A 288,358-nucleotide genomic window follows, 5' to 3' on the forward strand; every position below is an offset into this window, starting at 1 on the left:
AAAACCATGACTGCACTTTATAGCATAATTGAGTGGACACAGGATTTACCTCATTGGAGCACCTTGCCTGTCTGACTCCATTTCATCTTATTAAAAACAGAGACTTGGGACTTCTTTTTCTTCTTTTTTTTTTTTTTATAAAAAATTTATTGAGATGATGCAATTATAGGCTTTTCTTTAAAAATTATTTGCAACTCACTGGCCCTGAGAAAAGGCATTTTTTTTCTTTTTTTTTTTTTTTCTTTGTTACATTCATTTGATTCAGTCCCTTATAAACCCCACACCTCATAAACAACAAGAGATCAGAAATTAAACAAAAAAAAAGAACAAGAAAGAAATTCTGGATTCGTTCTGGTTTGCAGGTGGTTGTAGTCGCAAGAGAAATCTTCAAGAATGTTCACTTGGCATATGTGAAAGAGTCAGGGTTTGTAGTTGTTTAGTGTTGATGCAGACGGGCCAAGAGTATTAGGTTAGTCTTCTGTGGTTTTTAGACAGGCAGGGATTATTGCCATCTCATCCACCCCCCCACAACCCCGCATTGGTTTTCTTGTATCACTCCCTTCATTCCAGGTTTCTGCCCAGAAGAGGAGCAGGCTGAGTGGGTGAAAACTAACTAGCACCGAATGCTTGGGCAAAGAAAACTGCCCTTTGTTCTTTGTGTATTTTCCCAAATCTTTTATCTTCAGCTTCCTGGGTGGGAATGGGTCAAACGGGGGTATGGCTGGACTGGATCTTAGTCCTAACTCTGTCCCTGGCAGGCTGTCTGCTCCTAGGGCGAGTCGCATTACCTTTCTGATACTCAGGTTTCTCTTCTGCACAAGAGAGTTAATGTTTCAAAAATGTACTCAGAGTTGGAGCCTAAGCAGGGAAAAGGTGGAAATGGTAGTCACTCAGTCATTTAGCTAAATACTGTCATAGCCATTTATGTTTCAGCTAAATCTATGTTCTGATTTGGGCAAGGGTCAGTGTAAAAAGACAATGGACCAGAGAGTTCCAAAGATACTGTTGAAAGGAGCAAATCCATCAATCTGTTATTCCTTTTCCTGTGGGGACCCCCCAAAAAGATTTGGAACTTTGGAGATGCTGCCTTAGGCCAGACCCAGTTTCCTTGGGACAAAAGATCTTAGAGCTAATGTTACGTCCACACAGTCCAGTCTAGCCAATTGCTGCTGCTGTCTTCTGATGGAGAAGAGGCAGCCTGGCTGACTCAAGGTGCAAGGAGCAGAAGATGCTATAGAATTTCAAGATGCAAGTGAGCGCGTCCACCCTGGACACAGCTGCAGGAAATTCTGCTCTGCAGTATCTTCTGCATTTTCCCTTTCCAATTTCTGGTCTCACAAACCAAGAATTCCCATGATGGGGGAAGACCAACTATTCCGTTCATAGATGTACTTTTTACCTTGGTCCCTGGTGAAATCTTCATCACCCCTAGTACTTAGTGTTGAAGTGAGAAATATCATGCTGGAATAGATTCTACAGGTAGACTGTAAGCTGTCGGAGGGCAGAATTGTGCCCACCTCATTGAATTCCTCCCAGTGCCTAGCAGGTGATTTTCAAGGTTTGCTAAATTGAGTCTGCAATCTTTGGGGTCTGCAGTGTGTAACTACTGTACCTCTGTGTCAGCACTGTCCAGGTATTCTCTCAAAGAACAAATGGGAAGGACTTTTTGCTGTTAAGGGAATCAACAGAAAATCATTATGGGTAATACCTGGGCGGGAAATAAAGACTACACTGGAATTAGCACCTTCTATTTCTTCCTCAAGTGGCTGAAGGTGTCATCCTAACGCTTACAGATTCTTACAGGATATTGCTTCAAATACAGAAATCCTTGGATCAAAAGGGAATTTCCCCCCATAATTCAATCATAAAATTCTTTGAATACAAAGAGTCTGAGTCCTCCTACTTGGGTTAAGTGACCAGGATGAGGTCTCCTAATCTTAGGGACCAGCTGCATCGTGCCCTTGTCTCTGATTTGTCACACAAAGGACGTCAGTAAAAATCCACCCTCTCTCTCCAGCTCTTAAACTCAATGGCTTTCACAACACACCAGGTATTTGGCTTACTCTCTCCATTTGAGATACAGCATCAGTCATCACAGAGGCTGGAAAACGTATCACTGTGTGTGCTGAACAGTCTATCAGGGCCTGTCTCCCCCCAGGCTGATGTTCTCGTCAGCGGTCCAGGAGAGAACTCGTCGTGCCTGTGTGTTGTGCCTGACTCAACTCAGAAACGGCTGGAAGAGAAAGTTGGGTGTGTGTGTGTGTGTGTGTGTGTGTGCGTGCATGTGTGGGGTGGGTGTCTGGCAGCTTCACCTGGGACCTGCTGCTGACAAGTCACATGCCGACCCTGGGCGAGCTGTGTGCTACTCACTCTACCGAGGCGAGGAAACAGAGAAACGAGGAGGGGGTACTTTGTAAGGCAGGTCTAATCTTCTGGATTAAGAAAACCCCGTACGCCTAATATTGGATTCTGAACCTGTATTGTAAGAGTCAATTTAGATGGCTAGAAAAGGAAAGCAAATCCAAGCTGCTCTCTAAAAATATGTTACCATCAAAAGTACTACGGAGTGGCGCTTCCCTCATCTTACAAGATACTATCAACTTTATTTTGAGGTGTAAAAGAGCCACGAATAGGTCCATTCTGAAACACAGCTATGCAAGAAGGAAAGAAGGGAACAGTAATGTATCTGAGGAATTTCCTGTCTGCCAAGGCTGGGCCAATGCTGTTAGCAACTGAGACTGCACACTCCAGGGTCCTCCCCTCTCAAATGCCCTGTGTCCTATGGGGACCAGGAAACTTATGAAAAGAAAAAAAAAAAAAGCCTAGGAATTGAAAAAAAAAGAAAAAAGAAAAAATTAGTTTTAGGGGAGGACGTGAAATGACCACACGATGGCCTTTGGGACAGAGCAGAGAAGACCCCTCCTGCCTTGCTAGTATCTTCTAACCTGCTTGGGGATAACAGATTCCCCTCCCCCCTATTTCTGGACCATCAGGCCTGTGTGGTCTTTCCGTATTTGCCGTTTTGCAGCACTTGCAAGCTGACCCCCAGGTGCTGAGTCCTTCCAAACAACGTGGACAGCCTTCCCGCTTCATCTGATGCTCTGCGGAGCCACGAGCCGCATGTTTCTCACAGCCGTGTGAGAGGCAGCCTGCTTCTGAAGGACAGCAGCGTCTCCCTCCGACAGGTGGCCAAATGCTGGGATGTGGGTTTGATTTAGTGGTGCTGGCCCCAAAGCACCCAGGCCACCGACTGTTTAGGTGCCAACCATTCCCCAGACTCTCCAAGAGGCTGAACTCTGCCGAAAGGTGTCTGAAGCTCAACAGCAGGTGGGGAGAGGAAGGGCAGAGGGCAGGCAGGGAAGGAAAGAGAGCAAGAGAGAGAAAAAGAGAGCTCTCCTTTTCACTTTATCTTTTCTAAAAGCATCGTTTTTTGTTTGTTTTTTTCCTTTCTTTCTTCTTTTTTTCAGACAAGATCCAACAGCAACAGGAACAAACCTGATCCATGTGGTAGGATAAAGAGGAACCTGAACCCTTTTGCAAGTATTCTCTTTCCTGACCAGCTGGATTTGCTGCACTTTGTGAGATTTGCAAAAAAAAAAAATATATATATATATATATAATAGATATATATTTCCATATGAAAACAACCTTGGATGTCTTCCCCTAGATGAATGATGAAAAGTCAAACTGCATGGTCTTAAAACAAAAACAAAAACACCATGAAACTAACAATAGGTGGAAGGGTGAGGGTGAGGAATTACAGATGGAGAGATTCCGAAATAGTAGGGATCGTGTAACCCGAGTCCCAGGCTCGTGCCCTCGGCCAGAATTCCAGCCCCGCCTTTGCTGGGTGGTTTGTCTAAGGTGCTCTTGGGTCCCTCCTGGTATGCAAGAGAAGGGTCACTGCCATTCCTGGGTCTCTTCCTTGTCTACTCTCAGTCCGCCTGCTCCATCACGCCTCTGGCAGTCCTGGTGGGCAGGAGTTCCCTCGGCCACCAGCCCACTGAGAGGGAGGGTTGGTGCCTTCAGCATTCATCTTCTTGGTATATTTGTTCATCCAGCTCCTGGGACTCAAGGTGCTCCAGACGGTCTGTTCGGCCGCTCATGATTTCATCTGGGGTTTTCATAAACCTTTGGAAGAGGAAATGGAGGATTAAAGAGATTACATTTTCCTAAAGTTGTTTTCACCCTGAACTCAAAACTAAAAAGAAAGGCTTCCTCACCTCATACAGCTAGAGAGCTACGGAACCCAGCTATTATTGCTAAGTTAGTGCTAATTAGAAAAAGGTACCCCTTCCCCTGACTGCCTGAAAAATAGTGAAATAATTATGAAACAAGGCTAGGAGGACTGAGGTAAACAGCCTCCCTTGGAGCTCTGCAGTACACTCCTGCATCACCGTACGAGGGAACCCTGGCACAGCTCACTTGTCTGAGGTTCTGATTTTTAGAGAGTTAGATTTTGCAATGACCCATGAGGGCTCTAGATCCATTTCCATTCTGGACCATGAGTCCAAGGAATGGTATTCAAAACCTGAGTTTAACTCAAAGGATACAGGTAAATGCTGAATGGAAGATTTTGATAACGAGGCCAGTTGGTGGTGCTTTTGCAAACAAGAAAGGCAAAAAGAATCTTTTTTAATGTGATCACTGAAGCAGCCAAAATGCTAGCCATTTAATCCCCTCTAGTCTATCTTCCTTTGCAGCTAGGTGCACACTGCAAGCCTTATCTTCTTGTTCATTGGGTTCGTTTGGAAATAACTTCAGTGACATGTTTTGACTATGATTTACATGGTTCCAGAAGGCAGCCTGGGTGCAAACGCTCTGCCCTACTGCAGGAGAGCCCTTTCCACAGCCCCACTCTGTGTCCACACACCTTTCCCTTCCCATATACTCTGCCCTGCACCAGATGAACTGTCTTAAAATATACACTGTTCTCTCATTCCTCCATGTTCAAAAGCCTATGATGACCACTTATCAAGTCAAGGATATGCTCTTTGGCCTGCCCAATGGCGTCCTTTGTTATTTCTACCCAGGAAACTCTTGGTTCCCACTATTTACTAGCATGAATCCTCCATTCCAGGCTGGCCAGTCTTCTTTCTTATGTAATCATGGCTCATGCTATCCTCCAAACCTCGAGCTTTGCCCTTATTCGGAACCCTCTTTACTCCTTTCACTGTTGGAGCCCTACTCATTCTTTGAGTTCTGCCTCATCATCAAAGAGCTGCTTAACGGCACCAGTCTACACGGAAACCTCCCTTCCCTCGACTCCTATAAATCTTGTAAAGAGTACACAATTTAACACTTAACTTGATTACACACTGGGTTTTACACCAAGAAGCCTTCATTTTGTGGCACGTCTGGCTTCCAACACTGATTTTCTCAAAAATGACTATCTCTCCTTACTAATGACACCATTCTTTTATCTTGTTGAAAATTACTACGGGGAAACCTGTGAACCTTCCAACTACTATTACTTTTCTTTTCTGCCCATTATTACTGAACTTCTCAGGCTGTACAATCTGTAGCGCCTGCAGTCTGTCTTTTGCTTTTACCCCCTAGCGAAACTTCTCCCTCAACAACTGCAGTCACTAATAATTCCCTCCAGGCAAAGTCCTCAGATACGCTGTATCTGGCCCTTCAAACCACCCCTTTCTTCTTTTGACTACTTTTCCGTATTTAGTTTGTGATACTCCATACCAGGCTTGTCAAGAAACATTTATGGAAAGGCTCCATAAGGTACAAAACACAATTATATAAAATACAATCCTCTACCTTCTCGGGATTTATGGACTAGTTGTGGGGAGGACTTCACACATACAACTATCAAAAATGTGAATCACGATGTGGGTTAGGGCCACAGGAACCCAAGAGATGATGGAAGAAGATATCTGTATGTGTTTGAGCAGTTGAAGAAGGCCTCATAAAGGGCACTAGACTTGAGATGGATCTAGAGGGTATGTGTATTTAAAAAGCCCAAGTTAAAGGGATATCTGTTTCTGGCACAGGGAATCATGTTAGTGTTGTAGGGCAGCTGGTAATGTACCTTATGAATTTGGGAGGCAGGAAAGTGGACCCGACGTAGAAAGAGAATGTTGGGTGTAAATCATGAAGTCTAGATACCAGTCTCCATTGACAGGGAAGCAAAAACAATACTTTTGCCTTTCTTTCACCTTCCAAATCTCAAGGAAGTGCTTCTCATTGGTAGACTCCAACCTAGACCTGTAGGTAAGACTTCTTGTGAAATGTGGTTCCCAGGCCTCTAGCCCCTGTAACATAGAATAGAGTGGGAATTGTGCTAAAGACCCAATGGATACTGCAGCACAATGACTGACTTGGATATAGGAAGAGTCACAGGTAACTCTAGTGTCAAGGTTGGTTGTTTAAAACAGTGATGAGGCCACTGATGAGAAACAAGAATTCTGAGGGTTGCGGGGGTGAGGGAGGGAGATTTCTAGTATGTGAAGGTCTGTCTTGAATATTTCATGGCTGAGATATTAACGTGATGTTTAAGGGGACATGTCCTATAAGAAGCTCTTGGAAATTCAGATTTGGAATTTCAGGGAGATTTTAGAGACTTGATAATAGAGATTTAAGAGTCTAACCACTGAGGTGATAACTCACGCTGTGCAATGGGATCAATTCATCCAGGAAAAAAGTGTAGAGCTGGAAGAATAGGAGCCAAGCACCAAGTTTAGGGAGAAGGACGCAGGGAAGGCATCAGTAGAGCCAGAGAAAGGAGGTTTTGTTTTCTGTCATTCCCTTGCTTCCATCTCTTGAACAGCCTTTTCTCTTTCTTTTGAATATCTCAATTGCTTTTACCACCCCTAAATTACCATACTTTCTCAATGTAAAACCCAGGGTCTCTGCTCTTTCCAGTAAGTGCTTATCCCAGTGAGATAGCTCATCTGTTCATACACAGTGTCATTTTCTACCTGTACATAAATAATTCCAAATCTGTATCTCTAGCCCCGTCTGTAATTCTTTTCTGTCCCACCTAAGGTCATGTTTGTTGATCCCATTTTCTTCCAACCTTCTCTTGGTCTCACCCCATCAACTACCACCAGTGGACACCAGTGTTCTACCTCTCCTGATTGGTGCTTTAGATCCCGTCTTCTTCCTCTTCTAATTCTTTCTCTTCTTTTACATAGTACTTAAACCACAGTCTATGTGGTAGGCAAGTGGTTGGAACTCATTAGCTGTGAGTTCTGGGAAAAGAAATGTCTAGTACAGCAGCTTTCAGATTTTTCTGATTATCATGCATTGTAATAAATACATTTTACATCACGACTCATCACACCCTCACATACTCACACACACACATACACACACCCCTGAAACAAAATTTTCATGAATCAATGGTCACTCTTAATTTCATGTGATAAAGTCTGATATTTTCAACTCCATCCTAGCTTGATCAATTCTGTTCTATTTCATTAAGGAAAAAAAAAGTTGTGGGGCAGCTGGTTAGCTCAGTTGGTTAGAGCGGGGTGCTCTTCACAACAAGGTTGCCGGTTTGATCCCCGCCTGGGCCACTGTGAGCTGCACCTTCCACAGTGAGATTGAAACAACTACTTGACTTGGAGCTGATGGGTCCTGGAAAATCACACTTGAAATAAATAAAAGTTTAAAAACAAAAGTTGTGATTGACTCATTAACTCTATTTCATGATTCACTCATGGGTCATGATTGCAGTTTGACAAACACTGGTTCAGAAAGTAGCTGACGGAATCAGTAACCTGGAGGTCTAAGTTTAATTCCTTGCTTTGCCATTGAAACGTTACTCTGATTTGCTCCTTATCACTTCACTGGCTGTTAATGCCAGATAATACTATTTGATCACTGCATTATTTTAAAGGCGAGTCAGATTGTGTTTATTTAGTTTTGGTTTACCTATAGGACAGACATAAAAAAGTTTTGTTTTTCTTAAATTCAAACAAACCAGCAGTTGGTATCCGATTTGTAGCAAGGATGGCTTTGATTATCAGATAGGCAGGTAGAGATCGTCACAGTCTCCCTCCTCCCTCTTATTTAAAGAAAACAATATCCTCCCAAAAGAAGGAAAGGAGAAAAAGGAAGTGCTACCTGAACAAAAGCCTTTGTCCTGGCTCCTTCCTGATAATGTTTAGTTTGTAGTAGTGGCGCAGGGCTCTGGACATTTTCTCATAGGTCATGTTTGTTCTGTTCTGTTTGTTCAAAGGAGGAAGAGAAAAAAAAAGCACAAAGACACAATGAAATGAACCTCAGAAAAGGCGCTGGGGGAGCTATTAAAATGAAAGCTCTTCAGCTGCTCATGCAGTCCTGCCAGTCTGGGAAAGCTACCTGCTAATCTTCGGCCTTCTAGGCCCATTAGCTCCCACCCCTTTGCTTTTACACCGGCAGTCGCCAAGATTTTTCAAGTGAATCACCCTTTTCAGAAGTCTCAGAGCTGAGCTAATCAAGTATATCCTAAAGCAACTTCCATTATTTCCTTTCCCAAGACTGCGCTCTGCTGTACCCAAGGAATTTCAGGCAGGTTCCCACTATCAGTGGGTCATCTTTCACCTTCTGACCCAGAGAATTAATTTCTTTCTTTTTCTTTCCTTCCCTCTCTCCCTCTCTCTCGCTTTCTCTTTTTGGTTGCAGTAACCTTTCTCAAATTGTGTTTCTGGTTTGTCATTTTAAGGAAGAGATTTGTTTGTTTGTTTAAATTCCTATTGTGGAAGCAAGAATACAGTGGTTCTGAGCCCTGGGGCTATGGTACAAAGTGGGAGTTGCAGAGGGATTTTTCTCAGTGACTCACACATTGAAGTGTCTGTCAGTGGGCCTTGCCATATTTGGTCATGGCCTGCATTAGGTCCTCAAAGGCTGCAGCCAGGGTGGATCTCCCTGGCTGTGTCTGCCTCTGTCCCCTCTCATTTGGGAGATCTGGCATTGGGCCACTGCAGTGCCTTGCTGGCTTTGCCCCACGTTCCACCCATCTGTGGTCAGGCCTGGATCTTGGTTACTTGCTTTTTTATTTTTTAATAGGAATATAGATTTATTTATTCAAATTTTTTTCGAGGGGGGACTCTTTGCTCTATTTATTTTACTTCATCGTATTGTGGTAAGAACACTTGAGATCTACCATCTTAACGAATTTTTAAGTGCATGACACAATGTTAAGTATGGGTCCAATGTTGTGTGGCAAGTCTCTAGAACTTACCCATCTTGCTTATTAATGAAAACTTGATGCCCGCTGACTAGCAACGCCCCATTTCTCCCTCTCCCAACAACCCCTGGCAATACCAGTCCACTGTTTGATTCCATGAATTTGCCTATTTTAGGTACTTCAGTAAGTAGAATTAGACGCTATTTGTCTTTCTGTGACTGGCTTGTTACACTTAGCATAATGTCCTCCAGGTTCCCCTATGTTGTCACATATTGCAGCATTTTCTTTTTTTTTTTTTTTTTAAGGCTGAATAACATTCCATTGTATATATAGACCACTGTTTCTTTCTCCATTCATCCATTGATGGACATTTTGGTTGTGTTACACATTATTTACCTCTACACACTTGAACTGTTTTCCTAACTCCAAAAGACTTTATCTTTTAAATTCCATTCCCTCTTCCCAGTGTGGAAAGTTATGGGGCAATCCTGCTTCTTGCTGCACTGGTTGCTCTTAAAGGGGGATGATTTCAAGTCAGAATGTAAGTATTTTCCATGTAGAAATGGGCTTTTGGGAACATGGGCATTTCTCACTGAGTAGAACAGACGCGACACTTCCCAAAGCTCCCCTGTGAGTCAGAGAGCCCCACAGCACTTCCCTGCTCCCTGGTTCCTAAGGACGGTGGGTGGCAGGGCCAGGTCAAGGGAATGGGAGTGACACTAACTCAGACCTCGGTCCTCTCAGACTGGGATATGCTGAGTGAACTGGCACCTGGCATAAGTCAAAAACGCAAAGGGGCATTTTTAATTCTCTCCTGCCCTTTTCAACTGTGTAATGGTTTGCCCAGTAAGGAAGATGTGAAATAATTACGAGCAGACATAGGAAGCAGAAGAGAGACAATTATCCTCCTGCCCACGGATATAGGCTTTATCTTGGCACACGTTGACAGAGCAAATATCTGGTGCCCTTTTACCTTATGGTTTCCCCACAGTCGAGCCAGTCCATTGGGATCCACTATCCGGAATATTTTGGATTCTTTGTCTTCCCATCGGATGAAGTTTTCGTACCGGCTGTCGGAAAGCAACTGGTAGACGTAATCCCAAAGCAGTCTGCAGTCTACAGAGGAAAAGGGCAAGAACACACTGTTGAAAATGTTTCTTTTCGAGGCCCTAAGAACAAGAATAAAAAAACAGTTGAATAAGTAAGTGCTTTTGCCTACTTTGGATGGACTAACTTCCTCGTTTGGCAGAGAGGAGACCAAGGCCCAGAGAGGCCTGTGGGATGATGTTGGAGAAGGGTGACCTTTCACCTGTGGAGGCCTTAGAGACCATCCAGGCCAATGGCCTCTTTCCATAGATGGGGACACAGTGACCTGGAGAGAGGAAGTGATTTGTCCATGGTCATGACCAATGACTTGAACTTGAGCAGAGCCTGTGGAAGAGCCAGAGAGCTAGCTCTCACTGAAAACATGTCGGCTCTGGAAGTGGGCAGGCAGGGTGACAGGGCAGAAAGTGAATCCCAGTGTTCCAGGGAGAGCAGTGTGGTATCACTGTGGCATTCAGATTACTTTGGTGTTGGAGTGTGATACTGAACGGATCAAGCTGAGAAGCCTGGGTCTGCTGAAAAATGGCAGAAAAAGAGGTGTGATGCTTAAAGGTGGTGGGAAAACACAAATGATGTGTCTTGGTGACTCACATGGGAGCTGTGACTAGCATGGGTTTCAAAAGAATACAGAGCTCATTATAGCATCCTTTGGAGGTCTTTAAAATGGTGTTATTGTAATGGAATCAGGGTAGAAAGAAACCCAGTGCCCAATGTCCCTTTCTCCACTTGTACAACTGACGTTGGATCCTTTGCTTAGGCAACAAATATTTACTAAGTGAATTAGTATCGGCCAGGCACTGGGCTAGGCCTCACCTTTTAGCTGTGGGTTGGCAAATTCAAAGAAAAGACATGTACCACACGCCTTTCCTTTATTGCAGTGCTTCCTGGGTTTGTGCCATAAAGGTATGTGGTTTACCCTCCAGCAGGGCCTTGACAGTGGGGTGGGTGGGTGAGGGGAATAGACAGGTACTTTCTAGGTCTAGTTGATGTTGGACTGGACCCCAGATGAGAATAAGAGGCCCCAATTTCCAGGTGTTCACTGCTGATTCTGGAAGCTTTGATAGGCACTAACCAGAATGGCTGGTAATAAATGACAAATTACTGAATGCCGCGCATGCGCTCAGCACTTTATATTCATTATTTTAATTCTCTAATGCCTGTGGTCCTGGGATTCAAACTCTGGGGCTCCTGTACCACAGTGTGCTAACTTCCTTACGTTGGGTGAGACCTGGGAGGCGTGGGGTGGGGAGTGTCTGGGTTGGACTTGGAGTATCTTAGAGCCAACACGTTCACCTCCCACAGAAATAAACACACCCTTCTCTGGAGTATATTTACAAAGGGATTGAGTCAGGTCACCTTGGACAAGTTTCTTAAATCTCCCTGAGGTTCTGTTTCCTTACTTATGAGACGGGAATAACAACCCTTACTTTGTAGGATTATTGGATGAGTGATAATACCAGTGAAGAGAAAGTAATGAAAATAACAACAACGATATTTATTGGTGCTATTTGCGGTCACTCTGCTGTGTATTCTGCGAGCACGGTTGCATTTGACCCTTGTGACATTTGATGAGGCCGGTGCTGTTGTTTTTCCTATTTTATGGACAAAGAAGCTGGGGCATAGAGGGTTTGGTAATATACTCAAAGGGCACAGCTTGTGAGAGACACATGCAGGATTCTAGGCTCTGCGTGACTCTAAAGCCTATGCTATGCCACACTTCCCGATGCGATTTCTATTCTCAGAGAAGCTGGTTAACAGGTATAGATCTGTACAATTTTAGGACTTTCCAGAGCAAGATTTAGCTCTGTTTAGTGCATCCTTTGTGAAATCCAGCCTTTTCTCTGAACAGCAGAAGGGAACTGGCATAAAATGTGGCATTTCTCAGGAGGCTTCATCTTTCAAGGAACTACCACCATTAAACTTAAAATGACCATAAATCTTTAGTATCCCTTACTGTATCCTTTTTCCTCCAATTATCTGTGTCTAGAATTTAATGCGATGTGTGATTTACTGTGTTTTGGAAAGGACAAGTGGTGTTCTTAAAATTGGAACGCAAGTTTACCAGAAGCTGGCCAACTACTTCCATCACCAAGCCTACCTGCCACTGTGTCCTTATTGCCAGACGGTGGGCTGAGATGGGGGCAGAAAGCAGGGGGACGAGTCCTGGCATCATAAAGTACCTTGAGAAATCAGTGTCGTGCTACTGCTGACTGAGAATCATCTACCTCTAGTAAGAGGACGACTCTAGTTTCTAGGCAAAGCAGTGATACAGGCAAAGGGTCTTAATCACCCCCCACCCCCCATCCCAACCTCCTTAGTCTTGCAACATTTTTACTGAAAATGGAAAATAGAGAACTGAGCTGTGGTTTAATTGTCCAGTTTCTGTCCTGCCATCAAATAGCAGATACGTTTTAACTTCCCACAATCTTTTCCAACTGGAAAACATCTGACAAAACCAAGTATTATCAAATAAAATGCCGGTAAACAGGAGGAACAAAGCAGGGGGTGGGGGGTGTGCGGGCAGTTGTGTATAACGCCTGTTTCCTACAGTGTTAAATCACTTTTACCACAAAGGGGCTCGATGACACCTTTGGATTCATCTGAATTGGGACTGTGATTCTCTAGAGTATTCATATTAATACAACTTAATTAAAAAACAATCTGGTGGTCTTTTGTATTTTGATATAAAGAAACTTTGCTAATATGAAGGAGAGCAGTATTTTGGCAGTGCTCTTGGCTTAGGCCAACTGGACCTAAAACTGCAAGTGGCTGGTTCTCCTCTCATCCCCATCTTCAGAAGGATTTTCATTTTCATCGTCTCTATCGCTTTTCTTTTACTGTCTTGGTACAGTCTATTTCTCATAAGATGGTAAAATGTGAACCAGGCCATTTCTTAGGGCTTACCCAGCACTGGGTATCATTCTGGGATTTCAGAGAGGCATCAAACTGGGACCTTGATGTAAACCATTTACTAAAAAAGATCTAAAAGGTTATGTGCTCTCTGGTTGGTAAACGAAAGGTGGGCTTACCAGAGAACAGACGTTACCTGTAAGTTTCAAGAACATTTGTATCTTGTAAACTTTTCCCTCTCATAAATGTGAAAATAACCCCAAACCAGCTGCCAATTGATCATTTTAAATGGCATTTAATCCAGCAAAGCAAACTTTAGCTGAGTAATAAAAATATGTTGACATTCAAGACATATTGAATTACTCAGTCACTAATGGAGGTAGCAACAGGAATTTTGTGGCATGAAGCAGTTGTTTCAAGCTCAGAGTATAAGTGGTTTTTATAACACTATTGATTGTTTTGTTTCTTTAGTTAAAATTATGCCAGAATTTTACTGCCTAACCACACAAGTTTTTTTCTTTTTTTTTTCTTTTTCTTTCTTTTTTTACAATTGAAGCACAAGCCTTATGAGTTATTTTTGTTTTTAAGATTTCAATTAAATAAAAGGCAGTTCCTTCTTAGTGTCCTAGATTCTCCGGAAGCTGTTACCACAGACTACCTGCAATTTTTCAGCTTTGTCGAAATTCATGTCTGCACAGATACAATGTTCTTTTTTTTTTTTTAATTGAGGCATAATTTACATGTAACATTATAGTATCAGTTTCAGGTGTACGACATTACATAATGATTTGGTGTTTCTATATATTGCAAAGTGATCATGACAATAAGTCTAGTTACCATCTGTTACCATACAAAGTTATAATTTTTGTATGCATGTGATGAGAAATTTTAAGATTTACTCTCTTGGTAACTTTCAAATATATGTACTACAATGTTATTGACTCTAGTCACCATGCTGTGTATTACATCCCTACGACTTAGTTATTTTATAACTGGAAGTTTGTACCCCCTTCACCCATTTTGCCCACCCCCAACCCCCTCCCCTCTGGGAAGCATCATTCTGTTCTCTGTGATACAATATTCTTTGATCATCAATGAAAACACTTAATACTATATAATAAAATTCATCAAACTCTATAAATAAAAGTTTATCCCATTACAAAACACTTGAATATGCATGTGAAAAAACTTCTCCTATACTAAAGGGCCTTCTATAGCAAGGCATGTGGGCATTTTAAACAAACGCCCATTATTTGGATTTTCTCTTCCATAAGAGGAAGTGTATGAAAGGGTTTAAGCTCGAGAGAAGTGTCATCGTCAAGTGTCATTTTCCAATTGCAGAAAGAGAATTCTCTCTTTTTCCTGCTGGGTGAGGTACCCTGGGTGTCCGCAGCTAAAGGCATTGTAAAAAAAAAAAAAAAAATTCCCTTCCTGTGGTTAGGAAGTATTTTCACTCCCACGTCTGTCTGTCTCTTACCAGAAACTCATTGTATAAGCTCATTGAGCAGAGGTTGTAAAAAGGATTGGCAATCCACACATAGCCAACATGATTTCCAATGAAAAAAACCATGCTAGACAAAACTGATGTTTATAAAATCTGAGTGGGAAGTCAAACTATTGACAAAAAGAATCTTTAATGATGGTGATTAATTTAAATTTCGGGAAAGCTTCTAAGAGAGTAATTTTATGTTCTTTTTACTGCCCAAATGGAATTTTAAATGAAGGTCTGTAAACCGGAGTTCTGTGGGTATGATCTCCAACAAAAACAGGCTGCATGTCCCTGTTTAATTTCTTTAAATTTATTATGAAAAATTAATAAACTTATTTCAGATTCAGCCGCAAAACAGGTAAGTATCATTTTTTTTTTGCTACTCTGCATTATAATAGTGTTTCTAAACTAGGGGCAATCTTGTACCGTATGGGGTATTTGGCTATGTTTGGAGGCAATTTTGGTTGTTACAACTGGGGTAGAGGATGCTACTCGCATCTAGTGGGTAAAGGTCTGGCATGCTGCTAAGTATCTTGGAATGCACAGGACAACCCCTCATATCAAAGAATTATTTGGCCCAAACAGCAAGAGTGCCAAGCTTGAGAAACCCTACTTACAGAAACAAGGGATTTACAACATGCAGGGGGCAATCTGCAGCTCAGTTTTGTTTTTTCCTTTACTAATTCTAGATAAGCCATTACCTAGAAGCAAAAAGTTGATAAATCCAGTGCAGCCAACCCTGTGTTGATACTCAGAGGTGTGTTTATAATGGATAATTGCTTGTGTTTGGCTGTGGCTTAGGAAAACAGAAACCATATGCGCACAGTGGCAAGCGGGGTCGGGGGAGGGAGAAGCTGAGGCAAAGAAAACAGATCTATGCTTCCGGGCTTCTTCAGGGCAGTGGGAACACAGCTGCAAACAAGGCTGGATCTTTTCACCTCTGATTGCAGGTGTGGAACAAGGCTGGGAAATGCTGGTATGGCAACTCAAGCCTTATAGCTGAGATGGAGCCCCTTGCTGGAACCCAGTAACACCAAGCCCCTGCTTTTGCTCAGGTGTGGCACTGCCTGGGAATTCACATCCAGGGACTGTGGGAGGTAGGGACGCTGTATTACAGAAATGTGTACCCTCAAACAAAGTGGAATTTTCCAGTCTCTTCAAGCCCTTTTTATTATTTTCCATGCGGTTACTCTTTATCTTTTAAAAACGTTGTCCTGAAATGTGTTTCTCTTTCAGGGCACATTGATTTCTCAGTAGTTCACAGTGAAAATACAGTGTGGTGATTCAGCCAGAGTGTGAGAGGTCAGAGCCACTCAGGACAGTCCTGTTGGAGTGAGACCCTCCCTTCCCCAGGGCTCTCATACATGTCCTCTAAATATGGACAGCAGGCAACGCCTCAGAGGAGGTGACAGGGAATGCAGAGGTTAATCTCCAAGGAAATAAGGAAACCAGGGCTCCTCGAAGGGGCACCCTTTGCAGGCCAGCATCACTTGAAATGATGCCCCAGACATAGGCCTCTGGGTCAATGTCCCATGCCAGCTCCAGTGGGCAGCGGTGCTGGCTGTACCCGTTACTCTCCCCTCGCTCTCTGAAGCCCTGGAGTAGAGCAAAGAAAAATGGAGCAGAGAAGGGACACTAATACTTAGGAATTAACGTACCTGTGCACATATTCACATATTGTCCCATTAGTACTAAAAAGTACCCAGAAATGGGTATTAGTGTTCTCAATATTATGGATAAGGTAACTAGGCCTCAGGGACATTAAGGACCTTTGCTTGAGAGACAAAGACTGGAGTCCAATCCTGCTGACTCCAGAGTCCATGCTGTCACACAGGCTTGCACTGCTTGCCCAGGAACACTCTAGGCCAGCTGTCAATTAGGACCTTGGGCCAGGCACCCTACAGGGTTCTGGGCTGCAAGGGTCTGCAGCGGGATATCTGCCTGCGCTACTGTGGGAGGATGTGGTAGCTCTTTCAGCTGCTACTAACCTCCTGAGACCCTCTGGCTTATGGAGACATCCCACAACCTTTCCCTTTGTTCCAAACACATTTACGCACATACGGTGCGTGCAAAGGCACACCCTTGCCTGCACCTCCCGCATCTTACCGCAAAGGCCTGTCATGACTTCCATGCTAATCCCTTTAGATTTCTCTTTTATGACAACTTTTTCCCTTCAAGGCTGCTACTGAGGTGCATTTGTAAAAGAACAGTCCATGAGCCTCCTGTGAAACAATTTCACCAGGACTAAGTATTGTGGGGGAGGAAGCCAGGGCGACTTCCCCTCATCCCTGAGGGTTAGCCTCCACCTGCTTCTCCTGGAGTCTCAGGCTTATTTTTCTTCATCTGATTTAAGATGAGAGGCTTCCAGGACTGACTTTCTGTGCATATAAAACTCATCCAGTCAATACAACCAAATCAAGAAAAGTATGTTGGTCTAGTCTGGTGACAAATCAGCAATACAGGAGACTTGATGTCTCCCCGATTAGAATCCCTTTGTTTCTGTTAAAAATGTAACCTTGAGAGATTAGCAACATATATTTTTTAAAGTCCCTTTAAGGGGAAAGGTGGCCATGATGTATGTTGCATGAGGGTGGGCAGCGGAGAGAGCACGATGGGGCTGGGGTGTGAGTCTATGTCTTATGGATATCAACCAACCAATGAAATCCTCACAAACCATGAAGAGGTTCATGTTTATGATGGAAATGGAGAGGCTTACACAACAAGCGGTGAGATGAGCATAAGATAAGAAATAGTCTCCTTTTTAGATGGGTTATGGGCTTTGAGCAACCAGATCTGTACAGACCTCCAAAGTCCCCACTTTTGTGTAGCAAATGAGGGGCTATGAATGGATTATAAACCACTGTGCTAATGAATCTTGCTTCCGTAGCAGATTTTTGGATTAAGGCCAACGAAGGGACACATTGACAGGAAGTCTGATCACTCAGGTTTTAATGGAATTGAAGAACTTTAAGAGAAAGCCAAAACGACTTAAAATTTTTCTTTTAAGACTTAGCTGTCTACAGTTAAAACCAAACTAGGAGCTTAGTTTGTGTGATGGCATAAAGGAAGAGGGATATTGCCTATGCCAGCAAAGACGCAAAATTTCGCATTTAGAGATGCTCTACCCTATCACCTAGAACAATGCTGGGCACATAGAAATACATGGTAATTTTTGAAAGAATGAATGAATGAATGAATGATTCAACTACATAATTCAAGTATGCAAAGAAATAATTTCTTTTACTTAGCTATATTTTATGTACGTTGATGATGTTATTGTAACAATCCCAGACTGGTCTGCAAACAAGCCTGCAGTCTAGAACTTGTCTCCTTTCTAACATCACTTGTTATTGTTCCTCCCACATGGCTTAGGCAGCCTCAGTCTTTAAGGTGCGAGTAATTCCTTGAGATGGGAGAGGTGGTGTTTTCTACTTCCACATCTGCATTATGCCTATGATTCTGACCAGACAAGTAGACAAAGCTGTAGGACAGGGGGCAGCAAAGATTTTCTGTAAAAGGCTAATCAGTAACTATAATAGTTTAGGCTTTGCTGGCCATACCATCTCTGCTGCAACTATTCAACTCTGCCTTTGCATCACAAAAGCAGCCATCAACAATAACTAAGTGGTGTGGTTGTGTGCCAATAAAACTCGATTTACAAAAACAGGCGGTGGCTGCTTTGGCCCATGGGCCAGAATTTCCATTGCCGGCCCTGGAGTCCCAGGCCAGAAGGAAACAAGTGTGCTGGAAAGAACACTGGGTGGAAGCTTGAGGCTGGACTCTTGATGGGTCCGATTATCGGTTCTGTAAAAGACCCTTTTAACTTTGAAATCATCAAGTTCTAAGAATGAATTTCAACATATACTGAAAACATGACTCACGGAATCAGCAGAACTACACCTCATCAACCAATGGCGCTCACTGTCAATATCCTCTTTGAGTATGAAGCAAACACATTGGCAAGACACAGGCCAGTAAAACTTTTGTGGGCTGAGAAAACTGTTAGGAGGTTGACAGATGTTGCCCCATCCCCCAACAATTCCTTCCTGAGGCTCATGAATAGAAAATAAGCACAGAAGGAAGCAACTTGCACATTGTTACATATACCATTGGCTATTCAATAAGAATATAAAATTCAGGGTCTTGTCTCACTCCGGCCTATGTTAAACGCTCCCCGAGAAATGCCAGCCATTCCAACTTGTTAAACTCAATAATAATCCTTCTTATCCTTTGAAAAATAAGTAACATCTTTAAAAATAAGCTACGTGTTATATTTAAAGACATCTAATTTATGGTTTGTATTTAACCGGTCACCATTTACTGAATTTCCTTTATTGATTATTTTAGTTTTGCCACAAGGTAAATGCCTAAGTAAACTATCATAACTGTGTATGTAATCTCTTAATTGTATGATTTCAGAGATATTAAAAAGTGAAAAAACAAAAAAAAATTGATGTAATATGATGGATTTTAATGGACCTGGATTCTTGGATTTACATTGCTAACTGAAATAGAAAAAAATAGACCGGGCCTGACACTGTTTTGGACTTTTCTCCACCAGGAATGACTTATTTTTCCCTAATCATCTGTCTATATTCTAAGCATTCATCTAAGCCCAGCTAAAAGCCAGCCCTTCCATGAAGCCTTCCTGATATGCCTTCTCCAACCTCCTATGGTATTTAAATGGAGTCCTTTCAAGATGCCACACACATATTGCCCTTACAGCTGCGTTCAGCTCTTCCACATGAAGACTATGGACACTGGACACCCCCCCCCACCGCCCGAATGCAATCCAGTGCCTTAAATGCGGAAGGTACCCAGATTCCTAAATCCTTGTGCACCTGATCAGGTTATATCTGAATGGGTCAGACTTTGGCTTTACTTTCTGATCCACATTCCTAAGTAGCGTTTCTATTCGTGACCAATTCAGCGGCACTTTCATTTCACCATCGTTTCTTTCTGCGATGCGCTCAAAAAACTTTAGGAACTAACTTTTCTCATCTGCTTTATAGAGGTTTGAAGGATTATTATGGCTGCTGAGTAAGGGCAGAACTTTACATTGTACATAGAAATAACCCAATGAATTCGACCTTCAGTGAACAGAATCAATTTTACAAGGGTCCGGGTAATCCAAAAAGACACCGGAAGGGTTGGGGTGGAGAGACAGGGATATCCCAAAGGAAACAAAGGGGCCTAGAACAGTGATGAGTTCTCTTCAGAGAGTTACAGAATACAGACTAAGTGTTAAATCATAGACTTTTGGAGCTGCAGTGAGATTGCAGACTTTCCAACGCTCTCGTTTCACCCCAGAGAAAAACAGCGCCTTTCAGTTAAATTAGCTTATTGTGGGTTTGGTTGTATTAGTTAAGACATACACCTGGAGATGTTTAAACTTTTGAATATACCATTAGAGTATTAATTATGAACAATTTTAGGGGTTTCGATCATACTGGAAAGAGTTAATGCATCCCCCAAAGGATCTGGGCCCTAGGGTTATTTTACATGAAAATTCTGACTTCCCAGAGTCATAAAGAAAAGCACAGATCCCCTCTTCTGTGGATTTTTGAGACAGAGAGAGGGCATCCACAGGCACCAAGCTTCACCACTTGGTTGGTACAATATTCCAGGGCGTGTCTTACTGATGAGACTACATCCATCAGCCAACAATTCTGATGTTCAGGAATAAAATTGAAAAAAAAAAATCCCAAAACAAAAAACAATAGCACAACTTTTAAGAGACTAATATTTTAAAATTTACACACCTACTGAACAAGGGGAAAATAATTCAGTAAATCTAAACAATTTAACTTTCTTGATGTACAGGCTTATCTTAGATTCCTAAGAAGTCTGTGGTGAAGATAGCATCATGGAGGAGGTGGACACGACAGAGCTCCATGAAGGAGGCAGGTCCACGTGGGTAGCGCTACAGACAGCAGCCAGTGGGGCAGCAAGGGCTGTCATCCAACCCCTATGTGACCTTGGCTTCTCTGGGGCTCAGTTTCCTCCGTGGTTTCCCCTGTCCACATGACCCTTCCATAGAAAATGAATGCAGCAGTAATAAGCTACCTCAAAGAGCTGTCCTGAGAATTATAAACAAGGAGGAAGTATCTGCAAAATGTCCAGGCCTGCTGTGCAGACTATGCAAAACATAAGACAAGAAGTGGATCCATAGACAAGAAGAGTCTTGCAGGAAAGCACAGGATGGGTAATTTATATTATTTATAGTAATACACTGACCCTCCCTCTTTCTCCAATTATCTGGGGGAAATTCACATGTTTTGTCTAAGCTTTGCTTCTTTATCCCCTTTTCTTTCTTTTTGCAGTTTCTTTTTCTTTTTATTATTAAAAATGCATATATGTGTGTGTGTGTGTGTGCGCGAGCATGCATGCGTACACACACACACACACACACACACACACACACACACACACAAAGGCAGAGAAAACAGTAATTTGAACCCCAGTGCATCCATCACCCAGCCATACAGCCACCAGCTCATGGCTAACCTTATTTTGCCCCACCCATTCCTCATGCTCAACCTTTGAGGATCATTTTGAATCAAATCCCAGCCATAGATCATTTCATTTTCCATGGTTTTTAAAATATGTAAGTCAGATTTCTTTGCCATTTTATTTTCTTGATTCAACATTCCTGGTGTAAATTGTTTATAACAATAAAATGGAGGCAACATTGGAGGTGCCCTTGGGGCCAGAGAAAAATCTGGAAACAGATAATTCAAATAAAAAAGGGGGACAATGAGTCAAAGCAGAGGTAAAGTAGCCTGTAGGACTCCATGCTGTCACACTGTTAGGAACATGGCTCCATCCTGGGGTTTGGCGGGAGCTCTGTGCTGGGGCATCAGCTCATGGAAAAGGGGACATGTCTCATCTTTCCTGGAACAGGACTTCACGTCTCCTGCCTCCATGCATTCCTCCCACTATTGAACACATAATCACCTTCAGCATTGCTCTACCTCCCTGCAAAGCCTTCCTCAATCTCTCCAGTCAAAATGCACCTTTTCTGTTTTGCTTCCGTAGTACTTAATTGTGCTAGCACAGTGAGTAATAAATAAGTGAATAAATGCTTGTGCATAGGCCTTATTTCATTTTGCCTTATATTTCAGTTAGTGGTTTTCACATCTGTCTCTCTCAGTAAATTTTCAATTCCTTAAGGAAATAATTGTGTTAAATCAGCTCTACATCCCCTACTTCCTAATGTGTTTATCTGTGCATAGTTGGTACCCAACAAATGTCTCATGAAAGGAGCGAATCTCTAGGAAAAGAGCTAATCTTGCCAAATGGTTAGAGGATTAAGCTTCTGGAGGATGACTTCATGCAAATTATGGGAAGGCTAGCAAAAATACAATGTGTAGCTTTCCACTGGTGTCTTGTCTTAGGGAAACAAACTTGGGCTTGTCATTATAAAAGCAAAAGAATCTGGGAGTGGTTTTCTTTGTCCAAACAACCGACCCAGCAACACCTGCCTCCAACATCATAGTCCTGTTTTTCAATCCTACCCATTCCCAAGGTGAAGGCTACAGTGAGTTACTGCCCATAGGATGGAATTACAGGCCTGAAGTTGAGACAAAGGTTCTTTATGCTGTGTCTGGTTATTAATTAGCGGCTGGAAATTTCAGGACAGGGCCATTAACATGCTCATAAACCTTTTATTTTAAATGTTTTCGCTCAGCTGGGATTTTGATGTGACTCTCCTTATAAGCTGGACGTAGGACATTTGTTTCTTAACATTTCTCAGGCTCATTAACGACTATGTCCTAGCGGCTCATTAACTAGCCCATTAGGGGTTTCCCTCATCCAGGCGAAGCCTCCACTTGCCATCACAGAGCCTTTGAGGGCATTTAACTGGGAGGGTGTGAGGCAAGCTGTAAGGCTCTAAGGAGAGAGCGGGGCTTTGTCAGGTCTCCCGGGAGGATGACTGGCGGTGAAGGGGAGCACTCACTTACCTGCTATTCTCCCAATGGGCATGGCGTGCTCCTCCGGCGGGGACACAGAGACCATGATGTGGTTCATGTACGCCAGGTCTTCCCGATGGGACAGGTTGATGGGTTTGCCTTCCCTATGCAGCCCATCCTCAGAGAGCCTGGACTGTTTGAAATCCACGGAGTGCCGGGGGTTCAGGATCAAAGGGTGCATGATGGGGCTGGGCATCAGCTGGATCACGCGTGTGCTCTCCTGCCGGGGACTGGATGGCTTCTGGTGGGACTCGGAGGACGGTGGGCAGTGATTATTCTCCATGGGAGACACTGACAGGGGGTAGGACTCTTGGTGGTTGTTCTCCTGGTGGAGCCTCGGTCCCTGGGCCCTCTCGGCCGGGGAGAGGCGACGAATCATGTTGTCCAGGGGGGACCGGAGGGGCCGCTGCTCGGGGTCAGGAGACGGCCGGTGATTTGTCGTGACGGGTGATCTAGAGCGGTGCAACAGTTCAATGGTGGGGGGGTTGTGGTGCACGTTCTCCACTGGTGGCCGTGGGGTCCTCTGGACACAGTTATCTGTGGAGCAAAGGGAAAGACAATCACAGACCCCAGTGACTTGTTGGGACAAGGACCTCACTGCGTTCTAAAGTAGTAGAGTGGAGCATGTGGGCATACAATGTAGCACCTTTCTTCCCAGGATGCAGAGTGTCGATTTTGCTGCTAAAATAAAAATTAAAGTGCACATATTTAAAATTCTTTTCCTATCACTAGACAAGCCAAGAATGTCTGCAAATATTCCATTAATCACCTACGAGTGGCTTATAAACACAAGGAAGCCAAAACTTTTCTTCTTTATCTTTTTATTATTGACTCTTTGATGTGGTTTTCGGGGTTTCTTAAGGGTCTCTCTCTCTAGATGCTTTCACTGACTTACATTTTCATATCCAAATTTTCATATTGTCTACGGCCAGGAGTTATTGGTAATAATAATAATAATGCAATTACTATACCCAAGGTACTGGATTATATAATTTAAAATTTACAATACTCCTAAGTAGGAGATACTAACTACATTGCTCCTATTTTACAAGTGAGAAAATGGAGGCATAAAGAAGTTAAACAGCTTACTCAATGTCACACAGCCAGTTAGGGAATTAGAACCACACTCCAATCAGATTCTATTAGGTTGGAGCAAAAGTAATTGTGGTTTTTATAATTATTTTTAACCTTTCAAACCGCAATTACTTTTGCACCAACCTAAGAACCTATGTACCCATTACAATATTTACCACTTTGCTATGTAGAAACTGGGGGGCAGGGGGGAGGTCATATCAAAAACTGCTCTAAGCATGAAAAGTGGGCCTAATCCACAGAACGATAATCTTGTACTTGAAAGAACGTTTAGGATTACCTCGTGTCTGAGTGCACAGACTCTACCTGAGACCAGTAGAGGTAAGTAAGAAGGAGGGAAAGACTCAGCATCCCTCTACGCCATCCCACTGGAACTTGCAAGTTGGTTACATTTGAGCAAGGACAATATCAGACATGTACATAGCTCAGCAACAGAAGTAGCTCTGTGAGCTGGGTTGAGAAAGACCAGCACACATGTGGCTTCCCTGCTAAGGATAGGAAGGAGTGAAATCTGTTCTCGGAATGGAGTTTCCTACAGGGCTTCAGTCATCTTAGTGAGGTTTTGCTGGCTGCATCTGTTCCCAGAGCTGTCTCACCAAAAGGACGGGCATGCTTGCAAGTCCCTGTTCTCGTCAAAGACTTCTCCATGGTTCGAAGCAAAGCAAGTTAAAGATATCTCCTTTGTTCATTATGATATCTCTATGAAGAACATATAAACAGGACATGGGAATCTCACAGAGTTAGCAAAGACAGAGGTGGTGGTTTCTTAGAAAGTTTTAAACAGGATTATGAGGAAAATGAGGACTCCACTGGCTCTCACCGATCACATGAGACTGTGAACAAAAGAAATATTGTTCGTGATCACTGAAAGATGATCTTCCTGAAGGAAAAGGGTTAATGTTATAACTACGGTATAACCTGATGCCATGAATTTAAAAGTACTTAATCATTGTAATAGCTACCAGTGGGAGACTGGTTAATAAATTATGCTATATCTCTGAACAATGGATGGCTATGCAGCTATAAAATAGAATGAGGAGCATCTCAGTATTGTGCTAAGGACTAGTCTCCAGGTTCCATGGTCAGATAAGCAAAGTAAGATGCAGTATTTATGGTATGATACCGTTTTTCTAATAAAGGAGAAGGGGATTCCAGTTTAAATACTGGCAAAGTGGCTTGTATTAGACTAACCTTTCTACATATGGAAATGATAGAATCTGGATAAAATACCATGTTTCCCTGAAAATAAGACCTAGCCAGACAATCAGTTCTAATGCATCTTTTGGAGAAAAAATTAATATAAGACCCGGTATTATATGATTATATTATAGTAAAATAAGACCGGTACATATATAAAAGCTATTGGAAGGTACTGGAGAAAACCGAAGGGGATTTCACTCTTGAAAAAAGGGAACTGCACAGAGTGAGATCCACATTTGTACAGCTTTTGCTTTGATGATGCTTCCAAGTCCATACAGTGTGGGGCAGCTAAAAAATGAACAGAAAGTTGCTTGAGATATCAGGGAATAGAGTATGGAGCTGTCAGAATGGCAAAAAATTGAGAGAGCAAATTCCATAAAGCAGGGAGCCTTAGCCACAATCTGGCACATAAAGTTCTCTCAAATCCTTAACATGTGCTCCTGAACAGCACATGTGCAGGGGAAACTCTAAGGAGCTCAGTGAAAAGCAACAGCTGTATGATTGAAAGATATGAACAGAAATCTCTGCTACTGGCCAGTTACTGGAGACAGAGTTCAGAGTTTAAATCCTATGAACAAAGACTCTGTACGCATCTTAGGCTATTTATTACCCCAGAAGGCCACATCTTAGGAGTAAGGAATAAGCTCCAGGACAAAGGGATTTACCTGAGGGCTAAAGGCAAAACTGAAATATAGCTGCCCTAACCAAATGTAAGACCAAGTCTCCACGAATTCAAAGTGACTGGCTAGTCTTTAACTGCCTGATAGAACAAAAAGCAATACCGTTCAGAGGAATATAACATAATCCAGAGTCTCAACAGTGTGTTATCTAGCCAACAAAGGTTTTACAGACATGCGAAGAAACAGAAAAATGTGACCCCAAAACAAGAGGAAAGGCAATCAACAGAAACAGACTGAGATAATCTAGATGTTAAAATCAGAAACAAAACAAAACAAAACAAAACAAAACAAAACCTACTTTAAAGCTTAAGCACCTGAAATGATGCTCATAATGAGTAATAACAGATGGAGACCGTCAGAAGAGAAATGGAAACAAACAAAAAAAGATTCTAAGACTGAAAAAAAATACAATATCTGAAATGAAAGACTGCATTGGATGGATTTAATAGCAGGTTGGCAATGACAGAAAAAAAAGTTAGTAAATTTCAGGACAGATCAATAAAAATTAACAACAAACAGATCCTCAGTGACCCGTGGAACAATATTAAGTGGTCTAACAGACAAGTAATTGGAGTCTAAGGCGAGAACAGAAAGAATGGGGCAAAAAAAAATTGAAGAAATAGTGGCCAAATTGTCCCCAAATTTAGCAACAATAACAACAAAACAAAACTTAAAGATCCAACAAGCTCAGCAAATCCCAAGCAAGATACATACAATGAAAGCTACACCCAGGTACATCATAGTCAAATGAAAATCTTGAAAGTAACCAGAGAAAAAATTATGGGAAAAAGTTATGTTACCTATGGCTAACTTCTTTTTCAAACAGAGAGAGAGAGAGAGAGAGAGAGAGAGAGAGAGAAACAAACACGTGCACAAGAAAGCTATGGATGGAGACCTATAGATTGAAAGAGACTTAAGAGACACATCAACCATTTGCAATGTATAGACCCTTGCTTGAATTCTGATTCAAACAAACTGAAAAAACATTTATGAGATAGTTGGGAAAATGTGAATATTAACAGGATATTTGATGATATTGAGGAACTATTAGTTTTCAGGTGATGTGACAGCTCTGTGATTATTTTATAAAGGTCCTCATCTTTTCACATCTGTATTGATATATTTACAAATGAAAATACGTATCTGGGATTTGCTTTACAATATCCTGGGATGGTGAAGCAGAGAGTAGGTGTGGCAGAGAGGAAACAAGATTGGCCATAATTGGTCATTGAAACTGGTGATGGGTACACAGTGGCTCATTATATAATACTCTTTACTTCCGTATCAGTTTAATATTTTACACTATAAAAAGTTTTTTTTAAGTGCTTAATCAACCTTGCAAGAATACAGGTTGGGATGGTAAGTACTAACTTCCTCACTTGAACCCAAATGCAAATAAAAGCTTACAGGGTACTGGTTAGGCCCATGGAGTTAACTTTCATGGCTGAGCTTATTAATACGAAAGAAATGATCTACAATCTTTTGGGGATGAGGCAAGTTTTCTCTTCATAGCTAATATGGATCTCAATTCTGCTGTCCACAAAAATGAGTTTATCTTTTGTCCATGGTTTACTTTTCATTTGTTACAGCATATGATCATTGTAAGCAACTATTTAAGACATTTGCATTTTGAAGTTTCATGTATTTTCTTCTCAATGCCATTGACAGAATGTCTCCTTTTCCTGAAAAGCTTATTAAGGTTTAAAAATACTTAAGGATGATGACCTGTATTGAAAAATCGTATTTCCTGAATCCATTTCCTGTCTTATAATTTTTAAAATGGACACAGGCGTCGGCCAGCACTCTGGTTACCTGCAGGCTTTCTTTGATGTCCTGTGCTGCCAGGCTCAGTGTATGGGTGTGCACTCAGGGCAAGCCTTAGGAAGTCTGGGAGGACTACGAGAGGAAGAACTTTCATGCCAAGGGTAGAAGAGGAACTGATGTAATGTCCTGGAGAGATTTCACTCTCTGTTCCTGCCCAGATCGTTGGGAACAATGAAGGCGGGAGACAGTGCTCTGGATAATCAACTCAGATTTTACTTTTGACTCAGGATCCCGGCAGAAACAGGACTTGGAGGAGCTTGATTTATTTCTTTCTCTGCAGACACAACTCAAAGAGGAAGTACTTGATGAAGTTGATAACATTAATGGTAGAGAACTGGATCCACAGGTATTTAATTCCAGGCTTCTGGTGGTCTGGGCACAACTACTGTCAAGGCTGAAAGGCCTGCAATGAGACCTTCCAAGCTTTTGTTTGAGTTTGCAAAGCATGCGCCCACGGATGGAGACGGCTGTGACGTGCCTACCCTGCTGCCTGCTGCCTCTGTTATTATAAGTTGGCAGCAGGGTATGGAAACTTATGAGACCAGAGCCGGCAGGCAGAGAAGCTCCGGACACAGGAAATGCACTGAACGGACAGTGGGTGCATTAAATCCCCCAGATGTAGGAGTCTTCTGTCTAAAACAAGAAGATTTTTTTGGTCTGGCCTTGATGTCTGGGTTTGTTCTTGGTGAATTGCCCAGCTGGAAAGCTGGGAAATTATCCACATTGTCATTGGTCTGAAGGTCTTGATATAGGAGGGAAATGCTCAAGGAAGAAGGAGGGAAAGTCACACATAATTAGTCAGTGTGGGCGTGGAAAGAAGGGGGGAAGGGGGGGAAAGACTAAGGACTGGTAGGGAACCTATTCTGGTTGAAAGTGTTTTCTGATCCCAAACCTTTCTCTTTGTAGACCTCTTTTAGACACAAAGAATCCCTTCTCACTACCAAACAGCCCAAAATAAATTAGGACTTTAAATGTGACGATTACAAAAAAAGTCTGATTTCTTGTCCTCTTCCTTTTAACTTATTAGGAAAGGTTCTCTACTTTAAAAATCATCAAAATTTGACCCAATTTAATCATGTTATAAATAATGAAAAACTAGTAAACCTAAAAAGAAAAAACAAAACTGCCTTTGGTTAAAGTCATGGATTTTGACTGGGAAATTTCCAGGGTAGAACAAAGGCTAAGATCAAGTTTGTATCTTACACACCAGGATCACATGTTCACCATCATGCTTTCCCCAAGGCCATGTTTGCTGAGGAGAGAAGAAGTCTCAGGGAGATGCAAATCAACAAGCCCAGCAAGGAAATCTCACTCACAGCGTCAGTCCCCAGTGTCCCACGATGTTCAGGAAGGGACCATTTCCCAGCACAATATATTGTAAAAGATTAGTGGGTACCCTGAATGATATAAAGAGCTATATAGAGATTAAAGGCTTTAGGTCTTGAGATAGAATTCAAAACAGATTTCATATACACACTTAGGTTCTATCATCCCCTGTTATGGGTGGAACTGTGCTTCTTCCCACTCAAAAAAAATTTGTATGTTGAAGTCCCAATCCCAGTATCTCAGAATGTGAACTTATGTGGAAATAGGGTCATTGTAGATGTAATTAGTTAAATAAGGTCATATTGGAGTAGGATAGAATCAGCCGAGACTTTTCACTGACCCTTTTCCTGCCCCGTTCAATGTATTCATCTCAACAAGTTGTCAGTGTTGAATTCCCTTGTAGGGCTTTCGTGTGGAGGGTATGATTCACAGATGTTTGAGGTCATACACAATAAATCCTATGTAAGCTCCTAGAATTTTATAAGCATTTGGTGAAAGGGCCTGAGAGAAACAACACAGGTGACTTGCAGGACTCTGAGGCTTAATCTCCATTACTGTGGGTGGGATGGCCTCCAAACAGGCTACCTCCACCAGTGGCTCAGTACGGAGAGCAGAAGCAGGGCTCCTGGCTGCAAGCTGTGTTTGCAGGCAGGCGGGTGCAGAGGAATCTCCCTCGGGCTCAATAAAGCAGCACAAAAGAAGTGAATGAAGAAATCAAGGGATCAGATTTCAAATGAGCCTCTTAGACCTGTGGGGGTAAACCGTGTAAATCATTTACAGGGTGGTCAGGGTGGTACCAAGATAAGGCGGAGGAGTGCGGAAGGGGAAAGCAAGAGAATGCCAACTGAAGGCTTCCTTCTCTGGAAGTGAACCCACACTGCTCTCAGTGCCCTTATCTCAGAGAAATCAGATGACATTTCCCGACAGGTAAGAGGAAGGAAGTTTCTTGAAGACTTCCTGGCTACCTTGGGGGGAGTTATTTGTACGTATTAGGATCTTCTGCCCCTAAACTTCTGGGCTAAGAGCAGCCTCTACAGCATTCATTGAAGGAAGCCAGAGAAAGCAGGGAAGGCAAGTCCATCCATCACCCAGTGCCTCCACATTTCCCCATCACAATCAAATGCTGTATTGGGGTAAGGTCAAAGGGTAAAAGGTCATGCTGCCCCAGACCCTGAAATATAGGACGTAAAGCAGAAAGAAGAGGTCCTGAAGAGGAAAAGAGTTAGAGAAGAGTGGAATGAGGCCTGGTCAGGGGCAAAGCTGTTAACTAGTTCCCTGGGGACAAGAAGCCAAGCTCTGGGCCTACTTTTCCTCTGATGGGCCCTCACCACCTCCTGTCAGATCCAAGAATCACAGCATTGAAAGGGGCACAAAAAGGTTAATCTTATAGTTCTTAAATGTGAGAGGAGACAGCCAGAAGACAAATAGGTTCCAAAGGGGTCATGGAGGACCTACCATGTGCCAGGTATTGTGAGGTAACAAAGTACAAACAGTGCTCATTTTCAAAACAGGCTGTGTCCTGAAAGTAATCAAGGCTGGCACTTTCAATGTATTTTCCCATAAAAATAGTGCCACAGAGCGTACCCAGTTAATCCATGAAGGGGTTCTAGGATAACGGCGTGGGAAGGCAACAGGCCTTTCCTATATCCAGGATGCACAAATGTGATGTTTGCACAAAGTGCATGCAGTTGCAGTAATGGGAATGGTTAACAAGACAGGAGGTAAGAAAACAACCGACTATTGCACAATAATGTGAATACACTTAACACTAAATGTAATACTAAATGTAGAGCTGTACACTTGTAAGTGGTTAAGATGCCAAATGTTATGTGTATTTTATCAAAATTAACTTTTTAAGTTTATTTACTTGTTTTTTGAAATTTGCCTTTTTTTAAGTTTAAAGAAAAAAAGAAGGGGGAAAAACACCTAACCAAATAGTGCTAAGAAATATCAAATAATAATAATAGCATTTATTGCTTGCTATGCGACGGATGCTATTCTAAGGGCATTTCCCATATCAACGTGCTCCTTTCTTACATTAGTCCTAGTCGATAGGTACTGCTGTTTTCCTTCTTTTACAAATGGAAACCGAGACACAGGAAGTTAAGTAACTTGCCTAAAGTCACAGAGCTGGTGAACTGGGGAGCTGGGATTTGAACAGGTGGTCTGGATCCAGAGTGCACACACACACACACCACTAAGCTCGCTGGCTCCATCGTGCATTACACGATTACTATGGATTACAAAGATGACAGACCCCAGCCAATGGCCTCCCTGACACTTCAGTCATCAATGTGATACCGCCAAGACTAAAGAATTGGGGATGTTTTTACAATAATCAGTAATAAGATGTGGCCCAAGCAGCTCAAAACTTCATCTACCCTGTTGCCTACTCAGCAGATGTCCTGTGGGGCTGGTTCTCAACGGGGACGATGGCCAATGTTTCTGCTCTCAGAAGCCAGTGCCTGACTCAGAACCCACATTTCTCACAGGCGGGGGGATGTCTGGCGTGCGAAGTCCATTCATCCCGAGGCAGTCAATGAGCTGTGCGCGTTCATTCAGTCTAAGTTAGTATGCGTTTTTAATATCATGAATTGAAGACATACACTGGTGTCTCAAAAGTTATCTTTGACTTTTTCTTTTTGTGTAGATTTGGCAGTTGAAGTACTATGAAGCAGAAAAGGTATGAGCAGGCACGCTGGGACCTGTCACGGTGTGTCCCAGGTAGAGGACCTGACTTGGCATCCTAATCTCTGCAATTCCACTCATCGTCATTCCTTTGTTCCATTTTCAGGGTGCTTGCACAAAAGACATTAATAAAAATGTGATTTTGGTTGGCTCCTTCATGGTGCTGTGTGACGAACATGGCACTTGAGTCAAGTGACCTAGGGTTAGGTCTGAGCTTTGCTCCTTTGTAGCTGTATGATTTGGGCAGATTTTATTTTACTGCTCTAGCCCCAATTTCTTCATCTATAAAGTGGGAATAATATTGCTTCTTTCAAGGCTGGTTGTGAAGATTAAATGATTTAAACATGTAAGAGCTCAAAACAGGACATGGTATGCAACAAGGACCCAATAAGTGTTAACTCTCATTTTGTTATTATGAAGCAGATCTATACACTTCATCATCTGTAATTGTCTCATTTAACTTTTGTAAGCTGTCCTTCCTCCAAAGCAGTCTTTGGGCACTTGGATTTTATGGGTAGGGGAGGGAATAGGGGTAGTATTTACTTCAATAAAGTAATCATATAAATAAGACTGAGCGCCATCCCAGAACGCAGGCCACCATCCCCACCCCCGACAAACACGTGATGTCTCTCTACTCTCTGGGCCATTACCCTGAGTTGGTTGAAAAGAAAACTGAGAACAATACCATTTCGACACTTGAAATTTCTCATCATCGCTTCCAACTTCCACATCCACCTGGTGACACAGCTGCCCAAGGGCAGAACTTTCACCTTAAAACTGTGTCCACTGCTGCAGAAACAATCACAGCATTGCACGCGTAACTATTTTCAAATTAAAGTGACTAAACATCCCCTCCCAGTCTCTTACATGGGGCATAGGAGAGGGTGGGGTGGAAGAGATGAAACTGTAAGAGGGTCCCGCAAAGGAGTCACGGAATAAGAACATTCAAGAAACAAAGGTCTTGTCCCTTCTCCCTAGAGACTCGTGTGTGTCCACGTAAACCAGATAACTGCCATTCGGAGACGAGCCCAGACTGAAAGCATATTTTATAACGCTTTGTGAGCTTTTAGGAAATCACTATTTAAATAATTATAACACCAAAGGACCAGTGGCAATTGAATATATACTTGGGGACAAACCTTTTCTTTTAAGTATTCCATGGGCGCTGAAAGTAACTGATTTTGGAACCTATGATATCAAAAGAAGCTGATATTACAACCGTTGTGTGACAGAACAAACTTATTTTATAATCATTTGCTGGTCTAAAATGTCTTAAACATGTTTTGCCTCCTGGTTTTGGTGAAAAAGTTGTATCATTGTTTATTTTGTCTCCTTCCTTTATTCATATTATGCAGATAAAATGGGTCACAACAATGAAAAAAAAAGGAATCTATTTAAAGTGAGATTTTCATCGTGAAACAAGTGAATGACACTACTCTTGGTTTTGACTACTAAGAGGGGTAATATTACCAGAAGTTCTTGATAAGGCAGACAAATGAGAACAGAAGAGAGATGTTCAACTGTCTCTGAGCAACTCCAGGCAGACACACTTAGGATTTTCTGGAGTCTAGTTGCCTATGACCCTGAAGGTAGAGAATGTCTCTTTTTCATCTTCGTATTACCCAGGAAGGCTCAGACCTTGGATAGAAGGTTAGGATTTGAGTGCTGTAAGATGTGAGACCATTTATTCTAATCCCGTCTTACAAATGGGGTAACTGAGGGCCAGAGCAATGAGAAACAGCCCTTATGACTGTCCTGGAAGAATGGAGGGTTAGAACCTGCTTTCCTGACGTCCATCTCATTCTTTAAAAATTTTTATCTAAGCTGTTCCAGTTTGTCAGGGATGGTTCTGGTTCATACATATTGTCCCAGTTTACTTGTTAGAGTCCCATTTTATTGTCATAAATGTCTCAGTATGAATGAAAAATTATAAAGTTACCGTAGTTATATAATACTGCACTCTTCCCATAAGTAAATAAGGGAGAATGGAAATGCTGGTTCTCCTAGGCCTTGGTGGTAGTGTGAAGACTGCTTTGCATAAGGCATGATGTGATTTCAGAACAGTGTCCCTTTGGGAGATAAGGAGTGTTTACAAAATAAAGGGTTTGAATTAGTATGATCACCCTCCTCTCCTGTCAGAGCCTGGAGGGGGGGCCTCTGAGCGAAGGCCAACTTCCTAGCTTCTGGCACTGCCAGGTGGCTGCTAGTAAGGAAGGTGAGATTCCAATGTCATGTGCTCGTATGAGGTATTTGCAGGGAACTGCTGCTGATTACGCAAGGTACATCTGTATTGTGATATAAATTCCTATTGTGAAATTATGAATGTCTGAATTGGTTAAGCCGGTGGCAGTGATGAGGTGAAGTCACAGGGGGGTTGAATGAAGCTCTGTGTTTGTACTTCACTCTGCATGCCTCGCTGTGCCAGCCTCTTTCGGGGCTGAGTCAGGCCCTGTCTGAAATGCCTCTGTTCTCCTTCCATTCTGTTGTATTTCTCTCTGTGCCAAGTCAACAGCAACATACTATTACATGGTACTGTATTCCCAATTATGTACACTAAATCATTGGGGATATAATATTTGAGATGTATGATTTCACTTTACAGACTTTTTTTTCCCCCAGGGCCAGATCTTTCTGTATGTTAACATATGCCCACATTAATGTGTTACCATCACAAGTACATATAACAGTATAGATACAGTATTGATTCTAGAGACAATGCATGTTGAGCGTGATATTTTTTCTCATTGGTGGAGACAAAGAGAAAGAGGTGGGAGGTGGTTGGAGGTAGGGAAATTGTACGGTCCATTCACCTCTCGATGGTTCCTTTGTCACCAAAGGCACCCATATATCTGGCGGTCTGGGGGCAAGCAACCTCTTCATGTCACCTCTGTGCCTTCTACGGCTCTTCCTATTTGCTATGATTTGATAAAGACCTACACTTCCCTTCTTGTATGTCCACGTGTTCATCTGAGGGCATGCCCCACATCTGATCGGGTGAAGGAGAGGGCACGTACTCTCAGATTCTGTTTCCTCGCTGACAACTTTAAGGAATGGTCCCTGAAAACACAGTACTTTTCAGAGCTGGGTCTGAAGCAGAGGTAACTGGTTCACAGGGCGATGAAGCCTTGACCTTGGTCTCATTTGCTCCATTCTTTTACCGACTGAGCTCACCACCACCATCATGACACTCGAGAGCATAACTCACAACTCATTACTGTGTAGGTTGCGGCACATCTGTATTTACTTGGTTTGAGAGTAGCTCTGAGAGTAAGCCAGCTTTCTCTATTGATTAGCTCTTGAAAATGAGAACAACAACAAACACACCTACTTATGAGTCAAATCAGGCCAAGGAGGAAGGATCTGTGATGAGGTGAGACCGTCAGCCTCCAATCACATGTGGGAATATAGGGGGGAATAGAAATTCCAAATGGTATTTTTTTTTTTTTTTTATAATGAGAAAAAGAGCGAAAAGGAAAAACCAAAACCAAAACCAAAACCAGAACCCATCACACACCTTTTGTATCTGAAGAGGAAGGCAAAGTAATATGATTCTTGCCTTAAAGGTAAAATGATTCTTGCCTTAAAGTCAAGCTTCAGTAAACCCACCTCCTCTTGTCTGGAGTAGCTGCTGACTATTATGCAAGCTGGAAATATACCCACAGGAAGAGCAAAAAAACCCAGAAGAAACTGAGTTGGGGGTGGGGGGGGGCAGCTGTTAAAGTTAGCAAGAATAAAGCGAGAGGAAGAAAGGATGAGAGAAACAGGCAGGGAGCAGGCAAGAAATGCTCGTTTATTCCCCATCACGGAAGCGGAAGCGAAGGGACCTGCTGTGAAACACTTGGCACAAGAAAGAGATGCCATCGCCTGGAGTCAGGCTCTCTTTTGTGAAGTGTTAATTAAGAAAACAAATAACTTCTCATTCTCTAAACTTGCCAATAACAAAACAAAAATACTAGCCCTGCTCTTGGGGCATGATCTATCAATGTAAGGAAATACTCCAAGGCACCAGGGTTTCAGGCCCCTAGTAATCTGGTCCTAAGAAAAAGCACAGGTTTAAAAGTATTACTTTGTGTCCTCACGTCTGTTATCTAAGCGATCCTGGCAGGAACAACACGTGGGCTTAACACTCAGCAGGGGCACTACCCATCACTGTTCAATGGATGGTGCACAGAGTGAGATTTTTATACCCTATTTCTGTACCCAAACACTTGCTTTGCAACTATGTCCAGGGCCGCAATTCAATTCTGGTCTTTTGTTCTGTTTTCTACCGGTGGTTTTATGACGATCAGCAGACAAGGAGAAGACTGAGAAACTGCTTTTGGTGCATGAAGAGGAACCTCCGGCCCACCACACAGTTCACAGGGTTTGGGTATTCCCACCCCCCCCAACCCCGCTTTTACTACCCTCTGCTCACAACTCTCCAATGCCTCCCCATTACTGTCCTCCACATAGATTGGTGGTTCCAATCTAACCTCCTGGGACTAGCTCTGCAAAGGCAACAAGTTGATCATTGCTGAAGCAGGGTGATGGCTCACAGAAGTGTATTTAGTTCATGCTCTCTCTTTGGGATATGTTTGAAAGTTTTTGATAACAAAAGATTGGAGGGAAAAAAAAAAAAAAGATAGACTCTACAACCCAAGCCATCTGACTGCTCTCTGTCCCAAGGACTTACTCCAGCCTGTCATTCCCTGAGTCTAGAATGTTCTCCATTTAATCCCTGCTTATCAAAATCCTGCTGGACCATCAAGGAATCGCCCAGAGACACCTCTTTCATGAAGCTGACCCTGCTGCCTGTACCTGGATGTCATTCCCCTTCGACTACCTCTTCAGACATAACTGCTTCCTATGACAGTTATGCTTAGACACTTACGGGTGTATCTATCTCATTTCTTCACCTAGATTGTGAGTCACAGAGAAGTAAGAGTATATCTTGTTCATCTTGGCATTTCCCCCAGGATCTTACACTTGTTAATAAGCACTCAATGATTTGTTTGTCGAGTGAAAAATGAATCACATGAAAAAGAACAACGTATCAAATTAGCAATGAAATCTCTTGGATATGTCTCAGTCTCAGGCAAGGAAAGAGAAGTGTCCTCGGGTACCTTCTTCGTGGTTCTGATGCAGTATGACTTCCGGCTGTGTGTGGATAGAGTTTCCAGGGTGGAAGAACGGTGAAAAAAGAATCCGGGGTTTCCTCTGCTTCAGAATATGCTGAAGGAGTTCATAGAGCACGTCACCTGGAAGGAAACAGAAAAGAGAAATAGTGAAACTGGAACATTTTATTCAACTTTTTTTTTTTTTTTAGCATCTTTTCTTTTTTTTTAAATTAGTTTCAGGTGTACAAAGCAACATAATAGTTAGATATTTACTTATTCTACTATGTACTGGGCTTCGACTCGATGCGTGGCACTGGACAAAGGACACAACGTCACATGAGCAAGATGGGCATGCCAGCTACTCTCCTAGAGCTTACAGGGGACAGACAGAGGTGCCACTTGGAACCCAGAAAGTCAGAGCCTCGTGATCTTTCCTTAATCGAACTTTTTGATTATGAAAGTAATATGCAATAAGTTTTCAAAATGCTGAAAACCAGAAAGGAAACAAAACTCAGCTATTATCCTATCACAAGAGAAAGGAGCCCTGTTCATCCTACCTATAGTTATAGACTTAGGATCAGGCTGATCATAGCTTAGTATCCCTCTTAGTAGCTGCGTAATGACAGTGCATCACACGGATGTACCAGACTTTATTCGAATTGTGAGTTGTCCCAATTTATTGCTATTATTGTTGTGAAAAATATTCTTTCACCTATGTCTTTGCCTGCATTTCAGATTATTCAAAGAATTATGAAGTTATTAAGTATGAAAATTTTTAATGTGCTGATGACAACTCAGAGATTTTTCATAGAAATCTTTCCTGCAGAAAAACAAAACAAGAACCAAACAACATGCTTTTCTACCCAACCAGATCGCAGGCAGGAAGAGAATAAATATGAAAAAAATTCACTAGTCTGGTCAGCGGTACTAACTACTGAAGATACCCTACAGAGAACTGGCACGTTGTGGGATGCTTTCCTCCTTTAAAAATACAACACGGGCATTGCTCCAAGGTTCCAGAATCTCCAGAAAACCTTCACGTGTCAGCTCTTTGCAGAGGGTCGTAGGGCTAGTCTGAGCTGGAGCACTCTGTTCTGATACATTTGGTATTTGAAGTGTCCATGGAGGAGATAATTAGCCAAAACCCCCCAAAAAACAAAATACCAAAAACCTGTCGTGATCTTGTCCCACCCCTTTGGCTTAGATCCAACTTTAAAATGCAGGTGGGCGCCTCAAAGCCCCTTAGGGGTGGATGATTAATCTTTAAAATACCACAGGCTTTTGACTGTCTCCCCACCCCCTTCCACATATAGATATGAAGTTAACAATTGTAGCAAACAATGGGCTTTTAACTCTAATTTTAGCCATTTTTAACAGATTCTTTAATTGACAACTTAATTTAACTGCATATTTTGGGCTGTAGATATTGCTAACTTATTTTTTCTTTTACACTCAGCTTGAACCTGAGAAACACTCCACATTAATTTCTTTCTGCGAACCTCTACTCCTTTTCCATTTGTACCAAATAAAGCTCCATCATATTCTATTCTAAGGGATTTCTGAGGTCCCTTGTGTCTTTGCTTTGGCTTTGTTCTTTCCTCTACCTTTGAATTTTGGTTGATATTAATATAACTTACTGCCACTATTTACTATTATGACTAAGTTAAAGCAAAACACTTTAAAGAGCTGAAGATACCATGTCACTTGGGTATTTCCTTTTAATGAAATTGGGCAAGAAGACGCAGAGGTAGTCTAATCAGACTTTTAAAACTGTTCTATATAAGGTAGAACTGTGGCACACACAATTGCGTTTTGGGACGTAGGTTTGGATTCCATGAGCTGGGAAGACTTTGGAGCTCATGGAATCCAAACCTAGCAGTCGTGGTAATGTCTGTGATGAGACGAGGTTACAGAGCCTGAAATACAGTCCTATTTTAATGATTCATATTCTTAATCGCTTACAAAAATAAGTCCCCAATCAACATTTTGTTTTGGTTTAGTGTAATGTCTTCCTGAACTTTTCTTAATTTACATGGCCTCACACTCGCTGGGTTTTATCCCATAGGTTTGAGCAATGCTTTATTTCTATAATATGCAGAAGAGAAAATGAAAACACTGAAATACGTGTTCCTGATGATTACTATTACTAAAAAAAAAAAAAAGGGTCAGTAATTAGTGTATCCATTTTGGAAGGGGAGATCAGGAAATATAAATTTAGTGACTGTGAAGGTGTCTAACTTTGTTCATTTAGAGAGGCATGTAGACGTGGCAGGAAGGCACAGACTGCAGATGTGGGCTCCTCAGGCTGGAGTGACCTTGTCCGCCCAGGTGACCTTGACCAAGTCCCCGAACTTCTCTGCAAAAGATGCTAACAACATCATCCACCTCTTTACTGTTGAGGATTAAATGAGGGGAATGTTGTGAAGCTCCATTCGAGCAGGGTCTGTTACACCCTAACCTCTTCCTGGAGGTCCCTCTTAGGGTTGGAGAAGCTCCGACATGTGGTGGCTAAAGACAGAGCTGGAGAGTGGGCAGGTCACTTTCTTTGCTGTGTTTCCATTTTTCGACGTGTGGACAGAGTAATGCAATACAGTGGAATGGGAAGAGTCTGTGCTCTGGAGTCAGACCAGTGTCATAGGCACGTACTTGAACACCTCTAGGCCTCAGTTCCCTCCTCTAAACAATGGCTTGTTAACAGCATCGACCTCATGGGATTATTGTGAGGAGTCGGTGAGGTACTTCATGTCATGAACTCATCACCGCATCTGGCAAACAGTAATAACTCAGCAAACACTAGATGTTGCTATGACCACATCTGTCACCACCACCACCACCACCACCATCATTATTATTGATATCATTAAAGTGGTTTAGGACAGACTTCTAGGCCGCTATGGAGGTCTCATATATTGAACAAAGGAGGAGTGTCTGGGCATGGTCAGTGCTATGTTCCACCTCCACAAAGGGCAAAGGTTAACCGAAGTCATTCACCTTTCTTGGCCTCTCTGGCCTGGTGGACTAAGTCCACAGTGGGGCTGACATGTGCTCTGCCTTTTACTTTCCCAGTCTTCTGTGCTGGCTCTCTCTGCCTCTCATCCCAAAGTTGCAAAGGGTGCCAGGCAGAGAAGGTTCGTCTCTGAGTGTGTGTGTGTGTGTGTGTGGGGGGGGGGGGGCAGGGGGAGGAGCAAATGAAATGGAACTCTGCCAGTTCCTTCCCTAAACCATAAGCCTATTGTGAGAACTAGTAAGATAACATTCATAAGCACCACCTGTGACAGCTGGCTAATGGATGGGAGCAAAGGCCCAAGGTCCCAGGTTCCAGGCCAGGAAAATCTTAATTCTAAGGTCGTGGAACATAGCCATAGCTAGATCTGTCCATTCACAGACATGTTTCCTCAGCAACCAGAGGCTCAGTTTGGGAATGTGGGTGGCTTGGCACAAACTCGCCACTACTGTGGGGGGCGGGAGGAACCCACTTACTGTGCATATACCCTGTGTGTGTATGATTGGCAGTAATAGTTTGTGCCTGATAACAGCTTGGAATCTTAGACCTAGAGAGGATTCTAGAGGTTTCTTACATCAACTCAAACTTGTGTTTAGTAGAAGTCCCTTGCCTCCCCTTCCTCTGCCAAGAGGTAGCTTTGGTGCAGTACTTCCAATGTGGGCAGCTGGCCAACAACATAAGCAAACCATTTATGGACAGCTCTAGTTGACAGAAAGTTCTTCTGCTGAGTTGGAATCTGGCCTCTCCTGCTATCTCATATGCTTTGGTCCTTCGTTTTGGCTTCTGGGGCATCACAGAACATGTGTCCTGTTTATGACGCTTTTCTAAATAAATAAAGATGGCCTCCTACCCGCTTCCATCTCAACTGTCCCCTCATTCCTCCAACACCCAGCCTGTTCTCTTGGTACAATTTTAAAATCTTCAAATAGGCAGGAGGTCGTATCTAAAAAGTAGTATTAACAAAAAGATCTCTGGAATAAAGAGGATATTTTAAAATGTTATATTTATTTGCTTGCTGAAAATAAGAGCATGAGCCCTAGCACTGTATATCTAACTTAGCTAATGATCATTGGTGTGAATTCAAAACGCACTTTTCAGAAAGTTCTTGGCCTATTAAATTCTTAATAAATCTTCTCTGTCTTCCCCAAAAAGAAATAACTAGTACTAACTATAAATAGTTAGTACTCCATATAGCTGCATGCCTTCATATGCAGTTCATGTACACACATGCACGTGCAGAGGTGGATTTGCCATGAAGCTCATGAGTTTCCGGGGCCTTCATTTGTATAGTCCCCTGGGAGAAGCCCTAGAACTATTCGTGTCCCCCAAATTATAAACTTCAAGCCCCATAAAACAGATGAACACACGTGACACACGCAGAACTTGCATGCATGCATACATGTGTGTGCACAGACATACACACATTCACAGAAACCCATAAATTAAACACACATACAATTTTGCACTGGTGATCTGGACATGAATCGCCAGGTACCTACTCTGAGAATCCTAAATTCTATTATTTTATGTGCAATTTGCTCCAAATGGATAGTAGAGAGAGTGAGCAAAACTGTTGCAAGTTTCTTACCAATTTCTCTAGTGTCTGAAGAGCAAGAACATACAGATACTGTTTAGGTGGTTAAATTTACCTAAGCTTCTTTACTTTTAGAGGAAAAAGCTTGGGCTCTAGAGCAATGAAGTCCCAAGTTTGAATCCTGGTTCCTCTATTTGTGGGCTGCATGCTCTTAGGCAAACTGTTTTTCTTCTTTGAGCTTTAGTTCAAGACTGAGTTAAATAGTCTTTATCTCAAATGAGAATAATTCCACAGACTTGGCAGGGCTGTTATGAGGATTAAATGAGATAATACGAACAAGCACCAGCCCATGGGTGCTATAGTATGTGCTCAATAGATGGTACCCCTCGTGGTTATTAATTATTAACAGATGTGTCTCAAAAATCTGGAAACTATTTGCTTTGCTTCAATACTTTTGAGTTTAAAGCACATGCATAAGTTTAATAAAGTTTCATTCATACATATGACATTGTTTTCCAGTTGACATCATTTTACACAGACATTTCTAGTTCACAGTCTCTCTCTCTCTCTAGTTCACAGTCTATCTTCAACCTCTTTCTATGGGTTTCTTCCCTTTAGCGTTTAAGTAGTTTCAAGTTTTTCCTGTCTACACACACACACACACACACACACACACACACACCCCTTCCCTTTGTCCTCATCTTCCGCTCCAGGCATTCCTGTTTCTCTTCTCCAGTAGCAGCCCAACATCTCTGAGGAGCTGTCCAACTCTGTTATTGCCAATTCTCTTCCCTTCCACTCCTCAGGGCCCTTCATTCTCATCTCCACTTCAATCTTTCTCCAAACTGCTCTTGCTCAGGCCACCTCCCTGCTGTCAAACCCAAAAGACAACGGTTGGTACCTGAGTACCTGTCTGCCCTCTCAGCAGCATTCATCATCACCAGGAATCACTACCTTCCTCCTCTGAGAACATTCTATGGTGTCAGCGAGTCTGACTTTTCCTGGTTTTCTTCCCACCTCTCTGCTCTTCCTCCTTGTCCAATGCGTCCACAGTAAGGCTCTTTAAGCCTCACTAGTCTTTCCTCCTGGGTAATCAATCTCATCTACCCCCATGGCTTCCATCAGCTTGTCTATGCTAAATCTATTCCAGCCAGGCCTTTCTTCTCAACTCCAGAACCTTCAGTTATCTCCTAGATACTTCCTCTCACGTGCCATTTGGGTACCACACATCTAATGTGTCTAAAATGAGTCTTTACAGCCCACATGGTATTTCTAGTTCATTAAATGTCCTGTTGATTGGAGTTTTCCTTAACTCCTCTCTTGCTCTCATCCAACATCTAATCAGTCACCAAGACTTACAGACTCTGCCTTTTAAATATTCCTTGAATCACCCCCTTCTCCCTGCAGGCTCCATCTTAGATCAAGTCACCACTGTTGCTCCTAGATGCCAGCCAAACCGACTGCCAGACACCCGCTTTTCACCTCCGCACTTTGTCTCGCCAACCTCCGCTTAAAACCCTGAATGGTTTCTACCTGTGTTTAAAGTAACATTGACAGTCCTGAACATGATCTGCAAGGCCCTGTATAATCTACTAAAGAAATAAGTGACTCCATGAATGGTCAGAAAGCTGCAGTGTGTTCCTTTATATTTACATTCTTCGAGTTCGTTTAGCAAGTCCGATATTGGGGTGGCTGGGGCACTTCCAGTTTTTACCCTTATAAATAGAATTCCTAAGGACTCTTTCTCTTTTTTTTTTTTTTTTTTACCCCTATTGGATTGCTTCCTTAGGATTTTTTTCTTAAAATGGATTGTATCATCAGTGAAAGGTTATGATTCCTTTTAAAAGTCCTGTTATATACACTGCTTGTTCTCCAGAAGGCTGGGACCAATGCATAGTGGCATCTACAATGCTACCCAGGGCCTTTCCCCTGGGGTTTCACGTTTGACTTCTCAAAGTTTAGGAGGTTTAAAGCAGAATCTTAACATTGTTAAAATTTGCATTTTTCAGGTGATGATTTAATATGTACATATCCTCATATGAAGATTATCTGAAGTAACACATTCTTATATTTGTAAACTGTTCTCTTTTCTCTTTCTCTCTCTTTTGTTTTTATTCAGCGATTTCAGTTTCCTTCTGACCAATTCTTTAAAAAAATAGAAGCATCCATGGTGTGGGAGGGATACTTTTCAGATTTGTCAGAACATTCTCTCTGCTGGGTCCTTTCTGCCTGTGACAGGTTCGGAATAAATTCTCACATCTCAGTCCCTTACGTTTCATTATAAACTCAACAATGGAAACATCAGTGCAGTCCAGGCCTAGGGGATCCCACCGGCAGCCATCATAGGCCCATTGCTGTCACGGACTGCTTGGCTTTCTCACTCTGTTTGCTCTCATTTTCCCAGCATGCCATTCAATCTATTTTGGCAGGCTGAATGGATTACAAACCTTTTATTTTAATACAAAGTGCCTTCAGTGACCATAAAAATAAACTAGTCTCTTACTTAGGAACAATATGTGAAATTTAGCTTCATGTCTATGTTTTAGATACAGAGATCCTGAGAAAAGGGGAGCAGGTTGTGGAAAAATTTGAATATTGTATTTAAGACAAAAAATAAAGCCATGAGAAAGGACAGCTAGTAAGACAATTGCCTATCGTTGGATAAAGAATATAAGGTAAGACAAACACAAGAATAAGCCCATGAGAAAATAAAAGTATTGTGAAAGAGGTCTGTGTTTTATTAAAGAAGTGCTGTTGTTTTACATGTTCTAATATTGCTCTGTAGAGCGGAGGGATCAGTTATCACCACCATTTCATAAATGGGGGCAAGTAAAGTGCTCAGAAATTAAATGACTTTACTGTAATTGACTTATTTAAGCATTTCTCTGATGTGTGATACTTTTTGTTTTTTGTTTTTTTGGCTTTGCTCAAAGATACAGCAAGAGAAGAAAGATCCAAGTCTAGGTATCTCCATGTCTGCTCCAACTCCTACCCTTCAGGGCTACAGCTCCTCTGTGACCAGTACCCTCAGACTCTATGACTTGATTCTAAAACAGCCAGCTGACAGCCATTTAATCCAGCAGGCCACCTCCTATTGCTTACTATAAATTAACAGACAAGTTGGTCCAAGGAACTATATGTAGATAAAGACCAGGATTTTCCGTTTAGCCTTGAAAGGGAATTTTACTGTATTTGAAGGTCACAAGCAAAGTCTATTTCCAAAGACAAAGGTTCTTCTGGTGGGTTTGAAAGGAAATAAATCATTTGTAACGTCACACTCCAGTATACTAAAAGACTAATTTACTTAACTAAATCCCCAATATACTTTTCGCTAAATTGAGTTGAAGGAACCTAGAAAATATTTTTATTTTCCTTTCTTTGTTTTCTTTTTTTTTTTGGAACTGACAGCAAGTCTAACATGAATTAAATTGATAACTTGTGACTTTTTTGGTTCATATAAATATTATACCTAAATCCATTCCACCTGAATGTCTTATAATGGATCCCTCTAAATGAAAGTTAAGTCAATACTGTCTGTTCCTGCTTATAAATGTTTTCTCAGAGTTTCAAAGTGGTCAAGTAATCAAATACTCCTTTGAATTTAAATCATCCCAGACCATTTCATGTGGTAACTATATGGCAGCTCAAGGACTAGGTAAAATTATCCTGTCCATGTGAGGTTTTATAAAATGGAGATTCCTTTACATTTATTCTTCAGTTTTGCAAATGTTACAAATTTATCATCTTGTTATAACCTCTAATTGGGAGAGTATTCCAAAGAAAATATCCCATTTATCTTCAACTTGGAACTATTCTGTTTGGAGATGATATAGTTATTTAAAGCTCATTCTGAATGTTCCCTGCTTTATTCTAGTGGTTGAAAATGGAGGACCGTTGTTCCCGAAGTGGACGAAATAAGTGCAGTTTGTTAAATTGGCTGAAAAAGGTGGCATTCAGAGAGACTACCATATTTTGACCTAAGGGATGTTAACGTTTCAGGTAATTATAATTCATTGAGTCCTGTTCTCTCTACATTTGACAAGAGTTGTGTTAAAGAATGTCATGTCCATATTCAGACAGCATAATGCTGGGTGAGGCCAGGCAGGAAACGAGGCCAGGAGGAAGCTATAAACATCCACTCTCTGTGACAGGGCAACTAGATCCTTTTGTTTCAGTCCAGCAGCCCCACGATTAGTGAGACGCTGCTGCTGAGTCTTCTTAGGCAGCAGAGAAGATTCAAGGAAAGTCAGGACAAAATTGGGTGAAGTGTAAGTTTTATAAGGTATGTAAATTATAGGAGATCAAAGTATTTACTCATTGCCTGCAGGGTGGGAAGTTGTACTGTTTACTGGAAGCTTAACACTGTTTCAGCGGTTGAAGTTGTGTCGAACTGTTAAGAGTTGAAGGGAGTTTAGGAGCCATGGGGTGAACATCTCATATGAATGAGGAAAATAAGGGTAGATGAAGTGATGTGATGTGATGTGATATGGGGAAGAACCTGGCCTCCGGACATCGACTACCCCAATGAGAAAGCAGAAAGCCCATGTCAGAAGCAGCAGTAGCAAATGTTACACCTGAGAGATAAAAAAGACTTTCTATTTCTACCTCGTCTCTATCTATGGAGAACACGAGCAGGTATATTATATATCACGGTTTGCTTACTCTGCTGGGTAGCCGCTTCAAGAGAAGGGCCTTCTCAACCCCTTCTTAGTTCTGTCTTCTAAGCCCTCTGACAACACTGCTCTGTTTTGTGTTTTCTTGTAACCCCTACTGGCAGGTATCACCTTGACATTCTGTCCATGGCTTTCTGGGTGACGCCTTAATTGAATTACGTAACAATTTATCTTTATTCCCCGCTTAACGTAATGAGGATGGTGCTCATAACTATTATTCCCAGCTCTGGCCTGGCTCTTGTCTCAGATTTCCAATTGCAGAACAGGACACATCTTCCTGCATGCCCTGGCATCTCTTGGCCAAGACAAACCCTAACCACAGCTTCCAGATGAGCTCCCTATCTGAGCTAACCATTATGTGCCTAAAGTACTATCTATTATTTTGGTCTCATTGATCTAGTTCTGGACTTCACTGTCTCACGTTAGGATTGTAACAGCAGCATTCTAACTAACTTTCCTGCTTTTAGTGGCCCAATGAACCTACCCCATGCTCCGATGGCAAACATCTGTTCCAAAGGGAGCACTCCAATCTTATCATCCCCCTGATCAAAACTTTTCAGTGGTTTCCCATTACATGCAAAATAAAACCCAAGCTTCCTAACCTGGGCTTTAAGGTCCTCTCACGTTGAGTCATAATCCATACAATATTTAATGCATAACCAATTGGATGTTATGCACTGTGCTAGATGTTGGAGACAAGGTACCTTAACAGGACACCACCCCGTCCAAGCTGAACTTTCTACTCTAGGGGAGGGATACGGAATAGAAAACTATCACATATAACACAGTGTGTTGTGTGCGTGCGCGCGCATGTCTGCAGGGACATGTGTGTACGTGTGTGTCAGGGACCATGGCAGAATTAGGGAAAGCTCTCGGATAAAAGAGGAACAGCACCTATGCCAGTCTGAAGTGGAGGAAAGGAAGGTGGGGCAGAATCAGGGAAGTGGGGATGGGAGTCAGGAAAGTTTTCCTAGAGAAAGTAGCAGAATTTGAAATATGAAGAGGCAATTAGACAAGTGAGGGAGGGATGACGAATGACGATGACGTAGTTCAAACGGAAGACCTAGCTTGTGTGGCCTTATCTCTGAACTCGTTCTCCACACAAACTGGCCTACATCTCCTTAACAGCTTTCCTTTCTAAGCTTTCCAAGTCCAGCTCCATGACCATACACTTGCGCTTCCTTTGATCATCCAGCTAGAAATCACCTCTCTTAACCCTCACCTTCCTTAGCCTGTACTTCGGTACCACTGGCCTGGAGTTGCTCAGGGAATACTCATGGAATGAATTTTTAATGAATTTTTACTGTGCCCACCTAACTGGTCTACAGCATCTCATTTCCAGACTAGTGCATCCGCCTTAGCTGGCTTTCCTGCCTCCTGCCTCTTCCATTCATGCATCAGATGGGCTTTCTCACAGTCACCCCAATGTACTAGGCTAATGCTGCTCCAATTATTCAGAGTGCTCTCCTCTCCTCTGCCTATTCCATTCCACCCATCCTTCATGTTGTAGACCAACTCCATTCCCTCTTTCACGAGACCCATCCACTCGGTTCTTTCCCGTCTCCAGCTTCTTCTGCCTTTAGGTTCAATGCAATCCTGCTTATCGAAGTGGACAGCAGGATCTTGTCCAGTCTTCCACACAGCCCACCCCGGCAAAGACTGGTCAAATTGGCAAGAAACTACTGACAGGCTTCTGCATATCTTTATGCCCAGCTTTGAGCAGAGGGAATATGGTTTCATCAGTAAAGCCGAGAGGTCATTGGAAAGAAAAAGAAAGCAGCAGCAAAAAGGAGCACGTGAGATATGATGAGGGGGGAGGTATCTGCAAAGACTCAGGGAGGAAAGCTAGCCCAAGGTCTAAGTCAAGTCAAGTCAAAACACATTCCTTTGTTTGCCTTACATGAATGGTTTCTCTGGAACACAAAAGACTTAAGAGTTCTTTTCTTCCAGGTAGGTAACTTTGTCTCTTTGAATGTAATTATCTTAGAGCTTCCAATGGAACAGAAAAGGGGAGTATTTTTGCATTAAATTAAAAGGAACTATCTAAAAGGAACTATCTAGGTTCCTTTTACGTTAGTTTTATTTATGTGGTTGTTTTACAGTTTTCTTATTCTGAGACTACAGAAAAAAAATCAATGATTTGAGACAAAATGTTTCAGGTATGTTTATGTCCCTTATAAAACTTTAAAACTGACCTGTTTTTCAGAGATGCAAGCTTTCAAGTTTCAATAACATCTCTATTTCTAGGGGAAACTTCCCTTTTTATCATTTCCTCATAGAAACGGTCTGCTGCAGTTGGGAAAAGCAGGAGAGGTCCTGTTCTCTATCCTTATCTCACCCCCTGTGATGGGGGACATTTCCTCATGACGGTTAGTTTATTAACTGCTGGCAGGCCTCCAGGAGTAAATAAGGGCTGAATGGAGTTGGGGACTATGCCAAGACCTTTTGCAGGATATTTGTCCTTGGTCAAGGGAAAAAGGGTCTCTGCCAGACAACTTACATCACAGTTGGGGGCCATAACGGGACTCGATAGAAGGAAGGCCTACTGGGACTTCCCTTTGTTATATGGAGTTCCCAAATAGCTACCATCTAAATATCCACAAAGTTTAGAAATGAAATTGGAGAGTATATTTGAAGTCTTTGTCTACATCATTAATACAGTTTGCAGGTACAAACACTCCTTACTGACTTAAATCTTTTCTTGTGGGGACCCTCATTTGAAAAAATCCACCTAGTTAGATGAGCCTGAGGAAACTTCCACTTGTATTGTTTATGATTTCTCTAAGCTACAGATGCATTACTTAAAAAAACTCGGTACTTTCCCCCCAAAATCACCTGAGGCCCTTTGAGCTTATTTTTAAACTTGCCTTGGCTTCTAGATCTCCACCTTTCCCAGTCCTTATCTCCTGTTCCCTCTTTCTTCTCTGCTTTCTACTCCAGCTACCTCAGCAGAGCACATTCCCCTGCCTCTCCTGTCTTTGTGGTTAACTGAGCAGCTCACAACCTACACTTACTCTCAGGCATCTCTTTTAAGTCTTCAGACTCAGCAAGATAGAAAGAAAGGGCTGGGATGCATTTTCTTCTTTATGTGGTGGCACAACGATATCCCTTAAGTTCTAGTGTCTGTAGGTCCTAACTGGGTGACTTATAAGTTTCCCCTTGATCTGGACACTCTTTCTCTTCTCCCCTCAAACTAACATATGTCAGCAGGATCTTTCCTGTACTGAGCCAGGCCACTGTCCTTGTGCCATGGTGACCCAGAGCGGGGAACTCTTTGGGCAGGATGAGTGGTGGCAAAGACCAACCACGGACTGACAGATTTCCTAAGCTGAGCACGTGTCACAAGTCCAGACTCTCACCTGAATGAGGAGATCGATAGCGAAAGTCCTCTTTGGTCAGCAGCAGGAGAGCTTTGCCATTCATTTCAAACGTGTTGCTGTCAATTGGCCTTAAAGAAAACTCATTTTCAGCCCACTTGAGCCACTGGGCTACATCATCCCTGCTCCAGTAAATTGGCTGCAAGCCTGTTGGAGAGAGAGCAAGGCAGAAAGAAAGAGAGAAAAAAAGGGTCTTGTCAGTTAGATGGTTGGAATAAAGGGGAAAGATTTCTGAATGGTTAACCCAATTGAGTCTCCATGTCTGAAGAGCCCTTTATGTTCAACTCTGCATCCCAGGTTAAAACTCAAGCTTCGTAAGGGCCAAAGAATGGTATCAAACGAACTTTTTATTTAGAGGCAAAATGAGGGGGAAAAAATCCTCTTTTACGTCTTTAAGGGACCATAGATCTTAGACCCCTGACATTGCTTGTCCCATTCCAGGGGCTGTCTGGACTCTAGATTTGCCCTAAACGTGCTGCTCTACAGTGGCCTGATGCACCCAAGGGGGCGTGAAGTCATGACAAATGTCAACACACTTTGGAGGGGATCTTACATTTAGAGCTGATTGTAGCCTAGCGATCTTTTGAAGTGAGAATGTTCCAGAGCTAGGCTTGACCTTCCAGGGCTGCCAAATAATGAAGTGTTCCCTGAAACTTCTTCCAGGAAGAGCAAGTCATTCAGCCTCTGGGAAACTATCAGGCTAGTCTCTGGGAATAAGAGGGCAAGGTAAGGATAAAAGGTCTTTTGCCTTTTTGTTCTACTTGGTGATGTGAGAACTTCTGGGTGGGGGTGGTCCTTGGACGCTGAGTAGGAGCAGAAGTGGGTCAAAAGGAGGGCTGCAGCTCAGGCTGAGAGGGTGGCTCAGGTTGCATCTCTGTCTGGAAGGCTGACTGGGAGTCCACATTTTTATTTTAGTTTGCTGTTATGAAAACTCTTAGATACCATTCAAGTGGTTTAGAACAGTGAGTCTCAAAGTGTGATCTGGGGCCCTCTCAGGGTTCCTAAGACCTTTTCTGGGTATCTAGGAAGTCAAAACTCTTTTCTCAACAATATGAAGCGGTTATTTGCCTTTTTTCACTCTCATTGTTTTGTGAGTATATAGTGGAATTTTCAAGAGGCTACACAACATGTGATATTGCAGCAGATACGAGAATCTACCATCTTCGATGAAGCTAGGCATTAAAGCGACTTACAAAAATGTAAAATAATGCCACTCTTGTCACTCCTTTTTTTTTTTGGAAAATATATTCATAAATATATATTTATGTCAATATATGCTTGGCTTATTTTTCAGTAACAAACATTTTTTTTAAATTCTCAGTTTTATTTTCTAACATGATAGATATATTTTCTACAGATAGATATAACCTATATGAGCAAAGCTCTTTGGGGTCTTCAATAATTTTTAAGATTCAAAAGGAGTCCTGAGACCAAACTGTTTGAGAACTGATGGGTTAGAAGCAGCTGGATGCTCAACAGAGTTTCATTCTCTAAAATCGTATTGTGTGAATTAATAGTTCAAACACAATGGAATCAGTGTTTGCTAAGAGGAGCTTCAGTCTCTCTATTTAGTTACTTAAACTTGCTAAGGAGACTCCATGAGTGTGCTATGAAAGTGACCTTCAGTTAGATCCTGGAAAGAATCACCTTTCATCTTTAAATCAGGCCTTACAAAGAACTGTCTGATCTACTTGGATAGGCTGCTCGTCCTCCTTGATGGACCTGGAACAATGGCTCAGATCTCCTGGAGAAGGTCCAGGGCCTCCAGGCAAGACTTTGGTTCTGTCTTCCAGGTGGCGCCTTTGCAAAGTCTAGTTTTGAAGAATGGTAGCTGGCTTCCTTGAACTCTGTGGAGGTCCTTTTGAAATTGGTCCATGTGGGTGTAGGGCACCAATAAAGAACTATGGGCATTGGAATAACCACAGATGAGCATTTAAGAGTTTTTCCCTTGGTTTTTAAGTTTTTTTGTTTGTTTGTTTTTTCACATGGAAAGAGTGACATTATAAAATAATAATGTGTAGTATGTTACTGCTCTATGATCTTTAGAATAAAACAGCCATTCAAAAATTTAAGGTTTCGTTTTTGATTCTTGACTGGGCTAAGAAGCAATGCCTATTAAAAATGGTCGTTGGCTACAGGGGGCACCCCAACTCTTTGCAATGACCTTGAAACCGTGTATCTGAAATCACAGTGAGGTGGGAGTGGGCGTGAGGATGGCTCAGCAAAATCTCAACTTTTTAACTGGTAAAGAACCTTCAAGTTTACTTCCTATTAGTGTCATCTTTAAACAGGAACGACATAGTGATTTGTTACTAGGGACTTTTGCCTTCCTCTCCTGCACACCAGGAGTCTGAGTACAGCCAATCATGTGGGGACAAATGTGAAGTTCCAGTCAAGATTGGCCTAGGTGAGTGTCTGGTGGTAAGAGGACCACAGAGCAGAAGACGCTCTGTCAGAAACAGGAAAAAAGTATGGGGGAGCCTTACTGGAGGTTCGAGTGTCAAAGCAAATACAGAACTGAATCCCGCGGGGGAGGGGAAACGAGAGTAAAATGCTGAAGTTTCTACAGAGGACACACCGAAACAGAGGGAGGCGGGTGCGAAGGGGGTGGGGGACGCAAGTAGTAATTTGAGGTTCTTTATATTCTACGGAAGAAAATAGTCATGAGTAATCTTTTCCCTAAATACAAGAGTCACACACTCCAAACAGGCCTGCCGGTTAAGAACAACAGTTTCTCTTTTCACTTCCCATTAATCTCTCCCACAGCCCAACCCCTGCAGCAAGTACAGCCACCACACGGAAACCCCCTCACCAGGTACCCGAGTGAATGCTCTGGGCTTGTGTGCAAAAGGGACCCAGGGACTTACAGTCAGTCCAGGGAATACCATGGCAATCCTAGCAGTTTTACAAAAGTGACCCCGATAGAGCAAGCTACCTGCTTGAGGCCAGTCAATAAATGTATCAGTCACTGCTCTTCCATTAGCCTAAAGAGAAATGGCAGACATAGTCAATGAGTTGGGAAGCAGCTTGAAAAACTTTGGTGTTCAAAGCCAAGTCCCTCTGCCATGGCCTTTTTAGTTCAATGGAATAAAAAGGGTGTGGTATTGGATGCGCTTTGCAATTTTAATAGAGGAAAAAGAAGCCCCCTTTCCTCAAACCAAGGGCCCTAAGGCCTGGGTATTACAGCCTCTAATTAATGGAATACAACCTTGGACCCAGAGGCAACTCTGGTCTAATCAGGACTATTTAATTTACTCAGTAGTCATTTATGAAGCCCTTGTATCACCTAGCACTATTCTAAGCACTTTATACATATTAGTTCATTTAATTGTATGCTCATAGCAACCCTATGAGACAGGGTTTCAGATGAGGGAACCAAGGCCCAAAGTATTCAAGGGACTTACCCACGGTCATATGGCCATAGTGACAAGAGAAGCTGAGATCTGAACCCAGGCAGTCTGGTTTCAGAGTCTGTGCTCGTATTCCCCACAGTTTACTCATGCATTTCCCAGCTAGGTTCAGATTCTGATGGATTTTTGTTCACTATTAGGGATTCAGACAAGAGTGAGTGAACTGAGTCCTCCCCACCCAAGACTTTGATCCTTGGATGCTTTCTCAAGCTATCAATAGACTAAAAATAGAGAGAAAAAAATCTGTAGATCCCTGGAGAAATAGATTTTTACATGGGAAGAGGAAGGAGGTGGCAGTGGAACTCTGCCTTTACCCCATCCAGGAATAAAGTGCTGCCTTCCCCAGCTACTTGCTCACTGCTCAAAGGCACTGGTCCTGAAACCTCACATGGCTCACAGCTACTGAGGTAATAGAAGCCACATGGGCAAGACGAGGGAGACACGTAGCACTTGTTTTACAATCATCTCTTGCAACTTCAACTCAACAACGCTGAAGAACAAAGCTACGTTGCTGTTAATGACCATGGGTAAAAAGTGAAAAAAGAGAGAGACCTTTATTTTGCACCTATGTTATGGTACTTCCTGCATACACAAGCCTGTGAGAGCCATACTAAGACCAGCATGTTTAATGCCAATTAATTTCACAGCACACTTGAAGTGAATTTTGCGCAGAAGAAATGAACTGCTATGATTAAGAAAATAACTAAGAATTCCACTGCACTTTGTTTCCCAAGTGGGTCAAGTCAAGTTCAAGGTGCCATACCTGTCCATTGACGGGTGTGTCATTCATCCCCTGGCCCTTCAACTTCCTTCTAATATTTCTTTGATTCGATGTTCAAAGGTGCAGCTATGTTCATCGGTATATTCTCAGCCTCATTTTAGACTTTCTTAGTTATGTTTAAACTAACGATGAAAAAGCATGTTGTGAGTTGGGAGCCTGGATTTTACTCCCAGATCTGCCATGAATTAACCTTGGATTCTGGGCAGGCCACTCAGTTTTCCCGGCTCAGTGATTTCATCTGTAAAATGAGGGGCTTAGAGCATGTGAGCTCTATTTCCTCCCGGGTTTAATACAGTCAATATGCTCCCATTTAACTTGAAACCTACAACACAAAGAATACAAGCAAGCCAAGACCTTTCTCCTGCAGAACTACACCACGCTCACGACAATGACCCTGAGATTTTGTAACGTCTTCATGATCTCCTGAATCATGGAAAACAGATTAGGTTACTTCAAAATAGAGTGTCGTGCTTAAGCATGTTTTATTATATTCTAATTTTTAGAAAAGTTATAACCTGGCTATGGCAATAATGAACATGACGTCTTGACAAGGAATTCTCACACAAGCCCTGTGAAATCAGCCGTATTGTCACTTCAGTTTATCACAGGAGGAATTAGGGGCCTCAGAGTTATTAGATGATTTTACTGGTTTGAACAATCCTCAGTTCAAGCTCTTTTGCTATGGTATACATTCATCAAAAACACCCTTTATCCTAAACTTTCTGTATAAACAGGAATTTGCTACAGATTCTATGGCTTAGGAGGATAGAACCATAAAAGACAGAAGGCACCTTAGCGACGATCCAGTTCAACCCCCACCCCATCTTACTCATTAGGAAACTGACATGGGAGAAGTTAAGGGATTGAACCACAATCAAGCTGCCCCAGGTTCCCTGACTCTTTTCAACATCTCACGTTGTCTCATAACTTGATTTGATGACACAAAACAATTCTACAACCCTTGACATAAGCAAGGAAAGTTATCACTTCCTTGCTTCACCACCGTGCCTTTGGATTAAATGTTCTTAACTGGTCCAAATATAAGTTCTGTTTTGTAGTTTTTAGATCCTCACCAACTTGCCTGCCTCCTTTAGTGATCCTGTTTGGATCCCATTCCTAAATGGAGTACCAGAAGCAGTACTAAAACCTTTCTTTCTCTGGACAATATACTTCTATCGACAGTAATAGCTAACAATTATTGAACACTTACACTGAATCTTCACTACAACGATTATTATTCTCATTTTATAAAGGAGAAAACTGCAGCCCACAACAGATGGAAATGGTGGTGCTAAGATGGAAATGGTGGTGCTAGGATTGAAAACCCAACTGGTCTGGTTCCAATTCTTAACACCCCACTGTGTTGCTTCTCCAGGAGCCTAATAATAACAGCAAACACAAGCATTTACTGGGAGGCACTGTTCTAAATGCTTTTTGTACAGAATGCACTGAGTACCCACAGCAATCCTGTATGATAAACAATCACCATCCCCATTTACAGAGGAGAAAACTGGAGCACAGGGAAGTTAAGGGACTTGGCCAAAGTCATACAGCCAGGAAATGGAAGAGCCAACATGGGAACGCAGCTGATTTGGCCCAACGCCCATATTATTAACCACTTATTTCTCTGTCTAAGCTTATTTGGTATTTTGGCAGGATATCAATTAAATTCATGATTTAAAAAAGTGAGAGAGAAAAGTTTTAGTGATTGTGTGAATCTCCACAGTGTTGAAAAATGTAGGCGCTGAGCACTAGCATGGAAACTCTATTTCCCAACTGTGTGACCTTGGACAAGTTACCTAACCTCTTTGTGTCTTACTTGTCTCCACTGGAAAATGGAGACAACTTTCAACCTTCACTGGAAGTACTAGTGAATCACAGAAAACAAGCTCATCAAATCTGCAGATGACATAAAGCTAATATAGAATAAGATGATATATAACCACATAGGACAGACAGTATCTGTCACAGAGCAAGCATTTAATAAATATTAGCTATTGTTTTTCTGCTACTGTTATTACCATTATCATTTTTGCAATCACCCCACCTTGTACATATATAGCTGGTGTTTGGAACCCAACTGTAAGCATGTATGTTAATCAACATTAGATGTCACCTTGTTATTTTTCACCATTATTCCAGTCCCTCTAGATTTAGATCTATTTCTAGTATCATGTATACTTTGTAGTTTCATGTCATCTGTAGCTTTGATACGCATCTGTCACCTCAACAGGTTACTGACAACGTGCTGATTAGGTGAGGGCTGAGATGGGAGCACCCTGGTGACACACCAGCCACCTCCTTTCAGATGGGTACTAATCAAGTTATTGGCTCCTTTTGGGTACAGGTGCTCAATGACCAATCCATCTAAATACTTTGGCATTTGCATTACTTTTTCCAAGGTCAGCCAGAAAGGTACCATCCGAAGTTCAATGAACTGTTTTCCTGATGCCCAGAAATTCAGTAACTACAAAATTTACAGCAACCTTATTGAAGAGGAAGAGAAGGGGAAAGGGGGGTTGGTTCCTAAGGGATAACTTTTCCCTAAATGTCTAACACATATGTATTAAAATCTGTCCTGAACGTCACCTGAAAGTTATATCAGGGTAGCTGTTTTTAATCTGTACATATACCCTTTTTTTCCTTCACTATTGTGAATATCAGGTAAAGAGCGGCTCATATTATTTCATTTAGTGCCTCTTCCTTTTCCCATAACCCTTAGGGATCACTGTCAGTGGCCTATCTTTTACCCTTGTAAGTTCTCTATTTTGGGATGTCATTTGTCTGGGCCAAGGGCCTTGAATTTATTTAGAACAACTTAGATTCGCTTTTACAATAAATTCGCCCATCTTGGGCTTCAACTCCCTTATGTCAATGTTTGCACTACCTGTTTCAGTCTGACGATCACCCTCCTTGATGGAAGAGAGTGAAGAGAGAAGTTGAACAGTTTTCTTTTTACCATCGGTGAACGTCACTGCATCCAACCCAATACGCATGCTGATACCATGCTTATTCTTATACTGCCCCCCAATACCCGTGGCTTTTGTTTTCTTAAACGTCTTCTATCGTTCTAAGATCACTTTCACATTCTCGATCTAAAAATCTTTTATTTTTTCTTTTCAGTAAGTTGCTCTGTCATCCACTATATACATCTTTTTAAAATTTGAGCTCATTAAATTGGTATGTAAAACAGTGGGAAGACAAATTGGCATGATCTTCCTGGCAAACAACTTGGTGATAGTTTAAGAGCCCTGTAAATGTTAACTTCTGAGAATCTACCTTAAAGAAATAATTTAGGATACAGAGAAATCGTTCATGCACAAAACTGTCCATTTCAGTGTTATTTTTAATAGTGGGAAATTCGGAACATCAGTAAGGGAATAGTTAAGTAAACATGGACGACATCTCTGATAGAAAATTATGCAACCAATAACAATATCTATAAAGAGTATCTATTCATGTGAAAACCACCAAATAGCATGTGTACATATATATTATAATCCCAATGCACAAAAAATATTAAAATAAAACATGAAACTATTAATAGCAACTGTCACTCAACAGAATTATAGGTGATATTTAGTGTTACCTTTTCATTTTTATCTTCCAATTCTCTATATTAAGCATGTGTTACTTCTATATTTTAAAAAATCTATTTAAAGATTGAGCTCATCAGAGAATGTCCCCAATACAGCCTCATCAGATTCTCTGGGTATCTTTCTTCCTTCTTATTCCAGTAAGTGTCATGTGCAATTGATAAGTCAGAATTTCATTTTCAAAAGCACCCTGACTCTTTTGATTTGTGTTTTAACATTTCAGGTCACGGGGCCATAGGTACTTTTTCTCTAAATTTTTAAAATTTGCTTTCTAAAGAGCACATCTAATCAGGCCTTTCATTTCCCTCTCCTAATTCTAAGATGATGTTTTCATTCTCATCAAAAGTTCCCATCATTTCTACGTTGCCAACCAAATCCTCCTTATTTGTCAGACTCGAGTCCAAATTAGCACCACCCCTCGTTGCTTCTTCTACCTCCTGAGAAATAAAATTGCTGTTAGGTACATGTGTTAAGAGTTACAATGCACATGCATGTAGCAGAAGGGGATTGCTCAGTGAGGCTCACACCATGTTTGGCACACCCAGTAATGCCAGACTGTACAGCCAAAGATCCCCAGGACTACTTACTAATCTACCTCTGGGCCAGCTCTGCAGCCTGCGACTGCCAGCCGTATCCCACCTGACCCCATTCTCATCAAGTAGGACACTTCCGATCTTTGCGGCTCTTCACCATTATCAGATGCTTCTACACCCACGTTATTCCAGCAACTGTTCTGTGAGGAGCACTACTGTGTCTGCTGAAGAAACCTGAAGCTCAAAGAGGTTGAGGGACTTTCCAAAGGTCACACTGGGCCTAGGACCACAACTCCAGCTCGAGCTCTCCTGTATCAGTCTAGCGAACATCCTGGGGATAAACGGCAATAATAGATATAAAAGCCCTTTCCACTCTAACACCCACTGTAAAACTGCAAGGGATTCAGGAACAATAAGCCAGAAACTTCTTATGGCAGCTCAGGTTTAGCTGTAGCGCCAGAACTCTGAGCAGTGCCCAGAGAGCCCCTTCTGACCGCTGCAAAGGGCTTGCAGAGCAGGATTTACGCTAGAATAAAGAAACTCTCCGCAATACAACAAAGTATCATCAGAGCCCTTCAAGCTGCTTTCCAGAGCACTTTCCAGGGGAATTTTCTGACTCCTTTCCCTTCCCACTGGCCAGGTCATGTCCTTCAGACTCCCACACTGGTTTGGACATACTGGTCTTGGATGCACTCCCAAAAGCTCCAGCATTCTCATTCCTCTGGGTCTGCCTCGAACTTTGGATGTGCTATTTGATCAAAACTGCTTTCAACACACAAATTCTGTTACCAGGGAATTGGAAGTTCCAAAACATTTCCTATTTTTGTCCCCAAGGTTACCCTGTATCTCAGCACTCAGTTTCCAAGTGGACGTTGGAAGGTTATACTCATGTCTTTTGGCTAAAACCCCAAGAGGAAGAATACTATATGTTCATGTTAAGATTCAATGTCCTATTTAATTCCCTCAAATAATGTTTTTCTTACAAACTTCATTTTGTGGATTTTTCTGGCTTTCACTCAGTTTTATCCACAAACGGGTTATTATCAGCAAACCTGTTGACAGTAAAACTTGCCTGGGGCCTGCCACTCACCCTCACAAACATGACTTATGATTCCTTCTAATTTCTGCTTTTGAGTAGCAAGCCCAACATGGTGAGAGGCATGTAGTATTTTAGATAAACCTGGGTTTTGAACTCAGACAGTCTTGAGTTCAAATACTGTTCCTGCCATCTACAGCGGCCTTGAGTAAGTTACATCTCTGAACCTCAGTTTCCCCAGCAGTAAGATGGGGCCAAGAAGAATACTTACCTCCAAGAGCAAATTTAAGTATGAAATGAGATAATCCACCTAAAGACTTTGCACCGTGCCTGGTACACAGGAAACACTCCGTGAAATTTGGGGAGTTGGGTAGGACAGAGACTGGATAGCAGATTAGTTGCACTTGTCATGTGTTTCCAGGGGACTGAAATACTTTCTGCAGCTCACTTACAAGAACATGACTCTGTAAGCTGTGTGACGGCTCCTGTAGGAGCTATGAGGCTAATAATACAAGGCTTGGAGGAGGGGCAGGTATCATCAGTGTACAAATGGGGAAAATGGCTCAGAAGGAAGTATAGCGAAAGGACTGGAGCAGGTGAGACGCTGGAGGAAGGAATTTCAGACTAGGAGCTCACTCAGATCTGGGATAAGAGTGAGGCAAGTGTGGCACTCACCTCAGGGGCAAAATTTAAGGTTGTGCCAAAACACTCAGCAATCATAAAAAATAACAAGAGGCATATGCATTCTTTAAAAACCAAAATAAATGTAACTAATGATGAACAAAATATCAATATTTTAACTAAAGTGATAGTGACAAGACAGGTGACAGGAGGGCGACAGATGAGAGCAGTACTTCTTAAGGTTTGGAGGATCCCTGTGAGAACGCAGTGAAAGCTACTGACCCTCTTTCGAAATGCACAGGCACATGCACACCAATATTTGCCTGCAATTTCAAAGTTTATGAACTAGCTCAAGTTTATCTATAGACCCCTGGAGAATCAGCTTAGAATTTTTTAGCCTCATGTATGCAAATGGGTCTCATAATATATACTAGCGATATAATGCAACAACCAAATTAGATTTGAGAAGAGAAACACATACATCTCTCCTGATATTTGGGGGAGGAAGAGAGAGAGTCAGGAAGGGTGTCCTCCTTTCACTCTGAAGTGTGTGTGTGTGTGTGTGGGGGGCAATAAAATGATGAAAGCTGACTCTGGGGGTCATTTCCTTATGAAATGCACACACCTTACCTTCAATGTGGAATGTCCCTTCTTCAGGTAGTTTAAAAATCATTGCTAACATATTGCAAGTTTTTATTCATACTAGTGAAGGTTAATCACTGCAAATTATCTTAATTTATGAGCAGGGAGGAAACTGGGCTGAGCAAGAAGAAATTCTATTGAAAGACAAATTTTTTTAAAGGAAAGAGGCAATTAAGGGCTGAATTTCCCATACTGCAGGGCAGAAAGATACATTTTATTTTCAAGTTTGCTGACATTTATGCACACGAAGAAGCCCATTTTTAAGAAGGAAAAAATGTAGGAAAATAGATATTAAGAGTCGAAATGTTCTTCAGATAGATGGAGTGAGCAAGAAGGTTTTTTTAATCCTGAGTGGAAATAGATGGTATACAGAAAACATCCAGATTTTGTTGGTCTGGCGTGATCCACAAAACTTAGATCATCTCCTATGGGTGTCTGAGTCAAGAAGAATGAATATTGTTTCTCTCCCCTCTTGCTCCTTTACACCACACAGGATCATCTCTCGCGCCCACCACAGCCTACAGAACATTCCTTTGCAAAATGCAACGAGAGTAGAACTCATTCTCATTCTGGACGGGGCCCAGTCCGCCCAGTCACTGGCATTGGAGAGGCTTTCCTTTGTGTGGTTCAGCTGCGCCTGGTCCCTTCCCTCCAGGGTTCTCTTTATTCCAAGGACACTTGGAAAAGCAGGCTGCCTTTTCTCAGGATGGAGACAGTCCCCATTATCACTGACTCCTGTGAGGTGAACAGGAGAGGCTTGGGGTGGAGGGTGTGTGTGCACAGTGGGGAGGGGCCAAGTCAAGGAGACTTGAGATAAGTGTTTACAATGTTAACTCGGCAGACCTCAGAAAAGACATGCGGGGCCTGCAAGGCAGCTTTGGCCACGAGTTCAAGCAACCTAACTCATACAGCAATGCTTTTCTGGAAAATGCCTTTTAAGGAGAACTCCACAAGCCCCTCGCCCTTCCTTCTCCTCTTCCCGGACTCTTTGGAGAGTGATTCCTGGTGTTTTCAAAGGCCCTTCGGGCGCCTTTCTGTGGCCGCCTGGGCGATGCTGATTCAGCATTACGAGGGGGCAGACTGACTCTAGCAACACAGGCAGGATGAAATCATTTTACCAGCGGTGCAGATGCCTCATGAAACAAACAAACAAACAAAAAAATCAAACTTGGAGAAGCGACTTCTATTTAAAGATAATTGTGTTGCATCTGTGCGTGAGCGCGTGCATGTACGTGTGTGTGTCACAGACGGCTCTCCATTCCTCAGCCCCTTGTTCCTTCTTTACTGAGAATATTCACAGGGAAATGGCTTTCGTAGATTTACCCATTAAAAAACGTCATTTTTTTCTCACCAGTTATATTCCCTGATTTCAGAGTTGTGAAGATTATTAATCTCCTGGTTTCGGGGTTTAAGATGGTCACTTGGAATCAGAAAAATTAAAAAACAAAACAGAACCCCATGCCCCCTTCCAGGACAGCAGACATGCAACTGGAGGCTGTTTTGTGCTTTACCACTGGCCCTAGGCTGGTCTGAGATTGTAGACGCTGGGAGATGGAGTGGCTGGACCAGCTCAGTGGCCAAAGGGGCACCTAGTGACTCTCCCTTGTCACACAATATCTTTCTCTTTGTCTTTGTCATCCTGTCTAAAGGTTTATAGTATTCCCTCCTTTGGATGAAGGCATGAAGACATCTGTGGAAGGGGACGCTAGTAAAGGGAACATGCCAAATCAATAGAATCGGTTCACACTCTAGCTTTGTTAGGTAGTCAGATGGTGATTCAGAGGAATGAGTGAGAGGACCCTGAAATTTTAAGGATGGTGGGGGGTCCCGAGCAGCCCAGAGGCAGAATAGTTAAAAAAAACAAAAAACAAAAAACTTTGCTCATTTTTGCCTGTAGCTGTTTATGGTTTATGACTCTTCAAAGGAGCTTTTAGTTCTGCATTAAAGTATGAGTTCTACTATCATATAGATGTGATTGTTTTGAGTTCTGCAGAGAGACTATGTCTGTTTTTTAACTTTGACTTGAGAGTCTGAGGAAAAGATGAACAGAATAAGTGGCACATTGTTGGTGGCACAAGTAATGTTCATTCACAAAGTGTATAAATGCTTCCCGGAGGCTGGGCAGAGAGTGAACCAGGTGAGGGTCTCCAGGTGCTCTGCAGCCTGGCCTCCTACTCTCCTGCTATTTATAAAAGCATGCTATCTACTTTTTTTTTTTTTCTTGGCAAGAATAGCTAATTTGCTGGAAATGTTAAGATTTTCCTTTAGCTACTTCATTATAAAACAAAATTCAAATCCCGTTTCTGTCCTCTATTAGCTCAGTGACTATAGAAGGTTGTATGGTATCCCCGCTCCCTTCCCCCCGACCCCTCAAAAAGTATGTCCATATCATTTACCCCCGGAACCTGTGAGAAAAGGTCTTTGCAGATGAAATTAAGTTAAGGATCTTGAGATGAGATCGTCCTGGATTATTTGGATGGGCCCTAAATCTAATGACAAGTGTCCTTATGAGAGAACACAGAGGAGAGACACAGATGAGGAGAAGGTCCCGTGAAGGCAGAGGCAGAGACTAGAGTCATGAAGACACAAGCTTGCTTTGGTTTCCTTCTTCAAAGACTCCTGTTATCCACATATTGAAATTCCTTGGCCTCTCTTCAATATTTGTCACTTCCTCTTGAATTCTTTAATCTCATTTTTTAAAAATTAAATGTATTGGGGTAACATTGGTTAAAAACATTATATAAATTTCAGGTATGCAACTATGTAACACGATATCTGTATGCTCTATTGTGTCCTTACCGGCCAAAGTCTAGTCTTCTTCTGTCACCATATATTTGATCTCCTTTACCCTCTTTGTCCTCCCCACAACGTATTTTTTTTTTTTTTCAGTTTTAAAATGTTCTAGCTTTCACCTTCTGTTTCTCTTAAAAATTACCTTTTGTATATATGCATCTTGGATTCTTACTGGTGTACGCTTCATTGCTTTCATTTTTCATCCTTTCCTGAGTTCTCTCATCTCCTTCCTAAGTTTTCCTAATTCTGATTTATGTTTTTTCCCCATGTTTTATATGATTTTCTTCATGTCTTTTAGCTCATTAGGAAATAGGTTATAGTCCTGAACGGTTCCAAAACCATGTTGTTTTGGCATGCTTTCTTTAGGAATGCTATTCTGCTCCTTATTTTTATTTGTCTTATAAAAGCCTTGTACGGGATTGGACCTCACTGCTTTTCTATTGCTTGTTTTCCGTGAAAATCATTTTCCTGAACTTCTAGAACATGGCGTGGTTCTCACTTTGCAAAGTTCTTCTACTGTATTCATGGGGTATTCAAATATATGGTTGCTTGGTTGCTGAAATTTCCTGATTCTGCTCCCTTTTGGGGACCTTTTTCCTAAGTCTCTATTGGTCTTATCCTGTTCAATATGATTCCACTCCTGGCAGGTTCTCAGCGTAGGGTTGCCCTTGAAGGAGAAGGAGGACCTGGCTGCTTAGTTCCAGAGTTCAGAGACTAAAGATCTCCAGACCCTTTCAACCTTGCTGGAGATCACTTGTACTCACTGCTCATGGAATTTGCAAAAAGATTTCCACTTTCAGCTGCTCCTCTCAAACAGACACTCCATGTTTTCCACTGAATACCTTTTGGCTGTTTGGGGCTTTTCCTGTTCTGATGTCCATCAAAACCCCCATTGTATCTTGGGGGCTATATTGTCACCTAGTCTTATAATATCATTTCCCTGGGATTTCAGTTTTGCTATTGAGGTGCTCTGCTCTTACCTGGGGGTTCTAAGAGATTAAAAATGATGCTGCTGCCCGTGCCATCTTCCCAGACTGTCCCAGAATATTACATATTTGCAAGGACAGCATCTCTATGGTGTCTCATAAAAAGAGTACCAATCTTCTTGCGTCTCTTGGCGAACTATTGCTCAGTTTTGCGGCAGTAAGAGAAAACAGGCGTGATAATGAATCCAAGGGGTCTCTGACCACACCAAAGAGTAACGAGGCATAGAGACAGCACCCAGAGGGAAGACAGGTGATAAAATAACTGCGATCTTCAATGGGCATCGGACCTCAAGGGAGGGAATACCTGGCTTCTCTTATTTAAAGAACCAAGGAACTATTCTAGTGAAGATAAAACTTCCAAATGGAAGGAGTTTCTGGTGGAGACTAAAACAACAGCAATGATGGCAACAATAAAGACACTCAACCTCTTTCTACACCTCCTATCCCCAAAAGTCAAGCATGTCGGAAGTCAGAACTGCAAAGTTTTTTTAAATTCACAAAAATTTGAGTGACTCAGTAGGCTAGAAAATTTGAGTAGGCTAGACAGCTCAGTAATCCCAGATCACGGAGATCTCCCCAAGTGAGTCTATCTCATGCTCAGTGACAAAGTGAAGCTCAAAGAAATATGGAGTTTTGTATTAGTCACCGATTTCCCACGTCAGCCGAGGAGGAGCCAGGCCGCTGCTCGCCTCAGAAAGAGCCCCAGAGAGCAACAGGCCATGCAACACCAGAGGCTCTGCAAGTGCGACAGGTCTTGCTAGCACTAGCTCTCACTCGGCTTTCCTGCTTTTAAGAGCCTCCTTTCTCATTAGAGTTTTGTGTGTTTGGAAGGCCCAACTCATCCTCACATGCCAGTCTCCTCAGAGGATGCTCCCACATGATAATTTTAAAAAATGGCTTTTTTAATGCAGCCCTTGGAAACTTTGCAAGAAATGTATCGATTTGAAATACTCAAGCTGAATTATTGAGCCTTGGCAAAGGGGAATAAATCTTTCCCATTCCCCATGCCTGTTGCCAAGTGCAGCTTCCAGGAAGCAATGACTGTCCTTTCTGGAAATGAGGCAAAACTCAAACATTCTCTCACCTTCCCTTTACTTCACCCCTCTCTCTTCTCTTCACTTACAATTCACTGACAAAAGCATTTTGCATTCATTGCTCATTTGCCTGAATAGGCATCCGAATTAGTAAATGCCCAAATTAGTAATGCCTGGCTGAGGCAGCTTCCTAAATAATGAGGCCTGATCGTTTTGGCAGACCCGGAGGCCCGAGGAAAGCAAGCTTGCAGCACTACATTAGGTTAAACACTCTTCCGGTTTTATAACAAAATTTCCCCTACAGACCTGGACGTGTAAAGTAGAGGGTGTATGCTCACTGATGCTAGAGATTAACAAGACCAGGAGCCAGAACTGGGGCAGGAAGGTGGGGAGAGTGTGCGGGAAAGGGGGACCTGTGCTGGAGTGTTCTAACACTCATGTCAGGATTAACACAGAAATTTCCTGACATCTGCTGTTTCTTTCATTTTCAGTCTGGGGTGATCATGTCACCTGGCAATGTTCCAGGGGAATTCCCATCATTCCCATCAGAACACGGTTTGGTCTAAACAGTGCTGAGAGCTCAACTGTCCAGCTTTCCATCCACCCACTCACCCACCCATCTAACTGATTAGGTGCCCATTATGTATTGCACCTTGTATGAGGTGCAGGGTGCGTCAAGGTGAATGACGTACAGATTTTAAAGTCAGGGAGGGAAGAAAGGAACATAAAGAGAGATTGACAAGTCCATGTATTAGTGCAGGACCAGGGAAGACTTTCTGAAGGATGGGGTGACAGCTTTCTTGACAGAGGGAAAAGCAGATACAAAGGCAAAACCAGTTTGGGAAACCTGAAGTAGTTCAGAAGGACAAAAATGAAATGCATATGAGCATGGGTTTAAATAAGGAGAAGTGATAGAGCAGCTCCATTCTGATGCTTAATAGGCATGTTAGACATAATTTATGCCCCAAACTGTCCTTCTATCACCTGCCCAAATCTGCCGTTCCCGATCTCTCCCTTCTCAGAGAATGCCAGCTCCAGTTGCCAAGGACCCACACCTTACAGTCATCTAATCCATCAGCAAATGCCTTGGTTCTGCCTTCAAAATGTATCCAGAATCTGACCACTTTCTTCACCTCTGTTGCTCTAGTCCCAGCCACCATCATCTCTCACCTGGATTATTGTTATTGGTCCCTAACGGGTCTCCCAGTTTCCACTTTCGTTCCCTTACAGTCTATTCTCAACATACCTGCCAGAGGGATCCATTTAAAACTTGTCACTCCTCTGCTCAAAATCTTCCAGTGGCCTCCCATCTCACTCAGAGCTAATGTCAAAGCCCTTAAAATGACCTTTTGGGCTCTGTTTGATCTGACCCCATCTGCACTCATCCCTTTCCATTCTTCCCCGTCCTCATTCTGCTCCAGCCATACTGATCTCTTTGCTGTTCCTCAAACATACCAGGCACATTCCTACCTCAGGGCCTTTGTACTTGCTGCTTCTTTAGCTGGAGTATTGTTCTCCCAGATACCCTCACTTCCTTTAAGTCTTCCCTAGACTTTCCATATAAAACTACAAATCTGTTCTTTGGCTCCTCCTTAACTTCTTTCCTGCTTTATTTTTTTCCCTTTATATATATTTTACTATTTATCTTGTTTATTATTCATTTTCTTCACTAGAATGTACACAGATTTTTGTTTTCCTAACCTCCTGTTATTCATTCATTCATTCATTCATTCATTCGGTGTTCAGAGGAACAAAAGATATGCCCATTAAAAAAATTTTCAAATGAAATATTATAATCTGGAAATCTCAGTGAAACAACTATTACTATCATTAAAGTTATTTTATCTTGACATCAAGTCTCTGAATAAGAGGCTTTCAAACAGTCTTTGCTATGGCTGCACAGGTAGATTCCTGACTAAATATATTTGGTCTTTACTGTAATTAGTTACAAGAATCTAAGTTAGCAGTGAAGGAACTGTTTTGATTATTACTATATCCCAATGCTTCACGAAGTCTCTGGCACATTTCAGGTATTCAAAAAATAGTTTTGAATGAATGAGAAGCTAAGCCCTGTGAAGGAGAGACAGTGTAACATAGTGGCTAAGAGTGTGGCCGTAGAGCCAGCCTTCCTGAGTTTGAAGCTTGGCTCCCTAACTTACTAGCTGTGGGATCTTAGGCAAGGTACTTACCTTCTGTGCTTTGGTTTCCTCAACTGTAAAACTGGGATAGTAACAGGGGCTCCATCAGGGACTTGTGAGCGTTCGGTGTGTGGAGGCGTGTGTTATCACTTAGAACAGTGCCTGGCACAGATTAAGCACTTGGTAAATGTCAGCCATTGTTATGAAGGGCCTTGTCTGCTGTACTAAAGGAGTTCAGACTTTATATTAAGGCTACTTGGAGTCACTGAAGGATTTTAAACAAGGGAGTAACACAATCAGATGTTGTTTTTGAAGGATCACTCCAGCTGCAGAGTGGAGGAATAATTAGCACAGGGCAAGACTGGCACGAGACCAGTTAGAAGGCTGACGTAGAAATGGAGATGACAGATACTGTTAGCCTGGACGAAAGCAGAAGGAACAGGGAAAGGATGGGCTCAAGATATTAGAGGTAGAGTGGATGAAACTTGGGGATTAACTTAATGTGGAGGAAGCAGTCAGTAACAAAATCCAGGCTTCCGATCCCTGCAACTAATGGTGGTGTCCATCTATCCCAGCCCACAGCGGGCTGCACAGGAGAAAATCCATTCAGTTCTGTTTAATGAAGTGAGGGTGGGACCAGCTAGGTGAAGAGGCCCAGTAGGCATCTGTACACATGCCTCTGATACTGAAGAGAAAGATCTAGGCTAGATACAAAAGATATTTGGGAGTCACCATCATACTGGTAAGTGTTGAAGCCACTGGAATAGATGGGATTTAAAGAAAACATTTAAGAACCAAGCCATTCCCAAAAGGTATATCCTTGAAGGATGATGAGGCAGCCGTCGACATGCTAGGGAAGGGTGCTATGGTGCAAGCCAGGGCAGAGTGAGTCTCAGGAAGTAGCTGGACACATCCTGTGCTGCAGTCAAGATAAGGAGGAGGGAAGCATGTCCACTGGATTGAGCATCTGGTGATTCTAGTCGGAACAGAGGTGTGACAGGGGTAGAAACCAGGTCACAATGGGCTGAGTCACTAATGGAAGGTGAGGAAATGAGGAGTTTGAGTGGATAACTCTGAACTACTTGGCTGTGGAGGAAAAAAGAGATGGGGTGGCAGTGAAGAGTGACGGAGAATCTAGGCAGGTTTAAGACGGAAGGAACTGAATGCAAATGAGAAAGAAGCTGAGTGTAGAGAAGAGAGAAGATAACCAGCTGGGGAGACGGGGTAGAGGAGCCCGAGCTCAGGGAAAGGGTCCCGTATGCAGTGCAGTGAAGGCCTCTTGCATTGTGACTGGAGGGAGCAGTGAGCCTGGGCAACAATGCAGATAAGCTGAGGGGGCGAGGAATGCTGAGGGACGCCTGTGAAGGAGCAAGGGGTGGGATGATAGGTTGGAAAACATGGCTCCTGACTGCAGTTAACAGCTGCAGGGACTAGAAGAGCACTGACTAGAGACTCTAAGGCTTGAAGAGCCGTGTCCAGCTGAGGGATGTATAGTGAACAAAGCAAAAATCGACCAACTCTCTTCTGGAAATGCAGACTGTAGGCTCAGAGATACCAAGCTCCACATTGTAATTGGTATAAAAACCACAAAAAACTATTCACTGAGAATATATAGCGTTCCCAGAGAAATCCTCCTTAAGAGCCATTCCCACTGCTCCTTTGATTAGTAACTTTCAAGGTTCCACACCAAAAGCACACATAGTAAAATCACTCTTTTAAGGAGGCATTCAACACCCTGACCTGTCTCCCCTTGGATCCCCAAGACTTTCTACATGACACTCCCTATACCTGCCCCGATCTGGGCACTCCCCAGAGTGCCTTTGCTCACCGGCTTGCCACTTCCGATTGTCCTACACTTTCCCTCCATCTTTGCCTTCTGAAACTCATCCCTCCTTTAAGGCCTGGAACTAAAGTCATACTTTCCATGAAGCCTTCTTTTCGCCTATCTTTTTGCTTCCAGAGGACTCTGAAACCGTATATAGAATTTCCAGCAGCTGTGTGATTTACCCATGCTTAAGCCTTTTCCCTTATTACTAGGTAATAAGCCCCACATGCAAGTCCATTTGTGTTTGATTTGGTGCCCCACCATGGAACCCACCCTGGTAGTGTTCACGAACTTGACTTGGCATGGTGGCAGGCCAACGTGTACTGTTTGCAGCCATGAAGTGAGCAAGAAGACTTTTTGACAAGTAATAGTGATTTGTGTATTAAAATTGAATATACATTATAAGTGGTACCTTTCTGGCTCAAAAAGCATACGTATTATTGGTTGAGTAGGTATTGGGGTCATCAGTTGAAATTAGTCCTTGGAGTTGTATTAGGCTGGCGTACAGAACATTTTGACCCCTAATCACTTGATTTATTTATTGGCTCTTCCTTCCTAAGTTTCCCTTGCTTGGCATCTTAGAGACAGTTTCCTTTCTGATATACTTCATCATTAATTCCTATTTCTTCAAATCCATAATACAGTAGAGCAGAGGTAGGAGCATCACACACACTGGGTCTCTCTTGTTTGCTTCTAAGAGAATAATTACTGAAAGAATATTAACTTCTGGTATTTGAAGGAAAAACATAAATTGAGATTTTACTATATACCTGGAACTTTGACAATACTACCTGTTTGGTCCTCACAAAAGCAATGGCAAGTGGAGATTACTGTTCCCATTTTCCAGATGAGAAAATGCAGACATGGGCAGAGGGGTTAAATAACCGATGAACCAACACGCACAGCCCAATCTTTCTGACTCCAAAGTTCAGGTCCCTCAGGCCCCCTGTGTCACAGCACATCACCAGATGGGTGTAAAGGCTGAAGAGTGTAGCCCCTCCACCCACCCTAAGGACGGGAATAGCACATGCTCGCGCTGGCTTAGGACTTCGAACGTCTGAATTCTAAGTGGGCTGTGAGTCCAATGGAAAGATGGAAAGTAGTTGGCGTCTGGTCAAACTTTCCATTTGCTACATTGAAATATCAAAGGAAAAGCAGGAGACAGTTTAATTTGAGTGACTTAGTGCTATCAAATTGTCAACAGTAGTGTAGACCCTACAGCCAACTACTTCCCACCCTTTCTTAGTCAGCTCCCAGCTCTGTGTGTCCCACCATCCTTCAGCTTAGACAGAGAAAGATGGCTGACAGCAGGCACATGGAGGGAGGTGCAGGGGGCAGGACAACTTCTGATTCTCTGCTCATTAGTCTTTGTAGATCTTCAGATCTTTCTTGTATCCAATAAAAACAAAAAGGTCAGGTAGCTGAGCACCAGGTTTGAGGCGGTAATCTTTTTAAAACATAAAGCTGACTGTGTTAGTGCTTTGCTTAAACATTTTCAGAAGCTTCCTAGGCCACCTAAGTTCCTGCCTAACTTGTCATGTCGCCGTCTGGCTGACCCCGCTCCAGGCACACGGACATGCTTGCAATTCCTAGAGGCACTGTGTTCTCTGGTCTGTGCACAGGCTACCCCCTCTGCCTGGGATGGGCTATTTGTTTTCTGCCAGGTAAAATATGCACACTTCAAAATATACTAAGATTCCTCAAGGGTCACCTTCTTTGTGAAGTCCTTTTATAACCTACCACCCAGAAAGGACTGGACACATCATCCTCAGAGGTGACAAATAGTGCATGCGCACACACACACACACACACACACACACACACACAGTAGAAACCGTAATGGAACTTTTGCATCATTTTTGAGTTTCAAACTCTATGATCGCAGATTCCAGGCACTTCTACTATAATCAGCATACTGTTCTCTGCCCCCCACCAAATGAACTTATTTGCTGTGTCACCTGGATGTCCTTCCCCTCTGAGCCAAATCATGAGAAATAGGGATGTGACCTTATATCTGGCAACACAGGGCTTTCAAACACTTTATTTGGCCTTCAGAATAGCCAGGTGGGTCAGCGGTGTAGACCGTCCTATTCTTATTTCCAGCTAAGCAACCAGAAGGGAAGGAGGCTAATTGGCTTGCTCAAAGTTGCTTAACTACTTAGAGGCAGGGCCAGGATTAGAATTGAGGTCTTCTGGCTCTCATTCCAGGGTTCATCTAACTGAACTCTAAAAGTAAAGGTGGTCTTGTGGGTCAGCATCCTGTCAGGTCCGCTTCATCCCCATCTACCTGCTTACAATAGGGCCATGGGGGACCAGTCACCTAAAGGGTGACCTATTCCATCAGGGAATCATGGATAAGGAATTAGAAACCCTGTGCTTTAGTCACCTGCCCTGTTTGGAGAGAACTTACCTAAGGCACTCATGGTCTTTGAGCCTGTTTTTTCATCTGTGATGTGGGAGTAACAATTTCTATCAAGCCCATACCACAGGGCTGTCATGAGATCAAATGAAGCCATGGATAGAGAGGATCTTCAACACCACTATACGGCACCAATGATTGATAAGTAGATACCCTATTCATGGAAAGCTCTGACTTCTTCAGCTAAGTGTGTGGTAGAGCACACAGGAGCAGAGCACACCCTTTTCTGTCTTGTTTCCTTCTCTTGTTGGGCTCCAGCTCTCAGCTTTCTGAGCTTAACCTGCAGAAGCAGCACTGAGGTCCTTGCCCCTGGACCCTGCTACCCTGAAGGCAGCGTGCGTCAGGCTTCCCAGGGAAAAGTGTGATGCAAAGCAGAGGCAGTGGGGGAGGGGCATTCTGCTGGCATCTCTTCCCCTGGGTGGGTTTTGTCCTAACCCCTTGCCTAGATGCTTGTAGAATTCTAATGTCTTGGTCAAAGTCTCCTCATTGTGTATTGCATTTAGTTTTCTATATAAGGTTTCCTTCAAGGAAAATGATACCAAGCACATCTCACAAAGCCTGAGAGAGAGCTGCAGAGCTCAAGGAGGAGAGCCATCGATCTCAGCCACACGATGTGAATGCTAAACTGTTGTCTGCCTCTGAATGATGGTGTCAAACCCAGAAACATACGTAGAGATGGGCTAAGACCTGAAAGAGGAACAGTGGGGAGTGTTTTGGGGTGATCTGTCCCACACTTTGGTGATCGTATTTAGGATATTTCCTATCTGCTACACCAGCCCTCCCCAAAAAAAAATTTTGTTTCCATCAGGTTTGAGATTTAATCATCTGTAGTTTAGACCCAAATATTGAAATTATTTTTTTACAAGGTTTGGTTTATAATTCTAAGAAAAAATATTTTAAATTGGTGCTACCCTGGAAAATTGTAGTGGATATATACTTGGACTTCTCTAAAAAGGATTTGAATATAATAAAATAGACACAACATTAAAAAACTCTATTGAATCCAATTTAATCTTTGTTTGATTCCTGAGTGGGTAATTCAGGATCTTTCAGAAATCCAAGGTCATCATTATAAACATCAGCTGTCATTGTACTGGTGAAATATATAATGTGCCAGTTAATAATAGCTTTACAGATTCACAGAAAATCAGATAATAGGGGTTTTACTGTAACTGGAATCACGATGGTTAAAAGAATCAATGCATTTTCCAAGAGCCTAAATCATTTCTAGGAAGTAATTCATGCTCGGTGAGAATAGGGCAGAATTTACAAGGAAGTGCGTCGTATTCCTCAGAAGAAAAATGCTCTATAATTGTAAGTTGTTATTCATTACCAAGTTTTTATTTTGCAGGTGGAGTTCTTCGCATTATTGTGTGAATGCGGTTACCTGAGGTCCTATCCACTAACTATACAGGCTCTCTCTAAATGAAGTGGAAGATTTCTCCAGTGTTTCCTAAATCCCAGGAACAAAATGCAACTGTGGATGAGCCTATCACAAGAAATCTTTTCAAGGTCATATTTAGAAGGACCCTTTGCTTAAAGGAATTTGGGCTGGAATTACAGTTCTCAGCTCTGATGGGGGGGGGGGGGAGAGAGAGAGAGAGAGAGAGAGAGAGAGAGGAAGGGAAGGAGGGGGAGGGAAGGAGGGAAGGAGGGAAGGAGGGAAGGAGGGAAGGAGGGAAGGAAGGAAGGAAGGAAGGAAGGAAGGAAGGAAGGAAGGAAGGAAGGAAAGAAGGAAGGAGAAGGGAAGAAAAGGAAAGAAAAGAAAAGAAAAGAAAAAAGAAAAGAAAAGAAAAGAAAAGAAAGGAGGTAATGAAGGAGAGAGGGAAGAAGAGGAATAGAGAGGGAGAGAATCAGAATCACACCACATACCACTTAGCCACCAAGGACTGAGTTTCTACGCTGTTTCATTAGAACATGAAACCTATTCTGTTGACTACGAGTCCGCTGTGAGCCCAAAAGAAGTTAGTTCACTTTCTTAGCATCTGGGGTCCCATAATTCTGAGTCATGGCCACATTAACTCTGCTACTGAAAAAGCAAGAGCTTGGCAGCACAGCCAAAGGCAGCACAGCCAAACCCATGGTTCCCAGTGCCTGGTACTATTCGGCAGGAAAGCAGGTTTCTGTCAAATGCAAGATGGCAGGACGGTGTGCCCTCAGGGTGTGCTGCAGAGGGGAGGGGACATTCTTTTCAGTGCTAGTTACTTTCTCTTTAGAATTCAATTCTCCCCAGTTGGGAAGGATGAAAAATTCTGACTTCCTGTATCTCTTCTAAAACAATGAAACCTACACGCCAGAAGGCAGGTTAGCTGCAGTTGTGAGCTCTGGCTGGAGGCTGGGGGCCTGGCTGAGGTGCTGCTCAGCAAAGGGATGCTGGTCACACTGGTGAACTCAGAGCCCCATCCCCACAGTCTACCTGCCGGGCTTCCTGGAGCCTCCTGCATGTAGGGGAACCCCGCAGCTTGCTTGGGTGGCAGGAAATCACTAAGCTATGAGGATAAAGACCCGCCAGGGTCCCTGTGCAGCTTTAGGGCAGATTTCTATTTCCCCTTGTGGTGGGGAAGCAGATTCCAAACTGCATTCAAACACAATACAGTCCTCAGCAAGGAAGAAATGAAACCCTTTAAATCTTCCGTCCCTCACGTTGAACGGCCTCCCTTGGCTGCTTCCAGGCTCACAGAAGCCTTTTGTTAGAGTCCTAGAATGTGTACTTAATAGAGAACGCATAGTTTTGTGGTTGCTGCAAAAGAATACTGAGTGGGGGGCGGAAACAGACCTGCCTCCCACTAGATCCTCTCCCAAAGTCTACTTGATGGTGGCCTGTTTCAGGAAAACTGGGAAATTCACCCAAAGGCTGTGTACCCCCAATGCTCTCCCAAAAGTGTCAAAGTGAGAGGTAGGAAATAATCCTTGACAAGCATTAAATATATATGAGAGAATGAGTATTGGTGATAGGAAGGGAGTTAAAGGGACTTTGCTGCATTGGTTGCCATGACTAATGTGGGGGGATACCTGAGAATTATTCCCATATCATTCCCTAAGGGGACCTGTGCAGAAAATCAGCAGTCTGCTTCCTGAGATCTAGTGTAACAGCATACAGCCAAAATACTCCAAGGAATTCGAGGTGCAATGGCCCTCAGAGTTGACCTTCACCAGCCTTCTGGTAATAACGCAAGATTTGTGCAAGATTCACGCGAAGAGTGTGAACACAGTCCATTTCCCCCCAAAGGGGAAATATCCATAATAAGAAATAAGAAAATAAAAAGTATTCTGCTCAAGTGGAGAAAGCTTCCTTATAAACAAATGCCTCATTACAAGTACAATATTTTATAGTGTTATATAAATGTGAGATAAAGGCAAGACTTAAACTTAGTTAGCGTTAGGACATTTTTACTGCCACATGCATATGATTTCCAAGTGTTGCTTTTAGACAGGGCTGGTCTTAAGCAAAATTCTGCAGTAGGCAAATTCCATTTCAGCTTTCCAGTTCTTTGTCTTTTCCCCTTCGAGGACGGCATCACAGAATAATAAGAGCTCAGGCTTTGGTTTAGGCAGCTCTGGGTTAAATCCCAGTGCTCTCCCAGACTAGCATATGACCCGGGCAGGACACTTCGTCTCCTATTCACTCATCTGTAAAAAGTAGATCTCAACTCAACAGGGATTGTTGTGAAAACTGTACGTGTGAAAGTGCTGGCTCCTCAGCAGGCGCTCAGAAATGTTACTTTTCTTTTTCTTTTTCCCTCCTTACCCATACTTTCCCCTGAAACCTGTGCCCTAGTGATCTACACATCCTTGTTCCCCCCACCCCCTTCACCCCATTAAAACACGCTTCCAGGAAGGGATCTAAAAATGATTAATGCTTAAGTGAAATGTCCACCCAGAGCTTAATGAACCATCTCCCTGGTCTATGGGTTTGTTTTGTTTTGTTTTATGAAAAAAACAAAACAAAACAAAAACCCATGCTTGAGGAGTAAAGTGCTAAGGGTAGAAATCTAGGCACCAAAGGAAGGGCCAGGAAGTATTCTGAAGGCAGCAAGTCTTTTCTGGAAACTCTGAAACCAGACAGATAAGCAGATAACTCCAGTGGCAGGGTCACCATCGGATGTTCCAAAAGACACCACTTCTTGGAAGTATCACCAGCCTTTGCTAAACTGCCTTTCCTTTTCCTATCGATTGACAAGCTTTGTATTGATGGAAACAGAGCATTTCTCACTTTCAGTTAGATTCTAAATGAGTCCCATATTCTAGATACCCCTGGAACACAAGGTAAAGGCAGACAGCGTGGTTGAGATTAAGGTCCTGTAATAAGCAATATCCGGGCAATGATCAGAGTTGGAGAAGAAGACACACAGAGGACCAATTATTTGCTGTACCACCACTACGCAAGTGGTATGAGGCTTTGTTTTACTAAATGTCATGCATCTAAGAATTTACAGAACTGTCTGACAATTGGTCTTGTTTAAAAATGGCAAGACTGCCTAGGAGACAGTAAGGTCCCCTCCACCGAAGTGTCCAAGCAGAAAGTGGAGGGTCACCACTCAGTGGTGCCACAGGTGGAACGCCAGTACCGGCCAGGGGAGACTAGAAGACCTGGAACGTCCTTCTAACCCCAAGAGTCCTGAAATAAATCTTTAAAAGCAGCAGCAAAGGAAAAAGAATAATTTCAAATCTCCCAGAAGGTGTCTGTTGTTTTTAAAGATGAACCCAACCCAGCTTTCCAGATTATTCGTAATCAGAAGCAGAGAGGAAAACCTGATGTGCAGATCTTGCCAACGGTGATTATCGTACAAGTTTTATGTTCGATCTTGCCGACTAGAACCTCAAGACACAATAGGTAGTTTTGTTTTAGTGTGGCTTCTCTCACACTAATTCATATTTACACTTTTCCCCATACTCTGTGACATTGAGCACCCGGGATCGCGGCACACAGATGCAGTTGTGAGTTTCACAACCCTCATAAAGGCACAGACACTCACCAGAGCACCCTCCAGACTGAAGTCATGCCCAGCTCTTTCTAGGTCTTGGAAAAGGCACTTAAATTGCTAGGCTTCTGTGTTCTTTCTGAAGAAGTGTTTTTCTTCAATCGGTTTACATTCATGAATTTTCTACAGGAGACATGGGGCTATTTTATCGCTTTTAACCCCTCTGTGGATTCTGGCTCTGGAACATCATAGTCCAGAAAGAATCAGGAGAAAAGGGGGTTGGGGTTCACTACCCACGCTCAGGGTCAGCTCACAGAAGGTTTTCAGTGAAATGCTCTATTTCCTCCCAGTTTCCAAGCAATCGCTGAGATTAGGACTTATGGAGAGCGAGGAGGGGATCTGGCCTAACTATACAAGTAGCCTAAGGGACATCTGCAGACATGGATCCCTCCCAGCCCAAAGGAGTATTAAGAAAGGAACTAAACTAGGCATAAAGAGCTGGTTCTACTTAATCAACCCTGTTTCTGTGGCTTCTCTGTGTTATTAAAAAAAATTAAAACAACAAAAATACCTTTATATAGTTTAACTTAATTATAAAAAACATACCCTAAGTCAAAACATACGAATGATTTGGAAATGACCCATTATTTTGGATTATCCATCTCATTCTCCTTTTCACGAGAACAGAAAATTGTTGATTATATGCTTCTTCTATAGCTATGGTTGAACACAGCGGAAACTCAATTCCTCTTTTACTTGTTTATTTTTATTCCTCCCCACTTACAACTTTCTTTCTCCCTTTTCCTTCACATCACTTCAGTTTCTTTCCTATATTCATTTCGTATTTTTCCTTCTCATCCTGCGGTACTTTTCGCCCTCCTTTCCTTCCTCCTGTTGACTATTGCACATTCCAGCATCCCTTTACCTATAGCTTCTCTTTCACTCACTCGCTGTCATTTTTAAATAGGTCATCCAGCTATCAATGAATTCCCTGAAGTCACATTTCTCTACTATCCTTCCTCTTCCAAGTGCTCCTTTATTTTTCCTAGGTACCCTACGCTCCTCTATTGTTTTCTCTTAGTACTTTACGCCTGCTATAATCCTCTTCAGTGTAGCTTTCTAGTATGCCTTGTCAGGTATTTTTTTATTCTTATTGTATCCTATGGGGGCAATGAGCAGTGGATGGGTGGAGGTGGTGTGGCTGGAATTGTAGAGAAAAATATAAAATTCATGGTAAAGCTGGTGCTAACCTATGACACAATAGTTTGTGGGGACCAATTCCATTTGCCTTGCATCTGTCATATAACTGAGATTTTGCATGGAACTAGGTATGCCATCCTTGTTATCAAATGTTTGAGAACAATTAACTTTGCTGACAAGAAAGTGACTTATATTGAAAATTCTAGAAATGCTTTATAGGTATTCTTTTTCAAGTGAAGTTTATGTTTCTCTTTCCTGATCCTTTCCCTGATTTATGAGTGGGCATATCGCTGATGACCACTGGGGAAGGGAGCTGCAGAGTATCAAAGAGAAAAATGTATATTGCTATCACTTTAGAAGAATGTGCCAAGGTACAAAAAAATGTAGGTCAAATAACTGGTTCCTCAAGTTCTAAAAGGAATTCCTATTTTTGCAAAAGTTCTTGGGGCAAGTGAACAGGTGACTTGATACCACCTACAATTACTATTTTTTTTTTCCAAAAAAGAAATTAAATCTGTCAGTCCAATCGAACATCCCTTGCTCTAGGAACAAAGACACCTCTAGACAGGTGCATCTATTGCATTGGGAAGGTAGTTTACATAGACAGATTTAGGTAAAGCCTCCCCTCTTTAAACATGACGAGTTTCTGCCTGCCGGGCAGTAAAACCTAAAGTAGGGTATTTGGTTAGTCTTTACATATTATTTTATTATGAGACTATCCTTTCCCTCTATCCACCTTTCAACAGGCTCAGCAATGAAAAAAGCTTTCAATTCTGAGGTTTCACGGTACAGCTGTCAACCTAACAGCCTTGAGCCTCACCTGCTCATGCCTAATGAACCTGGCAAACATAGAGATCCCTTCCCAGAGCCCTGTTTCCTAACTGGCAGCCTGACCATGCACGCGTTCATTGAAAGCCCATGTGAATCTGCCCGTACTTTTCTTTACTCTACCAATTTTCTCTACACATTTCTGCAAGTGCTTAATAAAAAGTGATGTTTGAAATATGCTATCAAAACCCACCTACTCTCTAGTGTGCATTTATTTTCTTTGAAATTCTCTAAGATCAAAATGAAATGGATGCCTGTTTCTACTACAATTTACAGCTGCAAGTAATTTCTACTGAGCTGTAAAAAGCAATACAATTACATCAGTTACATCAATTGCCTGTGAACCACAGTGCCTCTTTATAGATAACTTTATAGCCTACATTTACCTGGCAACCTGAAACCGGTGTGCCTCAGAATCTGCCCACATCTTTAAAAGACAGAATAAATTCTAGAAACCCAAGAACATTCGCCAATGTGACAATTCCATTTATTGACTTGATTGGTGGTAGAAACCTATCAAGTGATTCTTAAAAGTCACTGCTTTCCTTTAAGAAATGTTCAGCATGTTCAGAAATGTCAGGTCATGAGTTAAGGCTGATTTCTACGCTCAAAGGGTGAGCTCACAGAGTTGAGCTCATCAGCTTCTTCGGTGCTGGCTGGCAACAGGCAGAATAAAGACCAAGTATGTGTGTCACAAATCTCAGAGGCCTGAAACCAGTCAATTTATCCCTGCACTGAAGGTGCAACTCTCTGGCCAATTCTTTAAAATAATAAAATATATTACAACTCAAAAAATATATATATTAAAGCTTAAAAGTTCTGTGAAGACAAAAGCCTCCTCTTTAATATTTTATTGTCTATTATCTATAGTGTTTCGCACATTGCCAGGCACATCAGCAGAATATCTTTTTACAAAATGACCTAAGATGACGGCTTCATTATCAACTTACATCGCCCAGGACACAGATGTATAGAGCTATCCATCTTTTTTTGTGTGCCTGATCCTCTTTAATTCCCAACCACCAATTCATAAACTTTTTTTTTTTTAATGTCTGAGCTTATTTATTTGTTACTCTTAGAAAATCTCATTTTTAATGCAACTCAGACTTAGAGGTAGAAGTTCTCAGAGAGGACGGCCTACGTCTTTTTGCAATCTCTTCCTGGCGTTTTTCTTTGGCGTCCTTCATTCTCTTGGCCAAAAGTTGAGCATATTCTGTGGCCTCTTCCTTATTTTTCTTAGTACGCTGTTTCTTCAGAGCAATACACCAACGTTTGTGTTGCAGGATGCATGGAGTAACAAGACGCTGAATCTTGGGTGCTTTGGTCCTAGGTTTCTTACCTTCTTTGTTTAGGGTGTTTTCTCACAACAGATTAGCAGATGTCATCTTTAGAGAGAATCAATAGTTTGTGGATTCTTCTAGTGCTCTTGGGCCCCAAGCCATGAGTGGGGGAATATCTTTCTCCTCCCTTTTTTTTTTTTACAATGACCAAGTTGAGAACACTAAGATTGGCACCAACAATGCAACTCCGAACAGACTTGTGCTTGCTCTCTGCTCTCTCCAGTCCTCTTTGGTGTATAACAGGAACACCCTTTACTCAGGAGCAGGTGGACACGGCCATGGGTCAAGATACCTGCTTCATGGGGAAACCCTGTCTGTCATTCCCACCACTGATTCAAACCACATAACCCTTCCATTCTTTACCCAGGGTGTCAGCAGCAACTTCTGTGGCCATACGCTTCTCATAAAAGGTTTGCATTCATCGTCCACTTCAGTGAGTTTCTGGCAGCCAGTGGCTGGGAAAGAGATATTCAGCTTCATCCTGAAGTAGCTGCCCACCTCTGAGGTATAAGGAAACACAGCTCATAAATTTCTTACTCTTCATGCAGTGTTTGTTCTGAAGTGCCGCTAGAATACCATCGAATTCTTACCCTTTAACCTTTACACCATCGTGAAAGTCAACCTCAGTCTGAGGTGTGCAACTTCCCTTTTATTAGACTTGTGGGTCCCGTAACAATGCCCCTCCATTGTTTCCTTCTATCTTTCACTAACCTGACTTCAAGGATTATTCCTCAACTTGACATTTTGTTCATACTGTTCTGAGGGGCTACAGTGACTTGTCATTCTCTCAAAAGATCAAATTCAGCAAAGAAGTGTGACGATTTTAAGTTGATATAGTGTATCCATGATGCCATTTAATGCTCACAACTCTGTAGAGATCCCCTTGCCTGGCTTACAAAAGAAGAACCAAGGTTACACAGGTCACACAGTCACGGCTGCTTGTTGTCTTTAGGATAAAGAATAAAATCATTAACACGACTTCGCCTCTTTCTACCTCACCATCTTCACCCCTTGAAGTTCTGCAACAGATTCACCAAATACCATTTGGCTGGCATTTCCTTTTCTTGAAGACCAAATCCTCTTCTAGTCTCGGCGTGTTTACACATCTTATTACCCTTCCCAGAAATAATCCTACCACCTCTTTTCCCGATTAACTCCTACTAAGCTTTTAAGTCTCTTCTTAAACGTATGCCATAGACTAGGCCAAGTTCCCGCACTTCATGCTTTCAAAGCATCCTGTAGCGCCGTGTCCATGCACTTAGCCTCAAGTGTAACTAAGTAGATGAGTCATATCTTTGTCTATCCCTGTTTCTGTCTAAGAGCCTGCTAAACCACAGCAGAGGAATAAAAAAGGTATAAATGCAGAAAGAGACAGAATGGGAGAAGAAACAATGGCAGTTGAGAGAGGTACACAAAATTTTAGAGGATGGAAAGCAGATGGACAATTGGTATCCACTTAACAGAGCGGAACAGCTGACCCCCGCCTGTCTGCAGGGGGAGACACCAACAAGAAACAAACTGGTTTTCCTAACAGAACCTCAAAAAACCTCAGAACTGGAGCTCCCAAGTATCTCTGAAGGCAGGAGGGGAGCAGAAGAGGCTACCAATAAAAAGATCTGTGGCATATCTGTATTCCATCTTCCCCCAGCCCGGTGGTACTCCTTCTGCTAGATGCTAGGACATCTGCTTACTTGAATCAGGTTGAGTGAGACAGCACCAGGTCCAGGAGACAGCAAGGACAAGGAGAACACAGGGGAATTCAGTGAACTCTGTGTAATGAATGATAAAAGCTCAAACGCCTTCCCAGCTTGTCTCCTTCCAAGCAGGAGACCACAGGATTTCTTTTGGGCACACGCTCTTGCTCAAAAGACTTTTAGAGTCTACCCACCAGGCATCAAGCCCCACTTCTGCACACAGACAATTACCAATTAATTGTCTTTTTAAATAGACAGTTCAGGGTCACCACCCAATTTTTGAAAATTATAAATTAAGTGGTAAAAAGTGCTGTGAAGGGAAACAGTGCAGGGGTAAAGGGAATGGGAATGACAGAGGGGGCCATTTTGGATAGAGCTGTCAGGGAAGCTTCTCTGAGGAGGTGACAGTTGGGCAGAGACTGGGATAAGGTGAGAGACTGGGCCCTGGGAAAATCTAGAGGAACAACTTGATAGGCTGAAGGGCAGCAAATGCAAAGGCCCTCAGGTGGGAGCATAGTTGCAGTGTTCTAAGAATAGCAAGACCTAAAGAGCAATGAGCAGAACAAAAGGCAATAGAGAATGAGGTTGCAGAGGGTTACCATGTTTACGATGCATGGCAGCTCATACTGACAGCTCAGAATGTTTCTGAATGTAACTGGAAACCAAGGCAGGTTTTGCAGCAGTGAAATGACACAACTTCACTTATATTTTACAACAGATTACTCTGATTGCTGTGTGGGAAATGGACTATATGGCTGGTGCTGATTAATTTCTTGGTAAGTGTCATTCTAATACACTAAGTGGATTTATTAAAAAGAAGCATACCTAGCAGAGTCCTATAGTACTTGAATACAATTTTAATGAAGCCCATATAATAATAATAATAATGATAATAATAATACCTTGTTTTTCAGTCTGTATATCATAACATCACTGTGATCTGTGTAAGAATGCATTGAAAATGGCAATTATGCTTATGTACATAAATGTTGCTTAGTTGCTTAATGTTAGTCCACAATGACAATATCTATTTATAACATAAACTAGTTTAATCCCGTTCTATAATATAAAATCAAACATCAAACCGAAAAGAAAGTAATATGGTAAAAATTTAAACAGGTCCTGTTCTTCTTCTGAATGCCCCAAACTAAATCACCATTTTGCATTTCCATATTTAAAGCTTATCCCGACACATTTTTACAAAGATGTTTTTCCTAGCCTTTTTAAGTACATCACATGCAGCATTACTCATCATTGATCATTCACCATCTTGAACATCAATACTCACTTCATGAAGCCAGTTTATCCTTACAGTTAAGTTAAAAAAGCTCACAACTTTCACACACTTTTGAAACAAACTAAGTCCCAAAATGTGTTCCCTTTCGACTTTGAGGATTCATTCATTCAATAAACATGTATTGAGCCTATGTGCCAAAAGATTATAAAATAACGTGTATGCAAAAATGAACAAGGGTCTCTGTCTTCTAGGAGTCTAACAGGCAGACTTCTTATCAGCCAACAAATTTCTTCCTGGATAATTGTAATTTCTTTCAGGCTTCCCTCATTTGCAATGTGAACCAAGAATATAACAACAAAACCCCACCTACAAATATGTCCATTTTAATGATTTATTCTGATGCTGGAATGATCATTTCCTATAAAGAAAGCAAGAAAGAACACCAGAAGTTTAGGGAGGTGGGAAGTAGAAGCTTCCATTAAATCTAGTGCATTTTGGGAAAACAAAGCTACATTAACCCTTCAATTCAGGAAAACGATACCTATTAAGAAAGTTATAGAGAAATAGACTTGGGTTGGGGCAAGTCAAATAATTCAGATATATCATTTAAGTAACTGTCTAGTCAAATGGGAATAGAAAAAGAGGTTAATTATTTTTATTATGCAACAAGGTTAGGGCAAGTAGTAATGGATCTACAGGTCACCAGGGAAATTAGGAGACCAAAGTTTTAAACTATGAATTGGGCTATGAGAGCTTCTAAGGGAACCTACAGAATTCCCAACATTGGAGATATTCAAAGCTAAGCTCAACTCCAAGGGATGACTTAGGAATAATTAACTTTGCCCAAATGCTAGCAAACAATAAAATAATCCACCAGAGGTCCAGAGTATCGTAGGTCGGATGAATGTAAAGCCTACTGGAGAATTTTATGCTATGGCTCAAGATCGGTCATCCTCTGGTATATGACCCAGACGATTTATACTTGGTGTTAAGTGAACCATTCACATACATAGTTAACTGTGCCTACAATGACAAGTATTAATTAAAATTCCCAGTCCATAAGGAACAGCTGAAAATAAATGTTTATAGTACCCCAAAACCCATAATATTGAAGGATAACAGGAATGTGTTTTAAAATGATAATGGAAAGAATCAGATCCAGAACCTTGAGACAGTTTCCAGAGCCCTCAATGCTTCCAGAATGTTCCTGCAGGGACTAGTCTCGTCAAAAATCTAAGCAGTCCATTTAACCATGAAGGTGTTGACCTTCTAGGAGAACTTGCTGATCACAGCTGTAGCTTTTAGCTTCTGGAAAATGCTACCCAAGTGAGACTCTTGAGGCTTCTGTACAGTTGCCCTTTCTTGCCCTGTCCCAGACTTTGAGAAAGCGGGGAAGGACCATCCCATCCTCCTTGGAAGGTGAGGTTTGGAGGTTTAAGTGGTTCATGTTATCAGGCCCAGCAGTGTCCTAACCAACAGGAAGTTTCCCCAGAGTTTCCATCATAGGAAATTTCCTGTGAGGAAGCCCTTACTGCATCAACAAAGGGCTCCTCAGCTCCCCACAGAAACTGCAGAGGGGGCTGAGGCAGTGTGGGCAGAAAAGGTGGGTGAGAATACGGTGGAAGGGGGAAGGGGGTTGATGAGGGATGAACGGCATGGGAAGAAATGGAGGGAAACAAAGAAGTTATTTCACTTCCCTTGTCCTTGGATTTGTCAGGAAATTGCTTACTAACTGGCACTGGTTGGCTTTCACCTCCTGGCCAGCAGCTTCACCGCAGGCCAAACTGAACTTGGAGAGAGAAGACCTAATGTGAATGCAGGTTCTGCTGGTTGACCTTCACCCTCAACCTGCATGAGTCTATTACCCTACAGGTATAGAGGCGCCGATGATTAAATGAGATAGATTAATAAATACATTGATACTAGTAAACTGTAAAGTATCATATAAATATGATAGCACTTGTTTAACCATGACAATATTTTCACGACAGCAAATGCCTCCTAAATGATGGTACGTTATCTACAGAATAGTGAGGTCTGTCCCTGGCAGGACCATTCTATTTCCCAGTCTTTTTCAGGCAATCTGAATTAAACAGAGCACCAGCTACAGAAATGAAGCATTCTGATTACCTGAACTCTTTGGTTACATCAAGATTCATTAAACAAACCTTTATTTTTCCAATGTAAGAAGCATTTTTAAAATGTAGGAAACTGGTAATTCCTCTAAGCTATAACCAGAGAGCTGTCTTTTGAACTAAATCAGATAACTTAAAAAAAAAAAGTTTTTTTTTGCCTTTTTCTTCTAAAGGCCAAGGTCAGAGTTTTAAAAAGAAAGGTCAGTGAAGAGGTCTCTTTTGCTCTCTTCCAGTTAATTTATGTTTCTGTTTGCATATTTGCCATTCTGATGTGGGTGGGGAGTCTCCTCAGAATAATATAAAACAAGATCACCTGGGATGAGTGAGAATTTTTCAATGAATACAGTTCCCTTTTTCTGTTTTCACCGTATTTTTGCCTTCATTTTAAAACCGTGATGTAAATGCACTACTTCAGAGGGTGGATTAAACACTCGGACAATGTTTGCTGCAAAATACTCTCACTTTTTAATTCTTTCTGGTGAACACGTGGTTGCATGCCCTTGAAAAACATTTTTCAAGTTGAACCCCATTTTTCAAGATAATTCTGGGGTCTTATTCTAGCAGGGGTCAATACCACTGTGTTTTCTTTACAGACCAGTTGCAAAAATAGGCCTGTATTTCAAACTTCTAAAGTAGGAAAGAGGGAAACCAAAAAAAGAAAGAAGAAAAAGATAACACAATTTCTGAAGAAATGGGGGCCATACAAATGGAAACTCAAAAATGTGACAGTGGAGCATGTAAGCCAAATGACAAGGGAGGATAATACATACTTACAGTCAGCAGAGCAGATAGACACATATTTTTAATCATAATAAAGAACATTCAGCCTGGCTGATATTGTACAACAAAGTATCACAAGGGTCTTATGTTTAACTCCCATGGTGATGGCCTCCTTGAAACTGTCCCCCTAAAATCAAGCTGATTCAACTGCACAATCCTTTATGAAGCACATACCAAGTGGCAGACATGGCCCCTGTCCTCAAAGAGTCACATTCTAGAAGGCGATGTACACACACAAATAAGTACAATGCAATACAACGTCATGTTTAGCGATCAGCCCTGTATATGACTACGAGCTGTGCACGTGACGGCAGAGTGAGCGGGATGGACGGGGAAGTGGATGATATGTAGTGGGCAGGATGTGACCCAGAAACGGAGTGTGGGCTGCCTTTTGGTCCTTAGAAGGTCACTGCCCTCCTCCACCCCTGCTGGAGTGAGACATAACCTGCCACCACAGTGCAACTTTGATTCTGAAACTCAAACATAAGCCCTGTTCTTCAGAGATGGACTCCATAAAGTGGTGAGTGGAGGCTGTAAAGACATAACAGGCACTTGAATAAAAAGTAGAAGCTCTAGAAAAAAAATTACTTAAATACAAATCACAGAAGCTGAGGGTGATAGGCTACTCAGAGTGTCTCCTCTGACGCTCACTAGAACCACAGAGAAGTAATTTCCAATTTGTGACGACAATAGACTCTAGGGAAAATACACTTGAAACTCTCGGCGTCTACTTTGGGTGAGGCTTTTTTCTATACATTATCTGATCTAATCCTCACACCAATCCTGAAAAGGGGAAATTTGTTTGTTCCCCAGGTTAGACAAAGAAGCTGAAATGCAGAGAGATAAAGTGGCTTGCCCTTCACCCAGCTGGGGGTTACGCAGTCACATCCCTGCCATCAGCCTCAGCTTTGAAGCTCCAACTCCTGCCATCGTATCTCCCTGCCACAGGGCCCCGGAAACTTCCCTGTGGTGTAGGATCCAGCTCAGCCATGCAGTCCACCCAGAGGAGCTGAGAAGAGTGGCTGTGAGGCATTAATCAGGACTTCACACCCGAATGGCAGTGCAGAACAAGAATGCAGGGTTCTCCCATTCCTTTTGACTGTGTTTATACACTGGGTTTATTAATCCGGTCTTTCATTATAATTCAGTAATGTGTCTTGAATGTTTTGAGTCAAATAGAGGTTAAGCCAAAAAGCTAATATTGCTCTTCTTCTCTCTTCTACACCTAACTCAAGATAGAAAAAAAAAAAAGATCCCCAACTCCACGGCCTGGGCAACCAGTAGCCACGAGTGGTTCTGAGCCTAATTAGGAGATTCCAACCCGTTGGTGGGGCTCAAGAGGAGGTGAACACTTCGCGCAGGGTTACCAGCGACTGGACACACATGGATAACGTGACAGTGCTTGTTTCTAGGAACCCTACAGAAGCATCTGGGATGCTATGAAAGATGGGTGGCAATAAAGGAGACTGGGTACCAGTGACCTTGTTATACACTAGACATCTAGGTCACTTGGAAAATCTTGAACCTGTATTAGCCCATTCTCTCCACAGGCTACAGGGATAAAAATGGCTGTGGGTAGCTGTCTCCTCTTCTTCCTCTCCCTTCCCCCCTTGCTTTTAGTTAATTGCAGCTGTGGTCAAGGGCCTGCAGCCAAAAGCCCCACAATGCACTCCTCCACAGGAAGTTCCCAAGATCTCTTCCTGAACAGGAAATTTCCTGTGGTCCAACAGACATTCCTCTCAGCGTTTATCACTCACATACATTTGTTTTGGCAGATACTGGGTCTTGGGTAAGAACAACAAGAAACGGTTGGAGAGAAAGCTACTTGGGGGTGGGGGGGAATGCAGTTATTGTCGGGAGAAGAAAGTGTGACTAAATTAACTCCTACCTCAAAGGAAAACAAATACTAGCAAAAGGGACTCAAGAGATCTGAAATGTGTGAGAATGTAAATACCACTTACACAGCTATGCAACATTTGAATTTTTTTTTTTTTGTAACTCAAAATGAAGGTAGGCAGGCTTTTGGGGGGCCAACTTCAAAGCATTTGGTTTGGTTCTTATAAATATCATGGCTTCAAAGTGATTTAGATTTGAAACTTTTCTGCCATTTCCTTACAGATGTGCCCCAACATAACTTATTTCCTTATTACAGAATCATTTCAATCTCCCCCACTTTTAGGTGCCAGTGTACCCTTTCTGTGTGGCTCACAAGCCAGTATTTCACATTTGTGTGGCTTCTCTGTAGTTGAGGCTACACTTTTGGAGCTGTGACAGTGGTATGGGACAAATGCATGCATTTGGGCATTACCAGCACCATTTTCTCTCCCAACTAGCCTTATTGATTCCTGTCTTATAATCCGCCCTTCGCATAGTTCCCAAAGTATTCTTCCTAAACACAAAAAAGGGGTGCATCACGTCTTTGTCTAAAATCCTACAATGGCCACCCACTGGTTTGGGGGTAAATTTTAATTCTTCCGTTTAGCACAGCCTATCTTCAGGCCTAGCTTTCTACTTTTATTTTCCACCACTCCCCTTCACTCCAGCCACCAGCTTCTGGTAGTTTCTAGAACCAATCATGCACCTACATTTCTGTCTGCCTTCCTCGGACTCTTCATTACTTTTACTTTCCTTCATGACCCACTTAAACACTTTCTCCTACCCTAAGGCAATCACGTCTTCTCTGTGGGCCAACGACATGAAATGCACACCCCCCATCAGCCTACGTTCCAATTTGTGGTTTAGTTCTTGGTCTTCCCCAAGAGATAACAAGTTCGCTGACGGCAGGAACTACCTTATTTGTCCTTGGAATCACATACAAAGGACTGCCTGACACAGAGTAGACAGTTCATAGGTATTTGTTGGAAAGATAATCTCTTGAAATCTTATCCTTGTGTGGAAATAAAAACTACAGGAATGTTCTTTTGTTTCTGCTATAAATAAATAAATAAACAGACCACACAAAACTTACATCATAAGCATTCTAGCAATCTTCTCACTTAGTTTACAAGACTCACAAAACTGAAATTCTTTCCTGCAAATCATTCTGTCCTATAGGAGAGGTTTGTGCACAACGTAAGTCCTGTGGTTTTTTTTAACTGGGGTCTTAACTATAGTGAGATGGTTGCCTGTCTGCCCCTATAGCCCTATAACCTTTCCAGCTGGGCTTACTTAACCCCTCTCCGTAAGTTCAGCGCCACCCAGACTCCGAGCACCCAACCCTGCCCTTTGTCAAGAAGAACCTTGGGACCAGTCATTCAGGGAATCAGTATTGAATCATCCCAACCGCTGGCTTTACTGGGCCTTGCTCTGTCACCCAGAAAAATGGGGTCCCTTATCTTGGTTTCCCACCCAGCATTCTCATCACGTCCTTCTCCGTAACTTAAGTGCCATGACGGAATCCCAGTTTCTATGGCTGGGCTTCTGCAATCTGCTCCTTGAGTTCATGTTTCCAAGGTCAATGTTAGGCCCCAGCTCCCAACTGTCAGCAGCCTGCCTCCTTACCACACTCACCAACGACTGGCAGTCCTGGGCTTCCTCCCACTGTCTGATACTGACACTTCCCTAATTGCCCTGCCACTGTGGGCACCGCTGAGGTTCTGGAACAGCGAATTTCTTGAAGACAATATCCTTTCATGTCTATGTTCCCAGCCCTGGCCTAGGCACATTGTACGAATAAAAATAATAGTGTTTGAAAGAATGCACAGCCTCTCAAAAACTGAGTTTTATGTATGGCATGGTTTGGATTTGTCAGGAACAGCATAGCAGAGGACCAACAAACAACTTCTAGGTTCTTACAGGAGAGAAATGCTCCTCCACTGAACAAAGGACATCTACGTGCCTCTCAAGAAGAAGAAGGAGATCGAGTCCTACTGCAAGAAAGGATCCCTCAGTGCGACTCAATTTCTTAAAACCAAAAACAGAGAAAAAGAAAGCTTGTAGCGAGAAAGCCTGTCAGTGCACAGCCTCGGTGTCCTTGATGGGTTCTAGGCCCGGACAAATATACAGAGAAATCTCTGGTTTCAATGCTAAGTGACCTATAAGGGCCACCTTTAAGACGGGCAGTACCTTTAAACCCCGGAAACACTCTGGGAGGGTTGGATGGCTGTTTCCACTGTTTCACTCTGTCATTTACTAGCTCTGTGACCCTAGACAAGTCATTTCGCTCACCAAGTCTCAGTCTCCTCATCTGTAGGCTGGATAACACCACCCAGCTTGTGGGTTGTTGTGAGGGTTAAAGGAAATGATAAATGTCACAGGGCCACACGTAATGGGGTGAAGATGAATATGGCCAGGACAGGAAGATGGGATTCTTGGCCAAGGAGCAGATGATTTAGGGCAATGCGCTTTTCTCCTTTCCTCTGTGGGATGTGTATAACGCCTAAAACTCCATCTGTCTGTCCTCTTGTCTCCACCATGTCATAACCAGTCTTTTCCATATGACTTTCACTTGCAATGTACTTTTCTTCTTTACAGGGCAATAGCTGAACTGGAGGCTGAGGTGCTTGTGTTTTCCCTGTGTAAAAGTGGGTTCTTCACTCTGAGGCAAAAAGGAAAATCTGAAAAATGTGGCTGAGGTCATTGGAGCATTACCAGTTGAGGGAATGAACTTGCTATGGCCACTCAGCTCAAATTCACCGTTATTTTTCTAGGCTTTTTGAAGTTGAGCTAACAGATAAGGGTGGAAGCCTCTTTGCACCTTAGCTCACATTCACTGAGTCCTTACTATGTGCCAGGCACTGTACTACGTGAATGGACTTTAGAAAATCAACCCTTAAAGTTCTGTAGCATCTGCAAGGGCTCCCGATTATATCTCCAGTTGTTCACCTTGGCTCTGTGAAGTCTCTGTGTGGTGGGGCTGTGTTCCTCGGACAGGGCCCCTCCTCTACGAGTCACTATCAAGGCCAGAGCAGCTGGTGCTCTTGTGCTAACAGGGCTCTAGTTCAAAGGACAGGGAATTGGGGGCAGGATGTTCTGTGAGGAAGGCCCTATGCCTAGCGCTCTGGCCACCAGTGGGCTGACACAGCCCCTACTCTTCAACTTCAAGGCCCTCCCCAGTGTATCCATGTTTAAATTTACATTTTAAATCTATTCTAATGGCTTCTGCTTTATTTTTGCAAATATTGTACTCGGAGGTTCAATTTGAAGGAAGCAATCGTAGAAATGTTTTTTAGAGAAAGCACAGAGGCAGTTTATAGCCAATGAAACTATTAAATACACATGCACGTAGTGATTACTCTCAGGCTATTGGTGAACACAGAACCTTCAACAATGGAATGTTAGGCAAATAACATAGGATTTATGCCCTTTTCTAGAGGTGTGCCATGGATATTAAAGAAAGGTTGTTTTGGTCAGTTCAATAGTCACAAAACACATTAAGATGTGTAAGAGGATTTATTAAGTTTTGTGGGGAGTTACAATGAAAGTGGAGGACACCACACAGGTTCTTTTCTTTGAAGTATTTGCTGCCAAAGGGGAAAGCGGTAACAAATAAATGTATGTATCAAATACCACGGAGGTCTGCATGGAAAGATAACTAGACAATTTGTTTCTGGGAAGCACCAAGTAAAATAATGGTGTTCTCCTGCCAAAATCGAGACTCCTAATGATACTGATGCCACAAATCTAAGCGAACTGCTTTATCTTGCATAGCCATAAAAAAATGGGCCCTGGGATAGCCTAAAACTAAAACAACCTCCAGAGATTAAACACGTAGGTACAATGGAACCCACAGGCACGAGAGTCAAGTGCCTTGAGTAAAGCTGACCTCTGCTCACTGAGTATCTCGCCTTCAATTCCACAGTAGCACCTGGAGGCTATTTTTAATCCCCAGGCTTTAGACAGTGAAGTCTGGTTAGAATAAGCTACCTGAGTCCTGAGCAGCAGTGAGGCACCCCTGCTTGGTGCTCACAGTAGAAAACTTGCTTGTGCCCAAGTGGCTGGGCTTACAAAAGTCGTGCTCCCAGATCCTCAGACCAGAATGGTCAAAGTAACCCTGGACTTAAGGGTCAGACAGGGCTGGTTGTAAAGAGAGCATCTTCCCTGTCTTTGAGCTCAGGCAGCGTCCAGTTCCAAGAGCTATTTTAAGTGCACTCTTAGAGCTGATTCTATGCTCACACCCACAGTGAGGTCCAGGATGGAGAGAGAAAAACAGGGAGAGAGGGAGGGAGGGAGGGAGGCTGACTGACTGACTGGGCTTTACTGCTCCTTCTCTGGCTTCCGTGGGTTCCCATTGTGCTTCTAAGAAAGCAGGATTCAGCGGGCGTCAGGGCTGTGGGCTATATTTATATCCATCCAGCTGCCCAGTTGCTGAGTTCTTTACAATTACAAACAGCAGGAGGACAAGATGCCTTCCAGAGGGACTATTTATTCTAGATTTCTCTGGGGTGATCTCAGCATTCATATTTTTTTGATGAAGAAAAAAAGAAAAAGGGAGAAGAAAAAAAAGTAAACAGAGTTGGTGGGCTCAGTTCTCTCGCGCCAAGGCAAAAGAATGCATTTCTTCTAGTCACAAAAGGAAGGCACTACCTTCCTCCCTGGGCTTTATTTGCTGTGCAGCCAGGTTTATGCCTGGGAAACAGACATGAGTCATACAGCACTACACAAGGTAACCTAGTCATCCCTGGCTTTCTTTCCCGCCTCCTGGGAGGCAAAACACAGTAAAAGAAAAGAAGGGAGGCATTCCACTGGCTTCAGAGTCTGACTTGGATTGAATCCTGGCTGCCACGGTCCATCTCTGAGACCTTGAGTAATGCAGTTGAGTTCTCTGAGCCTCACTGGTCCTAACAGGCCCCCTAGGAGAGTTACTGTTGGTTTTGAATGAGGCAGCATGTGGAACGAAGAATAGGCACATATTGGCTTCCTTTGGCTTATGTCTAAAACACCTTCCACAGCCTTACCAGCCTCGTCCAGAACATTCCATCCTCTGGGCCGAGCACCTGTGGCGAGCATCCCAAAGCACTACAGCAAAGTGGTTAAGCGACAGGGGAGCTCCACCACTTATTGGCAAGTTAGCCTCCTGTGCCTCAGTTTCCTCATCTTCACGGAACCTTCTTAAAAGGCCACGGTGAGGGTTATATGTTAGTTGATGTAAAGTGCTTAGGACGACGACTGCCCATAGTTAGTACACAATAAGTGTTAGTTATTCTTATTTTACTAACCAAAAGCTCTGGTGTTATTCTCCATTGTTCAAAGACTATAGAGATAATTATTAGTTGTTGCTGCTTTTTTTTTTTATAAAGGAGTATTCCTTAGAATCAAGCTTTACAATTTTTATAATGTAAAAAACATTAGTGGATGTGAATTTGGTCATTCTGCAATTTTACATTTTGTATCTGCCACCCCTCCTCCCAGTCCCCAACTATGATTTCTATTAATTATTCTATAATTATGTAACTCTATTATTCTATAAATTATTCTTCCAACACTGACTGTTTTAGTCAAATAAAGGGTTACTGTTAATTCTCAAATAAAATAACCATTTAGAGCTTTCTGAGTCACTTACATGGACATACAAAGTAATGCTTTTTTATTTCCTCCCTTTTCCCTATCTCAGCTGCAAATAAGGGTTATTTGATTTTACAGTAGAGGAATGAATGCAAATTGAACCCCATTAACAGATGAGACCTAAATCTGAACAAGGATTAATTTAAATGTAATCCATTTATATCCCCCATGTGGATCCCATTCAGGAGTGTGGATTTTGTTTAAAGTAAATGCTTAGCTGCCTCTGGCCAAGGCGCCACAAATGCCTGCCACTGGGGGTGCAGGAATACACACACATCCATCCACATGAACCTCTTCTGCGAATTCTCTCCAGGAAAATATGACTGAAAAGGGGGCAAAAGAGCATAAAGAAAGGGCAATATACTGCCTACATGTCCTGTATAGAAGGAGGACTAAGCATAATGCCTTGGGTTCCAGGCTGTGTGTGGCTGTGTGTATTTACTGTATAAACATGTATTTTATTTGTTGTATAAAGTTATTTATTTGTTGTGTACATATACTTTGCATTTAGCCTCAGCTCTCAGAGCTGGCTCCTTTGCTTCATCTTGCTGTCTTCTTAAACCAAGATCCACGTGATACATTCTATCAGTGATGTGATGACACCCAGCAGAGTGATTCTCAAAATATCTCACTTATCTCTTCCCCAGAAAAATGGGGCTCTATTTTGTTATGTGCTTGGAACCCACCCCTGTAGATTGTGATTAAGTAGCTCTGAGGTAGGAATTGGAATCTTGTTTAAAGGATGGTCAGGTAAATCTGTTGTGCAGCTGGGTTTGAGAACCATTGGATATTATAACTCTTGGAAAATTTAGAAGTAGTATAAAAGCAACAAAATGTAACAATAATGGTAGCAATTAACACTTACATTGTGGTATGTGCCAGACATGGTTCTAAAAGCTTTACATTATTAACTACTTTTTATTAATACATACATTGATTTCTTTATTGAATTAAAGTTGTTGGTATAAAAACGAAAGGAAAATCTAACTGGGTTTTAGCCAGATTCTTCTATCGATTTCTTGTAACAAAGAAGATGTAACAATTTGTTTCCCTCAACAGGACACAGGAATACAAAGATACAACTACCTGTCCCTTAAGCAGCACCTTACGGGAATTCTACACAGGCAACACTTGTGATACAAGTTGTACTTGTCTAAGGGTAAAAAAATTATCAACAGTAATAATAATTTCAATTGACAAGGAATTTTCTTCCTGGGAAGCTCAAGCATGATGTATATATAAGAACACATGTATTTTAGACAATCTCCCTATGGCAGCGATTGTCAAAATTCCTTCGAGATTGAGGAAGTAAATTTTAGCTCTGATCTTTTTCCCCAAACTCCTCTACAATAACAGCAAAGAGGTTTTGAAGAAGGTACAAGAACAAAGATACCAGAAGAGGAGATACAAAACAAGAAGAAGGAAGAGCAAAAGGGTAAAGGGATGAGAAAGAGGGGGAGAAAAAGAGAAATAAGGCCTGGGAATTGGAGGCACTAGTTACATCAGAAAATCTGGACAAGCGAGTCACTGTTCCTCCTCTACCATGGCAGAAGATTAGAAATCATGCTCTAGAGACAGTCGAGTACAGTGACACCAGAAAGAGTTGACACCAAAATGACTAGGTGGAATAGTTGAAAATTTATACAGGGAGGACTAGAAGAATGTGTATATGTTGACCATTGAGATTTCCCCTGACCCCTTTTCCCACTGCACTCCCAGGAGGTTGGCAGCTAGACTTATACCCTCCAGAACGGAAGAAGAGTCATCCATCTCTGGGGAATGTGAGTAGTCAAAGACAAAAGACCTGGAGATGTTCATGCCAAAGGCATCCTAAGGAAAGGCCCAGGCCAGTAACCCTCAGGTTCAAGCCCACCCATACATGTATAACTTCCAATCAGTGCTTTGTGCTCTCTCATCTCTTAAATATGAGCAGACAAGTGTAGATCACCAGGCATTTGAGTAAAAAAGGCAGAGAGCAATAGGGAAAAAAAAAAAAAGAAAAAGGCAGCATGGAGAAAATAAAGACAATGCAAGAAAAGTAAAAAAATAAGAACTATAATTCTTATTATCCTTTGATAATTAGGGGAAGATATTGCATCTCTGAGACAAGAACAAGATACTATAACAAGGAACATGTCCAGAGTAACAACAAAAAACACCACTTGAATATTAAAAGTATGATGTCAAGAATAAAGAGTCAATAGAAGTATTGGAAAATAAAGTTGAGGAATCTCCCAAAGAGGAGCTCAAAATATATACAGGTGGGGGCAACCGGTTGGCTCAGTTGGTTAGAGCGCAGTGCTCATAACACCCAGGTCACCGGTTCGATTCCCACATGGGCCAGTGAGCTGCGCCCTCCACAACTAGATTGAAGGCAACGATTTGACAACTAGATTGAAAACCAACGACTTGACTTGGAGCTGAGTTGTGCCCTCCACAACTAGATTGGAAAAAAACAACAACAACTTAACTTGGAGATTATGGGTCCTGGAAAAACACACTGTTCCCCAATATTCCCCAGTTAAAAAAAATTAAAAAGATATACACAGGTAGAAAATAAAAAAGACAAGAAAACCATAAAACTAACATCCTATAATAATGGGAGTTCCAGAGAAAGAGTTGAGAAAAAGGAAGGAAATTTCCCAGAACTCAAGGAAATGAATGTGTAGACTGAAATGGCATGAATGGATTAAAACAAACCCACACCAAGGCACATGACAATGAGATTTTGAACTTGACAGATAAAAATGTTTCCAGAGGACAAACAAGCAAACAAAAAGAGTTACATACAAAGGATTAAGAATCAGAATGGCATGGTCTCCTCAAGAGTAGCACTGAAAGACAATACAATGAAATATGCCTTCAAAATTCTGGAGGAAAATTATTTCCTGCCTGGAATTATCAGCTCAAGTCAAATTATCAAGTATGAAAAGAGAATAAAGATATTTTCCGACATGCAAGATCTCAAAAAAATTTACTCCCCGTCGAGCATCCCATCCCACCTCAGGAAGCTATTGGCAACTGTCTTCCAGTAAACCAGGGTATATACTAAAACAGGAAAAGCATGGAATTCAGGAAATGGAATCAAATTCAAAGAGGAGATAAAGTAAAGATAGGTCCAGATGGTAAATGGGCACCAAGCTAAAGCCAAGCCTGGAGCAACTGGAAGGCTCTGAGAGACTTTGCATCAGGACTTGTAACCCGTAACTGCTTCTGAACTGAAGAAAGAAAGATGAGGCAGAGTTTGAATAAGCATAAGTATACAAAAACTTTAAAAGAGTAAGCAGAAGGTGAAAACACCATAGTTATTAACTCCAGGGAAAACTAAAGGTTATAAGAAAGGAAAAGTAATCTTAATAAAGTACAGAAGTCAGAGGCAAATAGTATGTATATAGTAACCACAATATCTAAACACTAAATATTGATCTGCCCAACATCACTATTTCTGGGGTGCTTCTATGGTAGGAATGGGGTAGGGAGCAAAAGGGATAAATGATTTATTCTCAGTCATCTTCCACAGTGTCTAGAACCGAAAATAAAGACAGAGCAACGAGAGCATGTGATTTAAGAACTAGAGGTAAAAGACAAAAAAATTAGATAAAGATTTGAAAGTGGTTGGCCTCTGGAGAACAAGAAGTCAAGAGTGGGGTCAGCAGAGTGGGGGGCACAGAATATTTTTGTAACAAAACCTTGTAGAATTGTTAGCTGCTTTAAACTCTGTACATAACAATATTGATAACCACAAAAACCAAACAAAGTTACCAGAGGAGAAATGATGGCTCAGAGGAGAAGGGACCAAGGAGCAAGTACATTTAGATGCTAAATCTCCTTTCTGTTCAATAACACAGTTCCTCAAGTGCTCAGACAAAAAACGATACTTCATAGACTGCTTTTTACATTTTTTTTTTTTTTAAAGGCAGAATAGTTGGGTTTGGTTACACACTGCGGAAAGGAAAAAAAGACTCCACTTGCGGGCAAAATATTATTATGATTATTCACCACATTAAAGTCTTATTAGCTCAGTATTTAAAAAAAATATTTTCAAACTTTTTAGAACAATACTATATAGTATTAACATAGCCCCATGCTAAACACATATCCATGGGGTTTCTAATCCTGAGGAAATTATATCAAGTGAACTGCCTGTCTGGGGACCAAGAAACAATTGATTCTTGGTCAGCCTTAATCTCTTAATGGGTATGTGTCAAAGGGATTCTTGTTGTATTGAAGGGAAAAGCATGATGAATGAGGGCTGGGCTCCTTGTAAATGTTTTCTTACTGTGGTTTTTTTCAGCAATTAATGTTCCACGCCAGGGTGATGGGGTGAAAGAAATCTGCTCAGAATGAACGCTGGGGGTTTCTCACTGGGTCCTACAAAAGAAGGCTTTTTCCCCCCCTTTTCCTTTTCTTCCTTCTTTTCTCTTTAATTTGGTTAGATTTATTACTGAAGGGATATAACTGGGGGCTCATGCTTGGAAAAGTGCTAATAATCTATACAAGAGCCTCATCTTTTACTCAAAGCAGCAATTTTACAGACTCCAGGTAAAACAAATAGATGTGATCCCTTAGGCCATTTGTGATAATGGAAAACCTACTGGCCTAAGCCAGGCTCAGCTACCAACTCGCTGTGTGATCATGAACAAGCGGCCTAACCTCTCTGATCTAACTTTGTGAGTCTACAAAATGAAGAATGCCTCCCAGCCTTTTCACCACCCAGAAATCTCTCACTGTAAACCAGCGCTTTCAGAGAAATCTAATGTGAGCCACATAATGTAATTTAAAATGTTTTGGTCCTCATGGTAAAAAGTTAAAAAAAAAAAGTTGATATTACTTTCAATAAAATATTTTATTTAACCCAGTATATCTAAAATATTATCATTTCAACATGTAATCAATATAAAAATTTATGAGATAGCTCACATTTTTTACAGCAGGTTTTCAATATCTGGCATGCATCTTACACTTGTAGCACAGTTTGATAAGGATTAGCGGTGTTTCAAGTACTGTACTTGATAACAATGGGTGGCCAGAGGCACCCATTGTATGGGACAATACAGCTATAGACACTGATTTTGAAAGATTTTTCTTACCCCAGGGCAGTTACTAGGAATAACTGATGTAGTCTCCCATTTATCACTCCAGCCAACAGCAGAGCAACCTCACGCTTCTATAGTGTGATTAACCTTACAGTATTGTCCTCCAATACTGAATTACCATGGGGCATTGGGAAGACTAAAATTGGCTTGTGGACGCACCTCCATTACTCTTTTCAGACTCTTAGAGGCTTGGGGGCCATCGCTGGACTGGATAATACCATAGGGGCTCTTTCAGCTCTATCATTTGGTAATTTCCAGCATTCGATCACTGGCAACAGTATCAATTTTGCAGGTACCATCAGTTATGTAAATATTCTGGGTTTTGAATAGGGAATTGGTCGTCTGCCCAGGGAGAGGACTAGAGGGCACTGGCATCTGGTCTCCTGACATGAGCCATTTCCCTCCAAGGTCACAGTGCCCCCAACAGCTCCGATTAACCCTGAATGCTGCAGAAAGAGACAACAGGCACGGCGTACGCAGAACATTACTGAACTTGCATGGTGTAAGAGTCTTGAGAAATCATCTGGTTCAGTACTCTCCATGCATCTCTCCTCTCCAAGATGACATAACTGTTTAGGAACAGAACTACTGTCCTACCTCAGGATGCAGTGCTTTTTTCACCTACAACTCAGATTCCACACATTAAAAACAAAACGAACAACTCTGAAGTCTCTCTTCTAGAAATGAACTGAGGCTTTCTCAGAAGGCATCATATTTGTACATTCAAGAATATCAGACATCTATTACTGACCCACAGTGAGGGTGTAAGGACTAAGTCTACAAACACTTTGCTTTTATTTTGGAATTCTATCAATTAAATGCACTATTTTCAGTGCATTTATCAGAAGTTCTGAACAATAGTCTACACATATAAAGTGTTATCAAACCATCTGGTGAATGTTTAAATAAAAAACATTTATTGCAGTAAAAGATACATTGCCATTAATCCCCCTCAAAATACCCTTCCCCCTCGCTTCAAACACACTCATTCCATTGTTCTTGCCATTTTCTGAAGCAGTTCTGGAAGTCCTCTTTCGTGAGTGTCTTTAGTTGAGATTTCATGGCTGCCTCGATGCCCTGAATCATTTTGACTTTGGGGAAGAGCCAGAAGTCACACGGTGCCAGATCCAGTGAATAAGACGGGTGAGGATACAGTGTAATGTTTTTATTTGACAGAAACTGCTGTGTACCATAAATGATGTCTGACATGGAGCGTTGTCATGATGGAGGATGATTTACGGCACACTTTAAAACACACCTTCTCTCAACCGTAGCTCACACTCAACAGACTGCACCGAGCAAGTTGAAACTTGACACACTGTCACTAATGTTCGATGCGCCGCTTTCCTTATTGAAGACCCCTGCATTTCCGTTGGGTCGCACTTGGCAGCAGCATTCACCATATTTTTTTATCACAACGGAAAGGCTCTGTGTCACACATCACTTATGGTATATGGCAGTTTCTGTCAAATAAAAACATTACAGTGTGTCCTCATCCACTTTATTCACCAGATATGGCACCGTAAGACTTCTGGCTCTTTCCCAAACTCAAAATGACCATGCAAGGTAAACGTTTTGAATCGATTCAGGACATCGAGGCAGCCACGACAGTGCAACTAAAGACAGTCACAAAAGAGGACTTCCACAACTGCTTCAGAAAGTGGCAAGAACAATGGGATAAATGTGTTTGCAGCGAGGGGGAGTATTTTCAGGGGGATTACTGGCAATTTGTTTTTTACTGTAATAAATTTTTTTTAATTTAAACATTCACCATATATTTTGATCATACCTCATATGTCTTTAATTAGGGAAAAGTGGGAAAACAAATTAGTTGTACTTAATTGATACAGATTTTGTAGGAGAGAAAATAGTGTGAAACATGGGATTCAGGCACGGAAACTATAATAACAAAGGAGACTTAGTATGAAAGGACCCCACACAAGAGCATTAAACCATACTCTCCAAAGGAAGTGATAGTCAGTGATGGTTGATGTATAAGGCCTGGAATAATCCCAAGAATACTGGAAATGCAGGTATATTTAAAACCAAGAACCCTAACCCATCCTCTGAATCCTGGAAGAGCTTTTGTCTTGTGCCTCCACATCTCTCCTTTCCCCCTGGATATGTGGTCACTTTTTGGTAGTCAATGGCTGAATTATGCAATCAAACTTGCTAAATCCAGTGCCAAAATTAGATGCCAAGCACAGAAGGCATGTTGTTGGCAGTATCCTTCATCTGGTTCTCAAGTTCCCAGCTAACTCCAATGTCCAGAGTTACTCAAGAGTTTAAGCTACAGGATTCTAAAGAGCGTGAGCAACGTGACTAAAAAAAGATGCAAAGACTGACACAAACCAAATGCAAGGCTGCTTGCTATATAAGGAGCCAAGAAATCAAATCCATGGCTTAGTGACATACTTCTACTCTACAGAGGAAGAGATGTGAAGCGTGATGTGTCACATCTTTCCATAAATGGAGATATGGTAAGGAAAAAATAATATTAGCACTGCCATTGTTCTTACTAATTATAATGGTGGAGGTGGTATTGGTGATAATGCAGATGGGAGAACTTCCTTGTTCTAGGTAGCAGGCAGACAGCAATGAACAAAACAGACAAATCCCTGCTCATAAGGAGCTAATGCTCTAGTCAGGAAAAACAAATAACAAATAAATAAACAGGTGAAACGTACAGTCTGTCACATAGTGGTAAGTGTCATGGAGAGAAAAAAGGTCACAGAAAGGGTATGCTGGTGAGTGGGTGAGGGCCACCATCACGCACACATCTGAAGGAGGGGAGCGTGTGGGCCATGGGAAAAAGCTGGGAGAAGAATATCTCAGCAAGAGAGAAGAGAAAATGCAAAGGCCCTGAGGTAGGAACATGCTTGGTCTATCCTTTCATCACGGTTTGCCAGACTTATTGTTAACAGGCTCCTAACAGGCCTCCCTGCTTTCGCACTCCCTCTTCCCACTCTCTTTCCTCTTATCCGACAGCAGCTAGAATGATCCATGAAAAATCAGCCAGACTATGCCAGACCTCTGCTTAAAATTCTCATGGGCAAATTAAAACTAAACTCTTTACAGTGGCCTACAGGGTCTCCCAGATCCTCCTACTCCCTCCCTTCCCTTCCAAACCTAACTGTCCCTCACCTGCCATACATCACTTCAGACACACTTGCTCCTTACTGGTCCTTTAAATGCACCCAACATATACCCTTCTCAGGGCCTTTATTGCTCTCTGTGCTTGGAATACATTTAATCCGGTGAGCCATGTGGCTCACTTCCTCACTTCTGTTTTGTTGACTGCTGTCTCTCAACGGAATGGAACATAGCAGGTAGTCAGTGCTTACTGAAAGAATGAGTCTCACCATCTTCTCTCTCCTCTACCACACCACGGTGTTGAACAGCACATGGGAGAACCACACAGATAAACAGACATGTAAAAACACTGACTCACAGTCTCCCACTGGGAGGCCAGGCCAGGCCCCCAACTTGCCAAGCCGTCTTTCTCTGGCTCAGTCAGCTGCTCTCCCATTTCCTTCATTGCCACCTCCTCTATCTATGGCTTCTCAAAAGAAAAAAAAAGAAAAAAAAAAAGTTTTTTTTTTTTTTTGTGGGGAATTTCCATTAAGCCTCCTCCCATACAATTATCCTATATGTATACATGCCTTTCATCTAGTTTCAGTAGAATGAATCCACCCTCCTATGATAACTAAAGAATCCCTCCATTTGCATTTTGCATCTCGTTTTTCCTACTTCTACAAGACCCAGTTTCATAAATCACCCTTATTTCTCCTATATTTTCAACTCTCAACTACTACCAGCAATTCTTCATGGACAAATATCTTCCATTGAACAAACAAACAAAACAAAGACCTCCCTTTATGCACTGTTGCCGTCCACCTCCCCTCATCTCTCTATTCCAATCCACAGTCAATTAAAGAGACACTGATAATCACTTTCTTCCACATTTCAACCCACAGCCATCAGGTTTCCACTTGCCTCTCTCCACCTCAAAAACTGTTTTGCTTCAGTCACTGATGACTTGTGAAAGCCAAGGAGATCCTCAGTCCTCATCTTACCTTTGGTTATGCAGGATCACCCTTTCCTTTCTGAAATCCTCGTTCCTTGGCCTCTGCATGACTTCCCTCCCAACCTCTCTGGGTTCTTTATCGGCTCTTGCTTTTCATCTTGCCACCCTAGATAATGGGCTCCACAGAGACTCACCTTTTCTGCTTCTGTCCCTTCCTCATCTCATCCGTCAAACATTACTCACTGAATCTACTTAATATCACTTGAGTATTTCCCATTCACTCGATCCGCAATGACGTTGCCTTAGTTTGCACTTGTATTTCTTCTCACCTGGATCATGGCAATACCTTTTTACCTCATCCCATTCTGTGTGTTGATACCTACGGAAGCTTTTAAACATAAATCTGGTCATTTTTGTCCCCTATTTAAATTTCCTGAATGGTACCCTTACCACTTTCAGGGTAAAATCTAAATTCTTTAGCATGGTATACCTTAGGCCACTCAAAAACCAGCTCCTATTTCCTTCTTTAGCCAGTAAATAGATTTGTAGTTATTATTTTACACATATGTACACCTCAAATTTTTTTTTTATCTTTTGAGAATTTTCCAAAAAGATATTTAGGGAGAAATAGCATATAAGCAAGAAAAGTTGTCCCCGTCTGAACTCGTTACTCTGAATATCGAAATAATGGATTGATTCCAAGCATTTCTCAGTGATCCCCAAATCCTTCTATCTTTCCATTACATTAGTAAGCATTCCACAGTCCATTTAACAATGAAAAATTAAATATACAAGCCCATTATCATAAGTGTTCAATGGAAGAAACACAAATATACACATCCACATACTGTCATGAATAAAAAGAAAAAAACATTCTCTCACTAGTAGATTTGAGATATGTTTTAGCTGTCTGGCCAGGTTAAAAACTCTCAGACAAAACTACAATTCTTTTTCTCTCTTGAAAGCACTGAGAGTATATAGATTGATAAACTGTCTGTTATTACCAATGACCCAAGAAGACCTCTCCCATAAGCCTAACTATAAGGAGTTCGGTCCACCATGAACAGATTAGGAAAGTGAAAAGACGGTGCTTGATAAAGATTTTTCAGGAGAGCCAAGACGTACATCTTCCTTTCAGCCAGTGATTTGACAGTCTATCTTAACATTTTCACCTGGGTTAAGTAGAAATGTAGTACTGCTGTACATATTTGCAAAGATGAGGATGCATCATTTATGAGGATGTATATATGGCATATAAAAAGAGACTTATATGCCATAAAACACTTGTACTTGTTAATTATAAAGATGAGCCTGTGGTTACCTGGAAGGCTGTCTGTAGTGGTATGACACAGGGCTCTTTCACTGATCCTGTCCCATTCAATCCTTTTTACCTTCCAAATAATTAACATAACGGCAGATACGGAATACTCATCTAAACTGGATGACATAAAGTAGAAAAAAAGAGATTCTAGGGAAGGATGAGGTCAAAATTACCTCAGACAATCTAAATGAAATTTAATACACAGGCATATATTTAAGTTAAAATAATAATAATAATAATAATAATAGACCCACTAAGGGCAGCTGGTTAGCTCAGTTGGTGGAGCATGATGCTTGTAGCACCAGGGTTACCGGTTCGATCCCCGCATAGGCCAGTGTGAGCTGTGCCCTCCACAACTATATTGGGACAACTGCTTGACTTGGAGCTGATGGGTCCTGAAAAAACACACTTAAAATAAAAGTTAAAAAAAAAAAAGAATGCATGCCAGTTATTTAGGGGGGAAAAAAAGACCCACTAAAGCATACGGGAGGAGAACTATGACTTTGGCTATAGTCCAAGTAAAAATGATCAACCTAACACAGATACTAAAATGCCAACATAATCTTATGTCACACTGATATGATAATTGTCTATGTATCATTCAACAATTAGTTTGCACCTACTGGAAGAAAAATACTGATACAGGAAGTAATAGTCCCATTCCCCTAAGCCCAGTTAGTGCGCAGACCACATTTTCACACAAACATTAATAAATTTGGGAGAACAGTGACAGAAGGAGCTCAAGAGGAAGACCAGAATGGTAAATTACTCAGCAGGATTCATCTCCAGTGAGAAGAGGTTTAACACAGAAAAGAGAAGACTGAAGGGACAAGACAACCATCTTCAAATATATGATTAATAATAATGAGTGCAGTTAGCATTTATTAAGGAGCCTATGGGCCAAGCACAGCGTAAGGAACTCTCTATTATATTTTAATCCCTGCAAAGTAGGTATGTCTTTTTTTTTTAACCAATAAGGAAACAGCATTTCAAAAAAAGATTATATAACAGAAACAGACTCATAACTACAGAGAACGAACTGATGGTTGCCAGATGGGAGAGGGCGTGGGGGGCTGGGTGAAAAAGGTGAAGGGATTAAGAAATACAAATTGTTCATGGGGATGTAAAATAAAGCATAGGGAATATAGTCAATAATATTGTAATAACTATGTAAGGTGAAGGGTAGGTACTAGACCAATCAGGGGGATCACTTCGTAAATTATATAAATGTCTAACCACTATGCTGTACACCCGAAACTAATATAAAATAATACTGAATGTCAACTGTAATTGAAAGAAAATAAAAGTGAAAAAAAAAAAAGATTCTATAATTTGCTTAAAATTTACACAGCTGGTAAATGGCAAAGGTGGGAATCTGTTTCCAAGGCTTTGCCTTTCTCTGGAATTAATGTAGAAGGAACATGTCCCATTTGGTCCCACATGACAAAACAAAAACCAAGGAGCAAAGTGACTATGAGGTGAATTTCAGTAATGGCTTATCCCACCTGGAAGGGGATATAAAAGGGGCAGTGACGTACTCCTCACTGAACATATACAAGCGGAAGTTGAATGTCTTGCTGTATCTGGGATGCTGTAGAGACATTCATGACTTGGGTGACAAGTTGAAAAATATCATCTCTGAGGTCCCTTACAGCTCTTAGACTCATTGATATGTATCAGAAATTACTAAAAGCATTTTTTGAAAAGTGAATAAACACTTCCAAATAGTTGCACTGTACATGTTAAAAAGCCAGGCCCATCTTTTTCTTGGAAGTAGGGCTTTGCCATTGTTTCATGGTACAGACAAGCTTCTTAGCATGCTAGCAGAATTTGGAAACAAAAACTCATTGAGATTTGCACCCTCTTCTAAAGCCTCATACATGAAAGTGGAGCAGAAATGACAAAGATGACAATCCACTGACATTGTGTGTGCTGACATGGGGAATGCAAATGTGAAGCAACTTAGCTTTGTTGTGAATAAAGCTTCTATAGGACATATAAACAAGATGAGATACACTACCATACAATAATTTACAATCTTATGCTAGACATCTATATTTTTTGTCTACTCAGCATCCACACACCCTTTCTGTGTGGGGGAATCCCAAGATTGGTAGTGCTTGCTTACCTGTTCCCAGGAACATAACCTGGGCCAACAGATATACCTGCCCCAGTTTTTTTTTTTTTATCTTAAGGGAGTGGCCAATTCCCCAGGTATGGTGAGATATTATTCACGGAAGTGGTGTCAGCCTCGTAAATTCATGTGTCTACTAGCAGCCATACTACAGTGACATCCTAAGCAGACTGTCCCTTGGCTGAGCTCTTGGCTGCCAGGCCTGCCTTGGTTTCTGCTACTTTTTTTTGTTTTTAATTGAGCCAATGAGCTACCCCATATATTTTCAAACCTTTTTCTGATTAAGTCAAACATAACTTTTTTGTTGATGTTATTTCCAAGTAAGAACCAGCACACTTCTACCCGTGTTATATCACAGAATGACTTTGGCTGAATATTTCCTCTTGTCCCAATGTAGTGAAAAAATACACACACACATACATACACACACACACACACACACACATACAATGCGTATATATGCTACTAAACCTAAAAACCACTTCTAATATAAACCCAAGATGTTTGTTCTTCTAGAAATCTGGCATCTCAGTGACAGAGAAAATCCCAACCTAAAAAAAATTCAGCTATATCTGTTAAACTAGAGGAGATAATCATACCTCCATTAATCAACTATGTGATAAATTAAATTACGACTCATAGACTGGTTCAATCATTCAGCACTTATTGAAAGCCTTCTCTGCGCCAGATGAACTGTTAACAGTGGGAACTGCTAGACCAACCAATATTTGAGTAAAAATCTGGCTATCTGGAAAAACCTTAGAAATGAACAATTCTAACGATCCAAATTTTCAGGGTATCATACTAAAGTTATTACCATGATTACTTTAATAACTCTGGAGAAAATTTTCTACCTGATATTATATATTTTCTTTCTGGCAGAAAAGAAGAAAATAGCATGCAGCCAAATGTTTGCATCACTTGAACAATGTCATTTCCATCCTGGAAATGCTTCTGTCTCGATTCCCCAGGTAGGAGAGTAAGTGGGCCTTAACAGTATAGGAAGCTATTTTTAGTACCTGACTTCTTTTTTGAGAAATTCTTTCCTGTCTTGATGTGAATTTTAACTACAGTTTTAGATCAGAAATGAGTACATCACAGGAAAAGTCAAAAAGAATCTCAAGTTTTGAAGATGGGAACCCAGCAAATTTGGTACTGAGTTCTGGGGAAGGGCTGTGTGCTTTCTGCCAAACACATTTGCTGCACTGATCTTCCAAGAACCATGAAAAGTACAAGCTGTAAAACGTCAAATCATTTCTTAAATGATGAAAGGTTGAGTCTTAAAGAGGGACTTATTCGGGAAAGCATGCACATATAAACACAGAGATGCATGTGTGCCTACACACAGAGGGAGGTCAGTAGGCCCAATTTTCATGTTTGCTAGAAGCCCAAATCTATGAAAATGTAGAGCAAAGTAATGAATCCAGTTCTGAACTACTCGGGGTCCAGATATAGAGGGACAAAGCCCAGACTAATATCTACTTCCAACATAAATCTGGTTTTCGTTGTTGGGAAGATAAATAACCACCAGCTCATGTTTGACAGGTTGACAATGTTTAAGAAGCTATAATAAGGTGGACAGGCCTGGGGTTGTAGTGATTGAACAATCAGTTTTATAAAAGAACAATTGTGTCTGAACCTCTAAGGCCTTTTACCTGAAATCACCCACGTATAAGGCTCCAACATCAAAGAAAGAACTTGGCTTTTACACCGTGCCATTCAAGCCGAGTGTACACAATTGGGCTAGTTTAATGGTGTTTGAAAAAACAGTGATTTTTAGAAAGGGAAAATAAGAGCTTGTTTGGCTCATCCGAGGAGGTATCTTTCTCTTCTTCCAACCAGGTGTCAAACAGTTTCAGGCAGAGTTCAGAATGATTTGTATCCATGAGGAAAAGGAAGCAGGTGGACACCTAGGGGTCCCATAGGGCCTCAGTCTGGTTCTGGTCCAGTTCAGCACATGTACGCCGAGTCTCAGGCACTGTGCTGGGCCCTAAGAATCCAAGATGGTGAAGACAAAATGCTGCCTCCCCGGAGCTCATGATGAGAACTAACCAGACCTCATTTTCTGGAAAAAAGATATTTCTTCTGGGGGACCCTTCCCTCAAGTGACTTACAACAGACAAGGTCATATTAAAAACAGGTGTGTGCCAGGCCTGGCTTTGTGGCCGAGCACTGCAGGCTACCCATGATGACAGTGTATATCATCTACTGTGCATCCACCAAGCGCTAAACACTAGGCACTTGGTAAACAATTAACTCACAACAACGGTGCACAATAGGTCTTTGTGATCCCCTCTCCCCCTTTTAGGGATGAGGAAAATGAGACTCTGTGACATGCTGGTCTGCAGGGCACCCAAGCCCATGCATTTTCTACTGCCAGGCATGGCTTGCCCTGAGAACAGGAGATTCCGTCCACTTTGATGAGAGTCACCCACGCATCCATACTTCAGAACCATCTACAGTGAGCTGAACCCTATGCTATGTTCTGAGAAACACAGTGGTGATCGATACAGCCCAGCCCTTAGGGAGCTTGTGGTCCAGTGGTGAAGACAGACAGCGAATGCGTGTTGTAAGAAGGGAAGTTGAGAGCCTGCTGGAAGCACCCTGGGGGTGCTGGCGAGACCTCAGTGAGGTCCGGGGTGACTTACACTGAGGCCTCAGTGAGGTCCGGGGTGATGAAAAGGATGAACTAGATTTCTATTGAATTTATCTTGCTAAGTTAGTGGTATGTGGTAGATCAGAAGGAAGGGCTCAGTATAGAGATGACTGTTGCAGCCAGAAGGAAGATGACAGAGCATGTGACCCACAGAGGAGTTTAGGAAAGGCCCGGATTCCCTGAGCCAAGAGGTGTGTGTACAAAATGAAACTGCAGAGGTGACCCTGCAAGACCTGGCAGGCTGCTGCATTTATCCTACATTCAGTGGGAGGGCCTTGAAGCGTTTTCAGGGGATAGAGAGGGACAATGGAAAACACATGCCCAACTTTGCATTTTAACACAATAAATCTAGGTGTAAAATGGCCAGCTGGGAATAGACGGATCACGATTTCATAGGCCCCTATGGACAAAAATAATCCTAGGTAATGCCAGAAAAAATTACAGTAACAAAAGGAAAGAACTCTACTCACAATCCTTTCATCTAGGGATTAACCACAATAACTGTTTTCTTGCATTTCCTTCTGGTCTGTTTTTATGGATTTAAAAAAAAGGGATTATTTTGAGGAGAGAGATTTGTATCCTGCCTCTTAGATTAAATGCTCACATCAGGTGAGCATTTAAAAAACGTGATTTTTAATTGCTGAATAATATTCCAGCATAATGACCTGCCCTAATGTATTTAACGGATTCCTGTTGGCGCCCACTGTTCTGCACAACCACGGATAAGAGTCTTTGTCAGCATCTGACAGCATATCCCAGTGATGGATTTTTAGAAAAGGAATTACTGAACCAATGAGTAAAACTGTTTTAAGGTTCTTTACCCGTATTGTCAAATGTTTCTAGAAAGGTTACGCTCACTGAATTATATTTTTGTTCTCAGGTCGCTACCGGTGGTTTTTTACTTCACTTACACATGAATGCCTCTTGTGTGAGCTGCTAGAAGTTTGGAAGTGACAAGCTGTGTCAGGTACAAATAAATGTGCCCATCTCCCCACAACTCCATGTGAGTTCAGAATTAACTTTTTTTTAAAAAAAGGTGCCAGTTAAAAAAACCAAAAATTTTATTATTACTAGTATATACTATTTATTCTCTGGCAAATTATTTAATTTTAATGCTCGATCCAAGGTAGACAGTGTCGCCTGCATGCATCTGATAGGTGGGGTCTCCCCTCTAGATTGTAAATTCCGTGAATCAAAAAGGAAAATGTTCACCACGGTTTCCATAGTGTCTAGCACCTACCTGGCACATGAAAGATGCTCCATTAATATGTGCTGAAGAAGTTAAGTGAACACAAACTTACATAAGGACATTTTAATAAGTAATAAGGAGAGTAGTGTCCATATTTTATCCATAGGATAACCCCAGCCCCCACAACATTAGTTTGGTAAATGTGTGTCGCGAATGGCTACCTCGTCTTCTTCAGTTAACTTCCCAGATTAGAATCTGAGTGAAGGAGACTGCAGCACACCATCAGCCTCCCTGCCTCTCCCATCCACTCTGCAGCCACCATCCATGCTTCATACTCCTTATAGTTCTGGGGACATCAGCTTTACCCTTCCAGATTCCAACATGTTCCTTCACTTTCTACATTAACAGCCAAACTCTCCAACCATGGTTTTGATTAGAGAAAACCGATTGTCCTCTGGCGCAAAGTGTCCTGCAAGGTGGAGACCACAGATAGGAAGAGAATTAGAGATACAGCAGACAAGGATGGCATCTAGCCATGCCCTGATCTGCAGAGATCATGTTTTTATACACGGAGTTCCTGATCAGAGACACTCAGTAGAGACCCACATGAAGGAAGAAGGGGGTCTAATTCCCTGGCCTGCCCCCAGCGACTGCCCCTGCTGTACAATTCAGGATTCCTGGGGGCTGTCTAAAGCAGCACCGTCCCTCATCCAGAGGCTACTTAACAAGTCCCTAGTTGTTCATTTTCTCCCAAGTTCTTTCAAGGGGCAGGGCAGTGGTTATAAAATGCTCCTCAGTGTACTCTGGTTGGAATCTGAGCATGTATTTTGCCAGATAAATTATGCTAAAAAAGGTAGTTAGTTGAAACAGGTCTACCTGAAGTATAATTCAGAGAGACTATGAGTTATGTGGGCTTTTGCGAGCTAAATGAACATCTGAACACCATTTAACTACATTTCTTTATGCATCTTGGGGTGGTGGCACACTCCAAGTATCAACAAAGTTTTGGGTCACACATTCTAGATGAAGATCAGCCCTGTGATTTCTTATTTTCCCAGGGCCCAGGACAGGCAGGTGTGCAGGACATGGATGACACTGAAGGTGGAGTCCACAGTCTTTGTCCAAATCCAGCCCTTCACTTTCTGAGTTCTGTTTGCACAAGCCCCCATGTTCTAATTTAAACTCTCTTGGGTAGTTAAAACTCAGGATTTTTGTGTAGTTCCCTAGGTGGGTAGGCCACACTTCAATGAAATCCTGGCAGTTCGCTGACTGGGAAGAATCTCTCTCAATCCCGGACATAAAACAGCCCAGAACCTTCCTAACTCATCCTCCTTTCTCATTTAACTCTCCCTCTTTCATCAAAAGCAAAAACAAAGTAAACAAGCAAAACACCTCTCTTTCCCTCCCCTTTCTGAGATCGGCCTTGACTTGGGACCTGCTCCCCACAGGGGTCCTCATCCCTCTGGGCTTGGGGTCCACTCTCATCCATGTCACTGTATATCTGTCTATCCCTGCTCTCTTCACTCTCTCTCTCATTTCTCTGGCAGCACCAAGAGAAGGAGGAGGGCACACACTAGCACGGCAGCTGACCATATTCCCCTTCCCCAACTTTCAGTTAAAAATATATGCTGCAGCCCCAGAAACACTGCTCCTCCTCCAGAAGCCATAGGGGAGGAGGCTGCAGAGAAACCTTAAAATGATGTGATTTCCTTCCAGACCTGGGATTGAGAGTCTGAGGTTTTTTGTTTGTTGGTTGGTTGGTTTTTTTTTGTGTGTGTTTTGAAGGGAACGACAGAATGTTCTCCTTATAAATACATGCTCTGTTTTCCTCGACTGCCCTCCTTTTTCTCCTAGAACCTTAGCTTACCTGGACTGATGCATGTAAAAAGTCTCTTTTAAGAAGGCTCATAACTATCAAGTTACCTCTTTATTATAAGCAAAATCAAAAATGTAAACTAGCAGATAACAATAAAATAATGAATGGATATTTATCTACATTTGAACATAAACACTGCTCACGTTCTGGAACTGGAATTGCACAGTAATAAAACCATGCTCTGAAATTCTAAATCTCCACTTTGTCCATTCTGATGTCACTTCAAGAACTTTCCCATTTTTAATTGAAACAGTCTCAAGCACAGCTAATTCTCACGCAAAAGTATCTTTATTAATACACACACACACACATATACCAGGGGTGCCAAAAAAGTACACATTTTAAGAGATGTTATCTATGTATTACTTTTCGAAGCTGAATTAAAATATGGTAGCAATGTGTAGTATGATGTTTGCTCAAAAGATGGCATTAATCAAATGACTGCTAGCATCATTCATTGTATTACAATTTTAATAGTTTTTTTCCTTTTTAAAAATGGGTATACTTTTGGCACCCTCTGTATATGGCTCTTTTAGCTCTTGCCGAACTAAACAAAAATTCTTTTTATTTCAACACAGTAAACTTAAGACAAAGAAGTGACAACGGGAGTAAGATAAGATCAAGATTTTTCATACTTAAATCCTGAGCATAGACCTTCCTAAAATGAATCTTAGAAGCAGTGTTATGATGTAGGCAATCTAAAGTTCCTCCAGCATTACGATTCTAAAATAAACATTGTAGATATTTGTTGGTTAAAGACAGATCAGGAAGAATCACAAGATAAGTTCAAACTGAACACTACCATTATTAGTTGTTCTTTCAATTCTTGCAAAGTGCGGTAAAGAAATATTCTGACTCTGTGGTAGAAAGGAGCTGCTGTTTTGCTGTAGTCAATATCAAATTCATAGTTGCCTTTTACAGGAAATATCAATCAGTTACCTCCTTTCCTTTACTCAGTGGGTTTAATTCCCCATAGCCGTAGAAATAAATTCCTTAGAAATTTCCCTTTGGTGAAAAACTGTTCCCCTTTAAATGTATACAACAGAAACCACCACCCAAATCATCCATTCCCAAACACCCTGAGGTCTTGGCCACAAAGCATCTCACTTCAGAGTGTACCCAAGCCCAGCCCGGGGCACAGACCTGACCAAGGAAAACTGTCTTCACTACTCTGATACCTTTGATCACTGAGTTATAAAATTCCCCAGGGAAGAGGCCCAAGAAACTACCCAATTACATAATTGTTCTTCTGAATTCACAACTGTTCTCTTGTGGTTTAAGATAAACAAGTGATTGTTGATTCTTTCTTTAAACTTAATAACCTTTTGTAAGAAAGGCTAAAGAAAAATGAACTCTTCTGTTGGCTGACCAGCCTCCAGATTTTGGTTGTCACGTTCAGATTAATCTTTAATCGAGATGAATCACACCTTCTCCTTTTCAGGTGTTTAAAACTTTGCATACATATGATCACAACATCATTATACCTTTGATGGCAGTGAGCATGGTACACTGTATTATATTTAGTCAGCTATCTTTTTTACTGCCAATGTATCATATATGTACTAGGGGCTTTCAGTATAATTGGATGATTGACTGTTAGAACCGGTGGGAGCTTGACAATCTGGAAAGTAAGGACCTGCAAGGCAATGTCGTCAGAGCTGGGTCTGGCTTCCTGACTCCAAGTCACAGTCTCATTCCACTGCAATGTAGTTCTTCACTGGGAAAGCCTGTTTAAACCTTGTATGAGTTTAGCTGACATTCAAGAGAACACCATTCATTCTCTGAAGAGTCTTGGTTTACTCAGAGGAACCCAAGTGGTTAAAGAGGCCATGCCGTTGGTTATATGGACTAAAACATCGTGACCAGAACTCTACAAGGAAGGGGAGCATGCATCCACAGTCCTCAGTTTCTTCCCCTCTGTTGGCTATGAGAATCCACTTTCTCATGGGAACCTACAGCGCTGAGTGCAGAGCTCTCACTGGTGCCATGTCGATCACTCTGGTAATATACAAACCTGCCACCATCCAGACATACAGTATCTCATTCTGACTCTCTACCTCTGACTCCCGCCAGTTTAAAGCTCGTCTCTGCTAGGATTTAGCTCTAAAGTGTTTGGAGATTGACTTTTGAATGCCATTAAAAATATAAATCCTCGGAGACAAAGAGGGAGGTAAGGAAAGCATGTCTCAAGATATTAAAGCAACAAAGTTCACATATAGCAATTCCTCCCTAGGTTAGAATTATGAACTCGGTTATTACATTACTTGACAAAGAACCACAAGTAAAACTGGAATGCACACACCATTGGAATTACTACCTAACACGTACGGACCATCTGCAATGCACTGTTTCTACAGCATCTAGCTCACTACTGTGAGTTGTGCAATGTTAAAGCATTACTCGGTGTCAATCCCTAATAGTCCACGACATTCCCAGAAACCGGAGTTCCTGTATGTGGCAGGTCAATGGCAGTGCTGTCACAATCAGTCTTTAATGGGAGAATTAAAAAGACTTGATGTTGGCCATCCGTTAAAGCGTGTCCGAATCACTCTGGGTCTTAGGCAAGACCCCTGGATCATCCAGGAGGGTGGACTTAGCCATTGCTTATTCCTGTTACCAGACGTCAAAAGGCTTTTTTTCTCTAGAGTCAAAAAAAAGCTACATTTGTGCATGAGAATGTGATACCTTCCTAGGAGGTCTATTTTAATTTCCCCTAAATCCAAAGGTTGTTATAGGGCAGGAGGAGGGAAGAGGGGCTATGACCTATCCTTGGGTTGACAGTGGCTGCATAGGACCCTCTCGGTTAGGGATTCCCAGCAATTATGGGAAGGAGGCTGGATCTGACATGTTTATGTTTAGAAGCCTCAGGCTTCAGGAAGGGCCTGGACCACATCAAGGTCTCTGGTTTCCTTTAAGATTGCCAGAGGCAACCAGCATCCAACAAGTGTGGGGTGAACAAAGGAGGTGGAGCTTCGTTTCTCTGCACACCCAGAGTTAAACCTGGGCCGCTGGCTCTATCACCTGGGGCCTTGGTGGTCCAGTGACACTGTTAGGCCTGAGGAAGAAGACACTGTCAACTCCCAACGTCCACGGTCTGCCGCTCTGCTTAGCAACCTCAAGCGCAGTGGATTTTTTTCACCTGTGTGTGAAGAGCAGGGGATACTGAAAAGGACATAACTCACACTTAATAATTAGCAACTTTCCTTTTTTAAAGGAAAGAAAAGTTAAAAAGAACAGAAAGGATATTGAATTTCATCCACCTGTCAGTTGTCTTGCTCCTTTTAACACCTCTTCAGCTCCTGCGACTTCTCCATTAATATCCTCCTCCTAATGTATTCTCTCCTAGCAATGCTGCCTGAGAGTGCCAGGTAAGAAAAGCACCCAAGGAATCACAGGACTGAGATGTAGGGGAATGCACACCAGCTCTTATTCCAAACCCTCCCCTCTACCTCCCTTCTCACTTCCAACCAAAATAAATAATAAATCAATCAATCTCTTCCACATCCCCTCACTTCCTCACCAGAGGAGCAAAAGAGCACATTAAAGTTTACTTTGGTCATAGCATTCCAACAGTACTTTTTTTTTTTTTTTTGGTACCATAAGGCCAAAGGGAGAATACAAAGTAATGAAGAAAAGGAATTTTTTAAAAAGAACCCCCTGGCTGCTAGAGGCCAATGAAAGATTAAAAAGAGAGATTCCATTTCTCTACAGGAGAAACGACACCCATTTCTCCCTTTACTATGAACTCAAAATGACATCTACACAGTGTTTTGCTACATATGCCAAAGAATAACTTAGCACTGTGAGTCTTTTATAATTAGGTACCACCAAAATGGTATTTTTTTCTCAGATTTTTCTCCTGGAAGTTATCTGTGTTTTAAATATAAGTGAATTTAAAAAATATCTTGGCCTTTATTGAAAAATAGTTTTGAAAGACTATATTCTTTGGGGAAGAAAAATCAGATTAATGATGGGAATGAGGAGAAGAAATTAATTCTGGAGTGATTTACACTATAGTCACATAAGCGGGAAAAAACAACTTTGGACTTAACAGGAAACACACGATAAGCTTACTTTGTACAGAGGAAACGTTAATAAAATCAAACCTAGAATCAAGAAAAAAATATACTATCTGTGGAGATATAACACATATCCTTGTCAGTTTTAGATATTTATCTCCCTTAATGATCATTCTATTGGGCACAGTGGGTGCTCAGTAAATACTAGTTTTATGACATAAGATTATCTGAGTTTTTGTTTTCTTAGATTGAGTTCCTACCTAACTCATCTTTGTATTCCGAGCACTGAACAAAGTGGTTCTTCAATAAATGCTTGTTGAATAGAATGAGATTTGAATTTAGTGGTACTTCTATAAATCCTTGTTGAATAGAATAAGATTTGAATTTTCTTCAGAACAAGCCCAGGCATCTACAAATGGTATTTCCAAAGAATTTCACATGGGAAAGAATGGCACCTGCTGCTGGTCACTTTCCTTACCTATCTGAAACATGGCTGGCAGCTTTCTGTCCGAATCTGCAAGGTGTAACCAGAACTGGCCACTGGGGTTCTAGGCCAAGTTGGCCCCAGGATGAAACAGAACAGGCCTTCTTCCAGAGGCGAGGGGCAGGGTTATGTTTGCTCAGTTTATTGCCCTGGTAGGTTATTTTCCACAATGAGAAGCTGCAGGCTTTTCGGCCATTATAAGAGTATGTTGACTATGACGTTAGTTTTGGTTCTCTTCAGGGACCTGGGATAGATTGGACTTCACGTCTAAGCACTGAGGTCAATTTAATAACAATCAATAACACAGATGGGATGCACTGAAAGAACACAGATTCCAGAGCAGAAAGACCTGGGTACAAATTCTGGCTCTAACACCAACCAGTTCTGTGGCCTTAAGCAAATTACGGAACATTTCAAAGCCCTCCTTTCTGTACCTGTAAAGCAAAGATAGTATCACCTACCTCCCAGACCTGTAACATATAGCACACACCCAGTAAATGGCAGCTGTTTTTACTTAGTGCTTTGGATGTCACCATTTTGCAATTGTGATTTTATAGACATGGTATCTAATTTTTCTAGTACCTCGGTTTTCTCAAATCCAAAATGGGTGCTGAGAAGACTGTTTTTGAGGCAAAATTAGTAATAGTCCTATACTTATACAAACTGAAAAATAGAGGAAGAATGTGGCTGTCCTAAAATAACATATCAGCACATAATAATACGTAACTGGCAACACTGTGGCCTCTATCCTGAATACCTATTTGAACAAGAATGAACAAGAATCTCCATGACCGGAATGGCTTAAATGAACAACCATTTGGAAACATCCTGAGGGTTCCCTGGAACAGCTGGGAGAAGGTAAACCAAAGCCCCGAGACAAATTGTCTTGGGGAAACTGCCATGTTTAACCCATGACCCTAGTTATTTTCAAGTCAGCATTCACTCAGAAACACCCAAAACCAAATTGCTATAGCTGACATATCTGGCAAGCACCAATTTTTCCTGTTTACATCTGATATAAAAAAAATAATCGAGCTTTTTGATGCAAGTTTCTTCATCAGACAGGCTGTTATACAGTGAATACGTCTCCTTTACTCTATAGAATAAATCTTATAAACAACTGCAAAAGGCAGGGACCACTAAAAACTGATTATACAATGTCAGAGTTGGACAGAACTTATTAAAGTCATAGAGTTTCATGTCTCCCAATTTTACAGATGAGCAGATGAGACTCATAAAGGTTAAACAGTTCGCCCCAAGTCACAGAGCTACTGAGTGCCAGTTGGAATTGAATCCTGGCCTCCTGACTCTAAGTCCAAGATTTTTTTCTGCTATATTATGTGGGTGCTTTAAATATCATAGTTTACTTTCCTTCACAGAGCCCAAGCATACTGCTCACATAGAAAATCCCTAATAAATATTTGCTAAATTGATCTACCAATCTACTATTCTGCTGTTGTAACCTAGCATTGTATTTCAATCCCAAAAGATCCCAACAGTGGTTAAATAACAAGTGCTATTTGGTGAAGACTTTAGTGGAGTTTACAAAGTGTTTTTAAAATCATAATCTAATAATTTCCTCACAATGTGAAAAGGGTATTGCTGTACCCATTTTAGAGATAAGGAAGCTGAAGTCAAGAAGTTGAAGGACTTGTCCAAGGTTATACTGCTAGTTGTATACTGCTAGAACTAGCACTTGAACTTAAATATCTGATTCTAAAACCTGTGTTGTTTCTACTTCACTGCCTAAGCTTAATTAATGCTGACCCCAAAGGATACCAACATCATTCTTCTCCTAGTCTGTTCCATTAAAAAAAAAAAGAAACTTAATTCTTAAGGCATCTTCGTGTCAACTTTTTAAAAAGGCAGGCTGACTGACGGTAGATAATGATATCTTCAGGTATAAGAACATCCTCTGTCCAACACAGACCCTCATTTCCTTCAACAAAGCGAACGAAGCCTTCAGACCCAGATCCCAACATCAGACTAGCCCTTACGTTTATTGCCTACAAGATTTTAAAGGCCAGCCCAAGGAAACAGCTGCATTTTTTTTAATACCCTATTGCTGAAGATATCTTCAATCATTGCTTTGTGTCAAAGGGGGAAGGAAAGAGGTCACTTCTGTGAGTCTTGGCAGCATGGGGCTGTAACATAACCCGTAAGGCCCCTGTGTAGGTCAGGGATGGGTAAAGTCACAAAGAAAGGCAGCAAGAGGGATGCCCCAAATCTCCTTGCCGGTTGCTCCAGGGAGCTATTAAAGACAGAGATGGTGGCAGCTAATGGCGGGGGTGGGAGGAAGGGAGACGGAGCCTGTGAAGGAAGGTGCGGGGGGACGGATATAATCCAGCATACAGAAACCTGTCAGGATGGGATTTATTTTTGTTCTGTGAGGGAGTATAATAGGGCTTTGCCTGCACTCTCAATAGCTGTTTTGAAGTGAACCCGGCTGGTATGTCTTTAATTTGTCATTTCATTATGAAACTGTTTCCCTTCCAAGAAGCCTTCAAGTCAGGAAGCTCTGTCTGCCCACACAGGAAATTCCTTTGCTTCAACTTCCCCAAAAAGGAAATTTCCCTCAGAATTGAGCCCAGCATATGCCTTTGAGTAGAGCTGCTTCAAGAAACTTTGGCAGCTGAGTCTTGAAAACACCCCTGGTTTTCTGCGGCTGCTGGAATGTCAGCATAAAAGTTGAGCTCTCACCCAGGGTGTGGGGACCCCTCTGAAATGGACCCTGGCCCACCTCTTCCTCCCTCTTCATCATTCTCCTGTTCCCTCGCCCCCCTCACATTCTGTGTAACACCGAGAGCTTTAACTCTCCAAGAGGGCATCAGTACCTGCAACTTTCATCAGTCAACAGGTATGTGTGTAGACTTACATACATCGCACACTCTAACAAACAGGCACCCCACAGCCATAGGATGGCACTTCAACACGAACCACCAATTCTTGTTCCCCCTCAGTCCTCCTCTACACACTTGAGACTTCTGGTAGAAAGATGGCAGTATTTCAAATGAAGAGGGTGCACGCAGATAAAATAACCAATTAGAGTTCCTAAAGCATGTATATTACCAAATTACCTTTTATCAAGGATGGTGGATTTTTTTTTTTTTTTAAATACACTTCCCCACTGAGGATTTTAAGTAAAACATGGAGGGGGGAAATATCTCCATCCACAGCCTTATGAAAATTATCTCTCAGACATACTGTGAATGACTAAGCGGGTGAGAGCCCAAAGCAGCTGTGCTGAAGTGAATAATAATGTATAGGATTTTATGATGCTTCTTAGCAGAGAGGCATTAGCAGGAAACTGCCAGGCTCACAGTTAAGTCCTTAATTTTCCATTTCAAATCACTTCATTAAAAGAAGAAAGAAAAAAAAACAGTTGTGAAAAGAAAACAACATAGAGACCAAAAGCACAAAAAGAGGGAGTAGCACTGAGCGTCACACTGTAGAGCAAGAGAGGGACCAAGGGGGACACTGACAGATGAGGAACTAAGACCTGCCCTGGATTTTCACCCTGCAATTAGATTGCACTAGAATCGCAGGATGATAGGATCTGATCTCATTACACTATTCAAGTGCCAGGACTCTGTAAAGGATATTACTGACCAGGAAACAGCGATATTTAAGGGACTAGAGAGAATCATATAGCTCACTGAAATCTGAATATGTTAACTCTGAGGGTTTGGGTTGTGGTAGATTTTTTTTTTTCTTGTGGAGTAGATTTATAATTTCATTTTAATGAGTTATTCTATTTTTCTAAAACGCATGAGGTTTTAACCACAGCTGGATTTCAGAGGGGGACCCAACATTATTTTTCATATTCTTAAAGAGACTGGTCTGGGGAATGGGTCTTTGGCTTATATTGGGAGGAAAGGTGGAGAATCTGATGGACCCGTGCTGACACCTACCAGCTCTGTGGCTTTAGCCAAGTCCCTTAACCTCTTTAAACCTCATTGAACATCAGTAAAGTGAGGATAAGAAAACTTAGTACCTAGGACTGTTGTGAGGATTAAATGATACAAAACATGTGAAAAGTACCTACCGTAAGTACTCAATAAATGAAGTCATTACTCTGCATGGAGAGCTACCAGGGATCTTTCTTCCCAATTCCACACACCCACTCATCATTTGAGCCACTCACTTTCGGCTAGCTCCTTTAAGTTACCCACAAGTCAAGATTTTCCTGACCACTTCAACTTGAGACTTGGATGAACAGGTCCTTTGTACATCTGCATGGTCTAGGCATTACGATCGAACATTTGTCACCCCAGAGAACGGTTTGAAAGGCTTCAGAGTTCTGATTTACATTCCAAAATTCATTACTCCTCTCAAGGCAATACAGATGACTTGCACATTCTCAAGTTGACACTGTGCTAGAGGGGGCCCAACTTTGGCCAATACTCATGCTAGCGATGTCTGGAGACCAAAAGCTGGGCACAGGAAGTGTGAGATTACTCATCTTGGTCTCAGAGGTCCAGATTCACAATGTTTTGTCTAAATCAAAGGGCCTGGATTTTCCATCTAATTTTATGTCTGTCTCCTCCGTGGAGAAGGCCAGTCGCAAGCAAAATATAAAGTTTATTGACAACTCTGTTACCTCCTTTGACTTTCCATGCTGGCCATGATTCTTCTATTTCAAAAGAGTCAAGAGATTCGATAAACTAATTTTCATTAAGGTATCAGGGACTTACGGTATCATCTTTATCCAAGGTGTACTAGCTGCGATGATAATTCTTTACTCTTAAAAGTAGAGCTAGGTAGAAACAATGCTGGGTCCAAAAGGAATCTATCTTAACAGTGGAATTTCAGGTACCACAGTAGTTCATCATGGGAGATATTTAAGTTCAGGGATGTCTGAAATCACTGCAACTGAGTGACGACGTATCCTGCTGTAGCATAACACTGGCCCTGTTCACAGACAACTATATAAGTCCTCTGTCTTGGATCCAGAGCAGTGCCCTTCCAGACAATAAAAGTTTAGAAGCCAGCCACTTTCTGAATATCAATTCTCCTTCAGCAAACAAAGAAGTACCAGATATGAGACTGTTACACAGCTGGATGCGCAATGCCAGTGCTACAATACCCAGTTGTGTGTCTTCAAGTTCTTTCCCTGGATCACTTTGGGTGGTGAAAATCATCACAGAGGCTCCATGAAGCAAACTGGAATAACAGCTATGAGACCATCCAAACCACACACACACACACACACACTTAGAGACATCTGAAGTAAAATTTTTCTTTGCCTAAGAATCAAAAGGAAAAAAATCTTCCTTTTATAAGGGCCAAACAAATTTTCTATCAGTTTAGATTTCTGTAGGTCTCTGAAGTCCCTCTCAGTATGATCAGAGAATTAAAGTGTAGTTTAAAACGACTTTTCTAACCCATGACTCTCAAATGAGGAGTATCTCTCTTAGGGAATTTCTACTTTTGTGTTCCTAAAAGACCTTTAAATAAAACCCGAAATATCTGGGTGACTATTGGAATTGTGGCCGAATTTTAAGGTCAGCAAGAGCCCCACACAAAAGGATGACGTTGGAAATAGAGAACGAAAACTACCTGTGCAGGGCGGGAATTTTGGGAGGTGGCTTCTCCATCACCTTGCATGAGAAGTGAAAAGGGTAAGTGTGGGAGTTCAGTTCTGTGAGAACAACGGTGTGGAAGGAATCAGAATAAAAAAGAAAGGAAAGAGTTTCTCCCCCCCTTTGTTCACTTCTAGTATGAAAATATGCCCAAAACAGACAAACCTCCAACCCATGAGAATAACACGTTTGTGAATTTGCTCTGCCTTTGGGCTGCCTCCTGAAGTAAGGCATACAGGGAGGACGAGCAATGAGTACTTTTATTTACTCAAGAGGGTTGGCACTAAATCATTTGCTCATATTTACTTCTCTACAAAGGGGTCCTGATGTTGGTGATGCAAGAGATAGTTGAAGGAGGCAACATTGATTCGGCTTTATTCACGAATCACTGTTGCTTTGGGCAATTCTTTTCTCCCTAATCCCACACTCCCTTTTCATAGCCTGTGGCAAAGAGTAGATGATTGGAGCAACTAGTTCAGGGCCTCCATTTAGAAACAGTTTCTTGGGTGTGAGTTTTCATGCCCAGGGGATGGTATAAGTGTCACAGATTCTCTCTGCTGGCGGGGCGGGTGGAAATGTACTTTAAAGCTCAGCCATCAAAGCCTTCACTTTAGAAGCTGAAAGCCTTCATTCCCTTGCCAACTGTGCTATTTTTCCCCATAATTAATTAATGCAGTATTAATTGTGCATGTGCTATGGGGCTGGCTGAAGGAGGATAGTGTGGCCTATCCATGCAGATCAGCTGGCTCTGTAAAGCCCTCAATCCGACGGATAGCATCTAGAGAGGGAGCAAAATGCACAGTCATTTTTACAGGTTACAGGAAAGGCCAACATGTCTCAAGTTGCAGAGGGCATTTCCACAAATCATACAGTTGGGGTCAAGTAGGTAGTTACCAGAAGCCACACCTGTACATAATGCTCTGGGCAAAGGGCCAACTCACAGACAATTCTCAGGCCGAAAGGGGTGCTATGAGAACAGGGAAGCAGGCCTGAGATTTGACTGTAAGGTCCTGGGAACCAGCATAAGGTTCAAGAGGCCATGACAGCCCTCAGAAGACCTGAGTCTTAGGAGCTGGCTCCGTCCTGGATCTCAATCATGGGCAGCGTAGGAAAGCGTCCAACAGTGTCAGGTGTGGCATTTCCATATTTCCTTGCGTCCTCACAGAACAATCAGTGAAAGTAGAGGCCAATTTCCTGTGTCACTTAAATACCACCATCTATCTGCACGAAAATGTGATGTTGTGTTGAGTGCCCGAAATCAAGTGAATGACCATGATTCTTAGCATTTATAGATAATGCTCCACGGCTGATACCCCTTGGATTTCTCTTCTGGAATTAGAAACGGTTGAGGTGAGAAGAACCTGATGAATCATACATCCAGGCTACCTTTACAGATGAGCAAACTACAGCAGCCTGCAAAGAAGGAATGAATAGTTTGGGGTGACTCCATTAGTCACCACACTGGGCCAGTGCTCAGAGGATGGTCACCAAGACAAGTGCACCTCCTGCTCTGTTGCCCGGGGGTAGAATTTCCCAGCACATCTGCCAGGTAGGTTAAACTGAGGCACAAAATATCAGACAACCTTTCTGAAGCAGGTCAGATTAAACAAAAGTATTAGGCAGTAAAATTCTTTCATTTGTGAACCCAGTAATACAATCTCCATTTGAGCACAACACCTTCCTTACTGTATAATAATAATCTGGGAGGTAGATCATCTCTTTTAAAAAGATGAAACATCATGGACTCCAGGAACCTCTTTTTGCTTCATTTGATTTTGTTTCTAACACTTTAGAATTTATATGGGTACCTGAAAACACGCTGTAGGTAACAGTCTGCATAGAGAACTGAATTTGAAATTTTATCTTCCTTTATAAGTTCAAAAGACAATTTAGTTTATGTCTCTGATTTTACCCCTTTGGCCTTTCTTGTCTGTGGTTTATATAAACTTTGTTTAAATTGAAGAAAGAAAAAAAAAACCTCTTAGCTTGGCTTTTCTCCTTCTAACCAACAGCTAGAAGGAAATAACTTTCATCAGTTCCTAATATTTTTAAGAAGCCACATGGTGAAGTGAAAAAAGGCCTGGGTTTTGGAATTAGAGCTGGATTCAAATTGTGGCTCTGCCACTTTCTCTCTGTGCGTATCTGGCAAGGGATTTACCACTCTGAGCAAAATGTAAAACAGATATAATATCCACCTTGTAGTGTTAGCAATTATTCAGAATAATATGTCTAAAGTTCCTGGCACTAGAAGGTACTCAGTAAATAGGAGTGACAATGATTACTTATTTCACACAGTATTGTAACAGTGATTCTCTAGAGTGGCCTCTTATACACAGGTGGCCTCAGAATGGCTCCTACAGAGGAGCACAGCTCCTAAACTGGCAGGTGGGGTATGAAGACAAACAAACTCATTTGCAAAGGTAAGCCACTTCTGGAAAACACATGGGTAATTGGACCCTAACATTGTTACCGCTAAAGTGGAGCCACATAATGTTGGATACCCCCTTAAGGTAGTGCTCTTCCACACCCTACAACACTCACCTAGGCACCTTTTGCTTTTTTTTTTTTTTTTTAATGATAGTGGCATCTCTCCTGACAAACCTCCACCCTCCTCAGTGAACTACTTTAGTTAATGTTCCACCCGTGGAGTGGAGAATTCAGCCCCAGCTAAATGGGTGAAGCACTGCACGGGTTACTCTTCCTTCCAGGGATCCAATCTGTACCCACCACACATCCACAGCTCTCCATCCAGCATCCATATCCGCAATCTGCATTTCTATCACTGAAGTCTTATAGCTCCACTGGAGGCTATTTCTATCTATGATCTAGAGGAAACAGAAATAGAGACTAATTTCAAAAAGAATGGGGTTAAGTCCACCTACCCAAGATGGAAGCAGTAAATATCACGGGAGGGTGACTAATTAATTCTTGGGAATTTACAGTCAGCATGTGGCCAGAAACAGGAACAGTTTAAATCTTTCAAATCCTGCTCTATCTTGCTTCAGAAGAGACCAGAGAAAAGAACCCCCAACACACACTGGATGGTTCAGGCAACTGACCCAGAACCCTCCTACGGCAACAGTGAAATCAGTAACACCCGAAGGGCCTTGGTAACATTTACCTCCGGAAAAGCACCAAGATGAAGCAGTCAAAGCCATTCCTGTCAGAACCTCCAAGAATCTGAGCTACTGATGAGGTTTAATTCAAACATGAAGACAATATCTGTTATTTGGGAAGGGAAACGTTAACATATTGGTGTAGACTCAGCCCAATCAATGCTCTGAGATCATGTAGAGGAGATGGCAAATAACCTAGAAAGCATAGTTCGAGCTGGCGTCACACTGAATCTTTACCACACCTGCCAGCAGAATTCTGGAGGTATACATGAGACCAATCCTGGAACATATGGACAGGCACCTCCTGTTCTGCAGAACTCTGATATGCCAAGAGAAAGACCACAGAGGCACTGATGGTTGGGAAAATCCAAGGGGAGATAGTTGAGAGGAGACAGAAAAAAAATCAAAATGTCATTTCTTATCTTTTGTTGTTCAAGTCTCTACTCATAGAACATTTATTTTTAAGTGGCTCTCTCGCTTACTCTGTCATAAACTTTCAATATTGGGTCTAGAATAGAGCTGGGCATCTCTGGGCTCACATAAATAACCCACAGCACCAGGTAGGGACAACCAAGTGCCAATAGCATCCAAATGTCTACTTCAGAATGCTGAGGACATTGAGAGCCCTGCTCTCCCCATCCCCACAGGATCACAGCCACCCTGTCAGAGCTTATGCTGGAGGAACTGCCTTAAATGTGCACGGAGTGCATGGCATGAAATGTGAAGTGAAAGAAAAGGTCAATAGACCTCTGGTTATATATATATATTTTAAAAAGGCATCTAAAAATAGCTGCATTTATTGAAGCTGCTTCCTTATCAGGAAGCATGGAGCTAGGAATTAACGTCTGCCTGCATCGGAAATTCTTTCAGACAGCAAACCCAAAAAGGAAATTTCCCTTCCAAAGCATCCTGGCTGGTCTGTTGTAGACTGTTTTTTCTCTTCAAGCTGTTTGAAGCAGCTAGCCTGGGCCGCCGTGGTACAGCTGCAGGGGCTGCTGGAAAAGTAGAAAGCCTTCAAGCATTTGAATGTCAAATATACGGGCACTCAAAGGAAGGCTTCAGGGGAACACAGTATAAAATACTGGTGGCTGACCATCATCGTGAGAAGTCATTATTGCTTTGTCAAGATCCTGAGAATTAAATCTTCTTCCCCATGTCCTTGCCTCAACTCTGCTGGTGATGTCACAATACGTCACAGGCAGCTGTGTGAGGAGAGGCCATTTTTGGAACACTGATAATGGCAAACGACAGGGGAGGGCTTGCTAGGTCTTAGAAGAAGGGTGGGGAAAGCTGAGGAAGGAGGCTTACAGCTCAGGCAAGGCTAGCAAAGCAAACAGTTACAGAGAGAGGTACCGATATGGTGTGGGTACGGATTAGGCTCTGGGATAGAGTGCCCCAGAGCAGAACTGGGTTCCTAGAAATCACAGGGAATGGTTAGAAAACGAAGCTGATTTTCATAGTCACTTAGGGAAATCAGTCTCAATACTGGGTAGACAGAACTCTAGGCCTTTTCTTTCATGAAACAGACAATGATATATACGCTTCTCTTGGCCCTTGAAAATGGGAAAGCCACATCCTAAAAGAGGCTCTTTACCAGCTTGGGAAACTGAAATTGAGCTCTAGTGAGTTACCTGGCCACTGTCTGCCAGGCATTATAGGTGTTATATATAAATTAGCTCTGATACGTGTAAGGAAACCCTCATCAGTAGGTATATGAGAAATTTGAGTCTTAGCAAGCTTAAATCAACAGAGAGAGGAGCCCCAGGAATCAAGCCCACTCGGGTCTGTCTGATCCCAAGGCCCTCCTATTACCATGCCTTTTCACTTGGAAAAAATGAAAGGAAAATGGGAACTGTTCCCAGGAGGTGAAATGCCAGAGAATGGGGGTACTTGGTTGAGCTCCACTTCCAGTGCTGGCCATCTGAGGCCTTCACAGCCAGCTCTGTCCTTTTGGTTGCAGAGATAAACTGAACTTCAACTTTTGTTCACAAGAGAGTAAAGAGCAGTAGAAATGGGTGAGCAAAACCAGAATGAATTGCCCATAGTAACAGGATCGCATTCCTGATGAAAGCCAGCCTGTTGGTGGTTCAGCGCAAATTAATAGTCAAGTGCATCACTAGAGCCATAACTACGCCCATCCCCGTGCCCATGGTCTCCCACACTCCAGTAGTGAGCAATGCCTCCACTTTCAAGTCCGTGAGACTCTGCCGTGAGACTTCTGAAATAGAAATTACATTAGCTTTTTCATGTGCTGTGTGAATCTGGACAATTCAGTGGGCTTATCTGAGCCACTGTCATCTCATCAATAAAACAAAATTAGTAATACCTACTTCAAGGACTGTTGCACGATTAAATGAGATGGTATATATGAATGCATTTTGTTACTTATGACAATATAGAGTACTAACTGCGATTATACTGAATTCCCATTTTTGCCTCTTCTTGGGGAACAAAAATAACTTGAAAGTTATAAAATTGTTGGTTGCTCCAGCTAATTAGAAACAAGAGCCACTGCATCTCTTTTCACTCACTGTCCTCGTTCTAATATAGCTTTGCTTGTCACATGACTGTCTTAAACTCAGTCTGCTGAGAATGCAAAATCGCCAAGTATGTGAGCGGCGAGGTAACGTTTCCAGAGGAAGGCATTAAATTAATTATTAAACACACACAGTAGAAGTAGTAATGTAAGAATTTTGAAAGATTCACAAGGAGAGGAAGTAGAGCCAAGGGACTATTTCTGGTGTTCTGACTCTAGAAAACTCCAAGCAGCTATTATGGCTATTTATTAACCCGCAATATCATAAACTGTAACCCTATTAAATACGATGAATGAGTCCTAGGTTCCGAATTTTAAATACCAGTTCACAGGGATTTTAGAAAACCAAACTGGCTCTGCAGAATGCAAAGTCTTTGGGCAAATGGCGATTATGTAATTAGATGCAATTATATTAACTAAATGTGAAATGATGATGGAAGGGATGTAGAATAAAGACATTTCCTTATTTAAATGCCCTATCAATCTGAAACATGCTTATTGTTATTATATGGGTAGCACTGAATCACTGTTTGAGGCCAAGTGTTTCACAGGGCTGGCACAACTTCATGAGGCACCTTTTGCTGTGTCCTCAGCACTCACACCTCCATGAATTTAGAAAAAGGAGGCCCCTGGGCAGACAAATGAGAAAAAGTCTCTTCCTCACACCATGAGCTCTCTAGTGAGAATCAGAAAAAGGCATGCCTTGCTCCAAGCAACAGCCCTTCACTGCTTAGAGAATCAAGCAGGTCTTGTCAAGGAACTCTTGGGGGTCTTTGGTCCTTTTAAGTGTTTTCAAGCTACGATGAAAGACTCATGGCTCCCTTTAAAGAATGGAATTTTTTGTTTTTATCTAACTGCTATAATTGGCATACTTTAGCTCTTCTACCCTCAAGCTTAAAAAAAATATTCAGCACTCTTTATGGAAGGGAAAAAAAAAAGCCTTTTCTATCTTCTCAATAAACATACTGTGTTTGCTCTCCTGATGAAACAGGAAGTTCCAGGAACCTGCTGTCGGATTGTTAAAGGGCACTGGCCTGCACATGGGGCAGTGAGGAAGCCAGACCAAGATGGCACAGGTCTGGCCCTGCCCCTCTTGACTCTCCTCCTTTCTTAGGCTCAGACTGCCCCTGCCTGTCCCTTTCAAGGCCTCTACAATCACCACTTAACACTCTGCTCCATTTATCACTTTGTTTTTATCACAGGCAAATAAAAGGAAAAGGCATTACTTTCCACTTCTCAATGGCTTGCTAATTTGTCACACTGTGTCTTCGGTTTGGGTACAGCCCTACATTTGCAGAACAAGACGATGAGAAACCCTTGGTAAGAGAACCTTAAACACTATGATCCCTGCCCTCCCTCCAACTTGGAAAGGATATATTTTAATTTAAGAATGAAAGGAGAAAAAGAAAGATCTAAGAGAGAGGGTTTATCTGGAGATCAATGAGGATAAATAGTGAAGAGAAGCCACTTTGAGGCACACCAGTCTGGTGAGTATCTCTTTAAAATAAGCAGCTAAAAATGCTTTCAACCTAGCAATACCATAAATGTCCTGCTGCTGTCTTGGCTTCCAGATTCTTCCCCGTACTTTCCATGAGCATTCCACCGGGAATTGTCTGGAATCCCAGATTAAAACAGCAATAACCCAACTCCCTTGTTAGAATATTTATTTTCTTTTAGGTTTGGAAACCCAGCTGGGATGCATCTTCAAGTATACTCCACCATCCTAGGGGCTACACGAAATGTTTCTCAAGCAGCCTGATGGGCAGCCGAGTCCTGGAACAGGACAGGAAGGAGGGCCTTTCAGCCTCCTGTGGAAAGCCCCAGCTGCGGACAAGCAGCAAGAGCCTGGGAACCTCCACTTTCGGAGGACTCATTCCAAATGTTACAACTACTGCTGTCACACCAGGGCTCATGCAGATTACCAAGGAGGTCTCTAACGTCAGGTGCCAGAGAATAGGCACCCTGGCAAAATTATCACCCTGACCTGAATCCATAATCTAACAACTGATTATATTCTAAGGTCAGCAATAATGTGACATAGTCCTGCATCTGATAATTATGTGGGAATCCGTCGATCCATCCATCCATCTTCCATCATCCAGTCACCTAGTGGAGCAAACCCTTCAACAACTGATTGACCATAGTCAATCAGTTTGAACACTGAATCACTTAGAACAGATTGTTAGATTCTATGTTGTAACAGAGCATAGAATCAGTTAAACAGATTCCAGCCATAAACCAATGCTATGGCCATATCAGTGAATAATGGCTAAGTGCCAACCCTGAATTCATCCATCCATCCAAAAAATATTTACTGAACACACATAGTGGCACAATAGGTAAGAGCCTAAGCTTTAGAATCAGACAGAATTGAGTTTGAATCCTGACTTTATCTCTTACTGTGTGACTTTGGCAAGACACTTAAATTCTCTAAGCCCTACACTCCTTATGTGACATGGATGTAAAAAGAATATCGATCGTACAAGTACTGCTGTGAGAATTAAATAAGATAATTTACATAAAGGACTTTACACAGTACCTGGTACAGGGTAATCCACAATAAACATTAGTTGTTATGATTGTGTGCTAGGCACATAGTAGGGCCTGGCAAAACAGTGGTGAAGCAGCACAGCTGTGGTTCAACAAGGAAACCGTCTACTCCCCCCAAAATTAAAGTGCTGGTATGGAAGAAACAGTTCCAAATAGAGAGATTAATCCCTTAGGTGACAATCATAACATTTTTAAGTTAAGAGGGCTATTAAATATTCTCTTATCCAATCACAATATTGTACGGTAGGAAAACTGAGTATTACAGTGACTGACTCACAGTCAAACAGTTGGTTTAACAGCAGAACTAGTTAAGAATTAAGATTTCCTGATTGCAAGTTAGGTGTGTATGTTAGCTTTACTCTGACAACTTCCTATGGAGAGCGGTTCTATGCTAAAAGAGCCGACACACGCGAAGGCATACAGAGTCGAACCAGGAATTAGGGCCTCCTTGGAAGGATGTGTCAAAGTGTAGGAATACAAAGCTATGAAAGAAACAGCAGCCCCTTTGGGACAAGTGTTCCCAGTTTCTTTCTCTCTGTACGAGGCGAGGGTGTTTGGCCTGCTTGTTCACTTCTGTATCCCCTGCATCCAGAAGCGTGCTTGGCACAGCACAGCTAATCAATAACTATTCGTTCAATGAATAAATGAATGAAATTAGGTAGTAGGAGTATTCATAGCATGTGTGTGTTCCATCCTGAGGTGAGTATACCAGTCATAGGACAGTTTCTGGGGGAAAGATGCTATTGCCTGGCTGTGGTTTCTTTTGCAATCCTGTCTGTTCCAATGGTACCACACAACACGCCAGTTTACTAAGGACAACAGTGCCTGCAGCCATGACCTTGGCACCTTTACAGTCCCAATCTCATCTTTAATAAGAGTTCACTGTGGAGAAGATGGTATAGTGGAGCTCTGCCCTTTATCTCCTGGCCCAAGTGAAGCGGGAATGCACTGATCGTAACATGTAGCAACTTTGGAAATCTTGACCAACACAGCAAGCTGCAGGAGAATTCTCATGGACCCCAACTCCTTGCCAAAACCCCAGCCACCATCCTTACTGTGGGGGGAGGAAGGATAAGCCAGCAATATGCCCCTAATACATCCAAGCATCAGTCATCTGATTCCCTGAATTATCACAGAAAGAGGAAAGAGAGACCTGCGTCCTCTGTCTCTTATTGTTCTCTACTTTCAGCAAGCAACCTTCTGGCTTTTGAGGAGGGATGGAACAAGAGGAGGAGAATAACCTGGGGGCCATACCATGCCAGAAAGAGACGGCAAGCACAACCGTGCCACAATTTAAGTTATTAGGAATTAACTAGGGAAGGGCCAAGGTGACCCCCAGTGTCCTCCATCACCTGGACTTGTGCCCTCAGGATAATGCTCAAGCCAGAGAATTTGGCATTTTCTTGGACACTGTGATCAGGGTGGGAATCAGGTGATTCATTCTCCCCAGCTGCCCCCATCACATTGTATCATCTGGGCTGGGTGGCAGCACGGGAAAGAAAGACAAAAAAGGAAATGACAGGTGTCGGCTGCTTTGGAGCTTGGCCCCAGCAGCACAAGTGTCTTGGCCCTGATGCCCTGCCAAGTTGCAGCTGAAGATTCAGACAGAAGAGGTGGTAGAGGCAAGGGGTAGAGATGATCTGGGAGAGAAAGGTGAAAAGACTACAAACTGACTGAAGCTGTGAAGGCATGCCGGCATAAGCGAAGCAAGAGAGAGGGGAGTAGAAAAAAGGCAGGAGGAAAAGGCCATTTCTAGGCACAGAAAATGAAGGAGAGAAAAGCATCCAGCATGGAAAAGGCGGGTGGAGGCAGGCTCTGTAAAGACAGGAAGAGCACAGAGCATAAAAAGCAAAGCAGGGAGTGAGTCTGACTCAGAAGCTGAGCAAAATGTAAGGCCTAAGAAAACATTAAAGGGGAGTTAGTGTGAATTTAGGAGGATCAGCTGTCCCAACAAAGTCACCTCGCCTCTTAGGAGATTCAGTTGGCTCTGCCATAGAGTGCCCATTTCCAGATTTGGGGGCAACATGTCATAGATCGGAAGTGAATCCACTGAGAAACAAGGGGCAGAAATCTCAAGGTTTTCAAAACCATGCTGGGGAGGGGGCGAAAGACTGCAAAGCAGCTTCGCGAAGTCACGGGAAAACCATCTCAGAGCTTGCCCTTCTCCAGCTTGGGGCCCTGCCCCCTGGCCCTGCTCAGTTAATTCTCTGACCCTGCAGTCCCTCTGGCTGTCTGTCCGTCTGTCAGTCTGTCCTTCCCCGTCCCTGGCGCGCGCAGACACTCACGCAGGTGCGCGGGCAGGCGGATCGAGTCTTCCTCCATCCTGAGCGCTCGGGGCACTGGAACATGAAGTGGAGTCGAGGAAGCGTAACTGGGCACTGGGCTCTCGGGAGGTGTATATGAAATTCGTTCCTGCTGTTAAAAACAAGGACAGGAAGAGGGGAGGGGGGAAAAGACAGTGAACACTTGGAATTGAGGTGTGAAATCAGGGAAAGGGGGGCATAAGGGGGGGGTTGCATCTGAACACGGGCAGAGCCAGGCTTCACAGCAATCCCACCTACCCCCTCTCTAGACACTATAGGGTTGTCTTTCAGTTCTCCAGCATTTGGGATTTATAACAGAACTCTGGAAATGTTTAAAACAGGGTTTTTCCTTTGGACTAGGGGTCAATAGATGTCCATTTTTTTCTCTCTTTATACTAGTGATTAGTTCAAGTACAAAGGGGACGCAAGAGGAGGAAATGAAGCGGTAGGTCCAAGAGAATGGCTTTAAAGACTACTCTCAAAAAGGACTTTTCCAAGTCACATAATTAATGTCACCAATACATTAAAACCACGTTTCCTCTTCTCTGCCAAATCCTCAGCTTCTAATCCAAGTATGATCCTGTACGCACATCCAATGAGAGGTGAGCTCACAGTGACAGATTATACATTCTAGATTTAGTTAATAAATCTACAAGCAATATTTTTCTGTTATCTACCTTTCTCATTATACAATAATCACCAAAAATATCTAATGTTTTAAGTTTTTTCTTCGAAGTAAGGAATTGTCTGTAACATTAAGAGTATCTCCTTGTTCCTTTTTTCTCCATCTCAGAATCAATATTTCCTTTCCTTCTGAAGTAGTTCAGAGCTCAAAGAATCATCTGCTTTTAAGAAAAGTACTGTTCGGGCCCGCCCGGTGGCTCAGGCGGTTAGAGCTCCATGCTCCTAACTCCAAAGGCTACCAGTTCAATTCCCACATGGGCCAGTGGGCTCTCAACCACAAGGTTGCCAGTTCAATTCCTCGAGTCCCGCAATGGATGGTGGGCAGCGCCCCCAGCAACTAAGATTGAACACGGCACCTTGAGCTGAGCTGCCTCCCGGATGGCTCAGTTGGTTGGAGCGTGGGCTCTCAACCACAAGGTTGCCGGTTCGACTCCCTCAAGGGATGGTGGGCTGTGCCCCCTGCAACTAAGATTGAACACGGCACCTTGAGCTGTGCTGCCGCTGAGCTCCCAGATGGCTCAGTTGGTTGGAGCACATCCTCTCAACCACAAGGTTGCCGGTTCGACTCCTGCAAGGGATGGTGGGCAGCGCCCCCTGCAACGAGCAATGGCAACTGGACCTGGAGCTGAGCTGCGCCCTCCACAACTAAGATTGAAAGGACAATTTGACTTGGAAAAAAAGTCCTGGAAATACACACTGTTCCCCCAATAAAGTCCTGTTCCCCTTCGCCAATAAAATCTTAAAAAAAAAAAAAAAAAAAGAACTTCTACAAATAAATAAAATACTATTTAAAAAAAGAAAGAAAAGTACTGTTTAACTGAAGTACTTATTCAAATGACAAGAAAAGGGGGAGGGGAGCTTCAGCAGATCCACTGTTTAAATTCAAACAGGCGGTATTTGTTAGATCAATCAAAACAACTGGATGGGATGGGAAGGATTATTATTTGTTTGAAGTTAAAACATGGCAAATAATGGCAAGAAACCAACTATCGTGTTCAGCCAGAAGAGCAGTGTAATGCACATGATACAGCCTATATACCCACTAGTTTGATTTGCAGTCTATACATACTAAACATAACTTCTGTTAGTTTCTGTGGTTTAATTGGGCAAAGTAAAGTGGGACACACAAGGTCCAAAAATAGGTTGGGGGGAAAAAGATCAGTAAGATGCCATTATGAAAATAGAAATCAGGAACAAAAGAGAAATCACAGATTAAAATAAAGCAAAGGGGTGTTTATGTTTTGGAAAGACAGTTCTCTAACATTTTACATTTCATCAAAGTGCAAAGGGAAACAGGGGCATCCCCCAGCCCTATAACCAAATTAAAACTTTTTTTCTGCTCATAGTCTGGAAAGTTTGGGGGTTGTGGTAGGAAGTTTCGATTTTAAATGAATATATGCACATTTTTGCTAATTTCCGAATGGAATCGCTATACCTTCCCTGAGGCATGCTCTACCAGAAACTAGGGCATTTGGAGTATTTCTGTTTAAACAGACACCCTAAAGTTTCCTGGTGAATTTTTAAATTAAAGGCATCCTAAATTTCATTTCTGTATTAATCAAGACATCCTGAAAAAGGTCACCCAGAGGCGAAACCTTCCCCTTCACTTTTCTTGAACTTTACCAAACATCACACATATTTTGAACAACTCTAACATAAGGATGTTATATTTTTGGTGTTTGGTTTGGGGTTTTGGGGGTGAAAGAGGCAAAGGCATAAACACACATATGGGAAACATACAAAATCTGCTTAGGGGTTTTTTGAGGTGATATAGGCTTTTTAAAATAGTCTATTTTCTTAGGGTAACAAATTCTCCATACACTTCAACCCTTGAATAACCCCCCAGTCCCAATATATATCTAGATAGTTTATCTACCGTTAACTTTATTCCCAGAAATAGTTTTTTCTGTTTTGTTAGGGTTGTTTTTTTGTTTTTTTTTTGCAGAAGTGAAACTGTTGATGAAGAAAACATTGTACAAAGAGTTTTCAAATGGCATAAGTATGAGACAAAAAGATGGCATTTCATAATGCGATGGTGACTTTCTCTTTAAAACAAGGAGAAACTCTCAAGATCCAGTAACTAGTCCATAGGAGTGACAGGATACCTCGTGCCAGCTCCCTCACTCCTCACCACTCCATTGAAGACAAGCTGGGAGAAACCCAGCCTTCGAAGCTGATTTTACTTTACTTGGGAGGACATTTACCTCTGGCCTAGTTATAAAAGAGTCAAGCTAGCTATCATCTTTAAAATGTGTATATTCTGACTTGCTAAATACCGCTGCGTTGTACCTTCATTTCACTGTACTTTCTCTGGAGGCAGCCCCCAGTGTGTGAGCATTTCTGCATGGTCCGTCCATCCTTACTGATACATTGAAATGCCACACTTCAGTGCTTGCCCTGGGATTTTATGCCCCCTCCCCACCCATGTATGTCCAAACAATTCTAGAAGGAGACCACTGTGCTGTTTGATGACGAAACCAATAAAAAGAAGGCCAGAGACTGAATGACTGTGGACCCTGAATGCCTCTCATTATTAATGACGGTTTCTACTCCGCAAGATTGTGACACCATAAGCTTGGCACCAGAAGCTCTTTTGAAATGGTTCAGTATCAGTAACAGAAGAGTGGGCACCTTTATCGTGACCAAGATGGGGAAAAGCAGAATGCACTTCTAGGGTCTCGAACGATTTGCTAGAAGCCATTACACACCTACCATGATTCTGGGCTCAGGGGCCAGCAGAGCATTCCAGGGATCCCGGAAAGGATGCAGCCCAGGGCGTGGGCTCCCTTCTGAGGAGAACAACACACTCACCTAGGAATCCCACACCACAGACTTATCTCCTTTGGTTTTCCTTTTTGTTAACCTCTAGGGTGACTCACGTGGTCCACATTTTTTAATCTATTACTATAACCATGCACTTAACATCTACAGTGGCACATTTAGCAGACTACCAGCAATTAGAAAAATGAAACAAATCCCGCTATCTCAGATGGAGACATCGAGACAGAGAAGCTAACGGAGACTAACATCCAATTTCCCAAATAAGGGGAACCCTCTTTATTCTCACGACTGCTTCTCTGATCTGACCCCAACCGACTGCTTCTCTGATCTGACCCCAACCGTGAGAAGGGGAGCACCTCCTTAGAGCTCATTCATCGCTAAATAGTTAGTTGGAGGAAAACCAAACGTGTTTCATTTTAACATTACAGAGAGGATAACAATTTTCCCAAGAGGATTATAACCACTGCGCTAATTAAATTACAATGCTACAGACAGTGATATTAATGCATTCAAGTGTTGTAGGGGGATAAACTGCCAGAGGAGGTCAATGATGTGACAAAAAAATGCCGTGACGTGCTTACATTATTGTTTAGATGCTGAAAATATCAAACAGGCTGCTCCCAAATTTGTAGACAGACCCCGTCAAACCAACTGGCAGCTCAAAAGGGAGGCCCTGCCATTTCTAAGGCCAATTGTAATACCTATGAGAAGGGTGGGGGCACCGGGCGAGGAAGAGCAGCACCAAGCTCTGAAAAGAGAAAATAAGGCTAAAAATAACTGTAGGCAAGAGATGCAAATGCAAATTTTACTAACCATTATAGGAAGCTTGAAAAAAATTTTTTAATGGAAAATAGAATAGGGCGGTTGCAAGCACAACTCCTGAAACCAGACTGTGTTCTACTCTCTCTCCTCAATTCTTCCCCCAACTATGAAGGGCCAATGAAGGGTACCCATCTACTTCTGCTCATTTTTAAACAGATTGCTTAGGAACCTGTGACTATCATGTAAAACAAGCTTAACATTTTGTGCTGAGTAGAAAAGTGGCATTTCTCCCCATCCCCACCTCATGGCTGCACATTACAAAAGAGTCAAAAAGTGAATATTCTCACTACCAAAAAAGTCTTTCTTATTCAAAGCTATTCAATACAGAGCTTCTGTAAATCATGGGGATCCATCTAGTGTATTTATGCATTTCTTTTTACACCATTAATTCTTTGAAAAGGCTGAAAAGTTGAGAAACTATTGCTAATGAAATATTAACTTTCGGAAAATATAGATAAAGCATTTCTGGAATAGAGAAAGACAGAAATAAAGTTTGGTTGTACTTGCAAAAGGAGGGTTCATAATAGGTAATTTCAAAGATTCCTCACTGGAGAGCGGAGATATCCTTGGTTTAGCATCTTTGTCCAGAAATAGTCCTCATCTCCATTATAAATGCCAGGATTACCCCAATGATGGTTTCTGAAGCCTGTGTTTACTCCCGAGGAGGAAGAGTATCGTGGAAAGAGTGGTGACCATGGCCATTTTCTGGGGCACTGTAGTAAAAATGCCACAGGTACCCTTTGCATCCTGCAGCACTTTGGGGTCCCATCACTGCACTGAAAATCAGCAACCCAGACAAGATGGAAAACAGCAGGCACCAGAGATACAGCAGTCATGCGGGTAATAGTCACTATTTTGAGGGAAAGACTCTTTTCTACCCTGCAGGTTTTTAGGAAAGCTGATGCTTGTACTATAGTTGTTTTCTGTAGATTGAACAGAAGAAATTTCTCCTATGGGAAGCAATTTATTGAGATTTGCTAAACTGAGGTCTGAATACACAATTATTTAAGTACACTCTTCTGGCTGCAAAATGATTCAAGGTGCTGACTTTGGCTGTCCTTAAACAAGCTTTCATTAACAAGCAGAAGCGGCGCATTACCAAAAAAATGAACGAGACTGAAATTTCAGCTGCACAATTTTCTAGGTGCTTGGTACCATGGATACAAACAGACTCTTTAATGTCAATTTCTTTACTTGAACAACTATGTTGAATATTTTGTTTACCCCCAAAATTTTGTGAGACCAACTTAAAGATCTTGAGAAAAGATGCAAATGCTGGACTTTTTTTTTTTAAATAATATACACTGTTCACACAGCCACAGACCATGGCACTGTTGGCATCTCCCTAGAAAGAAACAGTATACCTTAGGATCAGGGATATATCTTAGGATCTGAGGTGTTCAAATATGAATTTTGAAGACCCACCGAATCACGGCCCTGAAGTTGCGATGCTATGTCTTCATCCCTTAGAGGTTCCAGAAGACGTCTAAACCAGCAGCACGAGGCAACTCTCCTCTTAGTGTCTAGCTCCTCTCCTGACAGAAACGTCTCTCTGGGTGTTGAGTCATTAGGTTTTTACAACCCAATTGGTCTTTGGCTTTTGGCTTTTACCATGCTTGAAATAATTTCAGGGAAAGAAAATGGGAGAACCCTGTGAAAATCAGGGTGAGTGGGAACTACACTCCTGGTCTCTGGAGCTTCTTCCCTTGGTCACCCAGACACCCATTTAGCCCTGGGGTGGGGGACGGGGCAACAAACCACACTCACACTGATATGGGGATCTTCCTAGGAGCTCAGCTTTACCAGTCTAAGAAGTGCTCTTGCTTTAGACATTGAAGGAGATGGGTTTGGAACCTAAAATATGCAGACTCCTCCATAGTTAGAACTGAAATAGTCCCTTTCCTCACCTTCCTGGCCTATTACCTTCTAAAATCAGAAGGCAGTGTATTGTGTCTGTCAAACAAATACAATTAAGTCAAAGCATCTTATGTCTCCCTTTACCCAGAACTATGTTATCTATACACAATGAGGTGAATAAAAAGAAGCGTTAGAAATAGACCCAGCAATCAAGCATCGCTGTAAAAGGTCATTCAGGTTTTTTCTTCCCTATGATTGTCATGAAACATTTTAGGATTCATCATGTATCCACTAGGAGCCATGGCCTGTACTCAGCATTACGCATGTTGCCGCCATAAGTCCTAGAATTTCCAAGATGGCCCTAACACTAAAAATTCTGTGTCATTTACCCATAAATACATATAGGTACTTATGCATAGTACTTATAACCCTCAGAACATATGTCCCAATCTTAGTTGGAAAATACAGTCACTGTAGGAAGGGCAGCTAGCATTAAGAGAGCCCTTGGAATGGGCTTCCCATGAAGCCTTTATTTCAGACTCACAATAACCCTGTAAGGAAAGCATCATTATCTCCATTCCACATGAGGAAACTGATCTGAAGACTGCAGGGGTTGAGCAATCTGTTCAAGTCATCAGCTTGGGAAACGGGAAGGTTGGTATAAAGGAGAAATAAGAAATTACATTTAAGTAGCACTGGCCACTCCACAGTGGCTTCACAACGTATGGGGAATCCCAAAAGACAAGCTCAAGCTGGTGAGAATTGTTACAGCTTTAGAATATTTCAATGCTTTGTACCCTCATTTCTCACAGAATTGTAGTGGAGTTCCTGAGGGTCAGTCCACAGAGCCACCTAAGCCAGCCTGCCAACTTTCTTAAGCCTGTTTCTTATCCTACGGGGAGCATGGATGGATGGAGTCAATGCATTTAGCTTAAGGAAGGGGTCCAAATACGATGTACGAGAGAAGTTCTCCTGGCATGCTCTCTGCAGCCATCAATATTCATCCAGGGATGTGTATTACCTGTGGACAAGATCAGCAGGGCCAACAGCGCATTTACAGATGGCTTCTGCATACAATGACATCACCTTGTGCAGAAATCTTAGGTAACTATTGAGTAAAAATACATTACTTTTGTCTCTAACATTTTCTTCAACAACAACAAAATACATTTCCCTTACTCGACTTCTTTGCATTTATCCAAGAGTAGCAAATCTAAACGTACAGGTGAGATAGGAGCAGTGAGGAGGAAAGGCCCCTGTCAACATTTATTTGGAACCTGCAGTGTGCAGATTTCTATACCAAGAAGGAGCTGAGTCTGCTTCCAGAAAGCACAGTGGCCACAATCCAACAAGGCTTCTCTAACGGCCTGCAGATGCAGATTCCCCTTCTCTCAAATAAGGAATGGATGAAGGCACTAAGGACATATGTAGCCTGTGGCGGGGGAAAGATTTAAAGGACCCTCCTAAATGTCTTCAGACACAGGAAGGATGAATGTAGGAAAGGGTTAAGGCTGACCTGTAGCATCTCAAATGGCAGGGCCAGTAACATATATCTGTGCACCAGAAATATGTGTGTCACTTATTGTTCCCCCAAAAGCTGATTTAAGCTGAGACTAGAAGGTAACTTTGAAAGGGGTTCCTGCACTGGGAAGGAGCTCAGGTGGAATTTGAAGTGACTCATAACTCTAAGATGCTGCTTCTAAATGATCTTACATCTACTGACACGTCAAAGGTTATTAATTACAGTGTGGGCAGAACAGATCCAAACAAAACATGAATACATACCACAATCTCCTTCTCTATTGATTAGTCCCCCGAGTCCCCTCACAGGATCCTAGGGTTCTACCTAATATAATTAGAAATAGCACTAGTGCCTAGAACTAAAAGCAACCCCTTTATAGACAAGCCCCCAAAGCAAAAAAACTCAAATAGATTTCTTTATTGTTGTAATTTTAAAACATTTTAATTAAGATCCTTTCCAACCTTGAGATGCTATGGATTTTTTTTCTGAATTTCTTAAATATGTCTGACATGAATAGTAAGCAGAATCTCAAGCTGTGATTCTTTTTCTTGCCAGGTTGTGGTTTCCAGGGATGTGTTTTGCTCAAAGGGTGCTCAGCTCATTTGGCTGGAACCCAGTGCTGATGCAGAGGTCACAGGCTTTGGACCTGGGTCAGACAATTAAATGCGGGCCACTCCATGCCTCAGATTACACCCCTTATGCCTGCCATGATGCAGATGACTGCTTTAGCTCAAAGTGGAGATTAGGTGAGCTCAGCACCACACATCACCATTCCTGGAAACCCCAGGAAAGTGCATGGACTATTGAGAGTGGGTCATTTCAGTATAAGAAAGGTGGTGTGACTTTATTTATACAGAACAGGCAGGCATTACTTCTGGGAAAAAATAAAGTATTGCTGTTGGATTTATCCAGAAATGCCCCTAAGCTTTTGATCAACCTTTAGAAAGAGGGTCAACTAAATCCTTTCTTCCAAACTAATTCTAATAGCAGAAAAAACAGGTACTTAAATTAACAGCAGTTTAGATCCTGGGCTCAACAAAGTGGCCAAGTTCGGCTCTTTATTAGCTGCTTTCTCCTCTATTAATGCTATTCCCTGTAATGGTTTGGCTATTACAATTAACCAATCTGCAGTGTCCCTGCCTGGGGCTAATGAGTAATGAACTGCGAGAGCTGCTATTTAGTTGTATCAAGGGCACCATTACAGAGGCTTCTCAATTTCTCCCCCCAATGGAGAGATACCTTCCAGGCATATTCTACCTGCCATGTGACTGCCCTCCTACAGCACGTACAGTGCCCCTGGGGTGGAACCTCCCCTGGAATCCTGAGACCTTAAAACCTGGGCAGAGGAAACATGAGGATCAGGCTTCTGCAGAGCCCAGAGGCAGAAGGAGCCCAAAGGGTTACTTCAAACCTGTGCATTAACCATTATTCCTCCCTCCTGTCTCACCTGCCTTTCGTGCCTCATAAACCCTTCACCCCGTCCCCAACCAGCTTTCTTCTTTCTGTTCCAACGTCACTCTGGGCTTTGCTCATCGTCATCTCTCGAATGGCTGTATCTGAACGTCTTATAAAAAGGAAGAGAGATAAAGAGAAACTATGGCTCAAACCCACAACCCCAGCTGGTTGCTGGGGGTGGTTGGAGGGGAGGCAATTCAGACAGACCTCCTTTAAAACTAAAAAGATATTTTGGGGGGGTGGGGCCCTGTGATCCATCTTTACAAAATATCTATAGCTTAAATGGACCACGTGCCGAATAAAAAGGTTTGAAAGACTTGATACCAGAGCAAGATTTACATTCCAATTCTACATGAGAGTGATGTGTAGAAACGCAGAATGAAGTCTCTAAAATGGGAGACCCAAGGAAGCTGTTTGCACGAAGTCCTACAAGGACCTGACTGGATCCAGCCCATTTCCAATGAACCAGGAGACACCCCCAACCCCACATGCTTCAATCGGTAAGGAAGAAGGCTGGGTTTCAACCACTGCTATGGTCAAACTGAACAAATTCCCTTGCTCTACATATCAGATAATTCCTGGGTTGCCTCAGGCAGAGAAATAGAAAAAGCCTTGTAAACTATACCTGGAGTTACAACTGCAAATTAGATCTGGAAAAGATTTATATCTCTATAAAATGTTTACTTCCAAAATAATTTTCAATAAAACCATGTAAGAACACTATGCTTAAAGAGCAACATAAAAGAAATAAGTCAGTATCGCCTCAGTGTTGCTGTCTGAGAAATTGGCATAACCACACCCAACCTTTACTGTCACATAATATTATTTTAAAGATAAAGGAGATGAAGATTATAAAATATTATGAGTTTCTTGAAACACAGGCTCTCTGTAAATGCAAAGCATTGTTATTATGAGGAATTTGAGAAGTCCCAAATAAAGTATTACTTTTTATGTATGCTTTAATAATTAAACTTGTCTTTATGTTGTAAAATGGGAAATTTACTTAATTGAAACGACTGAAGACTGACAATGACTTCACTATATGACTGAGTAATTAGGGCCGAATTTATCTTTTTTCCTCCAACCTCTATAACTCTAAGAAGTAACATATAAGTAACACTGAATGCTGATTAAGAGAGTCATACAACTGCATTTCCTCTTCTGGATAAATTTTTCCAGAAGTAATAACCATCTTGGCAAGTAATTTCTACCTCTACTTGTCAAAACTCATAGAAATTCCCTAATTCTTAGACAAAAGACTCCTTATAGGAGCTCAGAAAAGGCATCTTCCCCTGCCGTGTGGTCACAGTTAGAAAGATCTGGGAGTTTGGTTTTTGGCACCTGTTTACTACTGACAAGGTGAGTGTTACTATTAAAAAAAAAAATGCCATCGGTGTGAATGTCATTCTAAAAATATAAAGACAGGGATGAGAATAAAACATAAATGTGTGTGTACCATGCTAACAGTGATTAACAGAATATTAAGCAGCTTGAAATAATAAAGAAATTCATGTGTTGTACACGTGTAGCCCTGTGGTTGAGACTAATCGATAGTTTATTTTGCGTAAGATCCTGTGCTTTCAGTGCTCAACAGCAAATGAAAATTATGCTTGAATGTCCACATACTTCGGGAACTGAGGCTCAGCTCACCATTTAGGAAACACACATTTTAAAGCAGGTATTCTGACTCTTGGCTGCCCACCAGAATCATCTGGAGAAGCTTTAAGAAAAAAAGTTCCCAGTATCCACATAACTCAGCCAGGCATCAGTATTTTTAAAGCTCCCCATGTGATTCCAATATGCACAGGGATGAGGCTGAGAATCACTGTCTTAAATCAAGACATAAATAAACAGAGTAAGGCAAGATGCATCTTAAACGATTTTCACAATCGGTTTTTAGAAACCTTATGAACCAATGTGTTAATTGTCCTTCCCTCCTGAGTAAATGGCTATCGTTCTGCCTTTAACCGTAAAATGGAGATTATCAGTGCAATACAGGAAGTTCCTGCATGATGACTACCTGACCTATATATTAATAACTGCCCAGACAGGTGTGTCTACAGTGGCTCCTCCTCTCCCCCAACTGCCCTTGGAGTTCCCTCATCCTCTAACCCCAGGAAGGCTGAGCAGCTTCACTTTCTGGAGCTTCTCGTGGAGCCCATGTTTTCAGCTCCGGCTGCACTTGAAGTGTGTATCAGGAGGAAGAGAAGGTTAATCAAAGAAAAATGAGAAGGAATAAAAACCATTCCATTTCTGGCCTGCCCTCACTTCCTGCTCTCCTACCCAGAAGACTCTGTCTTCACGTGCACAAGCCCCAGACCCCCTTCTGCTCACAAATGAATCCATATCAAGTAGCCTGGAAACTGAAGAGCCTTTTTTCCCTAAGTGTGTGATGCTCACGATGGCTATCAGGGCTGCATTGGTGCCATTCTAACGTGGTGAGGTGGACATGGTTTTTTTCCCCCCAAAGTAACCTTGCTACTAGTGTTTAGGTCTTTGGTTTTGCACAATGAACTATCAACTGATTATAACTTGAAGAAATGCCTTGTACTCCAAGTAGCTGACTACTACAATAAAATCTTAGAAGCCTAGAAGGAAAGCGCCTACTAAGGCTTTTAACCAAGACAGTTTATAGTCCTTCTGTTCCATGCTGCTGTGTCCTTCTAATACCCCTAGAGTCACGGCACCAGAAGTAGCACAAAACCCACTTGGTAGATGTAAGAATTGAGGTTGAAGGGTTAACAACATTCTCGGATGAATCACCTACTTTCTCTGGATGGAGCTAGCAGCCCTGAACCCAAAGTTGTCATCTTTCTCCAGTTACCTTCTGCCTATCATGCTCTTTAAAATCTTGGTTATCAGGATAAAGTCTGTGTATGAAGTGACTCTGCATGGGAGGAGCAGCTTACTTACTTAAGAACCAGCTGACTGATTTATTCATTCCTTGCTAAAAACTTTCTCAAAAACATAAATAAAAATAAAAAACCCACTGGCACTTAAAGAACTCAAGTTCTTCCTATAAAACAAAATTTTCAACAGTTTCCAACCATTTTGATGGTACTAGTATTTCCTCTCTTCTTCCTTTAAGCAAAATACAGTTCTAAAACTAATAGAATTGTGACACGAACCTGACGTTATCATCTGAAATTCACTCAGATGTTGAAACTACTAGAGTAGACAGTAATTCTCTTTGCATCTTTAGAAAGCAACTGGCAAACCAAGCTGTGAAAGCACGCGGCAGTATCACCAGGCAAGCCTTACCAATGGTGTCAACAACAGTTCCAACATGGAGACTACAAAAATAAATCAGTCTAATTTTCAGAAGTTGGCCTTGAATGTGTTACCTTTAGATTACGGGACAAACACCGAGAAGATGAAAACCTCTGCATGACCTTCAGTATCCTAAGACCTAAATAATAATCCCACTCATTTCAAACCACTGTCAATAAACACTCTAGTTCAATAAAGGTGTTTAGAAAACTTCTTACAGTTGATTGTAGGTTTTTAACTCTATCATCCTGATTCACCACTTTAAGTAGTTCCCTCCCCGTCCATGGACTCAGATGCAGGCCCTCATGCAGGGCTTCCCCTCCTGCCTCTCCTCAAGCCCCAGACCAAGTCTCCCAAGTCCATGCTCACCTGACCTCCTCAGCAGACCCTACCCTTGAGTTTGGATCTAAGGCAACAACAGTTCCTTGTTTCCGGGCAATGGTTTGCTGGAGCTTGAACTTTGATTTTCCTATGTCCACATCCGTGTTTGGGGGCCTACCTTACCTTTACCCATCTTCAGATCCTAACACCAAACTGGAGCCCCAGGCCCTCCCACTCACCCAGGAGAGGAGGTTGTCATTAGCAGAAAATCCTCCATGAGCAGGAACCTTGCCTGTCTCGTTCACTACCACATCCTCTGCATGTTGAACGGTGCCTGTTGGCTCATAGTAGGCACTTGTTAAGTATTTCCTGAATGAATGAATGAATGAATGAGCCACATGAGACAATCTCAGAGCATTTCTTAATTTCTCAAAGCATTTCTAAACTCATCTTTTGTCCTGTGTTTTCCTTAGGGCCATCTAGCGACTTAGTGACAAAGTTTTAAGTCAAACTGTCTACATAAACATCTTGCTACAAGCTATCAATACTACCCCACCTCATACTTCTCCTCTCCAGGGACACATTCACTGTCCGATTATCCAGTTATGTGACTTGTTTTTAGGCCTTATTCCAGGTGGTCACAAGTTCCTGGAATACCTTACTTCCTAGGACCTTATCCCAGAAACTCTGCTGCCTTTTAAGATAGATACTCTATAATGTGCTTGTCCTTATTCCAATTTTGAGGAATGATGATTCCTCAAAAGTACTTTAGAAACATTTCTTTTAGGACTTAGTGCCAGTTATAGATAATGGTTTATTGCTCTTTCGTGTACCTTACTCATCAGACTTGACGCCAAATGATTCCAGCTGTTTCTAAAATTTAAATCCCATGGGAAGACCAAAGTTGTTCATTACTCTAATATCTGTGTACTGTTTCCCTCCCAGGTATACACACAAAAGTGGTGACACAGATGATGTTTGTGTTGTGCACTGCACTTCCCCAGCTCAGTCCCTAATACACTGCAGATACACAACTAATAAGTGGTGAGTGAATGAAAGAATAATGTGAAGACCTTTCCAAAAGATTTTTCTTTGATTCAACAAATACCTGCCTGGCACTGCTAGGTGATGAGACTATGGACGTGCGTAAGAAAAAAAAAAAATCTTCTTTAAGGAGCTTAAAGTCTAGAGGGGAATACAAAATAAGGGGAAAGGAAAACAAAGTATTATTTATTGTCAACTCTTATGTAACAGGCACATATATTACTTCCTTTAAATTTCCTACCAATCAAATGAGAGGGATATTTTAATCCCTATTTTAAAGATTAAGCAACTAGGATTCGGCAATGTTACACAACTTGCCTAATGTTAATAAGTGACAAGCCAGTCTTTGAACCCAGAGCCTAGAGACAGCAAAACCTACGTCCTTCCCTCCATGACACCAGGCAAGGCGTGTACAATTCAAGTAAGTGTTTTGTCTTATAAGTGACGGCTTTTAAACTCTGAAGGAAAAAAGACTTACATGGATATTTGAGCGCAGGCAAATATCCTTTTTTAGCCTTACCCCACAGTACTCTAGAAATCACGTCAGGTGACACATCAACTCTCATCTCACTAAAAGTACTCCAAAGACCAGCTGCTTTGCCCTTATTCCTACACGCATCAAGAAGTAAGGCTTACTTAATCGGATATCCATGACCCCGTTCTGTGCTGAGGTTGGGGTGAAGGTCCTTTTAGTAGAAGTTGTCATGTGAAGTTGGTAAACCTACAAATGCCTAAAGAGGGGGTGAGTAGATTAAGCAGTAGATAAACACTGGTACACATGGAGCTGGAAGGAAGAAGGAGGCTTGTTAGCAGGAACTAGTGTCACTAAAAGTGGCCACCTTTGGGCCGTAAATTGCCAAGACATTTTGCCCATTCTTACTAAGGAGAAGATGAAGAATGGAGCCTTTCAAGTTTCATTTCAGTGACATCTTAAAGGGACAAAAGTTTCACATTATGACAAAAAGACAACAAACAAACAACATTAGAATCTAGGCACCGCGTTTCCCTATCCTGTAGATAGTCATGTAGACTTCTTCAGTCAGTTCTCAATATATTTTTGAGCAGTTCAGGGTGGTGGTTAAGAGCTATTGCTCAGAGGCATCAGCCTCGTTTTGAATCTTGGCTCATGCCCTTAAACTGCATGGCTTTGTACAAGTTACTTAAACTCCCCCAAGACTCAGCTTCTTCATCTACAGGATGGGGTCATAACAGCACTGGCTCGACCTGAAAAGGTTGTGAGGATTGAAAAGAGATAATGTAACTAGAACTTAGCATAGGGCTTGGCACATAAAAAGTTTAATAACTACCAATGACATGTTGCCAGTATTGTGACAAATCTTAAGAACATACAGATATACGCACATATAGACATGGTCATTTCTGAGACGGCTTGGTGGCTCCATCTGTGGTAGGCTCAAGATATCACATAATTACATAGAGAACTACATAACAAAAAACACAATGCTCATGTAAAACTATTATCTATTTTAAGCCACTTTCAAGAGGCTTTGCAAATCATCTGTTTTTAAGCAGGGGAAAAACAGTGGGCAAAGTGGAAAAATTGAAATTAAAAGACTCGATTCCTATAAAGATGCTGCAACAGAGGTAGCCACTGCCACGTTTGCATGTTCTGGCATGAATGGATAATCCATCTACCCGGATTGGGTAGATACTTAAACAGAGATATTTCAAGGTAATTTCTGTAACATAATATCCATGTTCTGCCCAAAGGGAAAACATGCATTTGTTTCCTTTGATTAACATGTTAGTGACTGCATGAAACGCCAAGTGGTCTGCTGGGCAGAGGTTTCCCCGCTGTCTGCTACAACAATCAGTACAGTCAGCCATCTGTCAGCGTCAGCTTCACCTGGACTTACAGATCAACTGTGCAATACCACTGAGCACGCAGAAGGGGTTGGTGTGGAAAGTGCCTGCCTTGCTCCAATAATGAACACATTTCATTTCTTGCATTGCGGTAACCGGTTCTTTGCTAATGACACCTCTTTTCCAGTTGGTTCCATAAACATTCAGGGGCAGCGTGGCCGAGTATGAGTTGTCAGGAGGAGAGCCTGGTATAATTATTCAATCAGTACCCACTCATTGTGCATTTACTCTCTTTTACTTGTAACCTTTCCTGTAACCTCTGAAATTAAACAGAGGGGAAAGAAGGAAAACAAGGTGATGTGTCAGGGAGCATGGTGCAGGCAGAAGGGCTAACGGAAAATTAAGAGGTAAATAAAATACATTCAGCACCTTCTATGTGCCAGACACTGAAGATGTGGTACCTTTCTGTTTTATAAATGAAATAAACGAACTCTCAGCAAGCCTAAAGAACTTATTTTACAATGTCATACAATAAGTGGTGCTAGAATTTGAATCAAGGTATGTCACAGTCCAAAGCCATGATCCTTCTACATTTTCTCCCCAAAATGAGGAGTAAGGATCTTTGGCAGAATGAAAGTGGTACCACGGAATCATGGAAGATAGTAAAAAAATATATTAGAAAGTTTTTGGACGTTCCAGTGTTCTACACGATGACTGCAAACCTGGAGTTGGGCAATTTAAATATAAGAGAGCATATTCTGACAACCAGGATAATGTATTTAGGCCCAGTGTCAGCGTACCCCTAAGCACAAGAGTTGTTCTAGGTCCTCTAGAGGGAGGAAAAGGAAGGGATGTCTGTTTGTATGTCAAGTGCACCAGGAGAACCATGGCAGCCGCCCACTCCCTCCCTGACACTGACAAAGCAGCACATTCAAACATCATCGTGTAAGATGGTAGAAAAAGATAACGTGGCTATCATGGGTGGAAATACCCTAAATATGTTGAAAGATTGCTATTTAAAGGAAAATGTCCTCCTGTGAAAACAGCTTATTAAAAGCGATGGAGTCCATTTTCTTTTTGAACTCTCCTGCTTCCTACTTCCTGCTTCTTTCCTTATAGTAAGTTTGAACAGAAAGGGGCCCTAGAAATCGAGAACAGCATCCTAATTTCTCAGATAAAAAATCTGAGAGCAACAGAAGTATTTCAAATCACACTTCTTGTTTCAGAAATCAGGTAGGTATCAGTTCTTGTTTTCGTTTTTCACCATATACCGTAGTAAAGAGAGCCAGGATAGATTTAAAAGGAAAAAAAAGAAAAAAAGAAAAAAAACAAGAAACCAGAAATTTTACTTTGTAGACACAAAGATATCCCTATGTGTCTTGAATTCGGCTACCTCCAGGACTGTGTGCTTTGAATCTTCTACCAAGTGACATTAAAGATTTGTACTGTATCATTCACAAATTACTGCCTAGGTCATTTCTAAGGCACCCAGTCAGGTTGGAGGTAAGGATTGTGGGGTGGAGGGATTTCTCTTTATACAGGGCTCCCTGCACTATTCGCCTTCTTGGCGATAACCAACCACCCTGGTTTGCCTGGGACTGAGGGGGTTCCTGGGATGTGGGATTTCAGTGCTAAAACCAGCAAAGTCCCAGGGAAACCAGGACAAGTTGGTCTCCCTATTGCCTTCAGTAGGGCCACATATACAATTGAGCTAAAAGATCCAAACAGATAAATGGCATTTAGCTGGAAGTTTCAGTCGATCTGACACCAGCTAAATGGTAGTTAACATTTCCAGTTTTTTAGAAAAGAAGCAGGATGAAGATTAATGAGTATAAAGGGCTTTGAGCCCTTGGGGAGGAAGGTATTCTCAAAGTAGGAAGTGTTAGGTCCATAAAAGAAACAATATGAGAACGCAGTGGGGCTTTTTCATACCTAACAAGTATGACTAAACCTCTAAACACTTCCTGTTCTGTCCCATGTTTTTCTGAAATTCGCTTTTCCCTATCGGCCAAGAAGGTAGAAAAAAAAAAAAGTGTTCTCTCTTCTTTTCTTAAGAATAACAGTGGGGAATTTCAAAACCTCCAAAGACTTTCAAAGTTTAGCAAGCTCTTGTTCTCATATAGAAATATTATGGGGAAACAAACAGCTCTCATTTTTCTCCATAAGCATCCTAAATTCTGCTACATGTAATTTGGGGTAAGTATAAAACCATTGGATTAGGAAAGATAAGTATGTGCACTTAGGTAACACCCATTCATTCAGCCATCTAGTTATATTTTGAATCAAAAATTTTTATTGTTAAGCACTGTGCTAAGTGCTGACAAGACAACATTAAATAAGGAGAATACGTTTTTCTTTCACATATCACAGTATCCTAAAGATCAAAAACTGCCTTTTTAGATTTACTCACGAATCTTCTTATTGCACGGGAGAAAGAGAGCCGTCCCGCACAAAAAACTTCACAATTAAATAATTTCTCCCAGGCAGAACTTCCCATTCAAAAAGAGCAGTGCCACAAAAAGCTGTCTCACTTTCACCACTTCTGAGTCACCAAATACACGGGAGGCACTCGGCTTAAAATGGGGTAGAAAGGATGTGAGCCAACAAAGGGGTTATTACACTGGGGCACACGTCAATCGGTTGCCTTACTCACAAGAACAGCTTAAAGCTGCCCTGTAAACATATTTGGGAAAAGCATTCTCCTACCTTCTCTGATCTCCTGGAAGCATGACTTGAATAATATAAGATTCTAGGGAAACCCAGAATGGCAGCCCACTGAAGGGCCAGAGGGCCCTGGGAAAGGCTTTCTTTCCTGCCACCTCCACTCCAATGGGCTGACTGTTGTAGCCTCCAAAACAAAAGAGGAAAGTTAAAATTAAGCTCACAAATCCACCTACACTCTGCAGTGGAGAGAGCTGCTGACACCATTCTAGGTACCCATAGGATGAAGTCGAGAGAACAGAGATGACAGGGTGACAGGAGAACAGAGCAGGAACAACTGTCAAATGTCCACCCAGCAACATGGCCAGTTCATCACAAACAATGCCACCTCACCAAAGACTCTACAGTCATTGACCTCAGCTCGCCCCCTGGGCTGCGATGGACTTCCCGTCCTTGATTAGACTTCTGCCCGTGTGCGGGCCTTCGGGGAGCTCGCTGGGCCTCAGTGACTTGCACCTTTGTGCACATTACAATTGGCTTCTTTGAGCCTGGCAATCCCAGACCAGGAGCCTTATTGGACTTCCTCTGTTTATACAAGACTTGTCAAGCAGGTTATGCAGTTTTTCTGCCACTTTTCTTCCAGACACTTCTAAAATACCAAGATATCAGGAAGCAAACGAAGAATAGGGTTTTCTCACCACAATCCCAAAGACATACAAAGGCTTTCATAGGCCATAGGCTTCGCTGAAGGCCTGCCGCTGTTCTCTTAAGTGGTGGAGTGTGTTTTTAAAGATTGTAAGGGAAGAGTTGTCAGAAGTAAGGTCAAAGTCAAATGCACTGTGTTTCTATCATTATGGCTGGCCTCACTCCAGAGAGAGTAAAATACACCCCTTGAAGCTGGCGGCAAGTCCTGCGGTTGTATCAATAATAATTTTCACTTGCCTAGAAATATCTCCCAGGAGCACAAAGATCTTCATAAACTTCCCTCTCTATTTTGTAGATCTAGAAAAAGTAGTAGAAAGAAATTAAATGTCTTCGTGAATCAGCAAAAAACCTAGGGATAGAACCCAGGACAGCCAGTCTTCCTGCTTTAACCCAGATATCCGGCACACCACAAAGAAAATGGTTTTGTTTTGTTTTGTGTTTTTTCACTACAGAGGAGATGACCTTCAACTTTAGACATAAAAGATTTAAAAAAAAAAAAAATCTTAAAATACACCAGTTATTTTTTGGAGAGAAGAATCAATAAAACAGTAGCCCAGGGCACAGTTCTTTTTAGAGGTCAAGATGGTATCTAACCAAGGTCAAGAGTGTTTAGAACCAAGAGTTCAAATGCCAGTATCTTCTGCGTGGTATGAGTCAGTCATACTGAGATTGCCTCAGGGTTAAGGAGGGACTCATCAAACTGCCAACAGTGACACCAAATAGGACTGGGAAACTGGCTACTCCTGGCGTATCCCCTTTTCCTTTCCTAGTACAGTAAGTGACACCCAGGGAGCAACCCTCTCATATTCTGGAAGAGTCCACTGATTAGGCATGAATACACACCCACCACTCTGTTCCAAGATGGCTGCCTAACAGGTCTGAGGACCTTCAGAAATATTCTTCAGTTAAAAGTACAAGGCCTTTGACAAGGTCTCGATCCTAATTCTCCCACCCACAAGAGTGTACTAAGATCAAATAAAATCTTGAAGACATGGGCAAAGTTCAACCCACAGCTGCCCCTCCTAGGCCACAAACTGGCACACCTGGCCATTTGGCAACTGTTCCTTCCTTTAGCAGATCTTACCTGCCCGCGCAGGAAGCGGTGATAAGGCTAAAAATAAAGCTAGTTCACGTTGACTGCTATGGTTTCTCACACTTGAGCAGAAATCAGTTTAGAAATAGAACCTTAAACTGGTCAATGGAATGTCACAAAACCATCAAAAATAACAAAGAGCATGTATGTCACAGTGTTTTGTAAACTATAAAGCCCTACATACAATATGACATGTGATTATTTTGATATAAAATGCTAAACGTAGAATATTAAATTGTAAGTACACACCAATAACAATTGTGGACCGACTGTGTGAGCATGTGGCTAAAGCCCTGAAGAAGTCAGGTACTTGGTAACTATGTACAGGTACTTGGTACCTATGTAAAAAGGCTCGATTCAAAAAAATCATTTGAAGAGCTTTAAACATTTAAGAAATGTTAAATAAGTTTAAATGGTATCTCTTATTTATAAATGTCTACGATCCAACTTGAGAGTAAAACTAGCATCATAAATCTTAGCTTTGAAGGGGGTCTCCAGGTAGCCTCCAAGCCAGCCCAGCCCCATCTCCTCTATCACCCACTGCAAAGTAAATGAATCTAGTATTTTTTAAGGTGTAGACTATTCTCTTGTGCTTGCTAGTGTATAATCCTTCCCTAATTTACTCCTTTGTGCTGAACAAATTCCAGCTGGAAAGAGGAATGAACAGGCCACAGAGGGCTTTCTATAGCTCCGTTCACGGAATTACAGATCTCTCTATCTTCTAACTGGAAACGAAGCCACCTTCTCCTGCCAGGGTAAGGAGGGGCACTTGGCCGTAGCACTCTATACACACCTGAAGACCACCAAGCCCTTAAGAGTCTTCCCTACACACTTTCTTCACTTTTCATAACGATGGAAGTCAGATTCATTCCTCCACACTTTTATTCAAGCCTCTGAACTGGAAAATCAGCTCCAAGTACTGGAGGCTGTATTTCCTTAGCTCTTCTGATTTCTTCTTTTCTGAGTCTTTCTTTAGGATTACTGTTCTTCTCAAGTGACCTCACGAGTGACACGGCTGAGGGAGACGAGGAACAAAGCAATACAAAATGATCAAAGGAAATATGGTCACCAGGAATGGAAAAGGAAGCTGCCCGGTACACTGCCACTACAAGGGAGAGGGCCCTAGAAGGTAGTTTTTCCATGGGGCCCATGGCACAAAAGCCAGTTCTGTGAGGTGTGCCATTGGCTCGTGTGTGAGTACAAACAGCCTCCGTAGCCCATGAGATGCAGCATGTCTGTGACAGAGGAAGTCCCTTCCATACGGCTCTCTCTGTTGGGACAGTCATACACACTCCACATTCAACAGCCTGTCATCTGGGGTGGTGTTTAGATATGTATGCAAGGGCAGGCTATCTCCTCAGAACTGCAAGGCAGGGCCTCTGTATATTGGTGTCCTCTGCCCTCTGACCATCCACAGTTTACCTACCCTCCACAACATTATGTCTCTTCCGTGACCACAAGTTCAAATTTTGACACTGACATTTACTAGTTGTGTAATTTTGCACAAGTGACCTGGGCCCTGAGTCTCAGTTTCTTCCTCTCGAAACAGGAGACAAAGACACCTATCTTGAAAGGCTATGCAGAATAAACAAAGTCGTGTGTGTGTGTGTGTGTGTGTGTGTGTGTGTGTGTGTGCCCCCCTAAGGCTCCTACCGTTGTATTAAACACACAGGAGGTGTGTTTCTTTCTCTCTCTAGTCTAAGTACTCATATGCTTAATCCTGAACTGATTCGCACTTTTTAATTATTTCATGTTTATATATTACCTAGATTGTAAGGAATCTTGTCATTTTAATTTTTTCTTTCCACTGTATGAGCTGTGCACACAGTGGTTACCCAATATGACAACTGTGGTCTAGGACATTGAACAAGAGCATCATTTCCCCCACATCCAATAATATCTGGCAATGTTTCCTGAGGAAACTACTGTGAGTTCTGGATGAAGCTGATCGCCCCTCTGTCCCTTCTTCTCCCCATGGCCCTTCTTCCAAACATATACCTCTGCCATGTGCAATGCCCTGAAGGACACCCATAAGCCAAGTTATTCATTCATCTGATCACTTCTTGAGTGCACAAACATTTCCTGAGTACATACTACGTGCCAATAAGAGGCACTGGGACTCTACACTTGGACATAGAAATGGTAAGACACAACTCTCGTTTACCCTTGCGGCAACTGGAGGGAGTCAAAAGGTAAGGCAAAAAAAAAAAGAAAAGAAAACATTCAAAATAATATAATGTACCAGATACTAAGAGAAGAGTGTATATGTCAGTCCTATGGGACAAAGAGGAAGAAATCTTAATTCAGCCTGAGAACACTATTATGAAATTTTAAATATACATTACCTTGGAGATAAGACCTTTAATGCCCTTACTTTGTTGAAATAGTAGGTAAAAGGGAAACCCCATCCTGGTCGATTACAAAACAGGTCAACACTTATTAATTCAAATGTCATTCCACAGACACTCTCAGGATTGCCAAGTACTTGTCAGAACCTTTTCTTGTGTATGAAGCCATGTACATTGCAATGCAAAAGAAATTTTTTGCAACTCAAACTTGGAATTCTGACCAGCCCATCCACACCCATACAGCATAACATGTAAGTATTCAGTACCAGATTAGGTGCTGAGTGGGGCGGGGGGTGGCGGAAGGGAAGATGGGGGGAATATAAGTCTTAAAAGCTTCCTGCTGATTCCTGGCAGAGAGTGAATGGATCCTGGAGAAAAGATGTGCCCTGAAGCAAGGTGAACCTGATAGGGAAAATGGGCCGAGAAGTGGGATGGTAGGCAGGTCATGACAGAAGAAACACATGGCCATAAAACTCCAATCTTCCCAAATGGGAAGTGGGAGAACCCAAGAGCAGGAGGATAGGACCTATCTGGGTGGACACTGGAGTAGTTCTACCCAAAACCTTGGTGTCATGTAACAAGGAGGGCTCCCCCTACGTAGCTTCATGCTAATGCAGAGCAGGCCAGTCAGAAATGGTGGGAAGCCTGCCAAGAGTCTATGTGTGCACCACACATAGCCAGACGAGCCCCATAGCTAGATACATATTTACTACAAATACCTTCATGAACAGTCTAAACAATTTTCAAAGCTAACGCTTTATTCCTAAGATTTACCATTATCGTTTAGTTCCCCCTTTCCCCTAACCTTTTTCTTGTCACCAACTCAACCCTCTACTGATACACAGAGCAGAAATAAAGGCTTCCTGAAGGCCAGGTCTTACCTATCTTTGTGTTCTACTCCCCACCCCCACTAGTATCTAGCAGAGTACCTGGCATATAGTAGGCCCTCAATCAATGTTCACTGTACTACCCAGTCCGGGGCAAGCAGAGAAACAATGAGGAAACGGGCCCTTGAAACATCGCAGAGTTTATGGATTCTCCCAAGGATAAATTCTCCTGTTCTGACTGGCACAGGTCCACTCCAGATGATTGGTCCCAAGTACTAAAGATGCATGAATATGACTTGCATGGAAGGAAACTTCCTTCCAAACCCTCAGAACATACTCCCTCTCTAGGAGCTGCCTCCTAAGAAGGCTGTCCATGGAAACCTTAAACCTTGACGTAAGCCCTGGCCACATCAACTCTGCAAAACTAGCCCCTATCAGGACCTGTTGGAGGGAAACCGGAGCTGCAAGAGTAACCGGAGACTTGGGCAGCTGACCTGCTTGCGATCCGGAGGCAGTCAGTTTGGTTGTGAGTTTAAACCAACTGTAACTGGGCAATACTTGACAACCAACCTCCCTGTAAGACCAAGAGTCGAACGAGCTAACCTGCAGCAGCCATTATGTTGGGGGTGGGGAGGGCAGAAGCTACTGCAGACCAATGCCATCCAATTCTTCTGGGTCAAGGGGCACAGGGTGGCTGCAGATGGTCTGCTCTCACTCCGGAAACCCTCAGGAGTGTGGGTTCCACCCTCCCCAACCAGGGGTCCCACATACTTCCTGGAAGCTCAAAAGGAGCCCTAGCCTTGTCCCAGGGGGTACCTGTTTAAAATTTTTTTGACAGGTAGTCCAAGTAACAACCAATGAAACAAAAGGTTAGTAGATGGTTGGCAATACCACCTTTGCCTTGGCATGTGTATGCCTGCAGCAGAGGTGAAACTCAGTCAAGGAGAATCCTGGACTGGACGAGCAAGCAGAAGGGAACGCTAATGGATGAATCCAGTTTGATTTGTAAGGATGACAAGATTTGTGTAATCTGCATTTACTAAATTCCTATTGCCTCCCTGGTACCACCCTGGGATGCCAGGATGAAGAAGACGGGGACAGTCCTCAAAGAGCTCATACTCTTGAAGGTCACACTTTATGATAACAAGTGTGTGTTTTCTTTTTCATTGAGAATTTTGTCAATTTTGTCACAATACTGTTTATGAAGAGCAAGACAAAATGGAAGGTAGGTAGGAGGGGAAGGGATAATAGAAGAGGGAAGAGGAAGGCAGGAAGCAAGAAAGGAGGGATAGAGGGTTGTGGGTATTAAATGTGATGACCCTTATAAAGCGTGTTGTCCGGTTCTCTGACATACAGTAAGTGCTCAGCAAATATTAGCCATTATACTCATTGTTATAAAGAGCCTAAAACTGTGTCAAGCTAGTCTACACGGAACACTGACAATATAGCAGGCATACCGTGTCTGGGCTTATCGTGTATTAATTCATTTAATGCTCACAATCCTACGAGATATTAGTATTCTATTTTACAAATGAGAAAACTTGGGCACTAAGCGATTACATAAGCTATACCTACCCAGTCACACAACTATCGTGTGAGAGATCTGGGATTCAAACCCAGGTCGTCTGATTTCAGAGCTCATCTTATCTATTACACCTGTGATTCTCAAGGTGTGATTCCCTGGGGATTTTTTCAGATTTGCAAATTCGTGGTCCCAAACCAGGCCTACTCAACCAGAAACTCTAGGGGAAGGGCCAAACTGTTTTCAGAAGCTTTCTAGGCGAGTCTGGTGAACATGAGAGTTTGAGCACCAAAGCATTAATTATAATACACTGCAGTGCTTCTGCATATAGCAGTGGCTCCATCTAAGACAGATAATACCTCACCCTCACTGCGACTGGCCTCACGTGGTAATGGGCAAAGGTGGAAATACTTGGGTCATCTATTCCTCTGTTTAGTGAGTGGCCTAGGATTGGGGCATGGGAGAACAACCGCAATTCTCTTGATTTTCAGAGAAGTCGATTTGGCTTTTCCAACTTGACACCCTGACGTAAGGAGGCTAGAAGGGGGTGAGGATCCTTGGATATTCTTAGAATGGTTTAACTCCTTCACAGCATCTCAACTTAATAGGGTGCAGTGTCCCAAAATATCTACCATTACTATTAAAAATGAAACTTGAAAAGGAAAGCTTTGCTTCTGATGTATTAATTTAACTTCTAACAATGCACTGAAGGCGGATTTGTCTGTTCTTTCTACTGGAGTTAATTCGATGATTCAAACCGATTGTCCAGTTTGTGGATTATCTAAGCCTTCTGCTTCTCCCTGGGGCAGCTCCCCCTCACTGTTCATTAGCACCTCTACTGAGGATAAGCAGGGGAGAAGAAAAGGTGAGGAAGCTCAAACCAGTCAATTTTTTTCCTTGTTAGCAGTTCTGGTAGACTTGGTGGGAGAAGAATTGTTATTGGCTAAAATGAGACACTGGGATTATCTATGGTTTTCAATTTTCCATGCTCTCCCTTCCCCTAATTATCACATACAGTCAAATCAACCTAACTTTATAGTGTTAGCCCAGTTTACAAATGAACAGAAGCATACGCTCAAATTCTAGAATTTCTACAGAGGTAACCTATGATATCTTCTTATATCAAAACTCTTAAAAATGTCAAAGGTCATTCTGATCACAGGTGTAAAGTCTCGGAAAAGTGACCACATGTTTATGGATCCCATTTTAATTTCAACAGTTGACTTTCCCCACCATTCCAACTTTCTATGACCTGAATATGTATATCTTTATTCTCATAAGGAATATAAGATACCTAACATTAATTAGACACCTACTACATTCTAGGATGCCAGACTGCGGGATATCTTATAAAAATTATCTTGCTTATTTTTAAAACATCTTGGCAAGAAACTTTTATCCTGATTTTATAGGGAAACTGAGATGTAGAGAATTTAAGTCCTAGAATTAGTACCAGAGCTAAGATTTGAACACAGAGCTGTCTTTCCACCACCCCCACCCCAAAACCTATGCTCTTTCCACTCCACAACTCCGCCTCATGGGTAAGATTTCTTCCTTCCACCCAGAACTCTGCCTATGGCAGTGCTGCCAGGCTCCTTTGGGGGATGACTGTGCGAATTGCGTTCCATGACTTCTAACGATTCGAGCTGTACTAATAGCATCCTCAGAAGCCTCTCATACTATCTTCAGATATCTACTGTTTCCCCTGCTATCAGCAGTGGCACAAACAACCTCCAGCTTCCAGCTAGCCTTATGCCAAATCTGTACAAACTGCCACTAGTCTTGTTCATAGTTTCTGGTTAGTAGGAGACCAGAGCTTTCCAGTCTGGCAGAAGCCTGAGGCCACGGTGGTAGAGGAGGTCGTAAGAGATGCCTTCACTTCCTTATGACTCAGGGCCAACAAGTATACCAGGAAGCCTGTGCAGCAGAAGCCCATACCCTCAATGTCACCACATGACCACTTCCTACTTCAGTGAGGGAAGTAGCCAAATGCTCTAGTATAAAGGCAGAAGGAAGAAAGGGGGAAGTGACTCTGTGACATTCTTAATCCCCATATTCCCTTCCCCTGTTTCTGCTCTTGTTCCTTTCCCTAGCCTCATCCTTGCTGGATTTTAGGGCCTGAACTTGCCTGTCTCCTTCCCAAGCCCCACTGGCCAGGCTGCTTGCTCCCTGCGACTCTGCCCTAGCACCCCAAGAAGCCACAGAACCTCAAGTCTCACTGTGAGAAACACCAAGGCCTCATGGTGTTAGCCAGAGATAGGGTTTCCAGGTGGGAATTCCAGCCCATTCTCAGGAATTTTTTTCATTTTTCCATTCCCGAATCCCGAGAAAAGTTGGCCGGGAAATCGGGAAAATCGGCTCCTTGAACCCAGGTGGTTGGTAGTATCAGCTGTCACTTTGTGGAAACGATTCATTGTGGAGAACAGGAAACAGTTTATATCTCAGGATTCGGGAATGGGAAAGCGAAAAAAAATTCCTGAGAACGGGCGGCCATTCCCACCTGGAAACCCTAACCAGAGATAAATTCATCTTTATTCCGTGTCCCGTAAGATTACAAATGGGCTTGCTTCATTATTTATCAGCCAGTCCTTCCTTGCCATCCATGGTGAGTGAAAGATGGGCCAGCATGGCTTAATCTCAGTGCAGGACACACTACAAAAGCTTGTCCTTCAGGAAAGAAAATCTCTTCACTCTCCTATGCATAGCACTTATTGTTTCCACCATTTCATGGACCTAGAAGATCGGTACCTTTCACGGGTCTAACGTTTGTTGGTATTTTTAATATGCATCACATTGCCCAGAGAGACTATAAAATAATTTGGGCCAAGGACCATATTTCTTCACTAAAGAACATCGATACGATGCTAGACAACCAGGCAGTGCCTCCTAACTTGAGATGCAGGCCTCCTGCCTGGAGCAAATGGATCCCAGACTCCAGAAACGTGTCTCCCCATGGCCCAGGCTTCAGCTTCCTCTCCCCACAGTCTCACTCACAGCACGGCAGCTTGGCCAGTCCTTGGGTAGCTTCAACATCCTTAATTTAATCTGGTCTACTTCCAGTTCTGGAGATGCCAGAGAAACCACACTGACTGCCGAACCAGACGGGATGAAAACACTCACCAAATACATTCTGCACGGCCTCAACAACTTCAGAAAAGAGAGAGAAGCCCAGACCCTGGGTAGTTCCTGTCAAGTGACTCTTTCTGAATCACAGGTCAGGGATCTGCCAAACGCCCTCTCAGGGACTGGGCTGGAGAGTCAGTTAGCTCTCAAAACTGACTTCTGCTAATTCCCAAATACAATCCTGAGCATCAGGCTGGCTTCGTGTGTGACCTGTGCAGTCACACAGGGGCCTGGGCTTGTTTGAGCTTGACCTCAAGCACTTGTTTCAATGCTCTGCTGTGGCTATGCTGAAATGCTTCACAATTTCTGAACAAGGGGCCTGGCGTTTTCATTTTGCACTAGGCCTCACAAATGACATAGGAGGTCCTGCCGAGCACGTTCATTCCAGTCAGAGTCACTTCAAAGCATCTAGTAAGTGTGGGAAGCTGTGCCCATAGAAGCAGGGTGCCGTCAAGCAGCGTGTGAGGCTTTGGGCTGGCAGGGATGAGGGGTGGAAGCTGAGGCATGAAGAGTGACCGCTCTACAGAGGGAGCTGATCCAGCGACAGGGAGTGCCCGGTATGGGCGACACCACCAGTGCGATGGTGGCACCAGAAAGAATTTCTCAAATACACATGCCAAGTATTGCTCGCTTTGGAACACTATGTTTTCGAAAATCCCCAAATCTATCTTCAATCTTTGATTATGGACCTCATTGTCTCTCTGATTTATACACAGTCTGACTTTTCCCCAATGATTTACATAAATTTCTTTTAAAAGTTGGCATTCTATTTGTTTGTTCTTTTCTTTTCAGCTTGAGAGAAATTTGCATGAGATGAGGGTTGTTGAGATTGAAAGAACTCCACTTCCAGGCTATTTATTCTCTGCTGAAAGCCCAGACTCCATCAACTACAGCTGGGTTGCTGCATAAGTCACACGGGGTCAGACCCCACCGATCAGGACGATAGGTGGGAATATCGGGGCCACTCACAGTCTAGGGCATGGAAATGGAATGGGAATGGGAATGGAAATTTCCCAAATGCTCAGCACCAATAGCAAAGTACAGAACTGTCCCCAAAGTATATTTGCTAAGAAGAGGCTCTGGGAAAGCTTTCCCAAAAGGAGCCAGAAGACAAAGACTTTTGGTTTTTTGGATGTTTCAAGAGCTGTCTTGTGATCACCTGCAGGCATAAGAGGTTGAGGCCTTTATTAACATTCTCAGATGTGACAGCTAGAGATGGACGGACACTCCTTACTTTTCAGCGTGCAAGCATGCACACACACCACACAGGGGTTACACTACAGGGGAAAGCAGCTGTGTTCCCTTCGAGAGGACAGCTATTCTCCTTAGTGTGAGTCCACAGTCCACAGCACCCCTGCTTGGTACTCCCGTCTATCTTAAGTCCCGTGCACGGTCTCTCCTCCAGAACCATGAAGTTAGCAGGAAGCAGGTATGTTTTATGGGCTATGTGTCACTTAGCACTGTCTGCACATCCAAAGCGGTGACGACATAGGGAATTGAAGCCACTGCCATCAAAGATGAAAATGTGGCACTCTTGGCTCCAGGTCTGTCCTCTCTTGGGAAGGCAGAGAAGACAAGCTGGTTGCCTACTTCTTGGCAAGAGGAAGCAAACAGCCGAGGAGACACTGCTGTCCTTGGAGTAGAACATTAACGTACACACTACAGGAAGAGCAATGACAGGCCAAAGAAAGGTTTCCCCTGAGGTTCAGGGGAAGCCATCCACCTGTGTGCACTGAGACCACAAGTACCCGACACCACCTTCTGAAATATCTGCCTGAAGGAGAGCTTGCTGCTTCCCACACTGGCCCTTTCACTCTTAAAATCAAATATCCACCTAATTATTTTACATCTAAGAGATAGGGAATCGGCATCTACTCATGAGCTTGGGATAAGTGGCTGAGCGGGTTACGGACTGTGTACAACTGCGTTAGGCCAGTCTGGTGTTCTGAGAACTGGATGCCATGAACATGCAGTTGAATCATACCGATCTGTGAAGAAATAAACCTAACACACCAGCTCAGCTCACTCACTGTGTAAAAAAATAAAAAATAAAAATAAAATAATTTTTTTTTTTTAAATTAAAGACTTTTAGAGCTACAAGGGGAAAGAGTGATCCCCTTGATTGGTTCCCTTATTTCACAGGTGAGAAATGGAGACGGCGAAAGTAGCTGACCTGCTGGTCTGAATAGTGAGTCTTCTTGAACCTCCTTAAATCATTTCTAGAATAGAGGACAACAGAGAGAAACCAGTTCTACTCTGCCCACGTCTACAATTTCAACCCAAAGTAGACCAACTTCCACCAAATACTAATATAAATGCCAGTCTAGAAACTGAAGCAGTCTGGATGGGTCCCATTCACTCAGGTCAACTCACCTGGATGACATAAGTCAGTCCCCATTCACCCATTCACAGCCCTGGTCTCCACCTAAGTAGGCACAAAGGGTCTTAAAGACAAGGGTAATTAGCAAGATGTTGCTTTCTTCAGCTTTCTAGTACCGGACCACAGGACTCAGTGCATTCCCTTTCACCAAGGTGTCGGCTCAACACAGGTCAAAAGTTACTGTTCTTCCCTGGGTTTCCATTTACGTGAAGAAACAATTGCTGAACATTTATTGATTATTGTAACAAACCTAACAAAGAAATCTGATAGAAATTCTCTGATTTGAATTAGTTTTCCTCTATTCCCTCTTACAATTTAGATTTTTTTAAAAGGAACTCAAAGGCTTTACTTCCAAAAAAGGTCACTGTGACCACAGTTACAGAGAGAAATAAGATTTCATAAATCCCCAATGTACAATTATCATGGAAAACAAAACTTGGTTCAGAATTAAGGAAAACAAATACGATTTTTCTTTATAAGGTCGACTCATCATCAGTAGTGGGAGAGAGTGCTGATTCAGGAGGCAGCTGGACACAACAGTCAAGAACACAGCTTAGATGGGACAGAGCTGGGTTCAAGTCCCAGACACACCACTTACTAGCTGTGCGACCTTGGATGAGTTACTTAACCTCTAAGTCTTAGAAGGGGTGAAGGGGGTCAAAAAGTACAAGCTTCCAGGTAGAAGATAAATAAATCTCGGGGATCTAATGTATGACATGGTGACTATAACTAACAATACTGTTGCCTGAAAGTTGCTAAGACAGTAAATCTTAAAAGCTCTCATCACAAGAAAAAGAAAACAGTTTATAACTATGTGTGGTGATAGAAGTCAACTAAACTTACCGTGGTAGCCATTTTGCAATATGTACACATATCCAATCATTATGTCGCACACCTAAAACTAGTATAAAATTATATGTCGATTATATCTCAATGAAAAATAAATAAAACGAAAATAACATCACCCACTTCATAGTATTGCTGTGAGGACTGAAGGAGGCAGTGTGTACACTGCCTGACACTCAATGTACATCCAATAACGGCGAGCAGGAGCTCCAGGCCTGGCTCTGATGATCATTTTATATCTTGGTCTCATTCTCTTCAGCGTCAAAATAAATAATCACTAGGCTCTGTCTGGACAGGAACCTCTGAGGAGAGTGCTCAACTCTCCACTAATCCAGTGTATCTGATGGCCAACGAAAGAGAAACAGCTTCTATAACAGTGCAGCATTTCAAAGTATATGCTCAAAATATCACCATGTTTCCCTGAAAATAAGACCGGATCTTATATTAATTTTTGCACCAAAATACGCATTAGGGCTTATGTTCAGGGGATATTATCCTGAAAAATCATGCTAGGGCTTATTTTCCGGTTAGGTCTTATTTTCGGGGAAACACGGTATCAAATTTTGTCACCTCAAGAATTCCTACTTGTTTATGTTAAATAACAAAGACAATCTTCCATGTGTGAAAAACTTCTCAAAACTCTCCCCACTTTTTACAGCCTACTGGCACTGCCCAAAATCAGGGCCTTGTCATCTAACGGGGATATTATCTGTAATCATCTCCAAATTGATTCTCATATGTCCATCAACCCTTTTCTTCCATCACCTTCCATAGCCATCATTCATCTTCGCAAAACAGAACTGACTATGCTCCTCCAACACCTTCACTGCCTTCTAACTGCCTTTGCTGCAGGCCAAACGCATGAGCTGGCCTCACCTGCCCCATGTTCCAGACACTCGCATCCCCAACTCAAATGTCTCTGGCCCTCTCCACCAGGAGGTCTACTCTGATCCCCCAGTCTGAAATAATCACTTACTCTTGACTTTCCGTAACACTCAGTCCACATGTCTCTTACAGCATTTGCCTCATGTTCTAAACGACTGTCTCTACTGCTGAACTGTAAGTTGTGTCTTTTCCATCTTTGGTTCGTAGCCTCTTGAGCCATGTTAAGGCAGGCATGTAGTAGGCAGCCCATAAAGTCTTAATAAATTATTACTTAATTGGTTAATTGGTTTCAGCAGGCCTCTAGTTAAACATATGCATGAAGAGAAGAAGCAGGGCTGGGTAGTTAGGCAATTTATTATCACAGTGTCTTTGATTAGTTAGCTACCACCTTAGAAAGCACAGCAAGCTGGAGGCCAGCCCACGACACGATGGACACCAGCCTGGTTAAGTTTTTATTGGTAGCAGAGAGCCGGGAGAGCAGCCATGCTTATTCCTGAGCCCAGGAATCTTGGGCAGGGCAAAGCTGTTTTCTTTTGTCTTCCTTTCCCTCTCTCCATTCTCTCTCCCTTACCGCCTCTTTCTCTCTCTTATCTCCACATTTAATTCATCATTCATCTAATAAATATTTAATGAGTGCTTCCTCTGTGCTAGGCACTGTCCTAGCACTAGAACACAGCAAAATGAAGCCACTAGTTGACATTCTAGCACAGTGCATCTCAAACTTCAATGTCATCTGAATTATCTTGGATCTTGCCAAAGCAGTGGAATTGGACTCAGGGGGTCGAGGGGGGAGCCAAGCACCTGTATTTCTAATAAGTTCCCAGGTGATGCTGACACTATCAGTCCATATTCTCTGTAGAAAGGCTCTAGACTAGAGCACTGGTTCCCAAACTTGGCTGCACATAGGAACCTTGTCATACAGGGCGGCCCGCGGGGTCTCAGCTCCCGTTCCCCCCATAAGAATGCAGGACACGGTGAGGCCAAAAAGGAACACCCACGGAGCCATAGAGAGGGGAGTCATACCACTATATTCTCGCTGGCAGCTGGGTTGGAGACATAGGAAGCAGGAGCCACACTATCCGCAACCTGCCATACACTTCTCTGCAATCCGCAATCCACACTCCGCCGTGCTAACTGCAATCCGCGCTTGCCAGCCCAGCCACCATCTTCTTGCTAGCCCCCATTTTCTGCTAGCGTAGCCTCGGCAGTTATATTAGTGGCCAATGACTCACTGGTTACAGCTGATGGCCAACTAGCCACAGCTGATGACCATCCAATCGCAGTTGATGGCCATTTACTACCTGAGTGAGCACCTTTCCACGTGAGGCTGAGAGCCTGGAAACTGCACGCCTGGGTCTGTCCCCACAAACCTCCTGGAAAGTTTTAGAAAATACTGATGCCTGGGTCTCTTCCCCTGAGTTTCTGATTTAATGTTCTGGAGTGCAGCATGATATTAAGATTTTAAAACGCTCCCATGGTGATTACAATGAACATCCAAGGTTGAGAGCCACTGTTCTAGTGGGAGATGTAGATTGAAAACAAATATTTATTTCAGACAAGTACCATGAAAAAAAGTAAAGCAAGCTAAGTGCAACAGAAAGAGAGACAGTATGTTATTTTATATTAGGTTGTTAGGGAAGGCCCTTCTGAGGAGGTGACATTGAGCAGATACCAGAAAGGTGTGCAGGACTAAGCCATGCTGTTATCCGAGGGAAGAGTTCCATGTAGAGGAAATAGCATGTGCCAAGGCCCTGAGGTAGGAGTGTGCTTGACATGTTTGATAAATAGCAAAGGAGACTAACATATGAGAACATTCACTAGGAGACTCTACTGAAACAATGGTTCACAATCATAGGAAATTATTTAGTCTGATCTTAATGGGAAGTCTAGACACACAAGGTCTGAAGGAGTTCAAAATGAGTGATGTTTTAAATCTAAAAAGCACTGTGAGATGGGCAAACATTTAGAAGCAAGAGAAATGCATGTGGCTGTATTAGGTCATTTAATCATCATAAGAATTGTATCGGATAAATATCATTATCCACATTTTTAGAAATAAGTGACCAGAGGCTCAGAGAGGTATATTCACTTGCCCATGATCATAAAAGGGCGAGATTAACTCATCGGAATGACTTCAAGATCTTTTCTCTTTACACTATGAATTAAGCACACACTGGGATGTTCTCTCTTACGTGTGTCCCCCATCTCAGGCACAATGGGTGGGAGAGGGAAGGAGTGCACATGTCAGACGTAGGAAGGAAAAGGGCACAAGGGAGGGAAGAGAAGAAAATCTCAGGAGGTAAAGGAGGCAGAGAGAGAAAAGACGAGAAGCACTGAAGGACAGCTGCCTCCTTCAGACATGCCTTCCGCTCCTAACTATTCGCAGCGGACGAACCTAACGCCCTGAGAGAGGGTGTAAGGGTTAATTTTATGTGTCAATGTGGATGGGCCACGAAACCCAGATATTTGGTCAAATAATTAGTCTAGATGCTGCTGTGAAGGTAAGTTTTCAGATGAGGTTAACATTTACATCTGTGGACTTTGAGTAAAGCAGATTCTCTATAATGTGTGTGGGTCTCATCCAATTAATCACTGGAAGGCCTTCAAAGATGAGACTGAAGTCCCCCAAGGAAGCAGGATGTCTGCCTCCAGACTGACTTTGGACTTGAGCTGCAACATCAACTCTTCCCTGGTCTCTGGACACCTGCAGATTTTGGACTTTCGTGTCTCTACAACTGCATGAGCCAATTCTTTAAAATAACATTCTCTCCATACTTACACACACACACACATACACACAAACACCCGCCCTATTAGTTTTGTTTCTCTGAAGAACCCTGGCTGCTTCAGATGGGCACAATCAGTAATATCATCCCCATCTAGGATGAGATAATGCATCTGAGAGGTCACACTTCTAGGAAGGGATGGGACTGAGGCTGGCCTCCAGGTCCTGTATTCCACCCAAGGCCTTTATTAAAACTGGCATTTCATCTTAGTACGTCTCAGACCAGGTCAAAATGCTGAAAAAGCTGACCATACATGGAATGTTTTTAATCCCTTAAAATGGACTGAGTGGATGATACAAGGAATGAGGGCAAGGGCAAATAAAAGGAATGTACTTCACTTTGTCTATGGTTGATGAGATCACCAGCCTTCCAAATTCTAGGATTGCTAAAAAGTGAGACAGAAGGATCTATGTTGACCAGGGTTCAAACCCCCACCTGAGGATTCAACAAAATGCTTTGTTTTTATGAGGCTGTCTTGATGGGCTGGAAAATAATGATGGGAAATTAACACAATCACAGATGCCATGCTAAAACTTCGGTACTAAAAAACACTGAAAAAAGTCTGGAGTGTGCTGGAGCCTTGACAAAACAGGAGACAGAAAGCGGAAAAAATAGAGAAAAGTGATTCAGTGATGCAATTCCACCCACGGGGGAAGGTTGGGAAATACCATATATTTCTTCCTCAAAAAATGTTGGTCAAAATACTTACTGGTTCAAAAATAATGATGCTGAAGAAAGCAAGGAAATGACATATAAATCAAGACTTCAGATGTGTATTCCTCTATATTATATTAATTTTTGTGTAATTAAGAAAATGCCCCTAAAAGGACCCAGAGACTATTGTTACCTTGTAGGACTGACATTTTGAAAATGCTTTAGGGAGAAATGTTTGAAAAGCAGAGGGAGCAGCACGGATCTCCCACAGAAAACAATGGCATACACAAACATTCTCTTTCCTTCAAAACAGGAATTTGGGGTCAGAAACAATCTCTTTACATATCAGTGTCTACATGAGAGTATAAAAGAGAGAGAACCAGGATATATGAAGAAAAAGGAAAGAAGGTATTATAAAAAGTAAGTTACTACACTTAAATGGAATAACTTCTGCTCCCTCCGCAAGTAGGGTAGAGAAAACTGACCTCACAGATATACTCCTAGGACTCGGTGTGTGACCCCCTTCTCAATGTACTGCCATTACTAAAGAAAAAAGGTGGGGGGGGGGGGAATGAGTCTCTATGAAAACATGGAACTGATTCCTTGAGAATCAGTTTTGGAAACTGAGTTACGGTATGGTACAATTTTACTTTTTAACAGACAGGAAAAAGCGTTAAAAACACTGAAGAAATAAGACTCATGGGCAGAGTTAGTGTCAAAAACCTGGAGAAATATGGTTGAGAAAAGAGAAAGGAGAGGCAAGACTAATCCAGGCTCAGTTCTCTGGGACACCCAGATATCCAAACGGCCAAAGAACCTTCATGCTATTTGCCCAAATCTAGTGGTTAATGGTGGTTATTCTGAAGAGTGCTCTGATTATTTAACAACATTTGCCATGGTCTTGGGAGGGAGAGAAAATGCCAAATACTTGCCATGCTTTGCTGAGGGCTCTGACACTCCAATCTAAGGCGACCTCAGCTGAGTCAAGGATGGTGTCACCTCATTTCCGTGGGCTACACTGTAGCTTGTAGGACCCATCTAAACACAAAGTAGGGGTGGCTTTCTTGGTGTGATCTGAGAGGCTAACAAGATCCGAGCTGCTACTAACCGTCAGGTCCTAAAGGCCCCTTGGGGCTCAAGAACTGTGGCCACCAGAAGGCTTCTTTCAAAGACCAGAGCTTTCCAGGAAGGGCTATACATTCCTACCAATGACCTCATCAGCCTGAATCAACTCCTCAAACGCCTTAAGACATCAACTAGCAGAACGCAGGGCCCCAAGGCAGTGGGTGTATTTTAACAATAACCATATTTTACATCTGCAGAGCACATTCCAGTTTATAATGCATTTTAAAAGTATAAGGAGTGGGGGAATCTAAGGTCAGATCAGACTGCCTGGATCCAAATCCCGTTTTTATGACTTTCTTGCCTTTTTCTCACTGCAGAGTGAGCATGATGACAGCAGCTACCACCTGCTGTGAGGATAACATGGGATAAACCAGCAAAGCACCTTGATCAGTGCCTGGCACATTGCGACACCAAACAGTCGACAGTTTGATGACTCCCTCCAACCCTGGGCTGATGAGGAGACATGGGCTCAAAGAAGCTTAATGTCTTTCCTGGGAATGAGCAGAAACCAGAGTTCTACATAGAAGGTACGGAATCACACAAATACAATTGTGCACATGTGTTGGGAAGGGACGGGTGTCTAGGGAGCGGATGGTAGGTAGATATCTGAGTGAACAGAGAAAGCCATAGGACTTTGGAAGGGAACAGAGTACGGAAAAGGAGAAGAGTGCTCTAAATGGAGAGCGTGGGCTTTGCTTCTACAGAAAAATCAAGCTTTCTCTTCCAGGGTCTAGGCCAGAATCAGGCAAATGCTTCCCCAGCATGTGATAAGTATGAGTATACTGTTGCTCTGCTGACATAAGAACACTCTGTAAATCAATTCTGTAAAGCTATCCACGTGGCATGCAGAGAAGTGTGATATGCTGTATTAGTCAGGGCTGTCCAGAGAAACAGAACCAATAGGATGGGCCTGTGTGTGTGAGTGTGTGTGTGTCTGTGTGTGTGTGAGTGAGAAAGAGAGAGAAAGAGAGAGAGAGAGAGAGAGAGAGAGTGATTGATTGATTGATTGATTTTATGGAATTGGCTCATACATTTATGGAGGCTGGCAAGTCCAAAATCTGCAGGGTGGGTCAGCAGGCTGGCGACCCAGGCACGAGTTGATGCTACAGTTCACGTCCAAAGGCCATTTGCTGCAACATTCCCTCTTGCTCTGGTAAAGTCAGATTTTGTTCTGTTCAGGCCTCCAACTGATCGGATGACGCCCACTCACATTATGGAGGGCAACCTGCTTTTCTCAGTCTATAGATTGAAATGTCAATCTCATCCATAAACACCTTCACAGAAACTTCCAGAATAATACATTAGTACTTATCTGAACACAGTGGCCCAGCAAAGTTGACACATAAAATTAGCCATCACATATGCCCTTGGTGTTTTGCCTTCAGAGATCCCATATCACAGAGAATTACGAGATCTCCGAAGAAAACATGAGTTCTACAAACACCTTCAAAAAAGAAAAAGAAAAGGCAAAGGAATAAAATCAACAAAATGCAAGATCACGGCTAACTCAGGTGGGAAAACGGGAAGGGGAGAGAAGCACACTGGCAGGGCAGTAGTACTGGTAACGTTCCAGTTCTTAAGTTGGGTGGTGAATTCATAGGTGTTCGTTTTATCATGATGCTTTTTAACTCACACATCTCCTTGCATTATATCAAATAGCACATATAACAAAAAGGGGGGTAAATCAAGCTGTCAGGCCACGGAGCAAGACCACCACTTCAGTACATCCTCCCCTGACAACTCCTGAACAGAAATCTCCTTCTCATACTGTTTACTCTACCCGTGGGCTGATATTGTTGGACAACTTTTCATGTGCTAAGGCCTTCCCTTCTCAAATGGATTTTAAGTCCCTTATGTTCCGGGACAGTTTCTTACAACATCTTTCTATTCCCCCACAGAGTCTGGCTGAAGGTCTGAGTAACTCAATAAAAACTCATTGATGGCTGAAAAACAAGGTGGGTGGGGGCAAGGATAACAAAAATAAACCAGCGGAAAAGCAGAGGTGCTTGAGCGGCACTGGGTTTCAGTTTTATGGAAGGCATTAACAGCTCCAAAAGTTGGCTTGAGAGATCAGAAGCCAGGCAGGGTCACACGTATGATTTTTACAGGCCTGGCATGAAACAATGCCCATCCCACACGGCGGTGACTATAAATGGCACCCGTGTTAATAAGGATAACACAGCCAGGCTTGTAGAAGGGGATGTACGCAAGACAGGTGAGGGCCTAGATCATCTGTGATGTCCAGACAGCAAACAGCCAGAGGGCAGCACCTCCCAGGGAGGGCGCACCTCAGCCCCAGGTGTCCATAAGGAAACGCAACATGGCACTATGGCACTTGTAACCAATTCACGAGCTTCTTACCCAGTCCAGTCAATAGCTAGGAAGATAACAGGACTCCCCCCAAAAGCCAACAGTGAGGAGTGCTCATGTATCTTCAAATCCCTAGGCCATATACACTGTTAATTTTTCTCATCAAGACTCCTCCACCCTAAACATGAGATGCTCCCATTTGTCCCAGGATCCCCAGCTCTGACTTATTCCAGTTTTGGTTAAAGAAGACCAAGACTGCATGTGGTGGTGAGAGCTCTCTCCTGTTCGGGAGAAAGTATAGCTTTTGATATATATTCACCACATACAGAAGGCTAACAGAATGCTGGATGGGGATAATTTCTACTCCACGAACTCTGGGGCATCAGGCTGGGAGAATGACAAATACAACTGCTGAGAGAAGAATGGATAGACTTCCAACAGGTTATAAATGGATCCTGCTAAAAGGTCACTTCATATGTTATAATATAGAAAGTGAGAAGGCTGAGAGACAGAGGGTGAGAAGGTAAATTATATGCCCCACCAGGTAATTCCAATTACTGTAGCCAAGTCTCTAGTCCAGCCTCATCAATTAACAGGTGAACATGGCCCTCTGAAGTGACACGAGCAGCTCAGTGACATGTCAAGTCACTGTCAGAATTAGAAGCAGATCTCCCCACTCCAAGGCCAATGCTCTTTTTACCATGCTGACTATAGGGTAGATAATTTTGGCCACCTGCCATATATATGAGTTGGAGTTTGTGGAAACTGGCACCGAATCAAAGAGAGGTCCAGATTAGAATACATAAATCTATATAAAAGAGGTTGGCGGGCAGTCCTGAGGGGGAAATAATTCTCTCCTTACACTAAGAGAAGGAAACCATCAGGGGCTAAACCAAACTGAGAACATTTCACGGACCCACCGCTAGGATTTACACATTGGTTCCAATAATTCCAAAATTTCTCACATTTAGAAGAAAATGTTCCTTCATGGTGACAGAATTCTCAACACAAGCCTGCTGTTTGGAACGAGAGGGAACAAGTGAGAGCATGCAGTGCATCATGGGAAATGCAGCACAACTAGAATAAAAAAGGCTGTTGTCCAGCGCACATGGAGGAATCCTTTATATTAGATAGGCCGTGATTCTCACAGCTGTGCTGCAGCCCTGAGCTAAGCAGACGGCCTCTAAGAGCGTAAGGCTGCCAGCCACATCAATCCTGGTCCTGGAAAAGGAGCCCACACCTCAGGATTGCTTTATTACTTTTAAGACTACCCATTTGAGAAGCAGGGAATGAGAAATTTCTTTTTTCTCACTAACATTTTTTTCATCGCGAGCTTCTTTTACACACTACTGCTCTTCTTCTAGAATCTGAAATTGAGCACTTTTGTTTACTTTCTTATGAGTTCCCGAGGTTTGATTGTTGATGTCTGTGTAAGTCAGTGATTAGCATTCTGACTTCAATTCCTTCTTCAGAGCCAGCCAAGGAGCCCAAGAAGTTGGCCACAGCCACTCCCTGAGAACAATAGGCCCTTTCTACAAAATACAGGTTTGTCTTCCTTTTCAAACACACAGGAGTCGGTCCTCTGGCGGAGAGGTCTACCTTTCTGTACAAAATGTTCACTGTGAAGCAGAGGGCTCCCCAAACAAGAAAAACCAACTTGCAGGTCAGATGTCCAACGGAGTCAAGATTTTACCCCCAATTCCAATTACAGAACTCAAAAGGTAAATCATATGCCCCATCAGAAAGCAAATAGATACAGCTATGGAAGCAATCGTCCTGGAACTACCCGGCTCTTCACAGTCCAGGCCTGGAAGAGCAGATGTGCTGCAAGAAGCAAGCCTCCCCAGGACGCTCCTGCCGTCTCCACGTGCCAATTTCAGAATTCCATTAATGCTCAGTTCACTTAAGACTTACTCTCTTATCTGTCCTACTCACAAAAGACAGTCCAGGTAACCCTACTGTTTCTCAAGCACTTAAACTTAAGGTCATTAGAAAATTCAGTGCCCATCTAGATGAGGCCTGGGTGGCTGAGGAGGAAGGAGGCCTCTTCACACGGAGGCTTGGAGAACATGGATTCACTACTATACTGAGGAAAAGGAGTGTTAGCCTCCAAAAAGCTGAAGTTCACAACAGGCCCTCTCCTTTTTCTTCCCCATCAGGACTGTTTCACGAGAGACAATCTTGCCCTTGAGCTTGCTCTCACAGCACAACGACATGGAGTCTAGTCCCTGTTCTGCCCTTTACTAAACTGGATGACTTAACGTCTGTGCATCAGTTTCTCCACATGCCTACAAGGACCATAAGAACACTACCCTGCTTTTCTCACAGTTATTATCAGGATGGACAAAGATAACCAAAGCAAATATTTTGAAAGCTGCTTTACAGAAAGACACTGTTATTTTCAGTCCTGTCACCTACATGGACGTGGGGACTGAGGACATCGAGAGCTCAGACACAAGGCACATCAGGAGGAGGAACATTTGCTTCTTATCATCCCTGTCTCAACAAGGTCTTGGCAGGGAACCTCCGAGCCTCGGAAGTCCAAGGCCCTCTAGAAGATTTGTAACACCATGGAAGCTCAGAGGGTGGTGCCAAAAGGTGGGACTCCCACCACTACAGTTAAGTCCCTCAAAACAATTCTGGAAAAGTCCATAGGATCAAGGCTCTCACTCTCATTTCTCTATGCTTCTGGGATTTTAAAAGCACTTAAACACAGGCAGCTGGAAGGGAGCGCAGAGGAGGTGAGAGTTTGGGTGGGCTGACAGGGGTTAGAGTTGTCTTCACTGTCTTCTAATCTTACCCCTGGAATATTCTTCTAGTTATGACAGAACCCTGTGGTTCAAAAACATTTCCCTGAAAAGCTCCATCAGCATGGGGCAGTTTGGAAGGTGGAATTACTTAGGTTTAGTAAGGACTATTTGTTTTGGAAGAAGTGATTTTTTTTTCCTCTTTTGTTTTTATTTTTTTATTTTTTTGCCCTTTTGTTAATATATTAATGTTTTAAGTCAAGCATCCTAAGGTCTGGGACTTTGTGTCCTTAAGTCAGACTACAACAGACCAGACTAGACTAAATCAAGATATTTTTTGACTCCTCAGGCCGAAAAGAGTTGAACAGTCCACAGCACTGAGGCGGTTTGCCACAAAATTGCCCCATTATCCCAATGCAGATAATCTAATCTAAAGCTGTTCAAAAAACATCTGAAGGCCAGGGCAGAGAATATAAATAAAGGAGTTGGATGCCACACACACTCTACCAGTAAAAAAACCCCAAATGATTTACACACCAGAAAAACTTGGTTTTAGAGCGCTTTTGGCTGTTTTAGAAAAAAAATTAACAAACTTTACCCAGTGGCAAGTCATCGTGAATTGTTTCCCAGAGCTAGAGTGTCTGGGCACTAGCCTATGTTGTCTCCTGTTTTTTTATATGACACTATATGACTTCCATTTTTAGCACATTCTTACCTAAGGTACTGGTAAAAACAACAGGGAAAATAGGTCTTGTGAATGCACTCTGCTTTGCCCTTCCCACTCTCTTTTTTCTCTAACCCCCAGGCTAACATCCCTTCCAGTTGATCCCCATCCACTCTCTGGTCTTCGAGCACTCTTTTCCCCTTGATCTACTCTCATTCATTCATTCATTCATCCATCCATTCATTCATTCAACAATATTTCTTGAGTACCTACTATGTGTCAACACTGTGGTTGATGCTAGAAACACAGTAAAAACTAAACAGAGACATCCCCGTTCTCATGATGCCTACCTTGTAATGGCAAGACAGACAAAATAATGAGTACGCTAACAAAATTTCTGCAACTTATAGTACTTCTAAGAAAGAAGCAAACAAGAGTCTGAGATAAAAACTACAGAAGGAGGGCCTGAAAACAGTTTGGAATGACCAAGATAGCGTTTCTTTATCTCCAAAACCTTAGAAATATACTTTTTTTTTTTTAGGTGTTGACTCTAATACTCACAGGGTAGTAACTAACCTATCTCTTCCTAAAATTTTCCTCCATTCTTTAAATGGAAAGGAATTACACAATTGAGATCATTCAGCCCAGATTCCCTCAGTTCCGCCCTGTCTACCTCCAAGGAAGGAAACTCCTCCTCTCCCAATGGGTAGTTACAGGCACTCTGTGAGGTTCTGAGGATCATTCAAAATACCTCCCACAACCTAACATGCATTTCCTTTCACTTAGGGCTCCTGGGAAATTTTTAAAAAATTGATCAGTCACTGTATAATGCAAACCTGGCCACTCCATTAAACCCCGTAAGGGCAGAGTGTGTGTTTTAAACTTCTTGGTACATTCTCATTGGCTGGCCCATAAATATTCTTTTAATTTTTTTTTTTTATTGAAGATAACTGAGTCAGCCTGTTTTAATCCCCAAATTTCTCTGACCTTTTCTTTTAAAACTCATGTTCTACATCTTAAATTATTTTTATCACACTTCTCTTGATCTTCTATATTTATACACACTCTTTTAAAGTGTGACTAAAACAGGAAAAAATACGCTAATAAGGAACTGACTAATGCAAAGGTTAGTAAAAGGGTTATTTTCCTTGAAACTCATTATGTTTAGTGTATTTCAGCACTTTTTCCTCAATCATCTCTTAGTGAACTAACGACAACTGGGTATTTTTTTCAATACTCGTACCAAGTAGTATTTTCCCTTTCTGTATGTAAATGTTTGGGGCCCTCCTTACACATCACTTTTTAAGAGTACTGACTAAAGTCAATTTTTCTAATTTTCCAGAGTAATTTCTGACATTTTACAACTTAGAATGTAAACTGCATATGGGCAGGGAGAATGTGTTTCCTGTTAAACTTACTATCAAAGCACTTTGTGAAGAGCCAAGTTCTTTATGGACCATTAGATACAATCTGATGGCCACGCCAATGATTTCTGAGGCCAACCCATCTTTGTTCTTCAAAGTTTAAGTTTATTCAACTAGCATGAAAGTTTTGTTTGCGTTCTTGTGTTACCAAGAGATCACGGGGGGGTGGGGGGGGCAATTCTAGTATAGCTCAATTGAGCTCTTCTAACTACAGTTATATTCCATCTGTTCTATATTACATACTATCTTAGCAGCCGTATCTTTTCCTACATGTTAGATACCACATCACTTAGCACATGAAATACTATGAAAAACTACCCCGAAGTGTGCGTTATTGAGTGGAAAGCAGGAATCCGTCCCATTGTCTTTCATAAATCAATTCCTTCTTGTCACTATGGTTACAATAAGGAAAGGTATGATAGAAATTTTACAAAAACAGAACTCTAAACTGGGGTTGAAATTACGAGAATTTCAGAACATAAAAAGACAGGCTAGGTGGGCATGGTCCAGTGAACTCTGGGGTCAACATACCTGATGATATTGACTATGAGTGCACTCTTGTCTGGGGCTGCCTTGGTTCAGGCCCTCATCATCTGTTGCTTAAAATGTCGCAACCACATTGCCTCCCCACGCCCTTCTATACACATTGGTCTCCAGTCTCCATCACTTCTACTCTGATCCATCCACCACCCTGTCAACTCACATATCTAATCAGGTCACTCTAACTACATGAGGCCTACAAGTGACCTCTTCCTTCAAAGTCCTCAGCATGGTGTTCAAGCACCGTCACCTTCCCACCATCCTCACCACCCCACCCCCAACTCGCTATGCTTTCCACAACCACAGCACTGCTCCTGGCTATTCTTCCAACAAACCATGTGTTTTCTTTCACTTGCCAGAGTTCAGGCTATTCATGGAATGGCATCCCTTCTTTTTCTAGCTTGAACACCTATTCACTCTTCAAGGCCCATTGGAAATATGACCTCCTCTTTGAACCCTTCCTAAATGTCCCTGATCCATTTCGGCCCCTCCTTTAGCACTTAGCACATGGTACTATGTAATTAGCTGAGTACTGGTATACATACAACTGTCTCCTCCAAAAGACTGTGTAATCTCTGGTCCTAGGCAGAGCCCCTGATACACAGTAGGTGCTCACTTGTTGCACTGACATTAAATTCCTCAGTTTTGCTATGCAGGTCCCCCAAAGAATACCACTCAGGAAGACAGGGCATACTCTTGGATGTTTCATCCCAGGAAAAGGCCAAGGATATGTCTGGAAGAAAAAAAATCTACCTTTGGCTACAAAAACTAAAAACACTGCAACTCTTGAGCCCTAAAAGACAATGGTTGATTTAAAAAGGAATGAAATTTTCATACAGACTACGACGTGATGTACCTTGAAACATTAGGCTAAGTGAAATAAGCCATCATAAAAGGACAAATATTGTATAACTCCACTTATGTGAGGTACTTAGAATAGTCACATTCATAGAGACCAAAAAGAATAGTGATTACTAAGGACTGGAGGGAAGGGGGAAGGGGGCCTTAGTGTGTAATGGGTACAGAGTTTCAGTTAGGGAAGAGGAAAAGTTCTGGAGATGAATAGTGGAGACGGTTGTACAACAATGTGATTGTGCCTAGTGACACTGAATTGTACACATAAAAATGGTTAAAATGGTAAATTTTATGTTATGTGTATTTTATATTTTAACTATATTTTTAAGTAGAAAAGACAATAGCTGAGAGCCCCTCCAAAATTTACATATGTGTGTGTGTGTGTATATGTGTATATATATATATATATACATATATCGTAGTGACACAGTAGATTTGAATTTGTTCACCAACTCTCAGATTCCTGGAATGAGGGATCCCCTCAAAGCCTTACAATGGAAGTTTCAGAACTAATGGTTGGAATCCCTGCCTTCCACAGTAGGAATGAGTATATTAAATGTGTTCAAATACATTTCATACAATTCAACCAATATAGCAGTCGTTCCCCCCCCACACACACACCTTAATGCAGGGGATATGTTCCAAGACCCCTAGTGCATGCCTGAAACCACAGATAGTGCTGAACCCTGTGTATGCTATATTTTTTCCTATATGTACATACCTATGATAAAGTTTAATTTATAAATTAGGCACAGTCAGATATTAACAATAATTAATAATGTAGAACAATTATAACAATATACTGTAATAAAAATTATGTGAATGTGGTCTCTCTCTCTCTCAAAATGTCTGAAATTTTCCATTTAATATTTTTGGACCACAAGTGACCACAGGCAATTGAAATCATGAAAAGTGAAACCACAGATGAGCAAAGGGGGCTACTGTATCTATTGAGCACCTCCAATGTTTCAGCCTCCTGCTAGACACTGAAAGGAGATCAAAGTTGATTAAAAATAGACTACGGCATCCTAGGGAGAATGAGACACACACCCAAATAACTATAGCACTGCACTGATTTGGACTGAAGTTTATAAAAAGAAATACAAATGACATATGGGAGAAAGAACAATAGTAAACCTATTGGAAAGTTGGAAAGTTCAAGAAAGATTTCCAACATGAGTTGAAGAAAGGCAAATTTATAAGCATTTAATGTAGGATATTGGATGGTGACCTTAGCCCACTTTCACCTTTGCATCCCCACTAGCAATGAAGAGAGGAGACTTGGTACGCCCAAAGGTCCTTCCAGCTAGAGGACACTGCCATTCTCCAAGTTGTGTGACATGAAGGGTGCCCACGCCACTTTCAGGTGTTTGGCTGGATCTGACCCAGTGTGGCATTTTTCTACCCTTTTGACCTCTATCTGCAGCTGCTCCGTTCTGCTACTCATGAAAAAGCTCAATAATCAACTAACCTTCTCTGTATTTTATAGATTTTAATGTATCTTACAGGATAATTTTCTAGGTTTCCAGAAATATAGAAGAAATACACACATGCACGCACTAGATTATTTTCTTCTAAAATTTCAGTTTCTAATACTCAAATCAAATCTTGCACATCTCTCAACAAGATCTAACTACACAAATGGTTTTATAGGGTAGAAAAGTAGGCCCTATTCTGCCTTTTTCAGATTATTGGCATTTTATGGAATAATGAAATGCATAGTGCATAATTAAAACATTTTAAATGAATTAAAATGAACAAAGTATATTTTATTAACTTTGAGGAGTTTGTAATTTTGATTTTTTTAGATGCATATGCAGCAAAAATGTTATTAATACATGTAAATCCCACTAAATTCTGGTTTCCTTCAATTTGTCCCGTATGTCTTCAGAAAAATGACAAAGCCTGGCTAGAGTAGAAAACAAAAAACATTGTCCCTCCATTTTGTTAATGTACTTGTAGAGGAGCAACTTATTAACAACTATCCCTTTGCAATACTGCAATGATTAAAGTACCTGACAAAAAGAGAGGAAGAATTTTGAGCATTATGTTCTAATGGCAAAATCTTCAGAGTAGGATGGTAGTGGCTTCTAGAATCTGCCTGCCTACATTAAAACCTGGGCACTTCCTGTCTGCAAACCTTGGGCAGGTTATATAACCTTTCTAATCCTCAATTACCGGGCCTGTTAAATAGTTTAGTAATAGTACCGTAACACCTAACCCAGAGCATGGTACCGAGAATTGAAGGATCATTCAGTGACATAAAGCTCTTCACACAGTATCGGATATTTAGCAAATATTTAGCAAATGTAAGTTTTTAAAGCAACGACTAGCTGCTTTGCAACTTTAGACATTTCATTTAGCTTTTTTGAAGCTTCGTGGTTCTCCCTACTATTATCTTACCTTACGAGGAAACACTGAGGTCACATTTATAAAGAAATGTGAGCTACAGGAAAATAATAAACTTCCTAGTTTTGAAGGAGCAAGTTTTGAAAGAGCAAGCTGCCATGTGTAGGGTGCCTAGATTGGGAGGCTCACCTGCTAAGGAGCCTCCGGCCAACAGCTAACAAGAAACTGAAACCCTCTGTCCTATAACTACAAGGTACTAATCTGCCAACAAAAGTGGATTCTTCCCCAGTCAAGCCTCAGATGAGACCACAGCCCTGGCTGACATATTAATTGCAGCTTTGTAAAACCCTAAATTGATGACACAGATTACCTGTATCCAGATTCCTGACCCACTATGTTTGTGGTAATTATTATGCAGCAATATAAAACTAATATTAATATGGAGAATGCAGGCAGATACACATACAGAATATATACACATGTACACACACATACATGCATGAACACACAGGCTCCTATGACTTAATAGCATTGTGGTAGTGATTTAGTTTTATTGGAACACTACAGCAGGAAGGACAGTAAACCAAGGAGAAATATTTAGCAGCAAATGGTAACAATCTTCTCCATAGTAATGGGGTATGGGAAAAAAATTATAGCTTTCTGTAGCATTTCATCAAACAAGTAACAACCAAAAAGTTTGCTTTCAATTTATTTTCAAATTAGGTACGTCAGCCTTTCGGGAAACCAAATTGGGCAAGAGATTTTGTCAAGGCCCAAATCCACTTGCCAAACTGCATTACCTTATAGGCATGATGGGAAATCTCTCGGGACTTAGTTATGGGAAAGAGTCACAAATCAGACTGCCCAGACTGGACAGCCAACATGCAACTTAATTCACATTAAATCAACTGACCCAAACCAAGAGATCAGAAAAGCCTTTCGTTAAGATGTGGGTTCTGAGTTCATTTTCTATTTAAATACTATAATTTTCCAGTTCCTCTCACAGACAGACACTACATGTCATTAATTTAGCCTCTTGCCCAATGCTCCCACAGTAACATTCCCTTCCATTTTATCAGTTATCTCGACTTAAACCTTTGCATTTAAATTCTTATTCAGTCAGGGGCCTTCTTAAACATTTTCCACAGAATCAGGATATTTAAAAAGTAAGATGGTTCCTAGGAGTTCATCCAGTCCCATTCTGTAATTTTACTAAAAGAAAACTGTGAGGCCTGCAGAATTCAAATGACTGGCTGAAGTTTAAAAGCTGGATCTTTTTACAACCTTTAAACTCTTGCCTGAGGACAGAGAGGAGGAGTCTGTTTCTCTCTTAACCTTCCCTTTCATCTTTTCTTGCATCTGTCTGTTCAGACGCCTGCAGCCTCTGCCACACACCCCCTCCACCAGAGAAGCATTTCTGTGAAGTCCCAACTATGAATGGAAGCGATCTCAAGTAACTGCTGTTTCTCATACAGGCTCGGGTGACACCCATCACCCACCAAGTTCCTGCCATGGCTCTCGATCACCAGGAGGTTTTAGCCAAGTCATGGCAACGACAGAAAGAAATTACTGGCCCCACTGCTTACACGAAGAGCTAAGGTACAACGTAACCATACTATTCACCAACTGTGGCTTGGGGGGAAAGGTAGGAAGGAAACCTATTCATTTAAATTTAACAAACATTTACAGAGGTATTGCCGACAATTTCTCTGTGATTTATTTATTTGTCTACTTAACAAACACCGAAATATCAATCATGTGTGAGCCGCACATTGCTACCAGGAATAAAAAGGTGACGTAAGAAACAATCTGTGCCCTCAGGGAGTTTACAGTCTAGCGAGGAAGTCAAATATTAAATAATTATTATCATACCAGGGAACCTTTACTGAGCATTTACTAGGTGCCTGGGTGGTTCTACCTGCTTTATACGCATGGATGAATTCTCAAGTTCTCACTGCAACTCAATGAGCTAGGCTTTATTTTTAACCCTTATTTCACTCACAGGAAAACTAAGGCACAGAAAGGCTGAGTTGTTTGCCCAAAGTTCATGTATTCATTGTTTCAACAAATATTTGCCTACGGTATTCTAGGCACTGCTCTAGATGCTGGAGATACAACAATGAACAAAAAAAAAAGACCCAAAAAAAAAACCCCAAAAAAATCCCTGTTCGTGTGGAGTTTACATAATAGTGAAAGGAAAAAAATATTAAGCAAAAACAACTAGAATCAGATACTCTCTTGTCAGAGAGTGACAAGTGCTATACAGGAAAACAAAGCAGTGAAGGGACCATAAAAGGGTTGTTTGGAGAGGGTTGGGTGGCTGCTTTTTAGAAAAGCATGGTCCATGGAGGCCTCACAGATAAGGTGTCACTCCAGGGGAGACCTGAGGGCTCATGAGTACCAGAGTGGTGGCTGCAGAGGCCGTGTTCAAGCCATTACACTAACGGCCTCTGCACCATAACGCAGTGTGAAAAGAGCTAGATGAGTGGAGGTCTGACTGTCCTACTAGCAACTTTTGAAAAGAGCTTTATTTTCTTGTCCGATTATAAGAGTAATGGGCTCTTTTTTTTTTTTTTAACAAAATTGGGTTTTATAGAAACTTCTTACGAAGATTTGAGGTTCATCAGCTAAAAATGTCAGAGCAGTTCTCTAAGTCTGACACTGCAAAGTAGAAGAGAGAAAGGGCATCGTGCAAAGAAAACAGCCCTGGACCAAAATTCCAGAAACTTGGGTTCTGGTCCTAGCTCTGCCTCTATCCAAAAAGAGTTTCTGTAGGCCTGTCACCTCACCTCCTCAGGCCACAGAGGTCCTCACCCCTAAAATGAGGGAGTCAGACTACAGGAACTGCAAAGCCTTTTTCAGTGTTCCATGAGTCGATGACTAAGAAGAAGGAAGATGTCACTAGTAACGTGTAAAAGGTCAACTGAACACATGCGAAGGGCACTGACCCCATGAGACCCCAGTGCTCAGGTCAGAGGGCAAAGGGAGGGGCTGAGCTTCCTTCCAATCCTGCAAGACTTCCCCCAGGTCTTCAGCATTGGAGGAAGAGGGAAGAGGAGGTGCCATTAGGAGCAACACCCTCTGCCTGGCTACTAGGTAAAGAAAGCATGAAGGTGAGAGCTGGAAACCCCTCAAAATCTGACTCCATTTATCTTCTGGGATCTGCCAGGTGAAATGTAGTTAAGTTGAGAAACGACAGCCTTGGTGGGTATTAAGTCACCCCGACTAAACTAGTATTTCTCCCTCTAGCTTGCACCATTAGTATGCTCTCCATTTCAGCCCCAGGAGGTGCAGAACTGGGCAGGATTATAGTACAACTTACTTGAACTGGGGAACAGGATGCAGTGAGAGCAGAGAGGACCTTGGGCAAACTAGTGTCTGATCAAAGAATTCCAATTGCTTCAAAGCAATGGTCTTTGAGGCTGTTGTTCCCTTTACCTCCTCATTATTCCTCTCTCCAACTTTCTGCACACTGTTCTACGGCTGTCTGCCCATAACCTCCACTTCATTATTTAACTCTCAAATGCTGATTACATAAGGTGGAGAAATCTCTATTTCAATTCATTAGAATCTGTTCATTGTACAGTAATTTTCTTAAGAGTCCTTTGGATTTGGGCTAGATTTGATAACATCACGAAAAGGAAGGACCAAGTACCTTCAGTTCATGATAGATCAGTCTGACATATACGAAAATGCCAGAAAATTAAATGTTTCAAGTGGTCCTGTCTCGTATTCTTTGACAGGTTTCAGGGAAATTCAGTATACAGAAGTTACAGATGAAGTACACTAAGGGACACACCATCTTTACATGACCGTTGCCCCAATTTATTTATTTATTTATTTTTAATCACATGGCAAACTAAGGGAAGAAAATCATAGTAATAAACTGACACATAATGAGAATCAAGCCAAATTCCTTCCTAGCTCCTTGAGGAGGGGAAAACAACATTTCCATGGAGAAGGAAGGACACATCTCATTCCACGCACCAGCAGAGAGAGAAGGGACAAGCACACACAAAAGTACATGTATAAATGATTTAGACTTTGCAGAGCTAAATATATGAAAGCAGAGAGAAGGCTGTCACAAACACTGAGACAATAACCAGGTGGAAAAAGAGTTTTTATTGGGAAAGTTGCATAGCGGAGGAGATTTTTAAAGCACTGTTTTGAAAGCGAGAGAGCCATGTTTAGGCAGAGAGGTGCCCACTCTGTATATGATCATCCTTCTATTTAACCTCTGCACTGGACGATATTAAAAGTGTATAAAATACTACGGAAGACAGCCATTTGGTTTCAAGATGGCCAAGCTGACACAGCTTAAAGGACGAACAGAATTGTTTTATAAAAGCAACGTCATATGGGTCCAAAATTCAATCAACTCCATAAAAAGTTTACTGTAAAAATGTTTACATGCATTACACCTCACATAACCTCACAATAACCTAGTGTAGGAGCTAAGTATCAGTGGCCCATTTTTCATCTAAGAAAACTGAGTCTCAGAGGTTAAATGATATGCTAAAAGTCACAGAGCTACAATGTGGCAGAAATATAGTTCAAACACAGGCAGGTCTATCAAACTTTAAAGGCTGTGTTCTTAACCACTGTGCAAGGTCAATACAAGAATACCAAGAAATTAGAGCTCTAATAAGGCAAACCTAAAATAAAGACTTCCAAAACGTCAACCAAAATATACTACCATATTATGCTGTGGCATAATAAAATGTGTTTCTCTACCACCATCCATTCCAATAAAAATTGTATTTGGTATAACGCCATCCAATCTTCCCAAGTATGTGTGTCTGTGCAGTGGCTGTATAATCTCTGTAGTTAGAGTGAGAATTGGCCACAGAGGATTGGTTGTTTTCTCTGAGAAGAGAGAGGTCTGCCGTCCACCAACCCCCTCTGGAATTCCTCTCCCAAATCATCACTCCCTGTGCCAGGCATAGAGTCTCTGAGAACAGACGGGCAGGGATGGGTGCAGGTGAGGCCATCATCCCTGAAGCTCCCCCAGGCCTTCATCGCTAGGAAGCAAATCTGTGAAAGCTGCCGAGGGCAGACATGTGGTCAAGAAAGAGCACTGAGGCCAAAAGACACCAGAAGTCGGAGGCGTTTCCCAGTATGAACTTTTGCTGTCCCTAAATGGAGTTCTCTTGGTCTCGTCCCTGGACAGAAAAACACAACTCCTTGACCACAGACTATTCCTGAATCCTAACTTGGGTGAACTCTACTGTCTAAGCAAACAGGCTGACAAGGACCAGAGGTAATTGGGATCTTCCCTCTACTCTGGGTACATGGTCAGGTCTGCCTTCTTCACCAAAAGGATATGCCATGAAGAGGAAGGGTCAGGGATGTCACTAAGTACCCCAGCCAGATGACTGGTAGTGGGATAGAGGCTGGGAGTACGTGAAAATGACTTTGGTCCAGCTACAATCCTCAATACTGAAGAGACTCACGAAAACATAAGCACATTTGATTTCTCTTCTGTGCCCACTTAACTGCACACAATGCATGTTTGAGTAAAAAATCAACCACTTGCCCGGACCTGAGTGTGTCATGCTCTCCCAGCCCTCTAACTTCCCTGAAATAACCCACCCCATCCACCTCCCTAATTTCTCTCGTGAACTCTTACTCATTCTCTAAATTTCAGATCCCACACATTCTCTCCCTTTCACCCCAGAAGTCTTCTGTCCCAGGGAAAGATAAGCATCCTTGCTCTATAACCGAAGTGTTATAGCACATATCATAATGCTTTACAATTCTGAGTTTTCACACATCCTCCCCGCATTAGCTAGGAAGTTCTTTAAGGGCAAGAACTATGCTTTCTTAAGATGGTGCCTGCCGGGTTCATGGCAGGCGCTAGATAATACAAGGCAAAGAATTGACCCGATTAGAAACATGGAAGCACAAAAAAGACTGGTCTCATAAGGAACATGGTCTTACCTTTAAAGAGCTTCAAGTAAAATGAAGTCAACAAGCACTGACTACACGGAAGGCATGAATAAAGAAAGTGCTTTCAGAACTGTTTCAGCACTGGATAGGACCGGGAAGATGGTTGGAACGAAAAGTGAAAATAAATGGTGTCCCATCTCATGCAAAGTGTACATGCTACTTCTTCACACCGAGATAAAAAGCACTGAGGATTTATCTTCAACGTGCTTCCCACAAATGTCCCTCCAGCTCAGAGTACTGCTGCTGGCTTCCAAAGAATGAAGTCATGTACACAAAGTAATCTCTCACACATTGACAACTGACTATATGTACAAGAATCTTTACAGCAAACATGTTTGCAGTAGCCAAAAAACCTAGCACCAACCTGAATGCCCATCAAAGGGAGAGGGAATGAATCAACTGAGTATAATCACACAATGGAACATTACAGCAAACGAAGCAAATGAACTACAATGACACGCAGCAATACACATGACCGATAGCAACAAAAATGTTAAGTAAAAAAGTAATCCCAAAAGATTGTAACACAGTCTGATACCTTTTTTATAAACTTAGAAGAAAGTAAAATTAAATATACATCGGTATAGTTGCATACTTTTTATGTGCATATGTTTTATGTTTCCAGTTTAGTACTACATATAGGTGAAAGAAAGTATGCAGAAAGGAAAGCAAGGGAATGATGTACCCAGGAGTCAGGTGATGGCTACCTTGGGCAGGGGAAGGAGCGGGATAAGATGTGGGAGGACCATCAGATGCAGGTTAGGATCAAGGTCCTAGCTTGTTTTGGGGAATGGGTTTATGGTCGCCTTTAAATAAGTGAAAATACGAAGACAATGTGTCATGAAGTAAGGATTATGATTCATCCAATGCTTGGCATATAAAGTCCAATATCAAAACAAAAAAAATGAAGTCACAAGAATTATAATATGGTGCCTGAATCCATGCAAAATGAACAGGTGTCCGACATGGGGTTGAGGAGGGCATCGAGAAGACAGCTCATGCCACATTCTGCCACTATTTGATTTCCACCAGCCAGTCTATGTCTAGATTTCGACCTGAAAGGAGGCAAGATACGTGCATCCACATGTCCCAGTGTCAATCCATGGCACGCTCCTTTTCCTCTCTGCGTTTGCTGGAGAACTCGAGCTCTGGAGAACACCAGATACACTTCGGTAACCCCAGCACCAAAAAGCACTCATGGACCAGCACTAATCTCATCTTCAGATATTGTGTCCCTTTTCAAATTGCATCGTAAATTCATGCTTGTGACACTGAGTACGCAGAGCTTCTGGCAAGAACATCCCTGTTTCTGTGCATGAAAATCAATCAGTTCTATCTTCTTCTAGAAATTACACAAAGCAGACAAAGCTCTCTCTGGATGGTCTGGACTGTATGCCCAGAAAAGTGTGCAGCAGATGTCTGAGAAATAGACAAAGAGGAGGGAGGGAAGAATCTCCCCGTGGGAGACAAATGATTCTGGAGAGAACGCGCCCAGGGGGAAATGTGGTAAAGCCAGGACACTGAACGGCATCCAATGTCCACAAAAGACATGTCAAAGAGCTCCCACTTCTCCAAACACCCTCAAACCAAGCCCCTAGCCTGAAATTTCAGGTGATGGCAGTTCATTTTTTCTTTTATAGAAAGCTAGATAGTGAAAGGCAGATTTTCTCTGTTCACCTAGGCCTTCCCATTCATATAACTGAGGACATTTTTATGCCAGGATGACTACAACAATCAAGATTTTTCCCTGAAGAAGACCTAGTCATGGTTTAAAATAAAAGAAATCAGCAACAACGAAAAAGTCAACGTACTGTGCTGTCTTTAATAATTCAAAGCACGATTAATGAGCAGAGTGACGGTTGGAGCCCTACCCCTCCCAACCACGTGCAGTCTGGTCTCTAAATTTCAAGCAGGGCCTTTCTTCTACTTATGTTGGATTTTGGAGGGGTCTTTTAAAGCACAAAACTGTGTTATGGTACTGTCTCCCCCTCCCCCTCCAGAGGCAGTCACTCTACTTCCATACTTTATTCTTCTTCCAGAACCCCAGCAAACACCCCACATTTTCCTGCCTGCCTGAGTCCTGGGCCTCCTTCCCAGTCAATAATCTTGGTGAGATCTTGCCAAAACATTTCTTAATCACATATTTTCTTTGTCTAAAAAGAGTTATAGAAGTAGTGAGTAACCTTTGTTCCTAGTCCTCCCCACATTTTTAGGACTCCCGTGTCATTTAATGTTAAGCTTGGTTTGCCTCTTTGAGCTACCAGCACGTACACTTTATTCTGGAGCCTGTATTTAAACCTTAGATTAATCAGCATGGAGCAGAAATCTGTGGTCACTCCCCTAACCATGCTCTCTAAATATATGCAGTCTTGACCAGGTGATCAAAGGATTCTTCTAATTAGCCCCTGGGGACCCAGAGCCAAGCCTCCAGGGGCAGCTGGGCTGCAGTTCTTCTGGAAGGATCTCTACACACCACCACTCTCCTGAGTTTCCAAGGTTTCTCTGAAATGTGGTTTTGCATTCTTTAGCCCCAAATCCAGAGGAGATTAACGGGATCCCTGAGGGGGAATGACACCCCCTGGCTTTACCTTCTGCTGTCTGACAAAGCAGCCTCCACAAGCATGTAGGCCTGTATGATTGCTGGGGAGACTAGTGGGACAGTGAGCTCATACTGCCTGATGACTGAGATTTTGTAGTTATTGATCCCTCAAGGCTAACGGAGAAAGGGCTAATGGAAAATCAAACAAACCACTAGACAGCAACAAGACTGAAGCAGAAATGATGAGAAAGCCCAAACTCGAAACAGTGATCGCTTTGCAACACCTTCCATGCTCTTCTGTGAGGTCCGTCCCCCCAGGTTGTTGGGAGCATATTATTTTCTTGATAAGTTCGTTCACTGTTTCTCCAACTGCCTTCCTGATCAAGTCGAAATGCCTTTCAATATGTCCCTGAGACGTCACTCTGGCCCTGTCTATACTGGCTGCCTCGGTGAGGTGGTATGCTTCCTTTGCCCAAAAGGTACCCCCTTCACTTGGGGTTTTCCTGGACCACCCTGGTGTGGATGAGACTGTGGCTCTGGAGTCAGGCCGCCCAGAATCTAATGGCGGCTCCACCATTTCCTTGGCATGTAACCCTGGGCCAGTTAGCAAATCCTGCCTCAGTTTCCTGATCTACAAAAGAGGAATAATAATAGAAATGCCTATCTCACATGGCTGACATGAAGATTAAGTGAGTAAATACCTGTTGAATACTAGAACAGGACCAAGGACATGGGAAGTACTCAATAAGCGGTTTTGTCATTGTTTGGCTGCTGTCATTGTTATCATTAGTCTAGTTTGCGATGAACTCTCTCCCTCTTGTAAACCTCTTTACTACACATCTGCGTTTGGCATTGACTACATACTGCTTTTAGATTCTATTTATCTTCTTACACTTATGTCTTGTCTCAATTAGGCTACAAGTTCCCTAAAGGTAAACACTACATAGCTCACGTGCTTTTCTTTTCCTACAAGATTTGAAAGTGTCTTAAATGCAGGGACAGACTAAATACTTGCGATTAACAACAATACAATAATACTCATTAAGCTCTACATTGGCCAGAACTGTGTTAAGTTCTTCACATGCATTAACTCACTGCATTTATTGATTTCTCACACTCAGTGACGTTGACTAAATGAGTGGTGAGCTCCCAGGGGTGTGTCTACCTATTTTCTTATTTAAAAAAAAAAAAGTCATTGCCAAAAAAACTTAAGTTTTACGAAAACAGATACTACAGAGCATTGAGAGCCACAGTAGACTAAGTTGTTGAGAGGCAAGCTCTGTACCACTCCAAAAATATCGCAGACCCTTTCTGACAGTCAAGGTGTACAGAATGGTCTCCGAAGGGCATAAAAGCTCATTTAAAAGAGAGAACAGTGAATTCCTGACAGGTGTCAACAATAATTTCCTGGTTCGCAGCTGACAGCTCCAGGGTCTGCAGAGCGGTTGAGTAAATAAAGACAAACTGAATCTCCCATAAACTCCCTATCCCAACTATTGGCATCCCACCTACCAAGAAGAAAAACAGAAAAGTCAGTCCCTGATGAACACAGGGGCACTGATGTTTAGCAGACGAAGAAGACAAATAAGGAAGAGTAATAATTTCATAAACTGCAGAACTATCCATAGACTTTAATGTAGCTGATGGTTAAGCCTAAAATACCAGAACCTTTTTCAGAAGTGACGGTGACAGAACTTTCTAGATTAAATCAAAGATAACATTTTAAGCTGTTGTTTTACTCATTGGGAACACAATGGAATTTTACTTTGGGTTAAAGTGAATAGGAACCTTGAAGATTTCCTTTAAAAAAGAAATACGTGAATCAACAAATATCTCCACTGTGAACTAAATGAAATGTCTACCAATGTTTAGTCTGACTGTGGCTGGCTGTGTTTAAAGAAAAGCTGACAAACTCTTTGTATGCATATGCAAAGACTATCTCTCCCAAATTCTTCTGTTAATGGCTAAGAAGAAAAAGGCTGGAATCATCCACATTTGTTCAATGTCATGAACATAATACCCCATTTTATCTTTATTACAAAAAAGATTAGGACAAGAATATATTCTAATTTGTTATTACATTTAAATCAAATTTGTTAGAGGCTATCTTCTCTATGCATCCTTTCCCTCCTTCCTATCACCCACATATATATTCATATATACATGAAAATACACGTGTGTGTATATGTGTGTATATTGTTGGTTTCTATATATTCGTTTCCCACTTCCTGGTTTTTACCCAGCGAAGAAGGAGAAGTATTAAAAAGTCATACGAAAAATAAAAGAAGTTGTCACTTTTATTTTACCCAGAAAAAAACCAGGAAGTACCCAAAATCTCAAGAGGGAACCTGCCCTGCAGAAAGTAGAGCTCTATTATTACAAAGATATGGTTCTGTGCCCTTAGGAGTTTGCATATTTCAAAGGGTCTTTAAGTAGCCTGAATTTTCAGTGTCATTTTCTGGACTGTCCTGGGACAATTAAGCATATCTGATAAACAAATCAGCCAAAAATTATCACAAAGTTCAGTATCAGTGTATTTTTAATGGTTGTCTCTATTCACCCTGCCAAAAAGTTAGACACTAAAAACACTATAACTAAAAGCAGCATTAACAGTGAAAAAAGTCTGCTTGGTTAGATGATACACTCCCCAGGCCCACCAAACTCTTAGCGAGCTGACAAATCCCTCCAACTGCCCGGGGAAAGCTGTTTCTCGCTCCTTCTCTTCATCCTGTCTCAGCTCCCATGACATCCACTCAGGACTTCCCTGACCATCCTCCCTGGAACAGCCCCACCCTCACCTGGGTCATTCTCTTTCCTATTATATTACCCATTGTGTTTGCTTCAGAGCACTCATGGCTAGCAGGAAAGATCTTGTTTTTATTTTACTTATTTTTCTGTAGGCCTTCTCACACTAGAATACTGGCTCACTGGTATCCAAACCTTACAGGCCTTACTTTTAAAGGCTGTATCCTCAGTGCCAAAAACATCAGGTATATTTGAACTCCAGATATTAATTAGCTAATACGAAGAAACTACTGTCAGCTTCGTTAGCTGTGAGAATGACATTTTGTCTATTTTTTTAAAAAGTCTATTAAAGACATATACTTGAATACATATAGATGATGAAATTACATAAGGGATGTATGCTTCTAATCATAGGGTGGGAAAGGAGTGAGAAATGTGGATATAGATAGAATAAGATTGGGCATGTATTGATAATTGTAGAAGCTGAGTGATGAGTATATATAGTTTATTATAGTGTTCTCTTTACTTTTGAATATGTATGGAAATTTCCCTAATAAAATCTTAAAACCTAAATAGAGAGATGAAATAGGTAATACTCCATAAAATTAACTGAATATTTATTTGATCTTAGGGGAGAGAAAGCCTTTCTAAGTAAAATATCAAAGGAAAAAACAAAGAATTTTTTTAAAGCTAAATAAAACTAGATGTTCATTCAGTTTATGAAATTAGAGATGATTCAAAACACTCCATAGATAAGAAGCCATCATGATATACTGATTCATCTACCACTAAGGAAAAAAACCTGCTTTATCACTTATATTATTTTGTACTTTCTGAAAGAACTTTTAGATGTATATATGATACTTACTTTCATCTTGTGAAATACTGAAAGAAAAATAAGTAGAATTAATTGTCATGGTTTCCCTAAAACTTCCTAAATGTAGGGCTAACTCCCTTAAATCACTTTTGACTCATTTGTCAATGTCTGTGACAAATGACTATTCTTACCTCTATCCATGTGGCCATACGCATTTGTGGGATTAATTATCAATTAATTTTATAATACAGTGTTTAAGAGGGTCAGGCTTTCGTCTTTCTGCACATGCTCATACAGTAATTAAAGAAATACATCTTCTAAAAAAGGAGCTAAGCAGGGAAGTTTGGGCAGTAACTTTATGAAGTACATATTATTATATGAAATCCCACAAGAAAACCAGTAACATAAAAATAAAAGTAACAACAAATCTTTAGGGAATTTTTCATTGGGCAATTTGTTTCTGAGTTTACATTCTGATGACATTTCTAGGAAAACAAACTTTAAATTCAGGCTCACAGTTTGCTCTCACTTGAGACACACGAGTTACAGAAAGTACTAGCCAGACTTAGAAAGGAGTATTAAGGAAAAGCTGATGCTCCTCTTTCCATTCCTAGTATTCGTACCCTATGCATAAATTAGAAAGTCATGCAGTCTAGTGGTGTATAAATCATGGCTAAAAATGGATCAATGAATGAATGAATAAATGAATTTCTCAAGAAAGAATAATTGAATTCATTTATTAGGGTTCTTTTTACATTTTTAACTTACCTGAGTTGCATTATAATCTGAATATCTTACGTGTAATGGAGATATCAGTATGAAAAGTATGGCTAAGTCTATGTGTTATCTGTGAAGTATGAAATTAAAATGGTCTTGTAGCAATTCAAACAAATTTTACGAGTTTATGTCTAGTAGAAATTACTGAATCTAATTAGGCAGAATCTTTAAATTAAAACAATTAGCCTTGACAATCAAACTATGCCATGTAAATGTACTCACTGAACTGTGTGGCCTGAACCCTTTAGCCAGTGGTGAAAATGAGCATCATACTTATAGTCTGGAACTTTTCATTCCTAATTTCACTCTTACATCCTGATTTTCTGCATCATCCCATGCAAGTCATTGGACTTTGTGGTTTATGACATGTGAACACAACCAGGAACCCACCAGAAAGAGGCATAAAATTTGGCTTACAAGTATTACTAGCTAATTTTAACTACCGTGTTTCCCCAAAAATAAGACCTAGCTGGACAATCAGCTCCAATGCGTCTTTTGGAGCAAAAATTAATATAAAACCCGGTCTTACTTTACTATAATATAAGACCAGGTATAATATAATATAATAATATAATATAATATAATATAATATAATATAATAAACATAAGACTGGGTCTAATATAATATAATATAATACCTGGTCTTATATTAATTTTTGCTCCAAAAGATGCATTAGAGCTGATTGTCTGGCTAGGTCTTATTTTTGGGGAAACACGATATGTCTCAGGCCACAGGACCCAAACCTTTAGCACTCTTTAACAGAAAGAAAAGGTGGGCTGTGTCTGCCACTCATTATATGAGCCAACCAAATTTATCCTGAAAAACAAAGAAACCCAACGGCCTTGATGCTTCAGCCACTATGGAACCCAGATACAAGTGGCTTACAGCTACCTTGGCGTGAAAAAGGTCATCCTTCTCCTCTATGTGGCAAGTACGCCAGCCACATTAGAAAGAAATTTAGTCTAGACTCAATACGATGCAGAGCAGAGAGGCTGGCCCAGCAGGCTTCCAGAGAAAAGATCAGCTTCGTTCCTGAGCTGCCAGAAAAGTGTGGACCAGACTTTGAAGTTTGAAGGCCTTAAAGTCTCCTAACTCCCTATGTATGATATGAAAGATGATGAACATTTTCCTGTCCACACGAGATCCAAGAGGAAAAAAGACTTTGAAAAGCAGAAAGCAGGGAACATCACAGAGGAGTAAAACACCTTTTAAAACAAGCTTGAAATAAAAGGTCTGAGATTCACTGGAAGGAAGAAGCCATTCTCAGCATTCTTCTTCTACTCGAGGGAGGCAGGCTAGAAAGATGGGGAGACGGGCGGCTGCTTCGCAGCCAGGTCCTGACACGTGGTACTACTGTCTAAGAGACCACAGGAGTGTTCAAATTATAGCCAGGAGGAGAAGTAGATCATCAACACCATCGGGGAAATGCTCTAATTAGTTTCCAAGCAGATCACTTTGCTGCCGGAAGGCGAAATAAGGACAGTCCATCATTTTAACAAACACTTTGCTATCTGTTCTTCCCCTCACATGAGTCTTCAATAGAGGGTGTTAAGCCCTGGCTGCAAGAAAATCATTGTGCTCAGGTTGAGTCAAATTCTACAAGAGACGCCTGCCCTGATGCAGCTCCTGTCCTAGCTGGACATGTAATATGGGCCTTTTGGCATGAGGTCAGCTATAAAAAGCACCATCACTAAGGGGCAAAGATGTTCTCAACCAAAAAACAAAACAAAGGAAGCAAAATACTCTGCCATCAGAAGTAGCTTAGAATTTTTCTTTTTTTTTTTTTTAAATATATGAACAGTGATGATGATATTAAATAATATACATGGGTCAGTTTTGCAATTTGGTTTCTAGCTTATTATCAATAGACCTGAAATAAATTGCCACCAACAACTGTAAGGTTTCTATTTCTAACAGCTACCATCTGAAGGGACCAGCATAGTTCCCTTTGCTTCTCATGGGAACACAGGATTTTTTCGACTCATCACGCATAGATTACTGACTAAAATACTCCCAGAAAGTATGAAATCTGAAAGATTGAAATCTCACCTGCATCCTTTCAGCCTCCAGAAGTCAAAATGCCTTACTTAACTGCCAGACAACTATCAAGCTGGATGTCTCAACTTTTACACAGGCAAAAACTACAAATCAGGAATGATAAGTATCTTATCCAAGGGAACAGTTAGTCCTAATCCCCAGCCAAGTGCTCGTCCCACTACATCATGATGCCAAACTAAAATGAAATCAATGAAGAGATTTGTGAACTTGAGAAGAGATGCATGATAAGAAGATGTGTGAAACCCAGAAGATGTCATGCCGATGGAGGCCAACAGGAGTGTGGTCACTCTACTAGACCACTCACGAAACCTGAACAAGCATGTTTGAAAGTAAGAAACTGTCCATTTCTCTAGCTCTGATACCAGGAGAGAGACACGATCTATGAAAGACACAAATCGTCAAATGTTACCAATGAGGGAAATTCTTCCTAAATGGGCCACTTCCCTCTGAGAAGAGAGAACAAGAGAGTGACACGAATAAATACAGTCAGATCCCATGGTGGCCCCATTTTAAAGTATTTATTTATTGATTGGAGAAACATCAAGACGATTTAACATGCCCTAAGTGAACTTTGTGGCAGTCCCGCAAGGAAGGAGGCAATCAGTCTGTCACCCCAATCTACAGAAGCTAGAGAAGAGATGAAAGCAGACATTGTGAGAAGAATTACCAAGCTTTACTCAAGAAGGAAAGTTCTTTAAAAAATGCAACCATTCATTCATTCATTCATTCATTCATTCATCAAGCACTAAGAACTTAGTCTATCTACAAACACTATACAGAACTGCTGAGTGGCTCTTTCTTTTTAAACAACCATCTGACCTTTCTTTGAATTCAATGCTGAGAGCCAAAGAGGTGGATAAAGAGAAAAAATAATCCTTCAAGGCATGATCTCCTCCCAAAGGCACTTACCCCTTATTTCTCACACGTTCAGACTATGTTGAAGATTTTACACGCACACACACACACACACACACACACACACACACAGACACGCGAGCGATGGACATAACATTTTTCAACTCAAATGTTTTAATAACTCAAGCTAATTTTTCTAATTTACATGGACAACAACAACAAAAATGTACGGTCAGGGCAGGAAAAAAAGGCGATTCCAAGAAGAGAAGAAACACATTTGTTTCTGTGACGGGAGAAGAAACCAGGGGGAAGAAGGTGCCACCATATGAGTTGTGGAGAACGTGCCATAAAATGATCAGAATGAGCCCCTCCCTGCCAACCACCTAGATCTGATAATTTTTGTTAGCTAATGAAACCAGGTACTAACCTCCAGATTAAACACACAGGTAGACTTCCTCCCCAACCTCAAGAAGCTTCTTTACCTTGATGTCTGATCAAATAGACTTAGGTAGTTGATCAGCATAGTAAAAAGTGGCACACATTTACAACCTTAAAATAGGAGTTGCGTATACCAAAATCTCTTTCAACGTCCAGAGCCTTAACGCACTCTCTATTGGTCTATTTGCTTGCCCAAAGGTCTTATAGTAATAATATGATTATGTGTTGATATGTACAGTACTTGGTCACTCATAAACCTCATTCTTTAATTTATTCAGCAACAACTATGTATCAAGTGTCACGTGTTAAACATCGTGCTGGGCCCTGGGATTACAGAAGACAGGTACACTGTGGCTCTTCATCCAGAAGAGACTGGCACAGGTGCAGGCACCAGAGCAAGCGACGCTTCGGGTGAGGAGTGAAGGGCCCCAGCAGACTGCGTGAAGGACTGTGGAGCTCTGGTGGGGCGTGCTTCTCTCAAACAGAGGGGGTCAACAAGGGCTGGGTGACTGCGCCGAGAGGTATCAAGGATCAACAGGTGCTTATGAGGTGAAATTCAACAAACATTAGTACAGCAGATGCTCTTGGCAGCCCTATAAAGTAGGTGTGACTATCTTCACAGCAACCCTATGTAGGTGCTACTACCCTGATTTTACAGTGAAGAAACGGAGTTTAAAGAGGTAAATGATTTGTTACCTAAAGTGACAGAGTAAGTGGCACTGTCTTGACCCCATTCCCTAGCAAGCCTCTTGAATCAGATGTTGTCTTCTTTACTACAGTAATTGTGATAGTCTCTACCACATCACAGATGCTCACTCGGTATTTGTTCAATTAATCCAAGTCATCAGACTCCACATCCCATGTTATGTTAGCTACATCCCAGTAAACTAACCAAGAAAGATTCAGATAAACATAAATCTAGCTGTCTATCTGCTTAAGAAAAAAGAAACATCTCCATGTAGGGCTATCATTTTAGGGCAGAGGCAGAGTGTGTGAGAGTGAGTGAGTGAGTGAGTGAGCAAGCGAGCAAGCGAGCAAGTGACTGAGTATTTCCAAAGAGTCTAGATGCTATGTTCTCTTATTCAGAGCCAAGAAAGAACTTGGATTCTTGGTAGCACTTCAGTTCAGCTTTGCAATTACTGGCAGAGAGAGAGTAGGAGGAAAGAGACAGGGAAGGTTCCTCACAAAGCCAGACCCATCTATCTTCCTCTCTTTTTTTCAGAGGCTGCAACTAGAATTGATCTTTGATCGCTTTTCCTGTCTTACAGGAACATTCAAGCAAGCCACAGAGTCTTTGTAGGATGGAGCAAACGATAAGGGGGACCTTCCTTTCGCTGATTTGGTTTGGATTTAACAATAAGCAGAAACTCAATTTAAAAACCAAACCACTGCAGCTCATGTATAACAGAAGATTCTGAAGTCACAATTAAAACAATCCATGTTGTTCTCTGCATAAGCAAACCGCTAGCAACCTGACTGCATCTGACAGAACTGCAGATACACATTACCCTCAGCTAATCGTCCTGCAGAGTCTGATAAAAAGGATCGGAGGGGCATCAGACACCAAGCCAAACACAAAATTAATCAAAGACCACATTCTGTTTTCTACACGTTCCTTCATTCAACAAATATTTATGGAGCACCAACTGTACACCCAACACTGTGGTCATAGGCGCAAAACCAGAAGGGCCCTGACTTAATGGGCTTATTGTCAAGTGATGGATATAAACAGGCAACTACAAGATCGTGTGACAGAAGTTTCAAAGTGGGTGTTTGAGAGTACAGAAGAGGGATATCTCAACCAGACTCAGGGAGTCCAGGAAAAGGCTCCTGAGGAGTGAGACTTGAGGATGACTAGTCAGTTGGAAGAAGAAAGATGGAAGGAGTGTTTCAGGAAGAGGGAATGGCATGTGCAAAGACCGGGAGAGGCTAGGATGGTACCTCCTAGAATCCTGAGGCATTGATGTGAGTAGCCTGAGGGTAAGGGGCGAGGGACAGGGCCAGAGAGGTAAGCAAGGCCCGATCACACAGGGCTTCACAGCCTTCTCATGGTTAGCTGGGCTTTCACCTGAGGGCAACAGGGGATTCTTGGAGCAGTTTGGGAAAAGCCTGCCAACTGCAGGGAGGGAGAGGCAGACGGAGTAGTGCCATGACAGCTCCTGCATGTCCATGCTGAAAGACTAAGAAAAAAGTACAGAGCTCGTATGTTCCATCACGCTGCCTCCCTGGGCAGCTCCCAGGCCCTACTGACTGTTTGCAGTCATCCAAAGCCATCACCCAGCCTGGTCCCATTGCAAACTAACAAGGAAAGTGACATGAACATGGCCATAGACTATGGCAAGAAACATAGGGCCAGGAACAAGATAGGAACCTTCAACTTGCCTTCAATGACTCTTTTTTTTTTTTTTTTCACAGTAGTGTTTCATGTAACCATTTCTAGGTACACATAGCTCCTCCTCAACTACTGTTTTCTAGGGGGAAAAAAGCCCCATGTCTTCAGCTTCAAGTTAACATCTCCTTTGAATGCACACAACATGTGCTAACTAACTTTAGAGGACTGTATCGTCAAGTCTGAGAGAGTGCATTTCTCAAAGGTCTGAAACGTACAGATACCCCTGCTCAGTGAGTTAAAATACTTTTCAAATATACATTACTATGACTAAAGGACTACCACAGGCTTTTTGTTTGTTTGTTTGCTTGCTTGATTTCTGTGCTTTATAGCAGAAGTACAAATGGTGATCTCTACAAGGTCCTCCCTGAAGATTTTCTGGGTAATTCTGAGATCCATGTGAAAACACCTGGGAGCTGCAGGTGCTTTGGGGCAAAAAACATCCCAGTGGTAATAAACTTTTATGGGTTAGAAAACTAGGCTCACCACTGTGACTGCTGTTAGGTCTATAACTATTAATAAATATGTACGTGGAAAGAGGCAAGGCCTGTCGTGGGGAGCTGAAAGAGGGTCCAGCTGTACCTACACAGCCCATAAGCATTCAATGCCTTCAATAAATATTGACTGGGGGCTACAGCTTCCCTCCAACATCAGAAGCACTGTGGCCCTCATCAGATTACCACCAGGTTCCTACCACTCTTAGCGAGGCAGGGCCTGGTTTCTGGCTCCTAGAGGACATGGGAGCAGTGAGAGAGCCGAGCTATCTCCCTCCCTGCCCGCTTGCCGCCATCATCATTCCAGGAGATGGACATTCATGATCTTCTGGAAAAGAGGAGCAGGAAGCAGCTGGCTTCCAAATGCAGGGTTGCAAAACCAGGTCATCATGGGGAAAACACCAAAAACAAACCGAAAAAAAAAATCCCCTAGGCCCTGAGCCACAGAACACACACTTTAGCAGGGCCACAGAAGGTGCCAAACTAACGGGTGTTTCCATTTTCTCTGGCTGTTTTCTGCACAGCATCATTATGACATTTAAAAAACACCGTCTCCTCTTTGGATTGTAAACCCCTGAGGACAGGCACCCTATGACCACCTTTGGAACTCTCCAACTTGGAGCTATGATATCACTAAATGAAAACCACACATAAAAGAAAATATTACTATTTTTTCACTTTAAAAGCCCGAACTTCCTTTCCTGGGTCACCGGGCGGCCATCGGCTCTCTGGCCCAGAATTCCTGCTTTCCCTCTTCCTCCACACACTCATTTGAAATTCCTCTGGCATTTTACATGGTTGTGTCCCCTGGCCTATGGAAGTAAGAAGCAAGGACTTCCCAAAATATCAGGGAAAAAAGGAAGGAAGCTAATGATCTGGCCACGTGAGCACACGCTCTTTACAGTTGGCTGGATTCTGTGTACTGTCCTTGCTGGGGTGGTCTGCGGGCCCCGTGGTAAACGCTGACTGCATATGCATAGCCGTGAACTTGTACCTTTCAGAGGAAGGCGGTATGGAGGCCATGCTTTCTGGGTAAAGAAAAATTATCTGGGATAGATTTGCATTGGCAGAGGAATAAACACTACACCTGCTTCGACCAAATTCCACAGCACAGCCATTCCATTCCTGCGTTTTATTACTGAACTTCACTCACAATAGTCGTGAATCACTGTTGTGAGACCATGGGACATTGGCAGGTTGGTCTGGGAAAAAAGGAAAAAGATCATTCTAACAATAGTCACTGGCAATATCTGGCCAGGATCAAATACGGGACCGTTAAGCAAGAAAGCAATTGAAAATGGAATATGGCAATAAAATGAGACAAGCTCTCTTGTGTAAGAGATAAACTGATGTATTTGGGATAACTACAACGATAAAATTTGAAGGCCCTGGGTGGAAAAAAATATCGACTTATGAAGGAACGTATTCATTCATCCAACATACTTTTCCTCTAATCACTGCTCCTCAGACACCTCGTATTTAAACTTCGTATGACTGAAAAAGTTCAGGGTTAGACCTGATTTTACTGCCATTTCACATGTTGAACTCTTCCACGTCTTCCCTTAGGCACGTAGGCAGCAAAAAGTTTAATATCCTAACAGTGGTTTCCCCTTTGATCCTAAGATAGCCTTTCCTTTATTCTAGTTGGCACTAGGAGCTTCTCTCCTACATCAACCCACTCTCAATAGCCATGTAGATTTCTTTTCCTCACAGACATCCCCAGATTGTTTCTCAGCATTGTAAACTCATCTCACATCCTGCCCAGCACGTCCCCTCCTCATTCACCACGCCCACCTGCTCAGAGAGCTGCCCCCTTCCGCAGTCTGGATCAACACCCTCTGAGGCACACACCCTCAGAACACCACAGCTTGGCACCGTCAGAGCCACAAATGGCCTGCTGAGGAAGCAGCCACACAAATACCCAGCTCCAGCAGCTGAAACACTCCCTTTCCCTTCTGTCACTGAATGTTCAAGTTCAAGGTTAGTGAGAAGTGCCAGATTTTAGAGTCTGGAAAGTCCTCTTCCGTCAGTAAAAAGGTTGAGGGAATAGAGAGGGCTTTTTCATCACACAGCTTTCCCACAGCAGTAAGAAGGCAATAACTTTCGTTCCTAGTTAACTCGGGGTTTCCCATAAAGCACCTGCATGGATTCTTCCAGTGTTCTGAGTGATTCTGCTCACCACCTTCCTTCCCTTACCATGAGGACATTTTACTTCCAATCTGAAGCTCTATATTGCTGAGTGGTCCCTTTCCTTAAGACACAACTCCATAATAGCAAACATTTCATACCGGTGACCCCACTGTTAACATGTGGTGAGGGTCAGTGAGATTTCAATAAGGTGGCCGTCTGCTATGGGTAGCACGGTTTATGGGCTATACTGCTGATTTCCCTCTTCACTGTCCTTTAGCTCTGCATTTTGGTGAATGTAGCACTGTATATTATAGGCAAGCTCTGTTTCACCCCATTAACTGAGGACAATTGTATTAGCCATATGAGTCTGAGTTCCCATGTTACTTAATTGCTACACTGCTGTGTTAACGAAGTTAGAAGGGGGTTTGGCAAGAGCGTGGATCACCTTCACGTATAGATATTTGTGGTTTTATTTTTCCTTTTGCCAGCTTGCTTCTCGGTTTCAATTGCCTACCATCTGCCTTTGAACAATCTAAGTGCGAACAGATAGATTTTATTTGGAGGATGAAATGCTTTGAGCTCCTCCTAGAAAAGCATTTTCATAGAGTGGTGTTCAAGGCATTCACTGTTTAATAGGATCGCAGAGGCGATTCTGTTTGGATTGGGAGTTGGTTCCTTTCCATAGTCAAAGTGTACTGTAAAATAAAAACATCATTGGGGCGGCTGGATGGCTCAGTTGGTTAGAGCGTGAGCGCTGAACAGGGCTGCCGGTTGAATTCCCACATGGGCCAGTGAGCTGCGCCCGCCACAACAAGATTGAAGACAACGAGCTAGCACTGAGCTTCTGGACGGGCATCCAGATGGCTCAGTTGGTTAGAGCGTGAGTTCTTAACAAGGTTGCAGGTTCAATTCCCGCGTGGGATGGTGGGCTGTGCCCCCTGCAGCTAACGATTGAAAACAGCGACTGGACTTGGAGCTAAGCTGCGCCCTCAACAGCTAGATTGAACGACAACGACTTGGAGCTGATGGGCCCTGGAGAAACACACTGTTCCCCAATATTCCCCAATAAAAATTTTAAAAACAAAAAATACCTCACGACCCCAGAAGGAAACAGGACGGTCAGTGGGCCAGAACTAACCTTTCGCCTTAAAATGAGCGCTGAAACACCCAATGGAGGGGCAGGTGGTAAGACAGGGGAGCCGATGGTGTATTATGTATATGGTCTATTTCCTTTTGAGTTTAAAAAAGAAAAGAATCCAAACATGAAGCATTCAAAACCTTCTGAGTTTATGATTTTCTTTACATGATCAAGACACCCAATTGAAAAGTAGATATATTCACTCAGTTCACCTGGTTGATTAAAAAAAATTTCCCACTAATTAGAATGATTTGACTTGAATGGATCTATTATTTTGAAAATACAGCCTAAAGTAAATAAAAACAACTACCAAATCAAAAATCAGTAAGCTAGCTGGGAGCCAGAAGACCTGGGTCCTAGTTTGGGCCTTAATCTAAAATTCCTCAACGCTGTAGCTGTAAATGTCTAAATTCTGTTATTCTAATGACTATCTTCTGAATTACAAGTGCTCAGCAGTCACAACTGACTGGATAGACGGTATGATGCTGCTCATTCTGATCCTTTATCATCGTGACCGGAGAACCAGAGCCCTGTACAGCAAATCTAGGTTTGATATAAGAGTCAAAGAACTAAAGCTCCCAACTCGGGCCCCTCCTAAACAACTCTCAGACTATAGCAGCAGTCTCGAGAAAATCCCAGTTTTTCTACCCCAACCACTAAACCCCACTGGACGCCTGAGTCTGAGTTAGTGTCATTGTTTTGGAATTGCTGTGGAGGTTAACACTGAGTTCTAAAAAAAAATCAACAGCTCTCTCCTCCCCTCTTCTGCAGAACCACTGGGAGGCAAGTACCGGGAGAGGGTCTCCGTCCCGAGAAGGGGAAATGTACACCAACCTTTAAGGTTTTGGTTGTTCCCATCACTTCTTAGGGGCAAAATAGATAAGGAAAAGCAAGAACAACCCACACAGTCCCTGCAAATGCCAGTGGTTCTTTGCTTTATTATAAATGATTAAAATCCTGAAAAGGACGTGTTTAGAATCCTACAAGGCAGGCTTCAACTATAATACTTACAGGAGTGTCATGCTTTAGGTGGAATAAAATTTTAAAGCTATTCAAGGCTACTTTCTCATTTACAACAAGGGAAGTAGTATGTATGTCTGGCCTGGTCTTACAACTGATCTCGTAAGCCAAGCCACCTCTCTAAATCTTCTCTCCATTATTTTTAGAAGAGTGAGAACCTCTCTGCTTTTATTCCTAAATGATGTTGCTCTTTGGTGGGGTATGACTCAAACTGAATTCCCTCAACTCCTTCCATCCCTTCCCAGAACAGGGTATGTTGCAAACAGGATGAAACTACCCTTATACAGAAAAATCCTACAAACAGGTCATAATAAAGGGTCAAAGAGTATTGCTATCTCAGTAAATGTTTGAATAAGAAAGACTTTTTTAAAAAATGCAGTTTATGGGCAGAGGACATGAAGAGACATTTTTCTAAAAAGGACATACAGGTGGCAAACAGATATATGAAGAAATGCTCAACCTCACTAACCATCAGAGAAACACAAATAAAAACCACAATGAGATACCACCTCACCCCAGTCAAAATGGCTATCATCAATAAATCAACAAACAAAAAGTGCTGGTGCGGATGTGGAGAAAAGGGAACGCTGGTGCACTGTTGGTGGGATTGCAGATTGGTGCAGCCACTATGGAAAACAGTATGGAGTTATCTCAAAAATCTGAAAATGGAACTACCTTATGATCCAGCAATTCCACTCCTAGGTATCTATCCGGAGAAATCCAAAACTGTAATTCAAAAATCTTTATGCACTCCTATGTGTACTGCAGCACTATACACAATAGCCAAGACATGGAAACAACCGAAATGCCCATGGGTAGATGACTGGATTAAGAAACTGTGGTACATTTATACAATGGAGTATTACGCAGCCATAAAGAAGAAAGAAATCTGACCATTTGCAGCAACATGGATGGACCTAGAGAACATTATGTTAAGTGAAATAAGTCAGACAGAGAAAGACAAATACCATATGATCTCACTTATATGTGGAATCTAAAGAAAAGAATAAGTGAATGAACTAATCAGAAACAGTTTTGGAGACAGAGGAAAAACTGAGGGTTGCTAGATGGGGGGGGGGATAAGGGGGAAGGTGAGGGGATTAGAAAGTAACCACAAGATGGCCACGGGGTTAAAAAGTTAATTTAAGGAATGTAATCAATAATGTTGTGAAGATTTTGTAGGGTATCCGATGGACACTTGTCCCATTTGGGAGACCACCTCAGGGATGACGTAGATGCCTGATCACTGCATTGTACACCTGAAGCTGAAGCTGAACAATAATGAATGTCAACTACAAGTTTATATATATACTTGCAAGAAGTGGAGTACAGCATTAGGAATAGAGACAGTGGCAATGTAATGGCTCTGTGCAATGTCAGAGGGATAGTGGATGGGGGTGGGGGGTTCACACAATGTGAGGGATATAAATGATAAATGTCTAAGTATTACTTTGTCTTGTGCACCTGAAACTAATAAAAAAAAAATGCAGTTTAACTACTTAAATACAGCACAGCACACATGATCAACTCTACTATAAAATCAGAAAATGATAATTCCCAGTATTCTAATATGGCACAGTAATGTATCATAAACATTAAAACTCTTAATAAATTATTAGTTGTTGAAATTAAAGCAATAATTACAATAACTTCTAAGGCCACTATTTGAAAAAGTCACACATTTAAACTGGGTTTCTTACCCAAACTGAATGAGACCTGCATAAATTACAAAGAGTAACTATGAAGCTTTTATTCTATCAGAATCACATGAACAATTTCTCAATTATTCTAAATTGGAATTAATCGCTATATCAAAAGCTGCCCAAAATGTCTTGCCCTATTTCCAACAGGCATACTTGATATAAGTACCAAATACTATTTCGTCCGCTTGGCAAATTTACGTAATAAAAACTGGTATAATCTCTAATTAATAGGAAGATTATCATACTCCCAAGAACAAGAAAAATGTAAAGGTTGAAAATAAACTACAAAATTAACAAAACAAGGTGAACCATTAAGTACTAAAACAGAAATTTGGGGAAGGAACATGATTGGGGTTCTTTCCAATCAAAAAGCAGAGGGCAGGACAAGAGACACCGTGAAGATGAGTACATGGCACCCAGGGTATGAGAGCCCACAGTCCAGGGGTCGGAGCAAGAGTGTTTTTGGAGAACTCACTTCAGCACATCCCGTTTAAAGGTTCACAAGCCAGGCATTGTGCGCTGGAGGGCAATGGTTTCTCTTTGGGCACTATGAATGAATGCCTGATGAAATGGAGGAGAAACAAACGTATTTTATTTTAATAAAGAGAAGTTTCCCCAAATAAGTTTACAGAGGTGAACGGAAAAGAAAGACTGGGGGAAGATGAGGAGGCAGCCAGGGAGAGGTGGGGAAGTGAATGCGAAGGCTAAGTAGGCTAATAATAGACAGAAGGAAGTTCTGCACCACAGGAGATAGAGATGCAAAGGAAGAGAAGCCGGCGGGTGAGCCTGGGAGGCGCTGGTAATAATCCTATTGCACAAGAGGTGGCACAGATAGGACCTTGAAGGGAAAAAAAAAAAAAAAAGAAAGAAAGAAAAGAAAAGATCCATCTGGCCCCCACCCCAACTTCTTTTAGGTCAGACCTCAAAGTCACAACACAAGCTTGAGATTGGCAACTGCGGGCCTTCTGTCAAAGAATTCTACTATTAGCTGTAAACAGCATTTTGATGTTCTGGAAAAGCATATGGGTTTCATGTAGCGTGGGAACTAAAGTAAAGCCCAGGAAAGGGGAAGTTGAGTTTACAGAAAACTCTTTAAAAGATGTGTGTGCATGCGTGTGTGGGTGTATATCTAGTTAGACCCAATTTCACGTCTCCCACAAAGTGAGGGTTGCAGAGTTGAAGGGGTCTGAAGACATGGCCCTGAGTTCAGCACAGCACAGCTGGAGGAGAGCCCAATGCAGGAGCATATGGGGCGGCTGCCTCCCATCTTGGAGTGCAGGACTTGCCAAAGGGATTAGGCGGTTGGCCCAGGAGGTCCAACATCCTGCTCTGAAGATTGCCCGAGGAGGCAGGAGGCGTGTGCTTGTGTGTTTGTTTAACAGAGGTAGCACACCTGGCTGGGCAGTTGTGCAATCTGATACCACTGGGGGAAAATTTCTTCCCGATCTCAGCCTGTGATCAGATTCTGCCCTGAAGCATAAGGCTTAAGTGTCCTTGTAACTTTTATCTGGAAGAAAGACACACTGAAGAGTCCTTCTCAACGTCAGTCAGGGGTCGTAAAAATGGAGAAAATTCAGAAAAGACCCATGGTGTGGTGTCTTTGATCGCTGAGTGTCTCCTTCCACTCAAAGACTGGTTGGAAGTAAGGCCATTCCTCGATAGCCCTGATCTCGTGCAATTTTATTTTCAATAAGAATTGTTAAAATATAACCGCATGTCCTTTTGTAAGGCTTGCCCCATAAGTAAAGAACAATGAGAAGTCCTTTGTCAGATCACACATCACAATTTAGGGTTCGGAAAATATGGTAACTTCTGCTGGGGGGGCGGGGTTCCTCCCAAACAATTGCATGGACACTTGTTATTCTATTCCTATTTACATTTCAACAGCTTATTAAGAAATTTTCTCCTAGACAGGTCAATTTTTAAGCAACTTCAAAGAAAAACAATAACTGATAGCCCTAATAGAGTCACAGAGGTTCAAATTTTTGTTCTTAAGCACATGGCTAGATCTAGGATCATAATTCCTCATAGAACTAAATGAGGTACAGTCCCAAGATTAGATTGTGACATACTAATTGTCAGGAACCCTAGGTCCCATCAGTGCTAAGCTGCAGGTTCCCGTGTTCCCTGAACGGTCAGCTTACCATTGGCTCTGGTAAGGCAAAAAGGAAAGAGAGGAAGTGGACTGGGAAGGAAATGGCCTCTATATCAACAGTCTTGGCAGTGGAGATATTGGGCAAGGAAACCTGACAGCAGCACGTTGTCCAAGAATGAGGTATAAGAGCCGAGTGTTCACAACAGGGTACACCATTAGCAGCCACTCCCACCTTAGCAGTTTCATAAATCTGGATTTTCACAGATTTATGTTAAAAGCATAGGGAACACACGGACCTATGCTTTGCTGTTCTCCAAAGCAGCTTAGATTAGCATTCCTCTAACAACTCTCCACTTGCCACACAACCCTTCTTGGAGCCTATCTGAGCGGGGAAAGGGCAAGCTTGGACCCCTGAGAGGACAAAAAGGCCTGAAGTAAAACAGCACGAAGATGACCCACCTGCAGCCAAGATGAGATCAAGGCCAGGAGGGCTGGCAGGCAGCATGGGTCTGGAAAAGACAGCCCGTGGCAGGTAGCCAAGAAAACTTGGCAGATGACAGTTTGGGGGGACTGTAAAAGAACCCTTCACGGGGTGGCGTTAGGTTCAGAAGTTAAAACTTTCACATATCCTATTGCCTCGAATCCCTGTTCTGTGTCAAAAGCAACAAAATAAGGAGAAAACAAGCCATTTGGGCTTATGTGGAAGGTTCAGGTATATCTACTTCTACTGAAAAGACCTGATTTCTCCCGACTGGTCCATTTCACACTTATCAGATTGTCCATAACCCCAATATACTCTCCCCACAGTCTTCTCTTTAGGCGAATAACATTGAGTTGTCCACTGTAAACAAAAATGTTGCAGCTGTCGTGTCATCCATAAGACATGACTCTGAGTTGTGTTTCTAGTCCTGTGGAATACTCAGTCATTCTCACTGATTTAGTCCTCCAGGGCAAGACACTGGGAGTGAAATAAGAGGTCCAAAGAGATCATCATCTCAGATAAGGGTAGACCAGAACACGGGATTTGAAGGAGAGGGTTGAAAAGAGTTGACCCACGTGAAAGGCAATCACAGGCTTGGAAAGGCCATCGCTGACGTCACAGAGGCCTCAGAAAGCTGCGCTGCTCTTGCAGGTTATCGCTAACGATCAGCTAGCAGAGGAATGAGGTAGGGAAACAACTGGTAGCCCCACACAGTGGTGACAGGACACTGGTTCCCAGAGTATCACAGCCAGCAACGTTATGACTGTACATGGCTGCAACAAACAGCTATCAGCTCTCTCTCCCTCACCCAGGAGGCATCATGAGCCAAGCCAAGAAAACAGGGTAGATAAGTGATGAAGTTCATTCATTTGGGGCTGTCCATGCTGCTTCCTGTACATCGGGTTTAAAGGTTCTCAAGCCTTTTCTCCAGCTGTCTAGGTTCCTCCCTGGAAGGTGGGCAATCAAGAGGGAAGAATGAATGGATGCTCTATGTGCACATGTCTATTCAGTGCTTAAGTCTCACGGGAGAGCCTCACGTGTCGGGAGAGGCAGTGCGGTTAGCCCCACCATGCGGTCCTGACACCGCAACAAAAATAGTTTCTACCTTTCTTCCTTCCTCTGCCTTTAAGGAGTATTTGCTCAGGATTTCAACTGTGCAAGGTCTTTACCTTACACTTCTCCTCTGTATCACAGAGCCTAGCACCCACTGAGCCCAGAATAGAAGCTTAAAAAATACTTGCTGATTTAACAGATTCTATTCAACCAACACACATCGAAACTTCTCTGTGCCAGGCACCGTACTGGACACTGGAAATATAAAAACGAATCCATCAGACTCCTGCTACTCCTGCTCTCAGTGGGCTTTCACTCTAGTGAGAGGATGATTAACAATTAAACTATAACAGGATCATTGCCAACAGCAGAAGCATGTTCAATGAGTGGTAGGAGGCTGTGTCTATCAATAGCAATGCTTAAGAAATGGGCTTCAGGTGACAAGTTGTCTACCAGGCAGAAAGAGGATCAGGGGAAGGTTCCCGGCATAAAAGTTCATTACATGGTTTGTGAGAAGAGCAGGTTATTGTTTGGAACATAACATGGAATGGGAGGTTGGAGATGATTCTAGAAAGGCAGACTGTCCGGGGCCTTGTATGCCATGATAAAGAGCTGAGTTTCATCCTGAACTGCAGTGTCACAAAGAAACTGGTGTGACTAATTTTTATTTGCAAAACACATCCCCGGGTGGACTGAAAGGTGCATGCGCGCATGTTGGAAGATCAGATGGGCGACAACTGAAGAGTCTGGGGCCCAAAGGAAGATAGTGCTGGTCAGAAAGGAGAAGAAAGAACAGCGTGAGAGATATGGGGTGCGGAATACTGCCCCGGGTGCCTTGCAGGCCCAAGAAGACAGCACATCTGCCCTCAAGAAGCTTACGATCCAGTCGCCTAAAGAAGCAACTGGATAAGTCTGTTAGTACACCATGGGCCAGAGAAAGATCATTCCTCATTCTCCTTAGTCCTGGATGGCTTTGGTGGCAGCACTGGCTTTAAGTTGGCCTTTGAAAAATGAGAGAGAGGTGACTTGGCAGAACTATTCATTTACTCTCCTTCTTTTGGCTATTCTCCACTGTGATTTGTATCCCACACAATTTTATTTAGCTCTATCTTTATGGTATGACACTCTTAGATGGATTCTTTTAACAGAAACTTCCACCAGAAGAAAAAACAAAAAAAGTTGCCATCTTCTCTCACATGAATCCTGCTCATCAACACCTCTTGGCAGTATCTGACCTATGTGAGGCAAAACAAATAAATAAAGGCAATAATAATAAGGCTTTGCCAGGCTGGCCAACTGATCCAGTCAGAGGATTATAAGAGACACCTGTTTTTTAACACAGCAGCTGCGAACACAGAAGCACGGCATCCTAGTTACAAGAAAGAGTTCCATGAAAATCCAATAGCAGCAGAAACTGGTACAGACCGATTTTCAGCTATGTCACCCGAATGTGAAAAGAATTCAACTAAGATTAGACACACAATAGGAACTCTGCTTTGCTGAACATGGAAACCTGAATGCAGGTTTGCTTATTGGGAGGCGGTTACCTATTCATCAAGTATTCTAAATCCTTAAAGCATCTATTACATACTCAGGGTACTATCATAAACATTCTGAAGCTTTTTGAAGTTTGGTTGCTTCATGCCCTGTGGCTGACCAAACACCTCTTCATTCAAGCCAGCTTAAAAAACAAACCAGAATATACCCCAATGTAGAATGTGGATGCTACCACAGGAGCAAATAAACATTTAAAAGTATTTTGTCAGTTCATTCGCCACTGAAGATACATACACACGATCTACCAATGTATAAACGTCACACAGGCGAACTATTTTGTAGCTGCAATATGGCCACATTACCTTCCCAGACCAGACCAGGGAGATGCTCTTAGAAACAGCTTGTTAACAGCCTTCACATTGCTATTTAACAATCCGTTTATAGCCCATCAGAAAGCCAACACCCCAAGGAGGTATATTTTACATCTCTATGTAAGGTTTCTTTGACACAAAACTGGGTTTTGCACCTTTCACTCTGTAAGCTAGAAATCAGTTTATACTACAATTTCTGGGACGTAGGCTCCTGTGAGCATACCATATATGGGCACATATGCAAACAGAGTCACAAAAACAAACCTTTGGAATAAAAGCAGAATGATGCCCAAGAAAGCACAAGCCTTATCATACAGTCCTTCCTAGACCTAAAAATAGCAGATAAAGGCATGGTATCAGCTACTCTCTCACTGTTCTCCCTAGAACATGCTAATTCTAACCTCCAGGGTTGATTCTTAAGCCTGAGCCTTCAATAACTTTACCCAGGAACCTTTCCCAGACCCAAAGAAGCTATTTTCTAGGCTTTGGAGTGTGGAGTAATCTTTCAATGCCCTCCACTTATGAGGCTATTAATGCACACAAATGTAAACAAAGAGGGAACCTGAAATTGTGAATTTTCCCCCATTTGTGCCTTGGAGACACTAGGACCGGCAGAGAGACTGCCTTTCTGGCAAATGGTATACTAGAAACCCCTGAAGCACTAAGCATGGTCATCTGCCCAAAATGCAGCTAGCTGGACTAAGACTTGCCTCACCCTGCCTGGGGAGGTGTGCAGCCAGAACTTCCCCACATTAATATAATCTTGTCTACACAGTCCCCACTGGGAGTCCCAAAAGGATTAAAAGAAGAGAACCCTAAGAATTCTAGACCCCAAGAAGAACCAGTCACCAGTTTGGGGGCCAGAGCTGTGAAGTGAATTCTTTCCAACAACCCCTTGGGCACTTAGCCTGCCTGGCAGTCCACCAACACGAGCATCAAGGCAGAGTAACTGGATTTGTCCTAGGTTCTGCAGGTCATCCAAAAACGTACCCAAATAAGTTGAAACAGGATGTGCTGTGAACTCACTTTCACCTATAACCTAGATATAAATGAACCAAGAGGCAAGAGGACTATACTCTCATCCACCCACATCTCCTCCATGGTAAACCTTTAAATACCACAGCTGAAATGGAAATGCACACAGAACCATCTTTCCCTTACATCGGACTGTTCAACGCAATGGCTAACCACAAAAGCACACAGAGGCCTTTTCCCTACCTTCAAGAAGCTCCATTTGGCCATTTTACCAAAATTTTCAAGATAGACAAATTCTCAGTTCGGCTCATGTGAACGGTGCCTGTGCCCCTGGGTCCACCTCTTGCCTCTCTGCTGGAATAACAAACCCTTCCATTGGGGTCTGCATGGCTCTCTGCCTTTGTTCCTTCTTGCACTTTGAAGGTTCTTTACTCTCTGAGGCCTTATCCCACATATCTCCAAGCACAGTACACCGCCCTCGCACCCAGAAAATAACATATAAATAGCCTGCTATTGATATCAGTGCCTCTTTGTTCATTTTTGAGGGTACGTAGCTTAGAAAATCCAAGGTGCCAGGAAAGGTGGGCACATAGAAGATGGACACACTAATAGGTGCCCTACTTGAGATGCAACCAAACACCCAGGTCCCTTTGCCCATCTTCCTGCCTGTCTGGGTACAAGTTAGATACCTTTACAGCATGCTGAAAACGATTAGAGGATCATCACTCCGGCATTCCTGTGCTCGCCAAGATTCCCCCTGGATTCCATCGTGTTCAAAAGCTGTGTCTGACCTACAGCTGACTTCCGCCTGCAGAGCAATGCGTCCCACCACCTAACTCATGGCCCCGCAAAATGCACAGAGCCTCACAGACACAAAAGAACACAATGCAAAATTCAGAAAGGGAGCCTCTGTTGCTCTGGTTCTCCGAGGGTAAAGACTCTTACCTTTCTAACTGGTATGGTCTCTCTTTTCACCCTGAAGTGTTCGAGTCAGCAGACTAAGGGAAGCACTAAATGGCACAAAGTCAAGAAGGGAGCTGGCAGCTTTCCAGGGGATTTGAGATGTAGTCAGCCAGATTGGGTCATTCGGGTCTCCAAGTCGAGGAGAAGAGGAGACTTACCCAACCTGGGGAAACTACATGACTCAGACTTCATGGCCAAAATGACAGCTCTCCCACCTGGCTCACATCACTTGGAATATAGATCAGATCAAAAGGTGCAAAGTGAGAGTGATTCCTGACCTGCTGCCCCCACCCATCACTGGATATTATTGTCAAGACTCGTGAGTCAGGAGAGCCCTGGGTGTCAACAGTGGAAAGCAGCAGAGTCAAGTGAACTCATGACGTGGATTTTTAAAATCTTTCAGATCTTACTTAAGTGAAAAGGAGGACACAGCAGCTACAAAATACACCCGGGGTCCAATCCTTAAAATTTTCCATTCCCCAAAACCAGGTGTGCCAACTCTGTGGCAGGAAGTTGGGCCGGAACACACAAAGAGGCCCAAAGAAAATAGAATTCAGTTCTGTTCTTTTGGTTGCCCGGCCTGCAATCACAAATCTATACACAAAAATATGGAGCTGGGCCATATGGCTGAGGTAGGACACCGTGGTTTGCTCTGGCAGGAGTCTGATTGGATGGTCAAGGATAGTCTGGGAAAGACAAATGGTCTAGAAGCAATAATGAATAATGAAGGAACTACAGTGTTTCCCCGAAAATAAGACCTAGCCGCACAATCAGCTCTAATGTGTCTTTTGGAGCAAAAATTAACATAAGACCCAGTCTTATATTATAGTAAAATAAGACCCGGTTTTATAGTAAAATAAGATTGGGTCTTATATTAATTTTTGCTCCAAAAGACGCATTAGAGCTGATTGTCCGGCTAGGTCTTATTTTCGGGGAAACAGTAGTGTGGAGAGAAGTTTCCTTCCCTTCTCTGAGCTCCTGAAGGCAGTCCAGAAAAGCGCTTAGCAAACTCCCACTCCCCTTTTTATAAAGTATCACATTTCCTCTTGCCCACTCCAGTGCAGATCTCTTTATCTGAATAGTCATCATTAGGCAGGAACAATACTAATTCTACAATGTCTCTTGACCTGGGTTCTTTGTTAGAGACCCCAGCACTACTCCTGACCACACCCGCAGCAAGGCAGCCATCGGCGCCGTCCGCTCTTTCTCGTCACTCAGCAGTGCCACAAGTGCCACACCTAGACTCACACTTCCACTAGGGAACAAGTGTTAGGGAAACAGGCAACTTCAGGGACAAACAGGCTGTTCTTTGGGGTTGAATTTTTTTTTTTTTTTTTGTAGTTTCAGGTGTACAAAACAATGTAATAATTAGACATTTCACCCCTCACAAAGTGATAACCCTACTCCCCCAAGGAGTTGGATTTTTTTAATTACGAGGCTGATTTCTATCTGTAGCTCACTTCTTCCAGGAAATACTTTCGAGTCAGCATCTCATCTTTGGTTTCTGCTTCCTCACGTATAGGGGATGTGAGTGAAGCTGGATTACTGACCTCATTCTACAGATAAGTCTTCAGAACGATCAAGTTACATGGCCCGTCATAACACTCTAGAGAGGGTACAAGGCAGCTGAGGAGAAAATCACAAACTGGCACTTGTGTTTTCCAGGAGGACTGCAGAGAAATGATGTCTCTCCAAACCTAATAAGCTCTTTCTTCATGTCCACACCTGCTTCACGGGGTCAGGAGAAGATGCAGCTAACATTCTCTCCAGTATTCCTCAAAAAGGGTCGTTTTCCAGTCTGTAGTTCACCTTTTCATTTAACGTGTACATACAAAGGGAAACGCAGGCATGCAGTTTAAGTCCACAGCAAAGAGAACACAGCTGCTGAAAACAGATACTTCAGTTCCTTAACATCTACTAAACATGAAGGTTCCCTCATGCCCCAAAGTAACACATTTGGCTTTTTCCAACTCTTCTGTATAAACTCCCACCAATAGCCATCTATTCCCCGTTCTTGAAACTGGAAATTCACCATCCCACAGCAAACAGTGTCTGTTCTGTGGTCAGACAGACATGGAACTGCCTGTTCAACAAAACGCAGACGAAAGAATTGATGCTGTCTTTCAAGACTCACCCCAGTTGCAGATAATAAGCAACTGTACGAACAAGCGGATCCCTGAATAGGTTCAAATACTTGAGCGCTGAGTAATAATGCTGGTTAGAGTCACTGTACAGTACTTCCAGGCTTAGGTTTTTTTTTCCTTTTCTTTCATCTTTGGAAGCTTATTCAGAACCATACTAGCTATCCCCTCAAAACTTTAAGATGCAAAAGGCATTTGTTATTATCCTGTAATTGCAGTTGGCTCATCTCTCCTGTTATTGAGGCTAATATTCAATTAAAGTTAGAATAAGAGCTTTTCTGAGCACTGACTGAATGACCCCAGCCCTATGAGAAACTGAATGGGATAGTGACAAGCACACTTGCTGGGAGTCAGCCAACTTGGGAGGCCTAGATTTTAGTTCAGGCAGGGCCATGAATGAGCCATGAACTTGAGCAAGACAGTTCACACATCTCTGGCCTCCGTATTCTCAACTGTGTAATGTAAGCAAAGGACTTAGAAAATCTCTAGCCCCCTCTAGATTCATACGATGTCGACGATTCATAAAGAGGGAGAAACACTATTTTTAAAAAAAAACAGTGTAAGGCACTGCAGTAGGCAATTTACATATCCCAAACCCTTAGAGATAGGTATTTTTATTACCACTTCAGAAGAGTTAACAGGTTCAAGGAGAAGATGAACAAGTTCAAGTTCACACTCAGTTCTGCCTCCTCTGTGTCTGTGTTCTTTCCCTAGAAACACTCCACAGTATGGCGATGAGTGGACCTCTCTTCTCAGCAATTTACAATCCTCTTAAGAGAAATCATTTTTACAGATAAGAACCAAAGAACAACATCAGACACAATAAAATACAAATCAAAATCTGAAGGAGACATGACTGGAACTGCATTGTGGCCACACGTACATCACTGAGCACATTCACCCACAGCGCTCATACCACCAGGGCCATGCGTCCTTTTCAGGTCACTCAGGAAATGAGATCGTCTTCCGTATGTCTGACTCCCACACACAAAGGGAAAATACCCCCGAGAAGAACACAAGGTCTGGTGAGCGTGCAGATTTATTGGATAGCTCTTTCCTGCCTTCACTGGGGAGTCAAGTATTTTTCGTAAGTCATTCGTCCAGATAAATGAAATGCAGCCTTTTGAAATTTAACATTATTTTTATGCCATTCTTGTTGGATAGCATTCCAAAATGCATTACATTATTTCCTCACTTCCTAAATCTCATAATTTACAGTTTGTCTTTAACTTGGAAGTCATAATTATAATCATTAATATCATCAGTCATTGTACAGCGCCGTACAAAGGGGTTTACCTCTCTGCATTATGTGTCCTCACAATAAAGCTATGCTTTCTGAGTTGTCTGTGTCTTATCTGTTTTCCTAGGCCACACTGTTAGAGAGACCTGGCCATAGGATAGAACAACCTGGTTCTGACTGGCTCAGCCACAATGAGCAATGTGATCTCAGGCATGCTATTTAAATGCCATGGGGCTCAGTTTCCTCATCTGTTTCATGAAAAATTTGGGTTATGCTTTCTTAATCCACTCTTATTACCTCCACAACACATCTCTCTCTGCTTCCTTCTCTATACCTGCTCTAAAGATATGCTTCATTAAAACTGTTTAAATCCAGAAATTTATCAAATAAAAGCCAAAATCCTCTCTTCATTCAAGTAACTTAGAACAAGGCCAACATGGTCAGGCTCTCAGAAGAGAGGGAAAAAAAAAATTTTTCCTTTGGTAATGAACAACCATCAGGGAACACCTGAAAAGACTTCAAGTAGATTCCTAGAAATCAGTTTTAAAGATGTACATGAGAATAGCTTGGAAAAAAAAAAAAATTGTGTGCATGGATTGTTTTAAAAGTTTTTAAGGAAAAAAAAATAAGTTGCAGAAAAAGAAGAGACTGACCAGGAAGTGATACAGAGAAGGTGTCTAGTCCCAAGTTAGGGCAGGACGAGAGGACACAGCCTCAGCCTGTCACCCACTTAATGAAAGAGTAATTAATGGGGCACTGGAGGAAAGAGAGAGGCAGAGAGGGAAATGAAAGGTTTCTGAGAAGAAATGAAGGGCCCTAAATGAAACCCATTGAACAAAATATGACTAGAGAATATCAGGGATTGGTATAAAAATCAAAGATCTGGACATTCATTCCAACATGGGTGGTGTGGTGTTACCACCTAGCTATTCCCACAATGAGAGAATGGCTAGAAAAACCCACCTTGAAAGGAGACCAGAGAGAGAAGGAAAGTCAGGACCTCGGGAAACATCCCCACCTGCTCTATTCCTGTCTTTCATCTTGGCTTACTCGAAGCTCCACCATACCCGCATCACTCTTAGTTTCCTAATTTTCTTCATAAAGAGGGCTGTACTTGAGAATAGTGTCATGGGAAATGCTTTGGAACTACAGTCCCATGATGTAGGTTCTAGCCCTACCTTTGCCATGGACACAGCCTGTGGGATCTGAGGCCAATACATCACTTAACCACTCTGGGTTTCAGGTTCTCATTTGTAAAATGGGGGCAAATACTGCATCCCTGAGAGAGTTGTGAAGAGCACAGGAGCTAATGTAATAAAACACTTAGGACAAGGACCAGCAGGCAGTCGTAGTCAATAATGACGGTGGTGATGATGATGATGAAGGAGGAGGAGGAGGAAGAGGAAGAAATGTAGGAGCACTGACCACCATAACAGCACACAAACACTTCCATTACACAGAATTTATAAAGCCCCCAAATGCATGTGTTCCACAGTTTTCCATGAGTGTGGTCCATAGGATGGAGTAAGCAGTTACGCTCATCGGATGCCTTCCTTAGTCAGTACCTCATTCCCAGTCCATACTCTGAAAACTCCAGATCATTTAGACAAAGACCAGGCTGAACTGTAGGTTTTCACCATCAAGAAAGGGTTATCAAGCAAATGAACAGAGCAAATAATGTACCTGTGGTAATATATCGACACGGAAGGAACAGTTTCAAGCGCATAGTAGCACTTGTTTCTAACCAACAGAAGATGTGGAACATGAGACATTTTTGCCTCTTCATTGAGGCTCACCCTGAGATGCCCCAGTAAGCAACACTTTATTACCCTGGTTCCTATATGTTCAAAAATCAATAGAACTGTGCTTATGTCGTAGTAGGCAATAATTCTAACTCCCCACGAATTTAGTCTGGTCTTTCTCTCCCCAGTGAACAGTCTTTAAGCTGGGCCCCTTTTGGCGTGGGAACCCTGAATACTCTCACACTCATTCTATTCAACCAATATACATAGAGATTGGTTTCTTACACACATCTAACAACAAATACAGCAGTGAAGGACTCTGCCAGAAAACAAACTCCACTGCTTTTTCTAAAGTAGCATTCACAGAGAAAAATATGTCATTTGTATACGCCATATCCTAGGGGACTTCATTTGACACCCATTCACTCAGCTGGGAGATCCACACCAAAGGGCAACTTTTGAAAATCAGTAATAAAATGCAACTGCTCTTCAAGTTAGTCTCAACAATCCTCTGCTCCCTTGCCCCTGACTTTCCTCAGTGTGACTAAATGCAGCTCAACTCAGACTTAACAAAATTTGGTTTAGTTCTACCTTCCTCTGGCGCCCACATTTGGGATGTATTTTGCCCTTGACTTGCCTATGCTAAGGAAATAAGTTATTTCTCTAGGGCCAGCTGCCATGTTTTTAGCTGATTCTGTTTGAAACAGGGATCTTACTACACATTAATAAGGTGTAAGCTTGTCTGCTCTGGATAAAAGAGCCTATGGCCTGCTAAAGGATTCCTCAGAAGAAGACCCTTTTAAACAGGCCCAGTGCCCTCAGCTCAAAGCACAAGTACCAGGCCTTCACACGCTGTAAGAAAAGTATTGTTGCATCCCACCCATCTTTGAGGGTAGGTACAAAGAACTTAAAGCAGGATCTTGAAGAGATATTTGCATACCCATGTTCATTGCAGTTCTATTCACAACAGCTATGAGATGGAAGTAACCTAAATGTCCATCAACAGATGAACGGATAAAGAAAATGTGGCATGTACATAAAATGGAATATTGTGCAGACTTAAAAAAAAAAAAAAGAAGGAAACCATGTTGCATGCTATATAACATGGATGAACCTCAAGGGCATTACGTCAGGTGAAATAAAAATAATGTATGACTCCACACATGTGAAATACCTAAAGTCATCAAAGTCATGGTAACAGAAAAGAAAAAGGTGGTTACTAAGGGCTGGGAGGAGGGGAGAGGAGAAATTAGTGATGAGTGAGCATAGAGTTTCAGTGTTGCAAGATGAAAAAGTTCTCGAGATCTGTTGCACAACAATGTGAATATACGTAACACTACTGAGCTGTACACTTAAAAATGGTTAAGATGGTAAATTTAATGTTCTGTGTTTAGTATCATAATAAAAAAATTAGTGCTGCAAATAGTGGTGCAAATACAAGTCCATCAAGCCTTTCTTCCTTCATCCCCTACTCCTACTACTTCCTCTTCTCACATCTAACAATATACCCTCTTGGCCCAATGTCCCCCCCACACACACACACCATCTTCCTTGGCACATACCTCCATGCCCTCATACCAGCTGGCTTGTGATTAAAATGGACCAAGCTAGGAAGTGCCAGAGAGAGCGTGGCCTATTGTATCAAATTTCCTTGGCCTTTTATAGGACTGCACCGTAAACCTAGCAAATGCAGGGCAGTGGCCTGAGAATCAGGAGGTCTTTGTTGCTTTAAACCTGACTTACTCACCCATCAGCTGAAGCAAACCATTTAGCTCTCTGGACCTCCTCTCTACAAAAACAGGTTGGCTCAGCTGATCTCTAAGGTCTTTCAGCTCGGAAAGTCTAAAAGTTCCCTGATTTGATTGACAAAGAAACGGGGAAATTTAGAAGCCTGCTAATCTGAATCTCCTAAAGTGATTCCTCAAGCCTCTTTTCTGTGTCTTTGACTCAACTCCTTTTTTTTTTTTCAGTCTGGTTAGACATAAAAGCAGTTTTTGAACATTTTATCAAAATAATAAAACATCATTATTATACCAAAATTCCACTGATGGTAATTTTTGGACAGACATCCAGGGAGTGCTACAGGCCTCCCTGGGCCAGCAGTGTGGCCCTAGCAAGTACTTTGTACGAACGAGTGGATGAAGGTGTTAAGTCACCCTGAGGTACGCAGGGCCAGATAGAGGAAGGAGCCCTGACCTCGTCCCATGCCTCACTTCAAATCAGCAAACATTACTGAGAAACATTTCTGTGTTGGGTGCCAAGCTAGGTACTAAGACACAAAGTTAATCACTGTTAAACCCAAGGAGCTCAGAGTCCATTAGGGGAAACACAGAGAGTCTCCCAGTTAGTACCAAAATAAAAAGAGATTTTCTTCTGCTAAGAAAGCCAACCAGTACAGAGGACAGGGAAAGGGGGACCAGGAAGTTACACGGCTAGATTTTGTTTTCTGGATAGCCCTCCCTGACTAAAGCGCCGTGCCAAGCCTTACGGAGGACTGTACCTGCTGGGCCATAACCACTTTCCGCTGCAACTTGGCTGAACTTAAAACCGAACAGGTGACTTGAAGGTGAAGGCTGCTGATGGAAAAGACAGCCTCTTCCTTCCTCCTGTGACCAGCACACTCAGCCACTCAATCCTCTGGGGGAAAAAAATCACTGGTCTTTTTATGTAGTTAGTTGTTCCTGTCCTTACATTTAAGCCCCAAACGGTCAGGAATGGAAGCATTTAAACTCTCATGAGGATAGTGCCACTATGCATGGGGGGCAACCCAGTGCAGAGAAACAGTGGGGCTCAGTGACAGTTTGAGTGATCCTGCTCTAGTCAACCAGTCTTCTACTATAAAATGCATATCTGATAATAACTTAATATAGGTGATGGGAAGGGACATGCTTATAAAGCGCAAAAGAAATGTAAAAGCCATTATCAGGCCTTCATTGGCAACCACCACCACGTAAGCAATACATACAAAGGTGTCACTGACTGCCTGACTCAGAAACTTTCACCTTGGAAATTCCGCCTAAATCATACACTACTCTCTTCTATTAGGAAAGACACTGTTCAGAAGTAAACAAAGTCCTTCCCTCCGTGGCTGCCTCTGGTCAGCCTTCTCTGCTCCATCACCCCAGCTGCTGAGGAACTTCCTGCCTGCTGACCAGCTGCTTGTAAGGAATGACAGCAAGTGAGGAAGGTTTCAGGAGTAGAGAGGAAGAGTGAGGGAAATCTCTCCACATACAGAGAGCTTCCTGTGTCACATGTCTTCAGTACATCAAATTTATCCTTGAAAGCTTCTGGCATCCATTCTCCGCTCGACAGAAAAGTTTATTGTTTGCTGGACTCTAGAAGCAATCCCAGTACTTGCTTGTGGGTTACCAGCAAACATTTTTTATTATGCAGTCACTGTACCACATCCCAAGGACTAAATGAAACACTGCACCCATCACCAGAACATTTTCAGATGACCTGGAATAATCCCAGTCCTTGATCTCCAGCGCTTATTATTGGAACATTGTGAATTAAACAAACTCCACGGAAAAATACACTTCACATATGTGTACCTAAACAGATACACAGTCTAAACAATCTGTATACTGGTTCTATAAAGAAAAATTGGGTAATTTTATTACTAGTGAAGAACACTGAATTTATTTTCATTACACAGAAATACGTGGTCATGAAAAGAGGCACCTAAAAAGAACTGAGAGGGTAAGAAATAAGGAGGAAAAATGATACGTAAACTACAGCTGTAATTTTTATATCACATTTACAAGAGTTTTGTCTGGGTTTGGGATTGGTTCTGCGTGTGTGTGTACGGAAAGGGGCTGCTGCACTCTTTTCCCACTAGGTAGAATACAATGAAATGAGCCACTTGGTAACACTTCTGCCGGCAGCACACAAACATAAGCCTATCAGAATAGTGGGGATATGAAGTCTCTTTAGAAGAAGAATCAAAAGAAGTCACAGAAAGGGTTGCTTTTTTGTTGTTTTCACCCTAAAATTACTGCCCCATAGTTGATCCAGGTTTTCCTGATGTCAGATTTATTGCCAAGCAAAAACAATTTACTGATTTAATACCCTACTATTTAGTTACCTCTGTTTGTGTTATTAAATGTCAAATAAATTAGATTATCCATACCGTAGGATTTTCCTGAACTTGTTGAGGAGTCTAATTTATACACAAACTGGTTTTGAAGCCTCAAAGTGCCCTAAATTCTTTACTCTGACATCCTCTTCACCAAAGAAGTATTGCTACCTCCAGATATGTACAAACACAGAAGCCCGACAGATCCACTGGGCATTTTTGTGAGGCAAAAACAAAGAAACCCAACCCACCTTTTCAGTTCACATTAGCCCTACTTCAAACCCATGAAAATCTTTCCCGATATGAACACTAAAATCTGAGTATAAGTATGAAAACCTAATAAGCAAATATAATAAAATACTATGTTTCCCCTAAACAGATCCTAATGGAAAAGCAGTGTTAAAACAGGAAAGGTTTCTCTGATTCCCCACAGATGAAGAAACAGGTTATTTGTTCATTGTTTCTGCAGTATCCACTCAATGAACACATACTAAATGGGCCAAACCAAAAACAAACAAACTTCAGCAGCTTCAGACTCTCACAGAAGCAGAACGGTTTTCTACCTAATAGAACAGTGAAACGAATAAAGTGCCCAAGAAATGCAGCGATGGGAAAAATAATTGGGGAAGATGGACAAATCATTCCGTCTCCTCACGGTGGCAAACTTTACAACAACTTTTAAGAAGCAACAAACCACAGCACTGCCAGCCTATCTGTCTGTCGGTCGGTCTGTCTATATGCACACACAAAACTAGTCGGAAGCCAAGTACAGTGTTTGCAAATATCCACCATCCTGCATTTACAATACTGCAAAACATGGCCAGAAAGCCGGCACATTTCTACTCTTAGATATCCTCTCTGCACTGTCAAACAGGGAAGGTCATTTTGCTTGGTCACTTAGATAATTCCTTCTCTCCCTGCATCACAGGAGTTTTCTACTTTGGTATTGCTCAACTTTCATATGCATAGGAGTAAAATAACCATTCAGCAACTTTATTCACCTTGGTTTAAAAAAAAAAAAAAAGCATTCATTGTGCAATGCCCAGGAAAAGCTGACACCAGGACTGTCTCTCCGACAAGCGCTTGCAATTATCATTGGGGGGGCGGAATCCTGTCTGATCAGACCCAGAGAGTGCTTTAAAAAAGAAATGATTCCATCCCCAATGGGGGCTGGAGAACTTTTTTTCTAAGGAGACCACCCCTGGGGAACAAAAGTTACATTGCAGTCACATGTTGGTAGTAGGAGTAGGGCGCAGGTTTTTTTTTTTAAAGCGCACTAATTACCGGGGTGTTTTACAATTCTAGAGACCACTCCGGCTCCTCCTGACCAATTGTGACCGGCATTTCATTGTCAAAAAGAAAGGGGGTGGGGTGGGAGCGAAAGAGCCGATAGGGGGTTCGACGAGGGGAGTAGCAAGGTTACACTAAAGGGTACAGCAGCCGCCGCGAGCTGCATCTCCTTTCCTGGCACCCCAAATAATTTACTGCGAACAGAGCAACTGCAACAGCCCCCTCTGAAGAGCCCAGCACGACTGCCCTGGCTGGTGCAGCTCAAGGATTTCGACCACGGAGAGGGAGGGGGAGGAGATCTTTACCTTAATGCTACACTGAGCAGGAGTCTCAGACATGTCTCACAGCGAGAGAGATCAGGAAGTTCTCAGTTTTTTTCCACTTTCCTTTCCTCTCCCCAACCCAGAAATGCTCCACGGCCAGCCGGACGCGGTCATTTAAGAAGTTTCTTCCAGCATCTCTCCCGGCAGCCGCCCCGGGGGTCTGCGAGCGCGCGGGGCGGGCGGGGCGGCCGGCGGAGTTGCGTGCGCAGGGCGGCGGGGGCGTGGGAGCCGGGCCGGAGCGCGGCGGCGGGGTCTGCAGGTCGCGGCGCGGCGCGGCGACCCGGGGTGCAGCCCGGCCGGCCTCCCGCTCTCTCCTCCCACCCGCGGCCGGCGCCCCCGCCCCCCGCCCTCCCGCCGCTCTCCCTCGCTCGCTCTCTCGAATGTTTTCCTTCCTGGAAGAGAGAAACTGAAAGGCAGAACTGAGAAAGCTCTCTGCTCATTGATCTTGAGAGTTTCAGTGCAGAAACTGACGTGAATTCCCAGCACTGAGCTCTGCCTCTTAAAGGAGCCACCAGGAAATAAAAGCTCGGGTTACAGCCCGGCATCGGGGAAATAAAAGCCGGTCGGGGGGAGGGGCGGCGGCGGGGGTGCGGGCGGAGGACACCCGGGGGAGCGGGGCCGCGCGAGGCCGGGCTGCTCGGGAGGCCGGCGGCGCAACCCACCCACCGCAGCGCGGCCCCCGCGCGGGCGCCCGCCCTCGCCGCCCCTCCGCCAGCCCGGGAGTCGGGCTTCCTTGGCTGAGCCAAACAAATGCCTCACTCAAGGAAGACACGGTTAAAAAAACGTTACACTGGGGCCCAGGAAACCACAAAACAGGTTTATTACACGCCTCCCACCTTCCCCAGCTCCGTCTCTTAGATACATTGATAAGCACAAGGGTGTTTTTTCCCCCCCTAAGCGCAGACGCGACGAAAATAATTATATATGAAGGGACATTCCGGTAAGGACGCGGAATCCAAAGGAGGAAATAAAACAATAGCCTTTGTTCTGCTTCTCGACCGCTGCCTCTTTAAGAGAATCCACCAGGAAATGGGAGATCGGATTACAGCCTGCACACCGGGAAATGTGGGGAGAGCGAGCGCCCGAGCGCGACGCCGGAGACAAAGCCCCGGCGGCCCCGCTGCGGACGCGGGAGGACGGCCGGGTGGGGGGAGTCCCCGCGACGGTGGGCGCCCCGAAAAGAGGAGGCGCCGCGCGCGCTGGGTTGGGGCTGCGGCCGCCGCGGGCGCTTCCCTAACCGAGCACGCGTTCTGGGGAAGGGAAGGCTGCCGGGCAGTTATCAAAGGCAGTTGAGTTCCTTTTCCTGGCCCCCCTTCTCGTTTCGAAATCCGCTGTCCATTTAAAGAAATAGCGGTCGCAACCAACCGAAATAGGTGACTCGCCTGCAAAGTTGACAGGACGTGTTCCTGACGATAATAGCCCTCCCCGGGACTACTGCTCTGAAACTGTCATCGGTGGACTGGAGGTCCCTGGGATCCTGCCAGGGTAGCAATAAATGGTTGGAAAAACAGTGAGGGGAAGTCAAGGCGGTGGGGCTGAGGGTTCTAGCCTAGTGTACACGTAGTGTGATTATTATTTTTTATTATTTATAGTCTCTTTAAATGTTCTGAAGTGTCCACTTCAGAAGACTGAAAACATTATAATTATGTTTAAATTTTAAACCCTGCTGTTACATACAAAGGGCTTTAATGTGTGGATATGTGTTATGTTACAACTATATAAATATATATGTATAAATATAGTGTGTGTGTGTCTGTGTGTACCAGGACAGATTTCCCAGATCTTCCCATCCTACAGATTTTTCCTACCCGCTGTCCTTCAGTTCTCCAAAAGTTCAGACTTTTTCACACGCTCATCAGAACACTCTGAACTAGAATTTACTATTAAAGGGGTTGGGGTGCAGAAGAGTCCTGTTGCTGGGAAGGTGGGACTAATGGCTGTTTGTAAGCCTCCAAGGACCTCAGCAGTTTTTATCACCTGGAAGTCCCATCCTCCCCAAGAGAGCTCATGTCCACACCCAGTCCTCTTGGACCACTTGCTGCCCCTGCCTCCTACAACAATTATCTATCTGCTTTTGATCCCTCCACTGATGTTGCAGACATTGATTCCGATGTCCCAATGTTGGGTTAAATGTTGTAAACCTCAGTATTACATGCTTATCTATACGATAGTTGGCAACTCGTTCTCAGCTTCTGTAAAATGGGGGTGAGGAATAATACCCATCTCATAAGATTCTTGTGAGCATTAAATGAGCAAATATATAATATACACAAAATGCTCAATTACTTGAGTGCTTGCTATATATTAAATGTGTTCAATTAATGTTTTATTGACAAAAATGTAAGGTGTAATACTAATAACTAATACAGATCTAACAATGAGAGGAATGTAACTTCTTTTGGGGGGGGTAACATTTCACTTAGTTAAACCCCAATGCAAATTAAGTGTTCTCTATTATGAAAACTGATTGCAAATGTTTACCTGTTAACACTGATCTTAATTGAGATTTTACATATTTCATTTTTGAAAAAACTTTTTCAACCAGATAGGTATTTCCAAATATATCAATCCATGAGCATATGATTTTTCTTGAGCATATTCATTGCTTAGAAGGCATTTATACAATTCTATTAGAATTCTCTAAGTTCTCTTGATATTTCCCCTTTAGCATGCCATTACATTGCACATAATCGCTTACCTCTTGAAGGTTAGATGGAAGCACCTCAATTGCACAGTTAAGTGGATTTTAAATAAGGAATTTTCCTTTTCACTTACATCAAAATCCAAAAACCACTGTTGGAACAGTAGTTTGAGTTCAGAAAAAATAAATGCTGCAAATTTGTGTTGGGATGGATATCTTGTTTCTTGTTTTAACTTTTGACAACATGGAAAGTGTATAAAGCAGCTTGATATTATTTGCGATTTAAACAATGTTAGTTGTGTCAAAATGATTTAACTGCAGTATAAACTTCACATATAGTTCTATTTTGCCTTGTAGTTTTAGGTTGAATTCATGAAAAATGTTATCAATTCTGTAGCAAAAGCTAATCTCCGAAGCCATTCAGTGTTTAATAATAGTGGTTGAGAGCTTTTCATTCATTCATTCCCATTTGTCAGAAGTGTCTCTTCCTTGTTTCCTGACTTCTTTTGGGTAAATTGGGTATTTTTTTCATGTTTTGTTTAAATTCCTATATTGTCTTTATAGCTTTTCTTCTTTATGTTAAATATTGTGGTGGCTCTCGAAATTACAATTTCCAACTTTAATGATCACAGTCTATCTTCAACTAATTTTATTTCTTTTATGACAATATAAGAAATTTACAACATAAATTCATTTGTCCCTCTCTCATGCTTTATGATACTATCTTATATTTTATTTCTACATATTTTCTAAAACCCAACATACATTTTAGGGTTTTTTATTTTTAAAAAATTGTGAATACATGTATATAATGAAGATACTAAAATATATGTTAATTTGCCCAGATATTTGTCCTCTCTGGTACATTTTTATTCCTTCTTGCAGATCATATATCATTTCTCTTAGGCCTCAAGAACTTTTTTACAACATTTCTTGTAGTGCAGTTTGTTGGAGATGAAGTCTCTTAGCTTTTGTCTGTATGAGGATGTCTTTATTTCACATTCATTTTTGAAGGATAATTTTCACTGTATATAAAACTTTAGGTTGACAGATTTTTGTTTTCCTTCTGGCACTTTAAATATGTCATTCTATCTCTATCTACATTATTTTTTATTAAAAGTCACTTACAGTTCATATTTTATCTCCCTATGTGTAGTGTATATTTTCCTCTGGATGTTTTTAAGATCTGTTCTCTAAAACTGGTTTTCAGAAATTTGACTATGATGTGCCTAAATGTGCTTTTCTATGTGTTTATTCTGCTTGATGTTGGCTGTGGTGCTTGGACCTGTAAGTTGATATCTTTCATCAGTTTTGGAAAATTCTCATCAATTATTCTGAATATTGTTTCTGCCCATTCTCTCTCTCCTCTCCTTTTATGAATCCAATAATACAATTGTTAGACCACATGACATTGTTCTATAGGTCTCAAATACTGCTTTTTTTGAACAATTTTTTCTCTTTGTTTTTCAATTTAGGTGGTTTTTATTTATCTCTTTTCAAGTTTCTTTATTGTTCAACTTGCTGTTAAGCCTATCAAACTAATATTTTACTTCTAATACTATATATTTTTTTATAATTTCCATTTTTGATACTCTCCATCAGTTTTCTGAAGTTGCCCATATCTTCATACATGGTTTCCGCCTTTTCCTTTAAGTCCTTTAGCATTTTTGTCTTATGGTGATAATTCTAATATCTGGGTTATTTCTTGATTAACTTCTATTGATGGCTATCTTACTTGACCATGGGTTACATTTGCTTACTTTTATGTGTGTGTCTTGATTTTCTTTTTTAAATGTATGCTGGACATTTTATGTAAAAATACAGTAAGCAATGAATTAAATGATATTTTCCTCCAAAAAGGGCCATACACTTTCTCCGATAAGGCCACTAGAATTGAGGCTGAGTAAATATAATTTGTAGTTGAGCTGAATTTGGTCTACTTGTATTTTGTAATTTTTTTAGTTTGATTCAATTTACCACTGGCTTCAAATATTTTGAATGCAGGATCATGACTTTTCCTACAAACAAGTATCATCTTAGAGCTGTTAGTCTCAGCTTTTCTGCCCTTCTTGATGTCTTCTTTAGTTTTTAGCCTTGGGGTAAGATCTCACTTCTCTCCCAACCCAACCTCAATCTTTTTTATCTGAAAGTATGGAGTTTTCTCCCAGCTTTTCTACCCATCTACAAGTCCTTCAGGAAAGCCCAGTGTACCTCTGAGAGTTCCTCTTAGCAATTATTCATTGCCCTTATTTTCATGGTCTTACCCCAGTACTTAGTGAACATAAGTAAGAAAGAATTGTGAGATAGTCCAGATTTGCTCTGTGCCTGTAATGCTTCTGGATCCTTACCTGGCTTATCATCCTACACACTGCCATTAAATTTTGTTAAAAGCTAGGCTGATTTCTCCTTACCATCATCTATGGTGGATTCCTCCTCTCTAGGCTTTAGTCAGGATGAGAACCATTGTGGATCTTTCATAAGAAGGATTATCATTTTCTGAAATTTAGTTCACTTAGGTTTCCTCCGTGCTCTCATGTCCCTGCTGATTTTTTCTAAAATTATAATTATGTAGATTATCTGGTTTGTTTGAGGTGTTAGGGAGTGGATTATGGTCTCTTATGACTTTCCACATGCAAACTGAAAGAGGAATGTGAATATCTAATCTTTATTCTCCAGAAGAGTGATGGGCAGGGGCAAAGAGTGGGGAAGAATGATCAGTTAAGAATATGTGGTAGTGGGATGTGTTTAATTTAAAAACCTGTAGCCATTATCATAGTATAGTGTTATATTTTTAAAAATGAAAACAAGAACATTTTAAGCAATACAAACTATAATAAGAAACACCATCCATATATTTCTGCCAAACCAGAATTCCTTAACCTAATGGGCATGCTTCTTTAAGAGGGGTGTGTCGTAACTAGTGAGGTGGGAAAGAAGAGGAGAAATATTTATGCTTATCCAGATAAGACATGGATTTTGAAATCTTGAGAATCACTGCCCTAAACTATGTATTTCCTTTATTATATGAGTCAGAGTGCAATCAGAGAAGCAGAATCGTGTGTGTGTGTGTGTGTGTGTGTGTGTGTGTGTGGTGTGTATTATATGTATACATAAATGTATATAGTAATTCTGCTTCTCTGATTTCATTCTGATACAGTAAAGGAAATGTATATATAGGGCAGGCAGTTGGGAAGAGCAGACAGATGTAAAGTGGGTAAAATCAAGAATAAACTACGACTCAAAAGCATGAGCTAGAGTCCATTAGGATGCACTAAAACCCATGTCAGTTCTAATTGCCTATGACTGTGATGGCCTGGGTGTCCTACACAATATGGGCCCTTTGTCATGAAATTAGACATACACACCCCCAACCCAGGAGTTGCAGAAGCTGAACTAGGTTCTTAGTGAAGGAGGATCGGTACAGGCTCAGCCACTGCCCCACCCTACTGTGGTGAGGCAACAGATTAATGGCAAAGTGTATGAGGTACGAAATGTCTGCTGCTTCATTTCTATCTTCCAAATCACACAAGACTCTCTTTGGTGACTCTCCCTAACTGGAAGCACAAAGAAGAGAAGTCTGGGTATGTAGTTCAACGTAGCCAAGTTGTCAAATTACAAAATTTTTACATAAAATAATCAGCTTTTGATAAGTCCCCCCGACAGTTACATTTTCAGAATGTTTCAGTACTCTGTCACATCTTTTCCCATTTAACCTTCAAACTATTGTATTCCATATACCTTCTCCCTATGGCTTCCCCATCTTTCTTACTAACGCCACCATATTATGAACGTCCAACTTAATGAAACTCAAAATAATTTTTGACATTCTCCTCTCTTTTATGCCATATACATTGCCTATTTCCGAATTTCTCTGTTTCATTCACAGATTCTCCTCTATCTTTCCAGGAGTAGCAACTCTCCATTTTGGATTATTGCCACTTCCCTTTTCCACCACCGAACTTCTATACTTCATCTATTCTCACTCCTGGATCTTTCATCTCTGCTCAGATCTCTTACTTCATTACTTCATTACTCCCGTTTCTGGCCTTAGGACTTGTCCCATATTACTCAAAACTACACCCACACACACTATGAAAGTATTTGTTTTCTGTCAAGTAGTACCTGAAAACCACCTCTTTCATAAATCCATCTCACACTATATAAATGGAGGCTGTCCAAAAGATAAGGACTTGGAATGCTGGCATGGATTTGTTATGTAAGAACTGCTCAGCTGTCCCCTAATTATGACCTGGGAGTGTTCAGAAGACACTCCCTTCATCAAGCCTTTAAGAAATGCATTGTTGAAGCAAGCATCAGCATCTTTGTCAAGTTCTGTAGCAACCATTCTCTGTAAACCATTAATGCTATCATTAAACTGGGCTCCCTGAATTCATTGGGGATGGTGGGATACTGGAGTGACAGGGGCAAGTGACATAACTTAACTATCTTAACTACCAGAGACAAGGGAAATATGGTTGTCACAATGGACAGAGCTGAAGTGATCATCAGGAGTGTTTGATCTTTGGTGTTGGCTGATTTATTGTGATCTTCCTAGGATTGAAATATATATATATATGCCCTACTAATGTCTTACTTGATTTTTATACACATAAAAAAGCTCTAGGTCTGGAGTAAAGAATTCTCACTTGAATCCCAGAACAGATGGTTCTGGATCCTCAACTGATTTCCAGTCTTGATTCAGTCCAGATCAAATAGATCCAGAGCCCCTTAAATTAAGGAGAGACAGGTCCTTTGGGGAGGAATCTTGCTACACTGCCAAAACGTATAGTGTAAATCTACCCTTCCCCAAAGGCACCTGTGGGCACTTACCAGTGTGAATGTGCATTGAGGGAGGGCAAATAACCAGAATTTGGTGGGATTATTGCACACTAGCTCTGAATTAACACTGATTCCTAGTAACCCAAAATGTCACTTTGGTGTGCTAGAGTTGGGCCTCAGAAATCAGGGAATAAACAAAGTTTTGGCTTGAGCCCAACTCACAGTGGCCTGGTGGATACCCAAACCCACCCCATGATTATTTTTCTGGTTCTTAACTGCAGAGTTGGAATTTATATATTCAGCAGATAGCAGAATCCCCACATCGTTCTCCAAATTTTGTAGTGAGGGCTTTATAGTAGAAAAGTCCAGGAAGACATTCCTAGAACTGTGTTTACTTGCCAAAACAATAAACCAAAGGCAATTTAGCATTCTTGGAGGAATTGCAAGAAATAGTGCCATCATAAAGGCTTTAAAGAATGGAAAAATGGATTTCTAGTACATTCTCATTTATTTCACCTATTTGGTCTGTGAAGAAGAGACAGATCTTGGAGAATGTTGATGAATTTTATGGTGAACTTAATCAGGCCATGATTCCAACTGCATCTGTTATTCCAAATGAGGTTTCTTAATTGGAGCAAACCAGTATAATCCTTCGTACCTAGTATGTAGCTCTTGATCTGGTTAATATTTTTTTTCTTATCTCTCATAGTACAAGACTACAAAAAGCAGTTTGCTTTCAACTGGTAGGACTAGCAATACACTTCACTGTCCTATCTCAAACCTTTACAGCCCTCTAGCATAATTCTAGTCTGAAAAGACCTTGATTGCCTCTCCATTCCACAAAATATCATTTTGGTCTGTTACAGTAACAATAGCATGTTGACTAGATCTGAGGAGCAGAAAGTAGCAAATATCCAGAGGTTGAGAAAGAAATTTCATAAAAGTTTAGGGGTCTTCTACTTTAGTGACTGCCTCCTCTGATCTGGGATATAGTCAAGATATCTCTTCTAAGGTGAAGAACAAGTTGCTGCATCTAGCCCTTCCTACTCCAAATAAAGATATACAACATCAAGTTGGAGTCCAGTTTCAAGTGGGACCCAGTGTAAGAGAAGGGTCTGCAATAGGTCCAAGCTGTGTGTCAGCAACTTTGCCCCTTGAGCTCTTTGATCCAAAGGATCCACTGATATTTGACATGTCTATGACAGATAGGGAAGTTGTATGGGACCCTTGGCATAATCCTATAGGTGAATTACTGTGCAGATCTTTAGGATTTTGGAGCAAAGCTATGTCATTTCTAAACGTAAACATTGTCCTTTTAAGAAATAGCTTCTGGACTTATTATGGTGATCACGTCTTTAAATATATCAAAGTTGAGTAACTATGGTGTACACTGGAAACTAATATAATATTGTATGTTAGCTATATTTTTAATAAAAATTTTAAAATAAAAGCTACCAGAGGAGGGGTGGAAGAAATAGCTTCTGGTTTGCTAGAGGACCCTAGAAGAAGCTGAATGCTTCACTTTGGACTGTCATGGACCCTGAACTGCCCTTTTGGAACTAGTTCTTGTTTGACCCACTCAGCTGTCATGTTAGGTATGCACAGCAGCACTCCAACATGAGCGGAAGTAATAAGTATATACGAGACTGGGCTTAAGCAGGTTCTGAAGGCACAAGTAAATTGCCTGAGCCATTGGCTCAGATTCCTATGGATCTTAGTCCTATTAAACTGTGTCCTCTCTCTCAAACTACACTTATGGTCTCATGGGAGGTTCTCTATATTATATTAAGGAAGAATAAGTTCAGGTCTTATTACAGATGGGGAGTTTTTGTCGGGGGGCGGTTATGCTGGTACCACCTGAAAGTGGACAACTCTGGTTATTGCCCTACTTAGGAGTGGCCTTTAAAAAATTAGTAGTTATGGAACATCTTTCCAGTGGTCAGAACTGGGTATGGATCTGCCTTTTTTGTCTGCAAAACTTCTGGAAAAACCACCCTTTGTGGACTTACAAAATGCGTCATTCTTCCTCACAGTATTCCACACAGCATTGCTTCCCAACACAAAACTGATTTTTTATCAAATAAGTCACAGCAATGGGCTCAAGCTCATGGAATTCACTGGTTTTATCATGTTCCCCATCGTTTTGAAGCAGTTGGCCTGATAGGATAGTGGGATGGCCCTTTGAAGATTCAGTAGTGGTGCCAGCTGAATGGCAACACTTTGCGGACCTAGCGTAAATTCTTTCAGGATACAATATATGCACTGAGAAGCAACTACCATCTTGTGCTTTTTCTCTCAAGTTCAAGAATTAAGGGGTAGAAATGGGATTGGCGCCATTTTTTACTAACTCTAATGGTCCACTAGCAAAAATTGGTGCTTCCCATCCTCTCAAACATGTGCTCTGTTGGTTTAGAGGTTTCCATTCCCAAAGAAGAGTGTTTTCACTGGGAATAACAACAATGGTTTCATCAAACTGGAAGCTGAGACTGTTACCTGGCCATTTTGACCTTATGACACTGAACCAAGTCGCAAAAAAAGTGGCCTATTATGTTAGCTAGTGCGATTGATCCTGGTTCTCAAGGGGAAACTAGCCTGTTGCTACACAGTGTGGGCAGGGAGGAGCATCTCTGGAATTCAGCAGAACCTCTGAAGACCCCTCTTCATATTCGTATGTACCATGACGAAAGTTGATGGCAAACTAGAACAATCTAAAACAGCAGGACTGAAAATGGTACAGATCCTCAGGAATGAAGGTTTGGGTCACCTTCAAGGAAAGTTGAGAGCAGAGAATACTGACTGGATAGTGGGGAAAGGAGGTTATCAATACCAACTATGACCATGTGACCAATTGCAGAAATGAGGATTGTAGTAGTTATGAGTATATTTTCTCTGAAATAAATATAGTTATACGAGTGTGTGTATCACTTTTTTTCTTATTTCTCTTTCCATTCTTTTGCCTAACATAAGATATTAACATTATACATTGGTATTTAAGTTACAGGATATCAAAGGAGAAGTGAGATACAGCTATAGGACAAATGGACATCATCTAGAGATGAATCTCATTTGTGTATTCTGTGAAGGAGACCAGTGGCTTTTCAGTTGTATGAGGGGTAGTTATATCTAGTTAAGTGAAAGTGTGATTTTTCCTATTATTTCTATTTGGAAGTAGTTAAAAGGTATACAGCTGCAAAATTGAAAAACAGTAGTCTGCTATTTCCCAGAATTCCCTTTCCTTTATAGTTCTGAGTTGGCTGAAAGAAGAGTCTACATGAAGTCTGAAAAGCAGAAGTGAAGTAGTGGCCATTGCTTTCAGTATTTGCTGCAGTCAAGTATGGTGATGGAGAGATGCAGAGGTCCCTGTTGGAGCTAAACTTGTCTTTTCTCTCCTTAAATTCCATGATCTACCCACAGAGGCAACAGCTTCCCTCATTTGAGCAACTGGACATAATTGACCTCTTGGGTTTCCCTGCAAGTTTCAACTTGTCCACCTGTGCCAGTGTTTCCACTTGATAGATTATTGACTACTCACCGGCACAGTCTATGTAGAAAAGGCATGACAAATACTTGATTTTTTCTCTTGTTACCAGTTCTCAACATAGTGAATGATTCTCTATAATCTTCCCAAGGTGACCTACTACTAGCTTTTTCTCAAGTATCTAAACTCATGGATTTAAACATAGTTGATCTGTTTTAAGGGATTGCAAGTAGTGCCCTTAGTAATGTTCAAATTGTCCACCCTTGGCCATCTATCAAGTTCTAATATAATGGTGTCATTATCATTTACTACATAGTATTCTAAAATTCTCATTATTATTTCTTCTTTCACGCATGCAATTATTTAAAAATATGATTTCCTTTTAAATTTTCTGGAGCATGGAATTTTTTTTTTTTGCTTATTTTTTTTATTGACATCTTACTCAATAGCATTGTGATTCAAAAAGTATTGTCTTTTGATACAGATATTTTGAAATTTGCTGAGATGTCTTATCTTCATGTACAGAAGTCTACAGATTTTTTTCTGTAAAAGGCCAGATAGTAAACACTTTATGCTTTTGAGACATAGTCTCTCTTCACCTTATCAATTTTCACTTTATATAATTTGATGCTATTTTATTAGGTGCACATAAGTTTAGGATTTTTATATCTTCTTGGTCAATTGGGTATTTCAAAAACTATTATGAGTGTCCCCCTTAATACTTAATAGTTTTTTGGGGGGGAGATATTGGGGAACAGAGTGATTTTTCAGGGCCCATCAGCTCCAAGTCGTTATCCTTCAATCTAGTTTCCTGAAGGGCGCAGTTCAGCTCCAAGTCCAGTTGCCGTTTTCAATCTTAGTTGCCCATGTGGGAATTGAACCGGCGACCTTGTTAAGAGCTCATGCTTTAACCAACTGAGCAGCCCCTCTGGAAGCTCAGTGGCAGCTTGTTGTCTTCAATCTAGTTGTGAAGGGTGCAGCTCACTGGCCCATGTGGGAATCGAACCAGCAACCCTGTGTTGTTCAGAGCTCCCGCTGTAACCAACCGAGCCATTCGGCCACCCCTACTTAATAGTTTTTTAATTTTAACATCTATTATTTCTAGTAAAAATATAGCTATATCGGCTTTATTTTGGTTAGTATTTGCCTGTTTTATCCCTTTTTATCTTTTTATTTTAAAGCTTTATTTGTTTTAACATTTTTGGTGGACTTCTTCTGAACATCATATAACTAGATTTTAAAAATCCTTCTGACATTACCTGCTGTTTTACTTATGAATATACTCTAGTTGTGTATTGTGGTTATAGATTTATCTGGACTTGTTTGTACCATGTCATTTTAAATTTCTATTTGTCCCACTTTTTCAATGTTTCCTTATTCTCCTTTTATTCTCCTTTTATGGCAGAGCGTCAACCGGCAAGTATTCCATGTGCTGCCCTACATTTAGAGGAAGCAACATGAATAACTCTGAACAATAGGAATGAAAGTGAATGTTACCTCTGGTTCAGAGCTGGAAAGGGAGGGTTGGAGTTCTCCATGTGTTCTTTTATCCGGTTGCAACAACTTACAACATGCCAGATGGCAAAACCTTCATCAATCAAGTCCTTCAATGACTGTGTAGAGCAGAGTCTCCAGCCAACCTACAGTGGTGTGCAGCAAGAGCAAGACGTACATTTTGTTTGTGTTATTATCAGTGCGATTATGAAGTTAATTTATCATTGTAGCGTAAAGTAGCCTATTATGACTAATATGTTATCTTAAAATACTTGGAATGATAAAATTTAATTTTTTCCTCTTTTTCCTTTTCCCCCTTTGGTTTGGAATGTATTTGATCTATGTGTGTGTGTGTGTGTGTGTGTGTGTGTGTGTGTGTGTGTGTGTGTGTGTGTGTGGAGAGAGAGAGAGAAAGAGATTTTCTTTACTGCTTAGGAGCCCAGTAAGGCATTAAAAGCATGTTTTATTCAGAATCTAATTGTTTTTATTTGCATTGCTGGATCCTTCAGCATGTCTGGAGCACCACACTACTGCAAGTGGAATCACTGCTCTTTTTCTTGCAAATACACAGAAGCCCACAACCAGTCTCCTGTCACATATGACAAGTTTGTAATCCCTAAGCCAAAATTCTTTGTCCAGGTGTGTTTCTGAATTCAGACATTTTGGATTTAAAAAGTTTATATAGTGCACCTCCAAATCAAAGATTAAAATAATTCAACAGCTAAATGTGTGACTATTCAGAATAAATAGGATACAGACAATTAATTGCCTCCAGTGGTTGACATCACAGCCTGCCACTAAATTAGTTATGAAACAATTTGTTTTTCATATTTTTCTGGAATTATGATTAAAGGATTCTTGACCTGTATTTATTATGCTGCAAAGTAATTGATTAATTTATTGATCTGTTAGTGACATTCTAGTTATAAGGGTAAGTTCTGGCCATGTTAGTTGAAATTAAGGTTTTCCAAGGCTCTTTAGCAACAATGCCATTCATATTGATTTTTACTAGCAATAGCAACTTCACCAAAAGGAGGCCGTTTCCTGATGACTCCATTTCAGCATCATGTACACTGATTATAAATTTTAATTTTGGATACAAAGTTTTAAGGATATTTGTCACATCAACATGCTTTCATAGCAGATCAAGTAAAATAGTAAAAGTTCTGGAAGCTATACATATGAAGGATATTTGAAGAAACAAAATAAGTTATAGAGTAGAAAGTCAGGGAAAATGTCAAGTATATTAAAGACAGAATTTTAGAAGGATCTTTAGAGACCTCTTATTCTAACCTTCTATCCAATTTAAGATCCCCATCCTAAAGACTTCCAAGTAGGTCATCACTGAGGCAGTTTTTCCTTAAACTGAGAAGCTTATTACTCTTAGCCACAATCCATCTAGGACACACACATACACACACACACACACACACACACACACACACACACATTTTGTTTTCTTCAGGATAAATACACCCAGTTCCCTCAAAATATACAAGGATTAAAATGTTCAAATTGCAGATTTCAGAATGAATATTCAAAAGTGGATGTGATATCAATAGACATTTTCCAAAGAGAACATACAGATAACCAATAGACATGTGAAAAGATGCTCAACATCACTAATGATCAGAAAAATGCAAATTAAAACCACAATGAGCTACCACCTCACACCTGTCAGAATGACCACCACCAATAAATCAAAAAACAAGTGCCGGTGAGGATGCAGAGATAAAGGAACCCTCATGCACTGTTGGTGGGATTGCAAATTGGTGCAGCCACTATAGAAAACAAGTTGAGAACACTTCCTCAAAAAATTAAAAATGGAACTACTTTATGACTCAGCAATTCTACTTCTGGATATTTATCCAGAGAAGTCCAAAACACTAGTTTGAAAAGACATATTAACCCCTATGTTCACAGCAGTGCAATTTACAATAGCCAAGTTATGGAAGCAACTGAAATGCCCATCGATAGACGACTGAATAAAGAAGATGTGGTACATATAAACAATGGAATATTATTCAGCCATAAAAAATGAAAACTTACCATTTGTGACAACATGGATGGACCTGTAGAGTATTATGCTAAGTGAAATAAGTCAGACAGAGATAAATACCATATGATCTCACTTATATGTGGAATCTAAAATACAAAATTAACAAACTGAAAAAACAGAAATAGACTCATAGATACAGAGAACAAATTGATGGTTACCAGATGGGAGGCAGGAGAAGAGGACTGGGTGAAAAACGTGAAGGGATTAAGAAGTACAAATTGGTAGTTATAAAATAGTCACAGGGATGTAAAGTACAACACAGGGAATATAGTCAATAGTATTGTAATAACTATGTATAGTGCCAGGTGGGTACTAGACTTATTGGGAGGGTCACTTCATAAATTATATGAATGTCTAACCACTATGCTGTACACCTGAAACTGATATAAAATAATACTGAAAGTCAATTATAATTTTTTTAAAAAGTGGAGGTAATAAAATGACAGAGCGAAACTCACATTAAGAAAGAATTTTCTCAATTGAGCTTTTCAATAATGAAGCATACTCTGTTCTAGTGTGGAGACATCTCATTTTTGATGGTAATAGAATAGTGGGGCATCATTTAATCTAAAGGAGAAATTTCTGCCATGAGAGAAAGGCATAACCGTTGGATTTTAAGTTTCTCCCCAGTTTTAATCCACATGATTCTTTGATTCCAAATGGAAATGATGGGGAAAAAAACTTCTTTTCCAGCCTTCTTCCTTCCTCCCTTCATGAATAATTAACCTCACATTGAGTCATCCTTCCTAATACAAGTTCTGAATTTGTTACAGCCACCTGTCTTCTAGACAGTTTCAACTTAAAAGGCAATTTTTACAAAACTCCCAGCAGAGGTGACAAATATTGATTTGTGGTTGCCAGATAGATTGTGTCCTGTTCTAACCTGTGATAAAGTATATTTCATAAAGTTAAATTGGATTCAAAAGAACATTTTTTACATTTTCAATTCGTAGGTATGATTGTATGGCTGTCATCGAGAATGGCTCTTCTCATGTGGTACATTATTGCTTTGTTTTCAAAAATATTGTCAGTGTTTTAAAAATAAAAAAGTTCAAAAACAAAAACTATCGTTAACAAAAGCAGATATACTAAAAGATACTTAAAGTTTCATGGAAAGGCAACAAAGGTAGAGCTTCTTTAGACAAATCTCATTAGGCATAAATTCTATAGAAACTTCCCTGTATGACAACATCTATACTGGGTATTGACAGCTGATTAATTGGAAAATCGATTAAAATATTTCTTAAGTGAGTGTTTTGCCTTGAAACATGTAAATATATGATTTTTTCATATACAGCCAAAGCTTTTTTTAAAAAAGATGTTTTATTACTTTTTGTTTGTAACATGGTCTGCAGATTACAGTAACACATCTTTCTTTCATAAACCACACACATAATTCATAGTCTATGATTTCTAGCTTGAATTTCTTTAAAGTGAATTGAGAACTTTAAATCACATATAAAATAATTGAGTATAGCTATTTCTAGTATTTATCCCTTTCCAATCTTTGCAAAGTGTTAAGCTCAGTTGTCACAGAAACCACAACCCTCTCTCTTTTTACACTGTCATCAGTTTATTCAGTATTTAATTAATTTGGATAATTAAAACAAGTAGAACTGGTAGAAACCAGTCTGGGAACAAATTGGAATGCTTGACATACATAGAACATAACTGGAGGGAGTCGACGTGCCCACAGCATACTAGAGAGTGTCTACCAATTGCTGGCATGGGTGTGCGATGGCATTTGTCAGTATGTGTTACACAGGGCATGAGAAGTATGGGTTAATCCAGAGAGTATGTTAAGAGAAGTTTCTTTTTAAAAACTACTGTAGAGTCAGATATGCCCAAAAATACAATGCAGGGGTTACTGGCATGGCTATGGCTAGCTCATCAGGTACCTTTGTCTGAATTAGAAAAAGGCATTCCCCCACCATAGAGTCTGGTCAGGAAAGCACGGCTAGATTTCAGCCTCCATTCACCTCCTCTGCACGGTGCCACTTTGGTGGGCCCGTATGTAAGTGTACAACCTACACAACCAACACAGCAGCCTGTCTCCTGGGACAGAAGGTGGATAATGATTAGGGAGAAGGGGCAGGAGCTGATCAGTACCCTTGCATGCAAAGATGGGGCAGAGAAGCAGGAAGGATAGGAAAGATCTGATCTGTGGGGCAGGAAGACTTCAGTCCTGGGCAAGACTCCACACAGACTTTGTGACAACTGATATAGGCTCTTTTGCCTAGACAACCTGTCGATCACAACATGAAGTTTATTCTTACTAAACAGTGTGAAGAGTCAATGAAATAAACATAAATGATTGACAAGGGAAAGAAATTAAAGAGCCAGTCCTTGAAAGTGAAGGGGGAAGACCAAAAGAAGACCCTACGGAAAGCAAACTCAGATCTCAGTTTTGCAGTCTTAGTTGTCTTCAACTATGCCTGGAAAGAGAGAAGTCGATTATGAAGTTGGTTTTTCTTCTTTATTTTGCTTCTTTGCTTGTGTGTTTTCTTTTATTTGCTTTGCTTTTCGGCTTTGTAGATCAACCTTTGAGCCTTATGACACCACTAAAACTTCCACCAAGACTTGAAGATTTTATTTTTGTAGACATAAGCACTATTAATGTAAAGTAGCTAATTATAAGGTAGTTCGTTAACTGAGCTATAAGTGTATTTTTTAAAAAATTATACAATCTTGAACACTGGAAGGAATCCTTCTCTTTGCTGTCTGTATACTGAACCCATCCTAATACGAGGTCTGACATTTAAGGTCACAAACTCATCCTAGAAAAAATGCTACATAACTCATTGCTGCATATCACTATGGTCACCTTCAAAGTACTCCCCTTGGGAAGCTATGCACCGATGCCAGTGCCTAGTCCACTCTTTCAAGCGATTTTGGAACTCTTTTTCTGGAATGATCATCAGAGCTGTTGTCATATTACCCTTGATGTCCTGAATCTCATCAAAATGTCTTCCTTTCAATATTGGCTTTATCTTTGGGTAAAGAAAGAAGACATTGGGGGCCAGATCAGGTGAGTAGGGAGGGTGTTCCAATACAGTTATTTGTTTACTGGCTAAAAACTCTTTCACAGACAGTGCTGTGTGAGCTGGTGCATTGTCGTGATGCAAGAGCCATGAATTGTTGGTGAAAAGTTCAGGTCATCTAATGTTTTCATGCAACCTTTTCAGCACTTCCAAATAGTAAACTTGGTTAACTGTTTGTCCAATTGGTACAAACCCATAATGAATAATCCCTCTGATACCAAGTTCATGAACTTAATTGTCAGACCTTGTTTGCATGTACTCTGATAGGGACATTACTGACAATGCATATGTGACTGTCGTTGCTTGCCACCTGTGGTCTTTAACTTTGCTTCAACTCACTTCACTTCCTTGTTGGAATGTTCCTTGCCCGGGCACAGTGTTCTTACATCTCAGAAAATCAAATGGTTACCCAAACACTTGCATCATTCAAAACAAGTAATCATGTCTTGTCCTACTGAATATCTTCTTAAAAATCTTTAATGTCAGCTGCTAGGATTACCCAGCACTGTGTCTTCTTTAGCTTAGAAATAGAGTGTTTACAGCTATAAGGAATCACCTGGTTGGTGGCTTTGTCAGTGCATTTCTTACCGGAGGTCTTGGTAATTACAATGCAGATTGTAGGGTCTCATCCCATTTCTGACTCAGTAGGTCTGGGATGGGGCCTAAGCAATGGCATTTCTAACAAGTTCTCCAGTGATGCATGCTGCTGCTCTGAGAATCAGCCCAAGCCCTTCGCTTCACAACTGAAGAAACTGAGCCTTGAGAACTGAAGTGTTGGACCCAAGATGAGCCAGCCCATTAGTGGCAGAGCCAAGACCAGCACCTCAGGCCTTCTGACTTTCACACACATCCTATTGTTTCTTTTAAGGTTTATCAACTGTCTGCATTACTCCCTCCTTTTTGTTTTGGCAGCAGTCAGGATCTCAAATATCATTCCGCTGCTTCTCTCCATTAATCTTCACAGTGAATTCACACAGTAGTGTTCAGTATGAATTCTCTAGTCTTACAGCAGTAGTGCTAGTCTGGAGATCCTTCCTCTCCCTAAGAAAAAGTGTCCTGTGACGCAGTTTTGGTTCATTTTTCTTTCTAGAAAAACTATTGCTGAGCCCTTAAGCAGCAAATTCTTGGTAAAATTCCCTGGTTTGCATTTTGTTTTTAGGAAGATTTTGTTTTTTCCTTGCGGAGAGTTACTCTTTTAGATCATTTGTTTGCTCTCCTTTTGTTAATAACTTCTCAGGCAACCCTGAGAAGCCTTCTCTGCTTTTCTTTACACATCTTTTTTTTTTTTCCACAATAAATAAATCTGAAGAAGAAATCTCTTATAAGTTTCAATTACTTTTCTGATCAGTTTTTACTTTAGAGTCTCTTTTTGTCAGCCTCCTTCTTTCTGTCGACTGCTGCTTTGCAGCAAGGCTAACATCTTTAGGAACAGATCAATTCAGTGTCTCCTTTCCTCTTTCTCCTCACTTCACCTTAGTTCTTCACATATGCTTCCCTCATTTGTTCTTATTCCACATGTAATCTCTCTCGTCTTTCCACTTCCTCCCATTAATAACTTCCTATCAAAGTCTCTTGGGTTCCAGTCAGTGAGCCTCTAAGTTATTCTCATGTTGACATCATTTCTGCCTCTTCCTGCTTTAAACGTAATTTCCTCAGACTATATGCTTACTCTCCAAATCTCTTTGGGAAAAAGTATGGGATGGAGAAAGGAATAAATGGAAAGAGCACCAACATATGAGTTATGTTACAAAAAGTTGTGTGGATGGGTGAGTCACTGACTTTTCCAGGCCACACTTCCTTAACTGTAAAGCACGAACAGGTTGGTCTAGCAAGGGCTGCAAAATCAAAACCTGCCAACAGAGTCCAGGCAGGTTAAATATACAAACTGAAGCAACGACTGTGGGAAACTGCGGAATATATGCCACGTCCAAAGGGCATGATTGCTGCTTAGCTCTAGTTACCGCTTTCGGGAAATGCTGGCCACTCAGGATCTCCAGATCTGATTTTCGAAGAATGACCAGGAATCTAGCCTTTTTAAAAATGTGAATGCTCCTTCTCTTAAATGTGGACAATTAATTCAAATAACGAACCAAACAAAGTACATCACATCTATAGGTCAGATTTGGCCTAAGCTGCCAGGTTGTGGCTTTTAAATGAGATAAGACCTTTAAGTTCCTTCTTAAAATTGCATGACTCTTCAGTAATATGTTTTAAAACTAACTAGTTCTCCCTGGGTGCATTCCTTAAATTGTTTCCTTGTTGTTAGTGTCTGTTTATTTGGCTATCAGTCTCCTAAGTAAACACTCTGGAGTTTGTTGTCAGAGGAAGGTACGACTTCTTCCTCCTGCCTCTAGCATTAAGTAACCAAATGTTTTGCTCCCTGATCAGCTGAGCATGCATGCGTTTCTCCTGTGATGTCTGACTTTCTGGTGTACATATCGGTCCATCCTGGAGTAGGTAGCCTCTGTGCAGTGCAAAGCTTTCTCCTGTTCCTTTGCCTGGAGGAAATTTTAGTCCTTCCATAAGTTCTATGTAATATTAATATATAGACTAGTCAAACCAGGAGGAAGCTCAACAATCAATGAAAGACTTGAGATTCAGAAGCCTAGGGAAAGGAATGGATGCTAAATGGTAGAAAAGGGAGGAAGTGCCTTAAGAGGACAGCAGAGCCGAACAATACTCACAAGATCTTGCCTCATCCATTTCATAGCTTTCTTAGAAGTTTCCTGCAAAGGAGAGCCTTTGGCCATTCCCCTCAGGCCAGACTTCCCTGGACCAGGACTACTCTGTCAGAGTGCCTCTCTGTCTTCCATCCAAGAACTGTCATATTTTTTTCTGGTTAAACCATAGCTAGCTGGCATTCTTTCTCTTGTCACCTTAGGTTACTCATGACTAGGACCCATCATTTCCTCCCTGTAACTGGACCTTGAGAATCTTCACCTTTCAGTGTTTCAGTGGAACCAATCATGATGCTTTAAATGTCTCTCAAGATAAAGAAAATAAGGCTCAAAGGCCAATGAGATTAACAAGGAGGGAGACATCCTCCCAGCAAGTTAGAGTTTCTGTGAGGTGGCAGCAGAATTTATTCCTAATAAAGTTAGGTATCCACATAGCATGGAATTGGGAAATGTATCTCAAACTGCAAATTCTCTATAAGAATCTTTAATTTTTAAAACTTTGATTACATAAAATATATGTATATATTTTTATAAGTGTGTTCTGGATCTTTTGATAACCTTGTAACTAGGGACTGAAATGTAGTTTCAGGTAATTCATTTACAATTATGTTTCTGATTAGCTTCTAATTCAGTACCTCTCAAGTATTTCTTCAAGAAATCCTAGGGGTTTATGAATTTTAAGTTGGAAAAATAACTAGTGTATAGATAGAAACTAGGTCCTGGAATGAGGTACTTCTAAGTATTGTTTATCTCAGCAGGTTACTTAACCTCCCTAAGCGTCTATGTCCATAACATTGATAAAATGTTAGAGAGGTTTACATAAAATCATGCTTGAAAAGAGTTGAATACAGTGTCTGGCATATAGAAATCACTAGAAAAAAAACACAAACCACATTCTTCTATATGGTTATTATTCCTATTGTTGGTTGTTTAAAAAATTATATCATCTATTCTTGCTTTTGGTTCTATTTATGTCATGGATATTTCATCTAGTATTTCCAAATAACACACAGGCACAGACTTAGAAGACAGAGAGGGTGGTTAGTGATGTATTATGATCTGAGGCAACCTATGAGGAACTTCTTAATAATATTATTTGAATTCCTCCCTTGCCACTAAACTAGCATTCACGATTGAATCCTCATCTTCTTGTACTGGCAAAAGCTAGCTGTCTGCCAACATCTGTGCTTCCCCTTCAGAGAACTGAGTTGTCACTGGAAGCAGCTACCCACCCAGATGAGGACTATATTTTCCTGTTCTTCCTGCACCTGACACGGCCTTTCTTCTAATGTTTACTGGTGGAATATGAGCAGAAGTGATGTGTGATATTTTCAGGTCAAGATTTAAGAAGCAGATGTACGGTCTCCACCATCTTTGTCCTTCCACTAGCTGGTTTCATTTGAAGAGGAGGCCCTAAGGGAAAACTAAACCTCAAGATGGAAGGAGGCTGGATCCTTGAACTACCGACTGGAAGAAAACTCAACCAACTGGGAGCACTTACTGTCGGTGGTTAAATGAATGAAAACTAAGCCTCTATTATGTTTGTGCTATATATTCTGGGGTCTATCATTTATTGGCCCTAATGTTACCCTAATTAATACAGAAATTGATACTTTGAAGGAAATGCTGCTACATTAAAAAGCTAATGTATTTGCAGAACATTTGGGCAGTAGGTAGCAAAGAAACAGATGTTGGGTGCTGGAAAGATGGAGACCCATGTTTATTAAAGCTATGTTTATTAAAACTCTGTCTATCATAACTTAAAAAGCAGACTCCATTACTGCAGTGAACCAGTGACTGCTGTACAAGTATATTCTTCTCTTTCTTAATAGGAGTTTTTATTATGATTATCTTGTCCCCGTTTTATCATCACATAGTGAAAAGGGCAGATAATTTCTCTATGTGTTTGTATATCACCATACTGAGAAGAGTTTCAGATGGGAAAACTTCATATTGCCTAAAGAATGCTGGACTTTGAGCCATATGCTTGAACTGGAGTGGCCTATAATATGTGTCCTTAAAGTGAGGGGAAAAAAAGGGTGTGCATAAATATTTGGTGAAAAGAATGGCAGACTGAGGAAGAGAAAACTTCTGTTCTCTCTTCCATATTATACACCAAATTTCATCTAACCTAAGATTTCATTGATTGTCAAATACACAGTTTTATGTTATGCTAAAATAGAAAAAAATACTGCCAACTAAATATGAATTTACATTGAATACTTGTCCTTGATTGAACAATGCTTTTTTATCAAAGAAATGTTAATGTGTGAAAAATGTGTAGATGAGGAGTAATGAAAAACGTTAATTTTTTTCTAAGAACTGACTGTCCCATCTAAGACAATATTTCCCAATCTCCTCTGCCTCAAGCTATTGCCTTGAGACTACTTCTCATGAGTAGAGTATGAGTGGAAGCGAGGTGTGTCACCTCTGAGCCGGATTCTTTAATATGTGGGTACCTGGTGCATACTCTGTTTTCTTCTGTAGCTGAAAGCAGATGACAGTGAGATCTAGGCGATGGTAAAGCCACAAAGAAAAAAAAAAAAAAGCTTTGTTTTCTGAATCACTAAATGGAAGAAAGCCACCTACAGACCAGGAATACCCATAGTGGCCTGTGATGTGAGTGAGAAATAAACTTCGATTTTGTTTAAGGTATGTATTTTCAGCATTTATTTGTTACCACAGTTAATATGATCCTAATTAACACACTTTCTTACCTGGGTTATTGTAAGGATTAAAGAAATTATTATATGAAAAGCTCTTAGAAGAATGTCTAAGAATAATAATAAGCACTAAATGAATGTTAACTATTATTATTATTTAGAATGCTCTTTAAAAATGCAAATAGCCTTGGAGGGGTGATCTTCAACTTTTATTTTTGGAAGTTAGAAAGTTATACCAGACAACAACTTAAGAGTCAATTAATCCAAGCTCTGTCACTTTAGAGATAAGTAAATGAAGTCACTGAAAGGATGAATGGCTTGCTATAAAGTCATTTTATCAGTAATAAGCAATTTAGTATGAATTAGTTGCTCTGTTTCAGCCAGGAAAGAGCGGGATGCTATAAGAATGAGACTGTGGATGGGGAGAAGTGCAGGTGCTTTGAAAATTGGGTTATTACCTGTGAGGGAGAGCCTAGGATTGGAGCCTTTGGCAGCTGAAGCAAGGAACAACAGAATACTTGGTAAGAGGGTTGGGAGAGGCAAGGAGGAACTACACAATAATGTTTTCATCCCATTACTAAATATATGGTATGTCCAAAGTTGCTTAGTAAAAGGTAATAAATATATTTTGGATACTTTAGGACAAAGTCCCTTTATCCTAAAGTCATTTTCTCTGGAAATGACCCCCAAAAAAGAAGAGGAGAGCCTAGGTGGCCATGCTGATAGAATGTATCTCAGTTCCTCTACCCTGGCAGATTGGAACAGAGATGTACATGTCACCCAAGCTGAGACAATAGGTGGCTTCTCTTGGAACCAACATGGAATTGGCTCTGAGAGTTAGATGTGTTAGGTGCTGGAAGCCTATCTGTTATATGTAGCATCATGCCTGTTTTATGGCCTAGAAAAAGCCATGTGCAGTCCCAAATCATAGAAAAGCAGAAGTTATGAATAAGTGAAAGGATCTGTGCTGTGGAGATAAGAATGGGGTAGATATTCAGAAAATAGCAAATAAAAGAGGCCAGTGGCTCCAGGATTTATGGAGCACGACCCCCAGCCTGACAGCTTACCAGTTCCCATCCTCAGCTGCCATGTGGCTGAACTGAATGGTGTTTTCATGAGTTCTCTCTGTCCTTAAAAATAAAACTACTTAAATAAAATCTGAACTGAGTTGATAACTGAAATTTCAATCAAGAAATTGGTAGTAACACAGTCAATAACTAAATCAATTAAAATTAAAATTTCCTAATCATATTCAATTACTTACTGTCAAGTAACAACAATAAAAGTTCGCCTCTGTACAGAGAAAAGGTGTTATAAAACCACCGCTACTATTAGAAGTATGTCCTCCAGGGTCTAATAGGTTGGTGCAAAAGTAATTGCGGTTTTTTGCAATTTTTTTTTAACCTTTTAAACTGCAATTACTTTTGCACCAACCTAATAGTTCTAAGAGTCTGAATTTCATGCTTGTCTAGGTAGTCTAATATCTTAGAGATCATCTTAGTAGCAGTTTGAGTTGATGGGATCAAATTTTTCATATTTTTACTACAAAGATAAAACAAACTAATTTTTCAGATGTCCAATTCAGGAATTTTTTTGTAGGTGTGAGGGAGAGGGGTAGAGATGGAATTTTTCTTCATTACAATAGTAATACATATTCATCGTAGAAACTTTTTTTTTTTTAATTAGGGAATATTGGGGAACAGTGTATTTTTCCCAGGACCCATAATCTCCAAGTCAAGTCATTGTTGTTTTTTTCCAATCTGGTTGTGGAGGGCACAGCTCAGCTCCAAGTCAAGTCATTGTTTTCAATCTTGTTGTGGAGGGTGCAGCTCACTGGCCCATGTGGGAATTGAACCGGCGACCTGGGTGTTATGAGCACTGTGCTCTAACCAATTGAACCAACCGGCGCCATCATTGTAGAAACTTTTGATAATATAAATAAAGAAAAGAAAATTTCTAAAAAATTACAGTTTACCACTAACCATTAGTAATTTGGGGGACAAAAATCCCAACAATGATGAAAATGTAATCACATCTGTACCTTGAAGTCTCCTGAAGTAGTCATGTAATTTTACTGGTTATATTTCTTGGTGTTTTTTTGGTTGTTGTTTTCTTGGGCTTTTTTCCTCCAAAGAGTTCACTGAGGACCAGAATTTGAATCACTGGGAAACACTTTTGGAATCAGATTTCTTTATCTTTTTCTGATGAACAGTAAATACATTTACTTAATTTTGTTCCTTTGTTCCTTAGGAAATAAAAAATCATTATCTAATTGAGATATCCTGTATGTCATAGAGACATGGAGATTTAAACCATGTCCTTAGCTCTTTATATTCTCTCACCTGCTTTTTATCAGCAATTTAATGGAAGCATATTTTTTATTTCCTAGCTGTCCACTTGTGTTTCCTGTTAAGACATCAAATCTAAAATGACTTCAGCTCCAGAAGGGTCTGCTTGGCGACTCCAGAATCATGATCTGTTTTATTCCCTCCTTATTTGGTCTTCCACAGGGCTCATCTCTGTTCATTTTCTAAAAATCAGATATTTCTTTCTTTTAACCATTAGGGCAAAAATTAATTATCTTCGTTCTTCTTATCATTCTCCCTTGTTAGATTTAATTGACCCTTTCTTGTTTCGTTTACCATATTTAAAAAATGAATTATCCCGATCTATGTTACTTGCTCCTCATAGCAAGGATGAATTGCCTTAGTAAAATCCTACTGTTTTGATAACCAAAGTGGAATAAGAGTTTTAGAGGTGCTTTGCTTTCTTTCACACAGAAGATTTTTGCCACAAGGCCATATTTATCTCTGTTTTTAACTAACAAAGGGGATATAATTGAAAAACTAAATTGCCTAAACTCTCCACTCTGGTTTTCTGAATTCTTTCCACTTTTAGTTCCAAACTTTTTTAGAGGGGCCATTTTAGGAGGATAACATTGTCTTGTTTGGCTGCCAGGAACATATGCTCCCATTTTCCTAAATCATTATCATCTTTTTTAACCAGGAAAGACTCACACTTTACTTGTTATATGAAAAGTTAGCCGAAGTTTTGTCCAGAAGAGTAGAGGATTATCTGCTTAATCTGATTACACATGACTGGCAAGCATTATAATTGAATTTCAGAAATTTCAGTTACTCTCAGCAGCTAGAAGAGGTGGAATATAGGAGAGTCTTTCAATACACATTCAGTTAACAAATATTTATGGAATTTCTACTATGTACTGAGCACTGTTCACGTATGAATAGAATGGACCTGACCCCTGCTCTCAAGGAAGTCGGGGTCTAATGGGAAAGATGAACAGATATATGTTGCAACATGTGGTGTTAGAATCTGTGATTGTGGTAAGCACAGTGTTAGAGGAGAACAGACCAGGTGGGGAACGACAGAGGTAGGACACACATGCTGAGACTTCAAGGACTAGAAGAAGTAAGCTGAGGGGAGAGTATTCTAGAAAGACAAAAGAGATGGGGGAAAAAATTTAAAGCATGAGTAGGGCGGTCAGGGAACTCCAAGGACTTGATGTAACTGGTGATGGTGTGTGTGCATTGAGGGTGTGAATGTTGGTAAAATAAATAGGGGAAGATGTGATAAGATTAGGAATGGTTCATGTGCCATGCTGAAGAATTTGCACATTATCCTGGAGATGGCTGAGAAGTCCCTGAAGAATTTTAAGCAGACATCTAGTGATCAGATTTGTAATTTAGACTGAGTGCTCTGGCAGTAGGGGATGCTGACATGGCTCAGAAGGTCCTTTTTCACATGTATTGAGAGTATTTCTCACATAAGCTGAGCCTAGTGCCAGTGAAGGTCAGAGGGGTCAGGACCACCCACCAACACCTGAACATTTACCTCTCTTCATCCTTTCCTTCTTTCTCTCCCTCTTTCCTCTGTTTCTTCCTACACCCTCAGCCTTCTCCTTCTCTCAAACGTTCTCTTAAGGAGCTCTTAAAACTTGAACAGTTCATGGGCAGTTAAAAAAAAAAAAAGTCGGTGAAAAATAGAAAAGCAAAACAAAATGTTAATGAAAACTTTCCAATTTAGTTGTGAATGTCTTCTGTCTTTTTCTCTATGATCAATGTTAAATTATTTACTGGCTGAATTTCCTTTCATAGATGCTCAAAGCTTCTATTTATCGTTTTGCTACCTGTATTTCTTTATCTCTATCGATTATCACCTTCAATATAGAAAGGGAAAAATAGAAATTCAAGTAAATTGATCTTACTATTGACTTGTCATTCTTTAAAAGAGTTTATTATTAGTAGAATATGAAAGCTACAAGTGACCTTCATGTTTTTCATAATGGTTTTTAAACAGCTGTGACCCATGTGTACATCCTGGGATCAATTTAATGGGTCACAACCTGAATTAAAAGAGGAAAAAGAAAGAAACAGGGCATAATCTATTAGAACAGAAAATGTCAGAGTGTGCTGAATAGACTAAGGGTTGGTATTGTTTTATAAGACTTTTGTTTCAGTTATAAGCATATGTTTATTTATGTAGATAATGTAAAATATGTGTCTTAGTATCAGTGGTAATAAAAAAACTTAATTTTTAAAGATAAAAAACTTTTCAAAAGTTTGAAAAACTGTTCTCCAGGTCAATTTTTTTTCACTCTAAAGATATGAAAAAAATTGAGAACTAGAGAAATTGATTTGTCCAAGTCCATGAATTAGTGGCAAATGCAGGATTTGAACTCAAGTCTCCTAATATTCTGATATTCTCTGAACACAAGTTGACTGATTACCTAACATGAGGACTGGAGATTGTAGATTTTATTTACTTAGTTTATCCTTGAGACCACATTGTGAAAGATAATCAAATGTTCGTGATGCTTTGTTATCTTAGTATTCATGAGAAAACACCCATGTTTCTTTCTTGCTTTGCATCATAGATGAGAACTAGACTTTGATAGATTGTCAGTTTATGCTTTCATTATTTTTTTTTATTCTTTTTTGTGGACAAGTTTGATATATATCTTCATGCTAATGTTCTAAATGAAGATAATCTAGTTCATTTTGTTTCTCAGCTAAATAGCTGAATAATTATTTGGGCCCTTTCTTCTATATTCCTTAACCATCTTGAAAAATGTAAATATATCTTGAAAATATAAATCCCAGGATGTTTAGAGGTATTTTGCCTGAAAACAGGGAACTGTTAGGTAAACCTCGAGCCTCCTTTAGTCTCATGGTTCTATTGTTTTTACCTTTGAATCAATATATTTGGATTTTCTCCTACTTTTCAAAAAAAATTAAACTTTTCTGTTTTATTCACACTGTATTTTATTACAATTTCAGGAAGCATTAAGGAAATGCAAAGAACATTGGATTGGAAATCGAGAGACATGAGTCCTAGGCCTTCTTTTCACCTAATTTTATTTCAGCAGATCCCATAGTATCTTTGGGCCTTGAGCTCTTAATTTGAAAACTGAGTCAAGATTATCTATAAGTTGCTGTAATCAGTGTTTCTTAACCATGTGGAAGTTATCATTCATTCAAATATGAGAGATATTATTGCCTACAAATTTGCACATGCATATAAAGAGACATGTTTTTGTGTAAAATTGTATGTGGCTCCTGGAATTTTGTAACACAATTATAGATTCACAGTTTCAAAACCCTGCTTTAAATAACTTCCTATATGTCATACAATGTGCCAGATTTTGTTTTTCCTGTTTTAACTTCCTAAGGAATTCCTGATTCTGCTTCCTTAATGTTTCCTTAATGATATCCTCCATAGTTCAAGGACTCCTGGGGCTGGAAGGAAATTAGAGCATTCATCTCATTTCCTTCCAGTCTATCACCTTCACTTATCAGTACCTCTCATTTTTCCATTTAGTAACTCAGTGTTTTTACTTTGAATAATGACATGGACAATATCACCTTAAAACCCATTTCTCATGTAGGAACCCTTTATTCATTCATTCTCCTGGGGTCAGGCCCTGTGTTTCATATTGAGGATATAATGGTGAATAAGACAGACATTGCCTTTTCCTCAAGAGGCTTCCATTCTACTGGAGAGACTGACAAAAAGAAGTCACCAAAGAAATTAATGAAGTAACTTTAAACTATGATAAGTTTAAAAGAAGAAATACACATGGCACTGTGGAATTGCAGAGAAAAATCCCTTTTATAAGGAGGGGTCAGGAAGACTTCTCTGAAAATGTGACAGTTAAGCCATGACTAAAATATAAGAAAATATTTGCATACAAAAAAGAAAGGGTATTCATACCAGGGGATTAACACGTGCTAAGGTCCTGTGGCAGGAAAAGATGAGATGTGGTTTAAAAACGAAGAAGAATAATGTCAATACAAGAATGTCCAAACCTATAGAAAACTTATCAGTTTATTTGAGCCAAACTGAGGACATGCACAGAAGCAAGATCTCAAAATGCTCCAGAGAAATGTAGTTTTAGAATTAAAGGAAGGGACATAAAGAAAGTTGCATGAAATGTGTTAATGGTAGATTAAGGAGGCAGAGAAAGCAAGGTATGGAAATTCCTGTGATTGGATAAAAAGCAAAATGGAGAGATATATTTCTTTTACATTGGTTGGTACAAGATCACTAACATTGAACATTTACAGTGAATAGATATGATATATAGGCAATAAGGTCATATACCTCTGAGGGGTCTAAAAAAGAGGATTATTCTGGCATTGCAAAGGTGTGTTACCCTAGAAGCACAAGAACAATGGACAGGTTTGTTTGAGGCAAAGATAAACCATTTATTAAAGAATTATAAGCCTGAATCATGACTACCCACCATCACCTGCCCAGTTACCATTTTATGATCAGATTACCCTGTGAAGTTACCTTTGGTCACTGAACTTGTCAAATTTATTATATAGCCCCTTTTTCGTTCACAAGTTGCCTGGAACTTAGAAGGAGAATGGTGTAAGATGGTGTTGGACAGATGGCAGGGGCCAGGTTGTGTAGGACATTTTCAGACATAGTAAGGGGTTTGGGTTTTCTGCAAGCCTGGCCTCAAAGTCCATACATTTATTCAGTGTGTTTATTACTTATTGTCAGCTTTATTACTTACTATCTGTATGCATTAGCCACTTCATATGCACTATTTCAGATTCCCTGGTCTCACTCCTCTCTAGAGTCATTAGCTTTGAAGGCAAGGAAAAGCTTTTTTCCTCTATCTTCCTACGTTTACTGGCTGGGCCCTGCAATTAAACTGATAAGAAACAGATTAGCAAATGGAAAAAAAATGATTTACATATACACCCATGGGGGTTCACAACAAATGAAAACTCAGGAAGGTGGCCAGATGATTGAGATTTGATATACCATTTTAGGCAAAACAAACAAAAAAGTTAGGGGTTTCTGGGTAGGGGATACAAGTTATAGGAAGGGGAAAGGAGGAAATATATGGTAAATAAGGGTTCCTTTGTTATGCTGGTAAGAACCTTTCAGGTGATAAGAGTTATCTCTTGGTATAGCTCTCTGCCTGGTAAGAGACACCTTAACAAATGGAAATTTCCTTTTTAAATGTAAATTTTCTCTACACAAGGGGAAATTTATACTTTATTTTTAGGCAGTTAAAGGGAGATAAAGAGGTTTTCTGCTGGTTCTCAATAGCCTTTACCTCAAAATAATCTCTAAATCAAACAGGCATATTTTGGGGCACCCTTCATTTTGCTCTTTGAAAGATTTTTTTTTTTTTTTCTAGAAGAAACATTTCTATGGAAACAAAAAGGAAAACAAAAGTTAATGGATGAAGGAAATTATAAACCCAGTTTTGGAGACTAGAGGAAAGTCAGTCAAAATATTTCTAGATGTTGGGCTCAACTCATTTTTAGAAGATGGAGTGAGGATGACAGTGACAATACAAGTTTCAATTTCTTGATTTGCAGTTTTACTGTCCTTGGTGATGGCATATACATCATGTCACAGTCATCGTTTTATTTCAGAACAGAGCTTAGAAACATCAGCATTAGCTAGTAGTTCCCTTTGAGATAGTCCCAATAAGGATTTGATTAATCTGGATTTAGTGTTCAGTAGTGCCAAGCCTGAACTGTCAGGGAAAAATTGGAAATGTTTAATTATTGACAAAATGTACAAAACAGCAGGAGCCAATTTACAAAGAGGTGAAAACACTCAAAGACAGCAAACATGGCTAAAATTCAATAACCCACAAGAATATGCTATATTTTTTTATTGAAACATAGATTTTTCTCTCTCTACAATAACCTGAAATTTTATCAAAGATAATCGAAGTAACACTAATTTACAAAATAAATCTAGTCTCATTAAACTTGGCCTGATTATTTATATAAGGGCAACAAGAATAATAACTGAGCATTTAGGGTCTTTTCAGTCTGCTTCGCTGGAACTCTAAATAAGGGAACTCAGATAAGACTTTTAAAAGCCTCTTGAGGCTAGGAAGCCAAGCCAAGAATTTTCTATCAGTCTTCATCTGCAATACTTGAAGATCTGAGTGAATTCCTCCTTTCTTAAGGTTCCTAATATATCTTAAGATTCCTTGGCCTGTCAGGCAGTGATCTTCCTTACTCATTTGGAATGCCAGGAGTGCTGTAAGCCAGATATCAGTTGGACATTCCAAGAGGGCTTTGTGAGTATTGGCTCCCTACCATCAACCTCAGTCCCTTAAAACTCTCTGCTTATATCAAATTTCATATTCATCATCCTCAAATATGATATTCTAGTCAAAGCCTTGGTAATGTAACCAATATTTCAAAATTTGTCCTGTTTACAAAGAGAACAGATTCTTACTGAACTTATGCAAATAATTATATTACCATGAAAGTAAGAATATTCAATAAGAGTTTCCAAATTCTGGAGGGATCAGAAAGGGGAAAAAAGTAAATGTTTCATCTTTGTTCACAAAGTATACTTAACCATATTGTTGTAAGTTATAGATAGCTTAACAGAAAAGAGAAAAAAGTTTCTTTAATATGGAAAATACAACTTTAAAGAACTAGCAATGTTTCAAACAAAAAGACCATAAAAAGTTATAATCATTTTTATCAGTTCATTCAGTTCCATGGAGTTCTTCTTGTGCTTGAGATTGGTTTAGCAGTTTTATGAGCCCATCAGTTTCTCCATTAGAGTTTTAAAAATCTTTACCCAGTCCAGTGGAATGATTTTAAAATGATCAGAAACCTATACTACAGAGTATTTGCCAGAGTCTTTTCCACAAATCTCCTGGGAGATGAAACATTTTCCCCTGTAACTCATTGCAAAAGCTTTCAGAAAAGAATCAGAGTAAAACATTAACTGTGTGAATGACGAAAATGGCCATAGTTAAAGATCTGATGAGGGTTCATTATAGCACAATTGATGAGTAAATTAGGTTATTTCTGTGACATACAACATTTTATAATAACTGGAATTATGACTGATATATTGCAGTTTAAAAGGTTAAAAATAATTGCAAAAACTGCAATTACTTTTGCACCAATCTAATAACGTTATAAAGGACATATGGCTTGCAAAGACACTGCCCAGTCTCACCACTTCTATTCAACAGAGTACTAGAAGTTATAATAAGAGCAATTAGGCAAGAAAAAGAAATAAAAGATATCCAAATCAGAAAAGAAGTAAAACTATCTGGGGTGGCTGGTTATCTCAGTTGGTTAGAGCATGGTGCTAATAACACCAAGGTTGCTGGTTCGATCTCCACATGGGCCACAGTGAGCTGCACCTTCCTTAAAAAAAAAAAAGAAAAAGAAAAAGAAGAAGTAGTAAAACTATCTCTATTTGCAGATGACATGGTATTATTTATAGAAAACCCTAAGGACTCCACGAAAAAATGTTAGAACTAAAAAACAAATTCAATAAAATTGCAGGATATGAAATCAATATACAAAAGTCTGTTGCATTTCTATGCACTAATAACAAACTATCAGAAAGAGAAATAAAGAAAATACTCTCATTAAAAACTGCGTCAAAAAGAATAAATTCCTGACAAGAAGGAGATAAGATGCATGCTGAAGAAAAAGGACAACTGTATATATGAAACTTTCTTATACATAAACTTAATGGTAACTACTCAATAACAAAAAAACAAAACAAAACAAAACAAAACAAAAACCCAGAACTGAGACACATACCTAAAAAAGGAGGAGATAGAAGAAAAAATCATAGAATACCACCACACAAAAATAACAGACAGAAACACCAAGGCAAAGAAACAATGGAGACACCAAGCTACCAGAAAACAAAAGATAAAATGGATAGGAAATACTCATATATCAATAATCACCCTAAGCGTAAATGGACTGAACTCATCAACAGAAAGTCACAAAGTAGCAGATTGGATTAGAAAACAAAACCCTACTCTATGCTGCCTTCAAGAGACACATCTCACCTATAAGGACAAATATGGACTCCAAGTGAATGGGTGGAAAATGATAATCCAAGCAAGTGGCAGCCAGAGAAAAGTGTGTGCAGCCGTACGTATATCTGACAAAACAGACTTCAGGATACAAAACGTAACAAGAGATAAAGATGGACATTTCATAATGATAAAGGGGAAAATACAAGAAGAAGACATAACACTTATCAATATATATGCCCCCAATCAGGGAGCACCAAAATATATAAAGCAACTACTAACAGAACTAAAGGAAGAAACTGATAAAAACTCAATTATGGTAGAGGACCTAAATATTCCTTTGATAACTATGGCTAGATCATCCAAACAGAAAATCAACAAAGAAATAGCGGCCTTAAATGACACATTAGACCAAATGGATATAATTGACATTTACAGAGGCCTTCATCTTAGACCATCAAACTATACATTCTATTCTAGTGTACATGGAACATTCCCAAGGATAGACCATATGTTGGCACATAAAACTAGCCTCCACAGATTTAAGAAGATTGAAATCATACAAAGCATATTCTCTAACCACAATACTTTGAAATTGGAAATCAACTGCAAAAAGAAAGTGGGAAAAAAACACGAATATGTGTAGATTAAACATGCAACTGAAAAATGACTGGGTCAAAGAAGAAATAGAGGAGAAATCAAAAGGTAAATAGAAACAAAAGAGAATAAAATACATTGTATCAAAATTATTGGGATGCTGCAAAAGTAATATTAAGAGAAAGATTTATATTATTACAGGCCTATCTCAAGAAACAAGAAAAATCCCAAATAAATAACCTAATATTACATCTTAAAGAACTAGAAAAAGAAGAACAAATGGAACCCAAAGTCAGCAGAAGGAAGAAAATAATAAAAATTAGAGCAGAATTAAATGAAATAGAGAACAAAAAGATAATAAAAAAATTAATGCAACAAGGAGCTGATTCTTTGAAAAGATTAATAAACTTGACAAACCCCTGGCTAGATTCATTAAGGAAAACACACACAAAATCAGAAATTACTCCGCCATAAGAAAAGATGAAATACTGCCATTTATGACAACATGGATGGATTTTAAGATTATCATGCTAAGCAAAATAATCCAGACTGAAAAAGTCAAGAACTATATGACTTCACTCATATGTGGGGTATAAAACTGAAAGCAACAAATGAACAAGACGAAGAAAGAAAGAAACAAAAACTCATAAACACAGACAACAGTTTAGTAGTTACCAGAGGATAAGGGGGAGGGGTTGGTGGGTAAAGAGGGAAAAGGGGTCAAATATATGGTGATGGAAGCAGAATTGAGTCTGGATGGTGAACACCCAATGCACTATATATTGACAATGTATTATAGAAGTGTACACTTGAAATCTATATAAATTTACTAACCAGTGTCACCCCAATAAATTTAATTAATTGTGTTAAAATGTTCATACTATCCAGAGCAATCTGTAGATTCATTGCAATCCCTATCAAAATTCTAATGGCATTTTTCACAGAAACAGAACAAACAACCTTAAAATTTGTATTGAACCACAAAAGACCTTAAATAGCTAAAGCAATCCTGAGAAGAACAAAGCTGGAAGCATCACACTTACTTATTTCAAACTATATAAGCAGTTATAATAATCAAAACACTTGAACCCCTTGCCCTCTCAGGCACACCAGGCATGTTCCCAACTCAGGACCTTACACTTACTGTTCCTTTGAACAGGCATGTGACTGACCCAGAGCTCATTTGCATGGTTCCCTCACCTCTCTCGGGCCTTTGCTAAGATGCCACCTTCTTAGTGAGGCCTCCCTAGTCACCCTCCATAGCCCTTGCTATTTCCCTTTCCTATGCTACTTTTCTCCAGGACACATCCTATCATATTACGTACATTAACCCAAGATAACCTGGCTCCCAACCACTGCCCAGCCCCTTTTCTGTTTTTAACCAGCTAAAGTTCTTGTGGGCAGGAGCAGAGTGGAGGTGGGAAGGAGTTCAGAAGTGACTCCCTTCTAGTCATTTGGGATTTTCTCAGCTCAGCATCTATCAATTGTGTGCACAGTTTGTTTCATTATCTTTATATTATCAACTAAAAACATGATTCTACATTAACTTCCAATAATATAACCACAACTTTTATACAAGTGAATTTTTGCAGCCCTCATTTGTTTTGCTAGTTGGTTAATTACCTATATCCTGTCCATGAGGACAAGAATTTTTATGTTTTTTTCCCCCTTATGGCTGTATCTCTAGAACTTAAAACACTTCTGGCACATAGTATGTCATTAGTAAATATTTGAATGAATGTTGAATTAGTGAATGGCTCACCACGTTTATACATATATTGTACATGACTCCTCTGCTCTCAGAAACTAATAGAAACCATTTGCTTAATCATAATATTAACAAGACCATAACCTAAAATTCATAGCACATCTACATAACACCTTGCAGACTATAAAGACTTTCACATTCATTATCTCATTTAATCCTCACAATAATTTACATTCCAATTTTTCGCAGGACGCTGAATCTGAGAGAAACAGTGTTTTGTTCAAGGTCACAGGAAGAAATTGAATGATTTGCTTAAAGTCCACACAAGAGAATTGAGATTCAAACTCACGTTGTCCTGACCACAAATCTGATGTAATTTCCATTCCAATATCCCAGCTCTTTAATTCTGTACTGGATTAGTTGCCTACATAGTTTTCAACTCTGTATCAGTAATATCTGTCTACTCTCCTTGGCAAACCAGGCTCAGGACTCAGAATCCAGTTGTTCAGGTTTGCTTCAGTTCTTATTAACTGTGCTAAGCTAGCAAAACTGGGGCTGTCCAAATGGCTCGGCTTGGTTGGAAAGCCAGGATTAGGTAGTCTGAAACTGAGTGTTCTCAATACAGCTCATCTGTAAAAATATAGATAAAGATTCAGACTATAAACGCCCTGAACCAGAGTACGTAAAACTCAGCTTATATAGAATTGCATGCAGGTAGGGACTTAACCAAGTTCTGGTCAAACCATTTAAATAAAATATGTCATCACATAGCCTTAAAAAGACCACGGTCCTTTGAAAGAAATATTTTTTTCTTAATTCTTCTCAATTCTAAGAAAGAAAGTTCTATCTTTTAAGCACTGCCCAAATCCTTATACAAGTGGCTATTGAATACCTACTATGCATGTGAAAAACACAATTCTATTTCTTCCCTTCTGGTTCATCCATAAGCAAATATTTAGTTTTCCTGCTTTTCTTTGTAAACTTTCATTGTTCTTAGTCATTCATCCTCATTCTTCTTCTTTCCCATCTTCCATAACCTACTCCCACTCACAGAAAATTCACTATTATTAGAGTTCACCGTTTTTTCTTTCCTCATGGCTTCCCCACTTCAACTATAGACTGCTTAGTATTTAAAATCTATTTCTTTGTACTGTCACAGATTGTAAATATTCAAATATCACAGACTAAGGGAAGGGAAATGAGCCCCATTTATGATTTGAACAAGAGAAAGGGAGCAGACATTATCAGATGCCCCATTTTAATGGCATACAAATAACATGATTCAACTGGTTCAGGTGCAGTCTGCATACATCTGAGAGGAGGCGATGGATGCTGACTTGGCAAAGGGTTTTAAATAAAAGCTGACTTTGGTTTGGCACCTTTAATTACACCCAAGCCATAGCTTCCATTTTGATTATCTTTCAGAAGGAAAGAAAGAAAGGAAGGAAGGGAGGGAGGAGGAAGGAAGGAGACAGGAAGATGAAAATTTGTTTTTTGTTAATGAGATAGACTCAGACATTCAGTTTGCTTATATTATTTATTTTAAACTGGAACTTCTCTTACAGCGGACATACATGAGAATAGTAAAATAGAAAGTGGTATAATTATCTAGACTTCCATAATAATTGTCCCATAGATTCCATAGGAAGCATTAATTCCAACACTGAATTAAAATTTGAAATGATTAGAGGAAAAACCATCCTTCTACCCAAGTCTACATGTCATATGTAGATCAATTTAACACGTGTTTGGTGAAAACTTACTAGGTATAAAACGTGATGCTGAGGGGAGGAACTTACTGGAGGGGAGGAAAAACTTTTTTTTTCCTACTCTTTTAGGTTCACTGGCTGCCCCTACCCCCAATGAAATTGATAAGAAACAGATTAACAAGAGGAAAAAGCAAAAGATTCAGTTATATATGTATGTACAGAAGTTCACAAAGAAATAAAACTCAAGGAGGTGGCCAGATGGTTGAGGTTTATATACCATTTTAGGCTTAACAAAGGAAAGGGGCTTTTGAGCTCCTGGGTGGAGGAGGCAAATGATGGAAGAAACTGTATAGTAAGGATGGCTTATCTTGTTCTGCAACAAAAGTTGCTCAGGTGATAACAGTTGTCTCTTGGAGTAGCTCTCTTCCTGGTGTGAGACACCTTTATAAATGGAAAGTTCCTTTCGAATTGTAGGGAAATCATATTCTATTTCCAGGTAGTTAGGGGGAAGTAGAAAGCTTTTCCTGCATTTGCTGTTTCTCAGTTGCCTTTAGCTCAAAATAATCCATATACCAAAGAAACATATTTGAGGTGGCATATTCCAGAACCCATGAGTACTAATGGTTAACAGAAAATTTCCTGTCCTCAAGGAAGTTTGTACCTAAAAGGAACATAAGATACATGAAAATAACTATAGCACAAAGCAAATGTGTTTCCATAGAGGTATGAAGTGCTGCGGAAGCAAAGAAGATGTAGTCTGTTGATGATTGAAAGGCTTTAGGTTTTACGAAGAAGGTGACATTTTAAGAATGGGTAGGATTTGTATCTCTGATAAGTGGAGAGAACATGGAAACCATAGAGGCAGGAAAGTTCAGGAAAACTTAGTGATAGGTGAGTGGTCATGTTTGGTTGACAGACATATTCAGAGAGATGAAATGGAGAAGGAAGTAAGTGCCAAATCATAGGGTATTTGAGGCTGTTTGAGCAGTTTCAATTGTATTCTGTGAGTCTTAGGGAGCCACTGAAAGTTATTGAAAAGAAGGCTGACACAGTCAATATCACCTTTAGAAAGCTCTTTGACAACAATTGTAGGATGTTTAAAGGAGGTGAGACTAGCATCTGGGCATATAGAAAGGAAGCCATTCTGTAACCCAGGACCCTAGGTGAAGAAAACGGGATATATGTGAACGATGTTTAAGAGGTAGAATCCACGGGATTTGGCAGCTAATTAAATCCTTACCTATTTTGCTCAGGAGAAGGAGAAACATGTGGTGAAAAGAAAGGTTTAAGTTAGGATTTTGTAAACGACAGAAGGCCAAGTTGATTCATCTAAAAAGTATAAAAGGAGGATTTATTTGCAAAATTAGGTTACTAACCTAACTTTGGGAAGGACAGATATAGAGCAACAGGGGGACAATTGAATCAGGGCCTCAGATGTCATTGGTCCTCCCCACTCTCTCTTGGAAACCAGCCTTTATATTTTCATACTACAGACAAGCTCTCTCGCTGTGTGAGGATCATCGCCATAGCTGGTTCTTCTAGATGAGGGACTAAAGAAGAATGGGATTTTCTCCTGGGCCAGCTTGAACTTTTCCAGAGATGGACATCAATGGGTGGGCTTGGGTCACATATCCATCTTTTGGGCCAGTCACTAGACCTGATTGGTATATGAGATGCTATTTTTGGCAGCTCCCACTAGGAAATCATGGTTGAGGGTAAGGGAAGGTATTATAAGCATGGCCACAGGGCAATTCCTTGCAGGTTGTGGAGCCATCTCAGCTTACCCAGTGGAGGCAAAGTAAAGAGAACAGAGGAGTACAAACTGTGACTGGGATTCTGGGCCACTGTGTTCGGAAGGATGCTGATGCCTTTAACAAATAGAGAAATGGGTTTGCATAAAGCGATGAATTTTATTTTAGATATCTCGTTTTTAAGATTTATCAGGCTATATATGTAGCATTGTATGGGAGGCTCTTAGAAATTGGGGTCTTTAGCTCTTAGAAGTTGGTTTTAAAACCATAATTTGGGAGTCATTAGCATATGGGTTATGATGAAACTAAATGGATAAGATTCCTTAGAGAGGGAAGGCAGAATCTAGGAAGTTTACTTCATTTGAATGGTGGGGCTGAAAAGTATAAAATAGAAAAGTAGATTGACGAGGAGCTATCAGATAGCAATATTCAAGAGAGGAAAATAGGTAAGAAAGTGGGGGGAAAATCACTGAATGTTTTGCAGGTTCCTTTTTATCATGTTTATCAAGTCAACAACTTCCCTCTGGAGTACCTAGTACGGGCACCAAGGGAAATAGTAAAGAAATAGAAGACGCAGATCTTTCCCTGAAGTGACAAAAACTTGCGAATTCCCAAGGATGGGGTAAGATAATGCTCGGCTATTTGAGAGTGTGCTGAGATAGGAACCAAAATGGATTTGGCTCTCCAGCACACCAACAATATTTGGCCCATTTGTGACTTTGACATATGCACCAGAAGTGGCAATAAGAGAATAATGGGGAAAACTGAATGTGATAACCTGTAGAAGCATTTCTTTGTTAGTTTGTAATAGAAAATTATATACAGGACATAGTGCCTAATTAGTAAGTGGGTGATTTCAAAGCATGATTACCTTCCTATCTCAAAACAAGGCTAGGCTTAAAAATATTACATAATAATTGTGATTATTTTAAAGAAAGTAATCCCTTTAGTTTAGGCAATAATTTTTTTAGCTTATATTTACTTTTTTCCAGTTGAGTTTTTCTTTTTTCTTTTCTTTTCTTTTTTTTTAGTTAATGATAATAGCTTAGTAAGAGGTGTCATCATGTGGTAGAAAGATCACTGTAGAAGAAGGTAGGAAACCAGGATTTTGGTTTATGACTGCGACTCTTTCCCCTCCCTGCTGCTGCCCCATCATACATACAAACGTATGCTCCAGCTTTGCAATCTTAATCTCTGTTTCAGTTGCTTCAACTAATAAAATGAGAATGATAATACTTCATTGGCCAAAGGGCAGGGACTATGTGGATGGTTTCTTGAGTTTCCATCTGCTATGATGGTGATCATTTATCCATGTGACACGTGTGCAAGGGATACAAAGCTGAAAGGATTGGTTCCTGCCTTCAATGAGTCTATAGTCTGGTCTGGGAAACAAAACACATACAATTACAATTTGACACGGAAGTGCTGGAGTGGAAGCATATGAGACAGACACAGGGCATACAAAGACCAGGAGTCCCATGTCGGTCAGAGAAGTTTGGGCACTTCCTCAGGGGAAGTCACTTGAGCTGAGCCTAAAAGTTTTCATGACAATTAAGAGAATAGGGGTACCAGACAGGGAGAACAGCACATTTTCAAAAAGTGACACATTTTGAAGAAGAATGAAAAGTAAGTTCACATTAATGGGATATAATGGGATATAATGGGATATAAAGAACAAAGTATGAAGTTGTCAGACATTACTCTACGGTCAGATGTTACCCTAAATAGTTATGAAGCACTCACTGGTTGGAGGGCAGTGAGCTAGATGATGAGCTGATTCGGAAGGACAGGATCCTGGAGAATGATTTGGGAAGGCTTTAAACTAGAGTTACAAAGAACAGAAATTCAGGAAAAACATTAAAAAAAAGACAGTCGCTGTGAGGAAGAGGAGATATTTAAGAGATTGGATCAACCCTTAGTTTACTGAATAAGGCTTAAGGAGAAGGGCAGAATAAAGGATCACTGTCAACTTTCTGGCTTGGGAAACTGAGTGGATGATGGTGGCATTGACTGAGACAGGAACACATACTGTTTTGGCACTCATGGCTTTTATCCTGTTTTTGTTTTATGGATGCAATATCATTCTTAATATTTCTGAAGATACTGAAGTACTTTTCTTTGTTTTCTGCTTGTTTCTCACTCTCTTGCCTGCTGTAGAGTTTGGAGTCTACAAGTTGAGAGCATTTGTGGGTGTATTCTAGGTAGATTGACTCCTTCATTGGCCGTGTCTCATTCTCAGATGTTCTAGGCTTCAACTTACTCCGCTCTGGTCATCAGTCACCCCTCGTCATCCATCTCCTGACTTCCAACACTTTGTTGGACTTTCTACTCCTCTCCTTGTCTACTATTCTCTTTGTTAGGTGGGGTAGGGTGTGTCCATGCATTTTTATTTCTTTACCATGATTTTAATGTGGTTTTGGGGGAAAGAAAGATAAGTGGATACGCTCAATCTCCTTCTTAAACCAGAAGCTCCTGAATTTGATCTTTGATATATGTTTAAGGTAGCTATGGAATATCTAGGTTGAGACATGTAGTAGGCAATTCGCTGTATGTATGGACGTAATATTCAGGAGACAAATCTAGATTACAGGTAAAGATCTGGAGTCTGGCATAGAAATGATGGGTGGGGTGAGATTGCCTAGGGAGCACAGGCAGGATGAGAATAGGAATTAAGCCTGATGTTGGGACCATCACTATTTAACATAATTGTTTGCAAGATCCAATATTATTCTAGAATTAGGGAAACTAATGATAACCCAGAACTTTACCTTGAGGATACAAAGGACTCAAATGGGTTCTCTGAGTTCAGGAAAGTTGCATTTAATATATAATAAAGTTGTAAAAGAATTAAAATGATTAGGTGTGTCAAAGTTGAACAAAATAGAGACAGGAGTTCCTAAGATGAGAGAGATAATCAAGGATGTCATCATTTCCAGATGATATTATCTGATTTCCTTGGTTCAGGGCCCATTCTTGAGTCTGCTGAATGCTGGCTCTCATAATCTGCTCTCCTGTTCTTTTCTTCTGCTGAGAACGTGGCTCTGATTCAAGCACTATTGTTCAGTGAGATATGTCTTGATAGTCTCCACACATTCAGTAAATATTTATTGAGGCCCTAAAATATGCCAGACTCTGGGTGAGGTGCCAGAGATATGAAAATATATAAGATAACATTCCTGCCCTCAAAAAACTCATTCATATGCAAAAACTGCCCCTCAGACTCAACTCCATGGTGCTAACTGCCATTATTTTATTAACAAAGGTCTTGCCATTAACTTTTAGAGAAAATTTGGCTATCCCTCATTCTGATAGGTAGACATGGGAGGTGTTACTTTAGTGCCCAAAGTGGCCATGTGTGTCCCTGTTTAAGCAAAGGGTGAGGCCTTTTTTACACTCTCTCAGGAGCAACAGTCATCACCCTACCCCAGCACAGCACAGGGCCTGGTGCGTAGGCCCTGTGCTCTAAGCTCTCATTAGTTTATTTAGTCTTTTTTATTGTTATTACCTCAAATTATTATTACTAAGCAAAGATTCTAAAAAGGCTTAAGCCACAGCACAATAGCATATTTCAGAGAAGGCCAATGAAAGAAAACATGTTTAAAGAGTAAACTTAATATAACTACAATTGACAAACCAATCATTGGTTAAAAAAAAATACAACTAATCACAGAATGATTGTCTATTGTCTTTCTTACAAACATCAACACCCAAACATGGATGAATTCTTTTAAACCTGGTATTTTAGCTGCTGTGTCTCTAATCTCAGATTAAAAAAAAAACACATGATTTTTTTTAAAGTCTCCAAAAGAGATAGGGAAATTTAATTAAGTAAAGAATAAGGATGTAGGTTAGCAGAAGGGTGAGTAGAAAATTAATCTAGTATGGTATGTTATTGTTATTATTATTACTAAAACTAATTAAATTTATAATTAACATGACAATAGTGGTGATGGGATAATAAGAAGGGGATAGAACCACTTCAAATGATGGCTTTTCCTAGTTTAGGTGAATTTTCAAAATTTCTTTCTTCATTCATCCATTCATTAATTGATCCACTCAATCAACAAATATACCCAGCATGTGCCAGGCACTGTGCTAGGCGCTGAGACTCCAGAGAGGAATTCAATACCATTTCCCTTTTATGGAGATAGCCTCTAAGAGCTAAATGAAATCCCACTGAATAAAGTTACAGTACTGAGAGTGCAAGGTGAACTGTAGTGTTGCCTTGCGGCTTTGTTTTGCTCCAGTTATCTGGTGCTGCCACCTGTTGGGCATTTTCTTTTTCACAGACTTTAACCATAGGCTTGGACAGGAAAAGGAGCATTTCTTCCATGAAGGCTGCCACTTCCAGCTTTGCATGCGGGACCATGAGCTTTTTCTTGATGAGCACACTTTCCCTCTTCCTCTCCACAACTCTAAGGTGGCACCAACCCTAACTCGTCCAGAATTGCAAGCTCCTCTCCTGTAGGCTTGCTGAGTCACCTGCCCAGTATGCCCAGAGCAATTGCTTCATTTCTCTCCCTCCCACAGAGTTTTGCCTCTGAGCTTCTTTCTGTTTGAAGGTTTTGGTCTTCTTTGGTTTTCTTCCTGCTCTTGTGAGAGTTAGAGTTTCTTGCCAGGATACTGGTAGTGTGTGCCTGAGTTGCTTAACATGGGCAGGAAGATGCCAAAGGCCTTTGTAGCAAACACTTCCACCCAATTTTGAACTTACTCTCACTTCTGTACAGGGGAGCAGTGTCGTGGGCAGGGTAGTTTACTTACTTCCTCATGAGTAGTCTGGTTCAGATCCTCCCCGCGGCTTCAGAATGCTGAGCAAAAGTCGGGGCTCTGTGGGGTAAGCATTAAGCAGGTCATTTACTTTGCATCATCAGTACTTGAAGTCAGTCAAATATCTTCAGGGATGGTTTCATCACTAAAAAGGAGTTCAGTAAGTACCAAGCCCACTAGTGATTGCATGGCCTCCTGCCTCACTTGGCCCTGCTTCAAGCCAACGGCCTTTCATGAATTGCTAATGTTTGGCCCAGAAAACATTAATCTAGTTGGTTACTAGACTGCTTGGTTGCGTACAAAATTGTGGAGACCAACTTCTCCTATTGCTTATCATAACATCAAAAATTACTCTGGATTTTAGTAGACAAGAATGATTGTTAGAATATTAAATTTTTTAAAAAAGTAATGCTTACTTTATGCTTTTTATCCTACATGAAATCATGAAGTGGAAAATATAGTGAAGTGTGCCCATATTTATGTCTGCCTGGTGGACCCTCCCAGCCTTCCAAAAGCTCTTGTTTAAAAACCCCAGGTTTTTAAATAAGAGCTTGAAACATGCAACAATTACATAAACCATCATCGACTCCAACTAGTATAAAAGTTAATTCATGTCCAAGCATAATAAACATGTCTTTGTCATCTGAAAAAAACAAGGATTATCCTTCTGGACAGTGAAACTTTAAGAACATATCCTGAGCTTAGCGATGTGCACTGAATCACGAGAAAGGCCAGAGTGGACACAATAGTAAACAAATTACTGAATCTCTTTTCTGATGCTATTTCTTGGTTCTTTTTCTTTCCTCTTTTAGCTGGACCAACAATTCTGTCAACACCTTTAGCTCTCTTCCCATTCTTATCTTTTCTCAGGCTCTAATTAGTATTCTCCTTTCCTCGTCGTCCTTGCTAAAATTATTAGCACTATGGACCACCTTCAACACAGCCTGGAACATTCCATACCTCTTCTTGGATGGAGCCCAGCCCAGCTCATCGAGCCCTGCCCCCTACCTTTATCCCATTCCTGAGAATTACGTGCTTTTTGTGAAAAAAGTAAGTGTGGAACTAAGTATGGACTCCAGGTTCCCCATCAGTGCTCCATCCAACAAACTAACCCTCTCCACAACAAAGTTATGATGTCCAGTGTGTTCTCAAGGACAAAAGAAGACACTGAGTCAGGGAATGAGGAAATGTAGAAAGGGTGGCAATAAGAAATTAGGTCAGAGACAAGGAGACCTGGACATGTAAATATGGCTAATATGGGAAATAGGAAGAAACAAGGCATGGGGTGGGGAGGGAGGCATAGAAAGTAGAGCATATGGTAAAAGGATATTAGTAGAGAAAGGACTCAGCTTCCCAAACTGAAAGTGGACTTGAAAATTAGGACTAGAAACAGTCAAGATCAAATCTTAATTCTCTAATATATTCCGTAATATGAATGGTCTAAGACCCTCCCTTTCCTCCCCCCCCCCATTTCATTATATTTCATCACTTTCATCAGAGTTACCAAGTTAAGAGAAGACAGGAAGGAGAGAAGTGAAAGTCTAATCTATCTAAATCATATTCATTTTTAAGTGGATGCTTTTAAGAGTATCGTTAGAAACTTATTGTTAAACTGAGGAATTTTTTTCCTCATACCCACTTTTTCTTTTCACATATTTATTTTATTGCTTAAAAATACTGCAAAATTAGAACTTTTTTGTTTCAAGTCAAACAATATTAAAGCACGTAAGCAAAAGAAGGGGGTGTCTCTTTCTTCTAATACCACCCATTAAACAGCCCATGTTAACAGTTTAATGGATCTTTTTACATTTTTATAACATATGTAAGGACCTCTCCTTTTTTTTTTTTTTACAAAAATGAGATAATATCTACACTCACACTGTAACTTGCTTTTTCATTTAATAATATATATCAACATATTAACAGCTATATAATATTTCAGGCAACAGATAAACAGTTCTTTATTCACCCCATGCTCTACTGATAGATACTCAAGCTATTTCCAGTTTTTTGGCACTACAAATATTGTCTAAATAAAAATCTTTACACACATCTCTTTGCATCCTGGTTCTTTTATTTTTAAAGAAGAGATTCTTATAATTGGGATTGCTAGGTCAAAGGGTTTGTACATTTTTAATTTTAGTAGCTACTGCCAGGTAACTCTCCCAAAAGATTTGGGAGTGTAAACTTTGCATTATCACAAGTTGGCTTTTGTAAAAAATTTAGTGATTCCTGTATAACAGAACTCAGCTTAGCACAGGAGCCTCTATTTTCACCTGTTTCCTGATAACTTAATTTACGCTCAGTCTTTTAGGAGTAGCTCAAATTGACTATCCAGCCCTACTGTTCTAGTTCTTTTGTTCCTGGCTGGCCTCTGAGTTTGAGGGATGCTTGTGTGATATGGTGGCATTAGGGTTGTATGTGAGTTTGGATCATGGATGTCTTTGTAACTCATTTTTTCAGGCCTTGAGCATTGTTCTCTGTTCCTACTGAACTATGTCATGGCCCCCAGTGGTCAAGATTAAATGCTATCCCTTCCTCGTGCTCATGAAAAAGGCACATCTGGTGCACTCAGCTTGCCCCACGCCCTCTCAGGGAGCCGGGCAATTCCAGTTCCTCTCCCTACACCATGCTGGGGTGTAAGAGACTCAGTGAGAATCCCTCAGGTCCTATGCCCAGCCCCAGCCCTGATCACTGATAACCACTGCCTGCTCGCGCGACTCAGGCGGCTGTCTGACGTTTACAGTCATTAAGGTTGTCCGGGAACCCAGGCAATGATTCTGCTTGCTCTGGAATGCCTCAAACACATCTACACTTATTAGACCTCTGCAGTGACGTGGCCTTGAAGGTAGGAGTGGCAGCAGGAGGACCCACAACTCAGCCCTCAGCTCATCCCCCACAATACGTGCTTTCCTGCTTGCTGGCCAAGGTCTTATCTCATTTTTAGTAGGACATTGTTGTTATAACATCACATTCTCTTCTCTGTGGTTATGGTATAAATATTATGTACTTGGTCCTTCAGGCTTTGGCTCTGGATATGTAAATCTGGGCTTTGGGAATTAAAAAACAAAGCACAACATTTCTCTCTGAAGTGTCTGGCTCTTGTCATTGAAACCTGTAGCTTTTAAGATGTTTTTCTCTGCTATAGACTTTACGGAATTATTTTCAAGAGCTTAAAAGTTAAGGATTTAATCATTTTCTATGTACCACCTCTGAATCTAAATCGCTAAAAATCATAACATTCCTTGAAAAAAAGTGGTAAGAGGAATTTTGTAAAAGCTCACATAATTAAATATCAGAATATTATCCCACTACAAGAACTAATATATTCATTGCACAATAAATTATGTGAGGTGACAAAAAATTTTTTGACAAGAATCCCATCTTGGGAGAGGAATTTGATTGGAAACAAGCCTTTAAATCACCCTGGGTAAAGACTGAGATCCTAAGAGCATGTTATCACAGAAGTTGGTTTCCAAGACACTACACATAACAAAGGGAGAAATTTATTTTTACCAGCGAAAGAGCAGAGAGGTTAAGGAATAGAGCCGATTTGGGGGAGGCGTGGGAAAGGCAACAAAGATGGCGGGATGAGGTGCACTACAAAATATGATTATGTTCTATAACTTTCTAAATCTCCAGTATAGTTCTACAATGCTATAAGAAATTCTTGGTCTGAGTGAGTACCAGGGAATAGCTGAACTTTGTACCCAGTTTGATGCAGGGCTAAACAGAACCAATAGACAGAAAGTGTCCAGTTACTGGTCAAAGTAAAGCCTGGTCCACAGCAGCCCTCACCATTGCTCTGGCAACTTACTGGATCTTCTCCATTTATTATCTTTTATCTCCCCTTGTATCGACTTTGTCTGTGGAGATGCTGTGTTTTCATACCTCTGTGGAAGAGATCTGCCTTTCCTCCACTGCTTCAAGTGCAAGCACCAGAGAGATCCCCCCACTTCCCAGAAACCTGATCCCAGGATCACTTAAAAAATAAAAACCTCTTAATTTACCTCCAAGAGATACATTTTTTCACTTTCACTTCTGGCCTCAGCAAGCAAGGAGTGGTTGCTCATCCCTTTGACCTACCTTGAGTGTGTTGCCTTCACACACACACACACACACACACACACACACACACACTATCACATGCATAAAATAACCAAGAAATTGATATCAGTGGTTGCTTCAGGAAAGGGAGACTGAGGATCAGATGTAGGAGTGAAATCTACTTCTCAATGAACATCTTTTGTGTGGTTGGAAATTTTACCATCTGCACATTTTACTTTTTAATAACCCTATAAAATAAATAATAGATAAACCATATTGCTGGCAACTCAAGTAACTAGACTCTGATTAATGATATTGTCTATTCCCTGAACAGACTTGATGGTAAATATTTTCCTATATTATGCTTTCTGTGTCCTTATGAAACTTTTGAGCAATTTAAAGGTAGCTGGAGACACTGAGTCAATTTCTACCAAAGTTAGATATAGGATCCCTTTTTATATTAGGGCATCATCTGTATTGTGGGTGCCTAACCTCTTTTGAGACATCCTTAGAGATTCTATGCCTTTTCTCATAAAGCAACTTCCATGCAGACCATAAACTAGAATGCCCTTTAAACACCAATCTTCCTCATCTTTGCATATACTTTATCTCATATCCTTCTACAAAACATTGGCAAAAACACAGCATTTAAAAATATAATAATTCAGAAACTGCACAGTTAATAAGGCCCTTTTATTATGTTATAGCATTTAAGTTTCCTTTACAATAATGGTGGTGCTAATAAAATGGCAGTTTTATCAATAAAATAGTAGTTTTGGGCCCACTTATTGTTTTTTGTCTGACGTTATACCTGAAACCCTGCTTCCTTTTAATTTTGATTCCTTGGTATATCTTTGCCTATCTTTTTGCTTTCAACTTTTTTGTTCAATTTGGTTTATGTTTTAGAAACAGTATAGATTATGTGTGTGTATATGAGTGTGTGTGCATCAGTGTGTGTTTAACTAGTTCAAGAATTGTTGTCTTTTAACAGGAAAGTTTGAGAAGTTTAACCTATTTTCATTATTATTATTATATAATAACATATATACATATTGCTATCGTATGTTATATATGTTTTGTTTTTATTCTTCATTGTTGTTTTCTCTTTTACAATTGATAGATTATGTTTTGTTTTGTTTATAACTTCTTCAATAACTTTCAAAATTATTGACATTTCTCAATTTTTCAGTTGAATAAATCATAGAAAAAAATTGGTTCATTTAGTAGCATAAACATAAAACTATATATGCATTTAAAAAGTTCATAAACAAACTAAAGGACAAATAGCTAACGGGAAAAACATTTGTAACAAACATGATAGATTTCCACAATAAAAAAGAAATCATGAAAAATGGGTGTAACAGTCAAAATTATATTTAGCTACAAAAAACAGAAACACCTACCACAGTGATTTAATAGGTAAAAGAACTGTTTAGCTCAGGTAACAAGATGTCCCGTGGGAATCAGTGTAGGGCTGATACATAGCATTTAACCATCACCAAGATCCAAGGTAAAGCTTTCGGCTCATACACTGTTAGCATGTAGATTTTATCTTTTTGGTTTCAAAATAACTGCTGCATCTCCTGACAGTTCAAGCAGGAAGAAGGCAGAATTCAGAGAATGCATCAGAAGACTTATTTTTCATATCAACAAGGTAGGGTGGAAATCAAAGTTTAGCTTTTGCTTCCTTCTTAATAGAGTCAAGTAAGAAAGAAACACATTGCAAATGAAGACTGGGTCCACCAAAATAGATGTGTCAGCCATATAGACACAGAATAGAAACAGAAAACGTACAACATAAGAAATCAAAAGTTAATATAAAAATCACCCCAAAATAATAAACCTCAATAGTAATCAAAGCAATTTATGAAAAGCTGTTTGGCAGTATTCAAAAAGTTCTTTTCCCGTTGACTTGTCAATTTTTATTCTAGGGTTCAGTCCTAAGGAAAAAACTTTAAACACAGACAAAAAATTATCTTCTAGGCTGTTTATCATACTGTTTATTTGTTTTTTAATTGGCTACAACCTAAATATTTGTCTATGCCAGTTAGTTTCCTGTAGGTTGCAAAGAACAGATACATCTTCAGGTTGCCTCAGTTGATGTTTTGTGCTGTAAGAACACGTGAAAAGCAGAGAAAAAACAAAATAATCTCATCAGCCACAGAGCTAAAGAACAGGATACACAGGCTTCAAAGAGCACTAAAAAGCTATTGTGATAAAAAACAGCTCTGTCAATCTTGTTATCTTGTCCCTTAAGAGTAGATGTCTGCTGCTTTATGCAATGCTCTGCCATTATGATGACTCAGCTTCTTTGTTTCTGCCCCTTCTGCTTCTACTTTTCTTTCCACTGCCATCTCACTCAGAGTTTCTAGACCAACTATTAGCTCTCTACAACCCTCTCTACCTCATTTGTTTCTGCTTACTCTTGCTGTTTGGTCCCCTCATATGTTTCTGATCATTAGGCATCCTGATTCAGGGGCTATGTACAGCCATGATAAAGAGGTTGAAATTAAACTGCTTACAACAGTGTTTACTCCATAGCATTAATGCTTCTGAAAGTACTGCTTATATTTTAAACTACTGTCTTAAGGTTCCACACCTGTATGTGACCATGAAAAATCAGGAGGGATATCTCCACTGTGGTGGTCCCCTTGACACACACAAACACCAGGCTCCCCAGCCCAGGATTCCAGTGCCGGGGAGAAAATTCCCCATAACTTCTGGTTGTGAAAATCAGCAGAGATTGTGACTGACTGAGAAGGAGGGCAGCTGGAGTCCCAGGTGCTTCTCATAAAGGGATTGCCCATGGAGTTACTCGCTGACAGACTCACTCACTCTGAGCTCCAGTGCTGGGGAAGCAGCTTGAAAGGTGCCAGGTGCAGACAGAAAGGAACTGAATTGTCTAGCCTCAGGGTGAGGGCTGGAGGGGCAGATTTCTCCCATATGGAAGAGCTGGGAGCCATTGTTTCTTTGTTGAGCCCTCCCCCTCCCTGAGTACAGATGCAGGCAGATGCCATATCTGAGTCTCCACCAAACTAGCTATCACCTTTTGTCGGCCCCGCCCTAGTAATTCCATGAAACCATGCCCCACCCAACTTTCGAGCACACCTGAGCTGCTTCCAGTGGCTAAACAGCCTGCCTTGGCTCATGCTGCAGACTTTCCTAAAATCCCCCATAGGTTCACAAAATCCAAACAAGTGGCATCTGGCTTCAGCATGTCCTGTACCTCTGTCTGAGCAGTCATAATCCTGGCACTAGCAACTGCCAATCTTGCTCTGTGGCTTGACTTCTTAAGGCACATCCAAGCACAGTGCGGGTGGCAGCCATCTCTGGATTGCTTTGTAGCTCACGCCAGGTGGTCCCAGGCAGGGTACAGGCTGTGGCTGAACTTGGCCTGCAGCTGGTCACCTCCTTGGAGGCCCCAGGGCTCGCATGCCCAGTGGCCAGCTTCATACTGGGCCAGAGGATCACTCAGCTGCCTCCAAGGACAACACACCCAGACAGGACAGGCACCAGAACCCTGCTAAAGCAAACCCTGATCTGTAGGGTCGGCTCCTGCACTATAGCTCCTCCACTGTAGTCACGGCCAGTCCTCGAAACCAATCAGCCTGAGGGTCAATCCCTCCCATTGACATGTAAACAGTAACTAAGGTTCAACTACAACAGGAGGTTGCACACACAACCCACACAAGGGACACACCTGGAGCACCCAGCTCTGGTAACCAGGGAGACTGCCCTGTCGGGTCCCACAGGAGTCCTACTATATAAGGACACTCTACTGAGACCAAGAGGCATAGCAATGCTTCTTAATACATAGAAACAAACATAGGGAGGCAGCCAAAATGGGGAGACAAAGAAACATGTCCCAAATAAGTGAACAGAACAAAGCTCCAGAAGAAGAACTAAACAAAATGGTGACAAGCGACCTACCAGATGCAGAGTTCCAAACACTAGTTATAAGGATTCTCAATGATCTCAGGGAGAACTTCAACAAAGAGATAGGAAACATAAAAAAGAACCAGTCAGAAACAAAGAAATGAATAAAGTGAGGTACATGAGTGAGAAACCCTAGATTCCAACTCCTCTCTGACATTGACTATGTGTGTGACCCTGGATAAAGCACTTAACCCCTCTGACCTTGTTTCTTAATCTGTTTAAAAATATATATTTGAATTAGTTGACATTTACCATTCCTTCTAGGTCATTCTATGTGAGATGATCAATTATCCATATTCTTTCATTTATCTCTGCTCTTCTTACTTATCTTATGGAAGCACATTATTCTTGCCTCTTCCTATAGTCAACTACTATTTTTCTTAAGAAACACCTTGCGCTCTTTGGTTCTTTGAAACTTTCTTAGATAAATGTTAAGCAAGTCACTCAAACTCTCTGGTCCATGGTATCTTCATCTGTAAAATTTTGGAATGCTAAATTATTTTCAATTTTCTCACAATTCTGACAATCTCAGCAAGTAAACTTTTTTCTTACTTACCCAAGGAAAGAGATGTTATCTGGCAATAAGATTTCAACTTCCTATTTCTGAACCCATGTATTTATCTGCATCGAAGTAACCTCTCCAGCTAAACCTCTTGGTGGGTTCCACAAAATAAATAAATAAATAATAAAATAAAAATAAAATACATAAAATTAGAATGGAAAGACACACAATTGGCATGCAATCCAGCAAATTCTTATAGATTGCAAAAAAGCAGCAAACATAAGGTTGGACCAGAGAGCTCCAGCTAAATTCTAAGACTGTGCACCCCAATATTTTATTTTATCACACCCTTGGGATTTTCCATATTTATATACTCATTGAAGAATGATTGCAGATAAATTATGTCCGAAGCACATATTAATGATTGTAATTAAGCATCTTTAGCCTTAACAACAACAACAAAAAACAGTTGCATGCTATTAGAGCAGAACTGGCTATTCAGCATACAAATTAAGAAATGATTATAGTTGATTTACTTTAAGCTCTTTTTTATATACTACCACACTGGAGCTCTAAATTAAATAGATTTGAATGCTGTCTCATTTAGCAAAGTCATTTGTAGCTCAAAACAATATGCCCACCCACCAAATTTCCAGTTTTAAATAATTGAATTATTATTCTACTGATTTTGTGTATGGGATCTTTTGTGATGCTTTGATTTAGAGTAAATGATCTGTTTGTCATTTAGATTACATGATTTTTTAAATTTGGAAAGGTTGCTAAGACTATTAAAACAATAGATCTACTTTTTAAGTATCTAACAAAACCATAATGACGGAATCAGAATTTCAGAGTTGGTAGGAACATAGAAGAATCATTTACTGTAATTTCCTTGTTATAAAAAAAAAAGAACTGAACTCCAGATTAGTTTAGTGACTTATCCAAGTGCAGTGAACTTCCTCTTCAATCAAAAAGTGAATTTGGAGAGTTGGGAAACCTGATAGAATGATATAAATCAAATTGTTCCTGGAATGGTAGGTGAAGGGAACATACATGTTGTAGTTTGCTGAGGATGTACATAACTGTCTCCAGATAAAGAGACAGTAGAGGACACTCTAAAGTTAGGTACTGGAAGAAGAAAAGAAGAAGGAGAGGCTTCACAGTCGGGCCACAAAGATGGAGTGGGCAAGGGGTCGTCAGCGCTACTGCCAGAGTCAAAGCATGGAAGATAACATCTGGCAAGCAGGCAGTAACCACAGGCGCAGATTAATAGTGAGTGTACAGGTGGATAATCAGTTAGCAAATGAGGCTATGACTGCATGACCCTGGTGAGTTTTAATTCATTTATTTATTTTTGACTCACCAGCATTTGGAACTTCTTACATTTGGGTATTTCTAGTCATATGAATCTCGGTCTCTAGAAGTTGAAAAGGCTAATTATTCTCTTTCCCAGGCTTGTGACAGTTAGGATGCATGACCCTACTTTATTTATTTATATATATATATATTAAGTAAATCTCTTTGTAAAAGATAACGTTAGCAAAACCTTGGGTTGAGAATTTAAATAGATTGGGGAGTTATCTTGTGTTTGCAAGTAAGTGTTATAATTCCTCATCTGTTGCAAAGCTCTTCTGAAGTTGTCTAGGGATTGAGTGGGTCACAGCCTCTCCCCACTCCAGGTGGAGGGATTTTTCTAAAATAACATTTCCAGTCTCTCTCTGACCCCTCACAGGCTCCTCCCCAAGGGGATGTGCTGTCTGCAGAGTGTGTATTCTCACTAGCTCTTGACCATGCACTGGGCCTGTGGCCCACGCTCTGTCTCTCTGAGTCTGGCTTGTTATTTAGAAAGTTAATTCCTTTCATTCAATTCAGAGGTGCATTAGTAAGCCCACTTGGCCCGTATTTAATGCATCTTCTCTAAATAGCTTTTTCAGTATTAGATATGATATTTTGGCCTCTATATGCCTTACTCTTGTATCTTAATTAGTTTTGAATTCAGACATGGAAAAGATATGTTAGTGTACTACCCCCACTAAAACCTGCAACACACTGTATTATCACTAATCATTTAAAGTTAGAACCTTACACAAAATGCCTTTTAGGCATTAAGTGGTAGCCTTATTTTTTTTAACTACCTTGTAATGTGTTTCTCAGCCCAAGCTGCAGGCGATAGCTTTAAGCTGCAAAGGTAGTGACATTCTAAGTAGGCTCTAGCTTTGCTAAATATAGTCAAGCACTGTCGACATCCTGAGGAGCTTGTTAGAAAAGCAGAATCCCAGATCTATGGAATCAAAATCTGCATTTTAACAAGTCCCTGGGTTGATTTGTGAGCACATTAAAGTTTAAGAAGCACAGTACTAGAACATTTTCGGTGAGTTCTTCCCTGCAGATGATTCACAGAGACTAATCCTTCAGTCACTTCAAACTGCATTGACTCCTCAGATAAACAACTGAGCAGTACTTGTAACATCTGTTGACTCATCAAGAGCCAAGGAAAACCACTGAAATCATTTGTCTTGCTTTTTTTTTTTTTTAATTGACTATTGATGTTGCTCCCAATGTCCTCAACTCTGCCAGCAACTGTTAATAGTCTTGAAGGAATTTATTTTCTCTGGACACATTTCCTCTGCTGCTGCAAATAAACATGATTTAATTAACTCACCCTCAGTGCATGGCTTTCCTTGCTTGGTGAACAAATGTGTCACTCAGAAACTTACTTTGATTGCACTCTCATTTTCATGATGAAATTCTGCTGTGCATTTTACAGTTTTAATGTTTTCTTGCTGATCATTGCTTTCCTATAAGTTGGAAATACTGTGATGAGAGTTTAGTCTGATAATATCATTGTACAGTATATTCTTTTAGCACAACTAAAATGTCATACTAAAAACAATGCTTTGCCAACTGACACAAGAATAAAATAACCCTCAGTCCATTGTGCCTTAAAAGTATGACGCTTAAAGCCATACTTTATCAACCCTGGAATAGACCCTTGAGTTTTACCTATCGATGATCTGGCAGGGATGGGAAGGAGGAAAGCCAGCTTTTTCTCAACTGCATGGAATTGTACAACCAATAGTGGGAAGGAAGGGAGGTGCATGAGAGCAGCAATTATGGTTTGATTTCCCCTCTCTCGTAGCTTTGGTTCACAGAGGTGAAATGCAATAGCTTAAAATGGTGTCACCAAAGATAGAGTGGGCTCTAGCCTCCCATCATCAACCACTTGCACATTTTCACCTCCCCGATCCTCACTTACTCCAGTGTGAGTATGCTGCCTTTTAAGCTGCTTTGTGCTGAATTGAGGTACAGCCATACCAAAGCAAGCTTACTGATGCAGCATGATTAGTCAGAGTGAGCTTCTGAGGTTTTACCTCCCTGCCCTGCCCTAAGTCCCCAGGCTGCATGGATCAGACACAGGTAGAATCAATCAAGCCAAAACAACACAGACCATATGTTCACCAGCCATAGATCTGAGCATCAGATCCCTGCAGAGCACCTAGTAACTAGATGGATAAGGTCAAGGCCCCAGAGAGAAGCTGATGCCAGCCAGCACATGTCAAGAACTGTCATGGGACTAGGGGCGCCTCATTCCTTTTCTCAAAACAATAGTATAACTGAGAATTTTCTAAAGAGATTGTTTAAGTTATTAGGGCAAACTAAACTTTAAATCAGAATCTCATTCCCCCACCCCCACTGATCAGGAGGCAGGTAATGGTGAAGGGAACCAGAACAGATAGTTAAATTATTGTATTTCTTCCAAAGTGGCACTGTGATTCAAGATATGCAACTTTGTTTATGGACTGTCTTTAATGGGCTGATACTCACCTGGAAGATTTTTTTTTTTGACCCCTCAAAAAGCTTCTTCATTGCCCCATTCCTGTTTAATGCAGCTTGTTGAGGCCCAGACTTTCCAAACATGCTAGACCTTCTCTCTCCTCCTGTGCTTCAGTGGTGATTTACACTCTCAGTGGTACATACACAGACTGTCCTGGCACCTTTGTCACTGTAATAAGGACACACAACTTCCCAGCCATTGCAAACATAGACATTTACTCAATGAAGTAAAAACATATTCACGCAAAAACATGTATGCAAATGTTTATAGCAGCTTTATTCATAACCTCCAAAACCAGAAAGCAACCAAAATATCCTTCAACAAATGAATGGATAAATAAGTTGTGGTGCATCCATACAATGGAATACTACGTATTCAGCTATGAGCTATGGATTCAACCACACAAATGTACAGTGGTACCTCGGTTTTCAAACGTAATCCATTCCGGAAGACCGTTCAAGTTCTGAAATGTTCGAAAACAGCGGACAGGCCTCAGGATCTTGTACTCAGAGGACACGTTCGACTTTCTATGGCATTCGTAAACTGAAATGTTCATCAACGGAGATGTTTGAAAACCGAGGTGCTACTGTATCTTAAATGCACTTTGCGAAGTAGAGGAAGCCAGACCAAAAGGCTACATGTTGTTTGACTCCATTTATGACATTCTGAAAAACACAACACTATAAGGATGGAGAACAGATGCCATGTGTTGGCTGGTGGAGGGGGGCAGTGGTTGACTACAAAGAGGATTCATGGCGGATAGAGCTGTTCTGTACGATACTGGGATGGTGGATAAATGACCCTGCATTTGTCAAAACTCACAGAACTGTACATCACTAAGAATGAACTTAACGTATTCAATTTTCAAAATTCCACCAGGATGTTGGAGGAGCCCAAAATGGAATGCAGACACTGACAAATGAACCTAACTGTGTTACAAGTGTAGGACATGACACAATGAAGAGGACGGAGGGAAAGCAGCTCACCTCAGTGACTTTGGAAACCGCTGTTTAGACTTGGAATTGTGAGGCTAAAGACGAAAGGAGTTCTCAGTGAACACTGAACTCCCATTGGTAAGTTTGTTGCTCATAGGGTTATGAATGAACAATTCTGAAACTGCTTTACATGTAAAATAAGTAATAATAGACAAACAAAGAAATGGATGGTGGATAGTGGGAACCAGCTTTTTCACTGTTGGAGAGGGAAGATAGAGATAAGCTAAGTGGGGAACACTAGAAGGAAACCTATGGTATTAGATTAGAGCCCGGGGCATCAATATGGACTCATATTTAACTTTACCTATATGAAATATTTAAATATTCATTTGTATTATGCTATTTATATTTGTAAGTTAAATATGAATATACACATTCATATATAAGTTAAATATGAGTTAATACTGATGTATGATATATATGATATACGAGTATATTCACACAGATAAAAAATAATAGATGTGTATAAACATGTGTTAGTATATTTATGTATTATTTATATATTATAATCGGTATAGAAATAGTAGATGTAGCTCTGTATACCTATATAGATATAATATGTATCTATATAGTATATATTATAAATATAATATTGAAATAATAATAGGTATGTGTATAAAGATGTGTTAATATATTTATATATATTATAGCTCTGCTTTGGAGAGGACCTAGAAGCAGTGACACCAATTATAGGATTGCCAGATAAAATACAGGATGCCTGTCATGCAGGACTCAGGTCCCACTCTCCGCACAAGAACGCAGGACATGGTGAGGCCAAAAAGAAACACCAACGGAGCCATAAATAGGGGAATCATACCACTATATTCTCGAAGGCAGTTGGTTAAGCCACAGAAGCAAACATCCACCAGTACCCAACGAGGGGTCTTCCTGCACCCCCGTCTCGTTGGAGGCCAGGCGAGACACAGGAAGTAGGATCAACAGGATCCTCCACCCACAATCTGCTTGCTAACTGAATTGCTAGCCATCATTGGCGGTGCTTGCTAGCATAGCCACCGCAGTTATATACAAAACAATTGTGGCTAATGGTTAACTGGTTACAGCTGATGGCCAACTAGTTACAGTTGATGGCCATCTGCTACCCAAGCCAGCACCTTTCCACTGAGGTGGAGAGCCTGGAAACTGCTCTCAGGGACTCTGTCCCTACAATGCCCAATTAAATTTGAATTTCAGATAAACAATGAGCACAAACACACACACACACACACACACACACACACACACACCTATAACTGAGTAAAATGTGTTTGGAAGAGTATACATACAAGAAAACTGGAGCTGGGTGGATGGAGGACTGAGGTAGGAGGAAGATTATTTTTCACTATGTATCCTTTTACCATATGCACGTTTTTCCTAGTCACAGAATAAACAATTGAACAAAAACTAAACAAGCAAAACCATGTAGACAACTTAGTAAACGAAAATATTTCCTAGGAATTGGGAAAAACAATGACTGCCTAACTTTTTAAATTTTTACTGCCTTTTAGGGAAACCACTTAAGCCTTATAGAATAGTTTTATATGCCCCAGAACCCACCTTTTTTTCTCCATGAGCAGGTCTTCTCTGCCCTTCTGTAGAAGGGCTGTAACATTTCCTTCCTGTACCCCTACTTCCTGGTGTAGGGGAAGGGAGACTGGCAGGAGATCCGGTCAAGGAGGCAGAAAGATGTGTACCAGGGGATACTGGGCATTTCTCACTTTAATCAGTCTGCAGCGTTAGAGAAGTGAGACTATTATTTTCAACTGTTGACACATGAAAATCCTTTAATTAAACTCATACTGGCTATCTGTGCCAATCATCTCAGGCCAGTGACAAGGCAACATGCTTTAAATGATTTAGAGGAAACTTTATTTTTAAATGGTGGGAATAATTAACCTGTGAAATTCACTGTTCCAGAATCTCAGAAACAAGACAGCTTGTTACCAAAAAAATAAATAAATAAATAAAGAGTAAGCTTTCAGCCTTACTCTGGATGAGAATGGCCTCTACAGGGACGCTGCATGCCAGGATGATGCTTCCCAGGTCTCTAGAAGCATATGGTAATTGTCAGCAAGGAGTGCTGGGGCCAGGGAGTTTCCTCCCACTGAGCAAGTGCAAAACACAGTAGACGAGAAACACTGCAGGGAAGTGGGAAGGGACAGTCTGCCTCTTGCAGCAGCAAGCTGCACAGACAGTGCTGAGTCAAAGATAACATAAGAGAAAGGAGGTAAATAGTTTGACAAAATCTTCTCTTTTGGTTCAGCTTGCTAAAATAAGAGCGCCTGCCAAGACTTGGTCAGGAGGCTGGGCTAACAGACGGGGCTTTCTCTGCTGTCCCTGGAATGCGGCTGGGAAGTCATTAGGGAAATGGAGTATAATAGCCCAAATCTCCTTCTGCCTCCAGGTCAGCAGAGGGGAGCTTGGACCAAGTTTTCCTCCTACTTATACTGACTTATGCGCTCCTTAGGAGAGTCTTCTATTTAGAGGACAATGTCCTCAGTTTGATATGGAAGTTACAGGGCTGACGAGTAGAGTTCATAATTCCTTTACTTGAGTCTTGTTTCCTGAACTGGAGGAAGTAATGAAAAAAGATGTCAAATTTATAAAGACTTAGGGAAAAATTTAGATATTATTCGCCACATTCATGTTTCCCTTCTTTGCTCTCTTAAATGAAGGGAGAGCTTCTAAACCAAGCAGTCAGATCTAGCTGCCTTGATAAGGATTGGCTGGAACTAGACATCCTGCCCTAGTTTGTGGGTAAGAAGAAAAACACTTAAGGAAAACCCTCACCACTTGTAGCTCAGAGAATTCACTGCCTGCACTATTCCTTTAAAACAACAAAACCAGGTCTTTGGTCCTGTGGGGAGCTTCAGCTTAAGTCCCACCGTCACTTTTATTCTCTAGTTTGGATTGGGGAGAATAGAGGTTACCCTTTAGCAATTGTATTGCCTTCCTCGCATTGCTATTTCTCAGTGCTTTTGTATATATATATTTTTTCTTATTTACTGCTGACTAGTAAGGTTATGTAGCATTGAGCTACTGATGACAAGTGACTGTGTGTGCTACTCTGCAGTCTCCTACCAGATTCTTCTTTGCTGGGTGAAGAGAGTGAAAAGGGGGAAGACAAGGGAGCAGCTCTAACAAGGGTGGAGGAAATGGTCTCATAGCTTCATGATTACTCACTGTGAGGTTAACCGTCTGTGTTAAGGCTAAGGTAAGCCTGTTCTCTACCTCACTGGATTGGAAAGAACTGGACTTGAAATCCAGAGACTTTGGTTTGAATTTTGGCTTTGCCACTTGTATTATTAGTATAAATTACTTAAAATCTCTAAGATTCTGTTTCATCACCTATAAAACGGCATTAAAAATGGCTGTCAGCAAAGATGTTGTGAGGAATAAAGAAATTAAAATCCTTGCCAAATATGTTCTCATTAAATGCTTGATGAATCTGAATGATATTACATCTAGACTCACCATTACTTGTCATTCTTAAGTATCTAGATTTGTTTGTCTCAAAGACAGGGTTTGTGACTTAAAGGTTTGCAGTAGAACGAAATCACCCAGAGACACTGAAGTCAGTTTACCAAGAATTTTAAAATATTCAGCAGAAAAGCGTAGTGGTAAAAGAAAGGATTATTCAGGGAGCACATAGTATGTCACTCCTTATATGTGTGATTTGTAAACACATATTATGGAATCAGTTATACTATAGCTTTTGATACTTCTATTTTCAACAAGTATTAACAGAGTTAATTCATTAACATGCAAAAATGATAGAAAAATAAGTTTTCCTATCTGTTTACAGCTTGATAGGATTTTTAAATTCTCACCCATTATGATGAAGCTCATAGGGATTTTATTTTCAAGTTAAAAATAAACTATTTCTCTTTAACATCCTTGAATGCCTTTGGCATACGTGACTAACATCCCCTTTCTCTCAAAACAATATTTAGTTGAACATATTTGGCTAAAAACATGTGGAACTCTAAATAAATTTCACTTCAGATAATACAGAAAATCATACAGGATTTACATATTTCATGTTAAAAAGCCTTGGGATTTAGTAAAGAGGAGAACAAAAAAGGTCTATGACTTGCACTTTGGCCTGACTTCCTCTGATCTCTAGTTTCCTAGCCCAGATGTTAAAGACACAAGAACACCATTGTCTGAGGGGGACAACTTCTCTAGTTCTTTCTGCACCAAGCACAGGATCATCTCCCCATCTGTCCTTTTTGGGCTTCCTGCTGCCGCACTGCCTAAGTATGGACATGGGTTCATGGGTTCCATCTAGTGGTCACCACTCAAATAATCTAGAAGTTGAAAACATTTCTAGATGAATTATATGACATTTAATTCACCCCTTGTTTTGACATAGGGGGAAACCTAAGCCTAAGGAGGTGAAGCAGAGCATTCTTGGCACATAGCTGGTTAGTGGTAGAAGTGGGGCTGGAACCAGATCAGAACCAGCTGACTCCAACTGTCTTTCTCAGCCACCATTACTGTGTTCCCCCTCCTACATGTCTTCCCTCCCCTGATTTTACCCAGGGTGGCACTGTACAATGCTCTTTAACAACATGTACGCTCCAGGAACTTAAACATCTTGACATTCAATTCTAATGTAAAAATAAGCAGGAAACATAAAAATGGACAATTGCAATGATTATAAATATAGCAATAGAAAAGATTTACACTTTCATTGTGTGTATTGTAAGGTTAGCATGCTTTAAAATTCAACAATAAGATGTGTTGAGTGAATGAAAGACACAGCAGATTTCAGTGTAGGAAGAATCTATGGAGGAGATGGAAATCCATTATCTTCTTGAATATGAAGGAAAATAAGATGGAGGAAGTTTGTTAGTAGGGCATTCCAGGAATATGGAAAAAAGCATGACAAAAAAAGTATTCATATGATGAAGAGGTTGGTTGGATTCCTGAGGCAGATATCATGAATTTAAAAAACATTTTTTCCTATTATTTTACTTATTAATAGATTTTTAAAGTATACAGTATAAGTTTTGACATATGCTTACACCAGGAAAGCCATTGCCACAATCAAGATATTGAACATATCTGTCAATGCTCAAAGTTTTCTTGTGACCCTTGTAATCCTGATTCTTATCTCTGGCCCCACCCCACTCAACGAGTGACCAGCTTTCTGTCACTATAGATGAGTTTGTATTTTCTAGAATATTAATGCATTTAAAATTTTAACTTTAAAATAATTTCAAACTTGTAGCATAATTGCAAGAATAACACAAGAACTTCCATGCTCAATTGTTTACATTTTATCATGTTTATCTATTGTTCTATCTATATACTTATACATATTATTGCTATTATTTTTTTGAACCAGTTGAGAGAGGTTGCAGACATGATGTCCCATTAGTTTTTATTACTTCAGTGTGATTTCCTTAAAACAAGGACACTTACATTACCAGAGTGAAACCACCAATATCAAGAAATGAATATTGCTATAATACTGACATCTAATCCACAGACCCCATTTACATTCCAACAGTCATCTCAATAATATTTTCTATAATTTCAGAACCTGTCAACACAGGATCATGGTTTCTGTTTAGTCAATATATCTAAAGATGCTCAGTCTCCCTCAACCTGGAAACTTACCTCATTCTTTCCTTGCTAGTCACAACTTTGACGTTTTTTAAAGAGAGCAGGCTAATTACTTTGTAGAATGTCCCTTACTTTAGGGGATGTTTCCTCATGATTAGATTCAGGTAATGCATTTTTGGCAGGAATGTCATTGATGTGAAACTGTGTTTTCTCAGTGTATCAGGAGTAACATAATGTCGATTTAGCCTGTTCCTGATAATATTCTATTTTATCACTTGAATAAAATGGTGTTGCTAAGTTTGTCCATTCCAAAGTTAATTGGAAAGGGTTTTATATTTATTAATTAATAAGCAGGTAAATATTTTGGGTTGCTATTTTGAGACTATGTCCATATCTTCATCAAATGTTCACCCACTAGTGTTAGCATCAAATGATTCTGTCTAAATTAGTTATCGTTGTGATAGTTGCCAAGTAATGATTTTCTAATCTCATCATTCCTTCTGTATTTATTAGTTGGCATTCTATTAAAAGGTAGAGCTTTCTCTTTTCCCTTATATTTATTTATTCATTTATTTATATCAGTATAAATTTGTGGGCGCTTAAAAAAAATAATGCTTTTCCTCCCACCTTCTAAGTTCTTCTAGTTGGGCTAATCAAATTAACAAAGACAGATCAAGAGGAGAAAATAAAATGTTTAAGACATGCACATGGGTAAGTCACATAAGCATGAAAAATCCCAAAGACAGTGAGCAATATTTGGGTACATACATTTTTTTTGACAAAAAAAAAAGGGGGGGGGACTATATTATTTCAAAAAAAAGAAGAAGAGATTTATAGGTGGTTGACGAAGAGAAGAACATACAAGGCAGGAAAAAAAATGCTGGGCAACTCAGAAAGAGTGGGACACATGGGGGGGGTAGCTAACAGGCCCCCCCCTAAAGCCCCCCCCTTTATTAACCAAAATTAGGCTATATATATAGTGGCAAACAAACTAAGATCTCCCTCCCCTGAAGCAGGTTTTTTTTGCTGAATCTCTTGGGTAGGACGGAGGAGAGGAAAGTTTTCTTTCTCTTCTTCTTTCTTAATAAAAAAAAAAAAAAAAAAATCAAAAAAAAAAAGCAGCAGGATGGAAAAAAAAACTTCCCCCCCCCATTCATTTTTTTTTTTTTTTTTTTTTTTTTTTTAGTGTTATAATCAGTTAGTTATTTTTTTTATTTTCTGATGCAAATCATCCCCCAGATTTGGGGGCCCCTTTCCCCTGGCTCCTGTGCCCTGCCCTTGGGGGGGGTCCTCTTTCTTCTCTCTTCTTTTTTTTCTTTTTTGGCAAAAAAAAATTTCCAGTCGTATAGTTTTCTTTTTTTGCCTGCCCCTGCCACACACACACAAGCCAGCCACTGCGATGTGGACGTTGGGATGGATGCTGCAACTGGGATGTCACTGCTTCTAAGACCTACCTATCGGTGCATACAACTGAGATATATAGCACAGCTATATATATATATTTATTTATCTATCTCTATCTATCTCTCTCTCTCTCTCTCTCTCTCTCTCTCTCTCTATCTATCTATCATCTATCTATCTGTAAAAAAAAAAAAAAAAACCATGAACTCACTCCTCCAATTCTAACCCAATACCAGCTTCTCCTTTCCACATTTGTAAAGCCTTTCTCCAATAGTGAGAGACTGTGCTCCCACTATCTTCCATATATTCACTTATTTGCTTAATCCTTTTGAGTGAAACCAAGCTCACAGTTATGCCAGCCTTGTCCCCAGTCCTAGTGTTACTGGCACATCATTTGAGTCACCCAACTCAGAAAAAAGCGAAGGTGAAACAGGAAATTATTTGCACTTTTCTGCTTTCCCTGTTACCTACACATACATTATTTTCTCTCTTAAACGTTGCTCAAATTCATTCTTTCCTCCCCAGCTCTACTTCCACCGCTGAGGTCAAGCCACTAACAGGCGCTACTGCTCCTGGTTTTGCTCCCACTGATCTATGACAGTTTCTGTCATTTGCTGTACACTTAATACATGCTTATTGGACTGAAAGAGGTGTGTGTTTTTTTGGTCTGGTAAGAGTAAAGAGAACGACGTGGTAAAGAAGAAGTTAGGGGTGTGGTGCTTTAGTGATCTGTTACTGCATAACAAAGCACCCTAAAATATAATGACTTAAAACAACTGATTATTATTTCATATGATTCTGTGGGTGGACTGGGCAGTTCTGCTTCACGTGGTGTCAGCCGGTCACTGGGTGACTGGAAGATTTAAATGGCCTCACTCCTGTGGCTGGATGTTGGTGCTCAGGTGATGCTTTCAGCTGGGGGTCTTAGACTTCCTCCATGTGGGCCTCCGCATGTGGTTGCTTGAGGGAGTCTAGGTTTCAACAAGGAACATTCCAAGAGGACAACTCCCACATGCAAGTTTATCAAGAATCTATTGCATTATGCTTGTTTGCTAATGTCGCAGTTGCCAAAGCCAGTCACATGGCTAAGCCCACTGTCAACATGACAGGGGACTACATAAGGACATCAGACTGAGAGCTGTGGTTCATTGGCGAAATCAAAGTAAGTCTATTATTGGGGGATTGTAGATCATTTTGAGTATCATAATAAAAGGTATTGAATTTCTGAGGAGGATTTTCAATGTGAGAAAATAATGAAATGGGAACTCAATGCAATATTTTGACAAAAGAATTAGCTTGGGTCAAATACAATGGAATCTCTGCAAATACAATGACTGGCACCCAGACTTGACACTTTCCTTTCAATAGAGTAAATTTATGATGCAGTCATTGGAGCCAGCAAAGTATAATCTATATTGAAAGTGAGTTACCTAATCCAGTATTTAGCAAAAATAGCAACAGAACTCTTATTTCAAATCAATTCTTACAAAAAATACAAAACAGAAACAAGTATGGCAAAATACTCATGGCCATTTTATCTAAAGTTGATGTGTTTTGGGTACTCTCTATTTTTATCTATTTTGGGCAATTTCAATAACAAAAATAATTAATAAAATAAAATTTAAAAACCGTTTTATAAAATAAGACACACAAGAGAAAAGTTGCTATGAGTAAAGCTTTGAAACTTTGCCCTTCTCAGTCTCTCTGGTGACTGTCTGCTGCTACCCCTCCTGCTGGCATCCCTCAGATATGTCTGAGGATGCACAACTATAGACCAGATTTCGAAGACTGTCGACTAGCTTGCCTAGGAGATGCCCTAGAGGACCCTCGGTATGCATTTCGGTATGGTCTAGTAATATTGATTTAAAACACTAAGTAGAATCAGTAGTCTGTGACGGATACTGTCACATAACAGGAGACTAAGGAAATGAGCTGATTAAATAAAATGGTTCTTTGAGTTGGCCTAATGGTATATGCAGTAACTGAAGTCCCTAATCAGACCATATTAGTTTGCTGGGGCTGTTTGTAAGCTGCAAACTGGGTGGCTTAAACCGACAGAATTTAATTTCTCACAGTTCTGGAGGCCAGAATTCCGAGAGCAAGGTGGGGGTAGGATTGGTTCCTTTTGGGGGCTCCGAGAGAGAACTCATTCCATTACCTCTCTCCTGGTTTCTGGTGTTTGCTCACCATCCTGGGCTTTTCTTGGCATCACTCTCACCTCTGCTTCTGTTGTCACAGGGCATTCTCCCTGCATCTGTGTCTTTCTCCTTATAAAGACACCAGTCATATTGGGTT

General features: G+C 41.3%; 1 protein-coding gene and 1 long non-coding RNA gene across 5 annotated transcripts; one reads left to right on the forward strand and one right to left on the reverse strand.

Moving 5' to 3' along the window:
• Nucleotides 1-2,578: 2,578 nt before the first annotated feature.
• Nucleotides 2,579-222,560, reverse strand: ETV6 (ETS variant transcription factor 6). Of its 4 annotated transcripts, none has more exons than XM_019744765.2 (8): nt 222,088-222,548; nt 131,362-131,488; nt 49,020-49,184; nt 36,456-36,590; nt 22,535-23,080; nt 10,101-10,243; nt 8,083-8,183; nt 2,579-4,131 (listed from the first exon to the last, which is right to left on the reverse strand). In XM_019744765.2, exons 1-8 carry the CDS (start codon nt 222,118-222,120, stop codon nt 4,026-4,028), a joined length of 1,356 nt encoding a protein of 451 aa, XP_019600324.1. In that variant the 5' UTR covers nt 222,121-222,548; the 3' UTR covers nt 2,579-4,025. The 4 variants fall into 4 exon arrangements, with proteins under 4 accessions (XP_019600324.1, XP_019600323.1, XP_019600325.1 ...); XM_019744764.2 differs by having other exon boundaries at nt 131,362-131,491; XM_019744766.2 differs by lacking the exon at nt 49,020-49,184 and having other exon boundaries at nt 131,362-131,491; nt 222,088-222,560.
• LOC141568799 (uncharacterized) lies at nt 145,494-155,060 on the forward strand. Its single transcript, XR_012492011.1, has 3 exons — nt 145,494-145,556; nt 153,881-154,017; nt 154,942-155,060. It is a non-coding gene; the product is annotated as an uncharacterized LOC141568799 (long non-coding RNA).
• Nucleotides 222,561-288,358: the final 65,798 nt, after the last annotated feature.

This window comes from Rhinolophus sinicus, linkage group LG02 (genome assembly GCF_036562045.2).
Source record: "Rhinolophus sinicus isolate RSC01 linkage group LG02, ASM3656204v1, whole genome shotgun sequence".
NCBI lineage: Eukaryota > Metazoa > Chordata > Mammalia > Chiroptera > Rhinolophidae > Rhinolophus > Rhinolophus sinicus.

Excerpts from the sequence above, each read along its gene's own strand:
- ETV6 (XM_019744764.2), bottom strand. The coding sequence starts at position 222,120 with ATGTCTGAGACTCCTGCTCAGTGTAGCATTAAG. Across the intron at positions 36,591-49,019 it reads CTATCGATCTCCTCATTCAG|GTGACGTGCTCTATGAACTC; the intron begins GTGAGAGTCTGG and ends GTTTCCTTCCAG. Across the intron at positions 10,244-22,534 it reads GCCCATTGGGAGAATAGCAG|ACTGCAGACTGCTTTGGGAT; the intron begins GTAAGTGAGTGC and ends TTTCCTCTGTAG.